The sequence below is a fragment of the Myxocyprinus asiaticus genome, chromosome 48 (genome assembly GCF_019703515.2).
Source record: "Myxocyprinus asiaticus isolate MX2 ecotype Aquarium Trade chromosome 48, UBuf_Myxa_2, whole genome shotgun sequence".
NCBI classification, from domain to species: Eukaryota; Metazoa; Chordata; class Actinopteri; order Cypriniformes; family Catostomidae; genus Myxocyprinus; species Myxocyprinus asiaticus.
The window spans coordinates 575,918-864,275 of NC_059391.1; the positions used below are offsets into that span (position 1 = coordinate 575,918).

At 41.9% G+C, this 288,358-nt stretch overlaps 2 protein-coding genes across 8 annotated transcripts in view; one reads left to right on the forward strand and one right to left on the reverse strand.

Annotated features, from left to right (window-relative positions):
- Positions 1–47,962: 47,962 nt before the first annotated feature.
- pamr1b (peptidase domain containing associated with muscle regeneration 1b) lies at positions 47,963–191,760 on the reverse strand. 3 transcript variants are annotated; one of them, XM_051692035.1, is made up of 14 exons: positions 191,455–191,760; positions 138,894–139,070; positions 134,067–134,192; positions 120,133–120,247; positions 106,037–106,254; positions 91,942–92,049; positions 90,741–90,911; positions 90,241–90,429; positions 88,902–89,789; positions 86,518–86,703; positions 84,858–84,924; positions 84,244–84,476; positions 83,038–83,384; positions 47,963–52,198 (listed from the first exon to the last, which is right to left on the reverse strand). In XM_051692035.1, the coding sequence occupies exons 1-14, from the start codon at positions 191,573–191,575 to the stop codon at positions 52,115–52,117; spliced, it is 3,030 nt and encodes a 1,009-aa protein (XP_051547995.1). In that variant the 5' UTR covers positions 191,576–191,760; the 3' UTR covers positions 47,963–52,114. The 3 variants fall into 3 exon arrangements, with proteins under 3 accessions (XP_051547995.1, XP_051547992.1, XP_051547994.1); XM_051692032.1 differs by lacking the exon at positions 47,963–52,198 and adding an exon at positions 62,213–67,078 and having other exon boundaries at positions 191,455–191,753; XM_051692034.1 differs by lacking the exons at positions 47,963–52,198; positions 91,942–92,049 and adding an exon at positions 62,213–67,078 and having other exon boundaries at positions 191,455–191,753.
- Positions 191,761–285,052: 93,292 nt separating this feature from the next.
- The window catches only part of LOC127437247 (tripartite motif-containing protein 44-like), a 20,622-nt gene continuing 17,316 nt past the window's right edge, over positions 285,053–288,358 (forward strand). For 4 of the 5 annotated variants that reach the window (XR_007896551.1, XR_007896552.1, XM_051692066.1 and 1 more), the window contains exon 1: positions 285,053–285,135. Coding sequence is in view for 2 of the 5 variants with exons in the window: in XM_051692066.1 (XP_051548026.1) it covers positions 285,128–285,135 (8 nt within the window). In the remaining 3 variants the exon portion in view is untranslated. Of the gene's footprint in view, positions 285,352–288,358 lie in introns of all 5 variants that reach the window. The other variant, XM_051692068.1, reaches the window with a different exon arrangement.

The window sequence follows — 288,358 nt, forward strand, 5'->3', positions numbered from 1 at the left end:
GCAGTGCGCATTAGCAAGCAGTTCAGGCTAAGAGTTTTGTGTCAGGTGAGATGTAAGTACCTAACTAAAAATGCAATGTTTGCCCACTGTTTTATGATTGAAATGTTGTACCAACTGACATTAATTTCCAAGGGTGCACATTATTCTCCATTTGGCAAAATTCGCCGTTTTGAATTTAAAATGTTATCACCCATATCAGAACTAGAACATGGTAAGAACTGTGACTTGTGACTTCTATTTAGGCTGCAACTACCAATTATTTTGATAATCGATTAATCTAACGATTATTAGAATTATTATTCAACTATTTGGCGATTATTGCAATGGTTAATCATTAGCTCTTAACCGATTATTCAGCTTGTGCCCCAACTTAAAAGGTTGTATTAAACGTGCTTACTAACAATAAAGAGGACAAAATCATCTTCTAAAAATACCTCTAAATGACATTCACTGAATTTAAGGGGAAAAAATAATTTTATTAAGTTTAATTCAGTAAAGAAATTCACTGCAAAAAAATCCTATTGTTATCAAGTGCTTTTGTCTTGTTTTCCATTTACAATTGTCTAAAAATCCTTAAAACAAGATACATTTACTTGAGAAGCACCATATAAGATATTTAGACTTACTTTAAGAGAATATAACTATAGTTTGTATATAAGTTTATTTTTTCACTTGGTTATACTTCTGCGAGTGCAGTAAAGACAAAATATACTTATATTCACGATCTGTTCTCTAAAAGCAAGTCTAAATATCTTATATGCTGCTTCTCAGGTGAATGCATCTTTTTTTGTCTTTTTAAAGGATTTTTAGATATTTTTAAATATTTATATTTTTAATTGTATATTCAACATTCTCAGTTAAAAAATATTTTTCTGAGTATAGCTGCTAAAGAAATTGTATGTTGTTTTAAAGGAGTTTTAGATATTTATATTGGAAAACAAGCCAAAACAAATTATTATTTTTTTTTCAGTGTATAATGGGCGAAGACTCACATTTTTGTTCACTTCAATCCATCTTTAACTCACACACACACACACACACACACACACACACACACACACACACACACACACACACACACAAATCGTACTTATTAATAAAGCTGCTTATTGCCAATTTTCTTCCCAATAAGAAATGCACATTGACATATATTATGATTCAATAAATCGCAAACCATCACATAATCTAGCTGCAGCAAGCGCGCTGGAGGGACTAGCGTCCAAGCGACAGAGTGTACATCAGCCGGGTGCAGTTTCAATCTCTTGCCATCTTAGATTGGGACACTTCTCACAACTCATAGAAGAGGCGCTGACCGCACAGAGAAATGCCAGTTTCGGAGTTTGTAGTTATTTACATGATCTGCTTCAGTATTATTTTAATTTTAATAAAGCTATAATGCATTAAATATAACTGCATTTAAGATGTAACGTTTTACGTTTTAATGTTTTCTTTAAAGAGCTCCGGCTCCGCTTATTCCACAACAAGAGCGCTTCTGTATTTACTTATTTTGTATATTGCATTATAATTCCCTCCTGCTTTGCGATCTACATCACCTGAAGCTGTGAAAGTTTAGAGTGCATCTGGACTGTGAGCTGTGTAATTCTTCCTCTCCTCAGTAAGACGTGAACTGCAGCGCTGCTCTGGCGCGCCATCATTAGAGTTTAATATGATCTCATGTTACCTAAAATGAGATCAAAGGGCTATTCGACAACGAATATTTTTCGACTATTTTTTATTGAAGAAGTTATCGATAACGTCGACTAATCGTTTTAGCCCTACTTCTATTGAGCCTTTAGGTTTTGGCAACGACAGTGTCATATTCTTAATGCAAATATTATTCCCTAATAATTTAAAATCAATTTAAGATTTTCTAAAATATTTATGTCTTTAATTCTGAATTTTGTACTGCATCTCCTAAGAGTCTTCTTTTAAAAGAGACCATTTTATTTTGAGTATGTCTTGTCAGGTTTGTGCTCAAAACATGAGCCACCAGTAGTTCACCTAAAAATGGAAAATGTACTTTTAGTCACTCAAAAAAGTGCTTAGATATTTTAAGCAGCTCTATTCCATAGAATAACAGTTTATAGTGAGCAGGAGCTGTCAAGCTTCAAAAAGGACAAATACTATTGTAACAGTTATCTTCTTAATGAAAAGGAGGTTGTGGGAGATGGCGAGATCCAACTCAAAAAGGTACTTTTTATTTTTGCAAAAAAGAATCTCGCTTTTCAGCATAATTTTAATAATAGCACAGTCTTAGTGTGTGCGTGGCAGCTCTCTCTCCTCACTGGCATCTGGCTCGCTCTTAAAGCCTGTTTCCACTCTCACTGCAATGACAAACGGCTGTTAGGAACAACCATTGCCAGGTAATAATCCTTAACATTCTCATCTCCTGATCTCACTCTCCATTCACAAGCTCAGCCACACCCCCACCACCACAACTATAAAGCACTATTAAAGTTTCAGTATAAAGACATCATAACAGTCGTCCATATGACAAGTGCACTTTTTTACAAGCTTTCTGGGGCCTTACAACAGCTTTATGTTGTATGGACTACTTTTATGGTATTTTTATAATGATTTTTTTTTCTCTCTTCTCTATGAACTGTTGTATGGAAGAGAGCAGCATTAGGATTCTTGAAGAAAAGACTGGGTATAAAGATTGTACTGGGAGGGGAAAAAAATGAGGAACAATTTGAGGGTACTAAATAATTTTGTGTATTTTCTTTTTGCTAGCCAGCTGACACAGTCATGTAATTTTATAGATACATCAATGATGAGAAAAAAATATTTTCAAATAAAGTCTTTTCTTTGATACTGCACAAAAAAAGAAAGAAAATATGACTGAAACAGGCAAATTGCTAGCAATGCATACACAGTGTTTGTCTTATACTGTGTGAACTTTAAAAATCTTTTAAAATAAAAAAATATAAACATTTTGGGCCTTTATTGCATTTCAAGACTTTATTCAAAAAATTATTGCATTCAGTGCCTGTACTATATTAAAGGACCAGAGAGGACTATTATATTTGTGACCTCAACACCCGTGACCCCACCCCCCCCCCCCCAATGTTCAAGACATGGTTACAGCCTTGGTTTCAATGACACATTTCTCTACGACTTAAGTTACAAGCTCTCAAAGGTTTGACATCCAACACAAAGAATTCTAACTTTAATCAACGGCATGACAGCACATTCAGATCCTCAATATTTTATTTATACAAAATATACATTTGCAAATACAAAATTCTTTGGAGTTAACCTTTTCTACAGTATATAAATCTTAATACTTAAGTCAATTATAGAAAAATGCCTTCACACTGTTGCATTCACAAATTGATGTATAATAACAAAATACAAGCTAATTTAAAGGTAGTGTCAATTTTACAGATTTTAAAAGTTATTTCATCCATCAAATTAAAATGCTGTCATCATACACACACCCCATGTTGTTCTGAACCTTAGATTTTTTTATTATGTGAAACACAAAAGGAGATAAGGCAGCAGAACATTAGGGACTGACATTCTCAGTCACCATTTTCTTTCATTGCATCTTTCTTTTCTATTAAAGTGAGTGGTTGACTGAAATTCAATATTGCAATATCTTTTGTGTTTCACAATAGAATAACATACAAGTTTGGAACATATGGAGCACTTAAGAGGACAGAGAGGGAGGACCCCCCCCCCCATGAAATATTTTACATTTACTCACCCTCATGTCATCCCAGATGTGCATGACTTTCCTTTATCTGCAGAACACAAAGGATGATATTTAGAAGAATATCTCAGCTCTGTAGGTCCATACAATGCAAGTGAATGGCAACCAAAACTTTGAAGCTCCAAAAAGCAATCCAACCAGTTTTGGGTGAGAACAGACCAAACTATAACTCCTTTTTCATTATAAATCACATCAGCAGCCTCCTTGGCGATCATGATTTCAAGTTTGATTACACTTCCTAGCGCCATCTAGCACTCGTCCAGCACTAGGAAGTGTAATCAAGCTAGAAATCATTATCGTGCCAAGAGACTGCAATGGCAAGATGTACAGTGAAAAAGGAGTTACATTTTGGTCTGTTCTCACCCAAAACCAGCTGGATTACTTAAGACATTGATTCAACTACTGGAGTCGAATGGATTAATTTTATGCTGCCTTTATCTGCTGTTTGTAACTTCAAAGGTCTGGCCACCATTCACTTGGATTGTATGGACCTACAAGAGCTGATATATTCTTCTGAAAAAAGGTGTTTGTGTTCTGCAAAAGAAAGAAAGTCATACACATCTGGGATGGCATGAGGGTATGAAAATGATGAGAATTTTCGTTTTTGTGTGAAGTATCCCTTTAACTTAAGGGATTCTCTGCAACTGGATCAAGTTCTTTGCTCTTGCAATATTCAGTTCAAGTTATATTTGCATACATCTAATTTTGAAGAGAACTTTCAAGTGGACAGCCATCCATATAAAAGAAGAAATAAGTCTTGTGTGTGATGTAGATAGGACTGAAATAGACTTTTGTAAGTTCTCAGTCTTCAACTGGGGCTCACAGAAAGACCTGCAATGAAAAAAAAATGCAGTTCAAATATTGCCATATTACTCACTTCAGTATCAAATCTTATCTGGTCACAGGAGTAGTCCCAATATTATAACAACTCTTATGATGCCTTTAAAATCCATAACGGTTTTTGTATCCTGGGCGATAAAGCATTTGAGAGGCGCAGTGAGTAAGTTGGCCAAATTTCTGTGAAAATTATTGAAAATAGAGTCCCAGCAAATTCTGAGGTCATGTGACTTTGTATTAAAACTCTGGCATCAATTCACAATCTTAGTTTAAATAAACATGGCAGCATTGTGAGTCCACTGACCTCATGGAAAATGTTCTTTACATGTTGTTTTCATGAAAAATAGGCTACATGCTGCAAAATTGTCAATAAAAGATGTTGAAGAAAAAAACCTAAATGTTTAAAAAATTTAATATGTTAACATTTTTTTTTTCATAAATTAATTTGAGGTATTTTTATGGTCTTGCCCTTTTAAGGGTTAATGATCAGCAGGCTTACAAAATATTTTATAAGAACTTTTTTCTGGAGTAATTAATGTGCATCAGTAAGTGTACAGGCATCATTTATTTCCATTGACATCTATATTTTGGTCTGCACCATGTAAGCTCGCAAAGGTGGAAAATTGTAATCAATGATGAGAAAGGCTTTACCATTCAGTGATGATGTGGCTCTGTTGAGGAATGCCTCCCTAAAAGGTAAAAGAAAAGGCATCAATCACATTGAAACTGTATTTCAACATTCCACAGTAAAATGAAATCTTACGACTGTAAATTCTAGAATTATACAGAAATAACAAGTTATCCTATTTTAACTCCACCCTACAGTATATCAAACATTATCTTGAGATATTTGGCATTATAATACAATACTCAGAAAGAATACCACTGTCTTCTGTATTTAAGCCTCTTTGGGGTGGATTTACTGCAAAGGATATCCCTCAAAAAAATTAAAAAAATAAAAGTATAGATAGAAAAGAAAAAAGAAGCTGAAAAGTAACAATGCAAAAAATATTACTGTCTAAAAACTATTACCTTATGAAGCATGAAGCAAATGAAACAGGGGTAAGGCACTGGACGTCTCTCTGAAATAGAAAAATACGTACAAGTGACACTATTAAGCAGTATTATTTACAGTCATACTACTAATAATCATCATGAAATCATCATATTTAATCCTTTAGGTAAAACACAAAAGACACCAACTGTTTCCCAGCACAATTTATAGGTACAGCAGATGACAATGTATTTAAATGTATGTTATATTGTTGATAGACATACAATTGTAATATTATAAAGATAACTTGAGATGTCTAAATTTACCTCAGTGGACTAAAGCACTGAACTGATAAGCGGAAGGTTGTTGGTTCAATCCCCACAGCCACCACCACTGTGTCCTTGAGCAAGGCACTTAACTCCAGGTTGCTCCAGGGGGATTGTCCCTGTAATCAGGGCACTGTAAGTCGCTTTGGATAAAAGTGTCTGCCAAATGCATAAATGTAATTACAAAATTACAAGCAGGAATGTTTTTAAAACACTGAGGGATAAACAATTAAAATCTAAAGTGATATTCAATGATAGACTGACAAAACATTGTGTAAAATGATGAATAAAAGTACATTTATGCTTATCTTTTTCTAGCGACGCATCCACTGATGATTGGCCTGTTGTTGATTAAAAAAGGCGCATGTGCAGAACTCTGACTTCTCTAACCAAGTTTCAACATAGAACAAACATTATGATTTCGACCAAATGGGTCGGTGGTACATGTTGATGAATCAACCTCATTCCGACATTGAATATATGTTCTATTTTCGACCTAACAACGTTCTGATGTACTGACCAAATAGTGAATGTTGATTCAACTTTGAAAATTAATCGACGACTGATCCTGACCCTTACAACTAAAAATAGACATTGAATCGACGTCTCCTTGCTATCTGGGACATTATTTGTCTATATTGCATTTGTTTTGATTGAAGAAATTATGATATATTCTCTCCTCTAATTATCAAACAGCATTGTTCTTTATCATTGCTGCTGAGGTAATGTATTTATTGTATCACTGTAGTGTAGAGCTGTTCAGCCGTGACGTCAATTTGTTGGCAAAGTCTAATTCGACATCGGTTCCCTCTGGATTTTCCTATGGGTTTTTATAATGGGGTTTTTCAAATTATGAGTAAAATAAGGTCTCTAGAAAACATTACTTGATGATACATAGATGTTTTGTTCTACAACATAAATTACACAATTTCATTCCTCAAAGTGATTACATTTTTTTTTTCCTTTTTTAAATGCAATTCAATTCAGAATTCACGTTTGAGATATGACTGTGTAATTTATGCTGTAGAACAAAACGTCCACGTATCGTCAAATAATGTTTACTAGAGGCCTTATTTTACTCTTAAATTGAAAAACCCCATTATAAAAACCCAAAGGAATATCCCAAGTGAACCCATGGTGAATTATCTTCCGGGTTTGTGGACTACAGCCTGAACAGTTCTATAGAGCTTAAATTTAAGAAGAGAGGATAGTGAGGATAAGTATGAGCTCAGAGATTATATTGAGAACTTCGACTTCTTTTAGCTCCCAAATGTCACATGAAATTTTTTTTACTGTTTGAGATTCTTAAAAAAAAAAATTCTTCTGTGTGTGTGTGTGTGTGAATGTGAGAGAGAGAAAGATAGGGGGAGAGAGAGAGAGTTGTAGGGGCCTTTCATAATATCTTGCTCATGCAGTGTAATGAGAAGAGGTCAATTGATCCTTGTAACCTCTGAGGACCTATGTGAGAAACAATGGATGCGACTGGATGCGAAAGCTATTAAACTATAAATGGGTGAAAGAAAGGCACTAAAATTCTAACATCTGCCAAATTTCAAGTCACAATGTAGGTCAGTGTCTCAAAAGTTTCTGTATTACAATGATATTTGTATCCAAAGCTGTGTCCCAAATGACACTATACACTTACAAAATATACTATGCACTTAACTGTGTAGTGTATGCATTTTCATTGTGTAGTATTGTCCCAAATGGAACACTTAATAGTTTGTTACTACATGGAAGTATTCGGCGTTTAAAAGCTGATGGAAGCGACGTTTAGCACATGTGATGTGTTGCTGCTAGCTTTAGCACATTAGCGGACCTCAGTTCAACACCCGTAGCTCAAACAGCGTACATATTCACACAGCGTGGTGTGATGGTAAAGCATTCATCTTACGTATGTAAGGTTCTGTCTTCACAGAAGTTTCACTAGCTGCTACGTTCTTCATTATTTACAACTGTTTTGTCAGACCAGCAACGCAGCCAGGTAACTCTGCCCCTTCCTCTATGTACGGCAAGCCATGTGCTCTGAGTGCATGAAGTGTCCAACATTCCACACTTTGTTTTAATGGTTGAAAATGTGCATCATCCAGGTACTTAAAGTCAGGGGTGGAAAGAGTACTAAAAAAATAAAAAAAATAAAATCATACTCAAGTAAAAGTACTGTTACTTCCCAAAAAATTTGTGTGAGTAGAATAAAAGTACCTGTCCTGAAAAGTACTCAAGTAAGAGTAAAACAGTAGCTCATTTAAAAGTACTCATGAGTAGTGAATATTGAGTACTGAGTTGCAAAATCTATGCCCCATTATAATAAACACTGTATGCTGTAATTTAAAAATGTAGCACACATACCATAATATACATTCCCTTTTATGTCTGGTTGCCAGAAATAATAAAAAAAATTGATATTTTATAGGTATTGTTATCTGCCAACTTTTAAAATACATAACTTATCTATGATAAACACTACATGAATCTGGTTCCATAAAATATAAGGGAGACATGATTACAGAGATAAAGATTAAAAAGTTATTTTCAGTACACTGATCACCATTTTAAATTGTAATGTATGAAACAATTACATTAAAATCAGTTTGTGTGTAGGGTCTAAAATGCCCTTAAAGCCGACAGAGCGAGTTATTGTTGTGCATAAAACGTTATGTTCAAAACAATGCAAGGAATGTAAAAAATCTTAAAAAAAAAAAAAAAAACAGGGTCACTTGATGTGTCATGTCCTGCATAATAGAGAAGGTTGAGCAGGGGTGGGAAATGTTGTTTGGTACAGGGGTCACATCTGGCTTTAAAGGGATAGTTCACCCAAAAATAACAATACTTTCATCATTTACTCACACTCATGCCATCCCAGATGTGTATAACTTTCTTTCTTTAGCAGAACACAAATGAAGATTTTTAGAAATATTTCTCAGCTCTTTTGGTCCATACAATGCAAGTGAATGGGTGCCAAAATTTTGAAGCTCCAAAAATCAAATAAGTCAGCATCAAAGCAATCCATGTGACTCCAGTGGTTAAATCCATGACATCAGAAGCAACATTATGGTGTGTGAGAAACAGACCAATATTGAAGTCCATTTTTACTATAAATTATCCTCCCTGCTAAGTCAGTTAAAGTGGAGACTTTCACATTCTTCTTGTGTTTTTGGTGATTCACATTCTTCATGCATATCGTCACCTACTGGGCAGGGGGAGGAATTTCTAGCAAAAATGGACTTAAATATTGATCTGTTTCTCACCCACACCCATCATATCACTTCTGAGGTCACAGATTTAACCACTGCAGTCATATGGATTACTTTTATGGAGTACAATTCCAGGGGAAAACTACTTAATGTGAGTATTTGTAATTTGTTACTTTACACCCCTGCTTAAAGTACACTTCTTTTTGTTGCATTTTCAATGTTAACATACTACTCGCACTACTTACAATACAAAATGACGTAGAATAGTGGCAGAAGTGTGCGGTTTGGGACGTACCTCAAGAGTTCTTATGCTTATTTAAACAGAAAACAGAATATATATGCTTAAAGAACATACACAGTATATCACAACATGATCAAGATTGTGCTATGAATATGTCAAAAAGAAGAATGTAATATTTGCATCCATGTTTGGTTTCATACATTAAAAAAAAAAAAAAAAAAAAAAGCATTTATCAAAAAAATATTTAATGAATTAAGTGGTCAAGTGATGTAATGATCAAGTAAAAAGTATTAAAATACTTTCCTTAATCAACAATTTAATTATTAATTTCAAAAAGGTTTTCAAATATTTTTCAAAAAATTTGTTTTTACAAATATTATTTTTTGAGTCACAAATATCAAGTTTTCTTAGCAACTCCATGCAACCAAAACACTGTTCCTCTTCATAAAAATGTATATATGTATATATTATATACTGTATACACACACACACACACACACACACGGTCAAAAGTTTTGAAACACTTGACTGAAATGTTTCTCATGATCTTAATCTTTTGATCTGAAGGCGTATGCTTAAATGTTTGAAATTAGTTTTGTAGACAAAAATATAATTGTGCCACCATATTAATTTATTTCATTATAAAACTAAAATTTAATAATAATAAAAAGTTTTTGAAATTGATGACTTGGACCAAATAATAAAGAAAAGCAGCCAGTAAGTGCCCAACATAGATGGGAACTCCAATACAGTTTAAAAAGCATCCAAGGGTGATACCTCAAGAAGTTGGTTGAGAAAATGTCAAGAGTACATTTCTGCAAATTCTAGGCAAAGGGTGACTACTTTGAAGATGCTAAAATATAACAGTTTTGATTTATTTGAGATTGTTTAGTCACAACATAATTCCCATAGTTCCATTTATGTTATTCCATAGTTGATGACTTTATAATTTTATTTACATTTTAGAATAATAGTAAAGAATGAGCAAGTGTTTCAAAACTTTTGACCGGTAGTGTGTGTGTGTGTGTGTGTGTGTGTATATATGTATGAATAGCCTGCATGTTGTTTACACTACAAGTTTTCAAATATTAATCATATTTTAAAACAAAATTGTTTCAATGTAATCTATTTTTGATTTAATGCACTTTTGAATTGCTTAATAGATCCAGACAAAAACAAAAGAGCATCACATCATTGACCCACATAACAAATATTTCAGTTTCATCACATTAATCTGAATACAATCTGTGTAATAAAATCTATATATTTATGGTACAATAAAAAAAAATCTGATATATCAGATCAGATGTATGCGAGGTTGCAGGAAGCGGGACTGCTGCAGTTTCACCCAGCAAATAGTCCATTTGTAAAATGTACATGGAGATAATATGGCTGTACTGTTGGATATATGACATGATTAAAACTCACCAGGAGAGAGCTAAAAAAAAAAAAAAAAAAAAAAAAAAAAAAAAAAAAAAAACACACACACACACATCAAAACCTCCATCAAATCCAACATAATTTCACATATGCACGCACCACCAGATCCACAAATACAGACATTATAGGCCTAACTTTCCTGAGGTAAACATAACATTAGGTGACAGGTTGTCTTATACTATGTGTTTTTTTTTTCTTTTCTTACCCTAATTGTCTTATTTGTCCCTAAAGGGTGCATATTAGTACCTTAAGGTGTAAAGATACAGTGGGTGTACCTTTGAGGGTACTGCCAGTAATGAGCTTTTGTACCCCTAAAGGTAAAATTTTTGCAAATTTATTGACAATGTACAAACATAAGTACTGTATATAACATTATTATTATTATTATTATAATTAGTATACTGTATGTTAGTATATACCTGTATATTAGTAGCAATTTACGGTAATAATAATAATAACAATAATAATAAACATTGTAGCCAAGTGGAGAAGTTTCATGAAATTTAATTCGACTTAAATTGTACATGGCCCCTTTATGAACCGGAGTTTTGCAACACCTGCTTTCCGGCACTCTCGTGTTAGAGACGTGAGAACATACGTTGTGCAAGAGAGCTCCCGGTTTTTTTCATCGTTTGAGAATTATTTTGGCAAATATAAAAATTTCACACAAGATGCTTATAAATTGAATTAATTATGTGTTCAGAAGAGTTGTATGTTAAAATTAACTGTTTGTTATGGATAATTTTGAAGGAAACATATGGGTAGGATAATGCCCTGTTTGTATTTTTATTTGACATTAGCCTCTACTGTATTTCATTTCCATATTCCATTCTTTTTTTATGTATATACAGCCCCATTGACCGCTGCTTCTTTTTCTTTTTTATAAACAGCCATCAGAAAAAAAAAAAAAAAAAAAAAAAAAAGAAAAAAAACACCAAAAGATATTTTTGTATCCTGTGGTGATTATTTTCAACCCACTGGCTACATAATAAATAAATAAATTCATGAATATTTAAATCGTGTATTTTATAGGTAGTTTAAGACTAGATTTAGATAAAAAAAAAAAAAAAAAAAAAATACTATTGTAAAGGAATACCAATGTTTTTTTATGCCTTAAAAAGGATAGGGGAGAGCGGGGCACAAACTAATGCAGGGCTAGTTGTAACACACGTGGTTCAAATGTTTCCATACATGCTGATAAGATGTTGCCATATCAACACTGTGTAGAGAAAAAAAATTGTGGCAGAATTTTAAAAACTTTGGAAGATATTTCCAAAAGTTAATTTAAGTATCAAAAGTAAAAATTCACATGAAAGTTAATTTTCATCTCTGTTTTTAGTGTTCATTTAAAACGAGGCAAACTATCATTTACATAATTCCCCTTAATGCATGCATGTGTGTGTGTGTGTGTGGGTTGGTTTGGGTGGTTTACGAGGAAAAAAATTTTAGGTTACAAACTGGTAATTAAAAGGGTATTATGCTATAAATGTGGTTTATGAGGACATTTCTAGTGTCCCCATAATTCAGAGGCCATATATGTTCTTTTTTGACTTAAATAAGGCCCCATGTGTGGTTTTTTAAATTTTCAAAAAATGTCCTCACCTACCATGATGTGTGTCCGTATACGTGAAAAAGAGGACCATGATGTGTATGAGTCCTCACAATCCAGGTAATGTAATTTTACCATAATGCAATCTGGAAATTTTATGATGATTCAAACATGCTGTATACAGGAGGCAGTTTGATGGTCAATAAATAATTGGGGCATGGCGCAGACCTCTGTGATTGCCCAAAAAAAAAAAGTGGCTAAAGTGACCAATATGTGTGGTCATGTAAACACCTTAAACAGCATTCCAAATGCAAGTTTGGTCAGATCTTGTTCATCTGGGGTTGTCAATCAAATCCCGATATATACACTGTAAGCCAAGACTAGTCAACTGGTGGCCCACGGGCCAAACCCGGCCCACCAATCATCTTTATCTGGCCCTCCGACTGATTTTTGATAGAAATTTGTCTCGCAGTCTGATCCAGCGTGCTCTCTGCACAAAACTCAGCGTGTTCATAGGCACAAGAAACAGTATTCATCTGTGAGTTTTACAGTGCTCAACGATGCGTGCAACAGCATTCAGCTGTGAATTGAATAACACTCGATGCCACATGCATCAGCCGTCATCAGTTCTCCGGCCTGGAGAGCACGTTTTAACTTCTGTTCATACGCAAGTTACACAGCTTTGCTAAACATGGATCGCATCGTTTAGGTGATCATTTCAATTAAAATGCATTTATGTAAATTGTCTGTGTGGAGTGCGGTCTAATCGACAGATGTTCAAAATGATCACCACAATTGTTGTTACTGAAACTGTCAGTCAGTTCATATGCACACCTTAGACACCATAGATAAATTGTAGGGGTGTAACGGTTCAAATTTCTCAAGGTTCAGTTTGTATCACGGTTTTACGGTCAAGTTTCGGTACGGTATGGTATTTCCCTTGTTCAGAAAAAAAAAAAAAAAAAAAGAAAAATTACTGCCAAATACAAAGAATAATCCATTTGGTAAACACTTCAACAGGTTTGCCCTCAAAATAACAATCATTGGTTTACAACAGTAACCATAATTAACTATTTGTAGTAAAATCATAGTAACCACAATATAAACATTGGTTACAATATATAGTAAAATCATGGTTAAACTCAGCAAAAAAAAAAAAGAAACGTCCCTTTTTCAGGACACTGTATTTTAAAGAATTTTGTAAAAATACAAACAACTTTACAGATCTTTATTTTAAAGGATTTAAACAATGTTTTCCATGCTTGTTCAATAAACCATAAACAATTAATTAACATGAACCTGTGGAACAGTCATCAAGACACCATTCATGTGGTACAGCTTACAGATGGTAGGCAATTAAGGTCACAGTTCTAAACTTAGGACACTAAAGAGACCTTTCTACTGACTCTGAAAAACACCAAAAGAAAGATGCCCAGGGTCCCTGCTCATCTGCGTGAATGAGCCTTAGGCAAGCTGCATGGAGGCATGAGGACTACAGATGTGGCCAGGGCAATAAATTGCAATGTCTGTACTGTGAGATGCCCAAGACAGCACTACAGGGAGACAGGAAGGACAGCTGATCATCCTCGCAGTGGCAGACCATGTGTAACAACACCTGCACAGGATCGGTACGTCCGAATATCACACCTGCGGGACAGGTACAGGATGGCAACAACTGCCCGAGTTACACCAGGAATGCACAATACCGCCATCAGTGCCCAGACTGTCCGTAATAGGCTGAGAGAGGCTGGATCGAGGGCTTGTAGGCCTGTTGTAAGGCAGGTCCTTACCAGACATCACCGGCAACATCACCTATGGGCACAAACCCACCTTCACTGGAACAGACAGGACTGGCAAAAAGTGCTCTTCACTGATGAGTCACGGTTTTGTCTCACCAGGGGTGATGGTCGGACTTGCGTTTATCGTTGAAGGAATGAGCGTTACACCAAGGCCTATACTCTGGAGTGGGGTCGATTTGGAGGTGGAGGGTCCATCATGGTCTGGGGCGGTGTGTTGCAGCGTCATCGGACTGAGCTTGTTGTCATTGCAGGCAATCTCAACGCTGTGCGTTACAGGGAAGACACCCTCCTCCCTCATGTGGTACCCTTCCTGCAGGCTCATCCTGACACGACCCTCCAGCATGACAATGCCACCAGCCATACTGCTCATTCTGTGCATGATTTCCTGCAAGACAGGAATGTTAGTGTTCTGCCATGGCCAGCAAAGAGCCTGGATCTCAATCCCATTGAGCACGTCTGGGACCTGTTTGATCGGAGGGTGAGGGCTAGGGACATTTCCCCCAGAAATGTCCGGGAACTTGCAAGTGCCTTGGTGGAAGAGTGGGGTAATATCTCACAGCAAGAACTGGCAAATCTGGTGCAGTCCATGAGGAGGAGATGCACTGCAGTACTTAATGCAGCTGGTGGGCACACCAGATACTGACTGCTACTTTTGATTTTGACCACCGCCGCCCCCGTTCAGGGACACATTATTCCATTTCTGTTAGTCACATGTCTGTGAAACTTGTTCAGTTTATGTCTTAGTTGTTGAATCTTTGTTCATACAAATATTTACACGTTAAGTTTGCTGAAAATAAAAGCAGTTGAAAGTGAGGACGTTTTGAGTATATAGAAACTACAGTATTACTGTTATACAATTAACCTTGATTATATCAAAACCACAATTTCTGCTCAGAAAACCATGTTGACGGCAGCCATGATTACTGCAATATTACTATAGGAAAACCATGGCTAAAAAATAAAAAAATTCTTTAATTACTAAATCAACATTTTAACTTAATACCTGCACTAATACGCTACATGCATCAACAAAGTGCACTTCAAACTCATCTCAACATATATTCAATATTCGGAAGCTGTACATCACTATAAAAGGAATAACCTTGCTATTAAAATGCATACGAGAAGGGATGTTGTGATAATGCTGCTCGAGTATTTAATTAAACGTAGAAATTATACATTAACACCCCAAGTGCCTTGTTATTGTTTCATGTCTGTTTGAATTAACACTGCGTGTCTGCTTAAAAACGGAAGGGAGTGTGTGCAGTTTCGGCTCTTTCCCTGGGTGATTTCGGCATAAAAGTTTATGTATCAATGTATTTCTATAATGGCATCTTAATGCCATTAGTCAAAGCGCATTATTGACGCTCGCGATAGATTACAGCCGAGAACTTGCTTGCGCATTTAAAAAAAAAAAACCTCACGCGCATTGACATATTACAGCAGTATATGGCACTGGTGTTGAGCGTTGTCTGCAAACAGTGCCTGTTTTGTAAACGTATTTTAACCATCATTGTTGTAATTGACTGCAAAAAGAAAATGTTCCCAGAAAGGAGAAATGCAGGGGGCTTCTCTATCAGCGGCTCGTTTTCTCCTCTTGCCATTTTCAACTACACATAATGCGTCCAGAACTGTGATATCAAATTGACCCACATGAAACACAGGCACATGGAATATGGAGCGTATCCATATACAGATCCATTCAGGTGCAACGGGCGTTAGCGAAGGTTGTAACTGTTCCTTTTTTAGTTTCATTCTTTGTTTTCTTGACCAAAACTTATGCTACAGATGCGTCATTAAACTTAACGTGAACCGACCAATGGTGCCAATGCTTCCCGAGCCATGGGTGGCAACCGTATGGTTCGTTTTTTTAATCGAGAACCGTTACACCCCTAATAAATGTATTAACTGAGAAAAAAAAAAAAAAAAAAAAAAAAAAAAAAAAAAAAAAAGTTTAACATTGATTATAATAAATGTTTCTTGAGCAGCAAATCAGCATAGAATGATTTCTGAAGGATCATGTGACACTAAAGACAGAGTAGTGATGCTGAAAATTCAGCTTTACCTCACAGGAATAAATTGCATAAAAAAAATAAACACACACACACACACTTTTTCCAGAGCAGCCTGTATTTCTCCTGAGGTTACCTGTAGGTTTTTCTTTGTATCCCAAACAGTTCTTCTGGCAGTTGTGGCTGAAATCTTTCTTGGTCTACCTGACCTTTGTTGGTATCAAGAGATCCCTGAATTTTCCACTTCTTAATGAGTGATTGAACAGTACTGACTGGCATTTTCAAGGCTTTGGATATCTTTTTATATCTTTTCCATCTTTATTAAGTTCCATTACCTTGTTACGCAGGTCTTTTGACAGTTCTATTCTACTCCCCATAGCTCAGTATCTAGCCTGCTCAGTACATCCAGAGCTAACAAACTCATTGACTATTTATACACAGACACTAATTGCAATTTAAAAAGCCACAGGTGTGGAAAATTAACATTTAATTGCCATTTAAACCTGTGTGTGTCACCTTGTGTGTCTGTAACAAGGCCAAATATTCAAGGGTATGTAAACTTTTGATCAGGGCCATTTGTGTGATTTCTGTTATCATTATGATTTAAAAAGGAGCCAAACAACTATGTGATAATAAATGGCTTCATATGAACACTATCCTTAAATAAAAGACAGTTTTTTTGCATGATCAGTCATATTTTCAAAATTAATGCCAAAATTTCACAATTTCTGCCAGAGTATGCAAACATTTGAGCACAACTGTGTGTGTAATATATATATATATATATATAAAACTTGCCTCAGGGGCATTTACCATTTGCATTGATCGCCTCAGCACATTACCATATGAATAGCGCGTTCTGCTGGTGGGTGTGATCTCATTAGCGATAATTAGCTGAGCCAGGAGAAACTGTACATCACTTTGTTTCATACAGATTACATTGCAGGAGAATATTTGTTTTAAATTTGAATTGTTTTATTTAAAAGTAGATATTTTAAGCTTTCTTTAGACATATGTTTCATGTTTGTCTGATTAGTATTCACAGAGTTTCAGTTCATATTTGTGACGTGTTTCAGAAAGATGCTCGGGGAGACAGAGAAGGCTGAAAGCGCACCGTTTATTTTCTTTATTTTACAAAAGCACAAGGTTTTGTTGTTATTGTGAGTGTACACAAATAAAAGTAGACCCTTTATAGTTTCTAATGATGTCTTACACTTATCTGTATGCCCAAATGAGTATTTTAAGTTGTTTCCGCTGTTATGAGGAAAAAAATCCAGCAGTACGCACCGGCGCGTCCGTCGACCCCTGAGGATTAAAGGGCTTTAGTCCTGGATAAGAGACAGTCTAAAAGTCCTCTCTGTTTGTGTATGTTTTATTATGGTTTATGGGGACACTGTTTGATTTGGATGCACTCTGTGGCATACAATCAGTTTGTACAGTTTGTGTGTATAATCAGATGTGGTTTATGAGGACATAAGGTAGATTACTAGAAATACATACACAATCATTTTATATGGACTGCAAATCCAGTACAGGATGTGTTTTCATTAAACCATTGAAAACTACTAACACAAATAATAATATTAAATATAGCTTCAAGCATCGTAGGCGTTAAGCCCATGTTCTGGACTATATTAGGCATTTCTCAAACATTATGCGGCAAAGACAATGCACAAATTGCATAAAAAATGTTAACTCAATCGGAAAAGCGGTAAAGTTGTTACATCCACTTTAAATTTCATCATTGTTATAATAAGTGGCCGAGCCCCGTTTCTTTGTAGGTTTGTCCTCAGAATGAGCCCTTAAATAAGTGTGCCAAATTTCGTTACAATATCTCATTCCGTTTAAGAGTTATAGCCATTTACGTAAAAGTGGCCACGCCTACTTCGTGTTTTTGCGTATTGTAGTTAACGTGAATCAAAAGTTCACTTTTTTTTTAATTATTAATATTCAGACTCCAGAGAATATTGTGGCACTTGTTTCGTTGGGATTGAGCAAAAAACCTAGGACTAGTAAGTATGTCAAGTTTAGTGAAGATATCTCATTTCGTTCAAGAGTTATAGCCATTTACATAAAAGTGGCCATGCCTACTTTCTGTGTTTTTGCGTATTGTAGCTAACGTGAATCAAAAGTTCAAACTTTTTCTTATAATTATTAATATTCAGTAACGTAATCTCAAATATTTAAAGAACGGTTTGATGGACACCAATGGTTCTTGAGGCAAAGTTATTCACAATGAGAAGAGCTATCATATGATATGAATTACTTGTGTTTTTTAAAACACTGCATTATATACAACCATTAACATGCACAAAAATCGTGATAGTAACGTGAATTGAAAGTTCAAAAAAATGTGTAATAATTATTGATAGTGACACTCTATAGAATCGTTTGGCATTGGTTTGGAACAGCCTAGGACTAGTTCGCAAAAGTAGGTTTTGCAAAACAAATGCAAGATGGTAGAAAAATGTTCATGCCGAAAATGAAATTGGAGACATACATTTTGTTCGTCTTGAGCGACAGATTCCATTGATATAAGGCACTTCAGTCTATGACTAACAGTTAAAAAGTAAACATTTTTGTTTTGATCACTATAGTGCCACCGTCAGGCTGATCAAGGTGAAACTTTGCGCCTGAGTAGCAATAGAGAGTACTACATTCCCACCTAATTTCATGTCTCTAGGACTTACGGCCCAAGAGCTATTGCCCAAAATGTGATTTTTGTTTGTTTTGTTCGTAAGAGCGCCAACTAGTGTCTGAAGGATGTGTGTCTGTATGCCTGAGTAGTGGGGGCGATTTGGAACCATCCTGCCAAGTTTTCAGGGACACATTATTCCATTTCTGTTAGTCACATGTCTGTGAAACTTGTTCAGTTTATGTCTTAGTTGTTGAATCTTTTTATGTTCATACCAATATTTACACGTTAAGTTTGCTGAAAATAAAAGCAGTTGAAAGTGAGAGGATGTTTCTTTTTTTTGCTGAGTTTATATATAACAATACTGTCTTTCTGGAATGATCTCATCAATGAGTGAAAGCCGGAGAGAAATATTCCATATATTCCTCTGGATATTTGTGAGTTACAATGTTATGTTGGATCTCAACATGAACGTCAATCCACTGAACAAGTGTAATCCAAGGGGAAGACAGTTGTTAGAAACATCGAGTGAGTTGGTATTAATGTCTGCTTTTGTAAAGAAAATCAATTTTTTTTTTCTTTGTAGCGAACACTGTTTCCCTATAAACAGTCCTTCTGGATAACACGAAGAGATGATGTCATCAGGCATGTCTTTGTAAGGACAAAATTCAAATGACAGGTACTATACACATTGGCTGCATCCGAAATCTTGTTGCCTCGCTGCCCTATCCGTCAGTGACTTCACAGGCAGCGTTTTGTGTATGAAGGTACCTCATAAGGAAACTGCTTTCGGACAGGCTTCAAAGGCACCATAATGTCACGTCTAATGATCTAAAACAAATTCAAGTGAGCTTTAAACAAAGCCAAGCGAATATTTAGTGACTACAGTGCTTATTTCTCGGTGGAAATTTAGTCATTAGATTAAAAAAATATATTAAAAGGACAATTTATGAATGAAATTACTCTTTTCAACCACTCCTTCAGATGCCATTTTATTTTTTTCCACCAACCGTCGACATGCGAGCACAGGATTGTGGGATATCATAGGCAGTGAAGCTGCCTTCAAAAATCAGCCAGATGAAGGTATATCAGGAGACGGGATGTGTGTCAAACATTGGATTCGGACATGCCTTGATGCCTTCCTACCTTAGAATTCAGCCTCCGAAGGCAGCATTTTACAGTTTTCGGACGCAACCATATAGAAATGAGGCGAGACAGAAACGGGGATAATGGAAAAATAAACACATAATATAATTCCAGACATATGTAAACATATCCCTAAAACAATGTGATATTTAATCATGTCTGGCAACTTGACAAATATGTTTTCAATATTTTTAAGATATGTAAAAATTAAGGTGACATTTGATTATCTATAATCATTTTGGAAATCACAAATTTATTTGCAAAGTAATATTATAAAAAGTCAGAAGACACTGTCAGCGTACCACGGTTCTTCAAATAAATGTATATGCATTCATACACTCATGAAAGCCTTAGACTTAAATGATATCTTATCCTTTGGCTCCCTCTGGTGGACAAAAAAATAATATTACAGTTTTCATCGGTCAGTTGAAACGGCTGATTATTAAAAATTTGCTGTTAGCCACCCATTCATCATAAATCCATGAAAATTAATATGATTCCTCAGAATGTCCCATTTTCCATATTTATACAGTTTTGTGAAGTTTGGCCTTTGTGCACACAAGTACAGGAATATTAGTCATAATGGGCCACACTAGTCAAATATATCGGATTGTATCTTCCAGACGATTTAGTGGATCAAAATTCTTTTGATATCTGTTAGCCTGCATGGTCTAGCGCTGATCTGGGCCAAGTTTGGTGAAGATTTGATTAACGCCCTAAGAGGAGTTCGACAAAGTAGGGTTTTCAGTAAATTAGGATGGCAGAAACATTTTATAAAAAGAAATAAAACTGAGATATATGTTTTGTAGGACTTGATGCATGGATTTAGAGGTAAAAAGCATTTTGATTTGAATGTGCTCGGATGTGGAGTTATTAGCAAAAACGTAAATGTTCTTGTTATAGTACCACCTTGTGGCCGATTCTCACAAAACTTGGTACACAGCCTCATTTTGACACTGTGTACAAATATCTCAAGTTTTGTAATGGCCGGCTATTCAGATTTGATGTTGTTAGCTGCTGAAATTTGATTGGCTGCTGACGGCCATATTTGTTGATATTTCCAAATGATATTTGAGTGATATGTTAGACTTTAGGCCATAGAAGTTGCATACCAATTTTCAACATAATTGATCATACAGCTGCGGAGTTATGAGCGTTTTTCAGTTGAAGCAGCCCCTATAGGTGGAATTTGAGGCGACTTGGAGTGCAGCCTGTTGTGGAGTGGCAATAAGAAAACTCTCAAAGTCAGGAGTCAAAGGTTCGAGTTTATTGAGCAAAACAACAAACCCGAGATGTCAGCTGAGATCTGACTGTCTTGGTCAAAACCCTTAGTCTTTATACAGTATTTTATCTAGCATTACTTCACGTCTTCACTCTCTTAATATTTTTTGTATCCAATGGATTCTGTTTCTCACCATTATTTCACAGAGCCACTGACCTCTTTTTAATGGTGGGAATCTGGCTTTTTGTCCATTTTTAAAAAATAACATTTTAAATTAATTTATCATGAAAGTATACATTCTTAATGAATAATACATCACAATCTGAGCATATGTAGTTACTTTGATTATTGGTTGTGTCAATCTTTTAACTTTGCTGTACTTTCCCAGAGCTTTCTCATGACTCCATTGTTCTTTGCTTACAGCTGAGGACACGAGTATTTCTTGCAATATTTCTGCTACTGCTGAGTGCACAGAGAGTTTCTTAAAACATCAGCATTTCTAGTAACCTCATATGCCCTCTCCTGAGTTACACAAAGCCCAGGCTTCTAGTAACCTCATATGCCTTCTCCTGGGTCACACAAAGCAATTCTATATTGGTACTTTTCTACATTTCATATATAAAAATCTACTATAAGCCTCAGAATGTTATGTTGTCTATGTGTATCAAGTTTCGTTACGTTTGGACTTTTAGTTTCGTAGATATAAGTCAATTTCGATTACAAGAACGACACCTGACCAGTTCGTTGGCTTATATCTTCATAACGCTTTGACGAAATAAATTATTTTTTTTTGTTTGTTTTTTTTTGTGATTGAAAAAATCAATAAAAATGTTAAAGCAAACAAAACAAACAAATCATATATACAATAAATCAACATTAACTCCCACTACTACCCCTCCCCAATCAAGAACCCCACCCGACCCCAAACGAACATCCCAGTGGTCTTGCCTAAGTACACACTTATACAGAGAATAAAATAATAATAATAATAATAATAATAATGAATAAATAAAAAAAATAAAAAAATAATATATGTATATATATATATATATATATATATATATATATATATATATATATATATATACACTACTGGTCAAAAGTTTTGAAACACTTGACCGATATGTTTCTCATGATCTTAAAAATCTTTTGATCTGAAGGCGTATGCTTAAATGTTTGAAATTAGTTTTGCAGACAAAAATATAATTGTGCCACCATATTCATTTATTTAATTATAAATCTAAAATGTAATAAAAAAAAATTTAAAAAAAGTTTTTGAAATTGATGACTTGGACCAAATAATAAAGGAAAGCAGCCAATAAGTGCCCAGCATATAGATGGGAACTCCTTCAGTACTTTTTAAAAAGCATCCCAGGGTGATACCTCATGAAGTTGGTTGAGAAAATGTCAAGAGTACATTTCTGAAAATTCTAGGCAAAGGGTTACTACTTTGAAGATGCTAAAATATAACACAGTTTTGATTTATTTTGGATTTTGTTTAGTCACAACATAATTCCCATAGTTCTATTTATGTTATTACATAGTTTTAAGGACTTTACTATTATTCTAAAATGTGAAAAAAAAATTATAATAAAGATTGAGTAAGTGTTTCAAAACTTTTGACCGGATGTGTGTATATATATATATATATATATATATATACACATATACATAGATACATACAAGTGCATCTCAATAAATTAGAATGTCGTGGAAAAGTTCATTTGTTTCAGTAATTCAACTCAAATTGTGAAACTCGTGTATTAAATAAATTCAATGCACACAGACTGAAGTAGTTTAAGTCTTTGGTTCTTTTAATTGTGATGATTTTGGCTCACATTTAACAAAAACCCACCAATTCACTATCTCAAAAAATTAGAATACATCATAAGACCAATAAAAAAAAACATTTTTAGTGAATTGTTGGCCTTCTGGAAAGTATGTTCATTTACTGTATATGTACTCAATACTTGGTAGGGGCTCCTTTTGCTTTAATTACTAACTCAATTTGGCGTGGCATAGAGGTGATCAGTTTGTGGCACTGCCGAGGTGGTATGGAAGCCCAGGTTTCTTTGACAGTGGCCTTCAGCTCATCTGCATTTTTTGGTCTCTTGTTTCTCATTTTCCTCTTGACAATACCCCATAGATTCTCTGTGGGGTTCAGGTCTGGTGAGTTTGCTGGCCAGTCAAGCACACCAACACCATGGTCATTTAACCAACTTTTGGTGCTTTTGGCAGTGTGGGCAGGTGCCAAATCCTGCTGGAAAATGAAATCAGCATCTTTAAAAAGCTGGTCAGCAGAAGGAAGCATGAAGTGCTCCAAAATTTCTTGGTAAACGGGTGCAGTGACTTTGGTTTTCAAAAAACACAATGGACCAACACCAGCAGATGACATTGCACCCCAAATCATCACAGACTGTGGAAACTTAACACTGGACTTCAAGCAACTTGGGCTATGAGCTTCTCCACCCTTCCTCCAGACTCTAGGACCTTGGTTTCCAAATGAAATACAAAACTTGCTCTCATCTGAAAAGAGGACTTTGGACCACTGGGCAACAGTCCAGTTCTTCTTCTCCTTAGCCCAGGTAAGACGCCTCTGACGTTGTCTGTGGTTCAGGAGTGGCTTAACAAGAGGAATATGACAACTGTAGCCAAATTCCTTGACACGTCTGTGTGTGGTGGCTCTTGATGCCTTGACCCCAGCCTCAGTCCATTCCTTGTGAAGTTCACCCAAATTCTTGAATCGATTTTGCTTGACAATCCTCATAAGTCTGCGGTTCTCTCGGTTGTTGTTCATCTTTTTCTTCCACACTTTTTCCTTCCACTCAACTTTCTGTTAACATGCTTGGATACAGCACTCTGTGAACAGCCAGCTTCTTTGCCAATGGATGTTTGTGGCTTACCCTCCTTGTGAAGGGTGTCAATTATTGTCTTCTGGACAACTGTCAGATCAGCAGTCTTCCCCATGATTGTGTAGCCTAGTGAACCAAACTGAGAGACCGTTTTGAAGGCTCAGGAAACCTTTGCAGGTGTTTTGAGTTGATTAGCTGATTGGCATGTCACCATATTCTAATTTTGTGAGATAGTGAATTGGTGGGTTTTTGTTAAATGTGAGCTAAAATCATCACAATTAAAAGAACCAAAGACTTAAACTACTTCAGTCTGTGTGCATTGAATTTATTTAATACACGAGTTTCACAATTTGAGTTGAATTACTGAAATAAATGAAGTTTTCCATGACATTCTAATTTATTGAGATGCACCTGTACACATATAATAAACATACAACCCTAAACTATATTCCTCTCTCCACAGACCTACTCCGAGAGCCCCCCAAAAACATCAAATATTTACCCCATTTCCCATTAAAAGAATCCCATATCCCCAGCTTTCTACATATTACCTCTTTGAAGGCTGCCACCCTTCCCATCTCTTTGCACCACTCCCGAATTGAGCCTGCCTATCATCACACTGGTGAGGACCCAATCTTTTATGTATTTATTGCCTACGTTGATGACTGCCCCATCACCCAGGACACAGAGTCTGGGGTAAAACGAAATCCGAATGCCCAACATGTCACATACAAAACTCTGTACCTTCAACCAAAATTCCTGAATCTCAGCGCACCACCAAAAAACATGGGCCATGTCTCCATTTTTATGATTGGCAACGCCAGCAGGTGGGTGTGTCTTTAAGACCAAGCCTATACACTCTAGAGGGGGTCCAATAGAATCTATGTAGAATCTTGAATTGTATAAGTTACACCCTTGCATCTCTAGATGCAGTCTTGATGTTCTTTAGAATCCCAGCCCACACTCCATCCTCCAATACCAAATTAAAATATTTCTCCCATAATCTCTTGATAGGGGTTAAAGCTCCGTCCCCCAGACTCTGAACTAGCAGGGAGTAATACACTGATGCCTCATGACCTTTTCCAAAAGCAGTAATCACCACTCCCAAAGTATCTGCCGCTTTAGGGGGGTGTATGCTACTCCCTAAAATAGAACAGAGCAGTTGGCGCAAAAAACTGAGATCTGGGAATCCCAAAATGTTGAGCCAAATTACCAAAGGATCTCAACACTCCACTCTCATATAGGTCACCGAGTGTATTAACCCCCCTCGCAATCCACTCTGACCAGCAGAAGGGGTACTTATCAATACATAATTTTGGGTTCAGCCATATGCTCGAAGCAGCATTCAGATAAATGTCTGAATTAAACACTCTGGACACTTTTGTCCATACTGAGTGCAAATGCGAAATAACGGGGTGCAACTTAGCTTCTCCGGTTAGTTTGATAGAAAAGCTTTGTAATGGCGAAATAGGGGCAAGAATTTCTTGTTCAATATGAAAACAGGGAGGGGCTCTCTCAGGTGGAAGCGACCAATGAGCAAAATGCTTGAGACCGAACGCATAACAATAAAACAAAATCTTGGGTAGGCCTAGCCAACCTTTGTCAATCTGCCTATGCAGCTAACTGAAATGTAACCTGGGATGTTTACCATTCCAAATGAAGGACTTCGCTATGCTATCAAATTGCTTGAAATAAGAGAGGGGGACATCTACAGGGAGAGACTGTAGCAGGTAGTTGAATTTTGGAATACAATTCATTTTAATAACATTAACCTTCCCAATCATCGATAAAAGTAATGAAGCCCACCAGTCCACATTGCTCGAAAATCTTATTATTATAGGGTCAAATTTATCTCTAACTAAATCAGACAAAATCTGACAAGTACCCAAATACTTGATGCCCTGTTTGGGCCACTAGAAGGCGCCAAGCTGGATGGCAGCTACTGGACAGTACGCTGTCAGATCCAAAGCTTCGGATTTAGCCCGATTGACTTTGTATCCTGAGAATTTGGAAAATGAATTAATAATTCTGTGGAGGCAAGGCATAGATCTAGTAGGGTCAGAGACAAATATTAAAATATCATCTGCGTAAAGCAGAAGCTTATGCGCCATACCTGCAGCAATCACCCCTGGAAAATCACCCTTCTTTTCTTATCGCGGCTGCTAATGGTTCCAGGGCAAGACAGAACAATAATGGGGAAAGAGGGCAACCCTGCTGAGTGCCCCTATTCAGAGTAAAATAATCTGAAATTAATCCATTTGTTTGTACCGCTGCTACAGGGTGTCTATAAAGTAACTTAATCCAGCCAATAAATGTACTCCCGAACTTCTTCCCATACTCCAACATCTTAAAAAGATAATCCCATTCTACCATATCAAACGCCTTTTCAGCGTCAAGTGAGATGGCAGCGACCGGAGACTGATCATTCACTACTGACCACATGATATCAGTGAAACGCCTAATATTATCAGAAGAGCTACGACCCCGAATAAACTCCACTCGATCTATATGTATAAGAGATGTCATAACTTTACTTAATCGGTTAGCCAAAATTTTGGCCAAAATTTTTACATCTAGTTGGATCAGGGAAATTGGACGGTAACTTTTACACTCACTTGGATCTTTGTCCTTTTTAAGAATCAGACTGATCCGGGCATTTGTCATGGTTGGAGGAAGCTTTCAATTCTTTAATGATTCTATATAAACTTCTAACAAAAGTGGAGTCCCGGAGCCTTGCCGTAAGGCCTTAATTACCTCGTCAAGCTCCTCCAAGGTTATCTCAGAATCCAGAGACTTTTTTTGCTTAGTCGTCAATTTAGGGAGTTCTAATGGTTCCACAAATTTTCTAATATCTTCATCAGTAGACGAAGACGTGGAACTATAGAGATTGAGATAGAATTCTTTAAAGGCATTATTAATATCAATGACCGATTTAAAAATTTCACCACCAGCAGATTTCACTGAGGGACTGGTAGAAAAAGACTCTCTCTGTTTTATATATCTAGCCAAAAGCTTCCCTGCTTTATACCCCGACTCAAAGTATGACTGTCTTACCCTGAATAACCAAAACTCCACCTTCCGTGATAAAATAGTATTATATCTGTATTTCAATTGGGTCAGTTCTCTGAGGCCATCAGATGACATTCTACGCTTCAGCTCTGCCTCTGCACTTTTAATATTCCCTTCCAACTCCACGAGTTCTCGTGCTTTGGATTTTTTGGTGAATGAGGCATACTGTATGAGCCGACCCCTAAGAACCGCCTTAAGTGCCTCCCAAGCCATGCCCACAGAGGATAATGATGACCAGTTGGTCTCCATATAAACACTGATTTCAGTCTTTAACATTTGTTGGAAATCAGGATTTTGCAAAAGGGATACATTAAAGCACCATCTATATAATTTATTTTTCTCTATATGTGGCAACACCTCAAACTCACCAGGGCGTAATCTGAGACAAAAATGTTTCCAATTGAGCAAACAACAACAGATGAAATGAGGGACTTAGAAATAAACAAATATATATATTCTAGAATAAATCTTATGGACTGATAAAAAAAAATGTATAGTCCCTCCCAGATGGGTTCAGACGTCACCAAATATCTGCAAGACCAAGATTTTTACACATCCTGTGAAGCATCACTGTTGCTGTAGGGGGCTTACACACTTTTGCTTCACTATGATCAAGGACTGAATCCATCAATAGATTAAAGTCTCCTCCCATATTATATCATGAGGGGTGCCAGCGGCTTGCAACATCCCTTCAAGATCTATAAAAAAGCCCTGATCATCAGCATTAGGTGCGTAAATATTAGATCAACCTTTGCCCCTGAATTTCTCCTAAAACAATAATGACTCTTCCTAATTTATCTTTAATCTGTTTGAGAAATTTGAATTGTAGATGTTTACTTATCACTATAATGACTCGCCTGCTCTTACTTGAGCCAGCACTAAAGAAAACATGTCCACCCCATATCTTCCCAAATTTTTCCGCTTCCTGCGAGGAGAGATGCGTTTCTTGAAGAAACAGTATATCATATTTCTTACGTTTAAGAAAAGAAATAACTTTCCTTCTTTTTATGGGGCGCCCCAACCCATTCACATTCCATGTGGAGAGAGATAACCTACTCATAATAACATTTGACATTTTGATATAATAGAAAAAATAAACTGTGTGTCAAAAATAAGATTATACAGACCACATTCCCCATTAGTGCAACAATAAAACCCCGAACAAAACAAACAGAAAAAAGAAAAACGTGCGCATTAACCCCGCATACGACAGCGCCAACCAGCGTCAATCCCGCTAAACTCAAAAGGTCCATGTACGCCTATGAGAGCCAACTTTGCCATCAGATTTCTCAAGTCCGGTGGTTCTGCACAAATTTTGTGAGGCAAAATTACATAACAGAAAATACTTTGTAAAACAGACCCCAGCCAACAGGCAGAATAAACACAAAGAACTTGTAGATTCATTCACAGAACTGTCTCGCAGGTGTGTTCCTCCACAAAATGACTTCCAGCTGATATAAAGCCGTTCAGTTTCCTCAGACAGACAAACAATTGTTCAGTGAGCCAGCTGTTATGAGTGCAGCAGATGACGTAATCATTCTAATGTCCTTTAAAAATATTCCACAAAAACAAACTCCAGCCAACAGGAGGCGCAAGCACAAAGAATGAACAGATTCATCCTCAACTGTCCCGAAGGAGTGTTATTCCACAAAACACAAAATAGGCATCCTGGTTCCTCAGATGATCAAGAGTCAAATTCACTTGGAGGCTGCGTACAGCGAGTCAGTCCACTCACATAAGAAATGCCCAATGGTTTTATTTGCCCATAGATTCTATGTAGGCCAGTGCCTTTTTGGGGCATAAAAATAATTTGCTGTCGTCCTTGGTGTCTATTCTCAATTTGGCCGGAAACATCAGCGCAAAAGCGATCTTCCGTTGATGTAAGAGTTTCTTACATTTCTTGAACCGATCGCGTTTCTCTCTTGTCGAATTCGTAAATTCCGGGAACAAGAAAATATTTTGTTTCTTCCAAGAAAGCTTTCCTTTGCTCCTCGCCTGGCGCAACACGAGATCTTTATCGGATGATCTCAGAAATGTAGTCAGAATTGATCAGGGCCTGTCTCCCTCAGCAGATCTGCGAGCAGGGACTCTGTGAGCTCGCTCGATTTCCAGTTTATGGCCTGTTATGTCGAGCAGACTCGGGAAGAGCTCGTCTAGGAATTTCACCATATCTCTGCCTTCTTCATGCTCAGGAATTCCAACAATCATTATGTTATTCCTTTGGCTCATATTTTCGAGATATTCCAGTTTTTCCAAAATGTGTTGCAGGTCTATTTTGGATGTGGGCGGATTAGCAGATAATTCCCTCTCCGATGATTCCAAATAATCGATCCATTTTTCAACTTCTGCCACTCTTGTAACCAACTCAGAGTATTGTGTTTCCATTGCCGTAATCGATCGACGTATTACAGCGAGATCCTCCAAGTCAGCAACAACCTTCGTCAGCATCACCGAGATGTTGGACAGTTGATGCTGAATTTCTTCTCCTCGCAGGCCCATCAGAGGTTTCAGCTAGAGCACGTAAGTGTCTTTTAATGTCTCCAGAGTCTGAGGATTTTGACTTCTTTGCCATGTTTACCTCAAAGAGCAAATATGTAACTGGGTGTATTGAATCTCACCAGATTATAACATGAAAATAATAAAAAAACTAGCAAAGTGCACAGAGCTTGTCGCTCACACGTCTGCCTCTCGCATGGCATCATGTGACCTCCCGACGAAATAAAATTATTTTGATAATTTTTTGTTAGGAGGTTCCATAGATGATTCATACCAAATTACTGAAAATTCAAAATGCCGTAAAAATTTTATAGACGGAAAAGAAATCGGAGATATATGTTTTGTTGGAGATATACGTTTGATTCGGAGGAAAAAGGAATTTTGATCCTAGCCCTTACTTCAATTCTAGAGTTATGATCACAAACGCAAAGGTGCTTATTATAGCGCCACCTAGTGTCCGACGGGTGTGTGTGTGCCTGAGTAGTGGGGGGGATTTCTGACCATCCTACCAAGTTTGGTGTCTCTGCAACTTATGGTCTCTGACTCCCAGACACTTTTAAGGCAGAAAAAGAATAATAAATAATAATAAATATATCCGCAAGCTGCAGTCATCAGGGTCCAAGCACATATGAAGAAATAAACAATATAATCAGAATAGACAGAAATGATTCAGTGGATGCCAAATAATACAAATTGACAGAATAGATCCTCCCTAACCTAAATTTGCTGAAAATTGTGTAAAACGTACAGAAAGGAATAATAAAATTAATCCATACGACTCCATTGGTTGAATCCATATCTTTTGTAGCAACATAATTCAAGTGTTATGGCCCAAAATGTGATTTTTGTTTGTTTTATTTGTTTTGTCGGAGTCAAATGAATGAAACCGGAAGTCTCTACTATGTTCTGGTGCAGAAATATATATTTTGTTACTTTGTTGCTAGGGTGACCCCATATGGTTGCTACGCAGTTACCAAGATGATACTCAAAAGGCTCCTTGCTACCCTGAGACAAATTAATGAAACTGGAAGTCGCAACTATGTTCTGGTGCGGAGATATGTGATTTGTTACTTGGTTGCTAGGGTAACCCCATCTGGTTGCTAGGCAGTTACCAAGGTGATACTCAAAAGGCTCATTGCTACCGTGAGTCCAATGAATGAAACCAGAAGTCTCTATGACATTCTGATCCTGAGATCCCCATCTAAGCATTTTAAATGGCAGTCAATGGGATTTGGTTGCTAGGGTGCTCTAAATGGTTGCTAGGGCATGGCTAAGTAGTTTCCATGATGACACTTGAAGAATGATTGCTCACCCAAGTTAAACAAGCCAATTGTCATTTCTCTAGGACATTCTGATCCAAAGATATCACTCTCAGCCATTTTGAATGGAAGTCAATGGGATTTGGTTTCTAGGGTGCTCTAAATGGTTGTTAGGGTGTGGCTAAGTAGTTTCTATGATGATACCTGAAGTCTGATTGCTCACCCAAGTAAAACAAGCCATCTGTCATTTCTCTAGGACATTCTGATCCAAAGATATGACACTCAGCCATTTTGAATGGAAGTCAATGGAGCTGGTTGCTAGGGTACTCTAAATGGTTGCTAGGGCGTGGCTAAGTAGTTTTTCAAGTGGATACATGAAAACTGATTGCTCACCCAAGTGAAACAAGCCAACTGTCATGTCTGTAGTCCATTCTGATCCAAAGTAAGTACATTTGATTTATAAAGCACATTTAATTTCAGCTTACACTGACCAAAGTGCTGTACAAAAACAATTATAAAATTAAATTAAATTAAATTAAATTAAATAACAGATAACAATTACTAATCAACAAGTTAATAGCCAGAGAAGGCCAAAGAGTAAAAATGTGTCTTAAGTCTAGATTTAAAGGTAGAGATTGAAGGAGCACACTTAATGTCAGGTGGCAATTGATTCCATAAGCGTGGAGCAGAAACTGCAAAGGCCCTGTCACCTTTTAATTTAAGACGTGACCGTGGAACATAAAGGAGAGAATTATTGGCAGACCTGAGAGTCTTAGGAGATGAATGCAAATAAATAAGCTCAGAAATATAAGATGGGGCTTGTCGATTAAGTGCTTTAAAAACAATCAGCAAAATCTTGAATTGAATTCTAAAAAAGACCAGAAGCCAATGAAGAGAAGCTAGAATTGTTTTATCATTGTTGAGCTGGAGAAAGTTATTTGCCATCCAGCATTTACTATCCTCAAGACAGTCCATGAGAGGCTGCAAAGAGTCTCTAGATTTTAATGGGAGGTACAGCTGAGAATCATCGGCATAGAAATGGAAAGAGATGTTATATTTCCTAATGATGTTACCAAGTGGAAGCATGTACAGATTGAAGAGTAGTGGCCCCAAAATAGACCCCTGAGGAACCCCACAGGAGACAGAGACAGATGATGGAAAGAATTGGCCAATAGCCACTGAGAATGTCCTGAATTTAAGATTTGAATCAAACCAGAGTAGTGTTGTATCCTTAATGCCCACCCACTGTTCAAGGTGTGACAGAAGGATGTTATGATCTACCGTGTCAAAAGCGGTGCTAAGATCCAATAAAATCAAAACTGCATTATCACCAGAATCAACTGCAAGTAACAAATCATTCATCACTTTTAACAAAGCTGTTTCAGTATTGTGATGAGTCATAAAACCCGATTGAAATGGTTCAAGTACCTGAGTCGAGTTCAGAAAAGGAAGTAACTGTGACAAAACAACTTTTTCCATAACTTTTGAAACAAACGACAATTTTGAAATGGGATGATACATTTTCAAACACTTTGTGTCAAGATTGGGCTTTTTGAGCAACGGCTGGACAACTGCATGCTTTAAGCATGCAGGGACAATGCCGGAAATTAAGCAAGAATTAATAATTACTTGGATACTAGGCCCAATTGTATCAAAAGCAACTTTAATGATGTCAGAGGGAACAACATCATAAAGCGAAGTTGTAGATTTCATCTGCATCACTAAGTCCTTCAACTCAGAAAATGACACCGGCTGAAAGCTGTTTAAGGTAGCTGTAGTAACTGAACAGTCGAGCAAAGTGAAAAGGAGTGAGGGAGGATCGAATGCCATCAATCTTTTCAATAAAGAACCTCGAAAATCTCTCACAAATATCAGGAGATGGTTCTACTTCATAAGAGATGCGAGGATTAATTATTGAATTTATAGTGTTAAACAGGATTTTAGGGGTATGACAATATTTACTGATAATATCAGAATATTTAGCTCTAGCTTTTTTTTACTGCTTTCTGAAAATTCACCAGGCAGTTTCTAAAGATATCAAATGAAACAGTAAGATTATATTTTTTTCCATCTCCACTCTGCTTTCCGACAAGTCTGTCTAAGCGAACGAGTAGAGTCATCCAACCATGGTTGTGATTTAAATTTAGGGCATTTGTATCTAAAAGGTGATATAAAGTCCAAGATATATGTGCAAGAAGAATTAAAGAGAGAAATTAGATCATCCGGGCTTGAAAAATGCTCAGCAGCAAATGAAATTGATGATGAAACATCATTACTTTGATACATGTCGGAAAAATGATTTACAGTGAGAGAATTGATACAACGAGAATAAAAACCTATAGTTTTAACAGTACACATAGTGCTGGATAGTATGACATTGAATAAAATAGGCTTGTGATCTGAAAAACATGCATCTTCAATGTTTATATTATCAATGGAAAACCCATAAGACATGATAAGGTCAAGAGTGTGCCCGAGTACATGTGTATCCTTTTCTATATGCTGAATAAAACCAAAGGAGTCCAGGGCATAAATGAACTCAGTGACCATAGGCTTTCCAGGACAGCAAATGTGATATTAAAATCACCCAGAATTAGCAGGAGATAAGGTACTCATATTACTTTCCACATCAAGCTCCAAATTACTCGCCAAGTGGCAAGGAACCTTTGAGGTCACACAACGAGTGGGGGATCTCGATTATGAGGTTAAGCGGACCGATAGAGCACATCAAATATATCACCTCAACCTCCTGAAATTGTGGAGGGAGGTGGTCCCTGTGATGTTGGCTATGGTACTTCCGGAGAGGGCAGAGCTTAGGCCGGAGGTGAACACAAAACACAATCATTTCACCCCGGTCACTTGCGGAGACCACCTTTCACCGTATCAACTCGCAGAGGTTGCAAGTTGCAACAGGAGTTTGCAGATGTGTGTTCCCGTCTACCGGGTCGTACGAACCTCATCCAGCACCACATCGAGACCAAGCCAGGCGTGGTGGTACGTAGCCTTCCCTACAGATTGCCCGAGCACAAAAAGAAAATTGTCCAGGAAGAATTGGATGCAATGCTCGATATGGGTGTAATAGAGGAATCCCACAGCGATTGGTCCAGCCCAGTTGTTCTAGTTCCTAAGAATGATGGGTCTGTATGGTTCTGTGTGGATTATAGAAAAGTCAACGCGGTGTCTAAATTTGACGCATATGCAATGCCTCGCGTTGAGGAGTTGCTCGATCGGTTGGGCACTGCTCAATTTTATTCAACACTGGATTTGACAAAGGGTTATTGGCAGATCCCCTTGACACCAATGTCCTGTGAAAAAACGGCCTTCTCCACACCGTTTGGATTACACCAATTTGTGACGCTTCCGTTCCGTGTTTTGGGCCCCAGCTACGTTTCAGCGTCTCATGGACCGAATCCTCAGACCACATTCGGCTTATGCCGCTGCCTATTTAGATGACATCATCATTTACAGTAATGACTGGCAGCGGCACATGCAGCATCTGAGGGCGGTTCTGAGATCGCTGTGACGAGCGGGATTCACAGAAACCCCAAAAAGTGCGCGATTGGGTGGGTGGAGGTACGGTATGTGGGGTTCCACTTGGGCCATGGGCAGGTGCGTCCCCAAATTGACAAGACTACGGTGATTGCGAGGCCAAAAACCAAAAAGGGGGTGAGACAGTTCCTGGGGCTGGCTGGCTATTATAGGAGATTCGTGCCTAATTATTTGGACGTCACCAGCCCGCTGACTGATCTCACTAAAAGAGAGCTCCAGACCCGGTCCAGTGGACGGAGCAGTGTCAACAGGCATTCACGCAGGTTAAAGCCGCACTTTGTGGGGGGCAGCTTTTACATTCACCCAGTTTCTCCCTCCCTTTTGTCTTGCAGACAGATACTTCAGACAGAGGGCTGGGGGCAGTGCTCTCGCAGGTGGTGGAGGGGGAGGAGCGCCCGGTGCTGTACATTAGCCGCAAGCTCTCACTGAGGGAGACTAAGTACAGCACTGTGGAAAAGGAGTGTCTTGCCATCAAGTGGGTGGTCCTCACTCTCCGGTACTACCTGTTGGGATGGGCCTTCACCCTCTGCTCGGATCACACCCCACTCCAATGGCTCCACCGCATGAAAGATACCAACATGCGGATCACCCGTTGGCTCTTCAGCCATTTAAGTTCAAGGTGGTCCACAGACCGGGAGCAAAGATGGCTGTCACCGACTTCCTTTCCAGGAAGGGGGGAGTGGTAGACAGGCCGGATGTCTCCCGGGTGGTGGGGATATATGTTGTCAAGCGTCCGTCCGGAGAGAGAGAAAGCGGTAAGGGCGCTTGCACCTGAGCTAGATTATGTTTAACACTTGTTTCTAATTCCAGTGAGCATGGGGAGAGCGGCATATAAGCAGTCACGCCACCAGCAGAGGAGAGAGAGAGACTGGGTCGAGAGCCTTATTGTAAAGCTGATGAGTTAGTGTGAAGCTGATGTGTTATTGTGAAGCTGTAAACCAGAGAAGTGGACAATTAAAAGTTCCCTACCTGTGTTTGAAGAACCCAGTTCCCGATGTCCTTCCTTGTTACAGTAAACATATCCCTAAAACAATTTGACAGTTAATCATGTCTGGCAACTTGACAAATATGTTTTCAATATTTTTAGGATATGTAAAAATTAAGGTGACATTTGATAATCTATATTCATTTTGATAATCAACACAGATTTATTTGCAAACTAATATTATAAAAGCCAGAAGACATTGTCAGTGTACCACATTTCTTCAAATAAATTTATATGCATTCATACACTCATGAAAGCCTTAGACTTAAAAGGATTTCTTATCCTGTGGCTCCCTCTGGTTGACAAAAAATTGGATTACAGCTTTCATTGGTCAGTTGAAATGGCTGATTATTTAAAATTTGCTGTTAGCCTCCCGTTCATCATAAATCCATGAAATTTTGTATGATTCCTCAGAATGTCCTGTTTGGCATTTATGCACACAAGATACAGGAATATCCATAATGGGCCACACTAGTCAAATATATCGGATTGTATCTTCTAGACGATTTAATGGATCAAAATTCTTCTGATAACTTTTTGCCTGCATGGTCTAAAGCTGACCTGGGCCAAGTTTGGTGAAGATCTGATTAATGCTCTAGGAGGAGTTAGAAAAAGTAGGGTTTCAGTAAATTAGAATGGCAGAAACATTTTATAAAATGAAATAAAACTGAGATATACATTTTTCAGGACTTGACGCAAGGATTTAGAGGTAAAAAGCATTTTAATTTTAATGTGCTTGTGTGCGGAGTAATTAGCAAAAATGTAAATGTTTTTGTTATAGCGCCACCTTGTAGCTGATTCTCACAAAACGTCCTGGTTACTTGCGTAACCTCCGTTCTCTGATGGAGGGAACGAGACATTGTGTCAATGTAGTGACACTAGGGGTCACTCTTGGGTGCCCGAAACACCTCTGGTCTTTGATAAAAGGCCAAAGAAAACTGGCGAGTGGTATTTGCATACCACTCCCCCGGACATACGGGTATAAAAGGAGTTGGTATGCAACCACTCATTCAGGTTTTGTGGTGAGGAGCTGAGACAAGGTCCCAGCCATTTCAGCGGGTAGTTCAGCGTTGTGGCAGGAGGGACACAATGTCTCGTTCCCTCCATCAGGGAACGGAGGTTATGAAAGTAACCAGGACATTCCCTATCTGTCACTCGCTCGACGTTGTGTCGATGTAGTGACACTAGGGGTCCCTGTACGAAACGCCGCAACTGGCTGAACTGTGTTACGTGAACTGGCAGTGTGTGATGGGCAGACCACTGTGTGCCTCATAGCCAGTACACCAGGCCAACACGTAACCTCCCCCAACGCTGTTATGAGTGTCGAACAGCCCTTTGGGGACAAGTTGACTGCCCAAAAGATAGAGACAGGCTAGCCCAATTGTGGCCTCTTATCCTATTTTTTTTCCTCTCCCCAAGAAAAAGGAATTAACTGACTGGGGCCACCAGGTCTACATCAGGGGGGTGTCCCTCCCAAGGGGAAGACACTGCGGAGATCACACCCTGCCTAGAAAGGGGGGGGGGTATTTTGAGTGGAAATACATCACATGGTCTTGCCGAATTTTGTCGGAAGTATGTCATGTGGAGAAGTCCCATGGTAGGTCCTACCCTACGGGGGAGGAGTTTCTACAAACACAGTGACTGGGGCAGAGGGGCCTCTGCCCAAGGAAGACACAGTTTACCAACAGGGAAACAAATTAGCAGAAGATATACGTTGCACAGGGTTACCTATGGGGAACCACCACATGCGGAGCACCTACCCCAGTACAGGGCTTAGTTAGCACATGTACTGAGCCGGCAGCGAGTTTCTCCGCGAACTCATCTTCTACAGGGCTCGGAGGAAATCATCCAGGGAACACAGTTTGTGAACACTACTGGGAGTCAACAGCGCATATCTTCAGCTCAGGGGATGTGAAAGGCGCTATGCACAAGCGATACACCCGGCCAGCTGTCCCAGACTTACCTGCTTGTGCCTGCCACTACACGGGACGAAACCGGTTCCACCCGGAGATTGTAGAACCTCGCAAAGGTGTTGGGTGTTGCCCAGCCCACTTCTCTGCAAATGTTTGTTAGAGAGGCGCCACTGGTCAAGGCCCAGGAGGCCGCTACACCCCTGTTAGAATGGGCTCGTAGGTGCACCACGAGCGCCTTATCCACTGGGGGAATTGCCGAATAGCCCCTGGCCGCCCCACCATCGAGAGTAGTGAGGGCGGGGGAGCAGAAAGATCAGGACCGGGCGGTAAAAGGTGCCTCCCATGACCTTGTCAGCTCCTCGTGCACTTCCGGGAAGAAAGGAACTGGGGCGGGGCGTGGCTGTGAGCGGCGCCGCGAGCCCAGGAACCAATCGTCGAGCCGCAAGGGTTCAGGGGAGAGTGAAGGGTTCCACTCTAGCCCGACGCTCGCGGCTGCCCGGGAAAGCATGTCCGTTGTTTCCGCGTCAGCCTGTGACTGGGTGACTGTACCCGAGGTGGGGAGCCCAGCTGAGACTTCCGCATCCAATGCTGCGCTCGAGAGCTCATCACCTTTGCGGGCTCCAAACAAGAGGTCGAACTTGTCGTGAGACGAGCCGGCGGACTCATCCGGAAGCCCGATTGGGGCAGACGAGCGTGCTGGGGAATGGGAGATCTGTGGGGGTATACCTGGTGGAGGTGGTCCCATTGGGGTTCCCAAATCACCCCAGTGCTAGCCGCGCTGGCCTCATACCCGTAGGTAGAAGGACCAAGGCGGGGAGCCGCTGGGGTGGCTTGCTTTCTTACAATGAGTACATGATCCATCCACGAATGCTGTCTCCGTGTGGATTGCGCCCAGACACGAAAGACAGTGATCGTGACCATCAGGAGGCAAGAGATAATGACCGCAACCAGGAATAACACACAAACGGAAAGGCATCTTTAAAAAGACATGTCTTTAAAAAGAAGTTCCGTGTGTGCCGCTCTTTTACTCTTTTATTTCTGCCAAAGCGCCCAGGGGCGTTCTCTGCAGTGCACCAGTGCAGAGGAGGGAGAAGCCGCTGAAATGCGCCGCCAGATCCAGCAGAGGCGAATGAACAGTCAGCTCAGTGAACATCGACCGTTCGGCTCCAAAGAGAAAATCTGAATGAGTGGTTGCATACCAGCTCCTTTTATACCCGTATGTTCGGGGGAGTGGTATGCAAATACCACTCACCAATTTTCATTGGCCTTTTATCAAAGACCAGAGGTGTTTCAGGCTCCCAAATGTGACCCCTAGTGTCACTGCATCGACACAACTTCGAGTGAGTGACAGATAGGGAACTTGGTATACAGCCTCATTTTGACACTGTGTATGAATATCTCAAGTTTCGTAATGGATTTCAGATTTGATGTTATTAGCTGCTGAAATTTGATTGGCTACTGGTGGCCATGTGTTGATTTTTTCAAATTATATTTGAGTGATATGTTAGCCTTTGGGCCATATAAGATGCAAACCAATTTTCAACATCATTGATCATACGGCTGCAGAGTTATGAGCATTTTTCAGTTGTAGCACCTCCTATAGGCAGAATTTAACATGACTTGGCATGCAGCCTTGTTCAGAATGTTGTGTTGTCTATGTGTATCAAGTTTCTCTACATTTGGACTTTTAGTTTGGTAGATATATGTCAATTTTGATTACATGGATGACGCCTGACCAGTTCGTTGGCTTATATCTTCATAACGCTTTGACGAAATAAAATTCTTTTGATAACTTTTTGTCATGAGGTTCCATAGATGATGCATACCAAATGTTGTGTGAATTGGACGTACGGCCTTGGAGGAGTTCGAAAAAGTACATTTTCCTGAAAATTCAAAATGGCGAACAATTTTATAGACAGAAATGAAATCGTTTTGTAGACCTTGACTCAAGGATTCAGAGGAAAAAAGAATTTTGATCTTAGCCCTTATGGGCGGAGGTCGCCACCTTCTGGCGAAGGTAGTGATAGAGCCCATCCCCTTAGCTGAGTCGCACAAGGGCTTTTACAGCCCTTATTTTATCGTGCCCAAGAGAGGGGGGGTTGAGCACAATTCTGGATCTGCGTACCTTGAACAAGGCCTTACACAGGCTTCCGTTCAAGATGTTGACGCAGTACAACATCAGGATTGGTTCGCGGCCATCGACCTGAAGGACGCGTACTTTCATGTATCGATCCTTCCTCGACACAGACCCTTTCTTCGCTTTGCCTTCGAGGGACGAGCATACCAGTACAAGGTCCTCCCTTTCGGTCTGTCCCTGTCTCCTCGTGTCTTTACCAAAGTCGCAGAGGCTGCCCTGGCCCCGCTAAGGGAGAAGGGCATTCGCATCCTCAATTATCTCGGCGACTGGCTGATCCTCAGTGGCTGCACTCTCAGGGCAGGTAATGCTCCGCAGAAAGTGGAGACTGTACCCCCGTGCAGTCCAGCTAATTTGGGAGAGATTCGGGGAGGCGCAGGTGGACCTGTTCACCTTCTGAGAGTCCTCTCATTGCCCCCTTTGGTACTCCCTGTCCAAAGCTCCCCTCGGCACGGATGCCTTGGCGTACAGCTTGCCTCGGGGGCTGCGCAAGTACACTTTTCCCTGAGTGAGCCTCATTGCACAGACATTGTGCAAAGTCAGGGAAGATGGGCAGCAAGTCCTGATGGTTGCGCTGTACTGGCCCAACCGGACTTGATTCTCAGACCTGATGCTCCTGGCAGTAGCCCCTCCCTGGCGCATTCCCCTGTGGCAGGACCTTCTCACTCAGGGGCAGGGCACGCTCCAGCACCCATGGCCAGACCTCTGGAACCTCCACGTCTGGCTCCTGGATGGGACACGGAAGACCTAGCAGGCCTTCTGCCAGCGGTGAGTGGCTGTATGCTCTGAAGTGGCGTCTCTAAGCAAATTGGTGTTCTTCCCACGGGGAAGATACACAGAGATGCGTGGTACAGGAGGGGCTGGAGAGATGGCCTCCCTCCACCCTGAAGGTGTACGTGGCTACTATAACAGCGTATCACGATACACTGGATGGGAGACCCTCATGGCAGCATGACCTGATCACCAGGTTCCTCAAGGGTGCGAGGAGATTGAATCCCCTAGGCTGTACCTAATTCCCTCTTGGGATCTCTCTGTGGTCCTACCTGCCCTACAGAGAGCCCCCTTGGAGCCCCTTGAGCAGGCCGAGCTCAGCACTTTGTCACTAAAGACGGCCCTCCTGGTGGCGCTCACTTCTATCAAGAGGGTTGGGGACCTGCAGGTGCTCTCTGCCACCAGTGAATGCCTGGAGCCCGGTTACATGCCCAAAGTTCCCACCACTCCCTTTAGGGATCAGGTGGTGAACCTGCAAGCACTCCCTTCAGAGGAGGAAGACCGGCCTTGTCGTTGCTATGTCCAGTTCGCACCCTGTGCATCTATCTGGACTGCACACAGAGCTTTAGACACTCAGAGCAACTCTTTATCTGTTTTGGAGGGCAGCAGAAGGAGAAAGCTGTCTCCAAACAGAGGCCGGCCCATTGTATTGTGGATGCCATTTCTCTGGCTTACCAATCACAAGACCTGCCGTGCCCTTTGGAAGTCTGGGCACACTCCACTAGAGGTGTTGCGTCCTCCTGGGCACTGGTGAGGGGTGCCTCTCTAACAGACATATGCAGAGCAGCGGGTTGGGCTACACCCAATACCTTTGCGAGGTTCTACAACCTGCACATAGAACCAGTTTCGACCCGAGTGTTACGGGTAACAACAGGTAGACCGGGCAGCCGGTCGGGTGTATTGCATGCATTTGCAGATGGTGGTGGAGGAGTAACGCCGCCAGGCCCAGTACTCGTGGTATGCCCCTTTTCAGGTGAGCCCGCATACTTGGGCTCAGTGCTCCATACGTGGTATGATGCATTTCCACTGTTAGGTTTCCCCTCAGGTGAACCCTGTGTTTCCCCTCAACAGAGCTCTGCTCTGCCTCGGACACTGTTGTTATGTACCATCTCTGTAGATAGGGTCCTCCCCAGTGGCATCATTCCGTATGTGAACTTCCCCGTCAGTAAGTCCATGTGAGGTATTCTCAACTTGTTAACCTCCCTCTGGTAGGATGTGGTCTCTGTAGTGCTGTCCCTCATTTCGTATAGGAACCCCTAGTGTCACTACATCGACACAACGTCGAGTGAGTAACAGACAGGGAACGTCTTGATTACTGATGTAACCTCTGTTCCCTGATGGAGGGAACAAGATGTTGTGTCCCTCCTGCCACAGTGCTGAACCGACCGCTGACATGGCCGGGACTGTCTCTCGGCTCCTCAGCACAAATCTGAATGAGTGGTGCATGCCATCTCCTTTTATACCTGTATGTCTGGGGCGGAGAGTGGCATGCAAATTCCACTCGCCAATTTTCTTTGGCCTTTTCTGAATAAAGCAAAGGTGATTGGGGCTCTCAAGAGCGAACCTCTAGTGTCACTACATCAACACAATGTCTCGTTCCCAGGGAACAGAGGTTACATCAGTAACCATGACGTTTTCTTTACACCATACATTTTACATGGCTCAGCAATTACTTTGCTTTCATAATATCTGCCCTGATCAGAATGAATCGTTCAGGCACACCATATTTCATGAACCACTTTTTCAGAAGGATCTTGGCAGTGGTATCAGCCCTCTGATCCTTGGTTGGAAACATCTGTGTGTGTGAACTTTGTGAAAACATCAGTCACAATTAACGTTCTCACGGCCATCAGAGGCAGTTTCAAGCACAGTAAAATCTACTGCCACTACTTCAAGGGGCCTGAAGCCAGAAAAGGATTCATAGGAGGATGAATCCTTGGCTGTGGCATCTTGGTTAAGATGCACCTTTGACACTTTTGATCCACCTCTCTACATTATAATACATGCCAATCCAGAAGCATCATTGCCTCAACAGGTTTAGCATGCGCTCAATGCCCTGATGTCCCATACAGTCATGAACACTTTCAAGGACCTGTTCTTGTAGACAAAGGGTAAGAGCAGCTGTTGACATTCACCATGATGTTGGTCATTCACAATGCGATAAAGCAGGCCATCCAGCTGTCTAACACACTTCCACTGCTTTATCAGTGACAGTACAGACTTTGATAGACCAGATCTCTCACGAGTGGTGGGCTTTTGTTTACGTTACCAAAATGTTCTGAAAGAACTGTGAGTGGGATCTTTCATTTGAAAATCCTTCAGTTCAGTTGTTGTATAACCTGGCAGAGAAGACTGTAGCAGACCTCTTAGTTCGGGCAATGAAGGAGTTAGGAGACAATGAAGCAGATTCAAGGTCAGCCTGTTTAATGTTCAGCTTTGATGGTAACCGTCAATACAAACTAAATAGTTTCCAAAATAAAGGCAAAACACTCTGTGTTTGGCTGTAGGGTTGTCGGTTACTCTCTCTCTCTCTCTCTCTGATGCTCTGGCGTGCCTTTTTAAGTCTCCCTCCACCATCACTATAATGAGAGACAGGTGTTAGAGATAATTATGAACCAGGTGACGAGCCTTACCGCTCTCTCTCTCCCGCAGACCGACACATGAACACGCCCCCCCATGCCACATGCCCCCACCGCTGACTCAGGCCGGGGCAACATCCAGCCTGCCTATCCCCCCCCCCCATTTCTGGAGAGAAAGTCAGCCACAACCATCTGCGCCCCCGGTCTGTGGACCACCTTGAATTTAAAGGATTGGAGAGCCAGATACCAACAGGTGATCCTTCATGCGGTGGAGCCACTGCAGAGGAGCTTGATCAGAACAGAGGGCAAAGGCTCGCCCCAGCAGGTAGTAGCGGAGGGTCAGAACAGCTCACTTAATCGCAAGACACTAGAGCTTGCAACTAATAAATAGCATTGGCCGAATGCCCCAAACACCTCTGATATTTGAGAAAAGGCCAATGGGAATTGGCAAGTGGAATTTGCATGCCACTCCCCTGGACATACGGGTATAAAAGGAGCTGGCTTGCAACCACTCATTCAGGTTTTGTGCTGAGGAGCCGAGACAAGGTCCCAGCCATTTCAGCGGGTAGTTCAGTGTTGTGGCAAGAGGGACACAACGTCTCGTTCCCTCCATCAGGGAACGGAGGTTACGAAAGTAACCAAGATGTTCCCTATCTGTCACTCACTCGACATTGTGTCGATGTAGTGACACTAGGGGTCCCTATACAAAACGCCACAGTAAGCTGAACTGTGTTACGTGGACTGGTGGTGTGAGACGGGCAGACCACTGTGTGCCTCGTAGCCAGTGCACCAGGCCATCACGTAACCTCCCCAATGCTCCTACGAGCGTCGAAAGGTCCCCTGCAACTCGGGGACAAGTCGACTGCCCAAAAAAATGGGGACAGGCTAGCCCAGCCATGGCCTCTTCTCCTCTTTTTTTCTCCCCAAAAAAGAGTGGAAATCGTTTACCGACTGGGGGCCATAAGTGTCCGCGTCGAGGGGGGTGTCACTCCCAAGGGGAAGACACCGCGGAGACCACACCCCGCCCGGAGGGGGGGGGAGGGTATTTGAGTGGAAATACATCACATGGTCTTACCGAGTTTTGTCGGAAGTATGTCATGTGGAGAAGTCCCATGGTAGGTCTTACCCGAGGGGGAAGAAGCTCTACAGACATGGTGACCAGGGTCAGAGAATCTCTGCCCAAGGAAGATGCAGTTTACCAACAGGGAAACCATTTTGCGGAAGATACATCACATGGGGTTACCTACGGGGAACCAGTGCATGTGGAGCACCTACCCCAGTACAGGGCCTAGTTAGTACATGCACTGGGCCAGTCAAAGCGCACGTCTTCACCTCGGGGAGGGGAAAGGCGCTATGCGCAAGTGGTACACCCGGCCAGCTGTCCTGGAACTTACCTGCTCGTACCTGACAACACACAGGACGAGGTCAGCTCAACCCGGAGATTGTAAAACCTCGCAAAGGTGTTGGGTGTTGCCCAGCCCTCTGCTCTGCAGATGTCTTCTAAAGAGGCACCATTGGTCAGGGCCCAGGAGGCCGCCACACTCCTAGTAGAGTGGGCTCGTAGCCCCAAGGGGGGCGGCATGTCCTGGGTGTGATATGCCATCGTGATGGCGTTAACGACCCAGTGTCCTCTGTTCGGAGACAGCGCTCCCTTTCCACTGCCCGCCAAAGCAGACAAAGAGCTGCTCGGAGCTCCTAAAGCTCTGCTTGCAATCCAAATAGATGCGTAAAGCACGCATCGGACACAGCAACACCAAGGCTGGGTCTGCCTCCTCCTGGGGCAGCGCTTGCAGGTTCACCACCTGATCCCTAAATGGGGTCATGGGAAACTTGTGCACATAGCCCGGTCCCCAAATACTTACCGTCTACTGCATTGTGATGTGCCGATATAGCAGCTACATACACCTTCAAGATGGAGGGGGACAGCTGCCCCTCCAGCCTCTCCTGCAGGAAGGAAGCACTGATCCGACTGCGAATATCTGGGGGCCTTCGCATCAGGAAGAACACCACTTAGCAAACAGACGCCACTTCAAGGCATACAGGCATCTCGTAGAGGGAGCCCTGGCCTGAGTGATTGTGTCTACCACTGCAGGTGGTAGGCACTTAGGTCTTCCACGTCCCTCCAAGGGCCAGACATGGAGGTTCCAGAGGTCTGATTGCGGGTGCCAGATGGTGCCCTGTTTCCTCTAACGAAGGAAAAACCGTGACCACACCATTGCCATGGTCACGCTCTTGCAGTGAGAACATGACCCGTCCACGAACACTGTCTCTGCATGGGAAACGCCCAAGCACATAAGACCGCGATCGTGGCCATCAGAAGCAGAGAGGCAATGACTGCAACCAGGAAATACACACAAACGGAAAGTCATCTTTAAAAAGACACTCCCCGTTAATGCCACTTTTTAGAAGGGAAAATATACTCTTTCAGTAGGAAGAATATATTATTTTAGCTGCTGAAGCGCCCAGGGGCGTTCTCTGCATTTCACCAGTGCAAGAGGGGGAGAAGCCGCTGTAATGCGCCATAAATCCAACAGCTTTCTGAGGTGAATGGGCCAGCAGAGGATTCAGCTCGCTGAACACAACCACTCGGCTCCGAAGAGAAAATCTGAATGAGTGGTTGCAAGCCAGCTCTTTTATACCCGTATGTCCGGGGGAGTGGCATGCAAATTCCACTCGCCAATTCCCATTGGCCTTTTCTCAAAGATCAGAGGTGTTTGGGGCTCCCAAGGACGACCCCTAGTGTCACTACATCAACACAACGTTGAGTGAGTGACAGATAGGGAATTACTATTACAATTTGAAAAACATGATCAGAACTTCCTAAAACTACTTCAAAAAGTTCTCATAAAAAAAAAAATCCTCCACGTGCAGCAATGACAGCTTTGCAGATCCATGGCATTCTAGCTGTCAGTTTGTCCAGATACTCAGGTGACATTTCACCCCATAATTCCTGTAGCACTTGCCATAGATGTGGCTGTCTTGTCGGGCACTTCTCACACACCTTACAGTCTAGCTGATCCCACAAAAGCTCAATGGGGTTAAGATCCATAACACTCTTTTCCAATTATCTGTTGTCCAATGTCTCTGTTTCTTTGCCCACTCTAACCTTTTCTTTTTGTTTTTCTGTTTCAAAAGTGACTCTTTCTTTGCAATTCTTCCTATAAGACCTGCACCCCTGAGTCTTTTCTTTACTGTTGTACATGAAACTGGTGTTGAGCTGGTAGAATTCAATGAAGCTGTCAGCTGAGGACATGTGAGGTGTCTATTTCTCAAACTAGAGACTCTGATGTACTTATCCTCTTGTTTAGTTGTACATCTGGCCTGCCACAACTCTTTCTGTCCTTGTTAGAGCCAGTTGTCCTTTGTCTTTGAAGACTGTAGTATGCACCTTTGTATGAAATCTTCAGTTTTTTGGCAATTTCAAGCATTGTATAGCCTTCATTCCTCAAAACAATGATTGACTGATGAGTTTCTAGAAAAAGCCGTTTCTTTTTTGATTTTTGTTTTTTTACCTAATGTTGACCTTAAGACATGCCAGTTTATTGCATACTGTGGCAACTCAAAAGCAAACACAAGACAATGTTAAGCTTCATTTAACGAACCAAATAGCTTTCAACTGTGTTTGATATAATGGCAAGTGATTTTCTAGTACCACATTAGCAATTTAGCATGGTTACTCAATGATATGGTGTTGAATTGATGGCTGCTGGAAATGGGGCCTGTCTCGATTTGATCAAAATTGACTTTTTTCAAATAGTGATGGTGCTGTTTTTTACATCAGTAATGTCCTGACTATACTTTGTGATCAGTTGAATGACACTTTGGTGAATTAAAGTACCAATTTCCTTCCGAAACAGCAAAATCTGTACATTATTCCAAACATTTGCCTGCCAGTGTATTTGTCCTACACCATTACACTGGAAACATATTGGCTGGCCATCATCTGTAAACCTTGGCTGTATCTTGGCTTTACTATGAGCCATAGGTTCTGACTTAGTGCACTTCAAAATGAGTTCCTCGACAGATTGTGTTAGCTCTCCTATAGCTTTTCCTTGTTCCGCAACAATCTTCTTTACTTCAAGAGTAATAATATTAATAATATGTTTATTTTATATAGCACCTTTCTTCAAACTCAAGTTTGCTTTACAGGATGAGAGTAAACACAAAAAAATAATAATGAAAACAAAAACTCCATTAGCAGTAGCAGGGTTTTTCTCAGGTATAACAACAACAGCGCACTGAGCTTCTGCTGTCTCAGACACAACACTTCTGTTGCTGACTAATTTTGTGACACAAGATTTAGGATCTTCTAGAGACCACATAAGGGCTTCATCTTGCACTTCAATAAGTGTTGACTGTGGCTTGTCTCTCACAAGCTTATGAAGCTCCCTTCTAAGGCCTGCATTCCTAATCCCCTCAATGAATTGATCTCGGACTGCCAAATTCACATTTGATATAGCATTTGATGAATGTTTCAGTACGAGGTCTAACTGGTCCTAGGTGGTCTGATTTCTAGCATATAACACCCTCTTTACTTCTTTAATAAACTCATCAACATGTCTCCCATCTTTGCTGAAGTCACCACTAAATGGTTGGGTGAGACACTCTCTTGACACATATACATAAGACCTGATTGGCTCTCTACTCAAATTGCTGAAAGCTGCCATGATCTCGTCATGCTTTATTGAGTTCTTGAATCTGTCCCTGAACATCATGCATACTACTACCTGCACCATGTTCATCATTAGTATTTTGTAATACTGGACTATCATCATCATATTGTGACATTTTGAAATGTTCAAATTATCTCAGTTCTACTCTGTAAAAAAAAAAAAAAAAAGTTGTCCGTTCACTTGTTGGCAAAACAAAAAGTCTTTTAATCAGTGTGTAATGTTGAAACCAAAGGATGTGTTGCTGACTGTCTGTATAATGTACTTATTTTCTTGCTTTTAGAAAGTCACTGGATAGGTGTCTCATCAAACAGTACCCCTGTGGAATCAGCAGAAGTCAGGTGCCCTCTCTCTCTCATCCAGCAGTCTTGTCACCTTTCCATGTCACCTCTGGCTGACGTCTGTTCACTGGACAACTGCACCACTGAAGCCTCCTCTCTGTGTCTTCACCTCTACCGTATTTCAAAAAGATTATAATTTTTTTTTACCTATTGACTCCCAACAGTCAGATACCCCACTCCTGGTACCAAAAATGTAGCCAGTGGGTTGAAAATAATCACCACAGGATACAAAAATATATTTTGGGGTTTTATTCTGATGGCTGTTTATAAAAACAAAAGAAAAAAACTAAAACAGTGGTCGATGGGGCTGTATATATGTTAAAAAGATGGTAAAATGTAAAATGGAAATGAAATAGAAAAATGAAATATGGTAGAGGCTAATGTCAAAAGAAAATACAAACAGGACATTAGCCTACCCATGCTTCAGAATACATCACCTTAATACATGCATATATCATTCACAGCATTTTATGCATTTAACACATGCTTAAATCACTCAAAGCTTTTTATGCATTTCTAACCAGGCTTTAAGGTCATGTACAACAGTTTAAAATAATACAGTTCTCATTACACATGCTCGTTTAATTGGAAAACACTCTGGGCTATAAATCATTAAATAAGATACTATTAATTCTAAATTTACATACCCAGTTCTTGCACGTGTGCACAAACATGGTCAAACTCCACTCATGCAATCCATATGCATCCTTCAAAAATAATCCATAACAAACTCTCAATTTTAACATATGACTCTTGTGAACACATATTTAATGCAATTTAACAACATTTTGTGTAGAATTTTATATTGACCCAAAGAATTATCAACCGATGAACAAAACCGGGGCTCTCTTTCTCAACATATGCTCTCACATTCTAACCAGCACACGTGTGTAACACAGCGGGTGTCGCAAAACTTTTAAAGTGGCCATGTCCAATTTATGACCAGAGTTAAATTACATGACATTTTTCCACTTGGCTACATTTTAATTAAATTCATTAATAGTAAATATATTTCGATGCCTCGACAAATTTATAAACAATTTCCATGTTTGTTAGTATTTTCACATTATTTTCGTGTAGAGAAGACAAACTCCTAGACATACTGGCCAAAGTGATCAGCAACAATTTGGACCGGACAGCTCCCATAATGAATTATTAAGTTCTACTTTATATGTGCTGATTTGAGAAAAAGGTGTTACTCTCTAGTAAAAAATGAGCGACATTAGTTAAGATGATCTTAAAAGCTTAAATGGCAACATTATCGGGGAACCCAGCCCCAATGTCTGTCCAATGCTGAAGTTTGCTAGCTGTATTACAGGAATGCATAGGAGAGATCATATTGGTAGAGCAATCAAGCAATAATTGTCAATTTGCATTTACAAAAACTGTGCAGATACAGTAGCTTTACCTGGATGATTAACATGGAGAACTGTGACAGAGCTTTGTCAAAAAAAATCACCAGTGAAAAGTCCTTCATCCTTGAATTCTTCTAGGAGTGTGATCCAGTGTTCAATTCCCTCCTTTCTTATCACTCCCCGCCAGCTTTCAATGCTCTGGTTTGCAGTGCTTGTCCCTGTAATGTAACTGCTTTCTACTGATCTGGTGTCCTCATCGTTTCTCCACAAATTCCGCTGTATATCTCTCGCCACCACATTCTCCATGCCCATGTCAGCTCGCACAAGCCTGGGGAACCCTTCAAAGCACTCAGTTGTTTCAGTGAAGTAGCCCCCAATAACTTGTGGGCCGCTGTTGGTGAAAGCTGCCCTTAACCAAATTATCTTATGTGAAAAGCCATCAATACAGCCATTCATGCATATTCCATAGGGCTTCAGTTTGTTGTATAAGTCTAAATGCCAAATTAAATTTGGTCTGTGCACAAAATACTGCCTCCATCTCAGGTGTCAAGTAAATGGGGTCAATCATAGAGAGAATGATCCTTGCTTCTATTCTGATACAAATACCTTGTTGCAAACACTTTGTATAGATCCACCGATATCCGTGATCTTTTCCAGATCACGATTTCTTAATTCATGGCCACAATATACAATTTATTTAATCATCATCAAAGCTTACAAATGCAACATGGGATCCATAAGATGTTGGTTAATGGAGAAAAATAAACTTGGGAGAAACTGTGGGGGCCAGCTTCCCTCTGGCTTACAGCATGAATATAATGCCAATATTAGTTTTTTTGTGTGTGTGTAGTGCAGTCATGGTTTATAATTAGTAAACTAAATAAGTGTTTAGAACCAATGTTTAAACAATGATTTTGTACGAACTGTAAGATTAATAGTAATGTCCATCCTGGATTAACTGCAGAAGTTCACATAGATGCATTGTCCTTTGTTATTTGGCTGATTTATGCTTTTGCTTGCAATTCATTGAGAAGTCTATGTATTACATTTTAAGAGTGTAGTCCATCATTAGAATAAGGTAATGCAGGCAGAGATCAGTGAGATGTATTGCAGTTCAGCTGGTAGGTAATTTTGGTGAGGTTCGATCCATCCGAAGTCCAAGGTTCAGGCAGTGGCACATGAAGTATCCCATGTCTTACGGTTGGAGGTGGCATCACTTGTGTATACGCAAGACAAAATGTGTCCCAAAATGATATTATTATTGTTATTATTTTTAAATGTCTCCCATGTAAATGTGTCTGTTGTGTGAAAGTCCACAACAGAGGACAGATTACAGAGGTGCAAGCGCAAAACAATCAATAAACAAGTAGATTTTTTTAGTTGCTGTAATAAAGGGGGAGAACAATATTACTGTCACGATCATGAAGGAAACAGAAGATGGTTAGAACCCAAACACAGATTTAATTTTCAGCAGGGTGATGATGAAAACAAAGACAGAAAACCATCAGCAAACTAAGTCATACTTGTCATTGATGAGACTAGACAATGAGGGTGAACATGTATATGTAAAGTCTTGGTGATGAGCTGAGAACAGGTGAAACTGATTAGAGTGGAGTGAGTTGGAGTGGATGATGGCTGGAGATGAGACCGATGAGGGCATGGCGTGACAATGTCGGGTTTTCCTGTCATCTTTCCATTATTTTAATCCTAGCATTGTTGCGCCTTTAGGAATAAATGCATAATAATATATATTTATAAATGAATTGTTGCCTGTGTTTTTGCCCATGTCCCATCAGGAACCCAACATTCAGAAATCACCCACCAACTGCCTCCTCAAAAATTTGGGTGAGAAAAATAACAATTGTACATACTGTAAAATAAAAAAAAATATAATATCACAAAATGTGAGCTCAAACAATGTGTAAAGCAATCATATTTCTAAAGTCACTCTGTCAAACAGAGATACCAGCGGAAGAAGTTTCAGAGGGAGGCAGCATCTCTCAAACCTCCATTCAGCTCATTGCAAAATCAGTGAGCTCCTAAGAGTGGCTTGAATGTGAGGTGGGATAACCGCCGATTATAGGCGACAAGTCACGTGAGGGGAGACACTGGCTCCGATTAGCGCTGATTCGTTCAATATGCTGTTAGTCAGTCAATGCGATATTGCATGCCTCTCATGCTCTCGTCCTCGCAACAGGTCTCCACAGATCGCTATGAATGGGACAAACTGATGTAAGCAGAGAAACTATTTGCACAGTAAACAGAAAATGGCACTTTCGGTCACATCCAAATCAAAATGAACTTGAAATGACTTGAAACATGAAATGGTGTGCTGGTGAGCCGCTTGAGCACTTGCTCTTAAATGTGGGAGCTTGTGCCTTCATGAAACCTGTAGAGTTTACCAAGAAGTAAATGACAAATTATCCAAAAATAAGATGACTATAAACATAATAAGCCAACAGTGTCAGGATCCTGTCAATTCGGTCATGTTTATTGTGTGGTGACAGGATCCTGGCATCCATGTTCTGTATTTGTGTTTTCATGTTCGGAGCATGGTGTCTGGGTCCTGACTCTTCAGCCTAGTTTGGTTTCTGTTCTGAGTCGGGATTCGGACACTCTTGCTCCTTGTCTCGTCTTTATGAGCGCATGGCTTTGGGTTCAGTTCTCTTGCCATGCGCTCTTCTGTCAATCTTGTGTGTTGTGTGAGTGCACATGGCTGTGTTTGATTCTTCATCACCATGTACACTCCTGTCTGTTTGGTCTTGTATGTTAGCACATGGTATTTGTCTTGCCATGTGCGTCCCTGACTCCACCTCCTTGTTCTTCTTGTCACTCTCCCTTGTTTAGTCCTTGTTATGTTAATTAGTTTCAGCTGCCCTTCATGTGCTTTCCTCTCTATATATTGTGCCCTCTTCCCTCATGTCTCTGCATGATCGTTATATGCATTTGTCTGCTTTTGAGATGCCGTGTTTGTTCCTGTTCTTCGGTCAGTCTTGCCTTGGTTTTGTTTTAGTTTGTTGGTTTCTCTCACTTATGAGAGTGTTTGTTTGTATTTTATTCTTTTAAATAAAAGCCTTAAACTTGCTTCTCTGCGTTTAGGTCCTTCCTCAATAATCTGTGACAAACAGATGAAATATACATTAAATATACTTGTTGCTGAATTCTTGTACATATAAGACAATGTAAAAATAATGACTATAATACAATGCATACTCTTGATGTGTCTTTGGTTTGACTTGATTTAATTAACTGTTAATATGAACTTAAAATATGAGTATTTCATGCTTATTTACAGTGTAAGTTAAAAGGTATATCATATGCCTTCCTGTACAGAAATCTGATAAATGGCAATTGAGATATATATAATAGTTATTTTTGTTTGATCATATATGTACAAAGCCTATTCAAATTCTATGATAGTAAATTTTGATTTAAGGAAAATGTGTGTAATATATCGGACAACAGGGAGGGAGGGTTACTTTTGAAATGTATTCCACTACAAATTACAGAATACATGCTGTAAAATTTAATTTGGAACGTATTTCATTAGATTACTCTAGGTCAGTACTGGTAGATTTTTTCACTTGTTTTGACTATAAAAACTCAGCCAGTACAGTAAGACAAAATACACATGTTAAAAATACATTCTCTAAAAAACCTAAATATCTTATGCAGTGTTGTTTCTAAAACAAGATAAATCTAATTGATCTTGTTTTAAGGATTTTTAGATATTTTTACAGGAAAACAATACAAATATTATCAAGAATACGATTTTTGCCCTAATATCAAAGTCTTACTAGAAAAAAAGAAATTATGATCCAACGTGAATTTTCTTGATAAAAAAAATCGTGCCTGGTAACATGTGCATGTAAAATGGCTAGAAATAACATTTTAACTTAGCATAAGGCTGACAATTTACACAAGGTTTATTTATATTTCTTCTGCTCCAAACTAACTTCAAACTTACTTCTCTGTCTGCTTGTATGAATGTAACACATCGTAAGAAAGTGTTTCACTGCTGTTCAAATGCACTTTGGATCGCATCATTTATATGTATAAATGTTTTCCATCTGAAAAGACTAAATATTAAATGAAACAAATGACAATTAAATGCAAAGTAATCTCTTCAGTAATCAAAATACTTTTTGAATGTAACTGTATTCTAATTACCAATTATTTAAATGGTAACTGTAGTGGAATACAGTTACTTATATTTTGTATTTTAAATACGTAATCCCGTTACATGTATTCCGTTACTCCCCAACCCTGTTTGTTAATATGTTGTTGCATTTCTACATAGGTATGCAACTTTTTACAGCATATATTTTTATGTAGGGATACTTTTGATATCATATGTTGTGATAAATCAGATTTCAGATTTGAATGAGTGTAACCTGAAAGCTTTATAAATGTCAACTGGAACTGAAATAGGAATTTACATTGGACTTGTAAAAAAACAAATCAAAACAAAAAAATGTGCAATGGCACTCTGCCTCCTCATTTTAAAAGTCCACCACATGCCATATATACAGAATATATCATATATATACAAACACACACACACCGATCAGCCACAACATTAAAACCACCTGCCTAATATTGTGTAGGTCCTACTCGTGCCGCCAAAACAGCGCCAACCCGCATCTCAGAATGGCACTCTGAGATGCTATTCTTCTCACCACAATTGTACAGAGCAGTTATCTGAGTTACCGAAGGCTTTGTCAGTTCGAACCAGTCTGGCCACCTCTGTTGACCTCTCTCATCAACAAGGCATTTCTGTCCACAGAACTGCTGCTCACTGGATGTTTTTTTGTTTGTTTTTGGCACCATTCTGAGTAAATTCTAGAGACTGTTGTGCGTGAAAATCCCAGGAGATCTGCAGTTACAGAAATACTCAAACCAGCCCATCTGGCACCAACAATCATGCCACGGTCCAAATCATTGAGATCACATTTTTTTCCCATTCTGATGGTTGATGTGAACATTAACTGAAGCTCCTGACCCATATCTGAATGATTTTATGCACTGCACTGCTGCTACACGATTGGCTGATTAGATAACCGCATGGATGATTGTTGGTGCCAGACGGGCTGGTTTGAGTATTTCTGTAACTGCTGATCTCCTTGGATTTTCATGCACAACTGTCTCTAGAATTTACTCAGAATGGTACCAATAACAAAAACAAACAAACAAAAAAAAAACATCCAGTGAGCATCAGTTCTGTGGACGGAAATGCCTTGTTGATGAGAGAGGTCAACAGAGAATGGTTCAAACTGACAAAGTCTACGGTACCTCAGATAAACACTCCGTACCTTTGTGTTGGCACTGTTTTGGCGGCACAAGGGGGACCTACACAATATAAGGCAGGTGGTTTTAATGTTGTCGCTGATCAGTGTATATACTATATATATATATATATATATATATATATATATATATATATATATATATACATACATACACTCTATATTGTAAACTCTATGATTTGAATCAGACCTATTTTTGAAACAAATAAACTGTAAAGACACTTTCAGATGCATGGCATTTCATCTCTCCCCATCTCTCTGGATGCCAAATGAGAAATGCTAATGCTAATAAAAGTACATAATACAAATTCAAAAAACTCCTGATGGAGTGGGCAGGAGAGAGAGGAGGTGTGTAGTAACTATTCCCCATTTGGCGGCGTGTAATGAGGTGCACCTGAAGTCAATGAAGAGCCTCATCACCGCTGTCTTTAAAAATTGAGCGCGCCTCTCCTTGGGAAACTGGTCTCTCCCCGCTGGCATTTTCGTAGGTCCAGGAACGGAGTGGGGAGGGTCCAGCGCAAATTAGATGCATTGCCGAACCCGCACCCTGGATCTCTGGTGCGAATTAGATGCAATGCCAGGAGATTGGAGCATGAATCGTGGCCAACAGGCCAGGAAGCTGGGCCACCATTCCCCTCAAGCGCCGAGGCCCATGGGAAGCCAGGCCGCTCTAGTAAAGCAGCCACCCCTCGCGCCCGGACACAGGAGAAAGTGACTACACAAATGTAGTCATGCAATTTTGCCATTTTACAAATGCTATCCACATGTAGTAAGAGATCAGACCAGTTATATTTGTGAATCAGCATCACAGAAATGTCTCAAAGTTATCACTTCACCTTAAGTGCATTCATATATATTTGTGATGCCATCTACAAAAACAATTTAAGAAACTTAAAGAAACTTTGCAGCACTAATCCAATTGAATATGAAATGGTTTGTATTTGTGTATTTTGATGCATTTGATGGACAAAACCCTTCAAAAGACATTGTGACACATGACTATATTACACACAGAGTGATAATTCAAATAATAATTGAAAAAATGTATTTGATTTGGTTGGATTTTCAATGTAAAGTTCCTCCAAATGCTTCTTAGTTTTGACGTAGAATCCGTCACAGTTGACAGAATATTAACTTTTGGAAGGCAGAGTTTACATTGCATTAGGGATGTGCTGAATGACTAATTTCACTGATGTTTAAACAGAATTTTTGAAGTTGACTAGTCTAAAAAGAAACCAACCTTCAGAAAACAGTCAAAAAAATTTGTTAATGCGACCCATTTAAAATACTTAATCTATTCCAAATCCGAAGCAAAATTCAAATGAAAAGGGGCATTTATCTGCGACGTGCTCACCTTGCATTATGATCATTGCACAATAAATATATAACATGACACGCATTCACTGAATCAATGTTAGTGAATATTTAACAGGAATATTTATTGAAAACAATTGAATGAATAGTGCAGGACCAATAGGGCAACACAGCCTGTTCAAAACGGAATTCACCACATAAAAGTTACTTAATATATTAAAACAGTCAGGACATTGTTGAAAATAATTAACATGTAGACTAAGCCAAATCTACGAGGGAAAAAAATGCACTGAAAAGTTGCACGTATTTCACGACGTGCAGTCGTGCATTAGCCATTGATCTAATATGACAGCTGTTCAGTAAAGAACGTTAACCAATAACAGTTACGATGTAAAAAAAATACAATCAAAATAGCCATAGGATAGAAAAAATAGGCCTGTGATGTAGCCTACAATAAATCGAATGTATTCTAAACATGACATGCACACAGAATAAAAGATAGTTTAACCCATTAAGCTGTCGGCACCTCGTTGAAAATAAACAGTAATTTTCTAGGCTACTTAATCAAAAGCATACACTTTTTGATGAGCAAAATTAACATCCTGGTTACTTTCATAACCTCCGTTCCCTTATGGAGGGAACGAGACGTTGTGTTGATGTAGTGACACTAGGGGTCACTCTTGGGAGCCCCAAACACCTCTGCTTTTTGAAAAAAGGCCAATGGGAATTGGCGAGTGCAATTTGCATGCCACTCCCCCGGACGTACGAGTATAAAAGGAGCTGGTATGCAACCACTCACTCAGGTTTTGTGCTGAGGAGCCAAGACAAGGTCCTGGCCATTTCAGTGGGTAGTTCAGTGTTGTGGCAAGAGGGACACAACGTCTCGTTCCCTCCATCCGGGAATGGAGGTTACGAATGTAACCAGGACATTTCCTATCTGTCACTCACTCGACGTTGTGTCGATGTAGTGACACTAGGGGTCCCTATACAAAATGCCACAACTAACTGAACTGTGTTATGTGGACTGGCGGTGCGAGACGGGCAGACCGCTGTGTGCCTCATAGCCAGTGCACCAGGCCGTCACGTAACCTCCCCCAACACTCTTATGAGCATCTAATGGTCCTTAGGGAACAAGTCGACTGCCCAACAAATAGGGACAGGCTAATCCAGCTGTGGCCTCTTTTCCTCTTTTATTCTCCCCAAAAAGAGTGGAATTTGTTAACCGACTGGAGGCCGTAAATGTCTATGTCAGGGGGGTGTCACTCCCAAGGGGAAGACACCGCGGAGACCACACCCCACCCAGAGAAAAAAAGGGGAGGGGGGGGGGTATTTTGAGTGGAAATACATCACATGGTCTTACCGAGTCTTGTCGGAAGTATGTCATGTGGAGAAGTCCCATGGTAGGTAGGAGTTTCTACAAACATGGTGACCGGGGCAGAGGAAGACGCAGTTTACCGACAGGGAAACGATTTAGCAGAAGATATCACATGGGGTCACTTACGGGGAACCACCACATGTGGAGCACCTACCTCAGTACAGGGCCTAATTAGCACATGTACTGGGCCGGCAGCGAGTTTCTCCGCAAACTCGTCTGCCACAGAGCTAAGGAGGAAAGTCATCCAGGGATCACAACTTGTGAACACGACCGGGAGTCAAAAGTGCACGTCTTCACCTCATGGGAGGGGAAAGGCGCTATGCGCAAGCGGTACACCTGCCCAGCTGTCCCAGAACTTACCTGTTCGGACCTGACAACACATGGGACGAAACTGGCTCAACCCGGAGAGTATAGAACCTCGCAAAGGTGTTGGGTGTTGCCCAGCCCGCTGCTCTGCATATATCTGCCAAAGAGGTGCTACTGGTCAGAGCCCAGGAGGCCGCTACACTCCTAGTAGAGTGGGCTCGTAGCCCCACGGGGGTGGCACGTTCTGGGTGTGATATGCCATCACGATGGCGTCAACGACCCAGTGGGCGATCCTCTGTTTGGAGACAGCGCTTCCTTTCTGCTGTCCACCAAAGCAGACAAAGAGCTGCTCGGAGCTTCTAAAGCTCTGCGTGTGATCCAAATAGATGCATAAGCACGAACTGGACACAGCAATGCCAAGCCTGGGTCTGACTCCTCCTGGGGCAGCGCTTGCAGGTTCACCACCTGATCCCTAAACAGGATCGTGGGAACCTTGGGCACATAGCCTGGCTGGGGTCTCAGGATCATGTGAGAGTAACCCGGACCGAACTCCAGGCACAATTCGCTGACAGAGAATGCCTGCAGGTCCCATACCCTCTTGATGGAAAGTGAGCGCAGTCAGGAGGGCAGTCTTCAAAAAGAGTGCCTTAAGCTCAACTGACTCCAGAGGCTCAAAGGGAGCACCCTGTAGACCACGCAGGACTATAGAGAGGTCCCACGAGGGCATGAGGCGTGGTCTGGAGGGATTCAACCTCCTAGGGCCTCTCAGGAACCTGATGATCAAGTCATGCTTCCCCCAAATACTTACCATCCACTGCCTCGTGATGTGCCGAAATGGCGGCTACATACACCTTCAAGGTGGAGGGGGACAGCCGCCCCTCCAGCCTCTCCTGCAGGAAGGAAAGCACCGAACCGACTGTGCATCTCTGGGGGTCTTCGCCTCGGGAAGAACACCACTTAGCGAACAGACGCCACTTCAAGACATACAGGCGCCTTGTAGAGGGAGCCAGATGGTGCCCCGTCCCTGAGAAAGAAGGTCCTTCCTCAGGGGAATTCACCAGGGGGGGTTGTCGTGAGGAGCGTGAGGTCCGAGAACCACGTCTGGGTGGGCCAGTAGGGTGCTACTAGGATGATCTGCTCCTCGTCCTCCCTGACCTGGCACAGGCACCACTTGGCCGCCCCACAATCAAGGGTAGTGAGAGCGGGTAAGCTGAAAGATTGGGACCGGGTAGTAAAAGGTGCCCCCCACGATCTTGTCAGCTCCTCATGCACTTCCGGTAAGAAAGGAACCGGGGCGGGGCACGGCCGAAATGAAACTTTGTATCTGCTCCAGATATCCTCTTTTTTATATAATATTTGTAATATTAATTATATTTAAAATATGTAACATTAATATTACAGTAATTTAAATGCTGCCTCTGTAAAAATTTAAAGCCAAATGTAAATGTGTAAAAATGATGATCAGTTTAATGGGGGGAAATATTAACCGACTAGTAATCCCAATGTCGTCTAGCAGCATAAGAACCGTTTAGTCGACTAGTCTCGCACATCCCTACATTGCACAGTGATGTTTTTGCCCTGTGTCTCCTGAAAAATGAAATGATCTCTATAGATCCTGTGGTAAAATGCTGAGGTAGACTGCTCCATCTTCACCTGGCTAGTAGCGAGTATCAGTCCTGAGTGCGATAAACACAACCCTTTCCCTCCCCCTCTCTTCAGAAAACACCCGAAGATTTACTAAACATATATCAGTGGTGTGCTGATTTAGAATGACAAATGTAAAAGACTGAAAAAAGAAAATAATTAGGATGATCAATACATTAACATTTTTGCCTTGTTAATATGTAATCATGTAATCCATAAAAAAGTAATTTAAATCAAATTATGAGTATTTTAAAATGTAATTTAATCCAATTACAAGTACTTGATTTTTTGTAATATGATTAAGCAATCCAGATTACATGTTATCTGTTACTACCCAGCACTATATATATATATATATATATATATATATATATTATATTTATATATACAGTATACACACACAGTTCTGGGTAAATTTTTTAGGAATTATAATCCGATACTGATTACAAATTACATGACTAAAATGGTAATCGGTAATGCATTCTCTTAGATTACAGGTTTTTGTTTTTTTGGTAATATAACTTGATTACTTTCGGATTACCTTTTACCTAACTTTTTTATTTGATGTCAAATGCATTTTAGTAGGATAATCTTGTACCATTTTAACATAATTTTGAATCAAAATTGATATGATTTTTTGTGTTTTACTCACCATTTGTCTGCTCATGAGTGAAATAACAATGCCACTTAAAGGGTCATGAAACACAAAAACACATTTTAACTGACAAGAATAATTCACACCATCAACATACCCATTTAGAACAATGCTAACAAGCTTTTCTTATGGGAGAGTTTCTAGAATTAACAAATGTAACAAATGTGGTCTTACTCCAATAATTTAATCATTACAAATGGTAATCAGACAAAATGATGCAATGTTTTCTATATTACAAACCCATACATCAGTAGAAACCCTGAATCCATTTTTTTTTAAACCTTTAAACAATCTGATTCAATCACAGTGGTGAGTAATTGACAATCTGAATGTGAGGTAAAATATCTGACCAGTTATATTTGGAAATCAATATCACATGGGTGTTAGGGTTCACCCACCTCAAAAATCCCAATTTCACCCCTGATTATAGTCACCTGGCTAGTGGCTATGGTATCAGGTCTGTATGTACCATTCCACAACCCTCCCTCTCTCTTCCAAAAACACTCAAAGACTTACCAAACTTATATCAGTGGTAGACTGATTTCTTTATTTTTTTTTTTTATTTTTTTTTTTTTTTAAAAAGAAGAGTTAGGGGAAATCAATACATTCTGCATAATTTACTGACATTGCCTGATTAATATGTAATCAAACAATCCATACAAAATGAACTGTTGTTTAAATATGTAATTTGATAGATTACATATAATCCATTATTACCCAGCACTGTTTTTTATATACAGTATATTTACAATGATCAGCCACAACATTAAAACCACTGACTGGTGAAGTAAATAACATTGATTATCTTGTTACAATGGCACCTGTCAAGGGGTGGGATATATTAGGCAGCAAGTGAACAGTCAGTTTTTGAATTTATTGTGCTGGAATCAGGAAAAATGGGCAAGCGTAAGGATCTGAGCGACTTTGACAAGGGCCAAATTGTGATGGCTAGACGACTGGGTCAGAGCATCTCCAAAAAGGCAGGTCTTGTGGGGTGTTCCCAGTATGCAGTGGCTAGTACCTACCAAAAGTGGTCCAAGGAAGGACAACCAGTGAAATGGTTACAGGGTCATGGGCGCCCAAGGTTCATTGATGCGTGTGGGGAGTGAACGTTAGCCCGTCTGGTCCAATCCCACAGAAGAGCTACTGTCGCACAAATTGCTGAAAAACTTAATGCTGGCCATGACAGAAAGGTGTCAGAACACACAGTGCATTGCAACTTGCTGCGTATGGGGCTATGTAGCCGCAGACTGGTCAGATTGCCCATGCTGACCCCTGTCCACCGCCGAAATCGCCTACAATGGGCACGTGAGCGTCAGAACTGGACCATGGAGCAATGGAATAAGGTGGCCTGGTCTGATGAATCACGTTTTCTTTTAGATCATGTGGATGGCCAGGTGCGTGTGCATCATTTACCTGGGACAGAGACAGCAGCAGGATGCACTATGGGAAGAAGGCAGGCCAGCAGAGGCAGTGTGATGCTCTGGGCAATATTCTGCTGGCAAACCTTGGGTCCTGGCATTCGTGTGGATGTTACTTTCACACGTACCTCCTTACTAAAGATGGTTGCAGACCACGTACACCCCTTCAGTGCAACAGTATTCCCTGATGGCAGTGGCCTCTTTCAGTAGGATAATGTGCCCTGCCACACTGCAAAAATTGTTCAGGAATGGTTTGAGGAACATGACAAAGAGTACAAGGTGTTGACTTGGCCTCCAAATTCTCCAGATCTCAATCCGATTGAACATCAATGGAATGTGCTGGACCAACCATGGAGGCCCCACCTTGCAACTTACAGAAAGTAAAGTATCTGCTGCTAACATCTTGGTGCCAGATACCACAGGACACCTTCAGAGGTCTTGCGGAGTCCATGCCTCGACGGGTCAGAGCTGTTTTGGCAGCATGAGTGGGACCTACACAATATTAGGCAGGTGGTTTTAATGTTGTGGCTGATCGGTGTGTATATATACTATGGACCTTATTCTCCAGGGAGGCGCAGCTGGCGGCATAACAACTTCCCGCTGCCAGCCTCCTTAACTATCAACACCTAAAGAAGGCCATCCAGCAACGGGTCGGTCGTAGCCCCGAACAGAGCCATCAGCTCTTCCGGTCATTGAGTTTCGGGAAGCACGGCCGCCTGTTTGGTTTTGCCCAAAAGCTCCGGGATGCCTACCAGAAATGGTTGCTGGTGGAGGGAACCCACGGCGCCGTGGATGTTGTTGACCTGGTGGTACTGGAGCAGTTTGTCACCTAGCTTCCGCAAGGTATGTCCGAGTGGGTCCAGTGCCACTGCCCGGTGTCGTTGGAGGAGGCCGTCCAGCTGGTATAGGACTACATGGATGCAGCGATCCAGATTTTTTTCTTTTCCCTCTTCTCTCACTGCTCTCTCTCCAACCCCTGTGTCTTATGTTCGTTACCCCTCCCCCCCACCCCATCCCTCCCAGCCCAGTTCCGGCTCCCCGGAAGTGGGGAGGAGCCATGCCCAAACCCCATCCCCGGTCCATGGGATCCCTCCCCTTGTTTGCCCCTCCTACTCCCCCTGTGTTCCTCCGCTATCCCCCCCAGGTTGACGAGACCGCCCCCACGAGAAGCCAGACATAGTCAGGATCGTTGTCTGGTGATGGAGGTGGAGACACTGGTCCAGATCTCTGATGCTCCACAGGCCACCCCCAATCAGGCAGGGGTGTATCAGATACCAGTAAGAGTAAAAGGGGATACACATCAAGCTTTGGTGGATACGGGTTGTTCTCAAACCTCTATCCACTAATTCTTGGTGCAAAGCGGCCATTGGATAGGAATAAACAGGTAAGGGTGAGGTGTGTGCATGGTGACATTCACAAGTATCCAGTGGTTACCATTTAAATACGATTCAGGGGAAAATGGCATAGAATCGAGGCTGCGGTTAATTCCCGCCTCACCCAACCACTAATTCTGGGAATCAATTGAGGGTAATGTGTGTGGATGTGGATAGTCCTGCAAAATAGTGTCACGGTGTGTGACGTGCGATGCTATGGCAGGGGAGGCAGTGCCAGGGCCGTCGACGTCTGCTCCGCATCATGATGATGCAGATGGGGGAATTCCCGTACTCAGGGGCTTCCCTGAGGGGGATTTCCCTCTGGAGCAGTCGCGTGATGAGTCCCTCAAGCACGCCTTTGACCAGGTGAAAGTAATTGATGGGCAACAGCTCCAGCCTAATGTTGACCTCACATACCCATAGTTTTCTATTATTAAAGAGCGGTTGTATCGAGTGATGCAGGACACTCAGACCAAAGAGAATACAACGCAGCTATTAGTACCAAATAGCCACCGGGAAACACTTTTCCAGGCAGCTCATTATAACCCAATGGCTGGCCACTTAGCTCACGAAAAGACTTTGAACCGCATAATGGCCTGTTTGTTTTGGCCGGGCATTCACGGCGATGTACACAAATGGTGTGCTGCATGCTGTGAATGTCAGTTGGTGAATCCGCCAGCCACCCCAAAAGCGCCATTGCGCCCTCTGCCGTTGATCGAGGTCCCCTTCGAGAGAATTGCCATGGACCTCATTGGACCATTACAGCGTACTGCAAGTGGGCATCGCTTTGTACTAGTTCTGGTGGACTATACAACACGATATCCGGAAGGAGTGCCTCTTTGCAACATCTCAGCATGTAGTGTTGTGGAGGTACTCTTCAAAATTATCTCCCGAGTGGGGATTCCAAAGGAAATCCTCACTGACCAAGGCACAACATTCATGTCACGTACACTACACGAACTGTATGAATTATTAGGTATTGAGTCAATTCACACCAGTGTTTATCACCCGCAAACTGATGTGTTGGTCGAACGATTTAATAAGACCTTGAAAAACATGATTCGTAAGTTCGTACATGAAGATGCTAAAAATTGGGATAAGTGGCTCGAACCCCTGTTGATTGCAGTACGAGAGGTCCCGCAAGCCTCCACAGGGTTTCCCCCATTTGAGCTACTGTATGGGCGTCGGCCATGCGGCGTGCTCGACGTCAAATGGGAAGCTTGGGAGGAAGGACCTTCGAATAGCAAAAACCAAATTCAATTCATTCTCAACCTTAGAGCAAAACTCCACACTTTGGGGCAGGTAACATAGGAGAATTTGCTCCAAGCACAAGAACATCAATGCCAACTGTACGACAGGGGCACTCGACTATGGGAATTCGCACAGGGAGATAAAATGGTTGTATTGCTGCCCACTTCAAGCTCCAAATTACTTGCCAAGTGGCAAGGACCCTTTGAGGTCACACGACGAGTTGGAGATCTTGATTACGAGGTTAGGCAAACGGATAGGAGAGGGGCACATCAAATCTACCACCTCAACCTCCTCAAACCATGGAGGGAGGCGGTGCCTGTGGCCTTGGTGAGAGTAGTTCCGGAGAGGGCAGAGCTCGGGCCGGGCAAGTTCATTCACCCCAGTCCTCTGTGGAGACCATCTCTCACTGTCGCAGCTTACATACATTGCCCGGTTGCAAGCGGAATTCGCGGATGTATTTTCACCCCTTCCCGGTCACACAAACCTTATAGAGCACCATATTGAGACCACCTCAGGGGTGGTGGTTCATAAACGCCCCTATCATCTTCCTGAACACAAGAAAAAGATGTTCAGGAAGAATTAGAGGCAATACTTGAAATGGGCATAATACAAGAGTCGCACAGCAGTTGGGCAAGCCCGGTAGTTCTGGTACCGAAGAGCAACGGCTCGGGCTGGTTCTGTGTTGACTACTGGAAAGTGAAAGCGGTGTCCAAATTTGACGCTTATCCAATGCCGCGAATTGACGAGTTACTCGATCGGTTGGGTGCGGCTCAATTTTACTCGATGCTGGACTTAACAAAAGGTTATTGGCAGATCCCTTTAACTCCAATATCTCAAGAAAAACTGCTTTTTCCACAGCGTTCGGATTACACCACTTCAGTTTGTTTGGAGCCCCGGACACCTTTCAGCACCTCATGGACAAGATCCTTAGACCACACACAGCATATGCCGCCACATATCTAGACGATATTATCATTTATAGTAATGATTGACGGCGGCATATGCAACATCTGAGGGCTGTCCTGAGAGCGCTGCGGCAGGCGGGACTCATGGCCAACCTGAAGAAGTGTGCAATTGGACGGGTTGAATTTAGGCATCTAGGGTTCCACTTGGGTCATGGACAGGTGCGTCCACAGGTTAATAAAACCGCAGCGATCCCAGCTTGCCCGACGCCCAAGACCAAAAAGGAGGTAAAGCAGTTTTTGGAGCTGGCCACTACCGGAGGTTTGTGCCTAGTTATTCTGATGTCACCAGCCCGCTGACTGACCTTACTAAAAAGGGGGCTCCCAATCCAGTCCAGTAGACAGAGCCGTGCCGACAGGCTTTCCTTAAGGTAAAGTCCGCACTTTGTGGGGGGCCACTGTCAAATGCACCTGACTTCTTTCTCCCCTTTATTCTGCAGATGGACGCATCTGACAGGGGGCTGGGGGTGGTGCTCTCACAGGAGGTGGGAGGGGAGGAAGGGCTGGTACTGTTTATTAGTTGCAAGCTCTCCTTCAGGGAGACAAAGTACAGTACCATTGAGAAGGAGTGTCCTGCGATTAAGTGGGCTGTTCTTACTCTCTCCTACTACCTGCTGGTGCGGGCCTTACCCTCTATTCCGATCACGCTCCTCTGCAGTGTCTCCACCGCATGAAGGATACTAATGCACGGATCACCCGTTGGTATCTGGCTCTTCAGCCCTTTAAGTTCGAGGTGATCCACAGATCAGGGGGCGCAGATGGTTGCGGCTGACTTTCTCTCCAGAAATGGTGGGGGGCGGGAGGGGGGAGTAGGCAGGTGGGGGTATGTGGCATGGGGGGGCATGGTCACCTGTCTGTCTGCGGGAGAGGGAAAGCAGTAAGGCTCATCACCTGGGCTGTAATTACTCTAACACCTGTCTCTCATTATAGTGATGGTGGAGGGAGACCTGGTAAGGCTTGCCAGAGTGGCAGAGGAGAGAGAGAGAGTGGCTCAGAGCAGTGGTGGATGAGAGACCCGCAGCTAAAGCTAGAGACTGTGTTCATTTAAAGCCCTATTTGAGCTGGCTGCTAAGAACCATTTCTTTGTTTTTACCTTGTGAAGCTAAAGTGTGTGTGAATAAACACTCAACTGTTCGCTGTCTCCTGACTCCTCCATTGCCCTCGAACTTAGCCTTATCACTATATATGTGTGTGTGTGTGTGTACAGTATATAGTACTTAATAATATTGTTTCACATGCTCTTAATTTAAAAATAGAAACAAAATATTGGTTTTTACTGATGTATGGGTTTGTAATGTGGAACACATCCCATCGTTTTGTCTGACTCCAGTATAGTTTAGTGCTGCCACCCAGTGGTGTTGATTTTCACACATCTTGTCTTATCTCAACTGTTTACGCATGTCTAGGTCCTTTATAGCTCAAGTCCATATATAAACCAGCTATAGGAATCTAAGGGTTGACAATAACAATTTTATAATACATACACCATATACAGTCATGTTCACAATGGTAAAATAAAACATACCAATTTATGTACATTTCAAAGATTATTGGGCAAACATACCATCACAAGCTGGAAGTCATTAATTCTACATCACCTGAGTACCCGAGGACCAGCACGTTTTGAGGAAGCTATTCATTGATGGTAGAAGTTCATGCTGTTTTAGGTCAGTTTCCCTTATAATGGTTAATGCAAGGTTTAAAGTAAGTCCATGCCCTATACATCTGTGTATTGTATAGTCCAGTGTATTTTAGCCTGTACATTAACCCCATGTGGCAGTATTAAAGGGGTGGAAAAAAATGGTCAATATGAATGACAAATATGTGATATTTCACATTGGCCTATTTCATATTCCCCTCTATAAATTCAACAAAATTTGCTATATAAGTGTACACTGTGTAAAGCTCCGGATTGCAGTTTAACGAATCATATCCAAAACTGACCAACCCTAGAAGCTTCCACTCTGGCGAGACCTGTCCATGTGGAAGAGTGAAACTGGACTCTGAGGAGATTGGCGGGAGGATCAGAACCCCTCCAGTGTCAGCTGGGCAAATGTTTGACTGATTGCCCTGTCGCCCGCACAGCATGTTTTCAGATACGCTGATTGGAACACCATGATTGGCATACTGCTGCTCGCAGTGAACAAGATCACCTAGCATCACATGGCCCACACGACTTCTCTCAACATCTCCAGCCTTCTGGTAAGGTATCAGGGACCAGCCCGTTACTATTGCCAGTCTGGATTCTTCTACTATATCGTGAGCATCTGGTAGGCAGATCGGGAACACATAATTATCAATACGAGCCTTGTCCAGGAGCTTCAGTATGGCCACATCTGAATCCAGCACTAGGGGATCATAGTTAGGATGCAGAATGGTAGAAGATACCTGGCCAATCAACGATACAGTATGTGCAGTGATTAGCAGAATATACAGCTCTATAATGTTTAAAAAAAAAAAAAAAAAAAAAAGGTCTGTCTTACTCCTTTATTGAAAAAAAAGCTACACAATATTTACTACTAGTGAAAGTTTTGGACACACTTAACTGAATTTATATTTTCTCTAAAAACCACTTAAAGGCAGTTACACGTCTTATGCTTAAAAGTGTCCTGGTTACTTGCGTAACCTCCGTTCCCTGATGGAGGGAACGAGACGTTGTGTCGATGTAGTGACACTTGGGGTCACTCTTGGGAGCCCGAGACACCTCTGGTCTTTGATAAAAGGCCAATGAAAATTGGCGAGTGGTATTTGCATGCCACTCCCCAGGACATACGGGTATAAAAGGAGCTGGTATGCAAGCACTGATTCAGGTTTTATGCTGAGGAGCCAAGGCAAGGTCCGGCCATTTCAGCGGGTAGTTCAGCGTTGTTGCAGGAGGGACACAACGTCTCGTTCCCTCCATCAGGGAACGGAGGCTACGCAAGTAACCAGGACATTCCCTATCTGTCACTCACTCAACGTTTGTCGATGTAGTGACACTAGGGGTCCCTATACAAAATGCCACAACTGGCTGAACTGTGTTACGTGAACTGGCGGTGTGTGACGGTCAGACCACTGTGTGCCTTCGTAGCCAGCACACTAGGCCAACACAGGCCATCTTTGACAACCATGTGGAGAGTCTCAAGGTAGATCCTACCCAACAGGGAGGACTTACTACAAACATGGAGACTGGGGCAGAGGGGCTCTGCCCAAGGAAGACGCAGTTTGCCAACAGGGAAACGAATTAGCGGAAGATATACATCACATGGGGTTACCTTACAGGGACTGGCCAAAAGGGAGGACCTTGTTCTGATACGCCTGACCCTCGAATGCAAACTGCAGGAAGGGTCTGTGTCGAGGTAGAATCAAGACGTGGAAGTACCGTCCTTCAGGTCTACAGCCGCGAACCAATCTTGATGCCGGACGCTCGCCAGAATGCATTTTTGCGTCAGCATCTTGAACGAGAGTCTGTGTAAAGTACTCGCAGGTCCAAGATTGGCCGCAACCCACCACCTTTTTTCGGTACAATGAAGTAGGGGCTGTAAAACCCCTTCTTCATCTCGGCCGGAGGGATAGGTTCTATCGCGCCCTTCCGTAGGAGGGTAGCGATCTCCGCACGCAAGGTAGCAGCATTTTCGTCCTTCACCAAGGTGAAGTGGATACTGCTGAACCTGGGCGGGTGCCTGGCGAACTGACTCATGTGGCCGAGTCGGACGGTCCAGACCAACCATCGCGACGGATTGGAAAGTGCAAGCCACGCATCCAAGTTCTGCGCAAGGGGAACCAAGGTGACAATGTCGTCGGACGTACCGGCAGGTGGGGCCTCGCGGCGGGCGAATCTAGGGACATCGAAGCACTTACCTGGCTCCTTGTGACCACCCCCGGAACAGTCTGGGATGGGGGAGGAAGAGACCTGTCCTTCTGACCCGTGGAGACCGTCACATCGGGGGTGGATGTGTGCCACAGCTGGGCACTCAGGGGTGGGGAGACCACCGCTGGAGCACCAATCCTGCAAGGAAAAACCCATGGATGGTAGTCGTGATGACGACCTTGCACACTGGGTATGTGACCCAGGGAAGAAGGTAACCACTCTTTTGCTGGGTACCGCAGCCACTTGGGCATGCGGCGAAATCAAACAAAAAGGCAACAAAAGATTCTCCACCCGGTCCTCCACTGGGGGATGGAGTGGTCTTCTTACCAGCTCCAGATAAGTGGGTTTCTTCGACCCTGGATCGCCCGTCTCAGGGGCGCTTTGACGACCTCCATGGGTTCTTAGCGGCCGACTGTGAGACGGGTGGCGTCTGCTTCCTGCAGTGGGCTCCACACTGGGGCCGGTCTGAAGGGGCGGGCTGCGGCGGAGCCGGTGCAGTCACCGCAGGGGGATGCCCTCGGCGATGAGCAGACGAGGTGCGGGATCTTGAGCCGTGCCGGGGCAGGATATGCCAGATCTGGGGCGGAACTACCCTCGTGCAGTTCTTTTAGCGCCTTGGCTTGGTGGACCTGCAGGAGAGCCATGACGTGCAGGGCAGAGGCGGCTTGTCCAGCAGCGCTGTAGGCTTTAGCCGTCAGGGACAACGTGAACCTACAGGGCTTGGATGGGAGCTTTGGGCTTCTGCGCCAGGTGCCGGCGCTCTGCGGGAATAGGTGCACCGCGAGCGCCTTATCCACCGGGGAATCGCCGTATAGCCCCTGGCCGCCCTGCCATCGAGGGTAGTGAGGGCAGGGGAACTGAGGAATCGGGACCGGGTAGTAAAAGGTAGCAGCATTTTCGTCCTTCACCAAGGTGAAGTGGATACTGCTGAACCTGGGCGGGTGCCTGGCGAACTGACTCATGTGGCCGAGTCGGACGGTCCAGACCAACCATCGCGACGGATTGGAAAGTGCAAGCCACGCATCTCTGCATCAGCCTGTGACTGGGCAATTGTCCCCGGAGGGGGGAGCCCAGCTGAGGCTTCTGTGTCCGACTGGACAAGCCCGCTCTCCGATGCTGCGCTCAAGAGCTCATCATCTTCGCAGGCTCTGAACAAGTGGCCAGACTCACTGTGAGACGAGCCAGTGGACTCATCCGGAAACCCGACTGGGGCAGACGGGCGTGCTGGGGAATGGAAGGTCCGAAAGTAAGCCGCGACCGCAACGTTGCCATGGTCATGTTCTCACAGTGAGAACATGAACCATCCACGAACGCTGCCTCCGTGTGGGTTGCGCCCAGACACAAAAGACAGCGATCATGGCCATCCGAAGTTGAGAGATAATGACCGCAACCAGGAATAACACACAATCGGAAAGGCATCTTTAAAAAGACGCGTCTTTAAAAAGACGTTCCGTGTGTGCCGCTCTTTTAGAGAAATATACTCTTTTAGAGAAATAAACTCTTTCAGAAAATATACTCTCTTTTTTCCGCCGAAGCGCCCAGGGGCGTTCTCTGCAGTGCACCAGTGCAGAGGAGGGAGAAGCCACTGAAATACGCCGTCAGATCCAGCAGAGGTGAATGAACAGTAGAAATTCAGCTCAATGAGCATGACTGTTCAGCTCCGAAGAGAAAATCTGAATGAGTGGTTGCATACCAGCTCCTTTTATACCCGTATGTCCAGGGGAGTGTCATGCAAATACCACTCGCCAATTTTCATTGGCCTTTTATCAAAGACCAGAGGTGTCTCGGGCTCCCAAGAGTGACCCCTAGTGTCACTACATCGACACAACGTCAAGTGAGTGACAGACAGGGAACTTGAAATTAGTTTTGTAGACAAATAAAATTTGTGCTTACATATGGCATGTTCTTTATGAAACAAACATTTTAAAATATTTTATTATTATTATTATTATTATTATTATTATTATTATTATTATTATTATCTATGAGTTGGAGTGGATAGTGAAGGAAAAGCAGCCATCAAGTGTCCAGCATGCATGGAAAGTCCTTTAAAAGCATCCTAGCATGCACCTTATTAAGTTGCTTGAGAGAATTTGAGTGTGCAGGATGGCTACTTTGAAAAAGTTCAAGTATAATATTACTGTGATTTGTTTAACAGTTGGGTTATTCCATGTTAAATCAACCAAATTTTAGAAACTTCCCTGGCTGAAATTTTTGATTTTGTTAATACTTTCTTAGAAGAAAGATTTTTTTTGTGTTTTTTTTCCAAAGTTGGAGTGCCGATAACTCCAGAAGAATGAAACATATCTTAATATCCTTCTAGATTCTGGTTCAGAACAAACTTTCCTTTTGGAATCTTCATTTTTAAGGCCCTATGGTTAAATCCTAAAGATATGGGACTCTCAATGGGGCTCCATTCGAAAACACTGTTACACTGGTAACACTTTAAAATAAGGTTACATTTGTTAACATTAGTTAACAACATTAGTTAACATGAACTAACAATGAAACAGTATGGGTTACAATCCTACAAATTTTGTTTAGCTGTAGTTTTGCTTCAAAATCATAGGTGGCAATTGTCAATTTGACCTTCCTTTCCAAAATAATGGATTACTCAGTAAATATTGATCCATGGCATTTAATATTTTGGCTTAGATAATAATTTATGTTAATCTTTCACCAGTAAAAAAATAAATAAAAAAATACTCAAAAACGTCTAGGTTACTGATACGTAACCCCAGTTTCCTGGGTTGTCAGATAGAAGACAAAGGCAGGCCTACATACAGTCATAAAGCCTGACTGCTGCCTGTAGGAACACTCAAAGCCTGATAACAGAAACGGTGCCAAAATCAAACAAAGGGAGTCCAAAATAGACTACAGAGGTTTACATCAAGCCTTGCTCACTTTACATCTAGGTGTGAAATTCTGAAGGATCGAACTCTCAAACCCTATTGGATGAAACGCACGACAGAACACATCCCTCAACAATGATGTCATCGAGAGTTTAATACTCCGGAGATTCCTTCTAAGCTTGCTTCCAGTGACAGTATTTGATGTGTCTAGTTGCAGCCCTGCTGCTCCCAGGTGTAGCCTCGCTGCCCAAGGAAGTAACGTACGTACCTGAACTTTGGCCAGACAAGCCGAGATTTCTCCGTGTTCCACCGAGCATGCTAACGGATCCAAAGGAGACCGCTAAGCAATCCGCATCTCACCCTTTTGCCTGCAGAAGTGAAGAAAGATTTATTTTCCTTCTTCAACCGAATCGACATTGCTGATTTCTCCGCCGACCCGCAGAGAATCAGCCTCAGTACCGGCCGCCGACAGAGCGAGGAAATGGCCTCCCTTCATCATCCGAGTTTCAAGGAACCAAGTCAGAGTCAAACAACGGACGAACACACATTGTGCCCGCGCCCTCATGAGACTCAAGTAAGAGGTTTACGTCTGGGATGAGATAGATTATTATAGTGTGTTATTCTTGTGTATCAATGTTACAGCTTGTACAGTTTACAGACCGCCGAGTCCGCTCATTTCTGCTAATAATACTCAAGGTATTATTGTAACTTACTGTTACCACGAATGAGATTTTCTGTGTTGTCGTCCAACCATGTTGGGCTCTTTGTGCATTTCCACCATCACGGGTGAGACAGCACATTGGGTTTAACCATTAAAGAACCAACGGCCACGGTGGACGGATTATGAGCCGTTCACCACGTCTCTGAGTGATAAAACGAATGGTTGCCATCTCTCCCCCGATCGCTAAATCGGCTTTGGCTGTTCTCTCTCTCTCTCGTACTAACTGCACAAACACACACGACCCCTTACAAACATACCCGCACACACATTTGGTGAACAGATAACTTGCCGATAGAGCTCACATTTGTCCCTAAGTTATCATACCAGCGGAGACACGCATTAAACAGGCAGACGCCATTAACTAGACTCTCTGCCCACATTCATGGTCACATTCTCTGGCCAGAAACCTCGCGTGATTCTCCAAGAGAGCCACGTCCGCCATTTTGTGCACTCTTCTCCTTACACACAGACACACACACACAGACACACACACACACACACACACACACACACACACACACACACACACATACATACACCCATTCTCACACACACACACACACATAAACACACACACACACACATTCACACACACATACCTTCCTCTCATGTGTTATAGGCTTATTTTAGTTACCACATCTAATCATGTTACTGTTTAGTTTGTAGTTGGAAGTTGGAAGTTTATTGACTGCATTGTATTGATTATTATTTGATATTACTACATCAATAAACTTTGTTATACTTTAAAGAGAAGTGTTTTAGTATTGTTCTGCATGCACCTGTGCCAAGGGTTGGCAGGGGATATCAGTGCTCGGATTCAAGCCTTCATTGTTTACCTTTTGAATGTTGATGTTCTCCAGACGTCGACTTTCCTAAGAGAACAATCCTATTTTAGTCCCTGATTCCAGGGTGGTGCCCCGGCAATATTAATCTTTATTAATATTCTATTGATTTTGATACTTGATAGTTATCTTTGATGATTGTTGATTTGAAGGATTAATAAGCTAATGCTGATTCTAATCAATGTTCTATTAATTTTAATAATTAATAGTTGTTTTTGATAATTATTAATTATTGCTAATAACCAAATATACTCCTGAATGAAGCCCCAACATTAATGGTGCCCCATGTGAGGCGTCCTACATGCCAGTTTTGTTACCATGTGTATGCATAAGAATCCAAAGTAATAACTTGAATCATTAGTTCAAAGTTTGGTTCTGTTTGACGATTGACTTCTCTCACGACTTGCCAAGCATAAGCCAGTGTGGTGTGAAAGTGCTCTTAGAGTGGATTAGGTATTGGTAAGTTTATGATTGTATGCCCCAAGCCTGCAATTGTTGTTATTTAACTCCTAACATTTTTGCCTAGATGTTACAGAGAGGTGTCAGGTCACCTAATTAATGTTCACCAAGGAGAGGTCGCAATGAAATTCGCACATTGCATAAGAGTAACCCGTAAACCCGTGTGTTTGTGTCAGCGTTATAGCACCTGTAACACAACAAGCTATCAGAGCCACTGTGTTGTGAGCATTTTTACTGCCCCGGTAAAATGAGTCACCAATCAACCCACATGGCCGGAGATGAAGCTCCTCAGAGGTCAGAAGACTCAGCACTGCAAGATGTGGTCTACGCTGTCCTCCCTCTCTTTGTAGAGGAGAGAGAGATAACCTCAACGGCTACAATGTTAGTCGTTGTGATGAAGAATTGCAGGAACTAGCTGATTATGTCAACAACCCATTCGGGAAGCCAGAACGCACAATCCTGGACCTTGTGGGCCAAATTTTCCTTCTTCATCTCCGCAGAACCCAACTGCGAACCGCAGAGCACCAGGCCCAGCTAACCAAGCTGCAGAACAGCTACCAAGCGGTGCAGAGGGAAAATCTCAGCCTGCACCAAGAAGTTAGGTACACCCAAGCTGAGAGAGTCCGGGCACAGGAAGATAATGCCCAGATGCAGGAGGTAAACGAAACCCTATACAGGCAGCTCAAAGCTGCCCAGCTAAGAGCAGAGTCAGATCAGGTATGTGCAGCTGCTGACCTGGCCACCCAGGAAATGCATGGCACAACATCTGACCTCGAAGAGGGCCCCCTCTTTAGCACAACCAGTAGAAATGTAGCCCTAGGAAACCTAGGGACACACGCTAGGAGCCGAACTGCCCCTAGTGGTACAGTCTCTGACTTCGTTGTCCTAGACACCTTTTAAGCTCTTCCAGTGGCCCTTCTTCCGGTTGCCACCTTGCGTGTCGACCAGACTGATTCCACACCATGAAAGGGGGAAAATTACTTCAAAGCCAAGAGTGGTGTAAGCGGCTCAAGGACCCCATTAGCCAGGGAGCTGTACGCAACATGGGGCCCACCCCACGCATCAACAGAACTCCATCCCCACCACATAGGGAAAGAAGTCATCCTTATCGCTATAGCGATCTGAGTGACTATGGTGTTTCGGATGACTCGGACGACCCGCGGTCATACCGACACCAAGGCTTGCACACTCGACAACTCAAGTCCCTCGCAAGGGACATAGAGCGCTTTGACCCAAGTAGTTGAGATTCAAACATCTATGATTATCTATCTATGAAATTGAGCGCTGCCTTGTTGACTTATCTCATGCTTCATCGCACAAAAAACTCAAGCTCATATGGAAAACCACAGTGAGGAGTGTCCATGTGTTCATGGAAACGTTACCAACTGGTACCCAAGACTGCTACTCAGCTCTGTGTAAAGCCCTATTTGAGGAGTATTCGCTGTATACCGATGAAGCCTCCGCTACCCTAGGCGCTTTCACCATTGCGCAGAAGAGGCATGAGCCTTCGCGCTAGTATTACAGATGCCTGAGAACCGCGTACTTCCAAGGACGTAACACACCAGGTCTGGAGGAGGCTTTCAAGTCTCTCTTCCTTCACAACCTCCATGAGAGTATGCAATATGACGTCATGATGCACTGCAGAATGGGCAACCCTAGCATGCAGGAAATCAGAAGGTACACGCAACCGGCATGGGAGACACATGTGCGCCCTGCTTGAGGGCATGAAGGCGACGCCAGAGTCGTGGGGATCCAAGCCTCAGAAAATGCCGACCTAACGCTTGAAGGCAATAATATGCCTCGTGTTAAGGTGAACATTAGAACAGGACCCCAGGGGTACCGACCACATCACCAGCAGGGTGGGCAACAGAACCAGGGGGGTGGTGACCAGACACACCTCCCCCAGAAGACAAGGTTTGAGACAGGAAATGGAGGGTATAATCAGGAGATGCCTGACGGAGGCAGTAACGCAGCTTGACATGCGCCGTCATTCACCAGGGCCGCCAAACTCCTCAAAGGAACATGGCACTAACCCCCCGTCAGCATGACTAGACTATGTACCCCCTCCCGTTAACGCCAAAGTTTACTTTGTAGGTTGGGAAAGGGAAACAAGGGAGGCCAAGTTGCTCCCAAAAACAGGCACTCCTAACACATCACACCCTTCTTTTCTGAACTTCTTGGGCGATCTGGGCCTTAAGGGCAACGCCTGACGCATATACACATCAGTAGTGTTGGTGGGTGCATCAGCTCCCACGCACTACTCGACACTGGTTCCAAATAAGTCTGATGGGTTCCATCACCTTCGCAGAGGTGGCTAGAGAAATGCTCTCCCTCGACAAACTGTTACAGATCGAAACCTGCAATGTAAGCATCACAAGCTACACACAAGATAGGTCGTCTGCCACAAAACAGGCATGGATCAACATTACCTTTCAAGGGATGATGCTGGTACACCCTATTTACATATGTACCATTAATACGGAACCACTGTTAATTGGCCAGGACCTACTGGACCGACTGGCTCTGCTCATTGACTGCTGTCTTGGACACATGTGGGCTCAGGTTGACACACCGAGGCCACTTCGTCCATGAAACAGTTTTCCAGCTTCAGATGGACAAGTCACCATCATCCAGGAGTCCAGAGGGACCCTACCAATGATCATGCCTCCTCCAGAGCCTGACCATGGCTCTAATCCTTCTATGCCACCTGCAAGCCCACAGCCGCCACAGGTTGACAGTCAAAACTCATTTCATGACCACAAGATTTCTTTCCTTTGTTCACTGAAGAACATGAACTTCACCCTGTACAGCCCCCACATAGTGGGAGGCATGTATATCAACATTATAGCGACACCAGAAGGGCTTGTAGCGCTCTGGTCAGAAAAGACAGCTATGAGCCAGGACCTATACGATGACTTGTGTTGACACAGTCTTCTTCCGTTCTTCATGCGGCAAAGTCACCACATCCTTTCGGCAGAGTCACCACAAAGTCTCCTCAAAGCGACTGGAGTACGCGCCCTCTCTGTACGGATTGGGAAAAGGCAGGTCATGCATTTTGTGAGTGTAGTCCCTCAACTCCAACTCCCGTTCTTCGTGGGGGTGGACCTTCTGGTCAGACTAGGTGCTCAGTTGGGCACAGTCAACCAGGTTCTGTGGTCCCAAGCCTGGACTGAAAGGCATTCTCTGACCATTGAGGTAGAACACATGATATCCGGCCAGACCATTCCCCAGGCATGCCAGGTTGCTAGCAAGGTAGATATGACTATCCCCGTGTGAACAGCAGGTGTTCCCATCCCCCTGGTGATCTCTAAAGGACAGAAGATACCTGGCCCACAGGTGTTCTTCCAACCCTTGCTCCGCTTCTGGGAACTCAATCTGACCGTCTGTGGCACGCCCCTGCTCAAGTTGAGCCACGGCTCAACCTACTTGTTGGTTCATAACCTGATGCATGTCCCGATAAAATCATTAGTGATGGGGCAGATAATCCAAATGTATTATTTATGATAGTTAATAGACTACTTAAACCAGCCAATGTTCCTACTTGTTCATCTGTTGACCAATGTAATATGTTTCTCAATTATTTCATTGGTAAGATTGAGAATATAAACAACTCAATAGCTTCTGTCCCTCTGTCTGAGTTGCCTCAAATTCTACCAACAAATCCTGTGACTCATGCTTTTTTGAGTTTTGCAACAGTTGATATTGATTTCATTGTCAGAACCATTATGTCCATGAACTCAACTAACTGTATTCTTGATACCCTTCCATCATCTGTTCTCAAGGGCTGTTTTCTATCTATTAGTCCTAATTTCACCTCAATTTGAACTCCTCATTCAATTCTGGATCGGTTCCCCCGACACTCAAAATAGCAGCAATCACACCAGTCCCAAAAAAGCCTGGTTGTGATGCCTCTGATTTGTCGAATTATAAGCCCATATCCAATCTCCCTTTTTTGGCAAAGGTTCTGGAGCGTGCGGTTACAGCACAATTACGTACTCACTTACCTCGAAATCATTTATTTGAACAATTTCAATCAGGTTTTAGAACTGGGCATAGCACTGAGACAGCATTGGTGAGGGTCACGAATGACCTCCTTATTGCAGCTGACACAGGTGCATGCATTATTTTGGTCTTGTTAGACCTCAGTGCTGCATTTGACACTATATCGCACACCATTTTACTGGACAGGCTGCACAGCTGGCTTGGTCTTTCTGGGACAGTGCTGGGCTGGTTCAGATCTTATCTTACAGATCGCTCTCAGTTTGTCATCTTATGTAATAATAAGTCTGAGACTGTACCAGTGCATCAGGGTGTTCCACAGGGGTCAGTGTTGGGCCCACTCTATTCAGCATTTATATGCTTCCCCTCGTGCAGATTATTGGGAAGTATGGCCTTGGTTATCACTGCTATGCTGATGATACACAAATCTACATCAGCACTGGACCTGATATTAACTGCACTTTAACTGTGCTGACGGAGTGTCTGCATGAAATTAGTACATGGATGCAGCATAATTTTCTAAAGCTGAACTATTCCAAAACTGAGCTCATGCTCATTGGTACATTGGCTGCTACAAGTAAAGTTGACCTAAATCTTAAATTGATGGTTGACAACAGCCTTGTGCTTCCCCCCTCTCAAGTGCGGAACCTGGGTGTCATCTTTGATGCTCATTTGACATTTGATATTTCCAAAACAGCCTTTTACCACCTTGGAAATATTAGAGGAAGGGCCCGACTTAGGCCCTTCCTCTCTCTGGCTGATGCAGAAAGGCTTATTCATACCTTTATCACCTCTAGGCTGGATTACTGCAATGCCCTCTTTTCTGGCCTACCAGCAAAAACCTTAAATAGGCTTCAGTAGATTCAGGACTCTGCTGCTCATGTTCTAACACACACCTCACCATGTCTACACATTACCCCTGTGCTCTCGCAGTTGCACTGGCTTCCCATCCATGCTCATATTGATTTTAAAATCTCATTTTAATATATAAAGCAGTTCATGGTATTGCTCTAGAGTATCTTTGCAGTCTTGTTGTGCCTTACACTCCCTCCTGTTCTCTTCATTCTGCCAATTCATTTGCACTTCAGCAGCCCTCTTGCAAACTTAAATCTATGGGGCAAAGCGCTTTCTCTTTCAGAGGCCCTAAGCTATGGAATGCTCTTCCTTTTACTATTAGAAACGCCCCAACCTTGGATTGTTTTAAGAAGTTACTTAAGACTCATTTATTTAAGGTAGTCTTTTAATATTTATTAATATTAGTTTTATGTGTGGTTGCTGCTGTATGTTAGTAATTTTGTGTTTAGTCTTTTTAAATTTGTTGGTATGGTGGTTGCTGTTGTATGTGATGTGTTTATTCAAACTTGTAGTGCTTTGAGTGTAAGAAAAGCGCATTATAAATAAAAGGTATTATTATTATTATTATCGAGGACTATGCGGAGATAGCCAGACCCCTCATGGAACTACTCTGTAAAGACAAAACATTCGAGTGGGGAGAGCCCCAGGAACTTTCTGCCAGATGAAAGACAAGCTCAGCTCTGCACCCTATCTGGCCTACCCAGACAAGGATAAAGAGTTCCACCTTGAGGCAAGCTTCTCATCCCACTGTCTCAGTGCCGCCCTGACACAGAAACAAGACACAGACAAACGTGTCCCCTACGCAAGCCGACCTCTTAGTGTTGTTGAGATTCTTCAGTTCTCTGACTGCGAGAAGGCCCTTCTGGCCACTGTATGGGCTGTGGAACACTTACGTAGCTACATTGGGGGTCAGAAGTCAGTCATTGAGACTTGTCACCAACCTGTCACCTTCCTGAACAGCCAACGGCTGAGGGAGGGGCGGGTATACAATAGCCGCATTGCCACTTGGGTGATGGCACTGCAAGGCTATGGCATTGAGGTCAAGTATGCCCAAAACCATAAAATGGCCTTGGGCCAGGGCCTGGCTGAATGCCAACACTGTGACTGCGAAGGGCAACCGAGTCAGAATCCTTACTTGTCACCACTCCGCTGCTCCTGTCAAATCATCGTTACTATGATGAGAATACCTGCGCAGACCTCCCAAGGGTCTACATGAATGGCTGTTCATTCCGCAATAAAAGTCAGATTCGGGCAGGAGCCGGTATTGTTTGGTTCAACCGCAACATCGACGAACCAAACAACTACCGATTGGGCAACAAGACAAGCCAGTATGCGGAGATTGCGGCAGTGCTCATCACGCTCCAGCAAGCTGCCAAGTTGACTGTTAGACAACTGACGATCTGGTCTGACTCAAACTATGCTCGTCATAGTTTTATCTCTCACTTTCCCACATGGAAAGAGAATGGCATGAGGAACGCAAGAAACAAGGAAGTCAAGCACTCTGAACTCTTCCTGGCTTGCGACCAACTTGTGACTGACTTGGGAATGACAGTGTACTGGGAAAAGGTCAAAAGTCATTCCCAAACCTCCGGTCCTGACAAAGAGGGTAATGACAAAGCCAACCGCCTAGCCAAGCTAGGCGCGGAACAGGGCATGGTCTGGGAGTTCTGAGACGAGTGGCTTCCAATTACCTAAAAATGTGCGGTAAATGCAATCACCCGTCGGCAGGCAAAAGAAAGGTGAGAAGACCCGAAGACCTGCCCACATACTCTGCACCTGGGACGGAGGCCCGGTGATGCAGATCTGATCACCATGCAGGAGCAAGACCCGGCCATCCAAACCATCCGGTATCAGGTAGCAAACCCTGCAACACAAGGGGCCTCTCAAACCCCACCGTGTGATTCGGAGAAAGCTTACACTAGCCTAGGGCCAGTGGTGCCACACCAAGGTTGAGTATGTGGGTCTAACAGTGACTGCAGAGAGTTCGAGCCATCCGTGACATCAAAGGTTTGTCAGAACTCAGAAGCTTCCTAGGTGTCTGCAACTACTCCCGACGGTTCATCGAGGACCATGTGGAGATAGCCAGACCCCAATGTCAAGGGATGCCTGGTCTGTAGCCAGTTCCAGCCATCCAGACCGCTGGATCACGTTCCCATGGTCCCATCTCCAGGTGGATTGGATTGGATTGGATAATTATTAATTATTGCTAATAACCAAACAAAGCCCCAACACCTTAAAGGAGGGAACGAGACATTACTTAGGTCGAATAACGACTTGGGGTTGCTCCTGAGCCCCCAATCTCTCTGAATAGTTTTCAATCATGCCAATTCTGACTGGCAAATTTCTTTCGAAGTCCCACCTCCCATGCTCAGCGAGCATATAAAGGCCCGTGTCAGGACATAATTCTACTGAAGAGGCGAGAGGATCTCAAGCACCCTTCCAGCAGCAAAAAGTATTGTGGCAGGAATAGGTAATGTCTTGTTCCCTCCTTTCAGGGAACTGGGGTTACGTTTCAGTAACCCTAGACATTCATTTTCAAGTTGGTCACTCTACATTACTTACGTCGAATGGCGACTAAGGGTCCTTATAGAATGACACCACAATACTGATACGGCTGCTCTTGCTCCCTATCATATGGTTGCAAGCTCACAGACAGCTCGTTTCCCCACCTGAGTAGGGAAGAATCCGAAACATTGATTGACACATAGTGACACTGCCATAGATGAGGTTCAGTTGATTACAGCAGTTGCTTCACTGAACTATGTAACCGTACATCACGGTTCCCATCTAGACATGCCTAGTTAATGCGCTCAAAGCGTTTGCGTGAGCGAGAGAGGGCACATTGTCTCGCCTTCTAGTCGAGAATGTATTTTTGTGACTTCGAGATGCATACATTTTATTCTTGTGTCTGCACATGATTTTAACTATCTCAAGTGAAGTGGCTTTTTAATGGCTGCAGCTTTGTAGTTTTTCGGAGAAAGCATATTCACATCTCCAAAGAAGCCCAGCTGTGACACCTGAGTGTCAGGAAGCCTTAACTTGTTTGCCACCAAACTGCCCGATGTCTTGGCCAGTTGCCTTAGCAACGCGAGTCGCGCGCAACTCTTTGAAGAACGCAAGGATTTTACTCACCCAGATCCTCCAGAATCTAGACAGGAATGAAGGGCGCTACTCAGCTAGGTGCAAAAGCAGGGTATAAATGTGGCAAAAACTGCTTCTCCCACCTGCAGAAGGAAGGTAAAGCCCTTCTGCTCCATTTGGTTATAGCGTGGTAAAGGCGTTCACTCCTGAAACTTGCGCGCAAGCCCAGTAGAGCACATGCAACGTTTTTGGAGAGTTCGGCGTGCATCTCCAGGAAGGACGACACCCACGGGGCGCAGCTTGCTAGAGAGAATGCATACCAGTCCGACTGAATTGTAACATGCCTCACCTTCCAATGCCACTCATCTGGGAATATGCCAAATGAAAACGAACCCTCCGTCTAGCAGAGAATTTCACTGGCATATTAAATGGAGAGCAGGAAGCCTGCAAGGCTTGGGCTGGCAGGAGCCTCCCTGAATTCTTCGCACTCCATATCTGAGTCTCGCACAACACCTGTCTGTGCTACACAGAGAGGTTGTTGCGGGAAACTGTAAACATGGCAGCGTTCTTTGAAAATAATGCCTAGCGTGAGCGTAGTGTGCTAATGTCGGCATTCAACGAGAATACATTGTGCATCATTGAACGTTGCTTCAGCATGAGCGCTGACCAAGCCTGAAAAAGAGTAAATGTTCAGGAAATACACTTGTGATTATTCTGTCCCGAAAGGAACATATATATCATGAGTGTTGCATTTTGATTGTATGAAAAAATGTATAGACACACAAAACTGCATTTTATCAAGAGGGATACTACTCCTCTTTTGATAATCATACCTGCGTTGCCAGAGAATTCATTGCACTGCTGAACATTGCTTCAGTAAATGTTCAGGAAATACACTTTTGATTATTCCATCACGAAAAGGACGTATAAACCACGAGTGTTGCATATTGTTTGTATGAAAAAATGAAATATTTTCATATGGATACACTTCACTCGGCAGAGTCGGCACCCAGGGAATGAAAGATCTCCCTTTGAACCCTGTAGGCAAAACTTTGCCCTGCTGGGTAGTAGGGAAGAGAACTTTGTCTGCTGAAACTGTGCTTTACTCACAACGAAGGGTATGTAGAGAGAGAACTGTTCTCGACTCTGAAGGAGTATGTTCTGAGGAGGCCCGTCTTTCTCCCGGACTTTATATGCTCGCTGAGCATGGGAGGCAGGGCGTTTAGAGAGAGATTCGTTCTCGACTCTGAAGGAGTATGTTCTGATGAAGCCCATCTTTATTACTGCATGTTTATATGCTTGCTGAGCATGGGAGGCGGGACTTTGAAAGACATCTGCCAATCAGAATTGGCATGATTGAAAACTATTCAGAGAGATCGGGGGCTCAAGAGCAACCCATAGTCGTCATTCTACTTAAGTAAGTGACCGACTTGAAAGAGAAATATATTTTGAGCCAGTGACCTCTGGTTGAATTGACACGGAATGACCCCTTTTTTTTCTCAATTCTTTTTTTTTGTTTTTTTTTTTGTCACTACATAATTCTCATACTTTCAATTGTGTTATTTCCTGGTTTTGGTTACTTGATTATTATTTTAAATGTGGAAAATGTTAATTATAAAGAATGAGTAGGTGCTTCCAAATGGCCTGGAAGTGCCCGTAACAAGTTTGTAATGTTCTTTCAAGCTCACCCGTAATTGTTGCAATCCCTTGGTGACTCTCAGATCGCTGCGATACTGTTTGCCCAGCACCACTCGGATTTTGGCTGTGTCGAGTGGATATATTTTGCCCAGCTCTGTGACGCAGTGGGCAGCTACTACCACACTGCGCTGGTTCACCAGGGCTCCGCTGCAAACAAGTTGCCACCTGTCCAAGTCACGCTCTTCTTCCATCAGCTCCATGCTTTTACCCTTTGTCCCAGCCACATCAGAGATCTTCCCTAGTTTGCTTATAGCAGGCAAACGGTAGATGGCAGCCAGCCAGGGCCAGTTAGTCTCTGTTGGCTGCTGGGGGTCAAAGTTCATCAGCTTCCCACACACTGGCATAGCGAGAGAGAAAGAGAGACTTAAAAGATGAAACAAAAGGAAGGAATGTTTGGCAGATTATCTGTGCGACAATAAAATAGCACTTTGGAGGAAGGCTTGTAAGTTTCTTTTTTTATTACTTTCTCATACATTTTGCTCGTGTTAATGATGATCTGATAGATGTGTAAGTGTGTGTGTGAGATGTTTTCATTCAGTACAACTCTTGCACTTGACAAAAACATCCTGGCCCACATCAAGAGGCTCACCCTAAAATATGGGCTCACACACAATTGTCGATTTCACATAAATGTATCACTTCAGTGTAAGTGTCTGCAGGAAGAAATCAAACTGTAATGAAAATTCTGTCAACATGTAGGTTGTTCCAGACACATGATCATTTTAAGAGTAAAATTTATATATATATATATATATATATATATATATATATATATATATTTTTTTTTTTTTTTTTTTTGTGTGTGTGTGCAAAATTTAAGTCATTATTAGCTGAAAGTCTCAAAACTCAAATCTCATTCACACTTGAACATATTCAAACCTTGAATGTGAGCAAGACTGAATGAGAAAGCTACAGTGGATGAGAAAATATTCAGTGAGTAAAGAATAAGCTACTGTAAGGCTTCAGAATACTCTTATGGTACATTGTCAGTGTGAATCACCATCCATTTTCATTGTTTGGAAAAGGCAACCTGGACATTGTGTAAAAATTATTTTCTGAAAAGAAAATCATATGGGTTTGGAACGACGTATGGGTAGTAAATAATGACAGAATTTAAATTATGAGTGAAAAATTCCCTTAACACAGATTTCAAACTTTCTGTGGAGCTGTTTGTTTTAGGTTATGGGTGCCCTCACCTGGTGAACAGGAGACATGACGGCCACTCCACTTCCCTGTCTTCAGACAGGTTCTGCGAGCACTTCCAGAATGCTCGTAGTAAGGCGACACACACTCATACTCAATATGTGTGTAGAGATGGTGAAACCCTTTTGGAAGTGGGGGCAGGGTAAGAGGGTTCTGGGTGGGCCGCACTTTATTTAAGAAATTGCTCACCCCAGAGGAGGAGTAAAACTTATGTACAGGTGTTTTCCTGAGAAATGGAGAGAAAACAGAACAGGGAGATTAGAGATTAGCTCAACTCGTAGAACATGGTACTAGAACATGGTTAAATTACCAAGAAACACACAAAAACACTGATAAAATCCATAGCTTGAATGCACTTTAAGTGGGTTTCGATAAAAGTATTAATTCGCTCCATTATCTGTAAATTCTGTTTTTGGAATAAATTGATGAATTATGGAAAACATGTCCAAACCTGAATGACAACTATATTCATAGAGACTGATTGGCACCAGAGGGTCATGTAGCATGTGAGTAAAAGATCAGTGATGTTTCATGCTTTTCATTTATTTACATCTGAGTTGATGTAACAGATCAGCTGTAAAAAGTGAAATGAAGCAGCTAATTATACCTGGATGGAATTTGTGGAGGCAGAACTCTCTGTTTGACCAGCACAGACACCTTGGGCACTCGACAGGCTGCAAATAAAAAAATGCACACAAAACATACTTTAGTATCTAACATAGACTTGAAGTTCAAAAGGTTATATCAGTATTTATATATAAATAAAAAATAAAACAAAAACCCACACAGTAAAGGCACACAAACATTACAAGCACAGGCACTAAGGGGGCGAATTCACTATACCACTTAAAAGTACTGTATTTCAGTGCAAAACCTACATCATATTCACACATACCACCCACAATACAGTAAGTAACCATACACTGATATTGTGCTGTTACGTGTATTTATTAATTGTTATTCTGGTAACACTTTACATTAATGTTCCCATTGTTAAGGGTTTATAAAGGTGTTCATTTATGACTGATAAGTCATTTACAAATGCATTATAAAGGGGGTCATGAGACTTTATAATATGATATATGCTGTGAATGAGAATGAGAATGAGGAGTTGAAAAGTGTTTTTGCAGAGGACTTTAGGTAACTAGGACTAAGTAAGTTGGGACAGCACTCAGAGTAGCACCATTATTTTAACATCAATGTGACAAGGAAAGTAACAAGTAATGAATTTAAACACAAAGAGGACTGTAGCAAAATGACATTATGGCTCCTTTTAATCTCATAAAATAATCTATTTTTGTTGCATTGTGACACAAATCGTCAATTAGGGGATTTTATGTTTTTATTTATTTATTTATTTTTATTAATATAAGTATGAATAAGTGTATTAACTAAGCATTTGAAATGAAGATGTAATCAGACGAGGTTTTAAGGTAAATTTGAGATGTTTTAATGATTAAAACGTACCACCCTAACCTAAAACTTTAGCCTAAACCTAACCAATAGTGTTTTAAAATGCAAAAGCGACATGAAAAGCACTACATAATTTCTGAAGCAACTACATCTTTTCGTGTCGCTTCCATGACATTGTCATCTCATTTGTCATCTTGTTCTTAGCTGGGTTTGAACTGCAGTCTTCCAAGAACAAAGTCCAACACCCTATTAGGTGAGGTACTCTGCAAGTTATTATATGTGTGCTTGTATATTGTAATACGTGTGTAAATTTAGGTGGGTCTGTAACACAAGCATTAAAATGTAATGTTTTTCAAATGATGCGTTACAGTAAAAGTGTGCTGTTATCATAACATAGCAGTGTGTGAGTAATAGTGCAAAAAAATAGTTGTTTATAAAGTCATAATCAGCCATTGTGTTCGTGATTTGTGTGAAAGTGAATAAAACACACAGACTCTAGCGCCTCTAGTGTTCATTTCACCTGGAAACTGCAGCGAATTTGACCTGGAGACACATTTTTCAAAAATGAATATAGAGTCATGTTTTCACTATGAGACCAGGTTGATATATTGTATTTTCTATCCATTGTGGCAGCAGTAATTGTAGCCAAGCAAAGATTTTTGGAATTTTCTTTTATTTATTTATTTATTTATTTGAAAATTTAGAGTTTCTGGTGTGCAAATAAACAACTCTATCAGAGGGCACCGAATTCACCCAAATTGTTTCTTGACAGAGAGAGAATGTGAATACTCTACAGAGATGCATTATCTCAACTGCCGTTGACTCTCATTGGACTGAAGTGAGACAGCTTCCACCTCTAATGCAGACAGGCTGGGTGCCAGTCCAGGTGCCGTTAGGCTGACACGTCCTCTGTGTATTGCCACTCAAAGCATAAGAGTGGTTACAGAAGAACTCCAACGTTTCAGGAAAGAGTCCTGTCACCAGCTCATAGTAACCATGATACAACGGTGGTGGTGGGGGACATTGACTCCCGTTATCCTCTGAGAGAGAAAGACAGGGGGAGAAAAAGAAAGAAGAAGAAAAAAAGACCTAAACATCTTAACCAAGTGCATAATAATGAAATAATAAAGTGTAAAATGTTGTACGGGACATCTTGACTGAAAACAGAAAAGCCTAATTTAGCCTAAAGTATACTTCGGTTTTGACGTGAACACTGAGTGTCTGTGAAAGTCGAACGCTCACCTTTCAAAGTATACTTCATTTGACTATGCGCACATACACAGGCAGGTGGCACATACACACTATGACTGCTACGAGATACTGGATTATTTATCTTCAGGAGTTTAGGCCCATAAAGGTGTCTTTATATTCCTTCAGACTCAAGTTCTAAAAATGCAGGTGTCTTCTAACCTCTGCACACACAAGCTCTTGACGTGCACTTCCACTATTGTTGTTTTCACCTTTGTTTGGTTTGACTCGTTCCATGTATTGTGTGTCCAAAGAAGGACCCCTGTTTAGCATAACTAACAGCACCATCAATACAGTTCTCCTTCATAGTCACAAAACCCAAAGATGTGTACCAACGGCTAAATATAATTTAACATTATCATTAATATAAATGCAAAAGTTCATTCATCGGTCATGTGATCTCATCTTCATCAAAGTCACAAGTATAGAAAAAGACAGTTGCACTTAAGCTAACAACCCAAACAATTATAATATTTTGTGTCTTTATTGAACACATCCCATTAAAAATTAACAGTTCTGTGGAAAAAGTAAGTGAACCTTTGGATTTAATAACTGGTCAATCCTCCTTTGGCAGCAATAACCTCAACCAAGTGTTTCTGGTAGCTTTTAGGCAGAGTAGCCACATTAAAAAAAAAAAAAATCTCCATTTATAGACAATTTGTCTAACTGTGGATAGATGAATATCCAAGCTCTTCGAGATAATTTTGTAACCCTTCCCAGCATTATGCAAAGCAACAATTCTTGATTGTAGGTATTCTGAGATCTTTTTTTTTTCTTTTTGTGAGGCATGATCCACGTCAGCAGATGCTCCTTGTGAATAGGAAACTCAAAATGTTTGAGTGCTTTAACCCACATCTCCATTCTCATTTTATTAACTGGATGCCAGGTTTGGCAACTCCAGACTCTAGTAAGCCTCTCATTAGCTTAGAGGTTCACATACTTTTCCCAACATAAACTGTGAATGTTTGAGTGATGTTTTCAATATATACAAGAACAATAATCTGTGTGTTATTAGTTAAAACAGATTGTGTTTGTTCATTATTGTAACTTAGATGAAGATCAAACCAGATTTAAAGACAAATTTATAATTAAATGCAGGTAATTCCAAAGGATTCACATACTTTTTCTTATATATATATATATATATATATATATATATATATATATATATATATATATATATATATATATATATACTAAAGAAAACAGAAAACAGGACTAAAGAAACCAAACTCTCCTCTGCAATGTTCCAAGTTTATGTGTCCTCCCAACTCGGAAACTCGGGTATCAAAATATCAATTACAACTTGAGGGGATCTTCATGTGCAACTTCCAAAGAGGAAACTTGCATTTGCGATAATTCTGATAGCACAAGAAGGCAGCATGAGAATCATTGGTTTACAACAATTTCCACCGGGGCCCATTCACATGGAAAATAAAGACTCTGTTCTTATTTAATTTATTTAACTTTCTTCTCAGCAGTGATAAAAAATGGACCAGCCAGAGAAGATAACGTGGACTGCATAAGCAGAGGAAAGATAGCTCTTGCAAAGAAGCTCTGTGCTCTGGACATGTAAAAGCCATTAACTATTCAAATGACTTTATCAGAGGTCAGATTAGCCCTGCCCTTAAAGTCCTCCTCAGAGTCTATACTTTGGTGATGTAATATCACATAGAATATCAGTTATTCTCTGAAGTCTGCGCAAGTGCAAAGGGCTCATAAAATGACACATGGGACACCCAATCCATATCAAGTGCTATCCTGTCACAATCTGAGGTCTAGAATCAGAGGCCCTGTTCATCAAGTGTACAGTCTCCAACAACACAGCAAGATACCATCTCAAAGATCTTAAACCTACAAGCACCTTGCACTGTCATTTCACTGTAAAAAGTATTTGTCACATACATCTCTAGGGTGCCACTGATAGTGTTTGATTTTATTCTGCCCAAACATTATAGATAAATGTTTTCTTGGAGATTCTCTTGATTACCTGTGATGATGAGATTCCCATTTCCAGCAAACTGCCCAGATTCACCTTCTGGCTTTGTATTTGGTAGAAATTCTTCTTTTGTTTCTAGTGGTAAATCCTGTTCTGTTATTTGTTCCTTCACTGAATCCACTTTGAACTTATCTGTAGGTTTGATCATGATGGCCATTCTTTCAGTTGTTTTGCTCACTGTTGACACGATTGCTGTGCTGTTATTGTCAGTAGTAGCTGTTGGGCTTTCTGCAGTTTCTTTTCGAGGCAATGTCCTCAAACCTTTTTCTATGTCATTGCTTTCGACAGATTCACTGTTATTGCCTATGTTTATGGTGTCAATTTTATAAAAATTGTTTTCTTTCTCATCTTTAGTCAGTCTTACTATTGAGTATTTGGGTCCATAAATAACTTTTTCCCCTTTGTCTATTCCTTCATCATCAGTTTTGTCCTTCGCAGTCTGATTGTTGGCCCACTTTCTGTCAATCAATACAATATCTACAAAGTCCATGTCCAAATCTTCTTTTGGACCTTTTGTAACTTTCTCTCCCCTATCTACATGTCTGTCTTTGTCAAGGGGTTTAACATGATCTTCATCCTCATCTGTCTCTTTCTTACTAATTGTGTTAAGGCTGCTATCATCATCATCCTTATTTTCTACTTTGTCCTTCGGCTTTTCTTTTCTGAAATCTTTCCTAATGTCTTTGCCCAAATCTACATCTTGTCCAACCTTCTCCTTTCCAGGGGTAGGTTTTTGTGGTCTAATATCTTTGCCTGGGGTTGACTCATTTTCTTTCTCGTATGGAGTATTGTCTTTGGTATTTCCCATTTCTTCTTGTCTGCTGGGCTTGTCTTTGCCTGTATTTTGTTCATTACCTGGTGCAGATATTTTTTTCAGCCCTGCAAAAAGAAGAAATTCAAAGCTTTATAGCAATCACTACCAACAGAAAATAAATAACCAATGGATAAAAGGAGAAAAATATCATCCTTACTGCAATATATGCCAATGATAGCTAAGCAATAATGAGAATTTGTATAAATAGAATAAAGGCCTTATATGCATTAGATCAAAGTATAATGGTATTGTGACCTAATGTTAAAATAAGCAGCGACCAGCTGGCTATTCATGAAAGTGTTACAAAAATACTGTATTTAAAACAAGAAATACTAAAGTCCTTTTGCCCAAACAAAGGTTTTTTTTTTTTGTTTCAGTTATAGAACTTATTCATGATGGTGGCACTGGTTCAGTATTTGCAACTGGAGATTACCACATAGGATACCAATAACTAACATACAATAAATGTATCTCTAGCTTAATCAGTACATTTTCATGAATGCATCGATGTGGTACCTTTGACACAGGTAGGTGCAGTCCCACTCCAAGTGTTGTTGCCCAGGCAGGTTCTTTGAGGGTTTCCATTTAGTTTGTATGGCTTATAGCACAAATACTGTATAGCAATAAGTACATCATTTGGTCCATAGACAAGGAAGTGATCACCATGCTCTGGCTTTGGAGGAATACCACAGTTTTGTTCAGGCACTAGTAAAAGTACAGAGCCATGCGTCAGCTGTTTTCAAATGTATTATTAACACATAGATCAAGGCTGTATATTTGATTCTTTTTGGAGTTATACAAATTAGGGATGTGCGATACCACTTATTTTCTTTTCGATCTGATACCAGGTACTATCTAAGCCAATATCACAGATTTTGATATGTGCATTCAATGTATTCAATGTTAAAAGTCAAAATACTGACTTTGAGGAAGTCATAACCTTTTAAGGATTCCTTTGTAATTTTTTACTTTTGCTTCCAGATTTACAGCTTCTAATGACTTTTTAGTTTGCTTACCACACTGTGGAGTTGGCGTACTCCATGACCCATCCGACAGGCAGGTGGTCATCTGGAAGCCCTTTAGTGTGTATCCAGGGTCACAACGGAACAGAGCATAACCTCCCACCCTTACATCCAAATGCTCTGTAGTGCCATGGACTGGAATCAAAGGCCTTCTGCACTCAAACACTGATAAATCATACACAGACAAATGTTACATGTAATGGCATACAAAAGTGTTACGTGCAACCATATAAAAGGCCTATACATGACATAACTTTATGTTGTAAGGGTAGCGGTATGAACAAATTACTGTATGGAGTAATAAATCTTTAACAAAGCTTCTGCAGAAGGCCCTGTGCCCATAAAATTAAGCAGTTGAAAGTAGTCATTTTACAGATGCTTTTATCCAAAAACATACAGTAGACTATCCTTATTTTAGAGACAGTCTCCCTGGAGAACCTGGGGTAAAGTACCTTGCTCAAGAGCTCATGACAGTGGCTGAACCAACAAACTTTTGTTTACCAGCCCAGATCCACCACACTATCCAAATAATATTCATTTAGACAAATATTTTGGTAACTGTTTTATTGAAATAATAAATGAAAACTGGAAACAGCAACTTAAGAAAATTTCCTATAACTCATAACCCTCCCTGCTGTCTAATTTCTAAACCACAAGCTCTGTCTTAAAAGGATAGTTCACCCAAAAAAGAAAGTTCTTTCATTATTTACTCATCTTCATGCCATTTCATATGTTTGTGAATTTCTTTCATCAGCTGAACACAAATTATGATTTTTAGAATATTTCAAAAGAATATAAAGAATATTTCTCTGTAGGTCCATACAATGCAAGTGAATGTGTGCCAAAAATTTGAAGCTCCAAAATGCACATAAACACAGCATAAAAGTAATCTATAAGACTCAAGTGGTTAAATCCACATCTTTTGAAGCGATATGATAGGTGTGGGTGAGACAAAGCTTCAAAATTTTGGCACCCATTCACTTGCATTGTATGGACCTACAGAGCTGAAATATTCTTCTAAAAATCTTCATTTGTGTTCTGCAGAATAAAGAAAGTCATACACATCTGGGATGGCATGAGGGTGAGTTAATGATGAGATAATTTTAATTTTTGGGTGAACTATCCCTTTAACCTTCAGGGTAAAAATCAAAAATCAAATAACTAGATAATAATCCCTTTCAAAGACTGCCCTCACCATGTTCACATCTCTTGCCGGTGTATCCAGCCAGACAGGCACAGTTGAAGGAGCTAGAGGAGTCGACGATGCAGGTGCCATCATGCAAACATGGAGAGGATGTGCATGCTACACACATATAAGAATCATTGACAGTACATGTTTGTCATTAAACTCTTATAGATATTATGAATTTGTACTACATGGCTAAAAAGTATGTGGGCACCCAAACACCACACTCATATGTCCTTGCTGAACATTTAATATTAAAAACCACTAGTATTAATAGGGAGTTGGCCCTCCCGTTGCTACTATAACAGCTTCCACTCTTCTGTAAAGGTTTTTCACAAGATGTTGTACCATGGCAGCAGAAAATTGCTCCCATTCATACACAGGGGCATCAGTGAGGTCAGGCACTGTTGTTGGTTGATGGGGTCTGGCTCATAGCTGTTGATCCAATTAATCTGTTCAGTGAGGTTCAGGTTCTAGATTATTACAGGCTATAGTTCTTCAACAACACACTCAGTAAATAGTTTTTTTATTCACTGTGGTTTGTGCACAGGGGCCTTGTGATGCTAGAACAGAAAATGGGCCCATTCTTCAACAAATGTTTAAGGAGGTTGCATTGCATAAGGAGACAGCTTTTTGTTTGACTTAATGCATGTCTAAATAGGTGTAGCTGTTAATTAGAAGGGGGTGTCCACATACATTTGGCCATGTGGTGTGTATCCAACCTGGTCTCATAGTGAAAATATGACTCTATATAAATTTGTCAAAACTTGTTATATGTGTCTCCAGGTACAATTCCCTGCAGTTTCCAGGTGAAATGAACACTAGAGGTGTGTGTTTTATTCACTTGAACTCAAATCATGACTTTAATGGCTGATTATGACTTTATAAATACTTATTTTTCTCTCTATTACTCAGACCCCGCTATTTTGTGATATCAACACCCTTTTACTCTAATACATCTTTTGAAAAACTATACATTTTAATGCTTGTATTACAGACCCACCTACAAATATACACTTAGTCCAACATGAATAGCTTGTGCGGTAGCTCACCTGATAGGGCCATGAACTCAAGCTGACATGTGACATTACAAAGTCATAGAAGTTGCATAAAATTTGATTTTTCATTTTGCTTCTGCATGGTTAGGTGAACACTAATGGTTAGGTTTAGTCACTGATAAGGTAAGGATGTATTTTTTAACATCTCATTTATATTTTAAAACACTAATGGTTAGGTTTAGGTGTTGATTTGGTAAGGATGTATTTTTTAAACGTCTCATTTATATTTTAAAACACTATTGGCTCAAAAATGTTTATTTAGAATCACAGAAATAGGTCACCCAAAAATGAAAATAACTGTGTGATTAGGAAAATAATGTCATAATTTACTCACCCTCATGTCATTCCAGACCTGTATGACTTTCTTTTTATGCAGGTTACAAAAGTAGATTGTTTTAATGAATATCATGTTTCATCTTTTAAATGCAATTGCAATTTATAGTAACTCACTTTAAAGGCCGGGGTATACTTAGTTTTTGTGCGTTCCAGATTGGCTTGCGCCCGGTCAACTACGCTGCTTTTTAAAAGTGTACTTTTCTGACTGCAAGCGAATACGAATGCATTCGATGCATGCCCACTACAGTTGCTTTGTGATATTCTTTTAGTACAGTCAATAGCAGGCGCATGCAGAGACAAATCCATGCAGACTTTGCTAATGACAAAATTTGCATCACATATACTGTGCGTAGAGTGATCCGCAACGAGGACAGTCGAAGTATAATTTAGCCTCAAATCTTAAAGTTGGTAGATACTGTTTCGGATGCGGGTAGTACAGCAAGCAACCACACACTTTAGTTCCGGCTGTAGAGCCCCCGCATTAGGGTGTTTGGGTGACGTCTTGGCAGCATACTCATAGGGCAAAGCGACACCACTCTCCCATTCCTGTTAGGATTTCCAATCGATTCTCCCCACTCAGTGATGCACCCACTGAGAATTGTGTTGAAAGCACCCTTGTTATAGGTGACTCTATTGTAAGAAACATGGAAATAGAGACTCCAGCCACTATTGTTAAATGCATTTCCGGTGCCAGAGCATCTGATGTCAGATCAAATCTACAAGTGCTGGCTAATGCTAAACATAGATTTTCTAAGATTGTTATTCACGTCGGCACTAACGATGTCCGGCTTCGCCAGTAGGAGATCACTAAAGATAATGTTAAAGAGGTGTGTGAACTTGCAAAAACGATGTCAGACAATGTAATATGCTCTGGCACCCTCCCTGCTCATCGTGGTGACAAGGTTTATAGTAGATTAGTGTCACTGAATGGCTGGATGTCTGAGTGGTGTCTGGAGAATAGTATAGGATTCACAGTCAAGTCAAGTCATGTCAACCTTTATTTATATAGCACATTTAAAAAGAACAGAAGTTGACCCAAAGTGCTTTACAAATCAACCAAAATATACAACGGCAGAATTAAATACATGCAAAAAAAGAAATAATAATAATAAATCAAAAGAATACAATTTAAAAACTGCATCAAGTATTTACTTAATTGAACATATTAAAAGTCCTATTCAAATGCTAAAGAAAATAAATGGAGGATTTAAAGAGGATTTAAAAATGGCTATTGAAGAAGCTGACCTCACATGGTAAGGGAGACTATTTCAGAGTTTAGGATCCATCACAGAGAAAGCACGAACACCCTTGGATGTATAGTTGATGAGAAGACCTGAGTGCTGTGGTAGGGGAGTAAGGGACGAGAGATCACTAATGTATTTGGGTGCGAGACCAGATAGTGACTTGTAAACAAAAAGCAGAATTTTAAAATCACCCCTTAATTTAATGGGAAGCCAGTGTAGAGACGCTAATATGGGGTAATGTGATCCCTCTTTCTTGACCCTGTCAAAAGCCTAGCTGCTGCATTTTGAACCATCTTTAGGGGGGAATAACGTTGTTAGAGGGAGGCCAATGTACAATGAGTTACAATTGAGTTACCTTGATGAAATTATTGAGTGGATCACAATTTCCAGGTCTTTGCTGGAAAGAAAATGTTTGACTTTAGCGATCGATCGCAGGTGGGGAAAGCTACCCTTGACAATGGCACTAATTTGTTTATTAAAAAGTAATGATGAATCTAAAATCACTCCAAGACTTCTTACATGATCTTGTACATTCGACAACAGAGGACCTAACTGGGCAGCCGTGCCAGGTAAGGAGGACATGGGGGGAACTAAAATCAGAACTTCAGTTTTACTCTTGTTTAATTGTAAAAAATTGTTTGCCAGCCAATGTTTAATATCTTCGAAGAAATTTTGGATGTTATCAAATGAACACTTCTTGTCTAAGCTCACTGGTAATTAAGATTGGGAATTGTCAGCATAACAGTGATAGGATATGCTGTACTTCTGGAAAACAGAGCTTAAAGGAAGTATATACAAAGAAAATAATAAGGGTCCTAAAATCAACCCTTGAGGGATGCCACATTGTAAATGAGCTGATGTAGAAGACAAATTCCCTACATTTACAGAAAACATCCTATCTTTTAGATAGGAGGCAAACCACTGGAGGGCCATACCCTGGATGCCAACCCAACACTCGAGACAATTGAGAAGAATGCTATGGGCGATAGTGTTGAACACGGCACTAAGATCTAATAAGACTAAGACAACATGTAAGCCTGAATCCATGGAGAGCAAAATATCATTATCAACCTTGCGGATTCAGTGCTGTGCAAGGGTCTGAACCCAGACTGAAATGTGTCTAAATGTCAAATGTATTTAGATAGGAGTAAAGCTGTGAATAGACAACTCTCTCCAAGATCTTAGAAAGAAAAGGCAATTTATAATTATTGTGTATTGATGGATCCAAAGAAGGGTTTTTTAATGAAGGATGTAGAATTGCATGCTTAAAACTGCTAGGAACAAATCCATTAGCTAAGGAGCTGTTAACTATCACTGTCACACTGGAACTAATAGTTGTAAAAACGTCTTTAAAAAGGCGCGAAGATAGTAACTGGAACACTTCATCTTGGAAACTACATCTGCTAACTGTTCTGATGAAACTGGTTCAAAGTGAGTCAGGGAGCTGGACAGGGAAAGTATTAGTGGTTGATCCACTTGCGAAGGTACAATAGCACCTTTAATATGTTCGATTTTGTGAGTAAAAAAGTTTAAAATTCGTCACGGGTCTCTTGAGTAGCATCCAAAAAAGCATCTCTCATAGGGTTTAAGACAGAATGAACAGTATAAAACAATACTTTCGGTTGATTTGCATTATCAGATATCACTTTAGAGAAAAACTTAGCTTTTGCTTCTTTCACAGCTCTTTGATAGTTTGTTAAATACACCTTTAAGGTGTCAAAAGAGACCTCTCTTTTCCACTTGCGCTCTGATTTTCTACACTCTTGTCTAAGTGACGTCATTTAGCCAAGGCTGTGAAACACCCTTAATTCTCCTTGGCTTGAGCAGAACAACATTATCAAGAGTGAAAGTACAAGATTTATTAAAAGCTGCAACCAGTGATTCAGTATTGACTTTATCTGAGACATCGTCAGTAAAATGTGATAAATAAAATTCTGAGTAAAGATTGGCAGTAGATCAGTGAATGGACCTGGAGTGACGTAAAGACAGAGAAGTAGTAGGGAGAGGACAAGTAGAGACAGACTCAAACATTATTAAATAATGGTCAGAGATGCCAATATCTAAGATCTCAAAGTTAGATACAGAGATACAATAAGATAATACCAGATCCAATGTATGACCCGTGTTGTGGGTAGACCAGTGACATGTTGTTTAAACAAAATTTAAAGACTCAGTGAGGGATAGAAATTCATTTACCAGCGGTTTTGATGGACAGTATATGTGATATTAAAATCCTCAAGAATCAGGAGTCTATCACTGCATGACACAAGTCCAGAGAAAAAGTCCAAAAATTGTTCAATAAAGTCTCTATTAAATCTGGGAAATCTATGCACAAGTGCACATAAGGCAGGACCCAGGGTGTCAGACTATAATTGTTGGACCTCAAAACTGGAATACATGTCCATAGGTAGCATTCTGCATTTAAAAGAGTTTCTAAAAACAGTGGCAATGCCACCTCCTCACCATAAAGTCCATGGGGAATTTAAAAAGTCACAGCCTGGCAGCATTAGATCCACCAGGGCCATTTGTTCACTAGGATTCAGCCAGGTCTCAGTGATGAATAAACTGTCCAGTGTTCGTGATATAAAAAAGTCATTCAAAATAAAAGACTTGTTCGTTATTGATCATGCATTTATGAGGGTCATCTTAATGGTGGCGACATCTGCATTTTTTGCTGGAGTAAAATATGTGTGTTTTAGCCTGCTGAGATTATCGAAAATTACCTCCCGCTTCAAATCCCGGAGGGCGACGTCGTGAAGACCAAATGGCCTGTATATGGTTGTTGTCAGAGGAGTCAGCCGGAAAACCGCTAGGATGTTGGCATGACCCTCGATGGACATACCAGGGGTGGCACGCAATTCCAAGGGCAGCGCAATAGTTGTAAACTCCAGTTGACAGCCGGGCCGAAGAATTCAGATGCCGTAATTCCAGGGATGAGTAATATAAAACCATATCGTTAGCAAAGTAACAGCATGAACCTGCAAACAGGCAGGGAGTTCACCACTGAAACTGGCAAGGGCCAGCAGCAAAACTCCAGCAACAGAAGGCAGAGCATCCTCAGTGATCTCATCTCTGAATTCCAATTCCGCATGCTCCGGCCATACTGAACTTGGGCAGGGAATCAGGCGGCCATTTGAGATTGCACACAATAGTCCTGTTGAAGTCATTTGGTGAGTATAGCAGTTTGTTTACTCCGATGTAATCCAGGCAGACGAGAAGATGACGTGGAGTCTAGAAAAGTCAACTGTCCATTATCCATAAAAGAGAGTCATAAAACTTGATTTCCTGAGGTCGCTCCTTTAAAAGGCCTTTAAATAAAAGCAACTAGAAACATCAAGTCCTGCTAAAGAGAGACGGACTCCATTCCTCCAGAGAAGGGACCGCTCTCATCTCTACTAATATGGCTCATAGTCTTAAAAGTGATAGTATTTGACTAACTGGTGCCCAGGTCAGGAAGCAGACACACTGGCTGATCCGAACGTCTGCTAGCTGCCTTGAGACATCACACAGGTCACATAAACTACAACACATAGAGAATGAATCTCCTATATATATCACATAGAGACTGTGTTTGTTCCCTGAACAACCAAACACACAACCCTCATTAAGTCTTTTAGAATTTTTTTTTTTTTTTTATTGATGTCAAACATGAAAATAACAAAAAAACTGAAGATAAACATCATATAAAGGTAGGGCTACTAAATATTAGATTGCATTCATCCAAACCACTAATTGTAAATTAAATTATTAGTGGTTGCTGTGGATAGAGCTTTAATCGTCAGTGACTTCAACATCAACATAGATGACGAAAATGATACACTGGGATTAGCATTTATCAATATTCTCAGCTCTGTTGGGGTTAGACAAAATGTGACAGGTCCAACCCATCGCCAAAATCATACACTAGATCTAATTTTGTCATGTGGAATTGATGTTGATAATATAGAAATTCTACCACAGAGCAATGATATCTCAGATCATTATCTCATCTCTTGTATGCTGTGTTTAGCAAAGGTCACTCGATCTATGGAACGTTATAGTTCAGGTAGAACTACTCAGTACGGCAAAACGTTCAGAAGAACTTGATGTTGTCACAGAAAATATGGATACAGTCTTCTTTAGCACTCTAGATAGTGTCGCCCCCCTTCGATTAAAGAAAGTTAAAGAGAAAAATCCTGCATCAAGAGAGCAGCTCTGAAAATGGAGCATAAGTGGAAGAATACAAAATTAGAGTTATTTTGCGGTGCATGGAAGAGTAGTGTCTCTAACTACAGACAGGCTCTAAAAACTGCCAGGTCTGCATATTTGAACAAACTCTAGAAAATAACCACAACCATCCTAAGTGTTTATTCAGTACTGTGTCTAAATTAGTTAGGAATAAAACTTTGATTAAACCAAATATTCCATCGTAGCTTAGTAGTAATGACTTCATGAATTTCTTTAATGATAAAATCAAAATCATCAGAAACAAAATTGAAATTACGCATTCGTCTGCCACAGCACCCCAGAAGACTAAAATTATTCCCTTCAAGCAACTTCAAACCTTCACTGTTATAGGTCAGGAAAAGCTAACAAAAATAATCAAGACATCAAAATAAACAACATTATGTTAGATCCAATACTGACTACACTCCTAAAAGAGGTGTTTCCTGTAATCTTAGAACCTCTTCTTAATATTATTAACTCCTCATTATCCTTAGGGCATGCCCCAAAAACCTTTAAACTGGCAGTTATCAAACTGTTTATCAAGAAACCACAGCTTGATCCAGGAGAATTGGTTAATTATAGACCGATTTAAAATCTCCCATTTAAGTCGAAAATACTAGAAAAGGTAGTGTCCTCTCAACTATGTTCATTTTTACAGAGAAATGGTATATATGAAGAATTTCAGTCAGGATTTAGGCCCCATCACAATACAAAGATTGCACTTATTAGAGTTACAAATGACTTGCTCTTATCATCAAATCAAAAATCAAATCACATTTATTGTCACACAGCCATATACACAAGTGCAATGGTGTGTGAAATTCTTGGGTGCAGTTCCGATCAATATAGCAGCCGTGATAGTGATGAGACATATACCAATTTACAATAACATCAAATTAACACAACACAATTTAAAGTCTAATATACACATAATTACACACAACACAATATACAAATAATAACATACACTGTACAGTATACAATACGCACAATATAGAATACACATTATTCAATAAAAATAAAAAATAAAAAAAGTATATATAGTAGTATATATAGAATGTACAGTAGGTTGTATTGTACTGTATTGACATTCAGGCTGTCGGTTGATAGTAAGTTGTTAAGAGAGAATATATATAATAATAATATAATTTATGACAGTCCGGTGTGAGATATAAGAGTAAGAGTAATAAAGTGCAGCGCTGATGTATTTTGATCGTGGGAGATCAAGAGTTCAAAAGTCTGATTGCTGGGGGAAGAAGCTATCATGGAGTCGGCTGGTGCGGGTCCTGATGCTGCGATACCGCCTGCCTGATGGTAGCAGTGAGAACAGCCCATGGCTCGGGTGGTGGCTGATGATTGGTGTCAGAGTAACTGGACGACAGTCATTTAAGCAAGTTATTTTTGATTGCTTTGGAACAGGCACAATGGTGGATGTTTTAAAGCATGTGGGGACAACAGACAAAGAGAGGGAAAGGTTGAAAATGTCTGTAAAAACACAAGCCAGCTGGTTCGCGCACGCTCTGATGACGTGGCCTGGAATGCCGTCTGGGTCCGCGGCTTTGCAGATATTCACCCGTCGGAAGGATCGGGTTACATCCGCTACAGAGACGGAGAGTGAACTAACCTCTGTAGCTTCGGCCGTGAGAGCTCTCTCCGCGAGGGCGGTGTTATTTCCCTCATACGAGTATAAAAAGTATTTAGCTCATCCGGGAGAGAGGCAGCAGTGTTCATGGCGGAGTTTTTATTCCCTTTAAAGTCCGTGATGATGTTAATTCCCTGCCACATGCTGCTAGAGTTGGTGGTGTTAAACTGTCCTTCAATCTTGTTCCTGTACTGACGTTTTGCTGTTCTGATAGTTTTTCGGAGGGTATAACAGGCTTGTTTATGCTCCTCCGCATTCCCGGAATTGAAAGCGGAGGTCCGCACATTAAGTGCTGCGCGGACATTGCTATTTATCCATGGCTTCTGGTTCGGATAGATCCGTGTTGTTCTGGTCGGAACAACGTCCTCCACGCACTTTTTAATGAAACACATTACGCTATCAGCGTAAAGCTCGATGTCGTCATCAGAGGCAGACCGGAACATCTCCCAATCCGTGTGATCAAAACAGTCTTGTAGCATAGAGTCTGATTGGCCCGACCAGCACTGGATCGTTCTGAGGGTGGGTCCTTCCTGTTTCAGTTTCTGCCTGTAAGCGGGCAGAAGCAGAATGGAAGAGTGGTCTGATTTGCCAAATGGTGGGCGGGGGAGGGATTTGTAGCCATCCCAGAAGGGAGAGTAGCAATGGTCCAAAACCCGGTCCCCTCGTGTGTTGAAACTAATGTGCTGGTGGTATTTTGGTGCGACTGATTTGAAACTGGCTGCGTTCTGACTGTAGCTGCATTTCTCTTCTAGTGCTTTTATATCTTAGTGCTGCCTTCGACACCATTGATCATGACATTCTCTTGGATAGGCTTGAGAATTATGTTGGCATTTGTGGACAGGCATTAGCTTGGTTTAGGTCCTATCTCTCTGACCACTACCACTTTGTGTAAATGAAGAACTGTCAGAAAAATTCAAGTATGGAGTGCCACAGGGATCAGTTTTAGGGGCCTCTGCTTTTCTCCCTATATATGCTCCCCCTGGGAGACATTATCAGGAACCAGGGAATTAGTATTCACAGTTATGCCAACGATGCCCAACTTTATATTTCTTCAAAACCAGATGAAATTTCACAATTTTCCAAAAATAAATTATATCAAATATAAAACATAATTCCTTCCTTACATTTAATAAGTACTAATTATTGGAACAAACACTTAAAAAATAAGACACTAAAATATAATCTGACTCTTCTGTAGCATCAACTTCTACAGCAAAAAATGTAAGTGTTATATTTGATAGCAATCTAACCTTTGAAAAACAAATTTCCAATATTTGTAGAACTGCATTCTTCCACCTCAGTAAGTTACGACACATGCCATCTGTTTCTGATGCCGAAAAACTAATTAATGAGTTCATGACCTCAAGACTAGATTATTGTAATGCATTACAAGGTGGATGTCCTGCTGGTTTAATAAATAAACTTCAGTTGGTTTAAAATGCAGCAGCTAGAGTGCTAACTAGAACCAAGAAATATGATCATATCAGCTCCATTTTATCTGCAATACATTGGCTACCTGTCACGGTCCTGTCACCTTGTCAGGTTGGGTTCTGTCTGACGAGGACTGTGGCATAATCATTCCATGTTTGTTTTGTTAAAAGTGTGTTGACGTTTTTACCCTCATGTGCTTCAGGTGCGACTGGCATGTGGAATCAGCGTTTCCATGGGAATTCTAATTGTTTCCATGGGAACGCTGATCATGCAACTTTCAGCTGTGAGCAGCACCTGACCATTGTTTGTTCATGCCTATATTAATCCCCTCGTGTGTCATGTCCTTTGTTTAATGTTGAGTGTAGTTGTAATGTGTTTACATTATAGATAGCTGTTTGATGTTGAGAACTAACCTCATTCTCTCTGCCTAGTTGGTCTTTTCTCGTGTATCTGCCTGCGTGTCGGGTGTGTGGTTGCCTTCTAGTTTGCTGCATGTCAGCTGGGCTTCCACGGCGGATACCTCGTCTCTGCTCGCGTGTCGGGCGTGTCGTTGCCTTCCAGTTTGCTGCGTGTCAGCTAAGCTTCAGTGGAGGTTTGCACAATTCTATTCCTGACTTCCACTACGAACAGAGACTATTATTTGTTGTAAATAAATCCTTTGAACTGTTCCTCTGCTCTTGGGTCTGTTTGTACTCACTGTCACTCATTACAGAACAATCCAGCCAAGTATGGACCCAGTGGAGGAATCCACTCTTTGCTCCGTCCTCTCTCAGTAGAGAGTCTCGCTGCCTTGACCGGGCTTTGGAGATGATGGCTTCGCAGCTCGCCGAGCTCACCTCCTTTGTTCAGCAGCTCCGCTTATCTCCTGATGCTGACCCATCTCAGGATGCTTCCTTACTGGCTCCAGTGGTTCCCCTGGCTCCTGGATGCTTCCCCCTCCAGCCCCATATTCAGGTGAGGCTGAATCCTGCAGCACATTCCTTTCCCAATGTTCCTTGTTATTCATGTCACAGCCCTCTGCTTTCCGGTCGGAGAGAATGAAGGTGGCTTACATTGCTGCTGCCAGCGTCCACGGTCACGAGGTCCATTCCCTTGCTGCTGTCAGCGTCTATGGCCATGAGGGCCGTTCCCCTGCCGCTGCTAGTGCCCACGGCCACGGAGGCTGTTTCCCTGCCACTACCAGCATCCACGGCTGCCACGGTCAACGAGCCAGCGCCCACGCCTGCTATGGTCAATGAGCCAGCGCCCACGCCTGCCACGGTCAACTTCCATCCATCTCAGAGCCAGCGGCGGAAGCCTCGACCACCCCAGAACCAGCCTAAAGGCTTGGCCGTACCAGTGCCAGTGTCCTCAGTCACGAAGGCCGTTCCCCTGTCACTGCCAGTGCTCCCGGCCATGGAGGCCATTCCCCAGTTGCTGCCAGCGCTCCCGGCCATGAGGGCCATTCCCCTACTGCTGCCTGCTTCCACAGCCACGAGGGCTGTTCCCTTGCCGCTGACAACGTCCACGACCACGGAGGTTGTTTCCCTGTCACTGCCAGTGCCTACGACCATGGAGGTCATTCCCTTTACTCTGTCTGTGCCCATGGCCACAGAGGCTGTTTCCCGTCACTGTCTGTGCTCACGACCACGGAAGTCGTTCCCCGGCCATTGCCTGTGCTCACAGCCACGGAGGCTGTTCCCCAGTCCATGTCAGTCTTCACAGCCATGGAGGCTGTTCCCCTGTCACCGCCTGTGCTCACAGCCATGGAGGCTGTTCCCCAGTCCATGTTGGTCTTCGCAGCCACGGAGGCTGTTCCCCAGTCACTGCCTGTGCTCACAGCCATGGAGGCTGCTCCCCTGTCACTACCTGTGCTCACGGACATGGAGGCCATTCCCCAGCCACTGTCTGTGCTCACGGCCATGGAGGCCATTCCTCAGCCTCTGTTGGTGCCCACAGCCATGGAGGCCACTCCCCAGTTGCAGCTTCCAATGCTCACGGCTGCAGATGCCATTCCCCTGTCGTGGCCCTCCAGCCACGACTAGTGCCCACGCCTGAGCCATCCACTTTGGGGATCCCTTTGGGGGGGGGTACTGTCACGGTCCTGTCACCTTGTCAGGTTGGGTTTCTATCTGATGGGACCGTGGCATTATCATCCCCTGTTTGTCTCGTGTTTCATGTACATTCTTTGTGTGAGCGCATTGGTCTGGTTGTTAGTGACCGCGAGTTACCACTGTGCCCTCTCCAGTTGGGTTTTGTCTGACGAGGATCACATGACCCTTGATTGTTCATGCCTATATTAATCCCCTTGTGTGTCACATCCTTTGCTGGATTGTTTAATGTTGAGTGTAGTTTGTAATGTGTTACATTATAGATAGCTGTTTGATGTTGAGTACTAACCTCACTCTCTCTGCCTAGTTGGTCCTGTCTCGTGTATATGTTGGTTGCCCGTGTGTCGGGTGTGTGCTTGCCTTCCAGTTTGCTGCGTGTCAACTGGGCTTCCACGGAGGATACCTCATCTCTGCTCGGTGTGTCGGGCATGTGGTTGCCTTCCAGTTTGCTGCGCGTCAGCTAAGGTTCAATGGAGGATTGCATGATTCTATTCCTGACTTCCACAATGAACAGAGACTTTTATTTGTTGTAAATAAATCCTTTGAACTGTTCCTCTGCTCTTGGGTCTGTTTGCTCTCACTATCACTCATTACACTACCTGTTAAATTTTGTATTCATTTTAAAATTTAGTTTATTACTTACAAAGCTTTGAATGGTCTAGCTCCAAAGTACTTAAGTGACCTTCTATCACGCTATAATCCATCACGCTAAATATGATCGCAAAACTCCAGCCTGTTAACAATAGTAGAGAATATCAAAATCCACAAAAGGAGGGAGATCATTTTCTTATTTGGCTCCTAAACTATGGAATAGTCTTCCTAACAGTATTCGGAACTTAGACACACTCTCTCAGTTTAAGTCTAGACTAAAGACTTATCTATTCAGCCAGGTATACATCTAATTTATCACTCAGTTCATAGTTATGCTGCTTTAGTTAGGTCTGCCGAAACCAAAAACACTTATTCTACATCTACACTAATTATAATTCTATTTCATTCCCTGTCTAAACCTCAGGATTATATCTAGAGCCTGCCAGATCCTGCCTGGTGTCACTGAGTGATGATGACCAACTGCAGCATGTGCCAGCCAGACTTCACTTCAGTCCACTATGACAGACTTCTCAGAGGATGAATTGATGCAAACTCAAAGAAATGGGATTCTTCATGAGCCACTGTCTGAAGCATGGGCTCACGATGGAGTTCATCAAAATTACCTGCCATAAGCATCCAGCCGGACTGCGATGCTCCTCACTGAATGATACCTATATCAACTTGGTCAAAGGAGAGACAACACTCTCTTAAAAAAATTAACTAAATAGAAAATGAATTAACCACTAACAAAAGCATCAGCCAAAATCAAAGGACAATGCATCAACATGTATTTCCTCAGTTAATTCGGGATGACCAAGGATTTTAACATTAAAACTTATAGTTCATACAAAATCTTTTTGTTTAACCATTGACCCATAACAGTTACTTAGCTTACTAATTTTAACCACTAATAGTTCTAAACATAAATAATTAATTTTGGCATTATATTCATTCATTTTCTGTCATGTACAGCTGCTTTGAAACAATGCCTGTTGTGAAAAGCGCTATACAAATAAATTTGACTTGACTTGACTTGACTAGAATAATATAATATTCATGTTAACTGGGTTTCAAAAAATAATGAAGAAAAGTGAGCCGAGACCCTGTCACAAATTACAATGGACAGGACTATGTTTTATTCTTTTATTTCTTTATTTTTGTTTCATTTTATTAATTTCTTTTTGTTTCACTGTTTTATTCTTTTATTTCACTGTTTTTTGCTGAAGTGAATGTCGTAATGTCGGGCTTGACAGGTCACTCAAAACATTATTTTTAGTGCCATTGAGACACAAAGTCTACCGTTTTCAAGATAATTAACCTACAAATGGCTTACATATAGTTGTTTCTGCATATTAAGCTAGCATCAAAGGAAAAAATATTTAATGCCAAATAACACCAAAAAAGTTACACACTTCAGTTTAAATATTTAATTTAATGCCTTTAGCAGTTATGGACTGTACTCCTAAAGAGTGCACTGATAAATATCTGTATGCTGTGCATGCCTACCTGAGCTCTCCTGGAAGGTGGCGAAAAACCCATCAAAGTTCTTGTAACCATCAGAGATGAACAGAATATGCAAGGAATTGCCAGTGCTTTTGATTGGAGGAGGCCGCTCATTTCCACAATAACGGCCAATCACACGTGAGTTCAAGCTGTCTCCATCCCTCACTTCAACATAGTCATACTGACAGCTGTGGTCAAACTCCACACTGAGCATCATGAACCTGAAAAACAGAGAGACAGACATCATCACTGGCTTCTAGCTGCCTTGCGACCCACATAAACTCTATCATGGTCTGCTTCTAGGAATTTTCCCATTTTCCTTAACATTTTATTATCTTCATTTTGTATCCCAAAAAGAGGCTACATACTTTCTCAATCAGACTTTTAATTCAATTACTTATTTAATATAAAGAGACATTATAAATAGTTCCTTACTTTTCTTTAGTCCATTTTCACCTTTTTGAGACAGATGTTGCCTTGTTTTCCTCTAGAATGGAGAGCTACTGTTTTCCTGGCTCTGAATTACTGAAATTACTGGCATGACTCTTTTATTCCTTGCAGCAGGCTAGTGATAAACTATTGTCAGACATCTTGAATGTGACCGATTTTCTTCATTGTTTCACTTGTCATGACATGACTTCATGAGAAATGTGTTGAAAATAAACATATAACATCATTCAAGATAACTAGACCACATCATTGCTGACAACACTTCAAAACAGTTCAGAGAACCTCAACATAATTTAGTGTGGTTTTAAGAGAGGCAGTTGAGTTTTAAAGGGTCATTAATTTCTCTTTTTATAGCTTATTATAGCTTCCCTGAGGTTTACTGATATTTTTGGGAAGAATTGTTTTTTTTTTTTCACCAAAACAGTCATAATTTATTATTATATGATCATTTTCCACCCTATTTTTTTATCTCTGTTTAAATGCTAGGCTTTGGCCTCAGCTTCTCCTTTAAATGTCAACGCCCACTGTTCTGAATGGCTAACATCGTGCAGCCCCTCAAATACAGCCATTTGAAATTCAATCAGAAAAGCATGAACAACCCCACAATATTATAAAACTACATTTCAGGTTTAACACTTCCCTAGTAGCACAGGAATGAGGAAGTGGGAGACAGCGTAACAAATATTTATTTTAGTTTCTTGCTTTTCAGCGATCTTTGCCAGACAACATAAACACACACACAGGTCTGGGTCTCTCTCCCTTCCGGCGGTCTGGACTGCCCTTATATCTCTCTCCAGTTCTCACTGTAACACAAAACTTCCACAAATATTTCCCACAGTTGTCAATCTTTACCGCTCCTCCTCTCCCAGCCTCACTCTCAACAGAACATCGCTCGACCACGCTCCAATCTCCACAAACCACCATCGCCCGACTCAGGCCAGGGAGCCATCTGGCCTGTCACCTATTCCCCCCCCATTTCTAGATATGAAATCCGCGACAGCCATCTGCGACCCCGGCCTGTGGACCACCTCTAACTTAAAAGGCTGGAGAGCCAGATACAAATGGGTGATCCGCGCGTTGGCATACTTCATGTGATGGAGCCACTGGAGCGGGGTGTGGTCTGAACAGAGGGTTAAAGCACGCCCCAACAGATAGTACTCGGAGGGTGAGGACCGCCCACTTGATGGCCAAACACTCCTCAATTGTGCTGTACCTAGTCTCCCACAGTGAGAGCTTTCGACTAATCCACAGCATGGGGCGCTCCTTCCCCTCCACAATCTGGGACAGTACCATTCCCAACCCTCTGTCCGACGTGTCCGTCTGCAAGATAAAAGAGAGAGAAAAGTCAGGACAGTGCAATAACGGCCCACCGTAAAGTGCAGCTTTCACCCACATGAACGCCTGCTGACACAGCTCCATCCACTGGACCGGATCTGGTGCCCCCTTTTTAGTAAGATCAGTCAGTGGGCTGGAGGTGGTCAAATAATTAGGCACAAACCTACGATAATAGCCAGCCAACCCCATGAAATGTCTCACCTCTTTTTTGGTCTTAGGTCTCGGGCAGGCTGAAATCACTGCGGTCTTATCAATTTGGGGCCACACCTGCCCATGACATAAGTAGAAGCCCAGATACCATACTTCAACCTAACCAATTGCACACTTTGGTTTTGCTGTGAGTCCCGCTCATCTCAACGACCTCAGGACAGCCCTCAGATGCCGCAGGTGCAACTGCAGCTGCCAATCATTACTGTAAATAATGATGTCATCCAGATAAGCAGCGGCGTAAGCAGCGTGCAGTCTGAGGACTCTGTCCATGAGCCGCTGAAATGTAGTCGGGGCCCTGAACAAACCGAACAGAGGGGTCATGAATTAGTGTAATCCGAACTGTGTGAAACGTATAGATTTTCACAGGACATGGGAGTTAAGGGGATCTGCCAATATCCCTTTGTCAAATCCAGTGTTGAATAAAAATGAGCCGTGCATATTCGATCGAGCAGTTCATCAATCCGAGGCATCGGGTACACATCAAATTTAGACACTGCATTGACTTTTCTATAATCCAAGCAGAACCTGACCGAGCCGTCACTCTTAGGAATTAAACCACTGGGCTGGCCCAGTCACTGTGGGATTCTTCAATTACCCCCATATCTAGCATGACCTTCAATTCTTCCCATATCACTTTTTTGTGTTCAGGTAGTCGGTAGGGACAACTGCGTACCACTACCCCTAGGGTCGTTTCGATATGGTCCTCTATGAGATTTATGTGACCGGGGAGAGGCGAGAACACGTCGGAGAACTCTCTTTGCAACCTCCGTGACTTGGTATGATGAGAGGTGGTCTCCACTAGTAAGTTCACCTCCTTCCCGAGCTCCTCCCTCTCCAGAACCACCATCGCCAAAGTCATGGGATCCACCTCTCTCCATGGATTTAGGAGGTTGAGGTGGTAAATCTGACGTGCTTCACCTTTACTCATTCATTTCACCTCATAATCGATTTCCCCAACTCGCCGTGTGACCTCAAAGGGCCCTTGCCACTTGGCGAGTAATTTAGAGCTCGATGTAGGGAGCAATACAAGGACTTTAACTCCCGGTGTAACTTCCTGGAGGTGAGTGCCCCTATTATATAGCTGGGATTTATGTTTTTGAGCCTGGAGCAAATTGTCTTGTGTTAGTTGCCCCAGTGTGAGAGTTTTACTCTCAGGTCAAGAACGTATTGAATTTCGCTTTTGGTATTTGAAGGTCCCTCTTCCCAATTTTCCTGCAAGACATCGAGCACGCCGTGCGGTCGTCACCCATACAGTAATTTGAATGGGGGAAACCCTGTGGAGGCTTGTGGGACCTCCCTAACTGAAAATAATAGGGGCTCCAGCTACTTGTCCCAATTCCGAGCGTCATCATGCACAAACTTACAAATCATGTTCTTTAGAGTGTGATTAAATCATTCGACCAAGCCATATGTTTGGGGATGGTAGACGCTGGTATGAATCAATATAATCCCCAATAATTCTTACAGTTTGTGTAGGGTGAATGACATAAATGTAGTGCCCTGATCAGTGAGGATTTCTTTTGGAATCCCCACTCGGAAGATAACTCTGAAGAGTGCCTCCGCAACACTTTGTGCTGAGATGTTGCGCAGAGGCACTGCTTCCAGATATCGCGTTGCGTAGTCCACCAGAACCAACACAAAGTGATGCCCGCGTGCCATCTGTTCCAATGGCCCGATGAGATCCATGCCAGTTTTTTTGTAGGGGACCTCAATCAAAAGAAGGGGGTGCAATTGCGCTTTTGGGGTAGCCGCCGGATTCACCAACTGACATTCACAGCATGCCGCACACCACCTTCAAACATCCTAGTGAATGCCCGGCCAATAGAAATGAGCCATCAGATGGTTCAGTGTTTTTTCCTGGCCTAAGTGACCCGCCATCAGATTATAAGTCATCTGGAATAGCATTTCTTGACGGCTCTTCGGTACTAACAATTGGGTTGTATCTTCCTTTGTCTGAGTGTCCTGCATCACTCGATACAACCGATCCTTAATAATTGAAAAATATGGGTATAAGAGTGCAATGTCTAGCTGGAGGCATTTGCCATCAGTCAATTTCACATGGTCGAAGGCGTGCCTAAGGGTTTCGTCTCACATCTGCTCCAGAAGGAAATCCCCTACAGAAATCCTCTAAGGGCTGGGGAAGCTAAGACTTCCCCCTCCCTTGAGTCATCCTGATGTGGAGCTGACGTAGATGGCCCCGGCACTGCCCCAGCCAGCGAATCGCAAACCACACACCAAGACACTTTGTTGCAGGACCCATCCACACATATTCCCCTCAATAAAGTTGTAAATGCTGGCCAATTCATACCCAAAATTAGTGGATGGGAGAGGTGGGGACTAACCACAGCCTCGACACTATGCTTTTGTCCACGAAATTGAATGATTACTATCACTAAAGGGTAACTTTGAATTTCCTCATGCACACACCTTACCTACACCCGCTGGCTTGTACCCAAAGCCCCGGATTGAACCAAGCCTTGGTGAATGGAGATTTGGTTACAACCTGAATCCACCAAGGCTTGGTATGTACCCCCCTTAATACTCACAGGTATCTGGTATGTTCCTGCTCAATCAGGGGCAGCCTGTGATGCATCTGGGATCCGGATCAACGTCTCCACCTCCATGGTGGGGCATCAATCCTGGAAGTGCCCAGGTTCCCCGCAGCTCCAGCAGACCAGCCCAGATTTGGTGCCCACACCCACAGCAGCGGATTCACCAGCCTGTGGGGGTGAGTGGAGAGAGATAGGAGTAACCAGCTTTGGGTCATAATTCCCTGTTTCCAGGGAATAGGAACAGGATGGGGGGAGGAAGAAGAGGAAGAGAGAGAGAGAGAGAGAGAGAGAGAGAGAGAGAGAGAGAGAGAATAAGAGGGCTTGCTGGGCCCTGGATACACTGCCATATGGTCCTCAGCCAGCTGGACCGCCTCATCCAGCGACGCTGGCCGGTAGCACTGGACCCAGTCCGCTGTTCCATTCAGTAGCCGGGCGATGAACTGTTCCAGTACCACCAGATCGAGCACCTCCTTGGCGTCATGTTTTTCAGCCAGCAACCACCTTCGGCAGGTGTCATAGAGCTGTTGGGCGGCCGTGCTCACCAAGCATCAGCGAGCGGAAATGTTGGTGATGTTGCTCTGGGCTGCGGTCGATCCGTTGCAGCATGGCTTTCTTCAAGTCTTTGTACACCAGGAGGTTGGATGCAGGAAGTTGTTGGGCCATGAGTTGGGCTTCCCCGGACAACAGCGGTAGTAGGCGGGCCCCCCACTGGGTGCTAGGCCACTTCCATGCTCCCACTGACTGCTTGAACAGCTCGATGAAAGTCTCCGGGTTGTCCTGAGGTCCCATCTTAGCAAGTGTGACATGAGGCATGGCCATAGGTGGGTCCGGGGTCATGGCTGAAGTCCCCTCCTGGTGTACCAAGCTCCGTAGCACCTGTGGGTCCTCCGCTTGAGCCTGGAAGAGTGCCTGGAACCTCTGCTCCTGTTCCACACACATCTCAAGGAGAGCCTGATGTGGGGTTTTGTGGATGCTGGCAAGGGTCTTGTTGAGTTCGGCAAAGGGCGAGGACTCCACGATGGCGTATCTTTCTCACAAATCCTGGGATTCTGCACCACTGTAACACTTCCCTGGTAGGAAGTGGGAGACAGCGTAACAAAAACCGCACACAGTGGATATTTATTTTAGTTTCCAGACAACATAAACACACACACAGGTCTGGGTCTCTCTCCCTTACGGTGGTCTGGACTGCCCTTATATCTCTCTCCAGCTCTCACTGCAACACAAAACAGCTGTTAGAGATAATTTCCCACAGGTGTCAATCCTTACCGCTCCTCCTCTCCCAGCCTCGCTCTCCACAGAACATCACTTGTCCACGCCCCCATCTCCACATCATGGTTTACACATAATGCACATCCAACACATTGCATCCAAATATATTAAACCGTTCATCTCAAGTACAACTGGACACGAGAGGCACGTTGCGTTAAAAGCAATAGTCTTTTATAATCAATGATAATCAATGATGCTGTCTACCATGGAAGCGCCCATTGCAGTGAACAGTAAACAGATCTCATGTTCTATTTTGCGCTGGTGCTACTACTGCCAACAACAACACAAATAAATGGTTTAGAAAGTTCATGTCAATGTGCTTAAGCCGTTGAACAAGAACAAGATTTCAGCACCATAAACAATCAAACAGTCATGACATTTGAAATATTCATGAATGGAACTGTTTACTTATGTTTTTGATCAGGTACAATAGTGTTGTTATCTGCCCCATCCTTCAATGACAATTAATTTGCAAAGCTTGAATCGTTTTATGACTGGTTCACAAGCAATCCACACTGAAATACGCTGATGACACATTCACATGACGCACATTGATAGTCCAAAGCACAATGAAGACGCACACATCCAGTTTCCAGTATCATCCTGTACTGAGGTGCAAATCGCCAGAAACGCATCAAAATGGTTAAAGATGTCCATTTAGTGTGTGTTTAAATATACCAACAATTAAAAATAGCACAGATGGGTGAAAGAACAGTAAGTTGAGCAGTTTGTGCACACAATAAGTGGCAACAGCTGAGTGTAACCAAATGGCTTAAAACTGAGTTGTAATTTGACACCGCATCTTGTAAAAGTGATGCCAGAGACATGGCAACAGTCAAAGACGTCTGTGTAGTCAATTTTTGTTTATTCAGAATAGTCCAGATGGGTCCCATTTGGTGTTTAGGAATAGTTAGACCACACTAGTCTCTCTCTCTCTGTGTTTACGAACTGAGCCCCAGGGCCAGTGGGCGGGGCCATGGGTGCGATGATGTAAAAGATGTTGTTGCTGTAGAGGCAGTCATGAATGAATGAGTACTCCTAGTAATGTAGGGAAGTCGTGGAAGTAAAGAACAAGGTGTTTTGGCAGCTTGTTTTCAATAAATGCTTTTATTGCATTGGGGATTAAGTTTTGAGTTCTGAAATTTACAGAAGGTTTTTATAGTAGAAAGACCTCTTATATGTCAAAATATCAAGTAAAATTTGATTCCTTATGACATGACCCCTTTAATGAACTCTGTCACCACTTGCCAGGTCTGGATATGAAGATGCTGCAGGGACATTTGACTTTCTGTTTTATTAGGATGATATTCTGCTCTAACTGATTGCAAGCACTTCAGTTTCTTTGGTCAAGATTGTTAAATATCAGTTCACTCAGCAGAAACCGAGTCAGATATACTCTCTTTTTTAAAGAATAGTGATCAAACAAAAATGGCCTTAAAATCAAATGTTTTCCCATGCATTATTCTCTTATCGTGACTCAACTGCATGCATTTTACGCATGCATCCGCTTTCTATTTTTATCGTGATTAAACTGTGCATTTTACAGCGCGCACCCGTTTTTCCCCTCTGTGTTACATGGATTATTGCATCGATCTCAAAGCACCGCTTATCAAGAACAACCATAACAACAAACAATTGTGTGAGGATTCACATCGATCTCAAACCCTCACCGCTCAGGAACAACCAACAACAACAAACAATTGTGGTAAGTCATGGCATCCGATCATGTTATTTCTTCCTGCATTGCATGTCACATGTTTACTAAAGCTTCATCCGTCAGCAGTGAGGGATTCATGTGTGATAAATGTAAGGAATTAGTCAAGCTGACGGAGAAGGTTAATGAGTTAGAGACACGCATCCGAACGCTAATGGAGGTCAGTAAGAAAGAGAAGCCAGTAGATACTGTTTCAGATGCGGGTAGTACAGCGAGCAACACACACACTTTGGTTCCGGCTCTAGAGCCCCTGCAGCAGAGTGTTTGGGTGACGTCTCGGCAGCATACTTGCTCAGCAAAGCGACACCACTCTCCCGTTCCTGTTAGGGTTTCCAATCAATTCTCCCCACTCAGTGATGCACCCACTGAGAATAATTTTGAAAGAGCTCTTATAATTGGTGATTCTATTGTAAGGAACGTGGAAATAGAGACTCCAGCCACTATTGTTAAATGCATTTCCGGGACTCGAGTGTCTGACATCAGATCAAATTTACAAGTGCTGGCTCATGCTAAATGTAGATTTTCTAAAATTGCTATTTATGTCAGCACTAATGATGTCCGGCTTCGCCAGTCGGAGATCACTATAGATAATGTTAAAGAGGTGTGTGAACTTACAAAAACGATGTCAGACACTGTAATATGCTCAGGCCCCCTCTCTGCTCATTGTGGTGATGAGGTTTATAGTATATTAGTGTCACTGAATGGCTGGATGTCTGAGTGGTGTCTGGAGAATAGCATAGGATTTATAGACAATTACAAAAGGTGTTGCTACAATTTACAGTGAAGTTTTTGGTGTTACTTAGAGGACAGGATATAAGTTTAAGTCTTTTGAACTAATAAAGCTTAATGTGACACCGTCAGATATAAATAAATAAAACTCTGTTGTCTTTTGCCCTTGCTACAGTATATAGATCACCCAGGCCTTATTCTGATTTCCTTGGTGAATTTGCAAATTTTTTTATCAGATCTTGTAGTTACTGTAGATAGAACTTTAATTGTTGGTGACTTCAACATTCACATAGATAATGAAAATGACACATTGGGATTAGCATTCATCGATATTCTCAACTCTCTTGGAGTCAGACAAAATGTGACTGGACCAACTCATTGCCATAATCATATGCTAGATTTAATTCTGTCATATGGAGTTGATGTTGATACTATAGAAATTCTACTGCAGAGCGATGACATCTCAGATCATTACCTCGTCTCTTGTATGCTGCGAACAGCTAATGTTACTCAATCTACACCACGCTATCGTTTAGGTAGAACTTTTCATTCGACCACTAAAGATAGCTTCACTAATAATCTTCCAGATCTATCTCATACACTCAATTATCCCCAAAGTCTAGAAGAACTTGATGAAATAACAGAAAATATAAATACAGTCTTCTCTAGCACTCTAGATAGTCTCCCCCTTTCGATTAAAGAAAATTAAGAAAAAAGTCCCACACCATGGTACAATGATCTTCATGAATTTCATGAATTTCTTTACTGATAAAATTGAAATAATCAGAAATAAAATTGGAATTATGCAGTCTGTCAAAGTAACTCAGAAAACAGTGTCTCATAATTTTCCTCACATGTAACTTCAATCCTTCACTGTCATAGGAGGTATTCCCTGTAATCTCTGAACCTCTTCTTAATATTATTAACTCTTCGCTATCCTTAGGACGTGTCCCAAGAAACTTTAAAATGGCAGTTATCAAACCGCTTATTAAGAAGCCACAACTTGATCCTGGAGAACTGGCTAATTATAGACCGATTTCAAATCTCCCTTTTATGTCGAAAATACTAGAAAAGATAGTGTCTTCCCAACTATGTTCATTTCTACAGATAAATAGTATATATGAACAATTTCAGTCAGGATTTAGGCCCCATCACAGTACAGAGACTGCACTTATCAGTTACAAATGACTTAGTCTTATCATCTGATCACGGCTGCATTTCATTTCTAGTGCTTTTAGATCTTAGTGCTGCCTTCAACACGACAGATCACGACATTCTCTTGAATAGGCTAGAGAATTATGTTAGAATTTGTGGACTTGAATTAGCATGGTTTAGGTCCTATTTAGCAGACCGCTACCACTTTGTCTATATAAATGAGGAATTATCAAACCAAACAAAAGTTAAGTATGGAGTGCCACAGGGATCAGTTTTAGGGCCTCTGCTTTTCTCCTTGTATATGCTTCCCTTGGGAGATATTATCAGGAACCCAACTTTATATTTCTTCAAAACCTGAAGAAATTTCACAATTCTCCAAATTAGCAGAGTGTATCAATGAAATCAACGACTGGATGGCCAGAAATTTCCTTTTACTGGATTCCGACAAAACAGAAGTACTAGTTATTGGACAAAAAACCTCTAAAAACAAGCAGCTAAAATATAATTTGACTCTCGATGGATGTACTGTTACATCATCTTCAACAGCGAATAACTTAGGTGTTATATTTGATACCAATCTGTTCTTTTAAAATATCCAATGTTTGTAAACAGCATTCTTCCACCTAAGAAATATTGCTAAATTATGACAGGTCTCTGTTGCTGATGCCGAAAAACTAATTAATGCGTTCATGACCTCAAGACTAGATTATTGTAATGCATTACTGGGAGGATGTCCAGCAAGATCAATAAATAAACTTCAGTTGGTTCAAAATGCAGCAGCCAGAGTGCTGACTAGAACCAAGAAATATGATCATATTAGCTCCATTTTATCTTCGTTACATTGGCTACCTGTTAAATTTCATATTAATTTTAAAATTCTGTTAACTACATATAAAGCTTTGAATGGTCTAGCTCCACAGTACTTAAATGACCTTCTACCACTTTATATTCCATCACGTTTATAACGAACGCAAAATTCTGGCCTGTTCCTAGAATATCTTAATCCACAAAAGGAGGTAGATCCTTTTCATATTTGGCTCATAATCTATGTTCTAACACTGTTCAAGATGCAGACTCACTCACTCAGTTTAAGTCTAGACTAAAGACTCATCTATTTAGCCAGGCATACACCTAATTTATCCTTCAACTCACAATTAGGCTGCTTTAGTTAGGTCTGCCGGAACCAGAAACCAGAAACATTGATCATGATCTATAACTCTGCAATAAATTGAATGGCATCTATGCTAATATTATTCTATTTGTATCCATGTCTCAACCTCGGGACTCCTACCCTGAGGTCACCAGAACCGACTGGATCCAGCTTCATTCCTGCTTCATGTTGGACTCCACTGCTTTGTGTCTCTGAGTCATGACGACTAATTGCAGCCGGTGCCAGCCAAACATCACTTCAGTCTATTACGATGGACTTCAGAGGATGAACTGATGCCAACTCCAACCATAAGACATGGGATACATCATATGCCATTGCCTGAACCTTGGACTTAGGATAGACCTCACCGAAATTACCGGCAGGTTGAACTGCGATGCACCTCACTAATCTCTGCCTGCATCACCTCGGTCTAATGATGGACTACACTCTTAAAATGGAATACATAGACTATCAATTAATTGCCAACAAAACCCTTCATCAGCCAACTAACAAAAGACAATGCATCTATGTGAACTTCTGCAGTTAATCTAGGATGAACTTCAAAGACATTAGTCATTAATCTTACAGTTATTACAAAATCTTTGTTTAAACACTGACCCTTAACGTCTTGGTTACTGATGTAACCTCTGTTCCCTGATGGAGGGAACGAGACGTTGTGTCGATGTAGTGACACTAGGGGTTCGATCTTGAAAGCCCCAATCACCTTTGCTTAAAATAGAAAAGACTCTGCTGTATCCGCCTGTATCACCTGTATCGCTCGACAGCTCTTCCGGATAGAACGAGTGTGCTGGGGGATGGGAGGTCCATGGGGCTGAGCCGGTGGAAATGCTCCCATGTCCACATCCTGATTGCCCGCAGTGCTTGTCAACCTGGCCGGCTGAGCATCAGCCCAGGGTGGACCAGGTTGGGTGGTGGCTCCTTGCTTCATAAAGAAGGACGTGAGCTGCGACCACAACGTTCTGATGGGCATGTTCTCTCAATGAGAACATGTCCCTTCCATGAAAGCTGCCTCGGCATGCTGGGGCCCCAAGCACTCGAGGCAGATTTCATGGCTGTCCGGAGGGGAGAGATAACAGCCACATCCAGTAGCACAAACATGGAAAGACATCTTTAAAAAGCACCAAGTGTTGCGCAAGCAGGTCGACAAGCCCACAGTGCTTGTCGACCTGGCCGGCTGAGCATAAGCCCAGGGCGGACCAGGTTGGGTGGTGGCTCCTTGCTTCATAAAGAAGGAAGTGAGCTGCAACTGCAAAGTTCTGATGGGCATGTTCTCGCAATGAGAACGTGTCCCTTCCACGAAAGCTGCCACGGCGTGCTGGGGCCCCAAGCACTCGAGGCAGATTTCATGGCTGTCTGGAGGGGAGACATCCAGTAGCACAAACGTGGAAGGACATCTTTAAAAAGAGGCAAGCGTTTGCGCGAGCTCTTTTAGAAGGAAATATACTCTTTTGAATATACTCTTTTAGCACCTGCGGACTCAGCCGCCGAAGCGCCAAGAGGAAACACAACACTCGAATGTGCAAGGATGTCTGCTGATATGCGCCGTAAAATCCAGCAGTCCGGGGCGGAGAGTGGCATGCAAATTCCACTCGCCAATTCTCAATGGCCTTTTCTATTTTAAGCAAAGGTGATTGGGGCTCTCAAGATCGAACCCCTAGTGTTATTACATCGACAAAATGTCGAGTGAGTGACAGACAGGGAACACTTACTTAGTTTAATAATTTTAAACCATGACTTGCACTGCACACAAATAACTAATATTGGTATTATATTCATGTTGTTTAGCCAGAGGGGAACTGGCTCCCACAGTGAGCCTGGTTTCTCCCAAGGTTATTTTTCTCCATTAACCAACATCTTATGGAGTTTTGTGTTCCTTGCCACAGTCGCCTTTGGCTTGCTCACTGGGTTTCTAAATACAATTATTATTTAATTACTTAACACAATTCACAATCGTATTTTATCAAACTACACAATGATGACTCTAAAACTTTATAGATATTACGGTTTCATTTTCTGTTAATGCATGATGTTCTGTAAAGCTGCTTTGAAATGATGTGTGTTGTGAAAGGTGCTATACAAATAAAAGTGACTTGACTTGACTTGACCAAAGGTAAGCAAACATTTCGGTCACAGGTGACCTTCCTCAGTGCTTGATTGCCATACCAAACCAAGGAGCCATCTGATATATATAATGAAATGTATTTATAACCATAAACTAAATAGGCCCAACAAATTGCAATTATTAACATGATATATGCTGAACATTTAGGACAATTTTCAAATGCATCAACAACAGCAGAAATGTGATTTCAGTTTGAGTGTTTGGATTCTAATTGTAATTTGAATTATCTTGTTGCAAATGAGCCCGTATTCAACTGGTGTTTTTTCTATTGCCTTGCATAGTTTTGTTCTTAATTTTCAAGGATGAGGGCATGTCACACGACCTGTCCATGTCTTCCTCATTTCCTTCTACCAAAGGACAGATGAATTTGTGGCGATATACAGATGGAAAGCATTATTTCTAACTATGCACACTTATATAGTTGCATTTAGTTGTTTTTCTCTACTGTTTGAGACCCTATCAGAAAAGACCTGTGACCTATTATGACCCTTTCAAACCCTGTTATTTTTCATTTAAAATCAATAAATCACTAACTGTTTATTCAGATGTGTTACAATAATTCGTGCCTGTCTGTGTTCTGCACTTTAACACTGAATATCTTTTTTATTTGATTCCAGAACTAACTGAGACTCTAACACAAATATGCAGTCTCTCTACTTGTTTGTTGACATGCTGCCAGATTCTTTGTTCATTTTCCCTATACACACATATGCCCATTTATTGCAGTAAAAGATTCTGGGCTTATGCCAATGCATAAGGACACACCATACAGGCACAATCCATGACTTGAGAATCATTAATATATTAAACATTAAAAACATGATGCTTCCTGGCAGTTAGCCATTGTATGAGCATGCTGGCAGCTGTAACTTTCCATCAGGCTGTCAGCATGAATTCATTAATGACTTCATGTTTCAAACTAACAGAAATGGTTTGGCAGCATGAGATATCATAAAGAAAAAAATGAGAATGCACATACATTACAATACTAACATCTTTAGTTGGCATAATTCATCTAGTGAACAAGCGCAACATTAATAATTATCTGAGTGCAAAACAATCTTGTCATTTTTAGAAATGTTTAGGTTTGTTTTGTAAAAAGCTAAAACTGCCTAACAAAAATAGCTGCTTGACAAACAGCAACTAAATGGGTGCATTGTAACTAGTGGAAAATAGGGATTTACACTTGAATGTAGCATGTTACATCAGTGTTTCCTTCCTGGAGTTTGTTCTTGGTATCAAAACAAGTTTACTCTTGTGTGCTGCTTTCTGGTCATATTACTACTGTGTGTTAATGAGGGTTTCTCGATAATTAACTCTCTTAGGAAGGTATTTCTGACTAAGATGAATTTAATTTGTTCTTCATGTTTGTATGAAATTAGTTCTCACCTCAGATCAATGGCGAAAGGCCGGTCCACCCTCAGCGTCCACTCACAGCGGGCGTTTGTCGGGTAACTCTCCAACACCAGGTGACCCTGTCTCTTAGAAATCACCCCTCCACATGCTAAAACGATTATTATCAGTAAAATTATTTTGTGTCAAATGTGAACATTCAAAGCAAAGTTCCAGAATTTTTTAAAACATGCATAGATATGTACAAAAAAAATATTATTAAATGATCTCCAACAATGTGCACTGTCCAACTGTGGAAACATTACATTTGTTCAATATCACAACAACATACAAAACAGATTAAACCATCATCAGATGCCATGTAAACAGGCAGAGGTGAAAGTGAACAAAATATGGTGAGGAAGCCAGAAATGGGTCGCAGAAAATAAATATGCTAAAATAAATTTTAACTGTAGGTGGTGGGTTGAAAATAATCACCATAGGATACAATCATATATTTTTAGGGTTTTATTCTGACGGCTGTTTGAAAAAAGAGAATAAAAACAGTGGTAGATGGGGCCGTATTGTATTAAAAAAAAAAGAATAAATACAAAAAATGAAAGACAAAACACGAAATATTAAAATGAAATACGGTTTAACAGTATACAGTAGAGGCCAGTTCTTGCATGTGTGCCATCCATACTTATCACAAATAATTCTCAACCAATGAACAAAACTGGGAGCTCTCTACAAGTTCTCACGTTTCTAACACGAAAGAGTGCCGGAAAGCTGGTGTCGCAAAACTCCGGTGTCGCAAATCTCCGGTTTTAAAAGGGCCACATACAATTTATTAGTTAAATTACATGAAATTTGTCCACTTGGCTACATAATATTTGATTTTAACAGCATTTTTGTGTTGGGTCGCCACTTGATGTCCAATGTAAAATCTGTGTCCTTAAGCAAAACCAGTGACTAAAGCATAAATGGGTAACCCTTTGTTAAGGGTCTATAAAGGGTTTCGTGAATGAATAGAAATTAATTTATAATGCATTATATTGCATTATTAATCCAAATGCATTATATATTATTGATATGCAGCTATAGTAACATGCATAAAATGGTTGCCTTTCATGCAATACCTACCAAATAGTGAGCCATTTGACCTCACACGTTATAAATGCTTAATAACACTTATTCAACATAAGTAACCTAAATGAAAATGTACCTTAATGTAAAGTGGACACATACAATTAATTTATTAAGAAGTTGCCAAGATTAGAAACCTATGGTTTTATGGTCATCAGGCTTTATTAAAGCAATATCACACTGACCCTACATGTATGGCCCTACATCAGCACGGCTGTGATTCACCCGCAGGTACGAGGCCACAGGTAATCCCAGCCGTGCTGCTTTAGGGCCATACAGCATGATTGTGAGTGTGATATTTATACAACAGTTCAACAAACAAGTAAATTAAAAAATTATGGAAAACTAAGGACTGTCTCCAAAAAATGCACTTGTGCAAGGAATTACTTTCTTACACCACAGATCAGGACCTGCCATTGCTTTTTCAAAAGATGCGAACATGCCTCCATCTCTAATTTGAAAACATCACTTTAGGACTAGAACTGATGGCTTGGGCTGTTTCTAACAAATCATTCGAGAAACAAGGATATGTGTTTGAGAGAGAGAGAGAGAGAGAGAGAGAGTGCGATTACCTTTGTCTTTCATGACTCCCAACCAGTGAAGAACAGTAAAGCTATAGCTTTTTAACTTTATTCCACACCTGTAGTGTAGTGTTAGCTTGCTAAAGATAATGGAATTTTGGTTAAATACATCCTATTTCTCTGTGTAAAAAAAGCCATCCGAGTGGTGGGTCCCCTAAGAGTTTTGTGGTAGTCGGTGCATACTCTCCTCCGCCACGATGAATGTATACATTTCGCAATGCGGACACTTTGGTATCCAATAGCATCAGTTAAGAGTATGTTTAATTACTCAGTCAGTTGTGTCTCTCTGCTGTGATATGCTTGTGTTCCCCTGTATTTCCCAGCTGTGATGCAGTGGTAGTAATCTAAGCGATCATGGAGTAAGAGACAATGCTGATGTCTTCAAAGTAATCGCTTGCTAACTGACGTATGCTAACTCAATGCACGTCAAAATTAACTAGCTCATAACATATAAAAATTGTCTTTTGTCGCCACCTGCTGGCTAAAACCTTTAATGTCCCAGGGATAAATGAAAAGACACACATCTAGCTGCTCTTATCTGTGCTGGTCTCTTACACTTTAGTTCAGAATGCCACAAACACATGCAGAGTGATACAAACAGAGAAGCATCCAAGTGCTGATGTTCTGAGACATCAGTACTCATGGAACATCTGATTCGATGACCGAAACTAAATGTTGTATAATATATGGCATATGCTGTGTGATGGAACGACTCGTCCCTCCTCTTTTGAGGGCCGTTCTTCAGCCAGGCCCACAACTGGAGTGGGCAGTAGAGAGGAGGGCCACAGTGACTATCCCTGACTATTCAGCTTGTGATGAGGTGCATCATATGTTAATACAGCCTCATCACCACTGTTACTGGTAGCTATCCCTCCCATGCATGCACATTAGTGTTCTCGCAGGTCCAGGATGGGAATGAGTTGGGAATCCCGGCATTCTAACCTCACAGCTTCGTGATATACGTGCTCAAACACATTTAAATAAAGCCATATGTAAGCGGATTATAATTTTTTTTCAATTAAGTTAAAATAACAAGACTGTTTATTGTCATCAGTGTTTTATTCAGTGATCCTGCATATCAAATATGACTGACAACTAAATCTTGAACAACTTTCCTTCATTAAAGTTTTGCACCTAAAACGCCCAATACAAACACTGATGTACAAATGCAGATGTCCTATGTGTCTAAAGCATATAAAGTTAAAAAACTAGTCTTAATCATCTCCACCTTTTTACAGAAACCATGATCCAATTTAAAATATAATCTGCATGCACGATACTCAATAGTAATATTCATTTTCATCTCTAGACTGGAAGGTTTTGCATGTTTTAATAAAAATTTTATTTAATAAAACTAGTTGTATGCATATTTTCAGTACGTTTTATTTGCTATTAAAAAAATCGCCCCCTCATTCAACTCCTCGCATTTGCTCATAGTACCTGCAGCTCACTCATTGGTTTTCAGCAATGCGGACATGTCCGAAAGATCAGTGAATAAAACGGTAATACAGTCAAGTCATAAACATATTTCCTGTATGTTTTGTTTCCGCTGTTCAGCAAAATACATAAAAAATATAAATTTCAACCCCCTTAAAGAAACACAGGGTTCTGCCACAAAGGGAAGAAAACCCAAAACTAAGTTCAGACCCAGACAGTACCCCCTCTCAAGGGGCAGATACCAGATGTCACCAAACTAGCAGAAAACAAAAAAACATGATAAACAAAGGGGGGTGGGCAAACAGAGAAGTCCAGGGTGCACCATCGGAACAGACTAGGGTGGAGCCAGTGGAACGGACCAATGGTGGGAGGGTGGGGGCTTCAGGTAGGGGGTGGGGTCAGGCGGCCTGGGAGAAGGGTCCAGGAAGGGGTCGGGGTCCGGTGACCTGGGAGGCGGCTCAAGGTAGGAGGCAGGGTCAGGTGGCATGAGAAGAGGGTCCAGGTAGGGGGAGGTGTCAGGCGGCCTGGGAGGAGGGTCTAGGAATGGGGTGGGGTCCAGTGGCCTGGGAGGCAGCTCAAGGCAGGGGATGGGGTCAGGTGGCCTGAGAGGACAGTCCAGGAAGGGGGCAGAGTCCAGCAGCCTGGAAGGTGGCTCAAGGTAGGGGGCTGGGTCAGGCAGCCTGAGAGGAGGGTCCAGGAAGGGGGCGGTGTCCGGCGGCCTGGGAGGACGTACCAGGAAGGGGGTGGGGTCGGGCAGCCTGGGAGGAGGCTTGCGGACAGGGATGAGGTCAGGCAGGGAAGCGGCAGATACTGGGAACTGGACAGGCTCGTTGACAGCCACGGGAAACGTCATGGTTACTGGTGTAACCTCCGTTCCCTGATGGAGGGAATGAGACATTGGTGTCGATGTAGTGACACTAGGGGTCACTCTTGGGAGCCCAAGACACCTCTGGTCTTTGATAAAAGGCCAATGAAAATTGGCGAGTGGTATTTGCATGCCACTCCCCCGAACATACGGGTATAAAAGGAGCTGGTATGCAACCACTCATTCAGGTTTTACGCTGAGGAGCCGATACAAGGTCCGGCCATTTCAGCGGGTAGTTCAGCGTTGTGGCAGGAGGGACCAACGTCTCGTTCCCTCCATCAGGGAACGGAGGTTACACCAGTAACCATGACGTTCCCTATCTGTCACTCACTCGACGTTGGTGTCGATGTAGTGACACTAGGGGTCCCTATACAAAACGCCACAAGGCTGAACTGTGTTACGTGAACTGGTGGTGTGTGGTGGGCAGACTTGCTGTGTGCCTCATAACCAGCACACCAGGTCGACACGTAACCTCCCCCAACACAGTTATGAGTGTCGAACGGCCCTTTTTGGGGACAAGTCGACTACCCAGAGATAGAGACAGGCTTAACCCAGTCATGGCCTCTTTCCCCTTCTCTTTTTCCACTCCCTAAAAAAGAAGGGGGATTATCCGACTGGGCCGCCAGGTCTAGTCGGGGGGTGTCCCTCCCAAAGGGAGGACACCGCGGAGACCACACCTCGCCCCAAGAGAGGGGGGGATATTTAAGTGGAAGAATACATCACATGGTCTTTCCAACCATGTGGAGAGCCTTCAAGGTAGATCCTACCCAATGGGGGAGGAGTTACTACAACATGGAGACTGAGGGGCTCTGCCCAAGGAAGACGCAGTTTGCCAGTAGGGAAACGAACTAGCAGAAGATATAGATCGCATGGGTTTAGCCTTACAGGGAACCGCCACATGCGGAGCACCTACCCCAGAACCGGGCTCTTAGTTAGCGCGTGTACTGGGCCGGCAGCGAGTCTCTCCGAAAACTCGACTGCCACAGGGCTCGGAGGAAGTCAACCAGGGAACAACCTTTGTGAACACTACTGGGAATTAACAGCGCACGTCTTCAGCTCAAAAGGAGGTGGAAGGCGCTATGTGCAAGCGATACACCCGGCCGGCTATCCCGGGCTTATCCGCTTGTGTTGCGTGCCACTACCTGGGACGAAACCGGTTCCACCCGGAGGTTGTAGAACCTTGCAAAGGTATTGGGTGTTGCCCAGCCCGCTACTCTGCAATGTCTGTTAGAGAGGCACCTCTGGCCAGGGCCCAAGAAGCTGCTACACCACAAGTAGAATGGGCTCGTAGCCCTACCGGGGGCGGCATGTTTTGGGCGAGACATGCCATAGTTATGGCGTCAATGAGCCAGTGGGCGATCCTCTGCTTGGAGACAGCGCTTCCTTTCCGCTGTGCACCGAAGCAGACAAAGAGCTGCTCAGAGAGTCTAAAGCTCTGCGTGCGATCCAAATAGATGCGCAAAGCGCGCACCGGACACAGCAACGCCAGGGCAGGGTCTGCCTCCTCCTGGGGCAGCGCTTGCAGGTTCACCACCTGGTCTCTAAAAGGAGTGGTGGGAACCTTGGGCACATAGCCCGGTCGGGGGTCTCAGGATCACGTGAGAATAGCCCGGACCGAACTCCAGGCACGTTTCGCTGACAGAGAACGCTTGCAGGTCACCTACCCTCTTGATGGAAGTGAGCGCAGTCAGGAGGGCAGTCTTCAAGGAGAGTGCCTTAAGCCCGGCTGACTGCAAAACTCAAAGGGGGCTCTCTGTAGACCCTGAAAAACTACAGAGGTCCGATGAGGGAACAAGGCGTGGCCTGGAGGGATTCAGCCTCCTGGCGCCTCTTAGGAACCTGATGATCAGATCATGCTTCCCTAAGGACTCACCGTCGACTGCGTCATGGTGTGCTGCTATGGCAGCAACGTACACCTTCAAGGTGCAAGGGGACAGCCTCCCTTCCAACCTCTCTTGCAGGAAGGAAAGCACTGATCTGACTGCGCACCTCTGGGGGTCTTCCTGATGGGAAGAACACCACTTAGCGAACAGACACCACTTAAAGGCATACAGGCGCCTCGTAGAGGGAGCCCTAGCCTGAGTGAATGTGTCTACCACCGCAGGTGGGAGACAGCTTAGGTCTTCCGCGTCCTGTCCAGGGGCCAGACATGGAGATTCCAGAGGTCTGGGCGCGGGTGCCGGATGGTGCCCCTTCCCTGAGAAAGAAGGGCCTTTCTCAGGGGAATTTGCCCAGAGGGAGCTGTCACGAGGAGCGTGAGGTCCGAGCACCACGTCTGGGCGGGCCAGTAGGGTGCTTACCAGGACGACCTTCTCTTCGTCCTCCCTGACCTTGCACAGGGTCTGTGCGAGCAGGCTCACTGGGGAAAACACATATTTGCGAATGCCAGGGGACCAGCTGTGTGCCAGCGCGTCTATGCCGAGGAAGGCCTCGGTGAGGGTGTACCAGAGCGGGCAGTGGGAGGATTCTTGGGAGGCGAACAGGTGCACCTGTGCCTGACTGAATCGACTCCAAATCAGCTGGACCACCTGAAGGTGGAGTCTCCACTCTCCCTTGAGGGTAACCTGTTGTTACGGCGCGTCCGCCGAAGTGTTGAGGTTGCCCGGGATGTGAGTGGCTTGCAGCGACTTGGTGCTGCTAACTCCGTTGGAGGAGACGGCGGGCGAGTTATGACATTCAGCGGGAGCGCAGACCGCCTTGGCGGTTGACATATGCTACCGCTGCCGTGCTGTCTGTCCGAACTAGCACGTGCTTGCCCTGGATCAACGGCCGGAACCTCCGCAGGGCGAGCAGAATTGCCAGTAACTCGAGGCAGTTGATGTGCCAACGCAGCTGCGGACCCGTCTAGAGGCCGGCAGCTGCGTGCCCGTTGCCAACAGCGCCCCAGCCCATTTTGGAGACGTCTGTCGTGACCACGACGCGCCTGGAGACCAGTTCTAGCGGAACACCTGCTCGTGGAAACGAGAGGTCGGTCCAAGGGCTGAAAAGACGGTGACAGACCGACGTAATGGCCACGCGGTGTGTCCCGTGGCGCCATGCCCATCTCGGGACTCGAGTCTGGAGCCAGTGCTGAAGCGGCCTCATATGCATCAACCCGAGCGGGGTGGCCACTGCCGAGGATGCCATATGCCCCAGGAGCCTCTGAAAATGTTTCAGTGGACCCGCTGTTTTCTGTTTGAACGCCATCAAACAGGCCAGCACCGACTGGGCGCGCTCGTTCGTAAGGTGCGCCGTCAAGGAGACTGAGTCCAACTCCAAACCGAGAAAAGAGATGCTCTGAACCGGGAGGAGCTTGCTCTTTTCCCAGCTGACCCGAAGCCCTAGTCGGCTGAGGTGTGAGAGCACCAGGTCCCTGTGTGCGCATAACCCGTCTCGAGAGTGTGCTAGGATTAGCCAGTCGTCGAGATAGTTGAGAATGTGAATGCCCACCTCCCTTAACGGGGCAAGGGAAACCTCTGCGATCTTCGTAAAGACGCGAGGAGACAGGGACAGGCCAAAAGGGAGGACTTGTACCGATACGCCTGACCCTCGAACGCAAACCGCAGGAAGGGTCTGTGTCGAGGAAGGATCGAGACGTGAAAGTACGCATCCTTCGGGTCTACCGCCGCGAACCAATCTTGATGCCGGACGCTCGCTAGAATGCGTCTTTGCGTCAGCATCTTGAACGGGAGTCTGTGTAAGGCCCGGTTCAGTACTCGCAGGTCCAAGATTGGCCGCAACCCACCGCCTTTTTTCGGTACAATGAAGTAGGGGCTGTAAAACCCCCTCTTCATCTCGGCTGGAGGGACAGGTTCTATCGCGTCCTTCCGTAGGAGGGTAGCGATCTCCGCGCAAGGTAGCAGCGTTTCCATCTTTCACCAAGGTGAAGTGGACACCGCTGGACCTGGGCGGATGCCCAGCGAAGTGAATCGTGCAGCCGAGTCGGACGGTCCGGACCAGCCCTCGCGACGGACTGGAAAGCGCAAGCCATGCACCCGAGTTCCGCGCAAGGAGGACCAAAGGGAAAATGTCATCGGATGTACCGGCGTGTGGGGCCTCGCGGCGGGGTGGAGCTTGAGGTGCCACACCACATCATGGCCGTGCTGAGTCCGAGGACATCGAAGCACTTACCTGGCTCCTTGTGACCACCCCCGGAACAGCCTGGGACGGGGGAGGAAGAGGCCTGTCCTCATGACCCGTGGAGACTGTCACATCGGGGGCGGATTTGTGCCACAGCTGGGCGCTCAGGGCGGGAGACCGCCGCTGGAGCGCCAACCTGCCAAATGGAGTGGTGGACGGTGGTCGTGATGCCAGCCGTACACACCGAATATGTGACCCAGGGAACAAGGAAACCACTCTTGCGGAGCTCTTGAGTACTGCAGCCACTTGGGCATGCAGCGCAATTAAATGCAAATGGTAACAAAAAGAAGATCTGCTTACCAGCTCCAGAGCAGCGGGTTTCATTGTCCCTGGGTCGCCCGTCTCAGGGGCGCTTCGAAGACCTCCGTGGGTTCTTCGGTGCCGGCTGTGAGACGGGTGGCGTCAGCTTCCTGCGGTGGGCTCCACGCCGGGGCCGGGCTGGAGGGGCGGGCTGCGGCGGAGCCGGTGCAGTCACCGCAGGGGGACGCCCTCGGCGATGAGTAGATGGGGGGATCTTGAGCCACGCCGGGGCAGGACAAGCCGGCTAGCATCCATCTACTGCTCTACCATCGAGAACTGCTGGGCAAAGTCCTCGACAGTGTCGCCGAATAGGCCCGCCTGGAAAATGGGGGCAGCAAGGAATCGTGTCCTGTCGGCCTCACTCATCTCGACCAGGTTGAGCCAAAGGTGGCGCTCCTGGACCACTAGTGTGGCCATCGTCCGCCCGGGAGACCGCGCCGTGACCTCCGTCGCTCGGAGAGCGAGGTCGGTCGCCGAGCGCAGTTCCTGCATCAATCCCGGGGCGGAACTACCCTCGTGCAGTTCCTTTAGCGCCTTGGCGGACTTGCAGGAGAGCCATGGCGTGCAGGGCGGAGGCGGCTTGTCCAGCAGCGCCGTAGGCTTTGACCGTAAGAGACGACGTAAACCTACAGGCCTTGGACGGGGGCTTTGGGCACCCACGCCAGGTGGCGGCGCTCTGCGGGCATAGGTGCACCACGAGCGCCTTTATCCACCGGGGGATTGCCGAATAACCCTTGGCCACCCCACCATCGAGGGTAGTGAGAGCGGGGAAGCTGAAAAGATCGGGACCGGGCAGTAAAAGGTGCCTCCCGCGATCTTGTCAGCTCTTCATGCACTTCCGGGAAGAAAGGAACGGGGCGGGGCGTGGCTTTGAGCGGCGCCGCGAGCCCAGGAACCAATCACAGAGCCGCGAGGGTTCAGGGAAGAGCGGTGAAATCCACTCTAACCGATGCTCGCGGCTGTCCGGGAAAGCATGTCGTCATCTCCGCGTCAGCCTGTGACTGGGCGATCGACCCCGAAGGGAGGAGCCCAGCCGAGGCTTCCAACTGGACGAGCCCGCTCTCCGATGCTGCGCTCGAGAGCTCATCACTTTCGCGGGCTCCGAATAAGAGGTCGAACTCGCCGTGAGACGAGCCGGCGGACTCACCCGGAAGCCCGATCGGGGCAGACGAGCGTGCTGGGGAATGGGAGGTCCGCGGGGGGATACCCGGCGGAGGCGGTCCCATTGGGGTCCCCAAATCGCCCCCAGTGCTAGCCGCGCTGGCCTCAAACCCATGGGTAAAATGACCGAGGCGGGAGCCTCTGGGGTGGCTCGCTTCCTTACGAAGGCGAGCCGCGACCGCAACGTTGCCATGGACACATTCTCGCAATGAGAATGTGACCATCCACGAACGCTGTCTCCGCGTGAGCAGTGCCCAGACACGAAAGACAGTGATCGTGACTGTTAGAAGGCGAGAGATAACGAGCACAACCAGGAATAACACACAATCGGAAAAGCATCTTTAAAAAGACGCGTCTTTAAAAAGATGTTCCGTGTGTGCGCTCTTTTAGAGAAATATATACTCTTTTAGAGGGGAAAAATGCTCTTTCAGAAAATATACTCTCTAGTTTTTCTGCCGAAGCGCCCAGGGGCGTTCTCTGCAGTGCACCAGTGCAGAGGAGGGAGAAGCCGCTGAAATGCGCCGTCAGATCCAGCAGGTGAATGAACAGTAGTATTCAGCTCAAAGAGCATGACCGTTCGGCTCCGAAGAGAAAATCTGAATGAGTGGTTGCATACCAGCTCCTTTTATACCCGTATGTTCGGGGGAGTGGCATGCAAATACCACTCGCCAATTTTCATTGGCCTTTTATCAAAGACCAGAGGTGTCTCGGGCTCCCAAGAGTGACCCCTAGTGTCACTACATCGACACCAACGTCGAGTGAGTGACAGATAGGGAACTAGACAGGATTATCGACAGTCTCAGAGAACTGGACAGGCTCAGGGAATGGGACAGGCTCAGGGAACTGGACGGACTTGTCAACGGCCACAGGAAACTGAACAGGCTTGTCAACGGGAACTGTACAGGTGGCTCTAGGATGGGAGTGAGAACAGACAGCTCCAGGATGGGAGCGAGGACAGACAGCTCCAGGATGAGAGCAAGGACAGACAATTCCAGGACGGAAGCGGAATCAAATAGGGGAAATGACCTCTATGGCCATGAGCACTGGCAGTGACTGGGTAACGACCTCCATGGCCATGAGCATGGGCAGAGACTGGGGAAAGGCCTCCGAGGCCGTAGATGCTGGCAGCGGCGGGGGAACGGCCTCCGTGGATGCCGGCAGCGGCAGGGGAACGGCCTCCATGGCCATGGACGTTGGCAGTGGCAGGGCAATGGCCTCCATGGCCATGAGCTCTGGCAGCGACTGAAGAGTAGAGGCCCTTCTCCTCCTCCTTCGGCAGTGAGAAGCACTGCTGCAGTAATGGCACCGCCTCCTGGCAGTCAGCAGCGGGCTCCTCTGCCTCCTGGCATTTGGCAGCGGGCTCCTCTGCCTCCTGGCATTTGGCAGCGGGCTCCTCCACCTCCTGACGGTCAACAGCAGCCCCTCCGCCTCCTGGCGGTCAGCAGCAGGCTTAGGCTGGGAGGGTGCAGCTGAGCCTTTCTTCCTTCTGCTCCTCCACTTAGGAGTTATCAAAGGTCTGGGGTCCCCTTCGTTAGATGGGTCTGTCTGTAATCATGTGTGTCCCAGTGAACACGATGGGACAGGTAACTTACAAACCCCTCGAACGACAAGACCCCCAGACTTCCCATCTTCCAAGCACCCAGGGGACTCTCAAGGCAGGTGTTGAAAAGGTCCTTGAGAGTAGCGTCATTGTAGTTCAGCCCGTCTGTTGTTCTGAGGAACTCGCCAGCAAAAACCCTCACGTCCGCCTCCCCTTGACGAAGGGAACGAAGCTGGTCGAGCTGGGCTGAGGGCTCTCTAATGGACCCCCGGGGAATGGGAGATGGAAAAAGAAGATGGTCATTGCTACTCGAATTTCCAAAAATGTCTAGTTCATTCTGCCAGGTTTTGTTGAGGAAATGGCAGGACTCAAACGCAGAGTAGTGATACTGGCTTTTATTAAAAAACCCCGAAGGGGAAAAAAACACAGTCCAGGGCAACAAACAAGATGACAGGATGGGCTAGAGCAGGGCTGGAACAGACAACAGGACAGGACAGGAACCGACTGGCAGACACTTACCAGGGAACAAATCCACAAGCAACATCCCACAACGAACTGGCACCAGACAGAGCACAAAGGGAGAGAAATCAGGAAGGTAACAAGGTAAAAATGAGGAGGGCAGGTGAAAACAATCAACTAATAATCAGACAGATAATAAGGCAAACGAGAGGGCGAGGTTATCACTGACTGCCAGTATTTTCTGATGATATGCTGCATTCATCTTGCCATCAATGTTCACAAGATTCTTCGTGCCTTTAGAGCTCAAACACCCCCAAAACATCAGTGAGCCACCAACATGCTTCACAGTGGGGATGGTATTCTTTTCACTATAGGCCTTATATAAATGTAAACTTTTGATCAGGGCCATTTGGGTGATTTCTGTTATCATTATGATTTAAAAAGGAGCCAAACTACTGGTCAAAAGTTTTGAAACACTCATTCTTTATTATAATTTTTTTTCTTCATATTTTAGAATAATAGTCAAGTCATCAAAACTATGGAATAACATAAATGGAACAATGGAAATTATGTTGTGGCTAAACAAAATCCAAAATAAATCAAAACTGTGTTATATTTTAGCATCTTCAAAGTAGTCACCCATTGCCTAGAATTTGCAGACATGTACTCTTGACATTTTCTCAACCAACTTCTTGAGGTATCACCCTGGGATGCTTTTTAAACAGTATTGAAGGAGTTCCCATCTATGTTGGGCACTATTGGATGCTTTTCTTTATTATTTGGTCCAAGTCATCAATTTCAAAAGCTTTTTTTTATTATTAAATTTTAGTTTTATAATGAAATTGGTAATTATAATTAATATGGTGGCACAATTATATTTTTGTCTACAAAACTAATTCAAACATTTAAGCATACGCCTTCAGATCAAAAGATTTTTAAGATCGTGAGGAACATTTCAGTCGTGTTTCAAAAGTTTTGACCGGCAGTGTATATGATAATAAATGGCTTCATATGATCACTATCCTTAAAAATCAATGCCAAAATTTCACAATTTCTGCCAGGGTATGCAAACATTTGAGCACAACTCTACATGTCAGGGCTCTGCCACAAAGGGTAAAAAACCCAAAACTAAGGGCAGCACCCTGACAGGAACATCTGAGAGACAGGTTAAGATTGAGTAACTTGTAGATCAGTGTTGACTCGAAACGCAAACTGTTCGAAAGGATTTAGTCCGAATTAGTTAACTTGTTCAACTAGTTCACTGAAAAGAACTGGTTCAAAAGAATGATTAATTCACGAACCGGATGTCACTACTTCATATAGCCCCATGCACTGCAAGGATGTCAGATTGCTCACTTATTTTGGACACTAATTCCCCTTTTACACTTTATTCCCCTTTTTGGACATTTTCTGTTGTTTATTATTTAAAATAAACACCTCTCCAAGGTCTGACACCACATCTACTGTGTCTGTCTCTTGCTGACCCTGTCACAAAAACAAGTGTTTTTGGTGAGGATTTTTGACATCAACGTGACAAGGAAAGTGACAAAACAAGTGAGTCAAGACATTACAGGAATGAATAAACAGTAAACAAATAGCAGACTGTAGCAAAATTACATAATCCTTCCTTTTCATCTCGCTATAATAGTCTATTTTTGCTGCATTGTGAGATTAATCATGAATTAGGGCATTTTATATTTTTATTAATATAATAAGTATAAATAAGTCTATTAAGCATTTATAACATGCAAGTTAAAATGCTCACTATTTGGCAAGTATTGCAGGAAAGTCACCCTTTTTCATGTTGTTATAACTGCATATCAATGATTTATAAAGCATTTGTAAATTATTTACTGGTCATTAATGAACTCCTTTATAATCCTTTATCAAAGGGAACATTAAAAGTAAAGCATATTTATGCAGCATATTTCATAAAGCAGGATTGCATGTTCCACATGATTACATTTTGCTGACAATAATGAGGATTGTACTGGGCTGCCACATAACAAAACAGTGTGTAGATTCATTCCCTAGTAAGCGTAAACAAGAAGCTGGAAAGTTTTCTAATAAGTTCTTGCCTTGTTTTGTCATATGTTCCTGCTGTTATAGTTACTATTATCCTTTGTATTATCAAGCTGTAGCTTATTAAATCTCTGCCGGTGGCTGTGTTGATGATGCTCATCAGGAAAAGTTGGCTGATCACTGATGCAGAAAAATGGCATCATAACACACGTATTAAGTCATCTTTACAGAAGTAAGCAAAGACTGAACCCCAAACGCTTCTCAGGCATGTTCAAAAGCAGGAACTTCGCAGTGGTATTATAAACATTTCATTAGTCTGAAAGCATGAATGGAGACTGCAGAGAAATTGTAAGGAACTTACTTAAACAATCCCCACCGGACCATCCAGGGCGACACTCTGCACAGTACTGCCCTTTTACAAAGAAATCGTCCCTTGGGCCCCATGTGCCATTATTACAGCGCTTGCAGTTCTCAAATATGCTGCAGCCTAAAGTGAAAAAAGTAAAACAGGAATTGGAAAGAGGCGTTAAAAGGTTGGGAAATGGTGTTGATACACTACTGTTGTGAACAAAATATATAAAGTTTTCAGTTTTTTCCATACAGGTGCTCATGACCATTAACACTGCTTGAACTGCCAAAAGCAATAGTGTCAATAACGGAAAATGTTCACAGGCATAAACCTCAAGAGTGTAGTTCTCTTTGATGGAACAGATAGAAGGTCCATCTCCTGTAAATCTTGTTTGTCATTTATATGTTGTGGCTTTCTTTTTCTCTTTATCTGCTGCTTTTGTCAACATCAAGCCCAATGTGAAGACATCAGCAAGGCTCTGACAGTACAGTGATCAAACATCGGTAGAGTTAGCAAATATTTGATGATTTTTAATGTTGTCTCACCCTTCCAAGATAGCAAACGTACATCACCCAGATGTCTGTTTTTTGTATGCATTTTCATCTGTGACACATCGATAAGACAGTTCCTCTCAAATGTCAAAAGGACATTTAGCAGATGTCTTTTAGATGTGTATGATTTAGAACAGTGGTTCTCATCTGGTTTTGCTTCAGAACCCAGATTTTTCATTGGCCAGCAAGTGGTGACCCAACACAGTAAAAAAACGAACCTGTATTTATGTGGGTAAATGCATTAATTGTGATTAAGAAAAATGAACAAGTTAAACTTTTTGTAATAATTGCATGCGTTAATTTTGACAGCTCTAGTTTTTACACAAAAATGCAATACTTACCAGATTAAATACTCTTAGAGATGTACATGTGCTCTCTGGGTTAATTGTGCCATGATACATCTTTAACAAACTGAAACAATTTCCAAACTACTTTTTTCAGCACTGAAATTTTTTTGATTTTTCTTAGATGTAAAAATACCATTTCCCTTTGCTACATCTTTTTATTTAATTTTATTTTTTTAACAGGCTTATGTTGGGGTGTCCATATGATGCTTACAGATGTAGTCTGGGTAGTTTTTGAGACAGAGCCAAAACATTTTTGGAATAGTTTTGACCGTAAACAGCAGTTCAGTCGTTTATTGGATTACAAACATCTGGTTGTTTGCATGTGCAGACATTTTTTAAGACCAGACCATTTACTCTTCACATTGCTGTAACATAAAACCCACAGTCAATCATATAGTCAAGAATAAGACAAACATCATATGTCCTTTTTTCAGAAGAAATAAATAAATAAAATAAAATTCCCATCTGGAATGAATTAGATAAGTGTTTTATTTATTAACAAGTTCCAGAGAAAAATTATATTTGCAAGATCAGCTGAGAAAATGGATCACCAACAGACTGTTATACAGAAGAAAACGTTCATTAAAAAGCATATTTTGCCAAGCTTTTTATTCTTTTCAGAAATGCACTATTTACACGTGGAGAATTATTTAGTTTCTGTTGATGTTTTTTTTTTTTTTTTTACAAGGTCCCTATATACAACACACATAAAATCAACATAAGATAGTATTAGTGTAAAACCATAAGACATTACATGGACAAACTGCATCCTTAACAGAATGCATTTTAGAAATCAGGGACTGGATGACTCATAACTTCCTAAACTTAATAGTGATATAACAGACATCCTACTTGTAGGTACCAATAATCTCACCAGTATATACTGGTTCTCTTGATACTCGCTTTAAGCTGTCATCATTTGGCTGAAGGGCGTTTTGTGTTGCAGCCCCCAAATGATGGAACTCGCTACCAAAAACTCTCTGTGATATCTCCACCATTTCTGATTTCAAGACCGAACTGAAAACCTACCTTTTCATTGTTTCCTTGATCTTATAACTTCTTTTAACTCTTGGTTAATTGCTGATATCCTGTCTGATATACCATTATATCTATCCTTATATTTTTTTTATTTTTTTATTGTGTACTATTCTTTCTGTCACATATTCCCTGTGTTTTTGCTTAGACTTTTATGTTGAAATTCTTGTTTAGTTCCTGTTTCCTGTGGTTTTGTAGTCCTTTGTAGTTTTTTCATGATTGGTTCTCTCTGATTGTTTCCCCATGTGTTCCTCATTCTCTGATTGTTTCCCCAGGTGTTCCTTGTCTTCCCTTGTGTATTTAAGCCCTTGTTTCCCCTGGTTAATTTGTCAGTCTTTACATGTGTTGTCATGCTCTGCGCTTGGTTTCCCGTGTTTTGTTTTTTATATTCTGAGTTTCTTTGTTTATCCTTTTGTTAATAAAGCTGCGTTTAGATCCTCATTCCTTGCCTGCCTCATCACAGAAAGACTAACCAAAAAATGGATCTAGCAGCCATGTTCACTCAATTGAGCCAGGCAGATTTACCCATTAGGGAATACTCCCGTTTCTTCTGCGCCATTGCCAGCCTCACAGGTTTTGAGGACTCCCATCTCAAGAAAATATACCGAATAGGTTTAACCTATTATCGGTGGAGGGAATTGCCTGAGATGGGAGCCTACACATGGAGGGATTATGTGAGGTTGACCCAGGACACTCTGGAATCTAAGGATCCTCCTCTCCCTAAGCTGACCCTGGCTTCAGTGATCTCGAAGCCTGCCACGGCCAACGAGCCAGCGCCCACGCCTGCCACGGCCAACGAGCTAGAAGCCTCGTCCTTCTCAGAGCCTGCGTTGCCAGCCTTGTCCTTCCCAGAGCCTGCGTTGCCTGCCTCATCCGTCCCAGAGCCTGCGTTGTCAACTTCAGCCATCCGGAGGAGGAGAAGGTGAAGAAAAGTTTCCCAGAGGTCGTTCCCGAGTCTCTACCCATGCCCACGACCACAGAGGTCGTTCCCGAGTCTCTACCCATGCCCACGACCATGGAGGTTGTTCCCGAGTCTCTACCCATGCCCACGACCACGGAGGTCGTTCCCGAGTCTCCACCCATGCCCACGACCACAGAGGTCATTCCCGAGTCTCGGCCCATGCCCACGACCACGGAGGTCGTTCCCGAGTCTCCGCCCATGTTCACGATCACAGTGGTCGTTCCCGAGTCTCCACCCATGCCCACGACCACGGAGGTCATTCCCGAGTCTACGTCCATGCTCACGACCACAGAGGTCGTTCCCGAGTCTCCGCTCATGCCCACGATCACAGAGGTCATTTCCCAGTTTCTGCCCATGCCCATGACCACAGAGGTCGTTCCCGTGTCTCTCCCCATGTTCGCGACCATGGAGGTCATTTCCCATTGATCCAGGACTTGAGCCTGCCACGGCTCCGCCTTCCACAGCTTCGCCCCTCGAGCCTGCCATGGCTCTGTCTTCCACGGCTCCGCCCCAGAGTCTTCCACGGCTCCGCCCCAGAGTCTTCCACAGCTCCGCCTGCTCCCCCAGAGACCATTCTTCCTGCGGCTCCGCCCGCTCCCCCAGAGACCATTCTTCCTGCGGCTCCGCCCACTCCCCCAGAGACTCCTCCTACAGCTGCTCTGCCACCTGTCTCGGCCCTGAGGCCACCTCCCAGGCCTCCTGACCCTGTCTCGGCCCTGCGGCCACCTCCCAGGCCTCCTAATCCTGTCTTGGCCCTACAGCCGCCTCCCAGTCCCCACCATGAGGTCATCTCCTTGGTCTCCTTGGTCTCCTGGCCATCCGCCTGATCTGCTCTGGTCTCCCTGGTCTCCTGGCCGTCCGCCTGATCTGCTCTGGTCTCCCTGGTCGCCTGGCCATCCACCTGATCTGCTCTGATCTGCTCTGGTCTCCTGGCCGTCTGCCTGATCTGCTCTGGTCTCCTGGCCGTCTGCCTGATCTGCTCTGGTCTCCTGGCCGTCCGCCTGATCTGCTCTGGTCTCCTGGCCGTCTGCCTGATCTGCTCTGGTCTCCTGGCCGTCCGCCTGATCTGCTCTGGTCTCCTGGCCGTCCGCCTGGTCTGCTCTGGTCTCCTGGCCATCCGCCTGGTCTGGTCTGGTCTCCTGGCCGTCCACCTGATCTGCTCTGGTCTACTTGGTCCTCCGAGCCTGCAGCGTCGCCCTGGCTCTCCATCCCTCTGGCTCTGCCTTGTTTCCAAGCCTCCCTGTCTTTGCCTTGTTCCTCTGCTCCCCTTGTGCCCCCCTGAACTACCTGTTTTCCCCCACACCCCATGGACAATTTGTTTTTTTGTTTTGTTTTTGGATCATCTGGAATCCACTCCTTATAAGGGGGGCTCTGTCACATATTCCCTGTGTTTTTGCTTAGACTTAATTTAAAATTCTTGTTTAGTTCCTGTTTCCTGTGGTTTTGCAGTCCTTTTGTAGTTTTTTTTTTTTTTATTTTCATGATTGGTTCTCTCTGATTGTTTCCCCAGGTGTTCCTTGTCTTCCCTTGTGTATTTAAGCCCTTGTTTCCCCTGGTTAATTTGTCAGTCTTTACATATGTGTTGTCATGTTCTGTGCTTGGTTTCCCGTGTTTTGTTTTTTATATTCTGAGTTTCTTTGTTTATCCTTTTGTTAATAAAGCTGCGTTTAGTTCCTCATTCCTCGCCTGCCTCCCTTGAATTTTAAAGTGACCTTGAGTTGGCAAAAAGGTGCTATATAAAATAAACTTATCATTATACACTGAAAAATGTTAATTAAAAATGTGCTTTGTATGGTAACATTTAAGCTAATTGATTCAAGTAAAAAAACATGTTTAAATAAACCTGACTACATAGGGGTTACTTCAGGAAGAAATAGCTCCTTAATGTAACAATTGCAGGTTACCTCTTTTTTCAGTGTACTGTGAGAGTGTGCTATCTGCTCACCAGGGTGTATGATGCAGGGATCACACTCATTTACAGCGTTACGGCAGCATGGCACAGCGTAGCCCACTGGAGTCCCTTGAAGAGGACATTTACAGTGGATGACATCATATTCACAGCATCCTCTGCACATCACACTCCACTCTGGCCCTGGACAGTAGTTATACAGGAATCTGTAATCTATCAAACAACACAGATTATTACACTCAAGACACACTTTGTGTTTATCAAATCATTGTGACATCACGGCTTGTTTATTTAAAAAAAAAAGTAAAAAGAAGAGCTTTTATTATCTGATAACATTTTATGTTATAATATCACTAACAGCCAGGATTAATTAATTAATTTGAACTGTTATTATGCATTGTGTAATGTGTTGTAATGAAACAATCTTTTGATATGATGTGCAAACCTGTTGTTTTTATAGCCTATGGATAAATGATGCTGACATTCATTTCCAATGTTTAGGGAATGATAATTAGTGTAATAGTACAAATTCAGTAGGTCAGTAGGTAGGCTGGTAGGTCGATAGATAGATAGATAGATAGATAGATAGATAGATAGATATTGTTCCTACATTATTAATACATTAATAAGCTACATATCAATAGTATGTTATTTGTTTCAGTTCACTTTAGCAAATTATTTATTATTGTTTAATAAGTTCATGCAGTTTGATTGTTTTTTTATCCTTAGTAAACAACTTGTTAATCATACCTAACTCATGTATTTTAGTTGATGCAAACCAGTGGTAAAGAAGTGTTTATGAGAACATTAAGAAAGCATAAATTCATAGTTAATAAAGATATTAAATATGTAATGAACTGGATAAACGTTTCTGCTTAATTAATGTGTATATTAATGTTTTTGGAACACTCACTATTCAATCAATTAATGCTTAATAAAGGTCGTAATAAAGCACTTACTAATGGTTAGCTAAGGATTTTGCGTGACCTAATATAAAGTGAGAACTATATATGCCTAATTAAACATTCATTAACATGGTTCAACAGTAAGTATGGCCATCTGGCCCTGGCCAAGTATGAGAGTTTCGCCTTTCAGGCCAGTATTGCGTTGTCACTAAAACTTCTGTTGATCTTGTAAATGTGTTGTACATGTGTCATAGTCTGATTATTAAACCACAACAGCCTGCGATTTCATTTAAGAAATATCCAGTTCTCTTGTGTTGCACACTTCAAAGTAATATGATGAATTTGATGAACTCTTTACATTATTTTGATTAGTCATATTTGTATTTAAAAAATAATTAACATTTTAAACATGGAATTCAGAAAAATAAAATAGAAAACAGAATTTGGGAAAACAAAACAGAATTAGGAAAGAAAATATTTGATAGAGTCCTATTTTTTATGCCTTGCAAACTTAAACATTTGCATTTTCTTTGAAGTAATAAAAGTTGTTGATGTATTGAATATCTAATTTTGCTCACTGAAACTTGTCATCAAAGTGGTGATTTGGCTAAAAATAGTTTTCTATGAGAGACAAATGTGTCTTCCTGAAGGGGGTGCCTCCCAGCCTCAATCCTGAAAGTGGAATTCTTCGTTGATCAGCATTTAAATCTTAGGATGTTTTTGTCATACTGCAGACATTTATACATTAAATACTGCGCTTGTATATTTTTACTACAAGGATTGGTACCTGAGATACAAATACGCCCCTGCAATCTCTGGAAAATTATTACATAATATGCCCTATTCAGTAACCACAAACTACTGTTATTGTTTCATCCAGCTCAGCACTGAAAAAAGGAGCATGTATGGCGTGACAACGTCACTTGTACACTTCAGCAGCATAGTAAGGACATTTTCACTAATGAAATTCAATAGGCACTGAATTGGCAAAATATCTAAATTCAATAATATAATGTTAAATGCTCTTTCCTATTTCTGTTTTTTTTATTTTTTTATTTTTTATTTTTTTTGCCATTTTATCACTGTCATTTGACCGTAGTGACGTGCTGGCTGTTTCCAGAGTGTGCGCACAGACTGAAGCCGGATTTTTCATTAAATTTAATGAAATATTTATAGTAGGTCCACTGGTGAAACTGAATTAAACAGTCATTTTAATTGGCAATAATGAGAACAAGTCTGCTCATATAGCTTAATAGGAAGGAAAATGCTAAAGTGGCGTTTGAGCAATTAGAGGATCTTTTAATAAATTGTGTATTTTCCTCTCTCACTTTTATTCCAATACTTTTGTGTTGTGTCTGTCTGTTTGTTTGTTTTTTTGTTAAGCTTTAGTGTCTGTTTTGTGCCTTTGTGATTGAGATGCTGTGGAGATGGTTATTTCAGGGCCAAGTTCATAGTAATGGATAAGTGGGTCATTAATAAATGTATAATGAGGCAAATACAGTTCTTACTTTAGATTAGGTCATGCAAAATGCTTAGTTAGCAAATATTCAATGCTTATTACAACCTATATATTAAGTAATAATTGCTTTAATAGTAAGTGTTACAAAAACAAATACATTAATAACATTTAAATGTAAATTCAATTAATTACATATATAATTTACTTATTTACTATGAATTCATGCCTTATTCATGTAAAAAAAAAACACATTATCAAACTGTCTATAAATTAACTTATTAAAAATTAATACATCATTTGCTACAGTGAATATAAACAAATAACAAACTATTTGTATGTAGCTTATTAATGTAGGAACAATTGTTTATAAATGATCAATTGACTATAAACTAATGCTTTACAAATACTTTATACTGTGTAGTTATTATAAAGTGATACCGATCAATCTATACTCAAAGTACTCAATAATAACAGAATTTGCTTTATATGATCTCAGATTGTATGTGCAGTTGTGAAGTGGAGCACTGTAAAGACTTTATCCCATAATGACACTGTGGCATTTCTTCATGTTATGTTCAGTTCATTCTCCCCTTGTGAATCAGTCAATTATTGAGTGCTAGTTTGACCCCCTCAAGAAAGAACTTGATCACATTTACACCTCTACACCTTGGCGGTGTTTCCCAAAAGCATTGCAAGTTTAAGATGTTCGTAGATTGGTGCCAATGGTTTCTACGATCTACTTAGGCTTACGATGCTTTTGGGAAACGCAGCCCTATTTGGGTTAGTTTTGAAGATTTTAACATAATTAAATCAACAGCACAGTTAATTTGTGATATATTTTTGAGTACCTGCAGTCATGTTTTGCTTTGGACTACAGTTAAAACAGATTGGTACAATATATTTGTTAAACACTTTGACCACAAGTGATCTTTCTGGTCTATTTCTATAGATGGTGTCCTGCAAAATTACAACATACTGTATGTACCTTTTCAGATAAGAAACATTCAAATATTTATTTATTTTTAAATCTATGAAATATTTTTATTTTGACACCAAAATGTGCAAAAAAGTGACTAAACATTCATTATATTTTTATCATGTAACCAGAAAGAAAGTATTGATTTGATTATGTTGGGGTTGCAAATCATGACATTTTAGCCATCACAAACAGTTACATCTAATGTAAAGAGATTCATTTTGAAGATGAGTTTTATTCAGTATTTTAAAATCTAAATCTATAGTGTTGCATTTTAAATCATTTGAAATATTTAAATAATGCAAACCACCAAACGGATCTTATTAATTGTGTGTTCTTCCCCCACCATTACAGTTTTTATGAATGCATTCAGCTCTGTGAACCTACATGTACTGGTACAGCTTGTGTTCTCTTTTAAAGGTGGATGCTTTGTTTTCTTTTGGAGCTGGATTATGTCCAAAGAATTTACAAATCATATATTCAGTCATTCTTTTAAGTCAGTTACTTTAGCACTGACCATGTGTAACTTATACGCTACACTGCGTGTTGGTGTTACCTGACCTGACCTCCACACAATCTCAGTGCTGACATTATTCAGAATAATTTACCAGCCAACAATAAATAGAATGTCTTCCTGCAGCTGGATGACATCAGTGCTCAGCTGACATGTGTTATGTCTACAGTCTCTCTCCCCGCCCACTAAAAAACCCCAACTTTCTGAACAACAACATTTTTGTGGGTTTACAAGACAAAGTGTGACACATTCAAGTAGACGTGGAATGCATAAAATAAGAAAACGTCCATCATGGTTAAGCAATGGTCAATTCAACTCAAAGTACACTTTTGCAAAGTTGACAAACAGAGTGAACGCATTCCTGTGCACTGATTTAATCAGCAGGCGACCTCATGTCTCTATGCGTGCGTGCATGTGTGTGTGTGTTTGTATGAGTGTGTTGCTTGCTTAAGAAAAACAAAGGAGCAGCAGTAAGGGGGTGTCTGTATGCATTTAAGTGAGTAAGATAGCAAAAGTCTCACTGAGGTTTCAATGCCTTTTTTATATCCGGGCTGAGGATGTTAAACAAGAGAAAAACTAAACATGGGGAACTGTATTAAATTCTGTTATTTTAGTTATAATTATTATAGCAATACTATATGGATTGTTACAGTTTAAAGTTACAAGTTTGTCACGAGAGGGAACAATGACGTTATTTAACAACTATGCGTTTATTGAACATACCGCATGAGCTACACATTTCAGTGAACCGCATATATCCCCACTGCCCATTTCCCTGGGCTCCCAATATATATATGGGTGGAGTCCCCGCCAATACAGGTACAATTTGATTGGCCAACATAATAAGGCTGGTTCCACACATCTCTTTTGAAAAAAGAACATTCTATTTTTCTTTAACACAATAACAAATCAATGCAACACAATGAAACTACATCACTGTGGTTGTTTTTTCCTTTTACCAATTAAAGACATTAAAGAACAATCTGATATAACATTTCTTGTGTCATTTTCTCTTTTATTTCTCCTCCTCTCCCCTCTTTTTGTTTTTCCAAACAAGAACAATAGAACAAAGGAACACTCTAATCAGTCTCTGTAAACGAATGAACGTTTTGGTGTTTTCACAACTCTTCCGCTGAAAGTTGCAACTGGTGGTGCCTTCACAGGTGCAGCAGGAGCAACCGCAGGAGTATTTAAATGTCCAGTTCCTGCACCAGGGGGGCCTGAATTCTTCCCTCCTTGTTGTTCACTGCACCCAGTAGCATCTGGTTGCAATGGCATCGCTGGCAGATGTTTACAGTTCCTGCGTAGGACAGCTCCATTCTGTGTTTGCACCATGTAAGATCTTGGTTCACATGTTTTGTTCAGCAACACAGCTGGTGTTTTCCAGCCTTTCTCACTGTCCAGTTTAAGAAGAACTTTCTCCCCAGGTTGAAGTTCTGGTAAAACACAAGCAGAGTGTCTCCAATCATATAAGAACTTGTAGGATTCCTTTGCAACCTTATCCTTCCACTCCATGGCTTTGTAATTAGTGGGTTGAGGCTGGTGTTTTTCCTCAAGCATTGGCAGGTTGGTTCTGATCTGTCGACCTGTCATTATCTGGGCAGGGCTTAGTCCAGTTGCAGTCATGGGTGTTGCCCGGTAGCACATCAGTGCCATATGAGGATCAGGTTGGCAGATAATCCGTTTTGCAGTTAGAACTGCTCTCTCTGCAGCTCCATTGGCATGGGAAAAATGAGGACTTGAGGTTGTGTGGTGAAAATCGTAGTCTGTACTGAACTGCTGAAATTCAGCTGAGGTGAACTGTGTGCCATTGTCAGATACAAGCTCCCTGGGAATTCCCCATCTTACAATTACGCACTTCAGTCTGCTGATAACATGGAAGCTGGATGGTGTCTGAAGGTGGGCTATTTTGATGTCACGCGAGTAGTAGTCTACGACTATCAAGTAAGGTTTACCATTCAACTCGCATAAATCTGCTGCAATTTTGCACCAGGGACCAACAGGCAAGGGGGTAGTGATTAAAGGTTCTTTCCTTTGAATGGGTTTGTGGGCCCTACAAAAGGTGCACATTGAGACCCTCCTGTTAATGTCATTACCTATTGCAGGCCACCAAACTGACATCTTTGCCCTCTGACAGCACTTGGATAAACCTTGATGCCCTTCGTGAATTCGGCTTAACACCTCCTCCCTCATCGACTCAGGAATGACAATACTGCCCTCATACAGGAGCAGCCCATTAACAACAGACAAGAAGCCCTAGCAGTGTGATAGCCACTCAGCTGGAAGGGTATATGCTTTGGCCAACCCTTGCTGAGAAAGCTTATCATTGCCTGGAGATCTGCATCTTCCTCTGTGGCCTCTCTAATGGTAACTAGCTATGATTGTGACACCTCTTTAGATGTGATGACTGCTTCAACATATGCCTTCACCTCATCTTCCATCTCTGAGTGGCAGTGCCCTCTCAGAGGATTCCGAGAAAGTGTGTCCATCACCACCAAACATTTACCAGGGACATGCACTGCTTTCACACTGAAGTGCATGAGGCGCATTAGTAACCGCTGACACCGTAATGGGGCACGATCAATATCATACAAGTTAATGAGTGGGACCAAAGGTTTGTGGTCTGTTTGCAGGCAAAATTCATCCAAGCCTTGAAAGTAGCAGGCGAACCGCTCGCATGCCCACACACCTGCCAGGCACTCCTTTTCGATTTGGGAGTATCTGCGCTCCGCTTCAGTCAAGGTTCTGGAACAGAATGCGACTGCACGTGCTGCATCACCATGAACTTGAAGCAAGGCAGCTCCAAACCCAAAACTACTTGCATCTGCACTGACCATAGTGGGTTTCTCAGGATCGTAATATGCAAGAGCAGGAGCTGTGGCTAACTTGTACTTTACTTTGTTCAGAGCCTGCTCATGGACTTCTGTACAAAGCCAGATTGCATCCTTCTTCAGCAGAGCTGTAACTGGCTGGAGCTCTGTGGAAAGCTCTGGCACAAATTTGCCTAAATAATTGATCATTCCTAGAATTTGCCTAAGCTCTGTCACATTAGTGGGACTAGGCATATCGGTGATTGCCTTCACCTTGGTTGCATCAGGCTTAATTCCTTCATGACCGATTGTGTGGCCAAAATACTGCAGCTCAGATTGTTAAAGTGACATTTATCATGGTTCAATTTCAGACCTGACTTTCTGATATTTCTCAGAACAGCCTCAAGATTCTCATCATGCTCGTTTTGGTCATTGCCATAAACAAGTATTTCATCCATGACAACTACAGTGCCTTTGTGTCCAATTAAAAGTCTACTCATTTCTCTTTGGAAAATTTTGGGTGCTGAAGTAACCCCAAACGGTAGTCTATTAAAACAGAACCGTCCTACTGGAGTTATGAATGTGGTCAACTTCACACAGCTTGGGTCCAAAGGGATTTGCCAAAACCCTGAGGATGCGTCCAGAGTAGAAAATACACAGGCTCCTGAGAGTTTGGGGGCAATATCCTCTAATGATGGGAAAATAAAGTGCTCACGTTTTACAGCCTGATTCAAACGTTTGAGGTCAACACAAATCCTGAAAGAACCATTATTTTTTACTACAGGCACCATTGGGGCGCACCATTCCATTGGTTCAGTGACTTCAGAGATTATCCCTAAGGACCACATGTGCTTAAGTTCCTGTTCTACCTTAGGAAACAGGGGAAAGGGAATTTTATGAGGGCTGGCCAGACTATAAGGAGTGGCATCTGTCTTAAGCTCAATTTTCACTGGTTCACATTTGAGCAAGCCAATGTCTCCATAGACATCATTGTGGTCTGTGATTTCATCCACTCTCTGTACTAGGCCCATCTTACAAGCAGTGCTTCGACTGAGCAAATTGTTATCAAATGGCCCAGCTACAACAAAAACCCAAAATTCAAAAATGTTCCCTTTACTTTCAGTATTTGCTAGGAATTTTCCCATACAGCTCACTTTTCCCCCAGGACTTCTCACGTTTATACTGGTTTTGATCAGTGGAAGGTGCCCTTGTAAGCTCTCATATGTAGAGCGTGACATGATGGTGATGTCAACCCCAGTATCAATTTTGAACTTGACTGACCTGCCCTGTATAGGCAGAGTAATGCACCACCTGTCCTTAGAAGCAGACTCATTCATTACTGACCCGATGAAAAATGCATCACATGTCTCAGTGTCACACACTACCAGCTCTTTGACATTTTTCGTTTTACATGCAAATGCAAAATGTCCTAACTTATTGCATCTCTTACATCGCTTATTCGTGCGGGGCAATTATTCTGTGTGTGTGTGCGATTACAGCGTGTGCAGTCTATGGCTTGTACCACACTTTTCCTTATTTGGTGGTCCCATAAAGCGCTTCGTGCCTTTCCGTTGTCCGTGCTGTACTGCGTTCACTTCAGCGGCCGCTCCCCCGCTCGCATTTTGGGTCTTAATGAGCTCAGACTGCCATGCGATCTGGACCGCTATGTCCAAAGTCAGTTCAGGTTCCATTTGTAACCTTTGGGAAACGTCATCTGCAATCCCTATGATGACTCTGTCCCTTATTTGTTCCTCTTTGCTCGCACCGAACTCGCAGTATTTGGCCAATTCATAGAGGCATCTCACAAAAGCCTCAACAGTCTCTCCCGATCTCTGTGTGTGCTGGTGAAAACAGGCCCTCTCATGTATAACGTTCCTCCGGGGAACTAAATGTTCATTAAATTTGCCAACAACAGTCTCTTAATTACTTGCATGCGAAGCTTCGGCAAACATGAACGATGCGAATATTGCTTCGGCATCTTTACCCATTGCATAAACAGGGAATTGACTTGTACTTCACCGCTTTCCTTTTTCAGCTGCGTTGTGACGATGCGAAACCGGGAGAACCGCTGGATCCATGCGGGCAAGGTCGCAGGCTGTGCGAAGTCAAAAGCCTCTGGTGCATTGAGCTTGGACATTATACCATTCAAAACAAGGTTGTGGGTGCAACCTAAACTTCTGACACCATGTCACGAGAGGGAACAACGGCGTTATTTAACAACTATGCATTTATTGAACAAACTGCATGAGCTGCACATTTCAGTGAACTGCATAAAAACCCACTGCCCATTTCCCCGGGCTCCCAATATATAATATGGGTGGAGTCCCCGCCAATACAGGTACAATTTGACTGGCCAACATAATAAGGCTGATTCCACTCAAAGTTCTTGTAAAAATGCAAAACTATAATGTTATTAGACTTTGTAAAATGGATAAAGCACAATAAAGCACAGCTGTGACCTCTTTACTGATCTACTATTTGTATCACTCCACAGCACCCAAAGCTGACTACTATTTTTGTTGCAAATGTAATAGGGTAAAAAAGGAAACCGTTGAAGCCTTTCAATGTATTGTCTTTCACCAATACATTTTTTTTGTTTTTTTTGTTAATTATTTCATGAAGTACTGTTTGTGACCCCTGCTGTCGATTTTATAAATATGTTGGCCATTCAGAATTAAATTGTGAGGCCATTCCACTCCCCCAGCAAAGAAAGTTTCACATAATGTGTGTGTGTGCATGTGTGTGTGTTTTTTTTATATATATACACTACCGGTCAAAAGTTTTGAAACACTTGACTGAAATGTTTCTCATGATCTTAAAAATATTTTGATCTGAAGGCGTATGCTTAAATGTTTGAAATTAGTTTTGTAGACCAAAATATAATTGTGCCACCATATTAATTTATTTCATTATAAAACAAAAATTTTATAAAAAAATATTTTTTTGAAATTGATGACTTGGACTAAATAATAAAGAAGAGCAGCCAATAAGTGCCCAACATAGATGGGAACTCCTTCAATACTGTTTAAAAAGCATCCCAGGGTGATACCTCAAGAAGTTGGTTGAGAAAATGTCAAGAGTACATGTCTGCAAATTCTAGGCAAAGGGTGACTACTTTGAAGATGCTAAAATATAACACAGTTTTGATTTATTTTGGATTTTGTTTAGTCATAACATAATTCCCAAAGTTCCATTTATGTTATTCCATAGTTTTGATGACTTTACTATTATTCTAAATGTGAAAAAAAAAAAAAAAAAAAATATATAATAAAGAATGAGTAAGTGTTTCAAACCTTTTGACCGGTAGTGTATATATTTTATATTATATACGCAGTTCTCTCGTTTTTATTTGAGCTCCATCAGATGAGGCTGGATACACATAACAACATTCTGTTGCTGTTTACAGGGACTGTTTCTTCTAGCAGAAGGATGGCATTTAATGATTTTGCTTCAAAAATAATATTTTAATTTAATAAATATTTGTGTCCTTAATATTTTTATAATGTGGTAAGCATTTCAAAAAACCAATAAGGCCCTCAAGGCACCATATTTTGAATTTATAGTGAATTTAGTCATGGGTGAAGGGGTTGCAGGCACGACGTAATGCAGAGTGCCTGCAGGGGTCCCGCCCTGATGGTAAAGTGAAGCGTGATTTGTTGAAGATAGAATGTGCTACGATTGGTCTGAGTAATGTTTACCAATTGAGTAGACGATGGGTGGAGTCCACCTATTTGTGGATTGCCTGCAGCTCTCCCACAAGAAATGTTTCAGAATTCTGCCATCCACAAATGCACAGCAAGTGATCCACAAATGAATGCTGGACAGAGTTGTATTTGTGAGTTAAAAAATATATTTGTAAATAATTTTCTTTTTTGCAAATCTCACTTTATTTTTGTGAAACTCCTAACATATATTTGTAAATCTCATTCTTTTTATTTGTGAATTTCATTTTGTGAAACTCCTTACATTTATTAGTGGATCTCATTCAATTTATTTGTGAATCAACTTTCCATTTGTGAATCTCTTTCCATTAGTCTCTGAATTAGAAACAATTCTATCTGCATAACCTGTGAGCCATTTGTTAATTGAGTTAAAAGTGTTACTTGTTGTGTTTGAACATATTTTGCAATGTGGGATCAGACAGATGTACTGATTAGTGCTTGCATGGCTCATTTACTCTCCCTTTTGCCAACAGGTGAAAGAGTTTATGGGAGAAAGCCACAAAATACATGTTTTTAAACATATATTTCCCATTTATGCTGAAAATAAAAGAGTTGATGACCAGCACAGAAATATTATGTTCCTTTTTATTCAACATACATCATCACACAATGCAGATTTGGACTCACATCATGTGGAGCCCGTTACAATGGTGCCGTGATCCTTTAAGAATTCATCCAAAGATCGATGTCATTTTGTTCACTGTGGGAAGCTACAGTGACTTAATATTTTGTCATCAGGTATTTTAAAGGACTGATACATGAAGACTAGCATACCTGTTAATCAACACTAGCATACCTGCTAACATTGGATTGTGAAAAATAGGGAAGGCGAAGGCGATCTAGAGGGTAACCACACCTCTAGAGACAGGCCACCAACCAAGCAATCTCCAACTACACAAAAGAGCACAGTTAACATTGACAGAGAAAACTACCTTCACATTTGACAGTACAAACAATGATCCGACCTCGGACATGACACACGAGGGGATTTAAATAAGTGGGGAACAAACAAGGGGCAGGTACCACTCACAGCTGAAGGTTGTAATGATCAGCGTTCCCATGGAAACAATCAGGGTTCCCATGGAAATGCTGATTCAGCATGCCAGCGCACGCTGAAACAGATAAGGGCAAAACGTAAACAAGGTTTGACAAAACAGACATGGGACGATGATGCCACGGTCCTCATCAGATGAAACACACAACCTGGCAAGGTGCCAGGACTGTGACATCACCGGAGGGTGCACGGCGGCAACCTATTTCACACTGCGATAACCCACCATCGGACCAGTGTACCCACACAAAGCACAAACACAAAACACAAGACAGACAGGGGACGATGATGTCATGGTCCTCATCAGACAAAACCCAACCTGACAGGTTGACAGGACCATGACATCACCGGAGAGCGCACGGCAGAAACGCGCACAGCGGTCCCAAACATCCAGACCCATGAGCTCACACAAAAGGGGTACACAAAACACTGTGGCAGGCCGATACTGTCATGGTCCGGTCAGGCAGAACCCCAACCTGATAAGGTGACTGGACCCTGACAGGTGACGGCTCAGACAGACTCACTGTACAAGACTGGGAAAATGTCTCATGTCTCTGTATTTGACAAAACATGCCATTCCAATTCAATAGCATTCACAAGAAATCCTGGATAGGTTTATGGGCAAAGCAGGTGATGTAGTGAGAATCAAACTGCGTAACTACACATCTGCTGATTTTTCGACATCTTAAATCAACATTTCAGCAAAATAACTTACTCTAGTATGCCCTTAGCTGATTTCTATAATACACTGCCAATGCCAAATGAAAATGCTATGGATTATTGGATTAAACTGAACAAGACAATGGATGTTGCAAAGGAATGCTTGGAGAGACAGGGCAGAAGCATCTGTGATCCAAGTCATGATATCAGTATGATGTTTATCAAACATTGCCCAGATCAGTCTCTTTTTTGGTGTCTTTAAGTTCAAGTCGGTGGAGAAATGGTCAGCCTGTGAGATCCAAGAGAGGCTTGATGAACACATGCAGGAGAAAAAAGCTCGAGCCACAGCAAAGTCACAGAGATTAAACATAACAGAGCATAGAGTTTGTACTCAGAGCCATATATCATATGTAGTGGAGGTGTCAGATCCTAGTGCTGCTTCTTCTATGCTGCCATCTTTTCCTGCCCAGCATGGTACATGAAAAGCCTGGTGAGTCTGTTAGATAGTTTAGTCACTCAACAGACCCAGTTCCAAACCAGCCCTTTTTGTCAGGCTAAGTTATCTCAGTCTTACCGCAGACCATACAGAATATGTGGAACTTTAGATCATTCCACATTGTCTCACTGTAGACAAGAAGGTAGATGCCTGAAGTGCTTTTCTCCTGGACTCTGGAAGAAGCACTGTCCTCAGCAGACCAGTCAGTGCCAACCTCATTCTGGCCTTGAGGTTAGTGGTCCAGCTCACCAGTTAAACTAGACAACCCACATCTAGGAAGAGGTGGTGTGGGTAAAATTGCTGAAACCCTTCATGATGAATTTGATCTTGCTCAGTTATATGAGGAAAGCTGCAGTAGTATTCCCAAGGGATCCAGGATAATTGTACAATCCAGTCAGAAATTCCACGTTCCTGTTCTTGTCAATTGTCATGTTCAGCTTAACAGAATTCTAGATTCCGGTTCAGTGGCATGTACCATTAGCAAATATGCAGAAGAGAAACTCAGTTCTGCTGGCATTTTACCTTTAAAGCAACAGTCTGAAGAAAATGTCATCTTGGTTGGTTGCGGTGGTCTGCATACCCAGTCTGAAGGTTTCTATGATCTAGGCATTCAGTTCTATGGCATTCAGTGTGTTGTGCCATGTTTGCTTGTGCCTGGCCAACATGATGACCTTGTCTTAGGCTCAAATGTCATCAAACACCTATTTCATGAGCTGAAGAGCAGCAGTGATTGCTGGAACATTGCTTCTAGACCCGACCATCTGCTTAATACAGACATTAGGCAGTTCTTGTCAATGTTTACGGGTGTTGAGCACTGGAAAGAGTTTCTGATAAAAAAGACACAGTCAAGCTCACTCAGGCAGTACTGCTCTTGCCAGAGCATGAACATTTGGTCAGGGGCCGTCTACCGCCCGGTGTGCCCATGTCACCTGGCAGCACAGTGATTGTGGAACCGACCAATTCCAAAGTTTTGCCGTGAGACATTCTAGTCAGTAGACTTGTCACGCCACTCTGGGGTGACAGATGGGTGCCTATGATAGTCATAAACCCAACAAACAAAGTGATTACACTAAAAAGAAACTGTAAATTAGCTGATGTGTCCACATGTGTTGCAACTAAGGATTTTGAGGTTTTCCGGGTCCTACATGTAACCCCAATGAAAAACAAGTCAAATGTAGTTCCAGTCCTGTTGACTAGATTGACAAAAATTTGTCAGAGTTGGGTCTTGGAGACATTAATATTGACCTGTGCGAGATCAGTGATGATTGCAGGTCCAAGATTAAAATATAAAATATCAAGACATCTTCTCCAAACACCCACTGGATTGTGGTGAGGCCAAGGGATATATGTCTGACTGATGATGGACCCTTTCGCTTGCCAACAGACGAGTGCCTCCAGCCCACTACCAAACGTTAAGGCAAGATCATACTGAAACTGAAGAAAGGGGTATTATCAGGAAGTTAACAAGTGAGTACGCATCGCCGTTGGTGATGGTGTGGAAGAAGGATGGCGGATTGCGTAGCTGCACTGACTTCAGGTGGGTAAATGCCAGGACTATGAAGGGTGCACATCCCCTGCCACACCAAGCTGATTGTCTGGCTGAACTTGGTGGAAACTGCTTTTTCAGCATGATGGACCACACCTCCGGGTTTTATAATATACAGATGAATGAAGAGGACAAAAAGTATACAGCCTTTACAACACTGCTAGGTCTGCATGAATATAACCGAATGCTGCAGGGACTAATGATTATATCATTCTCATGATATAATCATGAGAATGATGCTTGGTATCTTCGGGGATATGAATTTGCTATCTTGATGACCTTTTGGTTTTCACATCAGAAAGTGAGGCTCTGTCCAGGCTGTGCACCATGCTTCAGAGGTTGAAGGAAAACAACCTGAAATTGGCCCCTAAAAAATGTCATCTACTTCAGAGGTGGGTCAAATTTCTAGGCCATATCATTGACAGTAGGGGCATGTCTGTTGATCCAGCTAAAGTGGAGGTCATCACAAGGATGAAAGCATAAGACCTTATGGGAAATGATGGCTTCACACCTCCTGTTAAAAGAATAAAATCTTTTCTTGGCATGGTATTGTATTACCAGCATTTTATTACCCATTGCTCTTCCATCACAAAAACCCTTTTCGCACTCACTGCAGAGCAGAAAAGAAGAGAGAATTTAGCCAATAATAAGAAGTTCCAGGCCATTTACCATAAGCTTACTTCTGCTGATTGGACGGCAGAGTGTGAGAGATCTTTTAACCAGCTAAAGACCAGTTTATTTGAGTGTGTCATGCTTGCTCATCCTGACTTTAATGAGCCTTTCATTCTTTCAGTCGATACCTCATTGGATGGTTTAGGGGCTGTGCATTCCCAGGTGCTCAAGGGAGAACTCAGGGCAAGACCAATTGCTTTTGCGAGCAAGACACTCACTGCATCACAGCGCAGACATCTAGCTTACATGTTGGAATTTATAGCTTTGAAGAGGAGTGCATGTGAGAAGTTCAGCCATTGGTTGAAGGGCCATAGATTCACCATCTGGACAGATAACAACCCTCTGACTTACCTCTTAAGTAAGTCAAAGCTTGATGCCTACGATCTTAGATGGGTTTCGAAACTGGCATTGTACACTTTTGACCTAAAACACTTAACCTGCCAAAGCAAATGTGGTGGCAGATGCTTTGAGCCATGACCCTTTTTTCAAGCTAATCGGACAAAGGATGCTAAGGGAACCATACTCTTTTCTGATGCAGGAAGCTAATGAGGTGGGAGAGGAATCTGTTCAGGATGTCTTTAGGCTCAGTTGCCAGGTTCAACCCCACCAATCCGAAAAGTTTCCCTTACCAAGAGCTGATTATGATGCGGCTGAAATCAGAGCTCTTTGTCAGTCTCACTGTGATTGGACATATGCAGCTGATTTCAGAGCTCTCCATTTAGTCCAGCATGTTCAACAAATATCAATTTTCCAGTAAACTTTGCCTGTGTTTTCTGCCCAAGAGCTTCAGCAAAGCCAACAGAAAGATCCCACCATCTCTAAATTGTTGTCTTTTCTTACCACCAGAAAGTGTCCTTCAAGGCGAGAAAGACATGGTGCTAGTGCACAAGTGCTAAGGCTGTTAAAACAGTGGGATAAGTTGGAAGTTCGAGACGGTGTGATGTATAGAGTGACAAAAGATCCCGTGTCTATGCAGAAAAGATTCCAGTATGTGTTGCCTTGTAGTTTGAGGGACAAATCTTTGTCTGGCATTCACGATCTTGCAGGGCATCAGGGGCAGGACCATACTCTCTCACTCACTAGGAAGTGGTTTATTGGCCTGATATGGAAAAGAACATCAAAGAGTATGTCAGGTGCTGTCAAAGGTTCATTTGTGAAGTCATCAGAGCCTTCTGCTTGTGCTCCCCTGGAGAGCACTAAGAGCTCAGCTCCAATGGAGTTAGTGTGCATAGATTTCTGTTCAGCAGAAGATGGTAAACAGTGATCAGTGGATGTCCTAATAGTTACTGACATTTCACTAAGCTTGCTCATGCATTCCCCTGTGTAAATAAAACAGCAAAGCAGGTTGCGAGAAAGCTTTGGGACAATGTGTTTTGTATCTACGTGTTCCTAGAAAGAATACACTCTGACCAGGGCACCAATTTTGAGAGCAAACTCATAGCAGATCTTCTTTGTCTGGCTGGTGTTGCAAAATCCCACACCACAGCCTACCATCCAATGGGTAACGGGGGCACAGAGCAATTTAATCAAACTTTAGGTGACATGCTTCGTTCCCTTCCCCTGAAAGCAAAACACCACTGGCCCCAGCATATCCAAACTCTTACATTGCTTACAATGCCACAGTTCACGAGACCAAGGGTTATGCACCCTTCTTCCTCACTTTGGCTGTGTACCCAACTGCCAGTGGATGTAATCTTTTAGCAGGTCCTCAATAACCCTGAGGTTGCTGATTATGACTCTCTGTTGTCTTGCTTGAAAAGTATGATGCAGATCGCTCAGAAGCATTCATCTGTTGAGCAACAACACCAAGCTCAGCAATACAACAAGTGTGTTAAGGGCACTTATCTGTCTGTGGTGGTTTGGCAGTTAGTGGCATACAAGTCAGAACGAGGAAAAATGAAGTTGGCTGACAAATGGGAGAATGGCATTTACACCATTGTCGATGTGAATCCAGACATCCATGTTCATAAGATAAAGGATGCAGCAGGTCGCACAAGAGTTGTGCATCGGAATCTGTTGCAGGAAGTAAACTTTTTACCAGTCCCTGGCACTGAAGGGTTGAGACCCAGCAAAATTGTCCAGCCATTGGTTTGTGCAGAGTCTGACCATAATGATTGTGGAGCAGAACAAACCGCAATTACTGTAATGCCTAGTCAGACTGACACACAGGACTTGTTTGATTCCAGAGATGCAGAGGTGTCAGCTGTTTTGTTCACAGATGATTCACCCCAGTCTTACTCAGATGATTCAAATGAGTTTTCCATCTCTGAACCAGCATTCTGACTGGGACTCTTATTTTGAAATGTATTTTTGACTTATTCTTCCAGATGGTTTCTTGGATCCCTTCATCATTGTTTTCAGCTGTGTCTTGTTTAGCCTATCAGTCCTGGTGTATATTTAGTCTTCATGTTTTTCTTGTGCCTGGTCGGTTCTAGTTTGTATGTAGAGTGTTGTAAGCCAGAATACTGCTGCTGAGTTTATGTTTACCTTCTTTGCTGAGTCACCACCTTCTTCTGTTTGTTTATCATTAAAAGAGCTGTATTTGGATCCTCTCTCTCACCTCATCCCCACACAAACCCTGACACATAGCCTACAAAACTAATGCATCGACATGAAGGAGATTTCTCCAGATTGGAATGAGGAGCTTAAAGGGATAGTTCACCCAAAAATGAAAATTCTCTCATCATTTACAAGATTTTTAGAAGAATATCTCAGGTCTGTAGTAAGCAGACCTTTGTAGCTCCAAAAATTAAATAAAGGAAGCATAAAAGTAATCCATATGACCTCAACTCTATATTGCCAGAAGCAATATAATAGGTGTGGGGGAGAAACAGTCCAAAATGTGTCTTTTTTCCCCCACTTTAAATCTCCACTTTCACTTTCACATCTGAAAGCCACATGTGGTGCCTGTTTAGTTTAACTTTTGCATCTGAAAGTGAAAGTGAATGTGGAGATTTAGAGTAAAAAAGGACTTAAATATTGTTCTGTTTCTCACCCACACCTATTATAGTGCTTCAGAAGACATGGATTTAACCACTGGAGTCATATGGGTTACTTTTATGTTTCCTTTATGTGATTTTTGGGGCAACAAAGGTCTGATCACCATTCACTTGCATTGTTTGGACCCACAGAGCTGAGATAATTTTCTAAAAATCTTATTTTGTGTTCTGCTGAAGAAAGAAAGTCATACACATCTGGGATGGCATGAGGGTGAGTAAATGATGGGATAATTTTCATTTTTGGATCAACTATCCCTTAAAAAAAAAAACATAGCAACTCCATCATGCCAATTGAATAAAACAATGCAAAAATAAACATTTCACAATGAAAATTAGTAAGCGATATGATTCATACACTAAAAGTGGTTAATGCAATATTATTACTGTATCATTAATAATGTGTTATTTCAAATCAAGGCTATTTATCGAGATATTAATTTTGTTAATATTATTACTACATTGTAGCATTTGGTTACATTAGATTTTGTGTTCTCTCAGACCTGATAAATGTAATAAATATATAACATCCATCCTTCCTGCACTTTTGGCTAATAGCTGATGAGAAGGCTTTTCAAACAGACAGATACGTGAGATGAGCTGATGGCAGGGAATTAGCACAGGGAGTGAAAGTGTTACTCACTAGGACAGTATATTTTGAATAAATGGTCCGAACGGTCACGTAATTTAGCCCGTGAGCACGACACCGAACTGATGTGGAGCGTGAGAAGTGGAGCGCCCATCTGTGCACGTTTATGGCACGAGTATCCTCCACTGACTCCGCAACATCTGTACAACAGACGGCACGAAACAAATAAAGTTCAGCGAAAATGCCAATGAAGATCACAATGTATGTATTTGGAACTATATCAGATGTTATTAATAAAACAACAGGAACTCTTTGCGAGGACAATTTTGCCCCCATTTCAGAGCCCAGGATAATTTCTGACCGTGGATGGAACACTAGAGAGATGGAGATGAGAGATGTAAAAGGTGATTACGTGTCTCTCTTCACACAAAGCATGTTTAGCTATTTGCCTTTCTTGTCAGATGTGCTGCATTTTGACTAATGATGGAGTGCCAAAATATGAAAGGTGTAAAAACTATAGATCACTCCGTCACTGTCATGATTCACTGTTGCTTTGCCTTGTGTTTTGCCCCTGTCATCTATTTCCCTCAGACTACACTTCCCATAATTCCCTGCACTCGTCACTGTTCCCTATTGTTCTCACCTGTTTCATTTCCACATTTACCCCTGTGTATATAATGCCCTGATTTCTACCCATTCTTTGTGAGTTGTTATGTTTTTAACTCCTGTTCATATTAGAGCCTGACCGATATGGGATTTTTGAGACCGATACCGATTTTAGAGAGAGAAAATTCACCAATTACCGATATGGTGACCGATATAGCTAATTTTTGAGCTGGAATGAAAACAGACCTTTTCTATGTGGATTTTGCACCGATATGACAATGCAAAGGTACTCAGAAGGCTGCTTTCTTAAACAAATATATTTTATCAAAGAACATTTGACATTATTATTATACATTGTCAACAAATACTAGAAATGAACACTGAGAAAATAAAGAATAATTAAAAATACAATAAATAGCTAAATAAACATCAGTACTGTTTAGTATCAGTCAATTGCTGACCATTAAAATAAAGAATAAATTCAAATAAAATAAATAGCTAAATAAACATCAGTACTGTTTAGTATCAGTCAATGACTGATCATTTAAATAAAGAATAAATAAAATAAATAGCTAAATAAACATCAGTATTACTGTTTAGTATCAGTCAAATGCTGACCATTAAAATAAAGAATAAATAAAAATAAAATAAATAGCTAAATAAACATCAGGGGCCAGTTGCACCAGCTATACGTACGTTACAACTTAGCCCAGTTGTGGCGTAAATGGGCACTAAGTCACAATTTATGCTCTACTAAATATTTGAGCATTGCACCATTAAATCTATGTAGAACGTAACCCTACGTATAAACTAAATATATACGGCAGCCTCTGACCAGGAGTAACTGATGGAATAAAAAAGCAGACTCACTTAATGACATCAATGAGCTCATGTTTTGGTTGACAGGCATCAGTCCTTTCGACATATGATGATGTTGGCATTTACACTCATTTACATTTACAAGAGAGAGAAAAAAACTTACTTTTAAGCAGCTCTTCAGCATGAAACCAATCTAACGGTGCCGTTTTTAGGGTGCATCACCTGGTGTCAAGTTTCAACACATTCAAAATATATATATAGGATATTAAAATGAATAAATGTCTATTTTTCCAGCCTGTTGTATTAGTATTTATTACCCCTCATTTATTTTAGATACAGTTCCTATATATTATTATTTACACAGGGTGAATATACTGTTTATTAAATTAATAAATTTTTATTTATTAAAATAACTTTTATTACGCATCCTATTTTAATGTCTGGAAAAGCAGACTTTTAAATATTACATTTTGTAAATGCAATGACTGGAATTGTTCGGTTGAAGTGGGTACCAAACTGTGAATACATGTGAACAAAACAGTTTGGTGAATACATGTTTACTCATTAGCTTCCACTCAGCTGACAACAATAAAAGTAGCTACATGGTTAGCTAGTTAGCTGTAAGCTCATTGCCATGGAGAGTAAAATATGGACTTTATTTACTTTCCAGCATTGCGTCTCACCAATTAGGTAACAGCAAAGCGTGAAATTAACACTCACCACACACAATCCACCACCGCACCATTGTCTGCTGAGCTGCAAAAAGATGCTCTGATGTTTACCTTTCAATCTGATGCATTACTGACTGCACTGATAAACTATAGCTGGCTAACAGCAAACAGATGTGATAAACATGAGTGACATGGTTGTCAGGGACAGGGTTAACGTTATATTAGTTATAATATAACTTTCCAGTATGTATTTCACAAACTAGTTCGCAATTTAAGGAGAAAAGATTGCTCAAATCCACACCGTTTAACTCCACCCTGTCTGCAGAACCACCGTCAGTTCAGAGATATATCGGTCGGGCACTAGTTCATATGTACCAGTTCCCATCGTGGATGTTTCATTTGTTTTATTTCCTAGATCTTAGTTCAGCCTTGTTTCCGAGATTTCCATGTTATTTTTGTACTTTATTTCTTTATTAAACTTCTTTAGCCGCACCTAGATCTTGCACTTGTGACTTCTTTCGAAATGTTACAGAACAACTCACCGCACAAATGGATCTAGTGGCATACTTCTTTCCAACTGAGCCAAGCATATTTATCTTTAAGGGAATACTCCCATTTTTTCACCACTGTTGCCAGCCACACAGGATTTGATGATTCCACCCTGAAATCCATATATCGGATCGGACTCACAGCTCGCCATTGGAGGGAATTACTGGAGACCGGAAATTACACGTGGGAGGAATACGTGAAGCTAATATTAAAAATTCTCACTTCAGAGGATCCTCCTCTCTCAATCCCGATCCCGGCTTCCGAGTCTTCTGAGCCTTCCACGCCTGAGTCCACGCCATGTCACAACCAAGTCTAATTCTGCTCCACGCCATGTCACAGTCAAGTCTGAGTCTGCTCCACGCCATGTCACAACTATGCAACAGTCTGCTCCACGCCAAGTCACAGCCAAGTCTGAGTCTGCTCCACGCCATGTCACAGCCAAGCCTTCTATGACTCCTTGCTCCAAGCCTCCCGCGGCCCCTGTCTCAAAGCCTTCCACGGCCCCTGTCTCCAAGTTGAATGATCCGCCACTGATGTCGGTGCGTAAGGCCATGAAGACCCTTCCTCACAAATTTTCAGTGCCTACACCTGCCGCGGCCAACGAGCCAACACCCACGCCTACCACGGCCCACGCCTGCCATAGCCAATGAGCCAACGCCCACGCCTACCACGGCCAACGAGCTGGAAGCCTCGTCCATCCTAGAGCCAGCGTTGCCAGCCTCGTCCATCCCAGAGCCAGCATTGCCAGCCTCGTCCATCCCATAGCCGGTGTTGCCAGCCTCGTCCATCTCAGAGCCAGCGTTGACAGCCTCGTCCGTCCCAGAGCCAGCATTGCCAACCTCGTCCATCCCAGAGCCTGCGTTGCCAGCCTTGTCCATCTCAGAGCCAGCGTTGCCAGCCTCGTCCGTCCCAGAGCCAGTGTTGCCAACCTTATCCGTCCCAGAGCCGGCGTTGCCAACCTTGTCCATCCCAGAGCCGGCGTTGCCAACCTTGTCCGTCCCAGAGCTGGCGTTGCCAGCCTCGTCTGTCCCAGTGCCGGTGTTGCCAGCCTCATCCGTCCCAGAGCTGGCGTTGCCAGCTTCGGCCGTCCGGAGGAGGAGGAGGAGAAGAAAGGCTTCTACTTCCAAGTCTCTTCCCGTGTTCATGACCACGGAGGTCGTTTCCAAGTTTCTTCCCATGTTCACAACCACGGAGGTTGTTTCCAAGTCTCTTCCTGTGTTTATGACCATAGAGGTCGTTTCCAAGACTCTGCCCATGCCCATGACCACAGAGGTCGTTCCCAAATCTCTGCCAGTGTTCGTGACCACAAAGGTCGTTCCCGAGTCTCTGCCCATGCTCATGACCACAGAGGTCGTCCCCGAGTCTCTGCCAGTGTTCACGACCACAGAGGTCATTCCCGAGTCTCTGCCCATGCCCACGACCACAAAGGTCGTTCCCGAGTCTCCGCCAGTGTTCACGACCACAGAGGTCATTTCCGAGTCTCTGCCCATGCCCACAACCACAGAGGTCGTTCCCAAGTCTCTGCCAGTGTTCACGACCACAGAGGTAATTTCCAAGTCACTGCACATGTTCACGACCATGGAGGTCATTCCGAGTCTCTGCCCATGCCCACGACCACAGAAGTCGTTCCCGAGTCTCTGCCAGTGTTCACAGTTGTTTCCCAGTCATCCAGGACTCTTTGTCTCGAGCCTGCCACGGCTCTGCCTTTTATGGCTTCGCCCCTTGAGCCGGCCACAGCTCTGCCTTCCACGGCTTCGCCCCTCGAGCCTCCCATGGACTACACTTCCCATAATTCCCTACCCACATCACTGCCAGCTGTTCCCTGTTGTTCTCACCTGTGTTTCATTTCCTCATTTACCCCTGTGTATATAATGCCCTGATTTCTACCCAGTCTTTGTGAGTTGTTGTGTTTTTCTCTCCTGTTTATATGTACCAGTTCCCATTGTGGATGTTTCGTTTGTTTTATTTCCTAGTTCTTAGTTCAGCCTTGTTTCTGAGTTTTCCATGTTATTTTTGAACTTTTACTTTATTTCTTTATTAAACTTCTATAGCCGCACCTAGATCCTGCTCTTGTGACTTCCTTCGAAATGTTACAGTCACGTGCTTGCAATTTTAAAAGCTTTGTTGATTATGAACAGGCGCGTTAGTTTATTGCATCGTTTGCTAATGGAGACGCAGTGTAATGCCATTTGAATGTCGAATTAACAGGTTTAGAAAGGTTTATATTTCTGTAACATCTTAAGTTCACTAACTATGGGACAAAGTGCTCCCTCGCTGCGCACGCTTACACTAAACTCAACAAGCGCTCAACGTGCTGCTGACAGCTGCATGAGGGAGAGAGGGAGAGACAGAGTGGATTTACTTGCACATCTTCTGGAATTACAGTTTTATACAAAAACAAGTTTATTGATTTGATTTGTTCATCTGTATCGATTAGTTTAATAATTTGCAGCTGCACTGTAAAGTGAATAAAAGTGTGCAGGAATTTCCCGTGCTATGAACGTGGAGCTCGCGGGAATTATCGCAATAAACGTGTTCTTTTTGGGCCGATCTGTAATATATTCAGTTTTGGAGATATTATGGATGGGTTGAATAATATTATGTACTGTCGCTTTAAGAGACTTTAGTGTTGGGCGCACTCCCTCCTCTCTCATAGCCCTTTTCCACCTAAATGCGATGGTTCTCTTGCCGAGCCTGTGCTCCGCTGGTCCACGGCCAGGGCAATCTGGAGCCTATCGTAAACCGGCTGTGCTTTTCCACTGACCTGAGAGCCGAATGGTTACGTAACGGGTTACTGTCAACGTGGTAGTTTCACGTGACTACCTCAAACATAAACAAACATGGCGCGTCACGGTGTGTTTGTATACAGCTTTTACTCTTGTTTTTGAGGACATAAACATGTGGATTAATGCAATCCATAATTATTACATTGCTCAACAAGATTGTTAGAGATGACATCTACGCTAAAGACGACGTAGATATAAAAGATGTAATTCTTTTATATTGTATGAACTATGGCTTAACTTGCTGTGTTCTATAAACTGTTACAGTGGAATCATTATTAACATTGGTGTAGCAAATGGTTGTATCTGGATTTTTTCCATAGCATATAATATTATTGATTGAGAATCCCACCGTTTTACTTAACAGATAGCCGTGATCTTCCAAACTTAGCGAGTAGCTGGTCAAAAATCCCCTTACAGAACAAAACAATGCACAAAATAAGATGACAACAGTTTAAGAAAAGCTAACAAAGTATATATAAGCAAATATAACAACTTACTGAGATCAGCTGCAGAGGACACCGGCGATTCACTGTTTATCACGAGCATTACTGAATTCAATCCCCCGGTTAGTTAGCAGGCTGGTCGGTGTCTAGAGGACTTCTGGTTCGGGTCGGGTTTGTATGAATTAAAAAATAAACAGGCTTACCGGACTTGTTTCGCGCATGCGCTCTCAAAAAGACACGCACAAACAGACGAGTTAGGGGCCGTTCACACCGAACGTGTTTTTGCGTGCATCTGTTCTGTTTTCCCATGTTGGACGAATGTCTTTGACATTTACACCACGTCTCGCTTTTTCTTCAGTGTCTTGTGCAGGACCGGCACATTTTAAACACCATGTCAAGTTAAAAAGAACTAAAATTGTTCAAAAACACATGTTGAGACACCTGCGCTCTGTTTCATTCATTGCGCTGCGTCTAGATTGTTTTTAGCACAGTTGTCATAAAGATTCAATGTTCTGAACAAGTTCAGGCTGCATAGAGGGGACTGTTGCATTGTTTCATATTATTCCAGATTGTTCTGCACCAAGTGAAGTTTCAGCAAATAAACGGTAAGGCAATGCTTTTTTTCCCTTCTGCTCTAGTGTACTAAGGGGCTGCTGTGTCTTGTTAAAACTGTGTATGTTTACTGTTTCAGTATTGTTACAAATGTTCCCTAAATGCTTACATAAAATATAGCATATTGCAACAGTACTTGCTAGGAGAAGAAATTAGATATTAAGCGATTTCGGGGTCGGGTTCGGGATTAAAATCTGACGGTATCATTCGGGCCGAGTAGGGTCGGGCCACACAATCTCTGGTATGGATCCGGTTCAGGTTTAATTTTAAGGCCCGTGAAGACCTCTAGTGGTGTCCGAGTCCAAAACATCGTTGCTCTACCCACTGTCGCTTTTGCTTATGTCCTTCATATGGTCCCTGTACTCCCTTAAGTGTTTTTCAATTTGCTTATGATTTGGTCAATTATCCGATTTCTCTAGTTTATCTCAGATCTCAATACCATATCGCAAGTAGAGCGCTCGTTTCGTCGTGTTACCTGAATGCTTTTGATGTCTGATAATTTTGTATCTTTTATTGTTGTTATAGAGTGAAGAAGTATTCCTTGCTGCAGAGAGTAGCTACTGTTGTTGTCTGGGAAAACTTTACCATGGTGACAAAACATTATCCCGCCCTCTGTCCCCTTACGTAATTGGCTCCTGCGTAGAGACCAGCAAGCTTTTGGGGCTGGAGCGGAATCAGGTTTTCGGCCCTGGAACTGCCTTTTTTGTAGTGGAAATGCGCAGAACAGTTCAAAAATTCACACCAGCCCAGAAAGCTGCACCTGAACCATGTCTGTGGAAAAGAGCTATCAGTTCACGGCAAGCTGAGCTGAGAAGAGGTTGTCATGTGGCTCGTAAAGCTCTAAACAACAAAAGTTGTTTCAAAACTTTTGACCAGTAGTGTATGTACTGATTATGAAGTTTTGTAGAGTTTATGGGAGAAAGCCACAAAATATGTTGAATGTTTTTCAACATATATTTCCCATTTATGCAGGTATAGTTGAAGTCAGAAGTTTACATACACTTAGGTTGAAGTCATTACAATTAATCTTTTTACCACTCCACAGATTTAATATTAGCAAACTTTAGTTTTGGCAAGTCATTTAGGACATCTTTGACTTGCTCATGCATGACACAAGTTATTTTTCCAACAACTGTTTATAGACAGATTGTTTCACTTTTAATTGACTATATCACAATTCTAGTGGGTCAGAAGTTAACTGTGCCATTAAGCAGCTTGGAAAATCAAGCCTTTAGACAATTAGCTTCTGATAGGAGGTGTACTGAATTGGAGGTGTACCTGTGGATGTATTTTAATGCCTACCTTTAAACTTAGTGCCTCATACTTGACATCATGGGAAAATCAAAAGAAATCAGCCAAGACCTTAGAAAAAAAATTGTGGACCTCCACAAGTCTGGTTCATCCTTGGGAAGGTAGCACATTCATTTGTGCAAAAAAAAAAATACGCAAGTATAAACACCATGGGACCTCACAGGTATCATACCTCTCAGTAAGGAGATGCATTCTGTCTCCTAGAGATGAACATAGTTTGGTGCGAAAAGTGCAAATCAATCCCAGAACAACAGCAAAGGACCTTGTGAAGATGCTGGAGGAAACAGGTTGACAAGTATCTATATCCACAGTAAAACGAGTCCTATATCGACATAACCTGAAAGGCTGCTCAGCAAAGAAAAGCCAGTATACAGTTTGCAAGTGCACATGGAGACAAAGATCTTATTTTTTGGAGAAAAGTCCTCTGGTCTGATGAAACAAAAATGGAACCTTTTGGTCATAATAACCATCGCTATGTTTGGAGGAAAAAGGGTGAAGCTTGCAAGCCAAAGAACACCATCCCAACCGTGAAGCATGGGGTGGCATCATCATGTTGTGGGAGTGCTTTGCTGCAGGAGGGACTGGTGCACTTCACAAAATAGATGGCATCATGAGGAAGGAAAATTAAGTGGATATATTGAAGCAACATCTCAAGACATCAGCCAGGAAGTTAAAGCTTGGTCGCAAATGGGTCTTCCAAATGGACAATGACCCCAAACATACCTCCAATGTTGTGGCAAAATGGCTTAAGGACAACAAAGTCAAGGTATTGGAGTGGTCATCACAAAGCCCTGACCTCAATCCAAAGTGTGTGCGAACAAGGAGGCCTACACACCTGACTCAGTTACAGCAGTTCTGTCTGGAGGAATAGGCCAAAATTCCAGCAACTTATTGTGAGAAGCTTGTGGAAGGCTACCCAAAACGTTTAACCCAAGTTAAACAATTTAAAGGCAATGCTACCAAATACTAACCACGTGTATGTAAACTTCTGACCCACTGGGAATGTGATGAAAGAAATAAAAGCTGAAATAAACCATTCTCTCTACTATTATTCTGACATTTCACATTCTTAAAATAAAGTAGTGATCCTAACTGACCTAAGACAGGGAATGTGTTCTATGATTAAATGTCAGGAATTGTGAAAAAAAAGAGTTTAAATGTATTTGGCTAAGATGTATGTAAACTTCTGACTGATTAGTGCTTGCGGGGCTCATTTACTCTCCCTTTTGCCAACAGGTGAAAGAGTTTATGGGAAAAAGCCACAAATTACATGTTTTTTATCATATATTTCCCATTTATGCAGTTATGTCATGTAGTCCATGCATTGTTTTCTTTGTTTTTTCATATAAATTGTTTATGCTGCATTTTGCATTAAGCATATGAAGTTCCATGTGTGTTCTCATATAAAATGTTCAGTTCACGGCAAGCTGAGCTGAGGATGTCTCATGGCTCGTAAAGCCAAAGATGAAAGAGTTTATGGGAGAAAGCCACAAAATACATGTTTTTGAACGTATATTTCTCATTTATGCAGAAAATAAAAGTTGATGACCAGCACAAAAGTTTGATGTTCCCTTTTATTTAACATACATCATCACACAACGCAGAGTTGGACTCCCATCATGTGAGACCCTTTACACTACATATTTTCGGATTTTCTGCATCCTAGATACACTTGTGCAGCTGTTTTTCACTGAGGTAACAGAAGAAGTCAGTCGCAATAGATGTTTAGTTGACAGTTTTATTTGCTCACGTCACTTACATCGTCAGCGAGCATCAGAGTAGCCTATCATTCTTACAGTATGAATTTAACCAAACCAGTTGATTTTAAATACTTGTTTTATAAAAATTAATCTTATTATTTTTTATGATTTCAAAAATATTTTGTTTATGTTGCACGTGACTGGTTAGACCTCCTTTTAATTTTCAAAGTAGTGATTGGCTGGGAGGCGGGACATCAGTTTTACCTTTTATTACCATTTATTTTTCAAATGGAGTCCTACATTTTTAATAAAAAATAGCTAATTTAAGCTAGTTTGAGTTTGTATGTTAGTAAATATAATGTTCATGTGCTCATTTCCCCACAATGATAGTGTAAAAGTGCAGATTTCTAAATGTTTTAGAATAATTGTTTTGTTATTTGCTTTACATAAAGTTCACTTTGAGTTAATTACCATCCACCAGGCTTCATTAAACATTTCATTCTCTCACCTAAACTTGCATCTCTATATTTTTTTTTTTCCGGGTATATACTGTATATATATAATATACTGTATATATATATATATATATATATATATATATATATATATATATATATATATATATATATACACACACACACACACACTGTCTACTTTATTAGGTACACCTACTTATTCACAGAATTATCTAATCAGCCAATCGTGTGGCTAGGGCTGGGCGATATGGCAAAAAAATTAAATCTCGATATTACCAAACTTATGGACAATTCACGATTCGATTTTTTCAACTTTTAAATGTACTCCAACATGATTCAAATTGTATGTTCTTTAGTAGAATGTAAGGCAACTTGGTCACAGAAATCCAAGTTCTTTTCATTATAGGAAACAAAGGTGTGCAAGAAAAATTTACAAATGCACCAAAGGGGTAAGTTGTCAACAGAGTGTAAATGTAAAATAAATTAAAATCTAATAAACCCAGATGTTCAGAAATAATAGAATAAAAAAACTGCAAAATAATTCTTAGCCAGTGTAGGTATTAATTTTATCTAAGCCAAGTCTATTTAGAATGTTATCTAGAAAACAATATCTATAAATTATCAAATTTATCTCGAAAGTACTCATTGTAAATCAAACAATTTGTGTGTATATTCATAAATCCCTGCAGATAAAGACGCGCCCTCTAGCGGTTCATGCTGAGCAGCGTAGCAATATGAAATAATTTATCATTACAATTCAACTAGCAAAGTTTGTCAAAATGATCGCTTGACAAAGGTTGGCTATAGATGCAGTACACTTGAAACACGTCACAGAACAAACCAATAATTAGTGATCTATCTGAATCATCATGGCAAAAGGAGTGGCGGATGTTTGATCTATAGCCTATCCATATGATTTGAAATGAAGTGCCCATAACTGTCACGTAATTAATGCTTTTTTATGGGTAAAAAGAAAAGAAAGGAGACCGTTCATCAACATGTGCACGCCGAGGCCAGTTATGGTCTTAAGCCGGTGTATACCTGCATGATGGATGAAGCTGAGCTACAATCACACTGTGTACAATCATAATGGGAATATTACTGCTGTTTTTAATATCAGTCTCTGTGTTGTTAACTTGTCACGTTCATTTGGAGCGCCACACACATGCAGCTGATCAGATCATGAGTGGCATGAAAGGAATAGTTAACCCAAAAATGAAAATTTGCTGATAATTTACTCACCCTCAGGCCATCCAAGATGTATTTGAGTTTCTTTCTTCATCAAAACAGAATGTAAGATTTTTAGGATTTCATTTCAGGCCTCCTCCTTTAAACAATGCAAGTGAATGTACTCCATTTTTTTGACGGTCCAAAATGCATATTTAGGGTGCATCAAAATAGTCCACACGACTCCAGTCGACAAATAAAGTTCTTCTGAACCAAAACGACTGATTATTTTTAGAAACAAATCAATACTTATACACTTTATAATTAAAAATGTTCGCTTCCGTACATCTCTGTGACACGCGCTCATGAGAGGGATAACGTAAGCTCGTTGGTAAGGTCGCGTGGAGGAGGCAGGAAGCGTGTCATTGTTTACAAGAGAAGGAGTGCTGAACAAAAGTTTAATTGTCTTTGCTGTAGATTTGTATAAGTGTATTGTTCAAAATGGTCGTTTGGTGTGTGTATCCTGGATGCTTCAACCTTCAGAAACCCCAAAGAAAATGTACTCCAGGAAAAATATAAACTTTTCATCGATAGCCTATACATGATCATGAGCGATTGAAGCTCTGGCTTATTGCGCTGAACCTGGATATCAGTACACCCCTACATTCTCTCAAATATTGGAGGGTGTGCAGTGAACATTTAACCCCTGAGGATTTCAGAGCATCGAAAGAAACAAAGGGTTGATATCTGAATTCATCGGCTGTGCCCGTGCTTTTTGTCCAGTGAAACCAGGTATGTGTGAAAACTTTGTCATATAGCCTATATTGTAGCTATAGTAACAAACAAAACATGATACTTACTGTACTGATAGGGTGCCATTGGGTCCTTCTGGCCTTGGACGGCGCTTCCAGTTTATTCGTTGTGAACTGAAAAACACCTCTAAAATGCTGGGGCTCAGTAATGGTGGAAAACCATTATGTTCGGTAATGAAGCTAGGACTAGGAGTGTTCCCACTGGCTGCCTCCCTAATTGTTTCCAACGGTGGGATTGCTATGGTCCAATCGTGGCAGCACAGGCTCTCTGCCTCTGTTGGCATTGGTTGGCATTTACTACATGTGCACCACCATGTCTCCATAGATCTCTGCCTCCCCGAGACTTGTGATTGCACCGCTGCTGCAGCCTCCTCCATCTCCCTCAGTTCCTCATCAGTGTATTCGTGCTCAAATAGGTAGGGTTGGGCGAAAAACTCCATCTCCTCTCCTCTTCTAAATTCTAAATCCTCCGACATCATGTTTGAAATTGTTTTGGACTGTTTTGGTTTGTGAATGACGCTTGGTCTGTGGTCTGTGCAAGTTTCTCTTGTAAACAATGATACGCTTCCTGCCTCCTCCTCCACATGTGACCTTACCAACGAGCTTACGTCATCCCTCTCATGATCGCACGTCACAGAGATGTACGGAAGCGAACATTTGTAGTTAAAAAGTATATAAATATTGTTTTGTTTCTAAAAATAATCAATCATTTGGGTTCCGAAGAACTTTAGTTCATGTGGATTATTTTGATACACCCTAAATATTCATTTTGGACCTTCAAAAAATTGGAGTAGATTCACTTGCATTGTTTAAAGGAGGAGGCCTGAAATGAAATCCTAAAAATCTTAAATTCTGTTTTGATGAAGAAAGAAACTGAGGGTGAGTAAATTATCAGCAAATTTTCATTTTTGGGTTAACTATTCCTTTAAATGCAGGCGTACACGGTGCGATTTTCGGCTGTCATGCGAGCTCCCAACCTATTTTTTCCAGTCGAGAGATATCGCGTGGAAATCCTTGGTGCTCGTGAGGTCGCTGCTCGCATCATGTGAGAGGAATTACGAGCGGAGCCGAGCAGCTTACGAGTAGCTCACGACCTCCCGATAAATTTTAAAACTGTCTAAAAAATTCGCCCACTGTCGGCTTGAATTCATGAAGTGTGTACAGTTGAACGAGCAGATTTGGTGATCTACCTGAAGTTGACCAATCAGGAGGTGTTACAACTCACACGATCAATGAGTGTTCATGAAGGTTTTACACATTTAGAGAAAATGTTTGTGTTAAAACTCTGTTTTTCCCATTTTATTCACGACCACATCACTGGGAAGGATTCTACAGAAATGCCATGCTGTTCTCTGCTCTTCAGACAAATCATTTGCCATACAGGTTGCGCTAGAAAACAGTGACACATTTCCGTCATTGTCTATTTTTATTTGGCATGCTTGCATTCGTTTCAGTTCTAGGGCGACATTTAGGGGGTATAGCATCTGTTATAATTGTATATAAATGATAGCGGATATGTGAGAGATATGTTTCAACTCCCGAAGCGCGAGTCTGGTGAAATCAAGGAGTACTAGGTTGAAATTTCCACCTGTCAATCAACCGCAGTTTTCTTCAGCATGTCTGCTATCAACATGCAAGCAGTGACACAGATGAGAAGGACATAGCCTACATCTAAAGCTGAATAATAGGCTACGGGTAGCCTACTCCACTAAAATAACTCTGAATTCTGCACTAAACGTCATGTTTGCGCTTAGATTAAATCCAAGTACAACCACGAATTTTGCGCACTTTCTTTTTAATCTTGTTTATTTTGTACGCTTTATTATCATGCAGTACTGGCAGAAACACACTGTCGTTATGAAATCTGAATCTGTCAAATGTCGGACAGCATTTGTAATATGAAATGCTGTCCGACATTTGACAGATTCAGATTTCATAACGACAGTGTGTTTCTGCCAGTACTGCATGATAATAAAGCACACAAAATATAGGCTATATATTTAAATCGGCAGATGAGGTTTCAGCTTATGCAGCCACTAGGCATGCCAGTCTTCTTTTTTTTTTTTCTAAATCGCAAGCTACAAGGAATGAAAGCAATGTCCTCTTCTGGCTTTATGTCTTATAATCATAAAAACCGCACAAATGTGTGTGATTGCTTCGGAATTCGCCAGGCCATTAAGTCGTTTCGTGTACCACTGCATCTGGATGGTTATCAGACAAACTGACTTGTAATGTGTGCAGGAGCTCACAACCTCCCGAGTGTCAGAACTCGCACCGTGTACGCCTGGCTTAAGACAAGCACTATTAATTATTTTTCTCTTCCTTCTTCAGCCTTTGGTGGATTTACAACGTATCTAACTATAGCGTTTGCAATATTTTTTAGCAAAATCTCGATTTAAGAAAAATAAAAAATCGTTTCAAAACACAAATTCGAATTAATCGGAAAAACCACCAAGCCATATGTGTGGCAGCAGTGTAATTTATAAAATCATGAAGATACGGGGTCAGGTGCTTCACTGCAGAGGACTGTTTACAACACGTTCTCACTCCCAAAGCATCAAAAACTGACACTTGTGCAAGAGCCCTCTGGCATCAGTTTGCAATGCATCCGGCAAGTGCGTTCTTTTCAACGAGAAACCTTTGACGTTAACTGACTGACGTGATGTGCATTAGAATTTTAGCATGGTTTAATTATACGTTGGGGTACAATTTTGTCATTGTGACATATTGGGGGAATGATTTTCATTTAATTTGAAATCAGTAAGATTTATTCACAGTGGTTAATATTTAATCTTTTGTTTATCTGTCTATTTAATCTGTCTGTACACATTCTGCACTGCTGAAGTGACCCGTTTCATTCCGGATGTATTCCGAGTCTTACAATCATGTAAAGAACAAACCTAAATATAGGTTTTTAATTACCAATCACGGTCACCCGGCGTCCACCATAACATATCCTGCACAAGTTTCGTTATAACACATTCAAAAATTGCTGCTTCAAGCGTAATGACACGCTTTGACGTCAGAGACTCAGCGATTATGCCATTGGCTTTCGCGTGTCTTGTGACTGATTGTCACAAACTCAAGTATTTATTATTGGCTCTCATATGTCTTGTGACCAATTACAACGACCTCATTCGGATGTACATGTATTTTCTGATGAATGAGATGTGCCGGAAGAATCAGGATGACACAGGATCAGGATGCCTTCATGGAGGGGGAATATTTTAACCTATTAAAACCTTCAGTTTCACTCTGCTACTCTCACAATGCCATCGTATGGTTTAGAATATTATTATAGTGCATTATAGTGGGTGAAAACTGAATAGGTTTAAGCATAAATGTGTGGTTGGGTGCTTAAAAATATCTATAAATAGTGCAATGTATATCAAAATATACAACAGTTAGTTCCGGTCCTCGAATCTGATTGGGCAAGAGACGTTCCATGAGTACTGATGGTCTCACACCATCAGCACTTGGACGCTTCACTGTGTATCACTCCGCTTGTGTTTGTGCCGTTCTAAACTAAAGTGTAAGAGCAGTGCAGACATGTTAAGAGCCATCTGTCTCTTTACATTTAATTTTGGGACATTACATATTTTAGCCAGCAGGTGGAGGCAAAAGACCATTTTTGTGTGTAATATGAGCCAGTTGGTGACGTGAAGTGAGTAATCGTCACTCAGTGTTTATATTCAACAGCACTCTGTGATCGCTCGTATTACTACTACACTACTAAAGCTAGGAAATAGCTTTAAATGGCTTTAAACTAACAACTTCAGCATTAAGGCTCATCAGCTGAGACACAACAGACTGATTAATTACACAAACTCAAGGCAGAGTTTCCACATTGGATAGGACAAAATGGTGGAGGAGATTGCGGTTTCTATAGTGAAAGACTCTTGCGCACCTGCTACCGTGAAATAGGGAGCCCCCGCTTGGACGGCAGTTTTTCCACTGAGAAAATAGGATGAATTTTACCAAAATGAAATTATATTCAGAAACTGACTAACAGATTAAAGCATCATCAACAGGTGATCGCACACGCTCCATCTCTCTCTCTCTCTCTCTCTCTCTCTCTCTCTCACTCACACACACACACACATCCTTGTTTCTCCAATAACATATTAGAAACAGCCCAAGCCGTGATACTAGTAGTTTTGAAGTGATGTTTTTGAGAGGATTGGATGCATCATTTGGTTTGAGAACCAGCAACGGCAGATTCTGATTTGTTGCGTAAGAAAGTAGTTCCATACTCAAATGTGTTTTATATGACTGTACTCAGTTTTTCCTAATTTTATTAAATTTACTTGTTCATTGAGCTGTGAACCTCGTGCCTGAGGCCGAATCACAGTAGTGCTTATGTAGGGCCATATTGCTCTCTTGCTCATGTGATATTGCTTAATTATGTATATCAAAGTGTCTCTTTCATGTTTTATATTGTTGATTATCGGTTAGGTTTAGAAATGGGGTTGGGTTAGGGGATCTAAAATATTATATATGATTGTATAATGTAATGTCACACTAATATATTTATAAGTATAATGAAACATTCAGGTTAAACACATAAAATAATATACAAAGATTCATAACTGACGACAAAGTTTTCTCATTGAAAACAATGGGGTTTCTCACCGCGTCAATGAGAGGACACCAGGGGACACCTTTAGCGTCATCATGCAGATGCGGACGGCTTCTGCACAAGCATCATAATTGGACGCTTAGGGAATGAGAACGGGTTGCTGTTTAAGACACCTCTCAGAGTAGCACCATTTTTTTACATTATCAGGAAAGTGTCATAGTCATAGAATTACAATAATGAATATAGACACATCGCCTTTTAATCGCTATACTAGTCTATTTTTGCTGGATCGTTACATAAATGATGAATTATGACATTTCATGATTTTGATTAAAATAACTATGAACAAGTACCTTTATTAATCATTTATAACGTGAGTTAAAATTGGCTCACTATTTGGCAGGTATTGCATGAAAGTTACCCTTTTTATTCATGTGGTAATAACTGCACATAAATGATTTATAATGCATTTGTAGATTAGTTATTAATCATTAATGAACCCCTTTATAAACCTGTTACAAAGGGAATGTTAATGTAAAGTGTTACCAAAATAATAAAATGATAAAGGCTGTTTATCAATAAGGATTCTTTTGCGAATGTAAGGGGCAGGTTCATTTTCATGAACAGAAGCATCTCTGCATGTTAACATATAAAGACCTATGAAATCAGTTGAATTTATTTTCCAAATTACTCCTTATTTTTATTTACTTTTTGACAAATTTCATGTTTTCCATTTTATATTTTCCATATTCAACAGTTTATTTCAATTTTATCATCAAAATGTCTAAATAAATGAATTCATTATAATGTTAGTCAAATGAAAATTAATTTTCAACATAATATTGCATTATTTTATTTTTTTATCAAATGAAGTGCTTTTATACAGAGCCTCGCACCACAATCCAAAATCCAACATGAGTTATTTTTGTCAAATTAAATGCTGCATTTCAGAGCTCAAATATAATACAATTATCGCTGATTTATTATTATTATTATTATTATTATTATTATTATTATTTGTTAATAATATTATAAGTAGTGTACAAGGGGCCAAAAGGCTCCATTGATTTTATTTTCTCCCAAAACACTAACTAGCAACAAAAACTACCACAAGACTTTCCTAAACACCTGTTTGTCACTATGCACTGCAAAACTTTCCTGATCCATGAGGTCATTGCGTGTAATGTCTAAAGGTTGATTTTGAGGCAATTTGATCTCATATTTAATAATTTTTTTAATGTTGTAAATTTATGTAGCTAACGAATATACTGGAAATGTATTTACATTTATTGTGAGACAAAATACTTGTCATTTTCAGTTTTGTTCAAGGTGATTTTTCTTATTTATTTTTTCAGTAACTGTCCAATAAGTGAAAGGATAGTATTTGGGGTTAAAAGCTGGCATTGACTAATCCAATCACAATGGAGATTAATTTGTTTATGGAATAATTGAAATGTAACGAAATGTCAAATGTGATTGAAATGCACCCTTTTCTGAAGTGGTTATTTTAAATAAGCATTATCTTTATTTGTTACTCAAAAAAGCATCTTGCTGTCTTAAAAATATTTGCTTATGTTGACAAATTGTGCCATATAGCTATTGCCCCATTATATACTGTACACTATATCACTACTGTATAACCCCTCTGAGGGAAACTTTTACCCCAGGTGTGGGGTAAAAGGCCCCAACTTTTCTAAACAAAAACAAAAAAAAAAACACTAGTCGATCTTGATAACAGGTCAAAAGGGAAAGAGAATAGAGATGGAAAAGACACAAACAAAAAAAATATTAAATATTTCCTCAAGTCTGTAGCAGCTCACTGTTACACTGACAAGCGGCCTATGTGTGTGATCTTTACATGCGTGTGTGCTCCAAGAGCACTCATGGTAAAGTGGATACATGCCTAAACTGTGAAATACACTTCATAATTCTGCCAAAAATGCCCATCTTGGTGAGGTACAGTATCCATACAGTCAGTAATATCTAAAGTGACTGCTGAGCGGATAATTTTTTGCCCCCTGCACTCCCTTCAAGAACTGTACACTTCCAGAGTGTGGAAAAGGGCTGGAAAAATCACTCTAAACCCCACTCACTCAGCCCACTACCTTTTTGAACTGTTGCCTTCTGGCCGGCGCTACAGAGCACAGAGCACCAGAACCATCAGGCACAAGAACAGTTTTTTCCCTCAGGCTATCCATCTTATGAACAGTTAAAACTGCCAAATTGAACAATAAATATGTGCATTACACGGCTTAGTCTATTTATATTCATCCAACATATCCTACCTCTTCTACCATACATTCCCTTGCATCTGTATATATATATATATATATATATATATATATATATATATATATATATAAAAAGAAATGTCCTCTCGCTTTCAACTGCTTTTATTTTCAGCAAACTTAACGTGTAAATATTTGTATGAACATAAAAAGATTCAACAACTAAGACATAAACTGAACAAGTTTCACAGACATATGACTAACAGAAATGGAATAATGTGTCCCTGAACGGGGGGGGGGGGGGGGTCAAAATCAAAAGTAGCAGTCAGTATCTGGTGTGGCCACCAGCTGCATTAAGTACTGCAATGCATCTCCTCCTCATGGACTGCACCAGATTTGCCGGTTCTTGCTGTGAGATGTTACCCCACTCTTCCACCAAGACACTTGCAAGTTCCCAGACATTTCTGGGGAGAATGGCCCTAGCCCTCACCCTCCGATCCAACAGGTCCCAGATGTGCTCAATGGGATTGAGATCCAAACTCTTTGCTGGCCATGGCAGACATGCTTGTCTTGCAGGAACTCACGTACAGAACGAGCAGTATGGCTGGTGGCATTGTCATGCTGGAGGGTCATGTCAGGATGAGCCTGCAGGAAGGGTACCACATGAGGGAGGAGGATGTCTTCCCTGTAATGCACAGCATTGAGATTGCCTGCAATGACAACAAGCTCAGTCTGATGATGCTGTGACACACCGCCCCAGACCAAGACAAACCCTCCTCCTCCAAATCTATCCCGCTCCAGAGTACAGGCCTTTGTGTAACATTCATTCTTTCGACGATAAATGCAAGTCTGACCATCACCCCTGGTGAGACAAAACCATGACTCGACAGTGAAGAGCACTTTTTGCCAGTCCTGTCTGGTCCAGCAAAGGTGAGTTTGTGCCCATAGGCAACGTTGTAGCCGGTGATGTCTGGTAAGGACCTGCCTTACAACAGGCCTACAAGCCCTCGGTCCAGCCTCTCTCAGCCTATTACGGACAGTCTGAGCACTGATGGAGGGATTGTGCATTCCTGGTGTAACTTGGGCAGTTGTTGTTGCCATTCTGTACCTGTCCCGCAGGTGTGATATTCGGATGTACCGATCCTGTGCAGGTGTTGTTAAACGTGGTCAGCCACTGTGGGGACGATCAGCTGTCCTTCCTGTCTCCCTGTAGCGCTGTCTTAGGCGTCTCACAGTACGGACATTGCAATTTATTGCCCTGGCCACATCTGCAGCCCTCATGCCTCCATGCAGCATGCCTAAGGCACATTCACGCAGATGAGCAGGGACCCTGGGCATCTTTCTTTTGGTGTTTTTCAGAGTCAGTAGAAAGGTCTCTTTAGTGTCCTAAGTTTTTATAACTGTGACCTTAATTGGGTCTGTAAGTAAGCTGTCAGTGTCTTAATGACCGTTCCACAGGTGCATGTTCATTAATTGTTTATGGTTCATTAAACAAGCATGGAAAACATTGTATAAACCCTTTACAATAAAGATTTGTAAAATTATTTTATAAAGTTATAAAATTATCTTTAAAATACAGTGTCCTGAAAAAGGGACGTTTCTTTTTTTTGCTGAGTGTATATATATATATATATATATATATATATATATATATATATATATATATATATATATATATATATATGATGTTGGGCTTCATGTATTCAGATATAAGACAAAGGCAGGCCTGCACACAGTCGTAAAGCCTGACTGAGGCCTACACACACAGTCATATAATCTTACTAATAACAACCGCGCCAAAATAAAACAAAGGGAGTCCAAAACAGACTAAAAATCCCATGAAGCCTTGCTCACTTTTCTAAAGGACTGAACTCTCAACTCCTTTTGGATGAGGCGTACGACAGAACGCCCCTCAACCATGACATCATCGGGAGTAGAAATACCTCTGAGATCCTTCTGGGCAACACTTCCAGCAACTTTGCGTGCTGTGCGTAGACGCAGCTCATCGCTGCTCTCAGGTGTAGCCTCGTTGCACAAGGAAATAACGTACGACTTGAAACTGTGGCCATACAATCTCCATCTCGCTGGACGAGTTGAGATTACTCTGTGTTCCACCAAACACTCTAACAGATCCGAAAGAGACCACCGAGCAATCCGCATCTTCATCCGTTTGCCTGCAGAAGTGAAGAAAGAAGATTTCTCTTCCCTCTTCAACCAAGTTGACGTCGCTGATTTCTCCGCCAGCCTGCAGAGAATCAGCAGCTGTACCGCCAGCCGACAGAGCGAAGAAATGGCCTCCCGTCATCACCCGAGCCTCGAGGAACCGAGTCGGAGTCAAACGGCGGATGAACACATATTCTACCTGTGTCCTCACGTGATTCAAGTAAGAGGTTTACGTCTGGGCAGAGATAGAATATTATAGTTTGTTATTCTTGTGTATCAAGGTTATTGTTTGTACAGTTTACGGACCGCCGAGTCCGCTCATTGCTGCTAATAATACTCAAGGTATTAATGTAACATACTGTTATCACAAATAGTGCCCGACAGATATATCGATATGCCGATATGAAAACTTTTTTCAGAACATATGCAGAAAACAATGCTTTATTATTGGTGTCATTACGTAGTTTGTCCTCCGACTCCACTGTTTACAGAGCTGAGCTGACGGTGGCTTTGCAGACAGGGCAGAGTTGAGCTGTGTGTCGGTAAGTTGCTAACTAGTTTGTGAAATACATACTGGAAAGTTAATAAACAATGACCCCATCATTTTCCCTTTTCAGTATTACAAATATAACGTTAACCCTGTCCCTGACAACCATGTCACTCATGTCCGTTTGCTGTTAGCCAGCTATAGTTTGTCAGTGCAGTCAGTAATGTAGCAGATTGAAAGGTAAACATCAGAGTATCTTTTTGCAGCTCAGCAGACAACAGTGCGGTAGTGGATGAGTGTTGATTTCATGCAACGCTGTTACCTAGTTGGTGAGACAATGCTGGAAAGTAAAATAAACAACATCCGTCTTTTACTCTCCGTGACAACGAGCTTATAGCTAACTCGATAATCAGGTAGCTACTTTCATTGAATATTTCATATTCACCAAACTGTTTTTTTCAGGATTCACAGTTTGGTACCCCATTCAACCGAACTATTCCAGTCATTGCATTTATAAAATGTCATATTTAGAAGTCTGGTTTTCCATCGTTGAAAGTTTCCCCTGAACTTGTATAGCAGAATACGGTGTAACACCACTGCTTATCTGTTTATCTTGACTCGGCAGTATTAAAATAGTCAACATTTGACTGATACTAAACAGTACTACTGATGTTTATTTAGCTATTTATTTTATTTTCATTTATTCTTTATTTTAATGGTCAGCATTTGACTGATACTAAACAGTACTGATGTTTATTTAGCTATTTATTTTATTTTTATTTATTTATTTTAATGGTCAGCATTTGAATACTGATGTTTATTTAGCTATTTATTTTATTTTTATTTATTCTTTATTTTAATGGTCAGCAATTGACAAACTAAACAGTACTGATGTTTATTTAGCTATTTATTTTATTTGTATTTATTCTTTATTTTAATGGTCAGCATTTGAATGATACTAAACAGTACTGATGTTTATTTAGCTATTTATTGTATTTTTATTTATTCTTTATTTAAATGGTCAGCAATTGACTCATACTAAACATACAGTACTGATGTTTATTTAGCTATTTATTGTATTTTTATTTATTCTTTATTTTAATGGTCAGCCATTGACTGATAATAAACATACAGTACTGATGTTTATTTAGCTATTTATTGTATTGTTATTTATTCTTCATTTTAATGGTCAGCCATTGACTGATACTAAACATACAGTACTGATGTTTATTTAGCTATTTATTGTATTTTTTATTCATTCTTTATTTTCTCAGTGTTCATTTCTAGAATTTGTTGACAATGTATAATAATAATGTCAAATATTCTTTGATAAAAATATTTGTTTAAGAAATCAGCCTTATGAGTACCTTTGCATAGTCATATCAGTGCAAAATCTGTGAAAAATCCACATAGAAAAGGTCTGTTTTCATTCTAGCTCAAAAATTAACTATATCAGCCACCATATCGGTAATTGGTGAATTTTCCCTCTCTAAAATTGGTATCGGTCTCAAAAATCCCATATCGGTCGGGCTCTAATCACGAATGAGATTTGTTGTGTTGTAGTCCAACCACGTTGGACTGTTGTGTATTTCTGCCATTGCGGATGAGACCGGCATACTGAGTTTATCCATTAAAGAACCAAAGACCACGGGATGGTTTACGAGCCATTCACCGCATCTCTGAGTGATAAACTAACAGCTGCTTTCTCTCCTACAATCGGTGCCGCCACATTATTCTCTTTCTCTCGTACTAACCACAAACAAGCAACACCTCAAAAACATACCCGCACACACAATTGGCTAGTAGATAACTTGGTAATAAAGCTCAGCTTTGTCCCTAAGTTATTGTACAAGCGGAAACACGCAGTCAACGGGCAGACGCCATTAACCGGCTTCACTTCGGCCACATTCACGGCCATATTCTCTGGCCGGAAATCTCGCATGACGTACTCTGCACGAGAGTCACGTCCTCCATTTTGTGCACGTCACTCCTTTCACACACACACACACACACACACACACACATGTTGGTGCAGCTTTAATTATAAGGACTCTCCATAGACATAATGATTTTTATACTGTACAAACTATAGATTCTATCCCCTAACCCTACCCCTATCCCTAAACCTAACCTTCACAAAAAACTTTCTGCATTTTTACATTTTCAATAAAACATTGTTTAGTATGTTTTTTAAGCGATTTGAATTATGGGGACACTAGAAATTTCCTCATAAACCACATTTATAGTATAATACCCTTGTAATTACCAGTTTGTAACCTTAAAAAAAGTCCTCGAAAACCACTTAAACCTGCCCACGCACACACACACACACACACACACACACACACCTTCCTCTCATGTGTTATAGGCTCCATATCTAATCATGTCACTGTTTAGTTTGTAGTTGTAAGTCGGAAGTTTATTGACTACATTGTATTGATTATTAATTGATATTACTGCATCAATATACTTTGTTATATTTCAAAGAGAAGTGTTTTGGTTTGTTTTGCATACACCTGTGTCAAAGGCTGGCAGGGGATGTCAGTGCTCGGATTCAAGCCTTCATTGTTTCCTTTTGAATGTTGATGTTCTCCGGACGTCAATTTTCCTAAGAGAACAATCTAATATTGAGACTGTTATACTGTCTGGTTATTAGTCCCTGATTCCAGGGTGGTGCCCCGGCGATATTAATCCTTATTAATATTCTATTAGCTTTGATAATTGATAATTATCTTTGATGATTGTTGAATTTGAAGGATCAATAAGCTTGTGTTAATTCTAATCAATGTTCCATTGATTTTAATAATTAATGATTATCTTTGATAATTATTAATTATTGCTAATAAACAAACCCGCTCCTGAATGTAGCGCACAACATTCAACATTACAAACACAAATTACTTGTCTTTGTAAGCATACTTGGCAATAAAGCTCATTCTGATTCTGATAACAGTGGGACAAAAAGCGGATTTGTATCAAAACTCGGACTTAAAGTGTAAATGTACTTTTTTTTAAAGCTGTTAAAAAAGCACTGTTTTCTTAATTTAAATTGTTTTGATGTTTAATTGTTTTTGTTTGTATTTATTGCTTTTATTATTTTATTCATTTGTTTCATTATTTTTATTTGATTACAGAGTGTTGACTTGTCTTACATAATTACTTGAGAACTTCAAACAATGCTTACATAATTAAAACATAAGTATTATTATTTGTTGAGGTGTAGAGATTCGTCAAATGTCACTGTTGACTATGTGTATGTTGTATATGGTAGATCTTGTTATAATGACACAAGCAGATCTCATTCCATAAAAGTGTGAGCACCCCTGCACTAGGACATATCGCGATTTTCATTTGTGCGCTGAATGTTTACTTAATAACATTTGACGTCAGATGGTATCGGTTTTTGGAATATGAGCATTTTTCCCAGTATGAGTGCAAGTACATGAGCACAGTATTGGACCATAAATCACATCCCTAGTGAGCACTAGTCACTGCAAAGTTTGGCAAACTGTATTTAAGCAGACTGCAGTACAGTAAAAAGCTTTTTAAAATACATACACAGGGGGATTGGGATAACTGTTTATTCATTATGTGAGGGGAGGTCTACAATCTATATTTAATCACCACAATAGTCAGTAGAGTTTGTTTTGTCTCTCACTTTCACAAAAGGTCACCACAGAAAAGTGCCATGAACATTTTACAGGTTCAGTGCCCTGGAGTATCTTGGGGTTGAGTGCCTTGCTCAAGGATGCAATGGTGATGACTTGCTTCTTGTAGGAATCAAAGAAGCTTCTGGTTAACATGTCTGTGTCTTAACCCTCAGGGGGTGATGGATGTGCCAGCGCGTCCTGCTGGATTTTTTACTCATAACAGCGGAAACAATGTCTTGGTTACTGATGTAACCTCTCTTCCCTGATGGAGGGAACGAGACGTTGTGTCGATGTAGTGACACTAGGGGTTTGATCTTGAGAGCCCCAATCACCTTTGCTTAAAATAGAAAAGGCCAATGAAAATTGGCGAGTGGAATTTGCATGCCACTCTCCGCCCTGGACATACGGGTATAAAAGGAGATGGTGTGCATCACTCATTCAGATTTATGTTGAGGAGCCGATAGACAGTCCTGGCCATGTCAGCAGCTGGTTCAGTGCCGCGGCAAGAGGGACACAACGTCTCATTCCCTCCATCAGGGAACAGAGGTTATATCAGTAACCAAGATTTTGCCAGTCTGTCACTCACTCACACTAGGGGTTCCTATAGGAAACACAGCAGGCGCTGAAACATGTCACGAGGTACGGAAGAGTGGACACGGGCAAGCTGCTGTGTGCCTCGCAGTTTTCAATCAAATCTCTGCCTATCTCTCACAGAACAAGCTGCTGGATGACAATCAGTCAGGCTTTAAAAGTGGACACTCCACCGAGACTGCCCTGCTGTCTGTCACTGAGTCGCTGAGATGGGCGAAAGCTGAATCCAGATCATCAGTCCTGATTCTGCTGGACCTCTCTGCAGCCTTTGACACAGTCAACCATCAGATCTTAATCTCTACCCTCTCCTCGCTGGGCATCACAGAAACTGTGCTTGACTGGTTTAATTCCTATCTCTCAGGTAGGTCCTTCAAGGTAGCCTGGAGAGGTGAGGTATCCAAGCCACATCAGCTACTTACTGGGGTACCTCAGGGATCAGTGCTTGGGCCACTTCTCTTCTTTATATACACAACATCACTGGGACCCATCATTCAGGCACATAATTTCTCTTACCACTGCTATGCTGATGACATGCAACTCTACTTGTCTTTCCAGCCCAACGACACCACAGTGACTGCTCGAATTTCTGCCTGCCTGGCGGACATCTTGGCCTGGATGAAGGAGCACCACCTGCAACTCAACCCAGCCAAGACTGAACTCCTTGTCTTTCCAGCCAACCCTGCTGTTGAACACAACATCACCATGCAGCTGGGTGCAACTACAGTAAAGCCTTCCAAATCAGTCAGAAATCTAGGGGTAAGCATCGACAACAGACTAAATTTCAAAGACCACATCTCAAAGACTGCAAGATCATGTAGATTTACACTCTACAATATCAGGAAGATAAGACCCTTCCTCTCTGAACATGCCACACAACTGCTTGTCCAGTCACTTGTCATAACTAGACTGGACTACTGTAACGCTCTCAGTGCAGGCCTCCCTGCATGTGCAGTTAGACCCCTCCAAATGATCCAGAATGCAGCAGCATGTCTGATCTTTAATGAACCAAAGAGAGCACATGTTACACCACTCCTTGTCTCTCTCCACTGGCTGCCGGTTGATGCACGTATCAAATTCAAGGCTCTGATGCTGGCATACAGAACAGTCACTGGGTCTGCTCCAGCATACCTAAAATCATTTGTGCAGAGCTACACGCCCACTAGAAGCCTGCGGTCGGCTAAGGAACGTCGCCTTGTTGTACAAACACAAAGAGGCAGCAAAACACTTTCCCAGACTTTCAGCTTCATCGTACCACGTTGGTGGAATGACCTTCCCAACTCCATCTGTGAAGCTGACTCACTCTCTGTCTTCAAAAAACGACTAAAAACACATCTTTTCCATGAGCACTTAACCAGTCGTAAAAAAATAAAATAAAAAACAAATAATTCTGTTGCACTTTATTCTGTTTTGAATACTATTATGATGCTAGTGATACTTTGTAATACAGCACTTTTTATACCACTGTCTCCTAAGATGATTCACTTATGTTTTCCTCTTTTGTAAGTCGCAATGTAAATGTAAATGAGCACTCAACCACATCATGACCTTCCAGCAAGTTAGGTAAGGCGTCTCCCTAGTCCTGTTAAGGGGGGAGAGGCACTTACCCAAGTAGGCTACCAGAGGTGCCTTTCTTAATTTGCTGTTAAGCAATCTCCCACCAAGCACTTTCTAGAATAGTGCTGGGAAGTGCTCTTCCCTCTCCAGGAAGGAGAGCACTATGGAGACCACATCCTACCGGAGGAAGGTTAACATGTGGAGCATACCTCACATGGACTTACCAACAGGGAAGTTCACATATGGAATGATACCACAGGAGGACCCTATCAACAGAGAGGGTGTGCAGCACAGTGGCCGAGGCAGAGAAAGCTCTGACGAGGGGAAACACAGGGTTCACATAAGGGGAAACTGAACAGTGGAAAATCATCATACGGGATTACCAAGGGGGAATCACCATGCATGGAGCTCTGAGCACGAGCACATGGGCTCACCTGAAAAAGGGGAATACCACGAGTACTGGGCCTGGTGGCATTACTGCTCCGCCGAGTTCATCACCGAACAGTGCTTAAGAATTAAAGAGGTGTCCGGAGTTCACCGGGTAAGGGGAACTGTTGTGGACAAAAAGACGCACATTATCACCTTTGAAAAAGGGGAAAGGCGCATTGCAAGCGGTACACCGAATCGGTCTACCTGCTGTTACTGCATAACACTCGGGTCAAAACCGGGTCTATGCATAGGTTATAAAACCTTGCAAAGGTATTGGGTGTAGCCCCACCCGCAGCTCTGCATATATCTGCTAGAGAGACCCCCCCTTGCCAGTGCCCAGGAGAACGCAACACCTATAGTGGAGTGCGCCCGGACTCCCAAGGGGCACGGCAAGTCCTGAGACTGGTATGCAAGGAAAATGGCATCCACAATCCAATGGGCTAATCTCTGCTTGGAGACAGCTTACCCCTTCTGCTATCCTCCAAAACAGACAAAGAGCTGCTCCAAGCATCTAAAGCTCTGCGTGCAGTTCAGATAGATGTGCAGGGCGTGAACTCTCTGTAACATCTAGGTGAAAGCGTTAGGAGTTAAATAACAACAACAGCAGATTTTAAGCAGACTATAGTAAATTTACCAACCCCTAATTCACTCTTAAGAGCACTTTCACACCACACTGGCTTATGTTTGCAAGTTGTGAGAAGTCAATTGTTAAACAGAACCAAACTTTGAAGTAATGATTCAAGTTATTACTTTGGATTCTTATGCATACACACTGTGACAAAGTAGGATGCCTCACACGGGGCACCAATTATTATGTAGGGCTTTACTGGTTGTTTAGATCAGTGTTACTATCAGAAATAATTGGTAATTATTTCTTTAGTTATTAATTAATATTTAAATTAATTAATTGAATCTAACTCATTAAAACCTCATATGGGGCTCCAGTAAATGTAGTGCGCTACATTTAGGAGCAGGTTTGGTTATTAGCAATAATCAATAATTATTAAAGATAATTATTAATTATTAAAATCAATAGAACATTGATGAGAATCAATGTTAGCTTTTATTTTAATCCTTTAAATCAACAATTATCAAAGATAATCACTAATCATTAACATCGATGAAACATTAATTAAAATTAACACTAGCTTATTGATCATTCAAATTCAACAATCATCAAAGATAATTATCAATTATCAAAAATCAATAGACTATTAATAAGGATTAACATTGACCCTGGAATCAGGGACTAATAACCAGATAGTATAACAGTCTCAATATTAGATTGTTTTCTTAGGAAAATCGACATCCGAAGAATATCGATTTTCGGGAAGAAAAAAAAATGAATGAAGGCTTGAATCCGAGCACTGACATCCCGTCAGCATGACACAGGTGTATGCAAAACAAACCAATACACTTCTCTTTGTAAGAGTTTATTTATGCAGTAATATCAATTAATAATTAATACAATGCAGTCAATAAACTTCTGACTTACAACTACAAACTAAACAGTGATATGATTAGATATGGAAATCAAAATAATCCTATAACACATGAGAGTGTGTGTGTGTGTGTGAGAGAGTGAGTCTGTGTGTGTGTAAGGAGGGACGCGCACAAAATGGCAGACGTGACTCTCGTGGAGAGTATGTCACGCGAGACTTCCAGCCAGGGAATATGGCCGCGAATGTGGGCGGAGAGAAACCAGTCAATGGCGTCTACCAGTTACCGCATGTATCCGCTTGTACGATAGCTTAGGGACAAAGCTGAGCTTTATCACGAAACTATCTACGAGCCAAAAATGTGTGCCAGAATGTTTGTGAGGGGTCGCGTGTGTATGTGGTTAGTACGAGAGAGAGAGAGAATTAAGTGACAGCCCCAAAGCCGACTTCGCGATCGTGGGAGAGAAAGCAGCTGTTAGTTTATCACTCAGAGACGCGGTGGACGGCTCATTAACAGTCCCGCGTTCTTTGATTCTTTAATGGATAAACTCAGTTTGCCGGTCTCACCCACGATGGCGGAAATGCACAACAGCCCACTGTGGTTGGACCACAGTACAGCAAATCAAATTTGTGATAATTAATACCCTGAATATTAATAATGAGCGGACATGGCAGTCCATAAACTGTACAAGCAAAAACTTTGAAACACAAGAATAACACACTATAATATTCTATCTCTGCCCAGACGTAAACCTCTTACTTGAATCGCATGAGGATGCAGAATGTGTGTTCATCCGTCTTTTAACTCATACTCGGTTCCTCGAGGCTTGGGTGATGACGGGAGGCCGTTTCCTCGCTCTGTCGGCGGGCGGTACGGCTGCTGATTCTCGGTGGGCTGGCGAAGAAATCAGAAACGTCGACTTGATTGAAGATGGAAGAGAAATCTTTAATCTCTTCACTTCTGCAGGCAAACGGATGAAGATGCGGATTGCTCGGCAGTCTCCTTCGGATCCGTTAGAGTGTTCGGTTGAACACAGAGTAATCTCAACTCATCCAGTGAGATGGAGATTGTATGGCCACAGTTTCAAGTCGGACGTTACTTCCTTGTGCCACGAGACTGCACCTGAGAGCAGCGATGAGCTGCGTCTATCCACGGCGAGCAAAGTTGCTGGAAGCAAATCCCGGAAGCATTTCAGAGGTATTTCTACTCCTGATGATGTCATGGTTGAGGGACGTTCTGTTGTGTGCCTCATCCAATAGGAGTTGAGAGTTCGATCCTTTAGTGAGCAAGGCTTCATGGGATTTGTAGTCTGCTTTGGACTCCCTTTGTTTGATTTTGGCACGATTTTTATCAGTATAATTTATGACTTATGTGGGGGCCTGAGTTAGGATTTACAACTGTGTTAGGCCTGCCTTTGTCTTCTATCTGAATACATGAGGCCCAACAACACAACCCTTCCACGAAAGCCGCCTCGGCGTACTGGCATCCCAGACACTTGAGGCAGATTTCATGGGTATCTGGAGGGGAGAGATAACGGCCACATCCAGTAGCGCAAACGCGGAAGGACATCTTTAAAAAGATGCCAAGCATTTGCGCAAGCTCTTTTAGAGAAAATATACTCTTTTAGCACCTGCAGACTCAGGCTGCCGAAGCGCCCAGGGGAAGCACCACACTCGACTATGCGAGGGTGACCGCTGATATGCGCCGTAAAAAATCCAGCAGCATAGCAATATGTGAGAGGACGAACACAAAAGCATTCGGCTCCAAAGAAAAAATCTGAATGAGTGATACATGCCAGCTCCTTTTATACCCGTATGTCTGGGGAGGAGAGTGGCATGCAAATTCCACTCACCAGTTTTCATTGGCCTTTTCTATTTTAAGCAAAGGTGACTGGGGCTCTCAAGATTGAACCCCAAGTGTCACTACATTGACACAACATCGAGTGAGTGACAGACAGGGAAAACACTCCGTCATTTTTGGGCATACAAAAATTTGGGCATTTTGGGCATACAGATAAGTGTAAGACATCATTAGAGACTATAAAGGGTCTACTTTTATTTGTGTACACTCACAATAACAACAAAACCTTGTGCTTTTGTAAAATAAAGAAAATAAACAGGGTACGCTTTCAGCCGTCTCTGTCTCCGCGAGCATCTTTCTGAAACACGTCACAAAAATGAACTGAAACTCAGTGAATACTTATCAGACGAACATGAAACATATGTCTAAAGCAAGCTTAAAATGTCTACTTTTAAATAAAACAATTCAAATTTAAAACAAATATTCTCCTGCAATGTCATCTGTATGAAACTAAAAAGATGTACAGTTTCTCCTGGCTCGGCTAATTATCGCTAAAATGATCCCACCCACGCGCAGAGGGCGCTATTCATACGGTAATGTGCTGAGGCGATCAATGCAAATGGTAAACGCCCCCAACAATGCCTTAAAAAACATCAAGTTTATCATCAGATTCATTCACTTTCCTGTGCGTTTGGTAGATGGTACGCTGCACAGGTGAGGAAGCTCTTCAGATGGTCCTGGACAGTGACGAAGAGTTCATATTTTCCTCAGAAGAAGAGCAGGACTCCGACGATGAACGTTTGCATTTTGAAGAGTGACTTGATCCAGCCAAGGATACAATTTCAGATGAGTAAGTCTTTACTTACATTAGTTGACATGCTATTTTATATAAACGTGTACATATTTTACTAGTTGGACTATTTCCAGACCTGCTAGCCAGTATTCAAAGTACTGAAATTTGAAATATGTCCTAATAGGCAAGTTATAGTTACATTTAAATGTTGTTTCGGCTAAAGCAGGTATTTAAATTGTATGCTGTATGATATAAATATGATATGTAATATGATATAAAAATAATATGAATGTTTAGATTATATTTTAACTAGTGTTTATGCTGCCTCATTATCATCAACGAAGCTTGTGCTTGCAAATATCTGTTCGGGTGTAAATGTGTAAAATGTGCTGTAAATATGCCCATATTAGAAAATCAGCATATTAGAATGATTTCTGAAGGATCATGTGACACTGAAGACTGCAGTAATGATGCTGAAAATTCAGCTTTGATCACAGCAATAAATTGCATTTTACAATATATTCAAATAGAAAACAGTTATTTTAAATTGTAAAAATATTTCACAATATCACCGTTTTTGCTGTATTTTGGCTTAAATAAATGCAGCTTTGGTGAGCAGAAGAGACTTCTTTTAAAAATATTTAAAAATCTTGCTGCTCTAAAACTTTTAAACGGTAGTGAGGTCTAAAGTTTTTAAGTAAAGTCTTTATGTAAAAAAAATGTATAATCAGATTACTTCTTTTAATTTAAAAAGCTACAAAAAAGCTACAAACAATACATTCAATCATTAAGTCTCCTCACATTCATTCTCTCTCAGTCACCTGTGTGAATCACATCAATATTCATGATCATCCACGCCTCCTCGCATATGGCCTTTCTGATACTAAAAGTGTCTTACAAAAGTTAAATGACTATATTGTTTTGTATGAATGAGTGATCAGTATGGTTTTCACGTCATTTTGTAGCAAAAACTCTAGGCTCTAGTTCTCAAAAGACTTGTGAACAAATGCTTAGTATGTGTTATATGGCCTTATTTCAGTGACAAAAACCACGCATAAACGTTATTTTCTCAAAAATACAAACATGTACATACATGTTGCTCACATATTATTCTAGCCCAGTTTGTGCTGAATACAGTGTTATCAGACTTTAGCCATTAATATGTTTTTAAGCAACTGAAAAAAAAGCACAAATGTTAAGGCATGTCAAAACTTCTCCAGGGCCCAAAACACCCTCAGACCCCAGAGGGTTAACCACTACACTACTACACCACACCCATCGAGTTTCTTTTGTCTCAGGGAGAAACTGTGCCTGGGTTGCCTTTAAAAATGGCCTTCCTCTTTGAAGTAGATGCAGAGAAAATACTTTATATGAAAGCAAACTCAATCAGTCTTGAAAGTTCACTTGAGTACTTCAGGGTTTTACTGTCATCTGTGACTGTAACTAGATTCACAACAGGCTGAGCACTGAGCAGTATATTTTGCTAACAATATTATTTGTAATTTTGTTAGCAAATTATGACATGTAAGCCTTAAAAATTGCATTAAAAGATTCCAAAGCTTCACACTTCAGTGCATCTGTAGGATATTCCACAGTCCTGAATGATTTAGCAGAAATGGAAAAGGAAAATCCTCAGGGTCTCAGCAGGGCTCGCCCTCTGAATAACCACCACTAAGCTCTAAATATTCTTTTATCCACACTTTTAGGAAACCACAGACCAATTTGGATGTCTTTAATACCTTAACTAGCCTGTGTTTAAGAACCTGTTTTCTGAACGTGAGCTCTACAAACACTCTACAAATTGGCCCATGTATTCTTTGCTAGAGTTGGGCAGGGGTAACTACACATGAGGTAAGGCATAACTTTTAAATGAACTAATATTAGTTTCCAAAATGTGACTTTCCTCTCTGGGGTGGGAGGGGGAAGGGTTCCTTGGAAATGACACACTTTTTTCCTTGTCTAACCTTTGCCTTTATATCTCGTTGCTCATCACCTATTGGCAATGATATGTTTATATCTAATCCAGAAACACTCACATCATGCATCTCTGCTGAGATTTCTGAAGAAATTGGGCAGGAAAATGCCTTGATTGACAATCATTATGTACTGTCTTTCAAGTTCATTGCCTCAGTTCACTCACAGTAAGCAGTTATAAGGGGTCCAAGCACTGAAAGTTCTTCTTCTTCTTCTTCTTCTTATTATTATTATTATTATTTGCCATACATGTCTGGGCATCAAAAATTGTAAGTCCACGAGACAACAAATTTGGCAGTATGGTCTCAATGTTCTCTGTGTTACTTTATTTGCTTACTCTGAGTCTGAAGAACCTGGTATTTCCTTTGCCTCCCACCGAACATTTTTGTGATCTGAGAGCAGTTTTGTTGTATTTCATGATAATTTTTATTCAAATGAAAATCACTGAATCAAGACAACAAATTAAACAAGACAGACAGAGAGCCAGACAGATCGGTTGATATTGACTCTGTTAAAACAAAAGCATGAAACTCTTTGAAAGCAGACATGAGTCAGACTCACCATATGGCCAGGCCGTCCCCTGGGCCAGCAAGAGGAAGATGATTAGGTGGGTGATGCAGGGCCGTGAGCTGCGGGTCGATGGGCACTGGCTGTGCCCCTGCTGCTTTCCAGATAAACACATGCTGTAGTCTCAAGCTCTGTTTACTCACTGAGCTCAGTTGCTTTGACATCACCTCTCCTTTTTACTTCCCTCCCTCCTCACCCATTCTCTTTCTCTCCCTTGCTCTTTCTCCCACTAACAGACTCCCTCAATGTCTCTCTGTGTCTCAGTCCTCTTTTATTTCTTCAGCCCTGTAAACCGTCAGCAGAGTCTGTCTTCTCATTTTCCTCTCTTTAAAATCACTAAACTCAAAGAGAAAGTCTTTCTCACATTCTTTCTGTTCTTCTCTCTCTCTCTCTCTCTCTCTCTCTCTCTCTCTCTCTCTCTCTCTCTTTCTCTCTCCCCTCTCTTCCTCCCTTGGTTTCAGGTTTCAGAGTCCAGCCTCAAATGGGTCTCCACTAATGAAAGCTCCTAAAATCACAGCTGCTCACTCTTTCATAATAAACTAGCAGAGCTACATATATTTCTATTCTATTCTTTTTAACAGAATACAGCTTAAGGGTTTCCAAGCCTAAAAGATCATGAGCTGGGTTTCCATCCAAGTATTTGTATGCAATTTTTTTATATTGCTTAAAAAATGCTGAATAGGCATATAAAAAACATATCCACTTGCTTGAGGTGGATACAATTTTGGTTCAATGCAAAGATGTGCATAAATTACAATGGAAACACGTTTACTGAATGAATGAATGAATGCGCATCAAAAAAGTCACATGAGTTTGCCTCAATAAGTCATGTGATGAATAAATGTGTCATAACTGGACTAACCAGTGGACCAATATCATCCATTTTGTGCAAATATACCTATATTCCTGGAAGTGAAGATTTTGTTTTCTTGAACACATGGGCTAAACGCTGCTTTATTCGCAAATTATTTTAGCAAAGCACTGCATAAATTAAACTCGTAACTTGGATGGAAACATGACTATAGATTTGTTAGTCTTGCATAGCCAGACTTTTGCCCACTTCAACATAATACAGCCAACTAATGTTTTGCTTTGTTTTTACAGGCACTTTACAGACAGGTTTATCTAAAATTTATATTACCACAATAAAAAACCTGCATGAAATCTTATTCAAATAATTGCATAGCAGTATTGTTCAAACTGGAACTGTCGATTACAGATTTAATTAAGATTAATCCTCATCAAGACCTGTTGAAATCCTGCAGTTCTCAAAATTTACAGAGTGTATTAATGATATCAAAGACTAGATGGCTAAAAATTTCCTTCTATTAAATTTTGACAACACTGAAGTATAAGTTATTGGACCAAAACACAAACATACAGTGCTGTGAAAAAGTAGTTGCCCCCAATTTTTTGTGTATATCTCATACTAAATTGTTTCAAAAATTCAAACAAAAACACATCCAGTGGAGTCGCGTGGCGCCATGCGAGGGTCAGACATGTGAACGACGAGCTCTGCGCACTTTGCTAGTTTTTCATTCTTTTTGTATCATATACACCCTGATACATAACTGCTCTAAGAAGTCAACATGTCAAAGAATCTGATACCTCAGACAGGCCAGCAGACCAGGGACTCAGTTTGGACGGTGCGGCGGGAGAAATTTAGCGGCAACTGGCGAGCATGTCTGTAATGCTGACGAAAGTCGTAGCGGACCTGGAGGATCTGGCTATAATATATCAATCAATTACGGCGATGGAGGCGAAATTCTCTGAGTTGGTTACAAGAATCGCGGATGTCGAGAGACGGATCGATTATCTGGAGTCATCGGAGAGAGAATTAGCTGATAATCCGCTAGCAACCAAGATAGACTTGAAACGCATTTGGGAAAAACTGGAGGATTTGGAGAATCGTAATTGGTGAAACAACATCTGAATTGTTGGAATTCCTGAGCATGAGGAAGGTCAAGATATGATGAAATTCCTAGTCTGCTCGACATAACAGGCCATAAGCTGGAAATTGAGCAAGCTCACAGAGTCCCGGCTTGGAGATCGGCTGAGGGAGACAGGCCTCGATCAATTCTGGCCAAATTTTTGAGATCATCCGATAAAGATCTTGTGTCACACAAGGCGAGGAGTAAAGGAAGGCTTTCTTGGAAGAACCACAGCATTTTCTTTTTCCCAGACTTTGACAATTCGACAAGAGAGAAACATGATCGATTCAAGGAATGCAAGAAACTCTTACATCAACGGAAGATCGCTTTTGCACTGATGTTTCCGGCCAAACTGAGAATAGATACTAAAGATGGCCGCAAAGTATTTACACGCCCACAGCAAGCGATGTCTTTCATAGAGACAATGGTGTGAGTAAGCCATTTGGTGAGTTTCATGTGGCCCCCAAGGGAGCTTGTCTCGCTGAACATGGACTGGACTGTCTGAAGAAGCTGGGCACCTTTTTCTTTCTTTTTGTGTTGGAAATCAAGCTTGAAATCATTTTCATGCCTAGAGATTGTAATGGCAAGATATTCAGTGAAAATGAGTTACAAATTTGTTAGGACATGGATTTAACCACTGTAGTAGTATGGATAACTTTCTGCTCCCTTAATGTGCTTTTTGTAGCTTGAAATGTCTGGCCACCATTCACTTGTATTGAATTGACCTATAGAGCTGAAATATTCTTCTAAAATCTTTGTAAGTGTTCTGTAGATGAAAGAAAGTCAAACACATTTGGGATGGCATGAGGGTAAGTAAATGGGCAGCAACATCTCCTCATCACTGACCCTCAACACTGGAGCCCCGCAGGGTTGTGTTCTCAGCCCACTCCTGTATTCTCTGTACACACATGATTGTGTGGCAACACACAGCTCCAATGCCATCATTAAGTTTGCTGATGATACGACGGTGGTAGGTCTGATCACTGACAATGATGAAACAGCTTACAGAGAGGAGGTGCACACTCTGACACACTGGTGTCAGAAGCACAACCTCTCCCTCAACGTCAATAAGACAAAGGAGCTTGTGGTGGACTTCAGGAAAAGAGAAAGCGAACACAGCCCCATCACCATCAATGGAGCACCAGTGGAGAGAGTCAGCAGCTTCAAGTTCCTGGGTGTCCACATCACTGAGGAACTCACATGGTCGGTCCACACTGCAGCCATTGTGAAGAAGGCTCATCAGCGCCTCTTCTTCCTGAGATGGCTGAGGAAGTTTGGAATGAACCGCCACATCCTCACATGGTTCTACACCTGCACTGTAGAGAGCATCCTGACTGGCTGCATCTCCACCTGGTACGGCAATAGCACCACCCACAACCGCAAATCCCTGCAAAGGGTGGTGCGAACTGCCAGACACATAATCGGATGTGAGCTTCCCTCCCTCCAGGACATATATACCAGGCGGTGTGTGAAAAAAGCTCGGAGGATCATCAGAGACTCCAGCCACCCGAGCCATGGGCTGTTCTCACTGCTACCATCAGGCAGGCGGTATCGCAGCATCAGGTCCCGCACCAGCCGACTACATGACAGCTTCTTCCCCCAAGCAATCAGACTTTAGAACTCTTGATCTCTCACGATCAAATACATCAGCATTGCACTTTATTACTCTTATTATCTCACACCAGACCGTCATAAATTATATTCTCTCTTAACAAAACACTGGCAACTTACTATCAACCGACAGCCTGAATGTCAATACAATACAATACAACCTACTGTATATTTTATATATACTATATATACTATTTTTATTGTATAATGTGTATTCTATATTGTGTGTATTGTATACTGTACATTGTATGTTATTATTTGTATATTGTGTTGTGTGTAATTATGTGTATATTAGATTTTAAATTGTGTTGTGTAAATCTGATGTTTATTGTAAATTGGTATGTGTCTCATCACTGTCACAACTACTATGTTGCTCGGAACTGCACCCAAGAATTTCACACACTATTGCATTTGTGTATATGGTTGTGTGACAATAAAAGTGATTTGATTTTGATTTTGATTTTTTAAATGATGAGCACTACCAATCAAATAAGTTGCAATGGGTTTAATGAACTGTTCCGTAATTTATGCAATTAACATGTAGTTATGATACTTAAGTAAAAGTAATATCAGTTACTTTAATACTTTTACTTAAGTCATTTTCTCGTGAGCTACTTTAACTTTTACTTGAGTCAATTTCCATGAAGGTAAATTTACTTTTACTCAAATATGACAAATGGATACTTTATACAACACTGCCACAGGGTATTTGCATGCCCACAGCAAGCAATATCTTTCATAAAATCCATGGACTGAGGAAGTCATGGTGTGTTTCTCACATTGCCTCCAAGTGTGCTTGTCTCGCTGAACATACACTTGACTGTCTGAGGAAGCTTGGTGCCTTTTTTGTTTCTTTTTGTGCTGGTTCCACCTAGCGGCTGGAGTTTGTTTTGTGGAATAACACTCCTTTTATTACAGTTATAGATGAATCTGCATGTTCCTTGTGTTTATGCCTCCTATTGGTTGGAGTCTGTTTTGTGGAGTATTTTTTGCAGGACATTGGAAGGATTAGGTCATCTGCTTCATTCATGAACAGCTGGCTCACTGAACATTCGTTTGACTGTCCGAGGAAACTGAACTGATTTTGTGTGTGTGTGTGTGTGTGTGTGTGTTTGTGTGTGTGTGTGTGTGTGTGTGTGTGTGTGTGCTGGTTCCGCAAGAAGCTGGAGTTTGTTTTGTGGAGTAACACAACTTTGATACAGTTTTCTGAATGAATCTACACATTTTTTGTGTTTATTCTGCCTGTTGGCTGGAGTTTGTTTTATAGATTTTTTTCTGTTATGTAATTCTGTCTCACAAAATTTGTATAGAAGCACCAGACTTGAGCAATCTGACGGCAAAGTTATCGCGGGTGCTCTCGTAGGCGTACATGGAGTGTTTGAGTTTTGAGGGATGGACACCGGTTGCTGCTGTTGTGCACAGGGTTAATGCGCATGTCTTTCTTTTTTCTGTTTGTTTTGTTCTGGGGAAAGTTCAGGGGTTGATTGTTGCACCAATGTGGAATATGGTCTTTATAATTGTATTTTTGACACAAAATCAAATTTTTCTAATATGTCAAAATGTCAGATTTGAATATGAGTGGATTATCTCTCTCCACGTGGAATGTGAATGGGTTGGGGCACCCCATAAAAAGAAGGAAAGTTATTTCCTTCATAAATATGATATAGTGTTTCTTAAAGAAACGCATCTTTCCCCGCAGAAAGCTGAAAAATTTGGGAAGATATGGGGTGGACATGTTTTCTTTAGTGCTGGTAAGAGCAGGGGAGTCAATACACTGATAAGTAAACATCTACAATTCAAATGTCTCAAACAGAATAAAGATCAATTATAGTTTTAGCGGAAATTCAGGGGCAAAGTTTGATTTTGGCTAATATTTACTATAATTTTTTTTCATCAGTCCATAAGATCTATTCTAGAATAGATTTTATAGATATATATATATATATATATATATATATATATATATATATATATATATATATATATATATATATATATATCTAAGTCCCTCATTTCATCTGTTGTTGATTGCTCAATTGGAAACATTTTAGTCTCAGATCACGCCCTGGTGAGTTTAGAGGTGTTGCCACAAACGGAGAAAAAGAAATCATATAGTTGCGCTTTAATGTATCGCTTTTGCAAAATCTTGAATTCCAACAAATGTTAAAGGCTGAAATTAATGTTTATATGGAGACTAACTTGTCCTCAGTATCCTCAGTGGGCGTGGCTTAGGAGGCACTTAAGGCAGTTCTTAGGGGTTGGATCATACAGTATGACTCATTCATCAAAAAGTCCAAGGCACGAGAACTCATGGAGTTGAAAGGGAATATTAAAAGTGCAGAGGCAGAGCTGAAATGCTGAATGTTGTCTGATGGCCTCAGAGAATTGACCCGATTGACATATAGATATAATACTATTTTGTCACGAAAGGTGGAGTTTTGGCTATTCAGGGCAAGACAGTCATACTTTGAGTCGGGGACAAAGCAGGGAAGCTTTTGGCTAGATATATAAAGCCGAGAGAGTCTTTTTCTACCATTCCCTCAGTGAAATCTGCTGGTGGTGAAATTTTTACCTCTCATTTAACTCATTTTTGCCATTGATATTAATAATGCTTTTAAAGAATTCAATCTTGATATTTATAGTTCCACATCTTCATCTACTGATGAAGATATTAGAAACTTTGTGGAACCATTAGAGCTCCCTAAACTGACGACTGCACAAAACAATTCTCTTGATTCTGAGATAAACTTGGAGGAGCTTGACGAGGTCATTAAGGCCCTGTCTACAGGCAAGGCTTTGGGGCCAGATGGCTTTGCCGCTGATTTTTTTAGATCTTATGCTACAGAATTGGCTCCACTTTTGCTAGAAGTTTATATGGAATCATTAAAAAATGGAAAGCTTCCGCCAACCATGACACAAGCACAGATTAGTCTGATACTTAAAAAGGACAAAGATCCAAGCGAGGTTTGGCTAACCAATTGAGTAAAGTTATGACATCTCTTATACATATAGATCAGGTGGGGTATATTCGGGGCCGCAGTTCTTCTGATAACATTAGGCATTTCATCAATATCATGTGGTCAGTGGCGAATGATCAGACTCCGGTCGCTGCCATATCACTTGACGCTGAAAAGGCGTTTGATATGGTAGAATGGGATTATCTTTTTAAGATTTTGGAAATATACGGGTTCAGGAATTCTTTTATTGGATGGATTAAGGTACTTTATAGACACCCGGTAGCAGCAGTACAAACAAATGGATTAATTTCAGATTATTTAAATCTGGATAGGGCAGGGTTGCCCTCTTTCCCCATTATTGTTCTGTCTTGCCCTGGAACCATTAGCAGCCGCAATAAGAAGGGAAGATGATTTTCCAGGGGTGGTGGCGGGAGGTGTGGCGCATAAGCTTTTGATTTACGCTGATGATATTTTATTATTCGTCTCCAACCCCACTAGATCTGTGCCTTGCCTTCACAGAATTATTAATACCTTTTCTAAATTCTCAGGATACAGAGTCAATTGGTGTAAATCCGAAACTTTGGCTCTGACAGTGTACTGCCCAGTAACAGCTTTTCAGCCGGGCGCCTTTCAGTGGCCCAAACAGGGCATTAAGTATTTGGGTATTTTATTCCCAGAAAATTTGTCTGATTTAGTTTGAGTTCATTTTGACCCCTTAATAAAAAGATTTTTGAGCAATGTGGGCAGGTGGGCTTCATTACATTTATTTATGATTGGGAAGGTTAATGTTATTAAAATGAATTGTATTCCAAAATTCAACTACCTGCTACAATATCTCCCTGTAGATGTCCCCCTCTCTTATTTCAAACAATTTGATAGCATAGCGAAGTCCTTCATTTGGAATGGTAAGCGTCCCAGGTTACATTTCAATAAGTTACATAGGCCGATTGACAAAGGTGGGCTAGGCCTACCCAAGATTTTGTTTTATTATTATGCATTCAGTCTCAGACATTTGGCTCATTGGTCTCTTCCACCTGAGAGAGCCCCTCCCTGGTTTTGTATTGAACAGGAAGTTCTTGCCCCTATTTCGCCATTGCAAAGCCTTTCTATCAAACTTATCGGAGAAGTTAGGTTACACCCCGTTGTCTCGCATTTGCACTCGGTGTGGACAAAAGTGTCCAGAGTGTTTAATTCGGACATTTATTTAAATGTTGCTTCGAGCATATGGCTGAACCCCAAATTATGTATCAACAAGTCCCCTTTTTGCTGGTCAGAGTGGATTGTGAGGGGGGTTGCTACACTCGGTGACCTATATGAGAGTGGAGTGTTGAGATCCTTTCAAAGTTTGGTTCAACTTTTTGGGATTCCCAGATCTCAGTTCTATAAGTATTTACAGCTGCTCTGTACTGTTTTTGGGAGTAGTTTACACCCCCTAAAGTGGCAGATACTCTTGTAGAGGTGATTACTGCTTTTGGAAAAGGTTATGAGGCATCAGTGTATTACTCCCTGCTAATTCAGAGCCTGGGGGATGGAACTTCAGCTTCTCTTAAGAGATTATTAGAGAAAGATCTAAACTTGGTATTGGAGGAGGGAGTGTGGGCTAGGATTCTAAATAACATCAAGTCTCAAATCACTTTATTGTCACACAGCCATATACACAAGTGCAATGGTGTGTGAAAGTCTGCATCTAGAGATGCAAGGGTTCACCTTATGCAGTTCAAGATTTTACATAGAGTTTATTGGACCCCTCTAGATTGCATAGGCTTGGTCTTAAAGACACACTCACCTGCTGGCGATGTCAATCAGAAGATGGAGACACGACCCATGTCTTTTGGGGATGTGTTAAGATCCAAGAATTTTGGTTGAGTATTCAGAGTTTTATGTGTGAGGTATTGGGCTCTCAAATTTTATTTAGCCCCAGACTCTGTATTTTAGGAGATGGGGCGGTCATTAATTTGGAGAATAAGCACATAAAAAACTGGTTCCTAACTAGTATTATGATTGCCAGACAGATCATTTTAAGGGGTTGGAAGTCGGCTGGATCGCCCCCATTTCAGAAGTGGTGATCGGAGATGGCCAGGGTGTCAGCTTTTGAGGAGGGGGCATCCAGAAGATTGGGGAGTTTAGACCTGTTTGTGGAGAAATGGGGCAAGTATCTGTCTTTTTTGGAGGGCTCTCAGGGAGGGACAGTGGAGAGAAAGGTGTAGTGGATGTGTGTGTTTATTATATATATTTTTTGGCTTGTTTGTGTGTCTATGGTTGTGTGACCACTGGGGTGTTGTTGGGGATCGGGCTGGGGTTGGGGCTTGGGGGGGCAATTGTGAGGGTTGAATGTTGTTTCTGATTGTATGTGTTTTGTTTTGCATTGTTTAATAGTTGAATCAATAAAAAATGTTAATCACAAAAACACATCCAGTGACGCTTAGCCATGATGCACATGTAGCTCTCTAGCCCATCCTCAACAACCTCTCAATCTCTATATTTCACAAACTTTAACTTCTAAAGAGAGCAAAATGTCTCAGGGAAAGCTTGGAGCCAAGCTGGAAAGGGATATACCTCTCCATTAAAGAAAAAGCTGACGCTTAAGTTGCCGAAAAAAGACACCGACGATGCCATTGCTGAAGCGGTGAGAATGGCATTACAAGAACAACTAATAGATCTCAACACGCTGATCCAGAGAGTGGTGAATGATGCAGTAAATACCCCACAGTTAACGGAACTAAGGCTTCAAATTCAGCATACCGAAGATAGTGTGCACTATCAAAGGACATGGAAACCGCTAATAAAATGACGCAAAATAATATAGCCAGGTTTGACTCACTTCAGGCTACTGCGAGAGCCAACAAACAATAGGTTAACATTTTTCAGTGTCAAGTGGATGAGCTTACCAGAAGGATGGTCCAAATGGAGGATCGTAGCCGAAGGTCTAACCTGAGACTCATTGGTGTGAAGGAAGTTGAGGAAGGATCTGATGCCATTGCCTTTTTGAGAGAACATTTGCCAAAATGGATTCCTTCATCGGGACATCCGCATAGAGAAAGAGCACATAGACTCTACAGCAAAGAGAGGGATGACAATCATCTGCGTACAATTATCTTCAAGCTGTTGGACTACTCTGACCATCAGGCTATTCTGAAGGGAGCCAGAGCCAAACCTGTTAAACACGGGGATCGCAAATTCTTTTTCAGTCGAGAAACGACAGCCATGACAATGGATTTCACACAAGTTTGCAAACAGTTGACTTCTCTCTCAAATATCTTTGTTAGCCCTTCTTTGATAAATAATATACCCCGTATTGATATGCTCCTTATCTTAATATCTGATCATCCTCCGGTGGTTTGTACTGTAGTGTACATTATCACGCTGAATATCATAAAGTGCGCCAGTTGAGATTAAATTATTCTTTACTTATTAATATGAAATATATATCCCTGATGGAATAACAACTTAATGAATTTATAGAATTTAATAAAGATACTTGTGACAATCCCCAAATACTTTGGGAAGCAACAAAATTTTCTATCAGAAGCACATCTATCAGTTTCGCTTCTAAATTAAGCTCTGATCGTAATAAGCAATTCAGGGAAATTGAAGACAAAATACAGAAATTGGAAAGCACTCAACAAAGGACGATTTCTGAAGCTAACGTCAATATACTTTATGCGTTGAGGGGAGAATATAGGAATCTATCCCTGCATAAAGCAGAATCAATTCTACATAGGACTAAACAGAAATACTACTATGAGGGGGATAGACCAAGTAGATTTTTAGCCCTGCAACAAAGACATAATGAATTGAAAGCTGTTATTAATGCTATTAGTACAGCAAAGGGCAGGGTGGTCACAGATCCCATTGCTATTAATGACGTTTTTAAGTGTTATTATAGTAACCTGTATACACCAGACCACCATCAACATACAGAAGTGTACTTCATTTCTTAAAAACTTACATTTACCAATTCTAGATAATCCACCAAAATTTGAATTTGAGCATCCTGTAACACTAGAAGAAATTGAAGGTGCAGTAAAATCAATTTCAAGAGGCAATTGCCCGGTTTAGATGGCATACATCCTGAATTATATCAAGTTTTTTGGGATCAGATGGGTCCATTGATACTAGGCTCTATAAATATTGCTATTAATCAGGGATCATTCCATAGGGATCAAAGAAATGCGCTTATTACTGTTTTACTTAAGAAGGACAAAAATCCACTTGAATGCCCAAGCTATCGTCCAATCTCCTTGATTTGTAGGGATGTGAATCTATATGCCAAGGTATTAGTCACTCGTATGAAGTCGATGATCTGGAAATTAATAAATTTTGATCAAAGGGGGTGTGGCAGCGGGGGCGTGGTCAAGTATCTCTCCGGAGAGAGAGAAAGCGGTAAGGGCGCTTATACCTGAGCTAAATTATGTCTAACACCTGTCTCTAATTTCAGTGAGCACAGGGAAAGCGGCATAAATAGAGCCACACCGCAGGTAGACGAGAGAGAGAGCCTGGGCACCAGAGACCCTATTGCGAAGCCAAGAGTTTATTATTACGAAGCTGAGAGTTTATTTTGTGAAATAGTTTGTTTATTTTTAGAGTGAATTAGTGAACACTGTGAATGACCTGAAAGAGTGTATTTGTTGCAGTGAGGAGAATAAAACGCTTACCTGAACCAGGAAATCTGCTTCTCGCCTCCTCCTTCCACTGAGAAGTGTTACGCTGGTGCCGAAACCCGGAAAAAAGTTGAAGATGGACGGAAGTCGCCCCGTAGAGTCCTCCCAGTTGGCTGAGATCCTCCAAGCCCTCGCTGGCTTACATCAGAGCCACCAGCAATCCCTGCTTAAGCTCCGGCAAGATCAAGACCGCCGGTTTGTGGAGCTCATGCGCGCTCAAGCAGAGGACCGACAGGTGATCCGGAGCCTCCTCAGCCAGGAGGCATCCCCAGCTGCGACCCCGGACACCCACACGCTGTTACCCCCGCCTGCATTACTGAAGATGCGGGCGGCGGACGACCCAGAGGCGTTCCTGGATGTCTTCGAACGCACCGGCGAGATCTGGGGCTGGCTGCTCGGCCAGTGGGCGGCCCGACTCATCCCCCTGTCTCATTCCCCTCCCCTATCTCCTCTCGTTCTGCTCTCTCTCCAGGTCCCGTTCCTGCCCCATGCAGACGAGGAGGACTTCAGCCACTGAGACCAGTTCCCCGGGTGTGGGAGCCGACACCTTCCCCTATCCCGATGCCCTGCCGCTCTCCGACGCAAGTGCGGGCGTAGCGCCTGGGCCAGCCTGCTGGAGGTGCGGGGACCCGGACCACTTCCGGGATCAGTGCCCTCTGATGGAGCTGGGGATGGTGGTGCGGGTCTCTGACCTCCCACAGGCTGCCCCCGACCGGGCCGGAGCATACCGGATACCGGTAAGTGTCAAGGGGGGTACTCACCAAGCGTTGGTGGACACCAGGTGTAATCAAACCACTATCCACCAACGCTTGGTTCAACCCGAGGCATTGGACACAACTAAAACGGTGAGGGTGAAATGTGTGCACGGGGATATTCACAAGTATCCGGTGGTGACCCTGACAATTAAATTCTGGGGGAAAAAGCATAGAGTGGAGGCCGCGGTTAGTTCCCGCCTCACCCATCCACTGATTTTGGGGACTGATTGGCCTGATTTTAGAGTTTTATTAAAGGGAAATTGCACGGATGGGTCCTGTATGAAGCTAGGGAGATGTGCAATGTGCGATGCTCTGGCAGGGGAGGCGGAGCCGGGGCCGTCCTTGACAGCTCTGCGTCATAATGACGAGAGAGGGGGAGAGGCTGCAGCCCCTCCTCTTCTCAGGGAATTCCCTGAGGGGGATTTCCCTTTGGAGCAGTCACGAGATGAAACCCTCAAACACGCCTTCGACCAAGTGAGAGTCATCGATGGTCAACGACTCCAGCCGGACATCGCCCTTTCATAGCCCTATTTTGCGATTATAAATGAGCAGTTGTATAGAGTGACGCAGGACGCTCAGACTAAAGAGGATACAACCCAACTTTTGATTCCACGGAGCCGTCGGGAAATGGTATTCCAGGTGGCTCATTATAATCCCATGGGGGTCACTTAGGAGAAAGGAAACACTGAACCATATAATAGCCCGTTTCTATTGGCCGGGCATTGGCGGCGATGTCCGCAGATGGTGTGTGGCATGCCGCGAATGCCAGCTGGTTAACCCACCGGCCACCCCAAAAGCGCCATTGCGCCCTCTTCCTTTGATCGAGGTCCCCTTTGAGAGAATTGGAATGGACCTCGTCGGGCCATTAGAACGGTCAGCACACGGACATCGCTTTGTATTGGTCCTAGTGGACTATGCAACGCGATATCCGGAAGCAGTGCCTCTTCGCAACATCTCAGCATGCAGTGTTGCGGAGGCACTCTTCAAAATAATCTCCCGGGTGGGGATTCCGAAAGAAATCCTCACCGATCAGGGCATAACGTTTATGTCATGGACACTACACAAGCTGTACGAGTTGTTGAGTATTAAATTGATTCGCACCAGCGTATACCATCCTCAAATGGATGGCCTGGTGGAACGATTCAATAAAACCCTCAAAAACATGATTCGTAAGTTCGTGCACGACGATGCTAGAAATTGGGATAAATGGCTCGACCCCCTGTTATTTGCAGTACGAGAGGTCCCGCAAGCCTCCACTGGCTTCTCCCCATTCGAGCTGCTGTATGGGCGACGCCCACGTGGTGTGCTTGATGTATTGCGAGAGGCCTGGGAGAAGGGACCTTCAAACAGTAAAAATGAAATTCAATACGTTCTTGATCTTAGAGCAAAACTCCACACTCTGGGGCAGCTAACACAGGAGAATTTGCACCAAGCTCAAGAAAGACAGCGCCGACTGTATTACAGGGGAACTCATCTAAGGGAATTTGCACCGGGAGATAAAGTGCTTGTATTGCTTCCCACATCGAGCTCTAAATTACTCGCCAAGTGGCAAGGGCCCTTTGAGGTCACATGACGAGTGGGAGATCTCGATTATGAGGTTAAACAAACCGATAGAGGGGGAGCACGTCAAATATACCACCTCAATCTCCTGTAATTGTGGAGGGAGGCGGTCCCCGTGACGTTGGCTACAGTAGTTCCCGAGAAGGCTGAGCTCGGACCAGAGGCGAGTTCAAAACATAAACAATTCACCCCGGTCACTTGCGGAGACCACCTCTCACCAAGTCAACTCGCGGAGGTTTCTAGGTTGCAACAGGAGTTTGCGGATGTGTTCTCCCCTCTACCGGGACGTACAAACCTCATCCATCACCACATCGAGACCGAGCCGGGGGTCGTGGTACGTAGCCGCCCCTATCGATTACCCGAACACAAGAAGAAAATCGTTCGGGAAGAATTGGATGCAATGCTCGATATAGGGGTAATAGAAGAATCCCACAGCGATTGGTCCAGCCCAGTTGTTCTAGTGCCTAAGAGCGACGGGTCTGTACAGTTCTGTGTGGATTATAGGAAAGTCAACACGGTGTCTAAATTTGATGCGTATCCAATGCCTCGCAATGATGAGTTGCTCGATCGGTTGGGCACTGCTCGATTTTATTCGACATTGGATTTGATGAAGGGTTATTGGCAGATCCACTTGACACCAATTTCCTGTGAAAAAACCGCCTTCTCCACACCGTTTGGATTACACCAATTTGTGACACTTCCGTTTGGTTTGTTTGGAGCCCCGGCTACGTTTCAGCGTCTCATGGACCGAATCCTCAGACCGCATTCAGCTTACGCCGCTGCCTATTTAGATGACATCATCATTTATAGCAATGATTGGCAGCAGCACATGCAACATCTGAGGGCGGTTCTGAGATCGCTGTGCCGAGCGGGACTAACAGCGAACCCAAAGAAGTGCGCGATTGGGCAGGTGGAGGTACGGTATCTGGGGTTCCACTTGGGCCACGAGCAGGTGCGTCCCCAAATTGACAAGACAGCGGTGATTGCGACCTGCCCAAGGCCCAAGACCAAAAAGGGGGTGAGACAGTTCCTGGGGCTGGCTGGCTATTATAGAAGGTTCATGCCTAATTATTCGGACGTCACCAGCCCGCTGACTGATCTCACTAAAAACGGAGCTCCAGACCCGGTCCAGTGGACGGAGCAGTGTCAGCGGGCGTTCACGCAAGTTAAAGCCGCACTTTGCAAAGGGCCGCTTTTACATTCACCTGACTTCTCTCTCCCTTTTTTTTACAGACAGATGCTTCAGTCTGGGGGCCGCAGGTGGTGGAGGGGGAGGAGCGCCCGGTGCTGTACATTAGCCGTAAGCTCTCGTTGAGGGAAACTAAGTACAGCACCATGGAAAAGGAGTGTCTCGCCATCAAGTGGGCCGTCCTCACTCTCCGATACTACCTGTTGGGGTGGGCCTTCACCCTCTGTTCCGATCACGCCCCACTCCAATGGCTCTACTGCATGAAAGATACCAATGCCCAGATCACCCGTTGGTATCTGGCTCTTCAGCCGTTTAAGTTCAAGGTGGTCCACAGACCGGGAGCGCAGATGGCTGTCGCCGACTTCCTTTCCAGGAATGGGGGGGGAGTGGTAGGCAGGCCGGATGCCGCCCCGGCCTGAGTCGGGCGGTGGGGATATGTGGCAGCGGGGGCGTGGTCAAGCATCTCTCCGGAGGGAGAGAAAGCGGTAAGGGCACTTACACCTGAGCTAAATTATGTCTAACACCTGTCTCTAATTTCAGCGAGCACGGGGAGAGCGGCATAAATAGAGCCACACCACAGGTAGACGAGAGAGAGAGCCTGGGCACCAGAGACCCTATTGCGAAGCCAAGAGTTTATTATTACGAAGCTGAGAGTTTATTTTTGTGAAATAGTTTGTTTATTTTTAGAGTGAATTATTGAACACCGTGAAAGCCCTGAAAGAGTGTATTTGTTGCAGTGAGGAGAATAAAACACTTACCTGAACCAGGAAATCTGCTTCTCGCCTCCTCCTTCCACTGAGAAGTGTTACACGGGGTTTATGAAAGGAAGGTTTTTTTTTTGTTTCTGATTTATTTAACAAGGACAGTGCACAATAATAAACATTGCAGTAAATGCGCCAGAGTTAGCCAAAAGGCTATTTTTTTATCTGTAGTCCCTGGACAGATGTTACAGAGTCACCATAAAAACAGAATATAAGATTGAAATTACAATGTTATTGAGATTATTTTATAAGCATGCAAAACGATAAAAAAAATAAATAAAAAAAAAGAAAGAAAAAGAATATTAATGTTAATAAAAACATCATTGTAACAGATAAAGGATGGGCAAGGAAGAGGCAGGAACCGGCTGAACAGTAAACATAAAGTTTAATAAGAAACTCAACATTTAACAAACATAAACAAACACAGACACACATGCAACGCGGCCGCATGCGTCTCTCTCTCCAATGCTTACTCCAATCAGAAACAGGTGTTAGACATTATAGCGCTCAGGTGTGTGCACCCTTACCGCTTTCTCCGTACGAACGCTTGACCACGCCCCCACCGCCACAATCATACAATACACCCTTGAACTACATTGTCAGGTACTGTTGAACACATGCAACATAGAGTCTCATACAAGACATGCAAAACGTTAAAATGAAAAATATTACTGTTCATAGAAATATGGACTAAATATGACAACATTGTGCTTCATTGTTAGACATTAACTGAAACATGTAAAGCAGAAACACAGACATTAAAATCATGCACAGTATATTAAATAAACATATCCGTATAACACAATAAAAGCTAAACCACAATAAGACACGCATGCAGATACATAATGGCAGACTGGCAATAGCAAGATAGCAACAGATGACAGCAGACAGCAAAGTTCTACACAGAAAAACTGAGGACAGTAAGGTGCAACAGTGTTTTAGTGCTGACAGAGCTGAGTACTAATTAACCATTTCTTTAAATTAACTCTAAATAAACCGTATGTGTTCAGTTTTCTAATAGTTGCTGGGATGGAGTTCCATTCACATGCAGCTTTAACAGAGAATGCAGACTGACTGAAAGTACTTTTCTTAAGTGGAATAATGCAGTCCCCTCTTGCTGCACCTCTTGTGGACCAATATGCAGTTGTTCTTATGTTGACAAACTGTCTGAGCGGAGGAGAAGTCAAGCCATATATAATATTGTACATAAGAGAAACATCTACACATTTAATCATGTTCTCCCAACTCAGCAAGTTATATTTTTTAAAATATTGGACAATGATGAAAATGTACTGATTTCTTGTCAAGGATTTTAAGTGATCGATTATAAAAAAGACTCTAGTTTTAAAGTAGTTGGACAAGCCTGTGATCAGGCTGTTAAATAGTAAGTAATATGGGAAATGACCATAGAATGCATGTACACTGCCTCTGTTGACATGTAATATCGAATGAACCTTAAATTTGAAAGATTTAATTTTACCCGAATACAGACCTTTTTGACCTGAGACTTGAAAGAAAGTTTGGAATTAATCAGAACTCCGAGGTACCTGTATTCAGATGCAACCTGTAGCCTCTCCTCTGATACGAAGACACCTGGTTCTACACTATAACTGTTTGTCTTGGTGATAAACATGCATACTGTTTTAGATACATTTAGTTGCAAACAGCATTGCTTTATCCATGCTGCTACTTGAACCATGGAGTTTGTGAGCTCATTAGCAACTTATGTCATACTGCTACCATGTATACAAATTACAGTGTAATCCGCACACATTTGGATGTTGGTATCAGGACATACAGATGGAAAATCATTTATATAATGTAAATAACAATGGACCCAGTATAGATCCTTGTGGAACACCGGACATACAGAGGGCAGCTGATTGATAATTCTGTACTCTGACATACTGAGATTGATTTAACAAATATGATTCTATCCAATTAAGTGTATCTGAAGAAAAATTGAAGCTAGATAACTTAGACATGAGAATTCTATGATTAACAGTGTCAAAAGCCTTCTTGAAGTCAAGAAACACAGCTCCGACAACTCCACCTTTATTCAATAGAGATTTTATTTTTTCTGTGAAAAAACAGTTGGCTGTCTCAGTTGAATAATTTGCTCTGAAACCAAATTGCATTGGGTGCAGGGCAAATGGACTAGTGTTCAGATGGCAGATGATATGTTCAGCAACCTTTGACACTTTAGGTAGGATGCTGATAGGCCTGTAATTACTTCCAAACATTTGGAAACATTCCCTGAGAAATCGAGAGGTTAATAATTTTGGTAATAGGATTGGTTAGTGATGAACTAAGCTCTTTAAGCATTACTGCATCTATACCAAATATATCCTTTGCTCTGGATGATTTAAGAGATCTAATCGTTCTTGTAACATCTGAATCAGTGACAGTCCTTATGTTGAAGGCTGGCTCCATTGTATTAACTGGACAAACATTTGTGTTCTCAGGTGAAAAATATTGTGCAATGGTAGCTACAGAATCAATAAAGTAATGGTTAAGAACTTTCTCTACTTCAGCTGGATTTTTGGTTAGCTTTACATTTACTTCAAGCTCAAGCAGTTTCCTTTCTTTTTTTTTTAATTGTTCCAGATAATTTTAGAATTACCTCTTGCCTTTTCTATTATGGTCAAGAAGACAATTTTAATTGCAGTTTTTAGGACACGATCCTGTTCTTTCATCAGTTTTAAAATAGCTGCATTTATCCAAGGGACTGTGTGTCATGTTCTGTCTCCATGTTTACGTTGGACTCTTATTTTGAAGTTACCCCCTGGACTCCATTTCCCATAGTGCACTGCCCTTATCACTACCAGCTGTTCTTCATCCTCACCTGTCTGCCATCCCCTCATTAGTTCTGTTGTGTATATATACCCTCATGTGTTGTTCATTCTTCGTCAGTTCTTGTCCATGTTATGCTTATGTTAGTTTGTTGATTTAGTTTATGGCACTCTGCGGTGTTTTATATTTTCTTCATTAAAAAGCCAGCAAATAGATCCATTGCCTCTCCTTCTTTCACCATCACTACCACAAGCCATGACACTGTGTTTTGTTTTTTGCGATCAACTTTGCAGTTAAAATCTTTACTAGTGCTCTCTAATTTGTTTGAGAATATTTTATTATCTCTCTCATGGTCTCTTCCCAACAGTAGATCATCCCATTAAATCTGTTGAACAACACTTAAATTCTCCTGTTTGTTTTGGAGATCCCAAAAGATTCATATTCCCTGACAAAAGGGCTAAATCGCTTATTAGTTTTATGGCCACCAGAGTCAAATTGTTGTCAGAAGCCAGTTAACATATTAAAAGATTTTAAAATTTGCTCTGGTCTGTTATTAAATATGAAATCAATTTGAGTCCTGGTAGAATTAGTTATTCTTGTGGGCCCACTGATCAACTGCATAAGGTCAAATTTATCGGTTATCTGTTTGTGATTCTTTCTAGATATTTGTCCTCCCAACTGATGTTAAAATCTCCCATAATAATTACCTCTTTGAAATTACATTCTTTTAATAATTTCTCATAGAAACTAGTACTGGAAGAGGGAGGACGATAAATTGCAATAAGAACAAAGGACATTTGTGGTGATAAGATGATATTTAGACCAATACATTCCAATTCCTGGCAATGTCAGAAGACTCCTACATTACTGATGTGGCTGATGCTATACCTGTTGATTTTGCTGTACTCTCTTTGGATGCTGAGAAGGCATTTGACAGGCTGGAATGGAACTACCTGTGGCTGCTTTTAGAGAGATTAGGATTTGGGCCTAACTTTTTTGCTATGATAAAAACTTTATATGGTGATGTCACAGCATTGGTTTTCACAGGATCCTGCCTGTCATCTGCAGGGTTGGGGAGTAAAAGAATACATGTAACAGGATTACGTATTTAAAATACAAAATATAAGTAACTGTATTCCACAATTTAAATCACTGATAATTAGAATACAGTTACATTCAAAAAGTGTTTTGAATACTCAAGAGATTACTTTGCATTTTATTGTCATTTGTTTCATTTAATATTTAGTCCTTTCAGATGGGAAACATTTATACATATACAGGTGCATCTCAATAAATTAGAATGTCGTGGAAAAGTTCATTTATTTCAGTAATTCAACTCAAATTGTGAAACTCGTGTATTAAATAAATTCAATGCACACAGACTGAAGTAGTTTAAGTCTTTGGTTCTTTTAATTGTGATGATTTTGGCTCACATTTAACAAAAACCCACCAATTCACTTTCTCAACAAATTAGAATACATCATAAGACCAATAAAAAAAACATTTTTAGTGAATTGTTGGCCTTCTGGAAAGTATGTTCATTTACTGTATATGTACTCAATACTTGGTAGGGGATCCTTTTGCTTTAATTACTGCCTCAATTCGGCGTGGCATGGAGGTGATCAGTTTGTGGCACTGCTGTGGTGGTATGGAAGCCCAGGTTTCTTTGACAGTGGCCTTCAGCTCATCTGCATTTTTTGGTCTCTTGTTTCTCATTTTCCTCTTGACAATACCCCATAGATTCTCTATGGGGTTCAGGTCTGGTGAGTTTGCTGGCCAGTCAAGCACACCAACACCATGGTCATTTAACCAACTTTTGGTGCTTTTGGCAGTGTGGGCAGGTGCCAGATCTTGCTGGAAAATGAAATCAGCATCTTTAAAAAGCTGGTCATCAGAAGGAAGCATGAAGTGCTCCAAAATTTCTTGGTAAACGGGTGCAGTGACTTTGCTTTTCAAAAAACACAATGGACCAACACCGGCAGATGACATTGCACCCCAAATCATCACAGACTGTGGAAACTTAACACTGGACTTCAAGCAACTTGGACTATGAGCTTCTACACCCTTCCTCCAGACTCTAGGAGCTTGGTTTCCAAATGAAATACAAAACTTGCTCTCATCTGAAAAGAGGACTTTGGACCACTGGGCAACAGTCCAGTTCTTCTTCTCCTTAGCCCAGGTAAGACGCCTCTGACGTTGTCTGTGGTTCAGGAGTGGCTTAACAAGAGGAATACGACAACTGTAGCCAAATTCCTTGACATGCCTGTGTGTGGTGGCTCTTGATGCCTTGACCCCAGCCTCAGTCCATTCCTTGTGAAGTTCACCCAAATTCTTGTATCGAATTTGCTTGACAATCCTCATCAGGCTGCGGTTCTCTCGGTTGGTTGTGCATCTTTTTCTTCCACACTTTTTCCTTCCACTCAACTTTCTGTTAACATGCTTGGATACAGCACTCTGTGAACAGCCAGCTTCTTTGGCAATGAATGTTTGTGGCTTACCCTCCTTGTGAAGGGTGTCAATGATTGTCTTCTGGACAACTGTCAGATCAGCAGTCTTCCCCATGATTGTGTAGCCTAGTGAACCAAACTGAGAGACCGTTTTGAAGGCTCAGGAAACCTTTGCAGGTGTTTTGAGTTGATTAGCTGATTGGCATGTCAAAATATTCTAATTTTTTGAGATAGTGAATTGGTGGGTTTTTGTTAAATGTGAGCCAAAATCATCACAATTAAAAGAACCAAAGACTTAAACTACTTCAGTCTGTGTGCATTGAATTTATTTAATACACAAGTTTCACAATTTGAGTTGAATTACTGAAATAAATGAACTTTTCCACGACATTCTAATTTATTGAGATGCACCTGTATGTGCATTCTTATGATGCGTTACATTCATACGAGCAGACAGAGAAGTTTGGAGCAGAAGAAATTGAAATAAACCTTGTGTAAATTGTCAGCTTTACGCTAAGCTAAAATGCTATTTCTAGCCATTGTACTTTGCACGTTACCAGGCACGATCATATATTTTTTTTTTATCAAGAAAATTCACGTTAGATCATAATTTCTTTTTTTCTAGTAAGACCTTACTAGAAACTTACAAAAATCATATTCTTGATAATTTTTTTTATTGTTTTCATGTAAAAATATCAAAAAATCCTTAAAACAAGATCAATTTGATTTATCTTGTTTTAGAAACAACACTGCATAAGATATTTAGGTTTTTCAGAGAATGTATTTTTAACATGTGCATTTTGTATTACTGTACTGGCAGAGTTTTTATAGTCAAAACAAGTGAAAAAATCTACCAGTGCTGAAGAAGTAATCCAAAGTATTTCGAATACATTACTGACCTTGAGTAATCTAACGGAATATGTTACAAATTACATTTTACAGCATGTATTCTGTAATCTGTAGTGGAATACATTTCAAAAGTAACCCTCCCAACCCTGGTCATCTGCCTTCCAGCTACAGAGTGGAATGTCTTGGTTACTGATGTAACCTCTGTTCCCTGATGGAGGGAACGAGACATTGTGTCGATGTAGTGACACTAGGGGTTCGATCTTGAGAGCCCCAATCACCTTTGCTTAAAATAGGAAAGGCCAATGAAAATTGGCGAGTGGAATTTGCATGCCACTCTCCACCCCGGACATACGGGTTTAAAAGGAGATGGCGTGCATCACTCATTCAGATTTATGCTGAGGAGCCGATAGAGGGTCCCGGCCATGTCAGTGGCCGGTTCAGCGCCACGGCAGGAGCGACACAACGTCTCGTTCCCTCCATCAGGGAACAGAGTAACCTATGTATCAGTAACCAAGACGTTCTCTGTCTGTCACTCACTTGACGTTGTGTCGATGTAATGACATTAGGGGTTCCTATAGGAAACGCCGCAGGCACTGAACCGTGTCACGAGGCATGGAAGAGTAGACACGTGCAAGCTGCTGTGTGCCTCGCAGCGAGCGCTCAACCATGTCGTGACATTCCAGCGAGTTAGATAAGGCATCTCCCTAGTCCCGTTAAGGGGGGAGAGGGAACTTACCCAAGTAGGCTACCGGCGGTGCCTTTCTTAATTTGCTGTTAAGCAATCTCTCACCGAGCACTTTCTCTCCAGGAAGGAGAACACTACGGAGACCACATCCTGCCGGAGGGAGGTTAACATGTGGAGCATACCTCACAGGGACTTACCAATGGGGAAGTACACATATGGAATGATACCACAGGAGGACCCTTTCTACAGAGAGAGTACGCAGCACAGTGGCCGAGACAGAGAAAGCTCTGACGAGGGGAAACACAAGTTTCACCTAAGGTGGAAACTGAACAGTGGAAACTCATTATACGGGATTACCAAAGGGGAATCACCACGCATGGAGCACTGAGCCCAAGCACACGGGCTCACCTGAAAAGGGGAATACCACGAGTACTGGGCCTGATGATGTTACTCCTCCGCCGAGTTCGTCACTGGACAGTGCTAAAGAATTAAAGTGGCATCCGGAGTTCACCGGTACAGGGAACTGTTGTGGACAAAAAGCACACAATATCACCTTTGAAAAAAAGGGGAAATGCACAATACAAGCGGTACACCTAACCGGCCGCCCGGTCTACTTGCTGTTACCGTGTAACACTCGGGTCGAAACCGGGTCTATGCGTATGTTATAAAACCTTGCAAAGGTATTGGGCGTAGCCCAACCCGCAGCTCTGCATATGTCTGCTAGAGAGGCCCCCCTTGCCAGTGCCCAGGAGGACACAATGCCTCTAGTGGAGTGCGCCCGGACTCCCAAGGGGCACGGCAAGTCCTGAGACTTGTATGCGAGAGAAATTGCATCCACAATCCAATGGGCTAATCTCTGCTTGGAGACAGCTGTTTTTCCTCCAAAACAGACAAAGAGCTGCTCCGAGCATCTAAAGCTCTGCGTGTGGTCCAGATAGATGCACAGGGCACGAACTGGACACAGCAACGACAAGGCCGGTTCTTCCTCCTCTGAAGGGAGTGCTTGCAGGTTCACCACCTGGTCCCGAAAAGGAGTGGTGGGAACTTTGTGCATGTAACCGGGCCGGGGTCTCAAGATCATGTGAGAGTGTGCCGGCCAGAACTCCAGGCATTCGCTGGTAACAGCACCTCGACCGAACTGGTAGCAGTTCCCCCACCCTCTTGATGGAAGTGAGCGCCACCAGGATGGCCATCTTCAGAGACAGAGTGCTGAGCTCGGCCTGCTCCAGGGGCTCAAATGGGGCTCTCTGTAGGGCAGGTAGGACCACAGAGAGATCCCAAGAGGGGATCAGGAGGATTCAATCTCCTCGCGCCTTTGAGGAACCTGTTGATCAAGTCGCATTGTCATGAGGGATTGCTGTCCAGTGTATCGTGGTGAGTTGCTATGTCAGCCACGTACACTTTTAGGGTAGAGGGAGACAGCCGTCTCTCCAGCCCTTCCTGAATAAAAGAAGCACAGACCGGATGGCGCATCTCTGTGGGTCTTCCCCACGGGAAGAACACCAGTTAGTGAAAAGACGCCACTTCAAGGCATACAGCCGCCTCATAGAGGGAGCCCTGGCCTGAGTGATCGTGTCTACCACCACTGGGTCTTCTGCGTCCTGTCCAGGAGCCAGACGTGGAGATTCCAGAGGTCAGGCCACAGGTGCTGGAGTATGCCTTGCCCCTGAGTGAGGTCCTGCCTCAGGGGAATGTGCCACGGAGGTGCTACTATCAGGAGCATCAGATCTGAGAACCAAGTCCGGTTGGGCCAGTGCGGCACAACGAACAGGACTTGCTGCTCGTCCTCCCTGACTTTGCACAGAGTCTATGCAATGAGGCTCACAGGAGGAAACGCATACTTGCGTAGCCCCCGAGGCCAGCTGTGCACCAAGGCATCCGTGCCGAGGGGGGCCTCAGACAGGGAGTACCACAGGGGGCAGTGAGAGGATTCTTGGGAGGCGAACAGGTCTACCTGTGCCTCCCGGAATCTCTCCCAAATCAGCTGGACTACGTGGGGCTGGAGTCTCCACTCCCTGCAGAGCGTTACCTGCCGTGAGAACACGTTCGCTGCACGATTGAGGGTGCCTGGAAGGTGAGTGGCTCGCAGAGACTTCAAGGTCTGCTGACTCCAAAGGATGAGGCGGCGGGTGAGTTGCGACATGCGACGTGAGTGTACGCCGCCTTGGTGGTTTATGTACGCTACGGTCACTGTGTTGTCGGTTCGGATCATCACATGCTTGCTCTGATTCAATGGCCGGAGCCTCCTCAGGGCCAGTGATACTGCCAGCAACTCTAAGCAGTTGATGTGCCATTGGAGCCAGAGCCCCGACATTGCCTGCCCATTGCACACAGCGCCCCAGCCCGAGTTCGAGGCATCCGTCGTGACCACAGGCCGACCAAGGGCTGAAAGTCTGATGGCACTGTGGCGTGATGGTCACACACCAGGTGCCGTGGTGCCATGCCCACCTCGGGACTCGAGTCTGTAGCCAGTGCTGAAGCGGTCTCATATGCATCAACCCGAGGTGGAGAACTGCCGCCAAGGATGCCATATGACCCAGGAGCCTCTGAAATTGTTTCACTGGCTCCGCTACCTTCTGCCTGAAAGTCTTCAGGCAGGTCAGCACTGACTGAGCAGGTTCGGTCATAAGATGTGCTCTGAGAGCGAATGAGTCCAACTCAATACCGAGAAAAGAGATGCTCTGCACAGGGGAGAGCTTGCTCTTCTCCCTTTTGACCTGAAGCCTCGAGACGGTCGAGGTGCTGAAGCACAAGATCCCTGTTATTTGAGAAGGCCTGGTGGACCTGCAGGATGGCCATGGCGTGCAGGGCGGAAGCAGCCTGACCCGCGGCCTTGTAAGCCTTCATCATTAAATAGGAAGAGAACTTACAGGCCTTGGAAGGGAGCCTTGGTCGGTCACGCCAGGTGGCTGCATCCTGTGGGCATAAATTCACCGCTACGGCACGATCTACATGGGGAAGCTCGTCATATCCCTTAGCCACTCTGCTCTCGAGAGTAGTCAGAGTAGACGAGCCCACGAAGCGTGTACGGGCAGTAAAAGGTGCCTTCCACGAATTCATTAGCTCCTCGTGCACTTCCGGGAAGAAAGGCGGGGCACGGCCATGAGTCGCACTCCAGGCCCAAAAAACAATCATCCAGCCACGAACGCTTAGGGCAGGGTGGAGGGTTCCACTTCAGCCCGATGTTCGCAGCCACCCGGGCAAGCACGGCTGCCATCTCAGTGTCCGCCTCATCCTGTGCTCTACCACCTGTGGGCAGGAGCTCAGATGATTCGTCCGCTTCCGATAGCAGAAGCCCACCCTCCGATGCGACGACCAAAAGCTCATCCTCGTCGCGAGCTGCAAAAGACACATTAAACCCACCCTGAGGCAGACCGCCTGCATCGCTCGACAGCTTGTTCAGACAGAACGAGCATGCTGGGGGATGGGAGGTCCGCGGGGGCTGAGCTGGCGGAAACACTCCCATGTCCACATCCAGATCGCCCGTGGTGCTTGCCGACCCGGCCAGCTAAGCGTCAGCCCAGGATGGACCGGGTTGGGGAGCAGCCGCGGTGGCTCCTTGCTTCATGAAGAAGGAAGTGAGCCGCGACCGCAACGTTCTCATGGGCATGGTCTCGCAATGAGAACATAACCCTTCCACGAAAGCCGCCTCAGCATGCCGGTGCCCCAGACACTCAAGGCAGATTTCATGGGTATCCAGAGGGGAGAGATATCGGCTACATCCAGAAGCGCAAACATGGAAGGACATCTTTAAAAAGATGCTAAGCGTTTGCGCAAGCTCTTTTAGAAGGAAATATACTCTTTCTAATATACTCTTTTAGCACCTTCAGACTCAGGCTGCCGAAGGGTCCAGGGGAAACACAGCACTCAACCGTGTGAGGGTGACCGCTGATATGCACCGTAAGAATCCAGCAGCGTAACAAAGGGTGAGAGGACGAACACACAAGCATTCGGCTCCGAAGAAAAAATCTGAATGAGTGATGCATGCCATCTCCTTTTATACCCATATGTCCAGGGCAGAGAGTGGCATGCAAATTCCACTCGCCAATTTTCATTGGCCTTTTCTATTTTAAGCAAAGGTGATTGGGGCTCTCAAGATCGAGCCCCTAGTGTCACTACATCGACACAACTTTGAGTGAGTGACAGACAGGGAACAAGGCAAGGTTGTCCTTGCTCGCCTCTCCTTTTTGCCCTATTGTTAGAGCCATTGGCACAGGCTATTAGAGAAAATGATAAGATTTTCCCAATCACAATCGATCAATCAAGACATCATCTTTCATTATATGCAGATGATTGCCGATACTGGTAGGGGACATATAATTCTCCCATATATCAACATAGTAATTCTAAGTAATTCTATAGAAGTATTTGATAGGGATGGGCATTTTGGTCATTTTGTCTACTCGAGTACTCGGACTAATTTAACTTTTACTTGTCGAATACTTGAGGGGCGATTACATGTCTGACAAACATCTATGGCTGCTGCATTGTGCCTTGGTGTTTCAGTGTATCGTCTATTCAATATTATAGGCTGTTATAAAATAATATGTTACAAAATGTACCTAAGATTCAAAATATAATATATATTCGAAATATAACGCATCATATTTTATCATTATGTGAAGATTCGCTGTCCAACTCTGAAAGAATGTGCCCAATGCACGTCTGTCTGTTCTTCCTTCAGGTTACCTTAGTAATCTTAGTAAGCATACACCAGTTTTTTAGCGACTGTCTGAACCGTCTGTTTTCAAATAACAGGAGATGCCATAACCATTGTCTTTTTAATATGCGTGTTAAATTGAAGTTCAGTTTGAAGATGCTGCATTGTGTTCCATTTAGCTGCGTTCTGTCTAGCTGTTTGAAACACTTGACTGCTGTATATGCGTTGCTTCAGCACGTTGAGTCCACTGCCACACGCGCCTGGTGTGTGTGTGTGTCCCCAAATGTTCGCTCTTGTGAGGAAAGCCGCGATGTATTGTTGTTGCTGTGATTCATGAAGCGTTCCATTCAACTCTGAGAGTCTGAATTTCCACCTTTCAACTGGGGAAAGTGCAACGGAATGACACTTTATATTGGACATCTAACTTGGAAACTCATGCTGAAATCTTCAACTCCCATTGCTGTCATGTCCGAGTACCTGAGTACTTGAGTACACCTGCCCATTCCTAGTATGGGAAAGGGTAGAAAAAATTATGAAGGGAAAATTGGTATTTCATCAGATGTATGCACTATGGAATAACTACAACTTGGGAAACCATTTACCTCTTACCAATGGTTCTCCAGGGGAGTTCACACCTTTGGTGATGTCTTCAGTAGTACAGGCCTGCACTCGTTTGAGGATATTCTAAAGGAATATGACCTTCCAAGCTATACTTAATTTCTTTATTTGAGACTGAGACCTGCGATGAAGGCATATGGGGTGCCATGGAGTGGGCCGTAATCAGAACATGCAGGGTGGTGTAACACTTATTCATAATTCTTTAATTGAGTAGTCCAGTAAGAATTTGTTAGCTGAAAGGTTATGGGATAGGGAATTTGCCAACTTCAATTTGAAACCTGAGTGGCGAACTATTTGGTCAAATCTAAACTGCTCTCAAAAAAATGTGGCACACCAGCTTATTCATTTTAAGTTGATTCACAGAGCATATGCTAAACCTGTTAAAAAGCTTCAAGATAAAACTGGTGGCAAGTCCTAATTGCACTCATTGTCAGGAACAGAAGCAAGGTACAACTATTCATATGTTCAGGGAATGTAGCATTATTACAAATTTCTGGACCCATGTTATGACTATCATTTCTAAACTTCTAGGAATTAATGTAAGGGCTAATCCTTGCTTTTGTCTCCTCAATGATGACTCGTCTCTACCTCTGAATTTAAATAAACAGAGACTTATGTTAGCAGGCCTCACTGCTGCAAAAAAGACCATTCTGAAGTGTTGGTTTAATCCCAATATGTCCCTAATTCAGTACTGGTTGACATGTTACCAGTACATTGCCGCTCTTGAATGCATGACTGCACAGCTCAATAAGGTTAGACCAAATACTGTACAAGGTGGGCGGGGATTGTTTTGCTTATATGGAACTGTCTTATGAATTAGATGTCCCTTTACCCCAAACACTTTTTTTTTTCTTTTTTCCCCCCAACTGCCCTGTTTTTTATTTTTGCCCCTCAATATTGCCTTATTACTTTTTGTTTGGGTTTTTTATTTATTTATTTTTTTTAACTAATAGATATGAGTTGATCCCAATATAAGCCAGTTCAGATGGGTAAAACCTTATGGTTGTATTTATTCTTGATGCATGTTATTCACATTGATTATGTAGGGATGTTTGTCTCTCTCTATTTAATGGTAGTATTATTAAGATTGTTATTCTTAATCATTATTTCTTAAATATTTAGTTTTTCTCTTTTCTCATTTTTTTCCTGTGTATGCATTTTATTTTTTATTTTTTTTCCTTCTCTTTTTATTTCCTAAAATTGTTGGCCTATACCGTTATTTTGTGTGTGTATATTTGTTTTGTTATGTCTCTTGAAAATGAAATGTAAAACTTTTTAATAAAAAAAAATTCAAACAAAATCTAACATAAAACAAAGGCAATCTGTGTAAACACAAAATACAGTTTATAAATGATAATGTTATTTATTGAAGCAAAAAAGTTATCCAATACCAACTGGGCCTGTGTGGAAAAAGTATATGCCTCCTTAGTTACTAAATCCCCAGATCTATGAAACTGCATTCATAATGGGGTTCAGCTGGACTAGACACACCCAGGCCTGATTACTGCCAGCCCTGTTCAATCAAATCAACACATAAATAGAACCTTTTCAGCAGCATGAAGTTGGCTAAAAGATCTCACCCAGTAGCACACTATGCCAAGGTCGAAAGAAATTCCAGAAATGATGAGGAAAAAGGTGACTGAAATACATCAGTCTGGGAAGGGTTAAAAAGCAATTTCAAAGATTCTGGGACTCTAAAGAACCACAGTGAGAACTATTATCTCCAAATGGAGAAACTTGGCACAGTAGTGAACCTTCCCAGAAGTGGCTGACCTTCCAAAATTCCTCCAAGAGCACAGCAACGACTCATCCAGGAAGTCACAAAAAAGCCAAGGACAACATCCAAGGAACTGCAGGCCTCTCTCACATCAATAAAGGTCACTGTTCATGACTCCACTATCAGAAAGACATTTGCCAAAAATGGCCTCCATGGAAGAGTGGCGAGGCAAAAAGCACTGCTAACCCAGAAGAACATTAAGGCTCATCTGAATTTTGCCAAAACACACCTTGATGATCCTCAAAACTTTTGGGAGAATGTTCTGTGGACTGATGAGTCGAAAGTGGAATTGTTCGGAAGACGGGTCCCGTTACATCTGGTGTAAATCAAACACAGAATTCCACAAAAAGAACATCATACCTGCGGTCAAGCATTGTGGTGGTAGTGTGATGGTGTGGGGATGCTTTGCTGCTTCAAGCCAGGGCGATTTGCAATAATTGAGGGAAACATGAATTCTGCTCTCTAACAGAAAATTCTAAAGGAGAACATCTGGTCATCAGTCTGTGAGTTGAAGCACAAGCGCAACTGGATTATGCAGCAAGACAACGATCTAGTCCACCTCTGAATGGCTCAAAAGAAGCTAAATTAAAGTTTTGGAGTGGCCTAGTTAAAGTCCTGATTTGAACCCGATTGTGATGCTGTGGCAGAACCTTAAACGGAATTTAATGCTCGAAAACCCTCCAATTTGGCTGAACTAAAGCATTTCTGCAAAGAAAAGTGGGCCAAAATTCCACCACAGTGTTGTAAAAGACTGCTCTCCAGTTATGGGAAGCATTTGGTTGCAGCTGTTGCTGCTGAAGGTGGCACAACCAGCTATTAAGTTTAAGGGGACAGTTCATTTTTCACATGGGTGATATAGGTGTTGGATATGTTTTTTTGCTTCAATAAAAATATATATATATATATATATATATATATATATATATATATATATATATATATGTTTGAAAACTGTATTTTGTGTTTACTCAGGTTGCCTTTATTTATATCTCATCTGAAGATCTAAAAAAGAAATCAGGAAGGGGGCAAATACTTCTTCACATCACTGTAAGATGCTAGAATAAATTGTTTTTCTCTATGAATATACTGTTGTCTCCCTAACAATGTTCGAGGTGCAGACACACTCACTCAGTTTAAGTCTAGACTAAAGATTCAGTAAAGACTACAGCCAGGCATACACCCAATTTATCCTTCAACTCACAATTATGCTGCTTTAGTTAGGTCTGCCGGAACCAGAAACCAGAAACATTGATCATGATCTATAACTCTGCAATAAATTGAATGGCATCTATACTAATATTATTTTTTTTGTTTCCCTGTCTCAACATTGGTACTCCTATCCTGAGGTCACCAGAACCGGCTGGGTCCAGCTCCATTCCTGCTTCATGTTGGACTCCACTGCTATGTGTCTCTGAGTGATGACGACTAATAGCAGCCAGTGCCAGCCAAACATCACTTCAGTCTATTACGATGGACTTCAGAGGATGAACTGATGCCAACTCCAACCATAAGACATGGGATACTTCATATACCATTGCCTGAACCTTGGACTTAGGATAGACCTCACCAAAATTACCGGCCGTTTGAACTGCGATGCACCTAACTGAACTCTGCCTGTATCACCTCAGTCCAATGATGGACTACACTCTTGAAATGGAATACGTAGACTTATCAATTAATTGCCAACAAAACCCTTCATCAGCCAACTAACAAGGACAATTGCATCTATGTGAACTTCTGCAGTTAATCCAGGATGGACTTCAAAGACACTAGTCATTAATCTTACAGTTCATACAAAATCTTTATTTAAACACTGACCCTTAACACTTACTTAGTTTAATAATTTTAAGCCATGACTTGCGCTATACATAAATAATATTGGCATTATATTCATGATGTTAGCCAGAGGGGAACTGGCCCCCACAGTGAGTCTGGTTTCTCCCAAGGTTATTTTTCTCCATTAACCAACATCTTATGGAGTTTTGTGTTCCTTGCCACTGTCGCCTTAGGCTTGCTCACTGGGGTTCTAAATACAATTATTATTTAATTACTTATTTTTAAACACAATTCACAATCGTATTTGATCAAACTACACAATGACAACTCATATTGCAGTTTCATTTTCTGTTAATGCATGATTTTCTGTAAAGCTGCTTTGAAACGATGTGTGTTGTGAAAGGCACTATACAAATAAAAATGACTTGACTTGTTGCATCATCTACAGTTAAGAACTTTGGTGTTATGTTTGATAGTAATCTGTTCTTTGAAAATAACATTGCCAATGATTGTAGTGTCACTGGTATGAGAGCAAGGCAGGACCCAAACGCAGGGAGGCAAAGATATGGGCTTTATTTATAACAATAAAAAAGTTCAAACCAAAAAAATCTCACAAGGGAGAAAACCAACAGAACAAAATCACTGAGAAAACAATAAATCAGAAACCGACCGAAGTCAATAAAAGATATAGGAACCAACCGACTGGAGACAAATATTAACAACTCGACACAGGACTCAACACAAGGGGAGCTTAAGAAGGGAGAGGTTAATGGGGAGCAGGTGCCGCCAATGATTAGTCAATTGGAGAACGAGCTGTTGTTTGGGCAATGGGGCTGGCATTATCCACGTGGCACCTGCAAAACACAAGAGGGAGATAGATACTAACACAGGGGAATATCAAACAGAAGACAAGACAAAATAACACCGACAGACACACAGACTAGGGCAGGGTAAGAGGCACAGACCAGGGCGGGGCAGGTCAGGAAGCCTTGGGACAGGGACGATGTCAGGCAGCCTCGGGACAGGGATGATGTCAGGAAGCCTTGGGGCAGAGACGAGGTCAGTGGCACAGAGGTCAGAGCAGGCTCATCAGTGGCCACGAGGGACTGGACCGCTTGGGTGATGACTGCAGAGGACAGTTCAGACTGGGTGGCAACCTCAGAGGACTGGACTGACTGGACATGTGTGGGTGTGGCCACAGGTGTGTGTGTCACCTGAGATATAGCCTGAGATGTTGTCTCCTGACTGTCCTTTCTTCCTCAAACCTCTTGACTCACACTGGAACTATTGCCACCAAGAGATATGGTCAGCTGCATCAAACTCCAGATTCTTTTTTGGAATGTTGCACCTTTTCTGAAAAGTTTTTATTTAATCTTTATACCATTTTTTTCTGACCCCCTGCTGAACACTGACCATGACGTAACTGGCCATCTTTCTGGGCAGTCTGCCCTGAGACCTGATAATATGTTCAACCCATCGCAGCTGTTGCTGAGCAATTGTGGCCACTAAACTCATGACATGTGCTCTAGCAAGAACTTCAGTGTTAGGCACATGGTCATGCCATCTGATTTTAAGGATGAGCACATATGTGAAACCTTTCTAACACCCTGACATGATGGCTGTAGGTTGTCAAGGCTTCACAGGTGTAGAGTTGTGTGGTGAGGCAGACAGCAGATTTTATACAGTAACTGAAGACTCTTTGTCTGAGTTTTCCATTTAATCTCAAGATCAATGTTTCAGACATCTGAAAGGATGCTGTCAAGATATTTGAATGATGGCATTATTGTTAGTGGGTTGTTTTGTATGGTGAAGATAGGAATTATGGATGGTTGGCAGGAGCTCCATTGGCAAACCACCTCAGTCTTGTTTGTAATGAATGGTCCCATCCTGCTGTAAACTCCAAATGGCCACGCAAGCCAGAATTCCATCATGGAACTGCCAGAGAATGTTAACAAACTTGGCTGGGCAGCCAAACACTGTGACTCTGGCAGCAGTGCCTCTGTGATGTTGTCTATTAGCCATCTTAGCAGCACTTTATCCAGGACCTTACCAGCAACAGCCAAAAGAGAGATACCTCAGCTATTGCTGCAGATGGATTTGCCCTCATTGTTTTATATATGGGGGCAATCTCAGCATCCCTCCAATGTTGAGGGACAATTTCTTGCACCCTGTACCCACCCTGATTGAGTAATTCAGCAGGGATGTTGTCGATGCCACAGGATTTGTTGTTCCTCAGGGAGTGGACAGCTGAGAGCACCTCCAGGAAAGTGGGCAGTGAATTAAGGTTTTTGATGGGTGGTTGTTCAGGCAATTCTTCTAGAATAGTCTGGTTTGCTGGGGAGTGTATGTTTGAGTAAAGCTTTAAAGTGTTCAACCCACCATGTTAGTATCCTGATCCTTCAGGATGGTCAGACAATCATAGACTTTAGTGGTGTGATTGAGTGGTTCCTTGGACTGTATATTGTTGTAGAAGAGAGTTGTAGAAATTGTGCATATCCTGTTTGTTGGCCTAAACCTACCCACCACTCATTTTGTAGCTTCTTTATATTCCGGTTACCATTACCACCATAGATTACTGGATGCTAGGTTGTTTAGAGTAGCCCTGTGTGCTTTGTGCATTCGGTCCATTATGGTACTGATGGTGCCTATGTTTTCGTCAAACCAGTCCTGGTGTCTCCTGCCCCTGTATCCAATGGAGTGGGTTGGTGCTTCATAAAGCACTGAACTAATGGAGTTCCCTTTACTGTCCATGGAGTCCTCCAAGCCCAGGAGAGGCATGATTGTGTCCAATTTCTCATCCACTGATCGACAAACTTATTTTTTTCAGCTTTTTTGATCTGGGCAAAATTAAATTCTTAATTACAAAATTAAATTGCATCTAAGTGGACCCTTGCAGTTACTGACGTGGATGCACTTCCATGTGTAGTTTGGCCATAATAATGAGGTGGTCAGTCCAGTATTCTGCACCTGCCTTAATTCTTAAAAATAACTTGCATGGCAAGGTGTCAGCAGCACAATTACCTGATGTTATTTATTTTAATTTCATTACCGAAATAATAGACCTTTTGCTGCATCTATTTGTTGTCTATGTCTGTTACAGGATCTTAAGTGTTCACAGTCAGGGATCAGGGCAGAGGAAGGGGAACTCACAGCAGCATCCTGGAAATGGTCTCGGGTGATGGATGCTGCATTATAGTGTAAGCTGATGAACACACCACAAGTGCTCATCCAATCTGGCAGCCAGCATGTTGTTGTGGATTCCTCTCCCCCTGTTGCTGGCACATCTTACATTACAACCAGAAAAAAGACAGACAGAGAGACAGAGGAGAGTGATCCTTTAAAGGACCTGATGGAGCTGGAGGAGAAAAAAGCTTAGAAAGAGGAAGTGGCAAAGCAGAGGGAGAAAAGGAGTACAAGAGAGTTAGGAGAGATAGAATAGAGATCCCAGAACTCCCAACGGAGTTAAGGCAAAAATGCTACAAACAAGAAATGTAAAGCAAGATATATGTCACCGCATTAATTTGACAAAAATGTTTTTTTAATATATATACACACACACATATATATATATATATATATATATATATTTGTCAAATGACTGGTGACACAATGCAGCATTGTCCATTATCTGTCCCAGTTTTCATTAAAAAATCTAAATGTAATTCTTTACATCGAAAAATTCTAAACACACCTGGGTGTGCCACAAGCTTTTTTCTGAAGGAACTTTCAGATGGTGACTTTAAGTTTTAAAGTTGACTTACATGGATGCTATGTGGAGAAATATATTATTCCATTTATTATGCTGTGCCTGTGACGAGCGGAAGCAAGGCATGCTGATTGTTGTGTTCTTGCATTTATAATTACTGGCTAGTAGGTGGCAGTAGTAGTTCATTAATATTCATGCCTGAGAACAGAGAAGTCGTTAAGTTAGTTTGTGTCTCAATAACCTCCCTAGTTCAGTAGTCAGTTCACTGATCAGGGAGTCGGCCATTTTTAGGGCTGTCTCAACTGCAAAATCATTCCAATGCACTAAAATGTTGGCTCCCTAAAAAATCCTTCAGTGAACCATAAAAACCAGGGAGCATTGTTGCTCACTATGGCTACATCTGAAACCAGGAAAATGCTGCCTTTGGAGGCTGTATACTGTGGCAGGATGAAACTAAGGTGCTTTTCAAACTGTTCAGAGACCAGTTTCCTTAAGAATTCCATTCATTCAACACAGCGGTCAGTTAAGCCAATAGCTGATTAGGCAGCAAGGCAGCAAGTCAGCTGCCTACGTTTTTGGATGTAGCCATTGTTCCCTTACCAGAAATGTCGTCATGTCTTCTGAAGTCTCTCAAGTTGTTAGATGAACAATCATCAAAGATAATTATTAATTATTAAAATCAATAGAACATTAATAAGGATTAATATTGCCGGGGCACCACCCTGGAATCAGGGACTAATAATCAGACAATATAGCAGTCTTAATATTGTTCTCTTAGGAAAGTCGATATCTGCAGAACATCGACATTCAAAAGGAAAACAATGAAGGATTGAATCTGAGCACTTACATCTCCTGCAAGCCCTTGGCACAGGTGCAAGCAGAACAATACCAAAACACTTCTCTTTAAAGTATAACAAAGTTTATTGATACAGTATTATCAATTAATAATCAATACAATGCAGTCAATAAACTTCCAACTTCCAATTACAAACTAAACAGTAACATGATTAGATATGGTAACAGATAAGCCTATAATACATGAGAGGAGGGTAGAGGTGTGTGTGTATGAATGGGTGTATGTGTGTGTGTGTGTGTGTGTGTGTGTGTGTATGTGTGTGTGTGTGTGTGTGTGTGTGTGTGTAAGGAGAAGAGTTCACAAAATGGCGGACATGGCTCTCATGGAGTGTCACGTGAGGTTTCCGGCCAGAGAATGTGGGCGGAGAGACTGGTTAATGACATCTGCTTGTTTAATGTGTGTCTCTGCTGGTACGATAACTTAGGGACAAAGCTGAGCTCTATCGCCAAGTTATCTGTTCGCCAAATGTGTGTGCGGGTATGTTTGTGAGGGGTCATGTGTGTGTGTGTGGTTAGTACAAGAGAGAGAGAACAAACGAAGCCGGTTTAGCAATCGTGGGAGAGAAGGCAACCGTTAGTTTTATCACTTTAATGGCTCGTAATCCATCCACCACGGTCGTTGGTTCTTTAATGGATAAACTCAGTGTGCTGGTCTCACCTGTGATGCCGGAAATGCACAAACAACCTAACTTGGTTGGACGACAGCACAGCAAATCTCATGCCTTACATAAGTTACAGTAATAACTTGAGTATTATTAGCAGCAATGAGTGGACTCGGCGGTCTTTAAACTGTACAAGCTATAACATTGATACACAAGAATAAAACATTATGTTAATCTATTTCTTCCCAGACGTAAATCTCTTACCTCAGCCGTTTGTTGTTCAGGAAGGTGACAGGTTGATGACAAGTCTTAGTGACTGTCTTCTGACCCCCAGTGTAGCTACAGAAGTGTTCCACAGCCCATACGGTGGCCAGGAGGGCCTTCCCGCAGTCAGAGAACTTCATCTTAACAACACTAAGAGGTCTGTTCGCGTAGGCGACAACATGTTTGTCTATGTCTTGTTTCTGTATCAGGGCGGCACTGAGACAGTGGGACGAGAAGCTTGCCTCGATGTGGACTCTTTATCCTTGTCTGGGTAGGACAGACAGGGCGCAGAGCTGAGCTTGTCTTTCATCTGGAGGAAATAAAAGTGAACTCTCCCCAATCAAATGTTTTGTCTTTATGGAGTAGTTCCGTGAGGGGTCTGGCTATCTCCACATAGTCTTGGATGAACTGTCGGGAGTAGTTGCAGACACCTAGAAAGCTTCTGAATTCTAATAAACCTGTCGGAGCTTTGGTTTTGGCTTTGGACCACAGAACCTGATTGACTGTGTCCAACTGAGCACCTAGTCTGGCCAGAAGGTCCGCCCCCACAAAGAATGGGGGTTGGAGTTGAGGGACTACACTCACGAAATGCATGACCTGCCTTTTCCCAATCCGTACGGAGAGGGCGCATACCCCAGTTGCTTTGAGGAGACTTTGTGGTGACCCTGTCGAAAGGATGTGGTGACTGCGGTGTGAAGAACGGAGGAGGACTGTGTCAACACAAGTCATCGTATAGGTCCTGGCTCATAGCGGTATTTTCTGACCAGAGCACTACAAGCATTTCTGGTGTCACTATACTGTTGATGTGCACGCCTCCCACTATGTGGGGGCTGTACAGGGTTAAGTTTGTGTTCTTCAGTGAACAAAGGAAAGACTTGTGGTCATGAAATGAGTTTTGACTATCAACCTGCAGCGGCTGTGGGCTTACAGGTGGCATAGAAGGATCAGAGCCAGGGTCAGACTCTGGAGGAGGCATGATCATTGGTAGGGGTCCTCTGGACTCCTGGATGATGGCGACTTGTCCATCTGAAGCTGGCGGACTGTTTTCTGGACCAAGTGGCCATGGTGTGTCAACCTGAGCCCACATGTGTCCACGACAGCAGTCAATGAGCAGAGCTAGTCGGTCCAGTAGGTCCTGGCCAATTAACAGTGGTTCCGTATTAATGGGACATATGTAAATGGGGTGTACCAGCATCATCCCTTGGAAGGTAATGTCGATCCATGCCCATTTTGTGATAGACGACCTATCTTGCGAGTAGCTTGTGATGCTTATGTTGCAGGTCTCGATCTGTAACAGTTTGCCAAGGGAGAGCGTTCTTCTGTCCACCTCTGCGAAGGTGTTGGAATCCATCAGACTTATTTCGGAACCAGTGTCGAGTAGTGCATGGGAGCTGATGCACCCCCTGCCACTACTGATGTGTATATGCATCAGGCATTGCCCTTACGGCCCAGATTGCCTAAGAATATCAGAAAAGGAGGGTGTGGTGTGTTAGGTGTGACTGTTTTGGGAGCAACTTGGCCTCCCCTGTTCCCCTTTCCCAACCTACAAAGTAAACTTTGGCGTTAACGGGAGGGGCTCACGCCTCTTCTGCACGATGATGAAAGCTCCTAGGGTAGCGGAGGCTTTGTTGGTATACGGCGAATACTCCTCACATAGGGCTTTACACAGAGCTGAGTAGCAGTCTCAGGTACCAGTCAGTAATGTTACCATGAACACATGGACACTCCTCACCATGGTCTTCCATATGAGCTTGAGTTTTTCACGCAATGAAGCATAATCATCCATGTTTGAATCTCGACTACTCTGGTCAAAGCGCTCTATGTCCCTTGCGAGGGACTCGAGTTGTCGAGTGTGCAAGCCTTGGTGTCGGTATGACCGTGGGTCATCCAAAACACCATAGTCACTCAGATCGTGGTAGCGATGAGGACAACTTCTTCCCCTTCGTGGTGGGTATGGAGTCCTGTCGATGTGTGGGGGTGGGCCCCATGTTGCGTACAGCTCCCTGGCTAATGGGGCCCTCGAGCCGCTTACAACACTCTGGGCTTGAAAGTAATTCTCCCCCCTTCGTGGTGTGGAATCTGTCTGGTCAAAATGCAAGGTGGCATGACTGAAAACGGACTAAGGGGGAAACTGGAAGGAGGGGCACTTGTATCCAACCAGCGGGCCACTGGAGGAGCTTGAAAGGCGTCTAGGAGGATGAAGTCAGAGACTGTACCACTAGGGGCAGCTTGGCTCCTAGCGTGTATCCCTGGGTTTCTTAGGGGCACATTTTTACTTGTTGTGCTAAAGAGGGGGCCCTCTTCAATGTCAGATGTTGTGCTGTGCATTTCCTGGGTGGCCAGGTCAGTAGCTGCACTTACCTGATCATAGGGAACCAGTAAGGCCAAGAGGTCTTCAGAGCGCTTATTCAGTAGCTCCGTGGACACTGGTTCGTGGTCGCTGTATGACACCCCCCAACATGATTTTTACCGGCATGCAGCATTTCCACATCGACCGGTGGGTCCCCCGGAGACGACCACAGGTGTCCCCGAGCGGCTGAACCCCATGGTGCCCATGCTACAAGCGGTCAAAAACGGAATGTTTTTCTTGCAGTTCTGCAGCCGAATGCTGGGTGGCACCACCACATCCCACTGCAGGCTTATTGCAATGGGCTCCCTCTCCATTCAAATAAACCAGAGGTGGGCTCTTTTTTGGGGAAGGTGGGGGCTGACCACGAAAACCCTATACATCCAAATACCCAATATATTGCATCACTTTCTCCTTGGGGTGCTAAGGACCACCCCCATGTCCCACAGAGCCACTAAACGGCCCCTTACCATCTATTTTGGGGAAGAGCCCACAAAAGCGAGCCTTTGGCCGATCGCGGGGGCATGTCTGGGAGGGGGCGGGGCTGACCACGAACACACTATTTGTCCACCTTCCCACTATTTTACAGGACTTTGTCCCTGGGGGACCACAGACCCCTGGAGTGTGTCCGGTAGGGGATGGGGCTGACCACAAAACAACTATTTGTCCATTTACCCACTAAATTGAACAACTTCATCACTGTTGGTCCGAGGACCCTCAGTTTGTGTCCAGGAGGCAGTGGGGCTGTCCAAGGACAAATTATTTGTCCACTTTGACCACGTTAGTGTTTATGACTTGTAAGTGGGTGCAATAGTACCGGGGGGATGTGCTGAGTGCCGTACAGCTGTTTTTCTCAAAATTAGATTAGATTAGATTCAACTTTATTGTCATTGTGCACAGTACAAGTACAAAGCCAATAAAATGCAGTTAGCATCCAGCCAGAAGTGCAAATAGTAATATATTATAAAAAAATAGATGCAGGTAAAGTGCAGTTGCGAATGAGGGAGATAAAAAATGTAACATATCTATGCAATTTATAACTCATAAATGTGTATAATATGCTTAAAAAATGACTGTCCACGAACCATGTATTTGCATCCATTAAAATAATTTGGACATGGGCCCTTCTTACAACACTAAGCAAAAAGACAGGAAGTGCCCACGTCCAATTTATTTTCATTGCCTGAAATAGTCACTTGGAAGACATCTGTTTTTAATGTGTGGGATAGAGGAATTCACTGAATATCATATTTATGTGACTGTATGACACCCCCTGAACAACATACACCCTTCAAAACCTTAAAATTTGACTGTCCATGAACAACCTAAAATTTTGAATAAGATAAATTGTATGTGGGATCTACATATCTCAGCTCTGGGAAGACTTTCAAAGCTGAAACCTACATGCCTGTGCTCATCTCAGTCTCTTCTATCTATGGTGTGAATTTCAAGAGGACTGGAGAAAGTCAATAATTTAGTGCAAAAAAACTCCAAGACCCCTTTTGTTTTTTGTTTTTTTGGGATGAAATTTTCGACTTTCCCTGATCCTCTCAAAATTCACAACATAGAGAGAAGAGGCTGGAATGAGCACAGGAGTACAGGTATAAAGTGTCTAAGTTGTCCTAGTCTGGAGTAATTGAGATAGTATTTGTATGTGATAATGTTCATGAGACCACCTGTTTAGGACACAACATACTAAATGTAACATATCTATGCAATTTATAACTCATAAATGTGTATAATATGCTTACTGTCAACGAACCATGTATTTGCGTCCATTAAATAAGCTGCAGATGGGACCTTCCTTTTGAGGAAAAATTGCCACAATTTTTATTTATATGACTTTATTAGCATTTATATTAAATATTATCAATAAAACATTATGTATGACACTCTGGACGCTCCTATAAATGCATGTACGTAGCTTACAACTCTTTAAAATGTATAATTAGCTAAAAAACATGACTGTCCACAAACCATGTATTTGCCGCCATTAAAATAAATTGTACGTGGGCACTTTCTGCATGACTAAGCAAAAACACAGGAAGTGCCCATGTGCAACTTATTTTAATGGTGGCAAATACATGGTTCATGGACAGTCATTTTTATGGCTTTTCTTGCCGTTTGCATGTAATATTATCAATCAAACACATTGTATAGCACTCAAAATACTCAATGGAACCCACTTATGCAACATACAACTCATAATAATGTATAATTTGCATTAAAATGATTGTCCATGAACCATGTATTTGCCACCATTAAAATAAATTGTATGTGGGCACTTCCTGCATGACTAAGCAAAAACACAGGAAGTGCCCATGTGCAATTTATTTTAATGGTGGAAAATACATGTTTTGTGGACAGTAATTGTTATGTCTTTTCTTGCTATTTGCATGTAATTTTATCAATCAAACATCAAGTATATCACTCAACATACTCAATGGAACCCATTTATGCAACTTACAACTCATAATAATGTATAATGTGCATTATTAGTAGTGCATCAAATAGGTGGTCTGTGGACAATCATGTTTATGGCTTTTCTTGCCATTTGCATGTAATATTATCAATCAAACATAATGTATGGCACTCAGGACACTCCTATAAGTGCATGTATGTAATGTACAACTTTGAAAAACTTACAATTAGCAAAAAAAATGACTGTCCACGGACCACCTATTTGGCGGCCTTGAAATAGATTCCATGTGGGCACTTCCTGTGTGACCTGGTGAAAATAACCTTAAATTTGATGCTAAGACTACTCGAATACTCCGTGTCTCTCACCGATTGGGAAATACTTAAAAAAAAAAAAAAAAAATCAAGAAAAGTATTCTGGGAAAATATTCTGTCATTTTAGGTGCACAAGTCAGCTAATTAAGCACTTAATTAATTCATTCAGACTTTAAGCTTTGCACACTGTCTAAGGACCTCCTGAGAAGCTATAGATTTCAAATTGGAGTCATTTGGAGCTTTCTAAGGGGTGTCCACGAAACACCTATAGAAATGAATGGAATAAATTGCTCATGGGATGTGCCTTGGCAGCGTGCCCAGAGGTCCGATAGACCCCAAATTTCACACGGTGACATGTCTAGTGCACCTCGACACCATATTAAGAGGACTAAGGCCTAGGATGCAGAAAAGTCTTGCTTGTCATAGGAATCAATGAGACAGCTTGCCCCGTAGGCCCATGTGCAGCAGTACATTCATCAGAGATTTGAATACTTAGCAAGCACTTATGACCTCCAAATTCTAGAATCTGATTTGGGGGCCCCATTCATCAATGCTTGGTTCAAAACGGAGCATTGGATGCAAATAATCGGGTGAGGTGTGTGCATGGGGATATTTACGATTATCCTGTAGTGATCATCACCATTCTATTTTGGGATCATAAGCATAATATTGAGGCAGTGGTTAGTCCCTGCCTCACCCATCCACTAATTTTGGGTACCAACTGGCTGGCTTTTTCAGCGTTGTTAAAGGGGTTGTGTGTGGATGGGTCCTGTAAGACAGTGAGATGGTGTGGGGTGTGCAATGCGCTGACTGGGGAGGTGGAGCCGGGGCCATCTACATCAGCCTCGGCTTCCCCTCTGGAGCAGACACAAGATGAAACCCTTAAGCACGCGTTTGACCAAGTGAAAGTAATTGATGGTCAACGCCTTCAGCCGCGCATTGCACTCACCTATCGGTATTTTTCAGTTATAAATGTTCAGTTGTATCGAGTGATGCAGGACGCTCAGACAAAGGAAGATGCAACCCAGTCATTAGTACCAAAGAGCCGTTGGGGAATTTTGTTCCTGGTGGCTCATCATAGTTCCATGGCAAGTCACTCGGGACAGGGGCAAACAGTAAGCCATCTCATGGCCCGTTTCTATTGGCCAGGTATTCACGGGGATGTTAGATGTTAGGTGGTGTGCGACACGCCGCAAATGTCAGCTGGTGAATCCACCGGCCACTCCAAAAGCGTCATTGCGCCCTCTTCTGTTGATCGAGGTTCCCTTTGACAGAGTTAGCATGGACCTCGTCGGACCATTAGAACGGTCAGCATGCGGGCACTGCTTTGTGCTAGTTCTGGTGGGCTACACAACGTGATACCCGGAAGCAGTGCTGTTGCACAACATTTCAGCACATAGTGTTGTGGAGGCACTCTTCAGAATAATCTCCCGTGTGGGGATTCCGAAAGAATTCCTCACTGATCAGGGTACTACCTTCATGTCACATACACTACGTGAACTGTACAAATTATTGGGTATTAAATCGATTCGGACAAGCGTGTACCATCCACAAATGGACGGCTTGGTCGAACGATTTAATAAAACCGTAAAACATATGATTCGTAAGTTCGTGCACGAAGATGCTTGAAGTTGGGATAGGTGGCTCAAATCCCTGTTATTTGCAGTGCAAGAGGTCCCGCAATCCTCCACGGGGTTTTCCCCATTTGAATTGTTATATGGGCGTAAGCGTGGCGTGTTAGACATGAAGGAAAATTGGGGGATCTTCACAGAGCAAAAATGAAATTAAATACGTTCTTGACCTGAGAGCAAAACTCCACACACTGGGGTGTCTATCACAGGAGAATTTGCTACAGGCGCAAGAACGTCAATCCCGGCTGTATAACAGGGGAGCTCGGCTATGGGAATTTGCGCCGGTAGATAAAGTCCTTGTATTACTGCCCACATCGAACTCGATATTACTTGTGAAGTGGCAAGGGACCTTTGCGGTCACATGGCGGTTGGGGAAGTCGACTATGAGGTAGTATGTACGGATGGGGGGGGGGCTCGTCAAATTTACCACCTCAACCTACTAAAACCACGGAGAGAGGCGGTCCCCATATCCATGGTGACGGTAGTTCCAGAGAGGGAGGAGCTTGATCCGGAGGGGAGTCTAAAAGCCAGTCAGTTCACCCTGGTCCCTTGTGGAGACCACCTCTCATTGTCACAATATACGGAGGTTGCCAGATTGCAAAAACATTTCTCTGACATGTTCTCACCTCTCTCTGGCCGCACTAATCTCATAGAGCACCACATCAAGACAACCCATGTGGTAGTGGTACATAATCTGCCCTAGCGGTTACACGAACACAAAAAAACAGGTAGTACAGGAAGAATGAAAGGCTATGCTCGATATGGGAGTAATAGAAGAATCCCACAGTGATCGGGCCAGCCCGTGGTTCTGGTGCCTAAGAGTGATGGCTCGGTCCGGTTCTGTGTGGATTATAGGAAAATCAATATCAAAATTTGACACGTATCCAATGCCTCGTATTGACGAACTGCTCAATCGGTTGGGCACGGCTTGTTTTTATTCGACACTGGATTTAACAAAGGGTTAATGGCAGATCCCCTTAACGTCAATGTCCCATGAGAAAACGGCCTTCTCCACACCATTTGGGTTACACCAATTCATGACCCTTCCATTCGGTTTGTTTGGGGCCCCGGCTACGTTTCAGCATCTTATGGACAAAGTCCTCAGGCGGAGGAGCTCTGGGGTTCCACTTGGGGCATGGGTAGGTGCAAACCCAAATTGATAAAACCGCAGCTATTGCAACCTGCCTGAGACCCAAGACCAAAAAGAAGGTGAGACAGTTCCTGGGGCTGGCTGGCTTTTATCAAAGGTTTATGCCTAATTATTCGGACATCACCAGACCGCTGACTGATCTCACTAAAAAGGGAGCTCCAGACCTGTTCCAGTGGACCAGACTATTGAACTGTATGTTATAACAGAATGGCACAATCATAAAATAAAACATGGCAACAATGAATAAAATGAAATGACCCCTGTTCAAAAGTCTGCATACCCGTAGTTCTTAATACTGTGTATCGCCTCCTTTAGCATCAATGACAGTGTGCAGTCTTTTGTAATAGTAGTCTATGAGGCCCCAAATTCTTGCAGGTGGTATAGCTGCCCATTCGTCTTGGCAAAATGCCTCCAGGTCATGCAAAGTCTTTGGTCATCTTGCATGAACCACACGTTTGAGATCTCCCCAGAGTGGCTCGATGATGTTAAGGTCAGGGGACTGTGATGGCCACTCCAGAACCTTCACCTTTTTCTGCTGTAACCACTGGAGGGTCAACTTGGCCTTGTGCTTAGGGTCATTGTCGTGCTGGAATGTCCAAGAGAGTCCCATGCGCAGCTTTCGTGCAGAAGAATGCTAATTGTCTGCCAGTATTTTCTGATAACATGCTGCATTCATCTTGCCATCAATTTTCACAAGATTCCCGTGCCTTTAGAGCTCACACCCCCCCAAAACATCAGTGAGCCACCACCATGCTTCACAGTGGCGATGGTATTCTTTTCACTATAGGCCTTGTTGACCCCTCTCCAAACATAGTGCTTATGGTTGTGACCATAAAGCTCTATTTTGGTCTCGTCACTCCAAATTACAGTGTGCCAGAAGCTGTGAGGCATGTCAAGGTGTTGTTGGGCATATTGTAACCAACAACCGACTCTTACACTTGCTTGGATCTTCATCCATTTTAAGAATCAGACTGATCCGGACTTGTGTCATAGTTGGCAGAAGCTTTTCATTCTTAATGATTCCGTATAAACCTCTAGAAAAAGTGAAGCCAGTTCTATAGCATAAGATCTTAAAAATACAGCGGCAAAGCCATCTGGCCCCGGAGACTTGCCTGTATGCAAGGCCTTAATTACCTCGCCAAGCTCCTCCAAGTTTATCTCTGAATCAAGATAATTTTTTTGATTAGCTGAGAGTTTAGGAAGTTCTAAAGGTTCCACAAAGTTTCTAATATCCTCTTAAGTAGATGAAGATGTGGAACTATAAAGATCAAGATAGAATTCTTTAAAAGCATTATTAATATCAATGGCTGAGGTAAAAATTTCACCACCAGCAGATTTCACTAAGGGAATGGTAGAAAAAGACTCTCTCTGTTTTATATATCTAGCCAGAAGCTTCCCTGCTTTGTCCACTGACTCAAAGTATGACTGTCTTGCCCTGAATAGCCAAAGCTCCACCTTCCACAACAAAATAGTATTATATCTGTATTTCAGTCAGGTAAATTCTCTGAGGCCATTAGACGACATCCAGCACTTCAGCTCTGCCTTGGCACTTTTAATATTCCCTTCCAATTCCACGTGTTCTTGTGCTTTGGATTTTTTGGTGAATGAGACATACTGTATGATCCGGCCCCTAAGAACCACCTTAAGTGCCTCCCAAGCCACACTCACAGAGGATACTGAGGACCAGTTGGTCTCCATATAGACATTGATTTCAGTCTTTAACAATTGTTGGAATTCAGGATTTTGCAAAAGGGATACATTAAAGCGCCAGCTATATGATTTCCTTTTCTCCATATGTGGCAACACCTCTAAACACACCAGGGCGTGATCCAAGACTAAAATGTTTCCAATTGAGCAATCAACAACAGATGAAATGAGGGACTTAGATATAAAAAAATATATATATATTCTAGAGTAAATCTTATGGACTGATGAAAAAAATGTATAGTCCCTCCCAAATGGGTTCAAAAGTCTCCAAATATCTGTAAGACCAACATTTTTACACATCCTGTGAAGCGTCAATGATGCTCTAGGGGGCTTGTACACTTTTGCTTCACTGTGATCAAGGATTGAGTCCATCAAAAGATTAAAGTCTCCTCCCAATATTATATCATGAGGGATGCCAGCAGCTTGCAACATCCCTCCAAGATCTATAAAAAAGCTCTGATCATCAACGGTAGGTGCATAAATATTAGCCAAAATAAGACTTTGTCCCTGAATTTCAGCTAAAACAATAATGACTCTTCCTAATTTATATTCGCTATGTTTGAATGGTAGATGTTTACTTATCAGTGTAATGACTCCCCTGCTCTTACTAAATGCCCACCTCATATCTTTCCAAATTTTTCAGCTTCCTGTGGAGAAAGGTGTGTTTCTTGAAGAAACACTATATCATATTTCTTACGCTTAAGAAGAGAAATAACCTTTTTTCTTTTTATGGGGTGCCCCAACCCATTCACATTCCACATGGAGCCAGGAGCCAGGTAAGTGCTTCGATGTCCCTGAACTCACCACGGCCACGACACGCCGTGGCACCTCAGGCTCCGCCCCGCCGCGAGGCCCCACCCGCCGGTACGTCCGATGAGATTGTCCCCTTGGTCCCCCTCACCCGGAGCTTGGACGCGTGGCTTGCGCTTTCCAACCTGTCGCGATGGCTGGTCTGGACCATCTGACTCGACTACGTGATTCAGTTCACCAGGCGTCCGCCCAGGTTCAGCGGCATCCACTTCACCTCAGTGAAGGGCGAGAATGCCGCTACCTTGCGTGCGGAAATCGCTACCCTCCTACGGAAGGGTGCGATAGAGCCTGTCCCTCTGGCCGAGATGAAGAAGGGGTTTTACAGCCCCTACTTCATTGTACTGAAGAAAGGCGGTGGGTTGCGGCCAATCTTGGACCTGTGAGTACTGAACCGGGCTTTACACAGACTCCCGTTCAAGATGCTGACGCAAAAACGCATTCTAGCGAGCGTCTGGCATCAAGATTGGTTTGCGGTGGTAGACCTGAAGGACGCGTACTTCCACGTCTTGATTCTACCTCGACACAGACCCTTCCTGCGGTTTGCATTCGAGGGTTGGGCGTATCAGTACAAGGTCCTCCCTTTTGGCCTGTCCTTGTCCCCTCGCATCTTCACGAAGGTCACAGAGGCAGTCCTTGCCCCGTTAAGGGAAGTGGGCATTCGCATCCTCAACTATCTCGACGACTGACTAATCCTAGCTCACTCTCGGGATGTGTTGTGTGCACACAGGGACCTGGTGCTCTCGCACCTCAGCCGACTAGGGCTTCAGGTCAACTGGGGAAAGAGCAAGCTCCTCCCGGTTCAGAGCATCTCTTTTCTTGGCTTGGAGTTGGACTCAGTCTCAATGACGGCGCGCCACACGAACGAGCGTGCACAGTCAGTGCTGACCTGTTTGAAGGCATTCAGACAGAAGACAGCGGTTCCACTGAAACTGTTTCAGAGCCTCCTGGGGCATATGGCATCCTCAGTGGTGGCCGCTCCACTCGGGTTGATTCATATGAGACCGCTTCAGCACTGGCTCCAGACTCGAGTCCCAAGATGGGCATGGCACCACGGGACACATCGCGTGGCCATCACGCCGGTCTGTCACCGCCTCTTCAGCCCTTGGACTGACCTCAAATTTCTACGGGCAGGCGTTCCCCTAGAGCAGGTCTCCAGGTGCCTCATGGTTACGACAGACGGCTCCAAAACGGGCTGGGGCACTGTATGCAATGGGCACGCAGCCGCCGGCTCCTGGATGGGCCCGCAGCTGCGTTGGCACATCAACTGCCTCAAGTTGTTGGCAATTCTGCTCACCCTGCGGAGGTTTTGGCCGTTGATCCAGGGCAAGCATGTGTTAGTTCGGACAGACAACACCGCAATGGTGGCATACATCAACCGTCAAGGCGCTTTACGCTCCCATTGTATGTCACAACTCGCCCGCCGTCTCCTCCTCTGGAGTCAGCAGCACCTCAAGTCGCTGCGAGCCACTCACATCCCGGGCAACCTCAAAACTGCAGCGGACGCGCTGTCACGACAGGTTACCCTCAGGGGAGAGCGGAAACTCCACCCTCAGGTGGTCCAGCTGATTTGAAGTCGATTCGGGCAGGCACAGGTAGACCTGTTTGCTTCCCAAGAATCCTCCCACTGCCCGCTCTGGTACGCCCTGACCGAGGCACCTCTCGGTATAGATGTGCTGGCACACAGCTGGCCCCCTGGACTACGCAAATATGCATTTCCCCCAGTGAGCCTACTTGCACAGACTCTGTGCAAGGTCAGGGAGGACAAGGAGCATGTCGTCCTGGTAGCACCCTACTGGCCCACCCAGATGTGGTTCTCGGACCTCACGCTCCTCGCGACAACCCCCCTGGCGAATTCCCCTGAAGAAGGACCTTCTTTCTCAGGGGCGGGGCACCATCTGGCACCCGTGACCAGACCTCTGGAATCTCCATGTCTGGCCCCTGAACAGGATGCAGAAGACTTAAGTGGCCTACCACCCACGGTGGTAGACATGATCACTCAGGCTAGGGCCCCCTCTATGAGGCGCCTGTATGCCTTGAAGTGGCATCTGTTCGCTAAGTGGTGTTCTTCCCGACGCGAAGACCCGCAGAGATGTGCAGTCAGATCAGTGCTTTCCTTCCTGCAGGAGAGGTTGGAAGGGCGGCTGTCCCCCTCCACCTTGAAGGTGTATATAGCCGCTATAGCGGCACACCATGACACAGTGGACAGTAAGTCCTTAGGGAAGCACAACCTGATCATCAGGTTCCTGAGAGGCGCTAGGAGGTTGAATCCCTTCAGACTGCGCCTCATTCCCTCATGGAACCTCTCTGTAGTTCTTCATGGTCTACAGGGAGCCCCCTTTGAGCCCCTGCAGTCAGCTGAGCTTAAGGCACTCTCTTTGAAGACTGCCCTCCTGACTGCGCTCACTTCCATCAAGAGGGTATAAGACTTGCAAGCGTTCTCTGTCAGCGAAATGTGCCTGGAGTTCAGTCCGGGCTACTCTCACATGATCCTGAGACCCCGACCGGGCTATGTGCCCAAGGTTCCCACGACCCCTTTTAGGGATCGGGTGGTGAACCTGCAAGTGCTGCCCCAGGAGGAGGCAGACCCAGCCCTGATGATGTTGTGTCCGGTGTATACTTTTTTGGATTTGGATCACACGCAGAGCTTTAGAGTCTCTGAGCAGCTCTTTGTCTGCTTTGGTGGACAGCGGAAAGGAAGCGCTGTCTCCAAGCAGAGGAACGCCCACTGGCTCATTGACACCATAGCAATGGCATATCACGCTCAGGATGTGCCGCCCCCGGCAGGGCTACGAGCCCATTCAACCAGGAGTGTGGCAGCCTCCTGGGTCTTGATCAGTGGCACCTCTATAACAGACATTTGCAGAGCAGCGGGCTGGGCAACACCCAACACTTTTGAGAGGTTCTACAATCTCCAGGTGGAACCGGTTTCGTCCCATGTAGTGGCAGGCACAAGCAGGTAAGTCCGGGACAGCTGGCCGGGTGTATCGCTTGCGCATAGCGCCTTTCACCTCCCCTGAGCTGAAGACGTGCACTGTTGACTCCCAGAAGTGTTCACAAACTGTGTTCCCTGGATGACTTCCTCCGAGCCCTGTGGCAGACAAGTTTGCGGAGAAACTCGCTGCCGGCTCAGTACATGTGCTAACTAAGCCCTGTACTGGGGTAGGTGCTGTGCATGTGTTGGTTCCCCATAGGTAACCCCATGCGACATATATCTTCCGCTAATTCATTTCCCTGGTGGTAAACTGCATCTTCCTTGGGCAGAGGCCCCTCTGCCCCAGTCACCATGTTTGTAGAAACTCCTCACCCGTAGGGTAGGACCTACCATGGGACTTCTCCACATGACATACTTCCGACAAAGCTCGGCAAGACCATGTGACGTATTTCCACTCAAAATACCCCCCCAACCCCCCTTGGGATTGACACCCCCCGACGTAGACCTGGTGGCCCCAGTCGGTTAACAAATTTCACTCTTTTTTGGGGAGCGAAAAAAGAGAGGATAAGAGGCCACGACTGGGCTAGCCTGTCTCTATCTTTTGGGCAGTCGACTTGTCCCCGAAGGGCCATTCGACACTCATAACAGCGTTGGGAGAGGTTACGTGTCAGCCTGGTGTGCTGGCTACGAGGCACACAGTGGTCTGCCCGTCACACACTGCCAGTTCATGTAACACAGTTCAGCCAGTTATGGCGTTTCGTATAGGGACCCCTAGTGTCACTACATCGACACAACGTCGAGTGAGTGACAGATAGGGAATGTCCTGGTTACTTGCGTAACCTCCGTTCCCTGATGGAGGGAACGAGACGTTGTGTCCCTCCCGCCACAATGCTGGACTACCCACTGAAATGGCTGGGACCTTGTCTCGACGAGTGGTTGCATACCAGCTCCTTTTATACCCGTATGATACTCAAATCCGAAAAAACAGGTACTATTTGTTGGACCAAAAACCTCTAAACATATGCAGCTAAAATATAATTTGACTCTCAGTGGATGTACTGTTTCATCATCTTCTACAGCGAAGAACTTAGATGTTATATTTGATACCAATCTGTCCTTTGAAAATCAAATTTCCAGTGTTTGTAGAACAGCATTCTTCCACCTCAGAAATACTGCCGTGTTACGACACATGCACTCTGTTGCTGATGCCAAAAAACTAATTCATGCGTTCATGAACTCAAGAGTAGATTATTGTAATGCATTACTGGGAGGATGTACTGCAAGTTCAATAAATAAACTTCAATTGGTTCAAAACGCTGCTGCCAAAGTGCCGACTAGAACCAAGAAATATGATCATATTAGCCCCATTTTATCATCGTTACATTGGCTACCTGTTAAATTTTGTATTAATTTTAAAATTCTGTTAACTACATACACAGCTTTGAATGGTCTAGCTCCACAGTACTTACTTCTACCATCACGTTCATTATGATAACAAAATTCTGGCCTGTTAACAGTTCCTAGAATATTAAAATCCACAAAAGGAGATAGTTCCTTTTCCTATTTGGCTCCAAAACTATGGAATAGTTTCCCTAACACTGTTTGGGATGCAGACACACTTACTCAGTTTAAGTCTAGACTAAAGACTCATAAATTTAGCCAGGCATACACGTAGTTTATCCATCAACTCACAATTAGGCTGCTTTAGTTAGGTCTGCCAGAACCAGAAACATTTCTCATAATCTATAACTCTGCAATAAATTGAATGGCATCTACGCTAATATTTTTCTGTTTGTTTCCCTGTCTCAACCTCGGGATTCATATCCTGAGGTTACCAGAGCCGGCCAGATCCAGCTCCGTTCCTGCTTGGTGTCGGACTCCACTGCTACGTGTCGCTGAGTGATGACAACAAACTACAGCCAGAACTAGCCAGACATCACTTCAATCTTTTACGAAGTACTTCAGAGTGGACTTCACTGATGCCAACTCCAACTGTAAGACATTGGACACTTCATATGCCACTGCCTGAACAATGGACCCCACCGAACCTCACCGAAATGACCTGCCGGTTGAAATGTGATGCACCTCATTGATCTCTGCCTGCATCACCTTTGTCTATTGATGGACTACCCTCTTGAAATGGAATACATAGACTAACAATTGACTGCCAACAAAAGCCTTCATCAGCCAAACTAACAACCCACATAGCAATTTTTGTCTGGCGTCTCAAGTTAATAACAGACAAATCGGCATTATCTAAAGTTATTTCACTCTAATAAATAAATGTGACATTTAAAAAATATATATAAAATCAATGTAACTTTTCAAATGTGGCCCATGATTCATACGCCTGATCTGGGCCACACACCTCCCACCAACAATCGGCCCTCATGTTGTTTGCTGTCACATATGCAGAGCCACCATTGCCAGACATGGCCCATCTTTGGCTGACAGGACGCATGCCATTGCCGACATGAGGCCATCATTGCCAGCTTGAGGCCACATTCGGGCCAAATCCGTCTGCTATGTGGGAAAGTTCAATGCATCTATGTGAACTTCTGCAGTTAATCCAGGATGAACTTCAAAGACATTAGTCATTAATCTTACAGTTCATACAAAATCTTTGTTTAAACACTGGCCCTTAACACTTACTTAGTTTACTCATTTCAAACCATGACTTGCGCTGCACACAAATCATTAATATTGGCATTATATTCATGCTGTTTAGCCAGAGGGGAACTGGCCCCCACAGTGAGCCTGGTTTCTCCCAAGGTTATTTTTCTCCATTAACTCTTATGGAGTTTTGTGTTCCTTACCACAGTCTCCTTTGTCTTGCTCACTGGGGGCCAAAGGACAAATTATATTCTTTTTTATTTTTTTCTTACAAAAAAATTATATAATTATATAATTAATATAATATATATAGTTATATTCAATATAATTTAATCATAAAATTTCAAGATAATTTTATGTAAAACAGCTTTGAAACGATCTGTGTTGGGAAAAGCGCTATATAAATTAAAATGACTTTAATATATATATATATATATATATATATATATATATATATATATATATTAAAGTCATTTTTTTTTAAAGTCTCTCTCTCCTCACGGAAATCACCCGAGCACCAGCCAGGGGCATTTCCAGACTTTTATCACCACTGGGGCACACAGCCCACACATTTTTTACTTTGCAGTATTTTCTCCCATACTGTATTTACCAATTCAGACTGTATTATTGTTGTTTATGGCGACAATATTGATGTTAAATATATCCTCCAATGTGGACGTGATTCATCTAATGCTTATCGAAAGCCGTCAGTCTTTACTCAGCAAAGTTTGACACAGAAGCCATATCTACGGCTGCATAAATGGAAACGATGTATCATGAGCTCGAATGTAATATTTGGGTGAAAATTTTGCCGCTGTGTTGATTCTGGTGCACAGCTGACAGCACGCTTATTTTTAAGACAAGGGCATACAGGTGCAATTGCCATATATTAAATTCCGGAAATATTATACATAAATAAGTCATTGTATTTGCACTATTGTCTACCATCAAACCTTTTGGCGACCACAGTCCATGTTTAAAATTTCCCAAAAACCACAACCCGCACTTCTATAATTTTTATGTTTTCAAATTTCAAAACCAGTTTGGCGTGAAAGCACGACCCTGGCAACATTGTAAACACGAAGCAGCTGCTCTGGAACAGAGGGAGAGAGGACAAATATGCAGCATGCACTTCTGAACTGTTCAGAAAAACAATCAAGTTTCTCACTTGCTTGACAAGAACAAGAGGAGGGTCGAGGGTATAGTTGATTGGATAGATTGTTGATGAGGAAAAAAGTTAACTTTAACAGGCATCACAATAGTCTCTTGATTTGAAAGGAAACACTCATGATTTATTGTGAATATTTTACTGGGGCACAGCAGAACTTTACTGGGGCTCGTGGCCCAGTAAAAGAGGTCTAGCGACGCTGCTGCTCTAACCTCACTCCCGCTACAATATCTATACTGTAGTAGGCCTATACACTGTATGTATATGTACATATATATATATATATATGTGTGTGTGTGTGTGTGTGTGTGTGTGTGATAATCTTGAAAATCCTTGTCATTAATCCATATGCTGTTGTATTTATTTTGTGTCAGCAAAGAATAATAAAGTGTATAAAATGTCCTAGATTAAAACGGGTAACTACTTTAGAATCAATCAAGAGAGAGATGGTAGAGATTTGAGCAGAACTGATAACTGAACAGCCACTGATGATATAATGTATAAAATATATGTTGCACACATAATAGAACAGCCACTGGATATTTCCTTTTTTTATTTGCTCAAGTGCTTCGCCTTTAAAAAGGGTTGGACTATAACACTTCTGAATCACTGGCCTGCTGTAGAGGAAAGTGTTGGAGGAAATGTCTGTGAGATAATGGAAAACACAGACATGGAATGCTACAGTGAGGAAAAGCCCACAGAGCAGGAGAATCAGTCAAGATTTCCGTCTTCCGTATATAGAACAAACACACACACACACATACACACACACACACACACAAAGAGAGAGAGTACACTCCACATTCATAACAGAGACTTAAGGAATAACAGTAAAATCCTGCAAATGATTTTGAGCACACAAATAGAGCACAGCCAGAGGGCTTATGGGATAAACAGATGTTGCAGCCTCTAAAGTTTGTTTTGGTTCTCCATAGAAACAGGGGCCATGTTTGATGTCTGTTTTAGACTTCTCTTCAGCTCTGAATTCCTTTCACCAATAATCTAATGCCTGCATCTCATCTGTGATGTAGTTAAGCTAGACAAAAAGCTAAATAACTGAATTTAAGACATGTAACCCTACATTTAAGGAATTTAGAGGTGTATGTGTGTATGTGCTAGTATCCACATGTTTGTTATTTGTGATAAAGGTGTATAACATAATATCAACATGAAAATAGCACGTTATGACTCCAGCTCCAGTCATGATCACACACAGACGATGTCCAGTTAAGTTCAAATTGGGTGATTCATCCACCAGAGAGCAGTGCCAGAACACGACTGACATAATGTATTCTTCCGCAAATTGATTGCAATTTTATGTTTCAACCACAGATGTCGCTTGAGAGCACAAAGTAACGTAGTGCAGCTTTAAATAATGATTTTCAAAATTCTAATAATGCAAAAAGTTTTCTGATAGGGTTAGGTTTAGGGTGTGGGTTGGGGTTAGTTTCAAGTTTTTATCATAATAGTCATTGAGTATTATATGTGTTGCGTATGTGTTTTTTTTTTAAATAATTGTTTGGAGTTCTTTTAAAAATGTTCAAGCTGGATAAAATGTTGTGTAACTGATTTGACTATACAGTATGTAATTCAATATAAAATGTTTCAGTTCGTGGATAATGCAAATGATGAGAGAGGTTGGCACAAATACTGAGGGAAAGGCCACAGAAATCCATGTTTTCTTTTTTTTTTTTTTTATAATAAAAGGTAACGCTTTATTTCAAAGGTCCACAATACCCTTGTGTGCCCATACCCATGACTACAGAGGTCATTCCCGAGTCTCTGCTCATGCCCACGACCACAGAGGTCATTCCCAAGTCTCTTCCCATGTACACGACCACGGAGGTCATTTCCAAGTCTCTGCCCATGCCCACAACTACAGAGGTTGTTCCCAAGTCTCATCCCATGTACACAACCATGGAGGTAGTTTCCGAGTCGCTGCCCATATTTACGACCACGGAGGTCGTTTCCGAGTCTCTGCCCATGTTTGCGACCACGGAGGTCGTTTCCCATTCATCCTGGCCACCCGCCTGATCTGCTCTGGTCTACTTGGTCCTACGAGCCTGCAGTGTCGCCCTGGCTCTCCATCCCTCCGGCTCCGCCTTGGTTTCAAGCCTACCAGACTTTGCTTTGTTCCTCTGCTCCCCTTGTGCCCCCTTGAACTGCCTGTTTACCCCTTGTGCCCCCCTGAACTACTTGTTTTCCCCCACACCCCATGGACAATTTTGTTTTTTTGAGCGTCTGGAATCCGCTCCTTAAAAGAGGGGCTCTGTCACATACTCCCCGTTTTTTTGCAGTGACTTATGTTGAAATTCTTGTTTAGTTCCCATGTTCCTGTTTCCTGTTAGTTTGTAGTCCTTTTGTAGTTTCATTTTATGATTGGTTTTCCCCTGATTGTTTTCACAGGTGTTCCTCATTCCCTTGTTTGCCCCTGTGTATTTAAGCCCTTGTTTTCCCTGTTTCCTTTGTCTGTCATGATCTGTACCTGGTTCCCTGTGTTTTGTTTTCATTTTTATTCTGAGTTACTTTGTTCATCTTTTGTTTCCATTAAAAGCTGCACTTAGATCCTCCATCCTCCTCCATCCTCACCAGCCTCGTTACACTGACACACTCTGTGTAGGTGCTGTCATATTTCATTCAAATCAAAACATGGCAGGTTATAATGGGACATGAGACACGTGACAGCCAATGAGCATTCAACATCACTGCTGTAAAACCTGTGTTGTAACATTTCTTGAGGCGCCATTTTTTATTTTTTATTTTTTTTAAATCAGTGTGGGATGGCAGTTGAAATGGGCTCTACAGCTAATGAAGATGGAAATTGTTTAATAAAACGCTTGAATTTGGGTCTATTCCTCAAACAGAGCTACCTGAAGACATGGATTATAACGCACAACTAAAATGGATTGCTCATCTGATTGTTTAATGGTGCTTTTCTGAATTATTTATTAATTTATTGTATATTCTGAAAACTCAGTTTGTTTAAAAAAAATGTAAATGCTTAATGAATGATTAAAAGATTGCAGAATTTTTATTCATTTTAGTTTATTGCTGTGATATAATCCTTTCAAAGGAGTTAACTATGGCAGCAGAAATTACACAGAATGAAACAGTTATAATGTCATGCTGGGTAAATGCATCAACTATGTTAAATAAAGGTGGTGGCATTTAAGATTTTACTAATCTCATCGATTATACAGTTGTAACATAAGCAGGTAGAGCAAACAGAAACAAGACAAGGACAATGATGATGTGAGACAGTGTTTCCCACCACTGTGCCACGGCACACTAGTGTACCGTGAAAGACTGTCAGGTGTGCCGTGGAAAATTATCAAATTTCACAAAATAAATAGTCTATGGAGTGTCAGGTGAGTCAAGTGAGTCTTCACTTACCTTTTCCTTACCTGACTCTTCAGATGCCATTCCAGCATGCTCCCTCGACAATTCCTCTCCAGCGCTATTCCGAAGTTTGTTCCAAATCTCCTCTCCTGCATCTCCTTCCCTTGGTGTTATCCTCCAACCCAAGTAATACTTCTACCTGCAAATACAATAACCTCCATCAAGTACTGTTGTCTGTTCCTGAACCAATCTGCTCATTCACCACTCACCTGCCATTTGCTGTCTTTGTTTGTGTTTATTCAAATAAATACCTGCTTTTGGGTTCACCACCATCTTCGAGTCTGGGTTACTGTTACAGGATACCAGACCTTCAAGAATCATGAACCCAGCAGGTCCGGATCCCATCCAGGAGCTGGTTGATACACTCCGTCAAGCACCAACCACCTCATCTAACCCCACTGCCCTGCTGATCTTGAACAACACTTCCGCAGTTTCTTCACCAGTCTATTCTGCCAGTCTCTTGGTCAATCCAGCACCATACTCTGGATTGGCGGAGAACTGCGGCGGCTTTTTGCTTCAATGTTTGCTCGCCCTAGAGATGCAGCCGCATCTATTCCCCACAGAGCGGTCTAAGGTGGCGTATATCATCAACTTGCTCTCTGGACGTGCACTGCAGTGGGCCCAACCACTTTGGGAGCAAAAGAGTCCCGTTACTCAAACTTTTGAGAGCTTCACTCGACACTTCAGAGAGGTTTTTGGACACCCTGCAGGTGATACTTCTGCTGGTGAACAACTCTATAATCTTCATCAAGGTAAAGCCTCCGTCCAAGATTACGCTCTCAAGTTCCGCACCCTAGCAGCCTCCAGTGGATGGAATGGGACTGCTCTACTCACCACTTACCATCAGGGGCTTGACCCAACGCTGCGGCTGCATCTCTCTTCATTTGAGGACACCATGGGGCTCAAGCACTTCATCCAACTTTCCATCCGAGTCGCCAACCGAATGAAGCCCTGCCTCAATGATCTACCCGCCTTGCAGTCTCCGCCCGTTCCTGTACAATCACCCTCAATCCAATCTTAAGAAACAGGCAGGGATACTAGCAGATGGATGCTTCCCGGCTATCATCGGCAGAGTGCCAGCATCAGTTGACCCAGCAGTTGTGCCTGTACTATGGTGGTAAGGGACACGTCATCTCGGCGTGTCCCATTCATCCTCCGCATCCACTGGTGATTCATGTTACTTACTGTAAAGTTTGTTTCTCTCCCTTGTCTACCAGTGTGATGCTTACTGCTCCCAACTTTTCCGTTACAGCCCCAGAGTTATGACCACAAATGCAAAGGTGCTTATTATAGCACCACCTAGTGTCCGACGTATGTGTGTGTGTGGGTGCCTGAGTAGTGGGGGGGATTTCTGACCATCCCACCAAGTTTGGTGTCTCTGTGACTTGCGGTCTCTGACGCCCAGACACTTTTATGGCAGTAAAAGTAAAGAATAATAAATAATAATAAATATAGCTGCAAGCGGCAATCATCGGTGTCCAAGCACATGTGAAGAAATAACCAAAATAATCAGAATAATCAGAATTAACTTGATGACACCTTGGACAAATAAACTACATGCAAAATTTCAAGTCGATCGGACCAACGGTTCCATAGTTAGAGCCATTTTGTTTTTAACCATTATAGCACCACCAAGAGGTAGAGGTGCGCAATATTTGTGTGTGTCCTCAGAACGACCTCATACATAAGTGTACCAAATTTGGTGATAATAACTTAATTTGTTCAAGAGTTATAACCATTTTAGCAAAAGTGGCCACACCCAATATGAACGTTTTGGCATACTGTTTGACGATAAATTACAGTTTTACAATTCCTTTGATAACATTTCATTTTGGGACTCCAGAGAATGTTTCTGTGCTTGTTTGGTTCCAATCAGGCAAATGGCCTATGGCTAGTTCGAAAAAGTAATCTTTTAAAATAATCTCAAGTATTTATTGAACGTTTTGTTTCAAACCAATGGTGCTAAAGACAAAGTTGTTTAGAATGAGGAGTTTTACAGCATGGTCTGAATAACATATTTCTTTTATAAACACAGTGGTATGTACAACAATTTACATGCATGTAAAATGCAATAGTGCCTCCAGGTGGCCAATTTTTGTCAAATTTTGCTCAGACCTCTTGGGCCAAGAGACAAATAGGCATACCAAGTTTAGTTTCGATCGGCCTTATTTAACCCTATATAAAAGCTGCTGAAAGCTAATTGGTCGATGGCGGCCATGCTTTTAAAGACATGCAACTGTCCTCTTAGATCTTGATGGCACCTTGGACAGAGACAGTGCATGCAAAATTTCAAGCTGATCGGACCAACAGTTCCATAGTAAGAGCCATTTCTATTTTTTAATTATTATAGCACCACCAAGAGGCAAAGGTTTGCAATATTTTTGTCTGACCTCAGCATGAGCCCATACATACATTTACCAAATTTGGTGATAATACCTCAATCTGTTGAAAAGTTATAACCATTTTAGTAAAATGGACACGCTACTATGAACGTTTTGGTGTACCATTTGACGATAAATCAGAATTTCACAATTCTTTGATAACTTTTCATATTGGGACTGAATCATTCTGCACTGGTTTGGTTCCGATCGGGCAAACGGCCTAGGATGAGTTTGTTTTGAATTTTTTTCAAACAATCCAAAATAGCAGGAAAACAGAGGGGTGGAGTAAAATTCTGTCAGTGATAAAACACTTCGGCATGACACAAGGAATCAGAGGAAAAAATAATTTTGCTTCTAGCCCTTACGGCCCAAGATTTATGGCCCAAAATGTGATTTTTGTTTGTTTTGTTCGCAATAGCGCCACCTACTGTCTGATGGATGTGTGTCTTTACACCTGAGTAGTGGAACCATCCTGCCAAGTTTGGAATCTCTACGACTTATGGTCTCTGACGCCTAGACACTTTTAGGGAAGAAAAAATATATAATAATAATAATAAAAATATAGCTGCAAGCAACAGTTGTCAGGGTTCAAGCCTTTTAAGAACTTTCAAAGTATGCAAAAAAGGTATGTATTTTTATATGTATATGTACTTTGTAAGTTGCTGAATTTGCAAACTGGTGTTAAATATGAATCTGATGTCTTGTGTTCAACGATCTTTTTTTTTTAACTTTTTAACTGTTATAAAGCCACAAAGCACTCAATCTCCAAAAAGGTTTTAGAAATTTGAATATTTATTTTAGGAATTATAGGCTTTTGGATACACTTGGTCAAACCCACATGATAAATGTAACCCCTAAATAACTAAATAAATAACTAAAGTTCAACTTTTCTTTGATAATTATTGACCTAGGGAGTCCTAGGTGTAGTTCACAATAGCAGGTAACATTGGATAATATACAATAATTTACACACCATTTATACAGCCACTTGGCTGAAATTTGATTGGCTGCTGGCGGCCATGTTTTTTTATTTGCTTGAGTCATATTGTAGAATATGTTAGCATTTGGTCCCTACAAGAAGCACACCAATTTTCAACTTCATTGATAATACAGATGCGGAGTTATGAGCATTCTTTATTTGTAGCACCCCCTATAGGTAAATTTTTTGTGATTTTGCATGCAGACTCAAACTGTTTTGTAAAAAGTTTCGTAACATTTGGCCTTTTCGTTTGGTAGATATTGGTCAATACGTACAAAATGGACGACACCTGACCAATTCGCTGGCTTATATCTTTGCAACGCTTCAACGAATCAAAATTCCTTTGATTACTTTTTGTCAGGAGGGTTCATAGTAAACACACCCCAATTTTCATGTGAATCGGACATACGGCCTAGGAGGAGTTAAAAAAAATGGCTTTTTTTAGAAAATTAGAATAGCGAAAACATTTTATAAAATGCAATAAAATGAAGATAAACATTTTGTAGGTCATGGTGCAAGGATTTAGAGGAAAAAAGAATTTTGAGATTATTCAACTCGGTTGCGGAGTTATTGGTGAAAAAGTAAATGTCCTTGTTATAGCGCCACCTTGTGGCCGATTTTCATAAATCTTGGTACACAACCTCATTCTGAGACTGTCTACAAATATCTCAAGTTTCGTAACAGTCGGCCATTCAGATTTTATGTTATTAACTGCTGAAATTTGATTGGCTATTGGCGGCCATGTTTTTTTATTTGTCTGACTGATATTGTAAGATATGTTAGCCTTTGGCCCCTACAAGATGCATACCAATTTTCAACTTCATTGATCATACGGTTGTGGAGTTATGAGCATTTTTTAGTTGTAGCTCCCCCTATAGGCGACTTTTTTTGTGATTTTGCATGCAGACTCAAAATGTGCTGTTGTATATGTGTATCAAGTTCCATAACATTTGGCCTTTTCATTTGGTAGATATTGGTCAATACGTACAAAATGGACGATGCCCGACTAATTTGTTGGCTTATATCTTCGCAACGTTTCATCGAATCAAAATTCCTTTGATTACTTTTTGTCAGAAGGGTTCATGGTAGATACACCCCAATTTTCATGCAAATCGGACATATGGCCTAGGAGAAGTTTGAAAAAGTAGGTTTTTCAAATTATGCAAATTGGCGCAAAATGTTTCATGATGGAACTGAAATTGGAGATATGCATTTTGTTCGTCTTGAGCCAGGAATCCAATAATATAACACACCTGAGTGTGCGACAAAAGGTTTAGGAGTTATGGGCCAAAGCATAAACATGATCACTATAGCGCCACCTTGAGCACCTTGAGGCCGATTGGGCCAAAACTTTGATACGCTGTAGTACTCTGGGGACTACCTTCCCTCAAAGTTTCAGCTCTCTATGACTTACAGTTTTCTCTGCATGATCAGTTTTAGGACAGAATAATAATAATAAAAAAAATCCTTACAATTACAATAGGGTTTCAGCCCTTTGGGCTTGGATAAGTAGTTTCCATGATGATACCTGAAGTCTGAACGCTCACCCAAGTAAAACAAGCCAACTGTCATTTCTCTAGGACATTCTAATCCAAAGATATCACTCTCAGCCAGCTTGAATGGAAGTCAATGGGGTTTGCTTGATAGGTTGCTCTAAATGGTTGCTAGGGGGCAGTGGTGGCTCAGCAGTTAAGGCTCTGGGTTACTGACCAGAAGGTTGGGGGTTCAAGCCCCAGCATTGCCAAGATGCCACTGTTGGGCTCTTAAGCAAGGCTCTTGACCATATCTGCTCCAGGGGCACTGTATCATGGCTGCCCCTGCACTCTGAAAAGAATTTCACTGTATATATGCAAATGTATAATGTGTGACAGAATAAAGGCTTCTAAGTACTTTCTATGATGATCATTATGGGATGTAGAAATGAGATGTGAGGAATCTGTTGTCATGGTCTTGGTGAGTCTGCTGGTTTATTTTTGTTTGTCATCAGGTTCTCTGTTGAGTTCATGTGTTGCTGACTCACATAATCTGCGTTGCCATGGAAGCCGTGATTGTTTCCATAGTAACACTGGGCTCAGCCATCATGATATACATCATGATGGCGCCATGGATGGCCGCCTCGGTGTGGAGTGCTTCTATTGTTTCGTTATTTTTGTTTGTTTGTCCTGTGTTTAGTAATCTTTTTTCAGTCAGTTTTACCAGACACGAACTGCTGAACATTCGACAGCATACACCAGTCAATCTTTTCCCGGATTTTGAATATTCGGACGTTTTGTTTGACATTTTAGTCGGAGGCGTGGCTGTGTTGTTTAAATGCGCTATGAGACGCAGGCGAGGGAGACGAGCAGGCGCGCTGGTCAAACTCCGTCGGCGGGGCTTTCGAACAGCGCTGCCGAGCGTTCATCTAGTGAATCTCCGCTCTTTCCCTGGCTGAGTGAAGCCATTCCAGACAGCGCGTTACATCTGCCGGGCTTTCAGCTGTTCAGAGCGGATCGCATCGCGGAGTTAACGGGGAAAACGAGAGGCGGTGGAACACGCTTTTACATAAATGAAAGTTGATGTACAGATGTAACAACGTTAAAGAGGATGTGCTGTCCTAATTTGGAAGCGCTTTTTTATTAACTGTAAGCCTTTCTACTCGCCGCGGGAGTTTTCCTCGTTTATTCTGGTGAGTGTGTATATCACACCAAACGCGTGTTTGAATGCTGCGCTGCAACAGCTGGCTGATCAAATCACAGACACAGAACAACAATACCTGGACTCAGTTATTATTATTCTTGGGGATTTTAACAAAGCAAACCTCACACATGCACTGCCCAAATACAAACAGCACATTGCATGCCCAACCAGAGACAGAAATATACTGGATCACTGCTACACAACAATAAAAGATGCATATCGCTCTGTCCCTAGAGCAGCTTTGGGACTATCTGATCACTGTCTGGTTCATCTTCTTCCAACCTACAGACAGAAATTAAAATCTGCTAAGCCTGTATTAAGGACTATAAAGAGATGGACCAACGAAGCAAAGCTGGAACTACAAGCCTGCTTTGACTGCACTGATTGGAGTGTTTTTGAGGGTGCAGACACCAATCTGGACGAGCTCACAGATACTGTTACATCATATATCAGTTTTTGTAAGGATATGTGCATTCCTCCTAGGACTTATTTAACATTTAACAATGACAAACCATGGTTTACAGTGGAACTCAGGCAGCTTCGTCAGGCCAAAGAGGATGCTTACAGAGTTGGGGATAAAGTCTTGTACAATCAGGCCAGGAACACACTGAATAAGGGAATCAGAGTGGCTAAAAGAAGATACTCTGAGAAGCTGAAAAACAACTAACGACCCTGCATCAGTGTGGAGTGGCATGAAACAACTTACAAATTAAAGGACTCCTGCCCCCAACCCTGTGGTGGACCAACAACTGGCTGACGAACTGAATGTGTTCTACTGCAGAATTGAAAGGCCCAATCTCACACCCCACACCCACTCTGACCTTCACTTCACACAAACACCAACACCTCCTGCAACCCCCCTCCTGCTACTCAACCTGCACTTAAGATCTGTGAAGATGATGTGAGCCGCATCTTTCGACAACAAAGGATAAGGAAAGCACAGGGCCCAGATGGCGTTTCACCTGTATGTCTTAGATCCTGTGCTAACCAGCTGGCCCCCATCTTCACACAGATCTTCAATAGATCACTGGAGCAGTGTGAAGTCCCATGCTGCTTCAAACGTTCCACTATCATCCCCATCCCAAAGAAACCAAAAATCACAGGACTTAATGACTTCAGACTTTCTGGCCAACGCTTCAGAGCTCTGAGCACCAGAACCATCAGGCACAGGAACAGTTTTTTCCCTCAGGCTATCAATCTCATGAACAGTTAAATTGCCCCATTGAGCAATAACTCTGTGCAATACACAGTTTAGACTTTCTTATATTTATCCAACACATCCAACCTCTTCTGCAATTTCATTCCTCTGAAAAAAAAAAATTTGCACTGTACATAACAGATTCGTATTTTACACTGTACATAACAGATTGTATTAGATTTGCACTATCCATGTGGATGTGTGTATGTATGTATGTGTATAATTAGTTTTATTTTTTATTTTTTATTATTATCTATGTCTTGCTGCTGTTTTTGTATTGTTGTACACTGGAAGCTCCTGTCACCAAGACAAATTCCTTGTATGTGAAAGCATACTTGGCAATAAAGCTCATTCTGATATTGATTCTGATTCTGATCATGCCAGCTTGCTGCCAACGGGCAGCACCTGATCGCCATTAGTTCCCTGGCTATATCTACCTCCCTCATATCAACATGGAATTAGTGCAAAATACAAAAGAGTATTAATAATCCATAGGAACATGAATAAATTCTTGCAAAATACAAGAGCACTTGAACAGATTACAAATACTTTTAATAACAATCCATGTGAACATGATATGAATGCATACATATAATACAAACATTCATGTATTAATCTAAATAGCTAAATGGAAGTGCATGTTTTTTTTCCCCAAATGTTTTTAAAATGAAAGACACACAAGCACGGATTTTACGCACGTGCAGCTACAAAATAATGAACAAATCACTCTCTGAGACTACTCGTACATCAAATAAACGTGATGTAGTTATTTGACACTGAAGGTACTCCACTACTTGTTGAAAAAGCTGCACAACTTTAAGAGTATAGACGTGTCACACTACTACTGCACCCACAGTATTAACTTAACTGCTCCATATTCTTTCCTGATCTCTCGCAAGTGATGGAGCTCCCACGAAGTCACGAATTAAAGACGATCCAACTTGAGAAACTGCTGCCAAATGTGTCACCCCCTTCATGTGGCTCTTCAGTGGCCTTCTCCGTACTTGACAGCCCGAAGTCTTTTTGCGTAACTTACAATGAGCTCTATGTACATTGCTCATGTCAGCAAGAGCCAACCATAATAAAGTGTCAATGTGACCAGGCATGATAGTTATTTAAACCATGACCATTACTAAGGTTTGATTTTCCAGGTTTTCCAGACCTTAAATTTCGAAAAGCTAAATTCAAGCACTTTAAGCACTTTAAGGACCTTGTGCGAACCCTGTTATTACCTTTATTCATTAAGCAGATGCTTTTTTCCAAAGCAACTGACAAAAAGAATCTATTCTTCTAAAGGAAAAATTAAGAATAAAAAAGCTGTAAATAATTTATTTGTCTTATTTACAAGGAGTGGCTGAATGGCAAAATATTTCAATATTAACGGTTAATACTCTTTGAAGACATTTCTTGTCGTGTGGCTCCCTCCGGAGGACAAAAAGTACAACAGCCTATTTTGAATGGAAGTCAAAGGGATTTGGTTGCTAGGGTGCTCTAAATGGTTGCTAGGGCGTGGCTAAGTAGTTTCCATGATGATACCTGAAGTCTGATTGCTCACTCAAGTAAAACAAGCCAACTGTCATTTCTCTAGGATATTCTGATCCAAAGATATCACAGTCAGCCATTTTGAATGGAAGTCAATGTGTCTGGTTGCTAGGGTACTCTAAATGGTTGCTAGGGCGTGGCTAAGTAGTTTTTCAAGTGGATACATGAAGACTGATTGCTCACCCAAGTGAAACTAGCCAACTGTCATGTCTGTAGTGCATTCTGATCCAAAGATATCCCTCTCAGCCATTTTTAATGGAAGTCAATAGGGATGGTTGCTAGGGTTCTCTAAATGGTTGCTAGGGCGTGGCTAGCCAGTGACCAGAGAGATTCTTATTGGCAGATTACTAACCTAACTCAAAGGATCCAACGCCAATTGTCTTCAAAATTCTGTTCTGAAGATACCCTTCTGAGCCATTTTGAATGGAAGTCTATGGGGGTGGTTGCTAGGGTGCCGTTAATGGTTGCTAGGGCGTGGCTACGCCATTTCCAAGATGATACTTAAAGACTGATTGGTAGCCCAAGTGAAATGAGCCCACCCCTATTTTCTCTACAACATTCTGATTAGGAGATATGATCCCACAAAATTCATTGTCTTGTCATAGTAGGAAACAATTGTTTTCATGGGCAAGAGCCTTGCCATAGTATGCCTATGGGGCACTTTTGGGCTGGTTTTAAGGCAGCATTTTACAGTTTTCGGACACAGCCATATGGAAATGATATGAGACAGAAATGGGGATAATGGAAAAATAAACCCATAATATAATTCCAGACATATGTTAGGAGACAGTTAATCATGTCTGGCAACATGACAAATATGTGTTCAATATTTTTAGGATATGTAAAAATTAAGGTGACATTTGATTATCTATAATCGTTTTGGAAATCACAGATTTATTTGCAAACTAATATTATAAAAGTCAGAAGACATTGTCAGTGTACCACGTTTCTTCAAATAAATGTATATGCATTCATACACTCAGTGGAGGGTTTTGCATTAAAAGTCTAGGCCTTCAGTGTGATTCATGCAATTAAGAAAACACAGTTTCACAATGAATAAGACACCCTATGCCTTTGGGCATCATACATTATGTTGCAGCTAACTAATTATACCAACTGACATTTTAAAAACACGCCCATGCTCAAGGAAGCCTAATTTTAACTGCAGCTTGACTGTATGTGAAATGAACGTCTCCTGAACAGACATTTTCATATGAATCTACTAAGGAGGTCCATAATACCTGGAAAAATCTATCTAATAATATTTGCGATTTAAATGTTGCTTACAATAAATTTCGTTTCGACAGGGTACACGGTTATGCTGCATTCCATTCAAGTTGGATGAGGGATATTCCTACTTGATATCTCCGACCATAAATGCATTCCATTCCCCGATATTCAGAACTGCAACACTCCCGTTAGCTTAGCAGGGGTTTGACTCTCATTAGAGATGTCTCCTATCAACCCAGCTGATAAACAATGCTGCAGCGCTAGCATTTGTGCTTCAGGTGTACGATAATCAAAAGAGATTATAATGTTTTATTCCATTGCACTTTTCCTAGTAGGAAGTTGTCAAATCTGACTTTCCGAGTTGAATGGAACGCAGCACTACTTTTCAAAACTTGATCAGACAACGAATGCTCAAGCAGCCTAATTTACACTTAGAAAACTCCTGATGTTGCTATAACAATGCAAAAAAGCACTTACCAATTTACTTGAAGTGAAAATCAGTCCTCCTTTCCTGGTTAATAAATAAAGCAATCACACGGTCATGCAGAACATCTTGTGTTTTTAAATCCATAAGGATCTCTTTATCAATGGCGATAGCGGCAGTAATGACAGTCAACTGGTCAGCAAGATCTCGTGCTCTTCGCTTTCAAATTACGTCACTTAAAGCATGATTGCGTCACTCAAGGCCAGCTAGAAGGCCTCGATCGGGACATGTCCTAAAGATCACACTCACCAAGAACAAATAAATCAATCTGATTGCCTGATGAATCTGACAATCTGACTTTAGTTGCCCATTCATTTGCACTGTTGAGGGATTCTGTGAAAATTCTGAAGGCCTGAGGGGGTGGAGCTCAGACTCACGTGCTTCTTCGGGCATGTGATTTGTGAAAGAGTTGTCATGCTTCGCTTGTAAGCATCAATGAATAAATTCTGACTGGATAAACTTTTCATTTTTCTTTATTTGTTTGTAGATTAATTAAGTGTGGAAAACGATTAAAAATACATAGGCAAAAGGTGATGGAGAATGAAAGGATGAAAAATATTTATTTATTTGGCATGTTAGGCCAGCAGAGAAGGCCAAAGAGAATTCGCCACTTCATACACTCATGAAAGCCTTAAACTTAAAAGGATTTCTTATCCTATGGCCCCCTCTGGTGGACAAAAAAAATAGTCTGCCTTCATTCATTGTATTTTAAATGCCTTTGCTCTGTTTTCAACTTAAATACTGTATTATTTGAAAATAGTATAAATGTGTTTTGCTAATATATTTATTACTTTAAATGGAAAAATATTGAAATAAAAATATTATGGAAAACATATACAATTTAATCATTTTATTAAAGGATAAAATGAAATGTCACACTTATTGTGTTTAGTCTGTTTTGACAAAGTAACAGCAGAAGTGTGACCCGTATGTAAATCTCTCTGCCCTATTCTCTTACTGTAATTTAAGCATACCACAATATGGTTGAGTCATTACAAAAAACGTCGAAACACAATTCACACAAAGGCATTTTTTAATTTCACAAACACAAGTATATGATCATACAAAGTTATCACAAGTTATATTATCGCAGAGAAATAATTCATGCATTAACTAATTTATTGACAAAGTATTGTGATTAGTGAATTGGTCACGTGATGCCATGCGAGAAGCAGACGTGTGAGCCCCATATTATTTTCATGTTATGTGAGATTCAATAAACCCAGTTACATATTTGCTCTTTGAGGTAAACATGGCAAAGGAGTCAAAATCCTCAGACTCTGGAGACATTAAAAGACACTTACGTGTTCATGCTGAGGCCTCTGATGGGACTGCGAGCCGGGGACTCGATTTGGATGGCACATCGGGAGATGAAATCCAGCGTCAACTGTCCAACATCTCAGTGATGCTGACGAAGGTTGTTGCTGACTTGGAGGATCTCGCTGTAATACGTCAATCGATTACGGTGATGGAAACAAAATTCTCTGAGTTGGTCACAAGAGTGACAGATGTTGAGAAATTAATCGATTGTCTGGAATCATCTGAAAGGGAATTTTCCGCTAATCCACCCATGTCCAAAACAGACTTGGAATATTGTGGCAGTGGGGGCGTGGTCGAGTGTCCGTCTGGTAAGAAAGTGGTAAGGGTGCTTGCACCTGAGCTAGATTATGTGTAACACCTGTCTCTAATTCCAGTGAGCATGGGGAGAGCGGCATATAAGCAGCCACACCACCAGCAGAGAGGGTGAGAGAGTCTGGCACAAAGAAGGCCACGGAGCTCCTGAAACTGTTACGTTTAACCTGTTATGTTTATGAAGCTGATGTGTTTAATTGACTATGTGTTTATAAAGCTGATGTGTTAAATGCCTACGTGCCTGTGAAGCTGATGAGTTTGTGAAGTTGTAAAGCACTGAAGTGGCCTATTAAAAGTCCTACCTGAGCCAGGAAAAATCTGCTTCCCTGTGTTCTCCTTCCCGCCTGTTGTGAAGCTGTTCTACACTGGTGCCGAAACCCGGGAATAATTGAGGTACGCCCCATGGAGCCCTCGCAGTTGGCCGAGATCCTCCAGTCCCTCGCCAGCCTAAATCAGAACCACCAACAATGCCTGCTTGAGCTCCGCCAAGACCAGGATCGTCGCTTCTTTGAGATCCTGAAGCTCAAGCAGAGGACCGGCATGCGATCCTGAGACTTCTTGGTCAGGAGAGAGCCCCAGCTGCGACCCGCTCTTGTCCGGGGAAGCCCAGCTTGCTGCCAAACAGCTGCCAGCATCTAACCTCTTGGCCTATGATGACCTGAAGAAGGCCATCCTGCAGTGGCTGGGTCGAAGTCCGGAGCAGTACCGACAGCTCTTCTGGACCTTGAAGCTGGGGAAATCCAACCACCCATTTGCCTTTTCCCAACGGCTCCGAGACGTGTGCCGAAAAAAATGCCTGCTCTGCCCGGCGTCGCTGGAGGAAGCTCTCCAACTCGCGGAGGACCATATGGTGGTGTACCCGAGGGAGGAAGAGCCCTCTATTTCTCTCTCTCTCCCTATTCCCCCTCCCCCTGTGTGTTCCCCCCTCCCCTCTCACTCTGCTCTCTCTCAAGAGCCCGTTCCTGCCCCGTGGAGGTGAGGAGCTGCATGGGGATATTCATAACTACCATGTGGTGACCCTTGTTATTAAATTTCAGGGAACAAAACATAGAGTGGAGGCCATGGTTAGTTCCCACTTCACCCATCCGCTGATTTTGGGGACTAATTGGCCTGAATTTAGAAATGTATTAAAGGGAATATGTGCAGATGGGTCCTGCACTAAAGCAATGAGATGTGAGATGTGCGATGCTCTGGCAGGGGAGGCGGAGCCAGGGCCGTCTTCGTCTGCTCCACGTCAGGATGACGTGAGGGGGGAAGGGGATTTCCATTTGGAGCAGTTGCGAGACGAAACCCTCAAGCATGCCTTTGACCAAGTGAGAGTGATCGATGGTCAACAACTCCAGCAGGGTGTCGCCCTTTCATATCCTTATTTTGCAATTATAAACGAGGGGTTGTATAGAGTGACACAGGATGCTCAAACAAAGGAAGATACAACCCAGCTCTTAATACTGCGGAGCCGTCGGGAAATGGTGTTCCAGGCGGCTCATTATAATCCCATGGTGGGTCATCTAGGTGTAAGAAAAACACTGAACCGCCTAATAGCCCGTTTTTATTGGCCAGGCATTGGCGGCGATGTCCACAGGTGGTGTGCGGCATGCCGCGAATGCCAGCTGGTGAATCCACTGGCCACCACAAAAGTGCCATTTGCACCCTCTTCCGCTGATCGAGGTCCCCTTCGAGAGAATTGGAATGGACCTCATCGGGCCATTAGAGCGGTCAGCATGTGGACATCGCTTTGTATTGGTCCTAGTGGACTATGCAACGCGATATCCAGAAGCAGTGCCTCTGCACAACATCTGCATGCAGTGTTGCAGAGGCACTCTTCAAAATAATCTTCCGGGTAGGGATTCCGAAAGAAATCCTCACCGATCAGGGCACAACCTTTATGTCACGAACACTACGCAAGCTTTACGAATTATTGGGCATTAAATCAATCCACACCAGCGTTTACCATCCACAAACAGATGGTCTGGTGGAGCAATTTAATAAAACCCTTAAAAATATGATTCGTAAGTTCATGCACGTGGATGCTAGAAATTGGGACAAATGGCTCGGTCCCCTGTTATTTGCAGTACAAGATGTCCCACAAGCCTCCATGGGATTTTCCCCATTCGAGCTGATATATGGGCGGCACCCGCGCGGCGTGCTTTATGTTATGTGCGAAGCTTGGGAGGAGGGAACTTCAAACAGTAAAAATGAAATTCAATACGTTTTTGATCTTAGAGCAAAACTCCACATTTTGGGGCAACTAACACAGGAGAATATGCTCCAAGCTCAAGAATGACAGAGCCAACTGTACGACAGGGGAACTCGGCTGCGGGAATTTGCACCGGGAGATAAGGTACTCGTATTCCCACATCGAGCTCCAAATTACTCGCCAAGTGGCAAGGACCCTTTGAGGTCAAACGACGAGCAGGGGACTCGATTATGAGGTAAAGTAAACCGTTAGAGGGGGCGCACGTCAAATATATCAACTCAACCTCCTGAAATTGTGGAGGGAGGCGGTCCCTGTGACGTTGGCTACGGTAGTCCCAGAGAGGGCAGAGCTCGGGCCAGAGGTGAATACAAAACACAATCATTTCACCCCGGTCACTTGCGGAAACTACCTCTCACCGTATCAACTCGCAGTGGTTGCCAAGTTGCAAAAGGAGTTTGCAGATGTGTTTTCCCCTCTACAGGGTCGTACGAACCTCATACAGCACCACATCGAGACTGAGCCGGGGGTGGTGGTACATAGCCGTCCCTACTGATTGCCCGAGCACAAAAAGAAAACTGTCCAGGAAGAATTGGATGCAATGCTTGATATGGGAGTAATAGAGGAATCCCACAGCGATTGGTCCAGCCTGGTCGTTCTAGTTCCTAAGAGCGACAGGTCTGTGTGGATTATAGAAAAGTCAACGAGATGTCTAAATTTGACGCATACTCAATGCCTCGCATTGATGAGTTGCTCAATCGGTTGGGCACTGCTCGATTTTATTCGACATTGGATCTGACAAAGGGTTATTGGCAGATCCCCTTGACACCATTTTCCCATGAAAAAAACAGCCTTCTCCACATCGTTTAGATTACACCTAATCTAAACGATGGTTCTGCCTAGAGGCTGGAGTTTGTTTTGTGGAATAACACTCCTTCGGGACAGTTTGTGGATGAATCTGCACGTTCCTATTCGATGGAGTTTGTATTTCTTGCAAATCATTAGAGTGATTAGGGCATTTATTATGTTCATGTAACAGCCGAATGGGCCGGCTCACTGAACATTTGTTTAACTGCCAAAGGAAACTGTTTTTTTTGTTTGTTTTTTTGCTGGTTCCACTAGCAGCTGGAGCTTGTTTTGTGGAGGAGCACACCTTTGGGATAGTTATGTGGATGAATCTGCACGTTCCTTGTGCTTATTCCACCTATTGGCTGGAGTTTGTTTTATAGATTATTTTCTGTTGTGTAATTCTGTCTCACAAAATTTGTATAGAAGCACCAGACTTGAGCAATCCGATGGCAAAGTTGTCACAGGGACTCTCGTAGGCGTACATTTGAGTTTAGAGGGATGGACGCCAGTTGGCGCTGCCAGTTGATGCGTTAATGCGCATGTTTTTCTTTTCTGTTTTTTTTTTTTTTTTTTGGTTCTGAGGGATGTTCGGGGGTTAATTGTTGCACCAATGTTGGAATGTGGTCTTTGTAATTTTATTTTTACACACAATCTATTTTTTCTTATATGTCAAAATGTCAAAAGTTAATATGAGTGGATTGTCTCTCTCCACATGGAATGTGAATGGGTTGGGGCACCCCATAAAAAGAAGGAAGGTTATTTATTTTCTTAAACGTAAGAAATATGATATAGTGTTTCTTCAAGAAACGCATCTTTCCCCACAAGAAGTTGAAAAATTTGGGAAGATATGGGGTGGACATGTTTTCTTTAGTGCTGGCTCAGGTAAGAGCAGGCTTTACTTATCATTACATTGATAAGTAAACATTTACAATTCAAATGTCTCAAACAGATTAAAGATAAATTAGGAAGATTCATTATTGTTTTAGCAGAAATTCAGGGGCAAAGATTGATTTTGGCTAATATTTACGCACCTAACACTGATGATTAGGGCTTTTTTATAGATCTTGAAGGGATGTTGCAAGCCATTGGCACCCCTCATGATATAATATTGGGAGGAGACTTTAATCTTTTGATGGACTCAGTCCTTGATCATAGTGAAGCAAAAGTGTGTAAGCCCCCTAGAGCAACACTGACACTTCACAGGATGTGTAAAAATCTTGGTCTTACAGATATTTGGAGACTTTTGAACCCATCTGGGGTTCATCAGTCCATAAGATTTATTCTAGAATTGATTTATTTTTATATATCTAAGTCCTTCATTTCATCTGTTGTTGATTGCTCAATTGGAAACATCTTAGTCTCAGATCACGCCCTGGTGAGTTAAGAGGTGTTGCCACATTCTGAGAAAAATAAATCATATAGTTGGCGCTTTAATGTATCCCTTTTGCAAAATCCTGAATTCCAACAAATGTTAAAGGCTGAAATCAATGTTTATATGGAGATCAAATGGTCCTCAATGTCCTCTGTGGGCGTGGCTTGGGAGGCACTTAAGGCAGTTCTTAGGGGTCGGATCATACAGTATGCCTCATTCATCAAAAAATCCAAAGAACAAGAACCCGTGGAGTTGGAAGGGAATATTAAAACTGCCAAGGCAGAACTGAAGCGCCGAATGTCATCTGATGGCCTCAGAGAATTGACCCGATTGAAATATAGATATAATACTATTTTGTCGCGGAAGGTGGAGTTTTGGCGATTCAGGGCAAGACAGTCATACTTTGAGTTGGGGGACAAAGCAGGGAAGCTTTTGTCTAGATATATAAAGCAGAGAGAGTCTTTTCTTACCATTTCCTCAGTGAAATCTGCTGGTGGTGGAATTTTACCTCGGCCATTGATATTAATAATGCTTTTAAAGAATTCTATCTTGATGTCTATAGTTCCACATCTTCGTCTACTGATGAAGATATTAGAAACTTTGTGGAACCATTAGAACTCCCTAAACTGATGACTGAGCAAAAAAATCATCTTGATTCTGAGATAACCTTGGAGAAGCTTGGCGAGGTAATTAATGCCTTGCCTACAGAGATTTATCTTATGCTACGGAATTGGCTCCACTTTTGTTAGAAATTTATACAGAATCATTAAAGAATGGAAAGCTTCCGCCAACCATGACGCAAGCTCGGATCAGTCTGATTCTTAAAAAGGACAAAGATCCAAGTGAGTGTAAGAGTTACCATCCAATTTTCCTGATCCAGCTAGACGTTAAAATATTGTCAAAAATTCTAGCTAACCGATTAAGTAAAGATATGACATCTCTTATACATATAGATCAGGTGGGGTTTATTCGGGGCCACAGCTCTTCTGATAACATTAGGTGTTTCATCAATATCATGTGGTCAATGGCAAATGATTAGTCCCTGGTCGCTGCCATCTCACTTGACGCCACTCTGACAGCGTACTGCCCAGTAACGGCTTTTCAGCTGGGTGCCTTCCAGTGGCCCACACAGGGCATTAAGTATTTGGGCATTTTATTCCCAGTAAATTTGTCTGAATTAGTTAGAGTTATATTGACCCCTTAATAAAAAGGTTTTCGAGCAATGTGGGCAGGTGGGCTTCATTACATTTATCTATGATTAGGGAAGGTTAATGTTATTAAAATGAATTGTATTCCAAAATTTAACTACCTGCTACAATCTCTCCCTGTAGATGTCCCCCCTCTCTTATTTCAAGCAATTTGATAGCACAAAGAAGTCCTTCATTTGAAATGGTAAGCGTCCCAGATTACATTCCAATAAATTACATAGGCCGATTGACAAAGTTGGGCTAGGCCTACCCAAGATTTTGTTTTATTATTATGCATTCGGTCTCAGACATTTGGCTCATTGGTCGCTTCCACCTGAGAGAGCCCTTCCCTGGTTTTGTATTGAACAGGAAGTTCTTGCCCCTATTTCACCATTGCAAAGTCTTTCTGTCAAACTATGGACAAAAGTGTCCAGATTTAATTTGGACATTTATTTAAATGTTGCTTCAAGCATATGGCAGGACCCAAAATTATGTATTAATAAGTCCCCCTTTCTGCTGGTCAGAGTGTATTGTGAGGGGGGTTACTACACCCGGTGACCTATATGAGAGTGGAGTGTTGAGATCCTTTGAAAATTTGGTTCAACATTTTGGGATTTCCAGATCTCAGTTCTTTAGGTATTTACAGCTGTGCCACCTGCTCTGTACTATTTTTGGGAGTAGCATACACCCCTGCTAAAGTGGCAGATACTCTGGGAATGGTGATTACTGCTTTTGGAAAAGGCTTGAGGCATCAGTGTATTACTCCCTGCTAATTCAGAGTCTGGGGATGGAGCTTTTACTTCTATCAAGAGAGTAAGGGAGAAAAATGTTAACTTGGTATTGGAGGAGGGAGTATGGGCTAGGATTCTAAAAACCGTCAAGTCTGCATCTAGAGATGCAAGGGTCTGCCTTATGCAATTCAAGATTTTACATAAATTTTATTGGACCCCCTCTAGATTGTATAGGCTAGGTCTTAAAGACACACCCACCTGCTGGTGATGCCAATCAGAGGATGGAGACATGGTGTGTTGAGATCCAGGAATTTTGGTTGAAGGTTCAGAGTTTTGTGTGTGACATGTTGGGCACTTGGGTTTCGTTTTGCCACAGACTCTGTGTTTTGGGCGATGGGGCGGTCATCGATGTGGGGAATAGACACATAGAGAATTGGGTTCTGACCAGTGTGATGATCACCAGGCAGATTATTTTGAGGGGTTGGAAGTCGGCTGGGGCACCCCATTTCGGGAGTGGTGCACAGAGATGGGGAGGGTGGTGGCTTTTGAGGAGGTGTCATTTGGAAGACGGGGTAACTTGGATTTGTGGGTTGGGAAATGGGGCAACTATTTGGAGTTTTTGGAGGGCTCTCGGGGGAGGGGGGGTGGCGCTAGAGAGAGAGGTGGAGGTATAAATGTGTGTGATTATTATATATATATTTTTTGGTTTGTTTGTTTGTTTGCTTTTTTTGTGTATATATTCATGTGTGACCACAGGGATGTTTGTTGGGGTTCAGGGTGGGGTTGGGGATTTGGAGGGGGAGGGGGGTTTGTGGGGTTTAAATGTTGATTCTATGTATATATGTTTTGCTTTTCTTTATTTACTGTAGGAATCAATAAAAAAAATTACAAAAAAAATACACACAATAAAGTACACAAAATGACAAAACAACCAGTATGCACAACAACAATACAACATTTGTTAACAGAAAGAGTACTTAACAGCAAAACTAAAGACAAAAACCCACTGTTATTAACTTACCCCCTCTGACAGCATTAATAAATGTTACAGTCAAATTAGAGAGTTGTGGCTGTTGCTTTAAAAACTGGATTTAACCAGATGCAGTGTTTGGTTGTGCAGCAAGTGGACCGGAAATTAACAGCAGTATGGATGGTTTGGTGAACTGTTATATAAAAATAAAGGTAACTTGATTGTACCATCCTATGAGTCCAAGGAATGGCTGCACCTGTTTCTTAGTTTGAGGCCTCTCAGAAGACTTGTTAGCCTCAACTTTGCTGACCTGTGGCCGGATTACTCCATGACCTAGTACGAATCCCAAAGGCTGAGTTTCCCCCTTAGCCAAGGAGCACTTGTCAGGACGAAGAGTCAGGCCTGCATCCTTGATCCTCATTAGCACGTCCTTTAGGTGAAAAAGATGTTCCTTCCATGACTGGCATGGAAGGAACGTTGGCATGGATGTTCCTTCCATGACGATGTCATCAAGATATGCAGCTGCAGACCCTTCTGTACATCTTAGGAGCTGGTCCATCATCTGTTGAAAGGTGGAAGGTGCCCCATGGAGTCCGAATGGACGAACACGGAAGTGGAATTGGCCATTGTGTGTTCTGAAGGCAGTCACTTCCTGGTTAACTGGAGTCAACGGGACCTGCCAATAGCCCTTGCAAAGCTTGAGTGTACTGATGAACTTTGTTTTATCCAGCCGCTCCAGCAGGTCATCTAGCCTAGGCATGGGATAGGGCTTGAACTTGCTGACACATTTACTTTCCTGAAGTCTAAACAGAACCAAAGGCTGCCATCTTTCTTGGACACCAGGATGATTGGGCTGCTCCACTCACTGGCAGAGAGCGCAATAACCCCCAGACTCTGCATGGTCTCCAATTCCACTTTTAGGACAGGAAGGAGTCACTCAAGAACTCTGTAGACAGGTTGTAGGATGGGTGTGGGGTCATGCAGGGTAATGTGGTGTGACACCAGGTTGGTCTGGCCAGGTGTCTCTTTAAAAAGATCAGGTGTTATGAAATCCATAAGCTATTGTCTCTTGTCATCTGGCAAATGACTTTGATCTAGTGGAGCAGATTGTTCAGAAATTCCTCTACTTCCTCTTCTCCTTCTACAGAAGTGCTTGCTCTGTTGTGGACACTGTGGCTGCTGCTGCTGTCTCAGGCATTGGAGACCGAGCATACCATTTCTTGAGCATGTTGACATGGAATATCTGTAGTGGCTAGATACTGGATGGGATGTGGATCTCAAATGTGACATGTCCCACATTCTGCCTGACCTGTTAGGGGCCTTGCCTCTTTGCCAACAGTTTGTTGTCAGAAGTAGGCAACACCAACAGGACCTCATCTCCGGACTCAAAGCTGCGGGTTCTGGATACTCTGTCATACCACTCCTTTTGACAGGTTTGGGACTGAAGCAGGTTCTGTCGAGCCACTGCTCCCTCATTTTTAGGACACAGGAAACAATGTTTGTCTTGTCTAGTTTGTTCTTTGTCTCACAGGTCTCCCTTAGGACATCCAGGGGGCCCTCTGACTGGGTGAGAATACAGAAGTTCAAACAGGGAAAACCCTGTAGAAGCTTGGAGAACTTCCCGGTAGGTGAATAGGAGGAACAGCAGCCATTTTTCCCAGTTTTAACCAGTCTCTAAAACAAACATCTTGAGCATATTTTTCAGAGTTTGGTTAAATCTTTCTACCAAGACATCAGTATAAGTCTGATAAGAGGTGGTTCTTACTCTCTTAATCCCTAAAAGCTGGTAGACCTGCTGAACGGTGCGACTCATGAAATTTGGGCCTTGATTTGAAAGGACTTGTTTGGGTATGCCTACTTGTGCAAAGAGTCTGAGAAGTGCTGTATCTACCTGCTTAGCGGTCACTTCTCTGAGAGGATAAGCCTCAGGGTATCTGGTGGTGTAATCACAAACAACAGAATTAATCAGTTTCCTGGCTGGCTCCTTTCTACTGGACCATCACATCAATCCCAATATGCTCAAATGGTGTGTCAATGACAGGTAAAGGTATCAGTGGTGCTTAGGCAGGTGTGCGACTAGCTGTAAGTTGGCACTCCAGGTAGGTCTTACAGTACTCCCTCACCTCACTGTGCATCTTGGGACAATAAAACCTCCTAGAGATGTGCATCAGTGTTTTCATAAAACCTAAATGACCAGACCAAGGAATTGTGTGGCCTAGCTCAAGCACCTCTTTCCTGTGTGCCTTAGGGACAACTAATTTAATTCCATCCTCCTTACTCCCCCTATAGAATAGGCAGTCCTTCAGAACAAACGTCTCCCCAATAGCTGGCAACACACACACTTCCTTCTTAGCTTGCTTATAGCACTCTGCTAAGGTGGAGTCCTCCCTTTGCAGCTTAGCTAGGTTGCATCTGACTCTGTTAACTCGGTTCCCCCATATCTAGCTCAGCTTGGTCAGTGCTGTCAAAAAACCCTTCAACATGCCCACTACGCCTTCCTAGCCTCTCCACCTCTGTGAGCCTAGGCTCTCTCACAATATCTGCAGCAGAAAAAGGCATCTCATCCAGGGCATTAGACACTGTCTCCTGGGCTATGCGCTGTGCTTGGACTTTAGTACATACCCCGCACCAGGCTGTACTCTGTACTACATCTGGATGAATGGGCATATCAGTACCTAGCAGGGTGGGATATGGGAGATTGGTGGCTACACAAACTCTCATGAGGTATGGCTGGTTGTGAACCTCTATATATACACATCAGCTGTAGATAACTTTGTTCTATCCTCATGCACACAAACAACTGAGACAGTCTCCTCTTCACTCCATGTATCTCTAGGGATGAACTTGGCCTGTACAAGAGTTCGTGAGCAGCCTGTGTCTACAAGTGCAGAGTGATTTGCCATTAAGTAAGGCATTTATGACTGGCTCTGTGTTATGTTCAGGGGCGGATGGCTGACTTGGATGGGGAACCCAACAGAGTAGTTACTAGTAGTCTTAACCTTTTTCAAGGGGCAGAGGGGAGTAGTATGACCAGGTTCTCCACAATTAAAACAAACTACATCTGCCTTGTCAGAATGTTGCACTGATGGTAACATTCTGACAAGGTAGAATACCTTGTCATGAAGAGCTAACAAAACTTATAGAAACATCAAAAGCCACAACAAGCTCTTAAAAGAGGTATTCCCTGTAATTTCAGAACACTTCTTAATATTATTAACTCCTCACTATCCTTAGGACATGTTCCAAGAAACTTTAAAATGGCAGTTATCAAACCGCTTATTAAGAAACCACAACTTGATCCTGAAGAACTAGCTAATTATAAACCGATTTCAAATCTCCTGTTTATGTCGAAAGTACTAGAAAAGGTAGTGTCCTCCCAACTATATTAATTTCTACAGAGAAATGGAATATATGAACAATTTCAGTCAGGATTTAGGCCCCATTACAGTACAGAGACTGCACTTATCAGAGTTTCAAATGACTTGCTCTTATCATCTGATCGCGGCTGCATTTCTCTTCCAGTGCTTTTAGATCTTAGTGCTGCCTTCAACACGATAGAGCACGACATTGTCTTGAATAGGCTAAAGAATTACGTTGGCATTTGTGGACTTGCATTAGCATGGTTTAGGTCCTATTTAGCATACCGCTACACACTTTGTCTATGTAAATTTGGAATTGTCGAATCAAACAAAAGTATGGAGTGCCACAGGGATCAGTTTTAGGGCCTCTGCTTTTCTCCTTGTATATGCTTCCCCTGGGAGATATTATCAGGAATCATGGAATAAGTTTCCACTGTTATGCAGATGATACCCAACTTTATATTTCTTCGAAACCTAATGAAATTTCACAATTCTCCAAATTAGCAGAGTGTATCAATGAAATCAAGATTGGATGGCCAGAAATTTCCTTCTACTCAATTCTGACAAAACAGAGGTACTAGTTATTGGACCAAAAACCTCTAAAAATTAGCCGCTAAAATATAATTTGTCTCTCGATGAATGTACTGTTACATTGTCTTCAACAGCGAAGAATTTAGGTGTTATATTTGATACCAATATGTCATTTAAAATCAAATTTCCTATGTTTGTAGAACAGCATTCTTCCACCAAACAAATGTTGCTAAGTTACGAAACATGCTCTCTGTTGCTGATGCCGAAAAACTAATTCATGCGTTCATGACCTCAAGACTAGATTATTGTAATGCATTACTAGGAGGATGTCCAGCAAGTTCAATAAATAAACTTCAATTGGTTCAAAATGCAGCGGCCAGAGTGCTGACTAGAACCAAGAAATATGATCATATTAGCCCTATTTTATCGTCATTACATTGGCTACCTGTTAAATTTCATTTTAATTTTAAAATTCTGTTAACTACATACAAAGCTTTGAATGGTCTAGCCCCACAGTACTTAAGTGACCTTCTACCACGCTATATTCCATCACGTTCATTACAATCACAAAACTCTGGCCTGTTAATAGGTCCTAGAATATCAAAATCCACAAAAGGAGGTAGATCCTTTTCCTATTTGGCTCCTAAACTATGGAATAGTCTCTCTAACGCTGTTCGGGATGCAGACACACTCACTGAGTTTAAATCTAGACTACAGACTCATCTATTTAGCCAGACATACACCTAATTTATTCTTCACCACACAATTAGGCTGCTTTAGTTAGGTCTGCCGGAACCTGAAACACTGATCATGATCTATAACTCTGCAAAAAATGTAATGGCATCTACGCTAATATTATTCTATTTGTTTCCATGTCTCAACCTCGGGACTCCTATACCGAGGTCACCAGAACCGTCTGGATCCAGCTCCATTCCTGCTTGGTGTCGGACTTCACTGCTACGTGTCTCTGAGTGATGATGACAAAATGCAACCGATGCCAGCCAGACATCACTTCAGTCTATTACGAAGGACCTCAGAGGATGAACTGATGCCAACTCCAACCATAAGACATGGGATAATTCATATGCCATTGCCTGAACCTTGGATTTAGGATAGACCTCACCGAAATTACCGGCTGGTTGAACTGCGAAGAACCTCACTGATCTCGGCCTGCATCACCTTGGTCTAATGATGGACTACACTCTTAAAATGGAATACATAGACTGTCAATAAATTGCCAACAATAGCCTTCATCAGCCAACTAACAAAGGACATTGCATCTATATGAACTTCAAAGACATTAGTCATTAATCTTACAGTTCTTACAAAATCTTTGTTTAAACACTGGCCCTTAACACTTAACATTTTTAAATAATTTTAAACTATGACTTGCACTGCACATAAATAACTAATATTGGCATTATATTCATGCTGTTTAGCTAGAGGGGAACTGGCCCCACAGTGAGCCTGGTTTCTCCCAAGGTTATTTTTCTCCATTAACCAACATCTTATGGAGTTTTGTGTTCCTTGCCAGAGTCGCCTTCGGCTTGCTCACTAGGTTTATAAATACAGTTATTATATAATTACTTATTTTTATACACACTTCATAATTGTATTTAATAAAGAAGATGAGAATACATAGAATACGATGAAGAAGGTTACAAAACATAAGTCATCTGTGGTAACATAAACACATATAACAACGATCATAGGAACATAAGAACTGACAATAAGTTACTGAAACTAGAGGGTATATATACAAACAGATGTCTGATGAGGGAACAGGGAACAGCTGAGGCAGATGGAGGGCAGGTGAGAGTTATCAACAGGTGCATGCTGGGGAGTGTAGTCCGTGAGCACAGGGGAGAACTAAACAGACACTGAAGTGAACTGAAGGTGAGGTGGAAAAACATGAGGCAGTTCATGACAGATGACTCTAAGACTTTATAGATATTATGGTATCATTTTCTGTTAATGCATGATTTTCTGTAAAGCTGCTTTGAAACGATATGTGCTGTGAAAGGTGCTATACAAATAAAAATGACTTGACTAGTCCAGTCTAGTTATGACAAGTGACTGAACAAGAAGTTGTGTGGCATGTTTAGAGAGGAAGGGTCTTATTTTCCTGATATTGTAGAGTGTAAATCTACATGATCATGCTGTCTTTGAGATGTGGTCTGTGAAATTGAGTTGGTTATTGATGGTTACCCCTAATAAACAGTATCGTTTATTAGTCTCATATGTCTGTAAAATCTACTAAAAAGCAATTAAAAAAAATGTCCGGTAAGAAATCTGACTGGCTGGTAAATATTTTTCATGGGCTAAAAACTTCATTTCAGACCCTGGGCCCAACAATGTGCAAAAATATCTAAACCAGCAAATTCACAACACCGCTTATATACAACTTCATTCCTTGAGTCAGTCAGAGGCCTGTACCATGAAGCTGGTTTCGGTGGCTAGCCAAGTAAGTTTTCATTTTTATCTCCATAGTAATTTACGCTACATGGCTGACCTGCTCCGTAGCAGGTTTCGTTCTGGATTACAGATGGCTAACAGATGCTGAACCAATCAGCTGTGAGTAAAATGACATCTCTGACACAATCAAGTCACTCCTCCATGTCTCTTAAAGCACACATTACAAATCAAATCTTAGAAAGCCACAAAATCGACTCTTCATGATAAATTATTTATTTGAGAATCTAAATGTAGATTTTCATCAGATAGAGTTGTAAGGCTGGCACCAGGATGTCTACACCCAAAAGGCTCTGTGAGAGCCAACGTCATAAAACTCCCATACAGAAGAGCATCTCCACCAGAGACAACACACCCTACTTTTTAAGGACCATAAAATGCAAATCTCACATCTGCCCTCTCTCTCACCTCAGGTCACTTTAAGGACACCAAAAACTAAGTTATGACTTATCCTGAACTGTAATGTAAAAGGTTTCTGATCATACATGTTTGGTATCATTCAAGAGGTCTCAGTGCAACTGGTAAGTATCTCATTCCCTTTCAGCAAAGTCAAATCACAAGTAAGATTTAAGAACGTAGTAAAATACTGTATTCTATCCAGGGCATGCCCCCCTCCCAGATCTCTTGCAGGAACCATCAGATTAGGCACATTCTTTGTAAACATCAAACGACCTACTCAGTCGCAAGTTTCGAAGGTCTACTTACAACCCCTTAATTTGTAAACCAAATCCTGAATAATATCAAACAAACATCTGAAATAACAATAGAATTGTTTGGTATTTAAGGAGGGTTGGCAAGGAGCTCGGGGAGTCTGTAGTCAGATATCCCACACAATTGCTGTGTGTAGTTTTCTCTACCAGGAATCTGTAGTCAGATATCCCAAGCTTATCACTGTGTGTCACTTTCTATTGCCAGGTATGTTACTTTGACTTGTCTTTTATTTTTAGGAATGTTTGTTTATTCTGATCATATGTGAAATTGGGTTTGATTGAATTCTTGTAACAAGAACATTCTTGTAATTCTTGTTTTACATCCTACCTGGCAAATACATTTTTATTATTTGATTTATTCTGAATTCTTACGAAATTATCTGTGACTGGTAGATTGTGTTAAGATACTGTTTGTTACCGCATGTATGAGACCAGGATAAGACCATTTCTGAAGCTTAATGATAAGAGAATCCATGTAAGACTTCAGTCACTACTTATCATCCATCATAGCAAGTGTGTACGTGTCTACGCAATGGTATAATCTGATTATGAGAGAAGCCAAATCAGATGATATTTAGATTACCCTGCAACCTCTGACTATGAACTGAGCTGGCTATTTTGTGACATGAGACTCTAAGCGACATTCAAGTATTGATCAAAAGGACAAATGAAAATTAAGATGATTCAGAGTAATCAATAACTTAAAAAGACCAAATATTAAAAGAATGATCAGAAATCAATTAGAGCTTAAATCTAAATGAGAGTTTCAATGTAAATTGGAGTCAGATTAATATAAATTGGAGTCAATTGATAAAGTGCAAATTAATAAATGTTTTTGCTTCAGCACTCAGAAAAGACAGAATAATGCAGAAACCTTCAGGGGCCATTCTATTGGAATCCAACATCGAACCAATAGTTTTGGCAATACCCCTTTTTTACAGAGTGTTATATTTTATTTAAAATTTAATTGCTCTTCATTTACCCTATTTAGCCATAGCAAAAAATACTTTTGAAAATATAAACATAATATATTAGGCTATCTATAAAACAGCCAGTAAAATGGATTAATATGATACCTGCAAAAAATAATCGTTTTTAAAATATTAAAAGCTCAAGATTGCTATGGAAAGGGGTGAATGCCACCCCAACCCCTTCTTTCTTTCATGGACTTGAGATGAACATACAGTATTTTACTTGAAGTTATAATAATATAAGCAATATAAGCAATACAGAAAATACGTCTTTTATTGCATACCATTCTTTTTTTTTTTTTTGCATACAATATTCCAAGTGCTCACATTTAATTAATCAATAGTAGCCTTTTTTGGGCTTTTTATTTTTGCTAAAGACAATGTTCAAATTGTACATCAAGAAAGAGCAATAATAATAAATAAAAAAAAACACTTATTTTTAATAACCATATCAAATAACCATTCACAACATATTCTATAAATAACATGTGTAATTCATTAATTTACTTGTTATATATTATTTCAAATAAACTGGAAAGTTAAGGCATCACCTCCTTATATATATATATATATATATATATATATATATATATATATATATATATATATATATTAAATGAGATAGGACATCATACCTCATATTTTAACTAATTTTGTTCAAAAATCAAGAGTCTGAAGGAAACAATCTATCTAAATTAATTTATAATATTTTTAAGCAAATCCCATTTATGTTCACATTCCAGAATTGTATTATTAATTTTAAATGTTACTTTATCCATTTGGTATATTTCCGAAATCGTTTCTCTCCATCTTTGAAATTTTGGGGGTTTACACCAATTTTTTGTAATCTGTTTCAGAGCTGCTATTCTGATTACCCTAAATATATTTTGTTCAGTTTTATTTCTTAAGGACAACAGCATTTTACCCAAAATAAGGTTTTCTGGATGTATTTCTATTGTGCGGTTAAATATTAAATTAACCTGTCTAGAGCACTTGTATAGAATTTGACTGTAATTAGCCTTTTTTTCTCTACAATTTATCCAACAATCCCCTTTTACCATGCTATTGTATTTACTTTGAATAGCAGGTGTTATTAAAGATTGCAGATTCCCTCCAAACACTGGATTGAGTAATATGGAATGTATTATATGATATTTCTTCCCAGTCTTGCTGACTAATTTTTATTTTTAATTTATCCTCCTACATATAATTTTATTCAGAGTGTCCTGTACATTTTCATTCCTAACATTTTTATTGGATTAGTTGTTTAAATCCTTTTTTACATAATCATCAACTTTCAGCAGAGAGGTAAATCCCGTGGAGTCTCTCGTGAGAAATGAATCGCATTCTCTCACACGATTGGTTGTGTGCTGCAAACGTCACTCATTCATGTGCATGATCGCGTAATCTAATCTTAAAGTCAGGATCGAAGACTATGGATGGGGAAGATGATTCCTCATTCATAGATCGCGAGGAATGGTTTCAGGTTTAAGCTACACACAAACGGAAAAACAGGGATTCGGAATCAGATGATAACATATCTGAAGTAAGAGTAAGGGACATTAAGACAAGGAAGATGGAAGCTGAATTTAAGGCTATGGTGACATTTGCTGCTGAAGCTGAAAACATTACTAATCCAATGAGATTGACCAAATTAATTAAAAAAGCGATTGGTAATATTAAATCTGCAAAGTACGTGTCCAATAATCATGTACTCTTGTATTGTGTGGATAAAAAACAGCAAGAAATAGCATTGAAAATAAAGGAATTGGGAGGGGTAGCTATCAAAGTTCATGTACCGGGAGAAATGGAAAGCACTAAGGGGGTGATTACAGGAGTACCAGTTTCACTGGCTGACGATGTGCTTAAAACACAAATAAAGGATGAAATGGTGACCAAGGTGCAACGTTTGTTTACAAGTAGGAATGGCAGAAGAGAGGCTAGCACTACAGTGGCTATAACTTTCAGCTGCAAGAGGTTACCAGAGCGTATCAAAATAGGATACGTATGCTATACAGTATGCCCATTTGTGCGTCTGCCACTGAGATGCTTTAAATGTCAAAGACTAGGTCATGTAGCAGCAGTATGCAAAGGAAAAAGGAGATGTTGTAAATGTGGTGGAGATCATGATTATGGGAAATGTGGAGAGGGAGTGGAAGTGAAGTGCTGTAACTGTGGTGGACCACATAGTGCTGCCTATCTAGGATGTAAGGCTCAGAAGCAAGCCACGGAAGCTATTAAAATAAGACAATGCATAATATTTCATATGCAGAAGCAGTAAGACAAGTTCAATCTGAACATGGAGATGTCAGGAATAGTAGCTCTACCCAGATGCAGGATGGTATTGGAAAAGGAGCTTGCAAGCTTAAGTGCCCTGTTAATGAAAATACTCTTGTGGTTAAAAGGTCAGGTTTGTAGCATTTATTGCTGAAGGCATTAATTGTACTGCTCAAACAAATAAAAGAACTGAAAAACGGAAAATTATAATATCTGCAGCTGCTCGTCTTCTGGATATAAATGATACTACAGTTGACCAGATTAAATCACTACTTGGACAATCAGAGGGTTCATCAATCTCACAGGACTCTGTAGGCTGTCAGAGAAATAAAATTAAATGACAGTTATGATTTTACAATGGAATGCTCGAAGTTTAATTGCAAATGGTCAAGAATTAAAAAAATGTATATATGACTTAACAACTTTACCGGATATCATATGTGTCCAAGAAACTTGGCTTAAACCGCAGTTGAACTTTGTCATTCCAGGATATACAACGATTAGGAAGGATAGGATAGAATCAAGTGATGGTGGGTGTGCAACATTTGTGAGAAATGGGGTGGCATATAGAGAGATAATAATTGATAAACAAATGGAATGTGTTGTTATTGAAGTGTGTATGTATATTGGGAGTATAAAAATAGTGAATTTTTATAATCCATGCAATCAATTAACAATTGAGAGCTTGAACACAATAGGTGGTGATGGTAAAGTAATATGGTGTGGGGATTTTAATGCTCACAATGTTTTTTGGGGGAGCTCTAATACTGATAGAAATGGTGTAATAGTAGAAGAATACATGGATCAACAATCATTGGTATGTTTAAATAGTGGAAAAGGAACCAGAATTAATGTTAGAAACTCATCACTGTCCTGCACAGACTTAACATTAGTATCAGGATCTATTTCAATAAAATGTCAATGGGATATAATAAAGGATACTATGATAGGGAGTGATCACTTCCCGATAATGTGTAGAATTGATATGGAAATGACAAAAAGAACATTTAAAAAACCATCAAAGTGGAGATTTGATAAAGCAAATTGGATGAAATTTAATAAAATATGTAATGATGAACTGAATAAATTCAACATAAAGGAGGATATAGATATATGCAATAATAAATTAACTGTTATAATTAATGCAGCAGAAGAGACAATTCCTAAATCAAAGAGTAGTGGAATGAAGAAGTTTGTCCCATGGTGGAGTCAGGAATGTTCTGAAGCTATTAAACAGGGAAATGAAGCTTTTAGGTTTCTGAGAAGGACCTTAATCCCTGAATCCCTCATTAACTATCAGAGGAAAAGAGCACAGGTGAGGAGAATTATCAAGCAAGCTAAAAAGAAATACTGGCAAACATTTTGCTCTTCAATAGGAAGAGAAACGCAGTTGGGAGATGTATGGAATGTGTTAAAGAAGATGACCGGAGTATATCGATCCAACAATATACCTGTATTAATAGGAGAAGGGAGAACAGCAGTAACGGATTAAGAAAAAGCAGAGCTGTTAGTCCAAACCTTTAAAAAAGCACATAGTACTGAAAATCTAGGTGACAAATACAAGAAAAGGAGAAAGGAAATTTTGGAACAGAATTAAGACATATAATCAGAAACCTAATGGACAGACAGCTTTAGATGCTAAATTTGAGATGTTTGAATTAAAAAGAGTACTAAAGATAGAGTATGTTACATTATGTTTAAATATGCAGATGAAGTGTTGCTTAAAGCAGTATTGGATCTATTTAATAAGGTGTGGGTGGAAGGTAGATTGCCAAGGGAATGGAATCAGGCTGTAATAATTCCTATAACTAAACCAGGAAAAGAACCATCAATAGCAGGCAACTATAGACCTATTGCCCTTACATCTAACCTATGTAAATTCATGGAAAGAATGATTGCAAATAGGTTGTACTATATAATAGAGAGGAAAAAACTAATAGCATCATACCAATATGGTTTTCGTATTGGACATTCTACTATAGATGCACTAGTAAGGCTGGAAACAGACGTTAAAAAGGCTCTGGCAATGAATGAGGTACTGATAGCAGTGTATTTTGACATAGAAAAGGTGTATGATATGATGTGGGAAGAGGGATTATTATTAAAGTTACAGAAAATTGGAACTGTAGGAAGACTATATAACTGGATATTGAGTTTTCTGTATGGTCGTTCAGTTCAAGTGAAGGTGGGAGATATACTATCAAATATGGTCAGTGTAGAGAATGGTACACCTCAAGGAAGTGTTATCAGTCCCTTATTATTTAATAATTATGATTAATGATATATTTTTAAGAAATTAATCCAGACATCAACACACCATTAAATGCAGATAATGGAGTATTGTGGAAAAGGGGAAGAAATGTTACATTCATTATTCAAAAAATTAAAAAAGCAATAGGGAATGTTGAACGATGGTCATTAGAATGGGGTTTCAAATTTTCTGTATCCAAATCTTGTTAGTTCTTCACCAGGAAAAAGATAGGATCAAATATACATTTACTTATGTATAGATAACCACTGGAAAGAGTGACAAAGTTCAAATATTTAGGATTATGGATGGACTGTAAAATGACATGGAAGATTCATATAGAATATATAAAAAATAAGTGTAACAGAGTACTTAATGAGGTGTGTAGCAGGATAGGATTGGGGTGCAGACAAACAGTCGCTGATGGGAATATACTATGCACTTCCTCGCTCTATAGTAGACTGTGGATGTATAGTGTATGAGTCTGCATCCCAATTGTTGCTCAAGAAACTGTATGTTATACAAGCTAGAGCATTAAGATGCATTTTAGGAGCTGCTAAAACAACACCAGTAGCAGCAATGCGGGTGGAGTTGTCAGAAATGCCTTTAAATTTACGGCGTCAAAAACTATCTATGGCATATTGGATAAATCTAAAGGGCCACAATAAAGAACATCTAGCAAGGAAAGTGTTAGAGGAAAGTTGGGAGATAAAACATTCAAATGGATCAGGATTCGCATGGAAAGCTAAGGAGTGGGCAAAAGAAATTAAACTGGACTCAAGAATATTTGGACCAACTGTTGCAATATCTCCAGTACCCCTTTGGTTATTTAGTGAACCACAAATTGACTTTGCACTACATGACAGAATCCAAAAAGGAGAGAGTGGAAGGGATATTAAATCTATAACATTAGAACATATTAATACTGCCCATTATGCAATTACTCCATTATACACCAATGGATCAAAAAACCCTGATACGGGGAGATCAGGTGCAGCATTTTATGTCCCAAAATTTAAAAGTGGAAACAGAGGGAGATTAACTGATGCAACTTCAGTGTACACTGCAGAGTTAGTTGCCATTCAAATAGCACTTGGTTGGGTTGAGGAAGTGATGACAGAGTCTGAAATGCAAGTTTTAATTTGCTCAGACTCAGTGGCATCACTTTCAAGCCTTCAAACTTTCCAATCATGTCGAAGTGATATATTGATAGAAATAATGTTTATGTTACATAGACTAAGGCATATGGGAGATTTAGTACACTTTCTGTGGGTTCCAGCACACATTGGGGTACAAGGAAATGAAAAAGCAGACAAAATGGCTAAAGAAGCACTTAATTTGGATAACATGAACTTGATCAATTTAAGTAGGGTAGAAGGAAAGTGTCTGATTCAACAGGCCTGCTGTAATAAATGGCAGAAGTACTGGGACACATCAGAAAGGAAGAAATTTCCATAAAATACAAAGTAACATAAAACAAAGTAAAATTAGTCATAACGTAAATAGAAAGGAATATATTATATTTACAAGATTAAGAGTGGGTCACACTAAACTTAATGCAACACTTCACATCATGGGCAAATACAACACAGGTTTATGTAATATGTGTCAGGAAATGGAAACTGTAGAACATGTTTTGATTAAATGTACTAAATATGAACAGGAAAGATTTAAACTTATAAGAGAATTAGAAGTCTCTGGAAGCATAGAATTCACTATATGCAATATTTTAAGTTTTGGACCAGAAATTGGTAGAATAATAATGGCAAAAATGAGGTTCCTGAGAAACATTGGTTTGAAATATAGAATATAGAAAATCTTCCACGTATTCCATCCTTGTCAAACTCCAGCACAGTAGATGGTGGCATGCACCTTTTTAGTTGGTTTGCAACCTGCCAGTAAATCCACAAAAGAAGAAGAAGAATCCTGAAACCCTGGCCATCTCTCGTTTGGAAGTCTGCGTCCTCCGTAGGTCGCATTTGTCGACCGCATACGTCATCGAGGCTGTCTCATTTCAGAAAAGCAAGTAGGACACTTCGAATGCAGCCTTCGAATGCAACCTTCGTTCATGGGAATTCAGAGGATGCATGAGGTGTATCCTTCGTGGGCACTCACAACCCACAATTCTTTGCTTCAACGGAAATGTCTAAAAAAAAATGACGCCAATTTGCCCGTAAATATGATGTTCAAACGCAAGGAATGTTAATTCCCAAGTTGAAGCACCTCAGTAGATGGGTACAGAGGATATAATATGTATAATTATATTAATATATAATTAAAATGAAGTATTAGACTAAAAGTACACCTGTAAAATCTATTTTCTTTTCTCTTTACATCATTATAACTCTCCTAAAATGTACCTCATACATTCCCTTCCAGAGGGACTTTGTTCCCTTCTCTCTCGAAGTGCTTGCGCTTGTTAAAGAGTGGCGTGCTGTCATAGCAACCATGTTATGTTCCGTTTCCGTTTGTCCTACGAAGGCCATCTCATTTAAACAAGGCTTGTTTAAAGGAGGATGCTCGGTATACTGCAGCCTTCAAAAGACGTGTCCTACCTAGCACGCAGCCTTCAAAACGAGACACAGCACCTGAGTTCGTTCAGCGACCTTCATGGTACAGGCCTCAGATGCTGTAGCATGTGGACTCGAAATTAACAGCAGTATGGATGGTTGGTGAACTGTTACAAGAAATAAAGGTAACTTGATTGAAATGACGATGTGTTGTGGCATTATTTTAAAATGTATTATGATATATTAAATAGACATGTTGAGCAAAAAAATACAAGAAAACAAACAACAATAAACACAATTAACTCTTCATACAAAAACACCACAAACAATCACATAACACATTTATTGATTTAATCAAACGTGTTAAGTGCCAGCATTAATCAGTATAAGTGATGTGTGTGTCAACTCCATGTAAGAGTCTGAACATCACCTGGGGACTGTACCATGGAGCTAGCTGAACAAACTCAGGATTTCAGGATTGGTTTCGAGTTGATAAAACCAAACAAATTCAATCAAGCTTAACTGGTACCATGGTGCTGCTCATCAACTTTCTCTGTCAACTCAGGCTTTGATTCTGAGTTTAAAATTAGTTCACATGCACATGCCCACGAATGAGTGATGTTTGCAGCAAACAGCCAATCGTGTGAAACAGAAAGATAAAGAATGCAATTTAGATTCACTTCTGGCAGAGAGTTAGCGGGATTTATCTTTCCACGTAAGTATTTAAATACATTTAAACAGAATAACAAAAGATTGTTCTAAGAATATGAGAAATGAAAACAGATTTTATAATGCACAAGAGATCACCATGAAATTATGAAGAATTAAAACATGATTTACACAGCACACAGGATCACTGTACAAATTTGAAGAAATTAAAGATATTTACACAGCAAGAAGAAACACTGTGGCTGCTGCGAGAGCTCGAGAGGACTGCTGGAAACTCTGAATGTGAAAAATATAAAATAGCTGGTATATCAATGCAAAGTATATGTTCAAGAACATACAGGCTTATTAATTTTAAAGGCTTAAAAACTTTATTTAAAATATAAAAGCTTTTATATTAATTTAAATTGAAAACTTAACAAATTAACATAGGCTACTACTGAATAATAAAAAGTGAGCACTCTAAATACTGTATGCAATAACTAGCATACAATAACAGGATTTATAATTTTTTTTTTTTAAGACAGCCTATTTTGTGTGTCGCTTACATTGAACTTCATGTAAAATACTGTGTTCTTCTGTAGCCTGTGAAAGAAGGGTTCATCCTTTTTTTTTAATTATTTTTTTTTTTTATAAAGTTTTATAAATAGTTTAATATTATATTATGTTTATATTTTATTGATATTTTATGGCTAGAGTAGGTCAATTTTAAACAATTACAGTGTATTTAAATAAAATGAAAGGATCCATCTGACAAAAATATATATCTAAAAAAAAAAATTTATCATAAAGAATCGATTTTGTGGATTTCTAAAAATTTTTTTTTTTTCTGAAAAGTGTGCTTTAAGAGAAAAGGGGGAGTGACTTCATTGCATCAGAGATGTCACATTACTCACAGCTGATTGGTTTAGCATCTGTTAGGGATCTGTTACTCAGAACAAAACCTTCTGGAGCAGGTAAGCCATGAAGTGTAAGTTTTACCTGGTGATGAACACAGGTAAAAGCCGACCAACCTTCATGGTACCTATAACCAGGATTGACACAAACTAAACTGAAACTTACCTGGCTAGCCACCGAGACCGGATTCATGGACGGGCCTCCGGCTAGTCTGTGACAGTGACTGTGCCATTTCTAATACAGTTGCAGAGGGAGTGACAGTTAATATGGCATCTAACTCTCTTCATATCATAGTGTTTTTTTTTTTACACCCGCTACAGTTTACTTTGATGTTCCAAGGAGTCAATTCTAGAATTCTTACATCTTCATATCCCTCTGTCTGCTCCCCTCCTGCTAAACCTGTTTTTTTGTCTGCTTCCTTCTGTCTTTGTGCCGTCAGTCGTTCAGCTTAAAGTGATAGTACACCCCAAAAATACAATTTTGTCATCTTTCACTTACCCTCATGTTGTTCCATCCAAATGTGTATGACTTTCTTTCCTTTTGACAGAAATGTCTTTGTGGGGGGGTGCTGTCCCTTTAAGCTGCTGAAACAGGAAGTAGTGAAAAAAGAGACCTGGCTGCCAAAGCAAAACAAGGAAGTGTGGGCAGCTGTGAATGTGCAGGTACAAAAGAGCAATAATGTTCTTTCGTACAACTCATTGAGAACTGGCCAGTGAGAAGGAAAGTAATTAGCTCAAATTTAAAAAGATAAGAGAGAGAGAGAGAGAGAGAGAGAGAGAGAGCACAGAACAGCACATACTCTTTACATACAACAACACACAGCAGATCAGAAGAGACACAAAGAAACGTCGAAGAAAAAGGGTGTCCACTTCAGAAAGGTAGGACTGAGGGACACAGAATGATAAACACATATCGAACAAATGTGAGGTTGGGGGTGGGGGGACATTACCATGATGCTTTTGAGGCAGGACATGTGGACAAGGAATTTTTGTGTTTCCACATGCAGCAGCTTTGGTCTTTAGTCTAATGTAAGCACAACATTTGGGGTGGTGTGGAATACTGATTAAATATCTGGGCAAGTTACCGAATGGTTGTTTGATTGAATCCATTAACTATCATCATAGTGCTCTTGTTCAACTCACTTATCCTCCTCAGGTTTCAGCCTGCTAAAAAACATTTTTTTATGTTTTTTAATGTTCTTCATGTTTACTGAGAAATCTGATTATCTTTCCATGTTTGCTGATTACAGTGGCTGCAGTCAGATATTTGAGGTTAGTTCACTCTGAATCCTTCCCTTACCAGTCATTAAAAAACATTAAAGTTCAAGTATTGTCCTTCCCTCTAGTCAGTTGGAAACTTTGCTATAGGCGACATAAGATGGCAGTGTTTAGTATGCAGCACTGCTTCAAGGGGCAGCCCGTGGGTTTGTTGGCCCCTAGGCGAAATCAAGAAATTGGGCCTTACTCAGTGCTGGCAAACTAAGCAAGTTGCTTAGGGCCCCAGATCTGCCAGGGGCCCCTCACATAAGTTTTTTCTTAGGGCCCCCAAAAGGCTAGGATCAGCTCTGGCCTTACCGGTGTGAAAATTGTCTTAACTTTAAAACATCCAGCCATTGTAAATGCAATGAGTGTTCTTTTTTAGGAGAAAGCACTAAAGAAGTACAGTTGTTCATTGTTTGTTCATGATGGTTCACATTGCATTAAGTAATGTTATGTTAACTTATACAAATTAATGTTAACCTTAAATGCATGGAAATTTCCCATACACTCTTTCATATTCTGGTCTTTAGAGATCCGGCACTTATATCTATCACAAATGGATCTACAAAATCCCTAGATTATTATTATTATTATTTTTCAAAATATTTTCAAGGCAATTATAAAATAATATAATATTCATTACTTTCACACTGAAATGTCATGAGACGTAACTGGCTGTCAAACATTTATTGAGCTACACATAACACATAAGATACACTTAAGCTATAAATAAGCTACACATAAGTTACAGATAAGTTACACGTATGTATTTTCTCAGGCACCTTTTGAGTCTGAATAGATGCACAACTTACATAATTTCAGTACAGCCAAATGACAATTGTCATATCATACTGTTCATGTGTTGTACTTGCTATAGTTTACTTTTATGTTGTTTCTTCATCAAATAGCTGTCAGATCTAAATCAGGTCAATAACTGAAACAGTGCCACCTTGAGTAAGAAGTAGCATACACCGATCAGCCACAACATTAAAACCACCTGCCTAATATAGTGTAGGTCCCCCTCGTGCCGCCAAAACAGTGCCAACTGCACAATTCTTCTCACCGCAGTTGTACAGAGCAGTTATCTGAGTTACTGTAGACTTTGTCAGTTCGAACCAGTCTGGCCATTCTCTGTTGACCTCTCTCATCAACAAGGCGTTTCCATCCGCAGAACTGCCACTCACTGGATTTTTTGTTTTGTTTTTGGCACCATTCAGAGTAAATACTTGAGACTGTTGTGCGTGAAAATCCCAGGAGATCAGCAGTTACAGAAATACTCAAGATAAATTAGGAAGAGTTATTATTGTTTTAACAGAAATCCAGGGGCAAAGTCTTGTTTTGGCTAATATTTACGCACCTAACATTGATGATCAGGGCTTTTTTATAGATCTTGAAGGGATGTTGCATGCCACTGGCACCCCTCATGGTATAATATTGGGAGGAAACTTTAATCTTTTGATGGACTCAGTCCTTGATCATAGTGAAGCAAAAGTGTGTAAGCCCCCTAGAGCAACATTAGCGCTTCACAGGATGTGTAAAAATCTGGTAGCGACTATACATTTTTTTATTTACTAGATTTACTCTAGAATAGAGGGGAACAAGGCAGGAAAACTTCTGGCTAGATATATAAAAAAAGAGAGTCTTTTTCTCAGCCATGGATATTAATAATGCTTTTAAAGAATTCTGTCTAGATCTCTATAGTTCCATGTCTTCGTCTACTGATGAGGATATTAGAAACTTTGTGGAACCATTAAAACTTCCTAAACTGATGGCTGAGCAAAAAAATTCTCTTGATTCTGAGATAACCTTGGAAGAGCTTGGCGAGGTAATTAAGGCCTTGCCTACAGTCAAGGCTCCAGGGCCAGATGGCTTTGCCGCTGAGTTTTTTAGATCTTATGCTACGGAATTGGCTTCACTTTTGCTAGAAGTTTATACGGAATCATTAAAGAATGGAAAGCTTCCGTCAACAATGATGCAAGCCCGGATCAGTCTGATTCTTAAAAAGGACAAAGATCCAAGGACAAATATCTTACATTCGAGTGTAAGAGTTACCGTCCAATTTCCCTGATCCAGCTAGACATTAAAATATTGTCAAACATTTTGGCTAACCTATTAAGTAAAGTTATGAAATCTCTTATACATATAGATCAGGTGGGGTTTATTCGGGTCCATAGCTCTTCTGATAACTTTAGGCGTTTCATCAATATCATGTGGTCAGTGGCGAATGATCAGACTCCGGTCGCTGCCATCTCACTTGACGCCGAAAAGGCATTTGATATGGTAGAGTGGGATCATCTTTTTAAGATTTTGGAAATGTATGGGTTTGGGAATACTTTTATTGGTTGAATTAAGTTACTTTTTAGACACCTGGTAGCGACGGTACAAACAAATTGATTAATTTCAGATTATTTTACTCTGGATAGGGGCACCCAGCAGGGTTGCCCTCTTTCCCCATTATTGTTCTGTCTTGCCCTGGGACCATTTGCGGCTGCGATAAGAAAGGAGGATGATTTTCCAGGGGTGGTGGCGGGAGGTGTGGCGAATGAGCTTTTGCTTTACCCAGATGATATTTTATTATTATTCTCCGACCCTGCTAGATCTATGCCTTGCCTCCACAGAATTATTC

Coding starts and splice junctions, on each gene's coding strand:
- pamr1b (XM_051692032.1), bottom strand. CDS start 191,575: ATGTGTTTATCTGGAAAGCAGCAGGGGCACAGCCAGTGCCCATCGACC. Junction 139,071..191,454: donor GGGGACGGCCTGGCCATATG/GTGAGTCTGACT, acceptor GTTGTTTGATAG/ATTACAGATTCCTGTATAAC. Junction 89,790..90,240: donor TGCACCTACCTGTGTCAAAG/GTACCACATCGA, acceptor TTCTTTTTGCAG/GGCTGAAAAAAATATCTGCA.